General features: G+C 38.8%; 1 protein-coding gene across 1 annotated transcript; it reads right to left on the bottom strand.

The window, feature by feature from the left end:
- Positions 1-56342: 56342 nt before the first annotated feature.
- LOC149249996 (epoxide hydrolase 1-like) lies at positions 56343-271882 on the bottom strand. Its single transcript, XM_089458879.1, has 5 exons — positions 271692-271882; positions 271309-271520; positions 201135-201317; positions 129159-129400; positions 56343-56800 (listed from the first exon to the last, which is right to left on the bottom strand). The coding sequence occupies exons 1-5, from the start codon at positions 271756-271758 to the stop codon at positions 56545-56547; spliced, it is 960 nt and encodes a 319-aa protein (XP_089315005.1). The 5' UTR covers positions 271759-271882; the 3' UTR covers positions 56343-56544.
- Between the last annotated feature and the right edge of the window lie 16476 nt (positions 271883-288358).

The raw sequence follows: 288358 nt of genomic DNA, 5'->3' as shown, positions 1-288358 counted from the left end.
TGTGTGTACGCGACTCTACTTTATGAAACACGCATATAACAACCTTTTTCTGAAAAATTGGATTTAACAGCAGGATGATGCAGCAACTACTCCCAGCTTTTGTCTGAGATATTCAAATGTCTCTCTGGGTAGTGGTTTAGTGAATATATCAGCAACCTGTTCTTTGGAGGGAACATACTCCAATTTGACATTTTGTTCAAGCACTTGTTCACGTAGAAAATGGTATTTGATGGGTATGTTCTTGGTCTTGAAGCACATGACTGGATTCTTTGAAATACTGATGGCACTTGTATTATCACATAAAATGGAGATGGGTGGAGTACATGTGATCTGAATGTCTTGCAAGGTTTGCATCATCCAAAGTAGTTGTGTGCAGCAAGATGCAGCAGCCACATATTCTACTTCAGCTGTAGATAGTTCAATTGAACTTTGTTTCTTTTTGAACCAAAACACTAACCTGGAACCCATATAGAATGCACCACCACTAGTGCTTTTTTTGTCATCAACGCTTCCTGCCCAATCTGCTTCTGTATATGCATGGAGAGTGAGATCTGTATCTCTAGGATACCATAAACCAAAGTTCTGTGTTCCTTGAAGATATTTGAAAATTCCTTTGACTGCCTGAAGGCGTGATTCCATTGAATTTGCTTGGAATCTTCCAACTATTCCTACTGCATGCATGATGTCAGGTCGGGTACCTGTTAGAGAAAGCAGACTACCAATCATGGATCTATAAGTTGGTTGATGTATTGTTGTTGATTCATCATTTGAGATGAGACTGCAACCTGTTACCATTGGGGTGCATACAGGTTTACAATCTTCCATGTTGTACTTTTTCAAGATCTATTTGAGATATTTGGTTTGTGAAAGAAAAATACCATCTTTATTTTGTTGAACTTGTAGGCCAAGAAAATAGGTAAGTTCACCAAACAAGGACATTTCAAATTCTTTCTGATTACTGAAGCAAAATCCTGACTCATGGATTTTTCATTGCTATCAAAAATGATATCATCAACATAAACAACAATTATTAGCAATCTATCAATGTCAATCTTTGTATATATATTTTTATCTGCTGACCCTTTTGAAAAACCCTGTTGGTGTAGATATTTGTCAAGGCGGTAATACCAGGCCCTTGGAGCCTGTTTTAGACTGTAGAGAGCCTTTTTGAGTCTGGATACAAGTTTTGCATCATTTCCAAGAATGAATCCTTCTAGTTGTTCAATATAGACTTCTTCTTCTAAAACTCCATTAAGGAAGGCAGACTTTACATCCATTTGGTATACTTTGAATTTCTGAAAGCTAGAAAGAGCAAGAAACATACTTATGGCTTCAAGTCTAGCAACATGTGAAAAAGTTTCTTCAAAATCTATACCTTCTTGTTGAGCATACCCTTTACAAACAATTCTGGCCTTGTTTCTAATAACTTCTCCATTTTCATTCAGTTTGTTTTTGAATATCCATTTAGTTCCTATAATATTTTTATAATGAGGTTTAGGAACTAACTCCCAAGTACTATTCTTTTCAATTTGCTCAAGTTCTTCATTCATGGCCTTGACCTAGCATTCATCTTTGCATGCTTCATTTACATTTTGAGGTTCGGTGGAGGATAGTAATGCTAGATATCTTGAGTTTTCTGTAATAGTTCTTCTTGTTTGTACACCTGCCTCTTTTTCCCCTAAAATTTGAGTTTCTGAACATACCTTGACGGATTTTTTTCTTCTATCATTATCTCTTCTTCTAGTGCTTCATTAGTTTCTTATTCTTCAGAATCATTGTGATTTGATGTAGGAAAATAATCCCCATCTTCTTCATTTTCATAATCTTCGGTTTTTATCTGTTTTGGATTTTTGCATGCTTAATCAACTACAACATCAATACTTTCAACAATTTTCCCAAGTCTTTTATTATAACATTTATACCCTTTACTTCGAGAAGAGTAACCAAGAAGAATACCTTCATCTCCTCTGGGCTCAAACTTACCAAGCTTTTCATCAGTCCCTTTGATATAACATTTGCTTCCAAAAACTTTAAAGTATTTTACAGTACGAGTCTTACCATACCAAAGTTCATGTGGAGTTTGAGTGCTGTTTACCCGAACATTTGCTTGGTTGAGAATAGTTACGGCGGCAAATGCAGCGTCTCCCCAGAGGGTTGCAGGAGTTCCAGATTCATCTAGCATAGCTCAAGCCATTTGTTGAACAGTTCTGTTCATTCTTTCTACCACTCCATTTTGATGAGGAGTCCTTGCAGTGGAGAACTGCTTTTTTATTCCATGTTGTTCACAAAATTCAAAGAATTCATCCGAGGTAAATTCTCCTCCTCGATCAGATCTGAGGCATTTGATTTTTCGATCTGATTCATTTTCAACCAAAGCTTTGAAGGATTTGAACTTTTCAAATGCTTCATCTTTATGCTTTAAAAGACCTATCCAACACATTCTGAAAAAATCATCAATGAACAAAATAAAGTATTCTTCTCCACAAGGTGACTTTTTCCCTGATGGTCCACATAAATCAGTATGGACATGTTCAAGAGGATTACTAGCTCACCCTTCCTTTTCAATGAAGTGAGCTCTGGTTTTCTTACCGAATTGACATGGTTTTCATATTGTATTTTCAAGGATGCTGATATCTGGAAAATCATGAATAGCCTGGAATCTACATGCTTTTCTTATTTGAGAAAAGATTAGATGTCCTAATCTTCTATGCCACAACGATTTTTCATCATTTTTGCTTAGATAGTAGTGTTGTTGTCCTCCCTTGAGTATGTATAATTTGTTTGGAGTTCTTGTACCTTTGATCACGGTTTCTCTTGTATCAAGCTCACGAACAACACATTCGTTTGATCAAAACACCACTTCATTTCCTTGATCACACATTTGACTGACACTCAACAGGTTATGCTTTAAACCGTCTACATACATAACATTCCCAGCTTTAACCTTTTCTTTCAAGAAAACAAAGCCTTTACCTTTTATGACAGCAGGAGTGTCGTTTCCAAATGAGACATTCTTTTCCTTTTCTAAGGCATTATATGAGTGAAGTTTTTCTTTGTCACCTGTCATGTGTTTTGAGCATCCACTGTCGATGTACCACTGATTTTCTTGTCCTTATGCATACAAGGCTATACCACATCTTTCTGTTTGAGGTTCTTTCCTTCTCCATATCTTGGGATTTAATGGAGTTTGCTCCTTTTGAGATTTTTGCGAAATTTTCTCCTGCATTCAAATTCTTCATGGCCAAAGTTGTTACAGATTGAGCATTCTATTTCATTTTCAAGAAGAGAAAAGTTATTATAGGAATTTTTCTTGATCCCTGTCACATTCCTTTGATTTTGTGCTTCTCTAGTCATGATGGTTTTGTAAGCAACACATTGAGCAACTTTGTGTCCAAAATTATGACATGAGAAACATTGACCATTAAAAAAGTTCCTGTGATTATCGAATCTATTGACCTGGTGATTGTAGTTTCTATTGATATTCATTTTTGGAGCAAATTGAGTATGATTTACCTGCGGTTGGTTGTGGCTTCTATTCATCCTTGAAGCAAATTGAGTCTAATTTACCTGGTGATCTGCTTTATGCCTTTGCTGACGATTATCATATTGTTCACTGTTCTTTGCTGCATCAAGATAGCTTTTAGTGGAGGTTGGCAGCTTTTGTGATTGAGATGCTTCTTCAATATATCCAAGACCTGTATTTATCAGAAAAGAACGCTACATTTTGATAATTTCATTTAAGGTTTCTGATCCTTTAGCAAATCTAAGATTGAGAGATTTCGTTTTCTCAAGATCCTTTCTTAGACCCACAATTTCACATTCTAGTTTTTCATTGTGTTTTTCTTCTTCAGCAAGCTGGTATGTCAAGGTATCTATAATCATACTCTTTTCTTATAAACAGATTTTGAGTTTAGAGATTTCTTCATGAAGGTCATCTTCTTCTAAAGCATCCCAAAAATTATCATCGTCATAAGCCATTAGAAGTCTATAGTCATTACTATTTTCATCTTCATCACTATTTGATAAACCATCATTATCTTCATGAGTATAGTAACTCTTTTTACTTACACTTTGTTTTCTATTCCATTTTTCATATTCCTTCCCTTTATCATATTTATCTTTATGAGGACATTTGGCAGCATAATGACCGACTCTACCACAGGCAAAACATTTGAAGGGAAGTTTACCTCTAAATCTTCCGGAACCCCATTGAAGCTTCTTGACAAAGTTTACTTCATCTTCTTCTTCTGAAATATGTCCTGATTCATTGAGTTCTTCCTTTCCTTTTGTTGAAGCTTTAAATGCGGCTTCTCTCATATTTGATGGGCCTCCTTTTCTCATCTCAAAGGCAGTTAAGATTCCGTGAACTTGTGTCATAGAGATAGTTTGCAGATTCTATTTTTCTTCTATGGCAGATACTTTTTATTCAAATTTAGTAGACAAGGATCTTAAAAATTTCTCAACTAAAGTAACTTCCTTTATATCTTCACCCAGATTCTTTATACAATTGACAACCTCATCTATACGTAAGAAGTAACTAGCTATACTTTCATCATTGTGCATCTTAAGAGTTTCATATTGAATTCTGAGAGTTTAGAGTTTAGCCCGTTTTACCTGAGAGTCTCCCTCGTAGCTCAGAACGATTTTGTCCCATATTTCTTTGGCTGATTTGAGCTGCATAACATTAACAAACTTTGATAGTGACAGACTTCCCAATAATGTATTGACAGCCCTGGCATTGGTTTCATATTGCTTTTTACCTATCGTATCTGTAGGAATTGCTAATGGAAATGTATATCCTCCTTCCACGATTTCCCAGACATCTGTTCCAAGAGATTGTAGATAGCTTGTGGTTCTTATCTTCCAATAAACAAAGTTGCTCCCATCAAATATTGGCAGTCTGATGGATCCCACGCTTTCTCGATTACTCATGATGATAGATCTCCCTTCAAGCGATCAAGCTTCTTCTGAAGGACCTACTATGATACTAATTGTTGGAAATAATACTGAGAGGGGGGGTGAATCAGTATTATCAGATCAATAATTTTATTTCCCAAACAGATTTGTATACGCTACTTCAGCTAATTGAACTAGTGTGTACGCGCAACTGTACTTAAAGCAACCAGCGTATATGCAAAGAACTTTTGATTTACCCAATTTATCATGCATTGAACTTTAACCAGTATATCAAAGATTTATTAGACAGTATAGTAAAAGCAGAATAAAGCAACACACATGAACACCAAGATATAAGGTGGAAACCCAATTTGGGTAAAAACCACCTGTTGCTATCGTCTTTGTCTTCTTTTAATAATAAGAAAATATGTTTACAATCTTATACTGGTGCAGATTTAAACCAGTACATAGGCTTCTACCTGCAGAAGGTTACAACCTTCTCTCGTTCTCTAGCTTCTACTGGAAGGGAGCTACAACCCCCTAACTCTTGTACTAGACGAAATGTTTACTAGTACGTATGTGGTGACCTACTGAAGGCTATGACCTTATTTCTTCCTCCAAGGACCACGTTTCATAAATTTTCAGACTGGATCCATCAACAACATCATAACTGCAATTCAATCATCAAGTATATCTACATTAACCAATCACTGAAACTCAATCATCACTTTCTGAATCAACCATAACTGAATCAATCAATCACTTTGACAACCCATCATTAAATCACAATCTATCTGATTATTCATAATACTGTCACCAGAATACAGTAACTAGAACCCAAACCAGTACCCAAAACTCTAGAATAGCAAAAAGAAACAACTGAAACATACTTTATAAGGTATACGCTACTTCCATGTGTCAAACTTGCGTGTATACACGCTTTTATCAAAGTCAACCAGCGTACACATCTACAAATATTAATTCATAATTCTGCAGCTATTCCGGACTACAGTTATACCAAGATCATAATATTTACATAATAACACATGCATCAGTATTCAGATCTAGACTATACATGATCAAACCACATAATGATAATTCATTTCAAGACTTAAGATCCCAATCCATCATTAGATCTTATCTTTCATCAACCGCTAAGGTTCATCCTTGGTTCAGATCAAGCACAGCACCATAAGCCAATAACCTGCATACTAGATCTCACAATTCATCAGATATTCGATACTTGCACACCTTGGCCTAATGATCTTCTCCTCCTTATATATTTGTAGGCCTTTCTCAATACCATGGATCAAAACGACTTAGGACCACTACCTTGGACCAAATACCTGGGGTCAATACCTCAGACCAAGTGCCTTGGACCAATACCATGGATCAAAATACCTTGGACCAAATACCACAGACCAAAAGCTTAGTTTTCCAACATATACACGCTTTTCCTTCTATGAAAGTGCGTGTGTACGTATACGCAACTTGTGTTCAGTGAACCTGCGTGTATACGCAGCTTGGTCAAGGTGAACCTGCGTATACCTCTTTTTCTTCATTCTTTGTAGTCTGATCTGTAATTCTTTGTTGTTGTCATGCTGCACCGTGATCTTTCATCTAAGTGAGTTGCCATCAAGGACAACACTTGTATCATAATGCCAACATTTTTTATAAAATTCTCATCCTCCCATGTGGAATCTTCAGTAGGTAAGCTTTTTCCACTTAATGAGATACTCTGAAATTAATCGATTCCGTAGTTTTCGGGTTCTTGTTTATGTGAGTGCTTCAGGATCAAATATGATTTTTCCTTCTTCTTCAAGTTCTGGAAATACTATTTGAAATGGTAGCTTGTAACCAATAACCTTCTTTAAGCATGAAACATGGAAAACTGGGTGTACTCAGGAACATGCAGGCAACTCCAATTTGTATGCCATAGAACCAATCTTTTGCAACACCTTGTAAGGACAAAAGTACATGGGTGGTAATTTATTATCCTTGTTAGCTTGCTTGAGGGACATTTGTTTTTATGGTTGTAGCCATAAAAATACCTAGTCACCTACATCAAAACTTCTTTCACCGCGACGCTGATATGCCTGTTGTTTCATTCGATTTTGCGTCAGAGTGAGGTTATCCTTTAAGAGTTATATAACTTGTTATTGATGCTCGATGTGATCTTCCACTACTTGAACCTTAGAAATTTCTCTTAAAGATGATGTGATGGATGGTGGATGATATCCATAAAGTGCCATAAATGGGGTCATTTTTGCTGCAGTATGAAAGGAAGGGTTATACCACCATTCAGCTAGAGGTAACCATTTGACCCATTATGTTTGTTTACCAAATAGAAAGCAACAGATATATCCTTCCAAACATTTGTTCACTATCCGAGTTTTCTCGTCAGATTGAGAATGATAACATGAGCTAAGAGTTAATTGAGTACCAAGATGAGAAAATAATTCCGTCAAAAAGGTTCCACTGAAAATTGGATCTTTGTCACTTACAATAATCTTTGAATTTCCATGTATCTTTTGAATTGTTTCCATAAATGCAGTAGCAACTGTACTGACTTTAAAAGGATGAGATAATGCATAAAATTGTGCATACTTGGTAAGTCTGTCAACTACCACCATGATGACACTCTTTCCTTCAGAGTTGGGTAAATCTGTGATAAAATCCATTGATACCTCCTCCCAACGCTGACTTAGAATGGATAAAGGTTGAAAATACCCGTGGTCTTAATTATCTCGACTTTATTTTGTTGACAAAGAAAACATTCTGCCACAAAATTTTGAATATCAAATTTAAGGCCATCCCCAAAAAAATCATTCTTGACCTTATGGTAAGTTTTTAAAAATCTCAAGTGCCTTCCCAAGGGGGAGGTGTGCAATTCCAAAAGAATCTTTTGTTTGAGTCGGGAATTCTTACAAAGATATAGGCAATCTTTGTACCATAATGAATCATTTTTCCATCTAAATGTATCAAATGTACTAAGATCTTGATGGAACTTTTGAATGAGTGTCCACACCTCTTCATCATTCTTCCATTCATCCCTTGTTTTGGTTTTTCAATCAGGTTGTATAATAGAAATGGCACAAAGCAATGCTTCCACATCCTCATCATTTCTTGAGTGTATCTACAACAACATTTTGCTTCCCTTTTTTGTATATGATTTCAAAGTCATAACCCAACATCTTTGTGACCCATTTTTCTGCTCTTTAAGATAATGTTATTTCCAAAAAATATTTAAGACTTTCATGATTTGGTTTTCCTTGAAGTGTCTTCCACTTAGGTAAGGTCACCATTGCTTTAGTGCATGTAGTATTTCCAACATTTCCTTCTCATAAATAGGTTTGTGTAAATATTTTTCTTTGATTGGAAGACTTTAAAAAGCAATGGGTCATCCTTCTTGCATTAAAACAACACCAATTCCATTTTATGAGGTATCACATTCACCAATAAAGGTTTTTGTGAAGACTTTCATAGCTAAGATAGGTGCTTAGCACATTGCCTCTTTAAGATGTTGAAAGGCCTTAGTTGCTTTTAGAGTCCAAGAAAATGCATCTTTCTTCAGTGATGTTGTTAGAGGTGTTGTTATTCTCCCATAATTCTTAACAAAATTGCGATAATACCCTGTCAACCTGTGAAATCCTCAAATATACTTTATGGTTGTGGGGATTTTCCATTCCTTAATGGATTTAATTTTTTTAGGGTCTACCTTAACACCCTCATGATATACAATATGACCCAAATATTCCACCTCATGTACTCTAAAGAAACATTTGGAGATTTTTGGATATAATTGTTTCTCCTCCAATAGTTTGAACACCCTATCAACATGTTGAACAGGATCCTTCCAATACATGTTGTAGATTAGTATATCATCAAAAAATACTAACACAAGTTTTCAAAGGGTGGGTTTGAAAATGGAATTCATCAAACATTGAAATGTGAAAGGTACATTAGTAAGGCTAAAAGGCATGACCAAAAATTCATAACCCTCATGAGTTCATAATGTTGTTTTCAGAATGTCTTTAGTCTTCATTTTAATTTGACGATATATTTGTAATGTTACAAACTAGAATAAAAAGTGATATGCAAAGAAAAAATGATTCACAACATGGAAATTCTAAACAATCAACAAATGCTCATTAAAACACCAGAAATAAGAACTAGTTGAGCCATTTTATTAATCAATGGAGCAAGTACAATAGTATGGAGGAATTCACCTGGGCTTACCTCAATGGCAAGCGTGACAAAACCCAGGTGATTATAAAATAATCTCAAATGTCGGAAATTACTGCTCCTCTAATGCTTTGCGCTGCTCAAAAAACTACATTGATTGCTAGAAAGTAACTACAAGAAAATCCACCTCTGGTGCTTAGAAAAAGCTACAAAATTAGCCCCAAACTCCTTGACCAAAACCCAAAAAGGGTTTGGTCTGAATCCAACCTCCCAAAAGCAACCTCCAAGAGGCCCTACACCCTCCAAGACTGCTTAAGGATATGACCTACAAAGGTACCAACAAAATCCTCCTCCAAGGCTCTGGAAAAGTAGCAATATCCTCTACAAGTTTTTCCCCCAGCTCTCCCAGCAAAGACAAGCCTCAACAATTGAAGCTTCACCTCCCATGTGTGCACAATACTCTGCCTCTACGATGGCCCATGTAGTGCGAAAGTCACACTAGATGGGATCTCTCTCCTCCAACTCCAAGACTCACCAAGATGGCAGCCCAATGTCTGTCCCTCCCTTCCGGAATTTCTCCCAGCCAAACCTCCTCAGAAAGATGCCACAATCACAACTCGGCCTCCCTTCACTGCGTCCTCCAGAAATACGCACCACCTAGAGAAGATGGATGAAAATGCTAGAAATCACAACAAAAACATCCTCCGAAACACTAAAGATGAACCTCTCTAGGGCGGCACTCGAACTCCCCCGAAGAAAGGGTGAGCTCTCTGCTTGAATAACTCTTGCTAAATAACAAGTGACTTAGCTAAGCAATTCAAGCAACCAAAGAGAAATTTGATATGCCAAAAGATGATGAAATGAGGAGAGTTGCTTTCCTTATATAGATTTTGTGGAGCACTTTTACCTCCATTTTCCTTCCATCATGGGTCCCTCACTTAACCAACAATTTCCCCTCCATGCAAATCAAACTAGGGAATGTGTATTCTCCTAGTGTGGGTGGCCCCCACGTATAACTTAACCACGTCAAAATAACTTATACTAAGTCTAACCTCTTAATAAAATCGAATGGGCCCCATCACCTCCAAAATTGGCCCCAAAATGTAATAATTAATCTTGTTCCAAATTAATTTAGGAAGGGACGTGACAATCCTGAATGAAGATCCAACTTGGTGAAGTAAATTGCTCCATGTAATTCATCCAACAATTCATCAATGACATGAATGGGAAATTTATCTTTAATAGTGAGCTTGTTGAAATCCCTATAATCCGGACACATATGCCATAATCCATCCTTCTTGTGCACCAATACCACAGGAGCAGAGAAAGAACTTTCACTAGGTTTAATTATACCGACCTCTAGCATTTCTAAAACCATACGTTCATTTCACTCTTTTCGGCATAAGGATATTTATAAGGTCTAATGTTTGGGTGAACACTTTCCGGAATCAAATGAGTAGCATAATCATGATCGCAAATAGGTGGGAGGCCTTTGGGAGTCTCAAATACCTTGGAATGATTATCCAATACTTTTTGGAGATATGGAGAAATAGATGATTTCAGTGTTTGAACCTCTAGTGAGCATAATTGTGCAATTACACCCCGTTCTTTCTTCGAAATCTTTCTCATGCCATTAGAGTTGATTATCTTTCCTAGTTTCCCTGCAACACCCTCCATTCAACTTTTTTCATTCCCAAAAAAATTTCAAGAAAAGTTCTTGAAAATTAAAATTTATCATCCCCAAAGATTTTAACCATTGGACTCCTAGTACAACATCAGCACCACCCATTGGAATGTAAATCATTGTACTATTCAAGACATAGTCCCCCATGGTTAGCTTGATATTATGCCACTTTCCAAAGCAAATTATAGTTCCTCTTTCTATCTTAAGAGTTTGAGGACTCGTAATTCCTGTCAATGCATTAGAAGATATGGTTCGATTCATTTCTTCTTTCGCAGGGGTTGGTTCTTGGTGTATATCCTCCTCTTTTGATGTTTCTTGTTCCTTTACTCCTCTTCACAATATATGTAAAATGATTTCTTCTCAACACACTTATAACCTTTAGTGTATTCGTTATGACAACTGTAACAAATCCCTTTTTTTCTTTTTTCTTCCAATTGTTGTGGTGTCAACCTTGTAGGTTGTGGAAGGCTAGGAGCAACAACACTTCCAGCTTTATAGTTTTGAGTGGTATATTTCCTTGTTGCCATAATTTTACTTTCAACTTTTCTTGCCATCTTGAATGCCTTCTCCAATGAATCAAGTTCCCAAAGGCGAACCTCATGTTGGATGTTATATTCGAGATGTGGTGGGCCTTAAACTCGACATTGGAGTCTTTAAAATCATGATTAGCTTTCCTTTTGTTCTCATCATGAGTTTCATGGAATACCTTTCTGCCATTAGGAATCATTTCTTGTAGCAACTTTGGCAAACCTTCCTTCAAACATGTTTTCTTTTAAATCATTCATGTCGTCTTTTAATTCTACTTTTAAACCATCCATGTCGCCTTTTATTTTTGCTTTTAAACCATCCATGTCACATTTTATTTCTGTTTTTAAACTATCCATGTCCCCTTTTAGTTCATCTTTGGCTTATCTTTGTGAGAGTGAAATTTGTTGCACTTGGTCCCGTAATTTTCATATATCATGTTGCAATTTTTCCTCTTCATGCGTCATAATAGAGCTTTCTGAGGGCTTAATGGGTGTAGATTTTTTTTGTTTGGGAGGAATTTTAGAACTAAATACTAATATATATGCTTCAATATGCCCTTGGAATCACTTCAAACTGATTTTTCAAACAAAATTTATGCAATTTTTAAAAAAATACACACATTTTTCTTTTTTTTATGAGCTCGATATTGAAATGGTTGTACCTCAATAATTTTGGCTCTCCAAGGTCTGAAATTTCGTCTTGTGATAGCCCTCCAAGTCTTCTTTCTAATGGCACAAGTGAGACCAAGATTGGATTCCTCAAGATAAATTTATGCACAATCTCCCATAATGACCTAGTTATGGAATAGTTCAGTAGAGCAAACTTGTACGGAATTTCACGTGTCAATTGTTTAAAACTTCGGCCCTAAAAATGATACACCAAAAACTACAATTTGTTCTCTTTTCATGAATTTTTACGAAATTCAAATCTGACACTCATAGAGAAAGTTTTGACAATTTTCCCTAGGTCACTTGTTTGAGATTCAAATCTAGAGCATGCCAAAACCCTAACTTCTTAGGACCATATCTCAAAAACTATAACCAACCAATATATGAAATTTTTACACGAAGTTCATCAATGTTTCAACTCTACGTGATCGAAATTTAAACTTCTGAAGCTTCATAGAAAAAATTATAGCGAAAATTCCAAGATAACCTGTTTGAAGCAGTGAAACCATAGAATCCAAACCTTTGATACCAAATGTTATGCAACCAACTCACAAAACAAAAGAAAAGATAGATCAACGACTTAAAAATTATCCTATTTGAGGGAATAACCTTATTTACATTACATAAATAAACAATTCTTGGATGATACAAATGATAAGACCTCCTTGATATATATAGGAGTCTAAGGGGTCACAATATAATCAGAGCCTACATAACAATAATAATGTAAGGGCACAACAATAACAATAGTGGGCTTCTAAGGGGCACAATAATAACAATATGGGGGATACATGAACACAACAATAACAATAGGGGTCTACACTAACAATAAGGGGGATACACTAGTATTATAGGAACCTAACAACATTTGTTCCAACCCATAGGCATCGAGAACCTACAACAACAATCAAAAAAGCAAATGGAAAACCCACAACCCACTATCAATCCAGGAAAATCTCCATGCCAATGACAACACATAAGAAAATAATCACATGCATATACCATGCATCCAAAAATTAACATGCTAAATCTCACATGCGCACTATTACCTGCAATCCATAGTTAATTTTTGTCCTTGTCCTTGTCTAAGATTTCTCTTGCGCACCCTTGTTTTCCTTGCTTTCTTGTACAAGTGGTTGTTCCTTCTTCTTTGCTGATCTTGATCATAGAATGAGCAACTGATTCTCAGGTGTCTTTTTATTATTGGTGTCTCTTTTTTCGTCATTTTCCTTTATTTTTCCTCTATTTTCTCTTGCAGCCAAATTTGTGTCTCTTCACCTTCCTTTTCTCTTATTTTCCTTTATTTTCATAATTAAAATATCAATTATTACCTCTTTCTCTTTACCAATCTCCATAGCCATTAATTAATCATAAGTGATTCCCACTATAATGTTTGTAACACCCTTCTCCCACATCCACCCAAGCAACTGGCCAGCCGGGGTAAACATGCAACGAGAGGACACTATAATATGATTTGACCTCCTAAGTCATGTTAAGGAAGTGGAACTGATGGAAACACACTATACAGACATTCAACGTCATCCTTAGGACCCTCAGGAGCCAATCCAACACTTCAGGTAGCTTTCCCCAGGGTTCCACTAAACTTTTGGACAATTTAACCTATGGACACTCTCATGTTATGGCATGCCAGTGTCTGATGAGCCTCATTATTGGGTAATTATATGGGCCTTTATTGGCCTTAATTCACCTCCTAGCTTAGTCAAACCAACTACTCTCACAACTTATTGCATACTTTTAATTATTATTGTTTTATGAGATGACTTAGAGTTGGATATTTTTCTTTGTGGTCTAATGTGCATTTAATGCAGGAATAAAGGATAAAAGCATGGAAAAATGCAGGAATAAAGGATAAAAGCAAGGAACTATGTCAAATACCTTGGTAAAAACTCGAATTGGACAAGGTAGAGGAATTATACGAGGTAAATCCTCCTCATTTACTACCCCTCCATTCAAATATTCCTCCATCAGCTCGGAGTGCAGACAACCATCACTTTGAGGACTAGAAGACAGCCGAGCAAATGAAAGGACGAGAAACCTGTTTATCTTGAGTGGGGAGCCTAGCATCCCTAATTGGAAGGAAGTCGTTGGAGACTTGAGATGTATAAGTAGAGAGGCTTAGGACCTCAGTAGGATTCAGATTCTTATTATAAAACTCTACATTATTTATGAGTTGCAAGACTTGTGACAGTTTGTTATGTAATCCATGGTCTTTATAATAGAGATGAGTTTTGTTTTGAGTCAGCACTGAGTTAACTCAGAGGACTGAAGCTCTTGGGTTAGGGCCCAAAGTGAGCAACCAAAGCTCCTCTTTATTGTACATGTATGCTAGCATAGATTTCTAGTTCTGTTCATTTGCTTAAGTAGCTTCTTAGTTTTCTATTCATTTGCTTAAGTAGCTGCATTTCCATTACAACAATATAGCGTATATGATTCATGGTTTGATTGTTCATTTGCTTAAGTTGCTACATTTCCATTACAGCAATATAGTGTAGATGATTCATGGTTTTCTGTTTATTTTCTTAAGTAGTTGCATTCCGCTTACAGTAGTGTAGAGTAGATCGGTTGTGCTTTAGTTTACTTCCATTTGTGCCTTCTTTCAGTTCACAGGTTAGATAGGTGAAAAATATCACCATAAGGTTGTCTGCAGATGTCTTGGCCTCACCTCCTCCCTCTGGGATCGTGACTTGAGGAAGAGACCCTCCAGCAACCCCAAAAACACATGTTTCTAGTTCTCGCATGAGCTTTGGAGTTTATTGTTTGATACAATTACTTGTTTCGTTTCATTGTCATTGTTTCCATCACTCTCAGTTCACCCTCACCCTCACTGGTTTTTCTGTCGTTTTCATTTGAAACCTCCTTCAGCACATTCTTCATGCATCGTTTCCTCACCGTCCGATCCACAACAAACTTGACCAATCACCGTTTGATTCATTAGTTTATCCAACAACCATCGTGAGTGAAGTCTTCCACCTACTTTATGCACTCTAATCTCCACCATCGATCTATCTCTTGATCCAAAGGCTATCGCGTCACCTCAATACTTTATGCGCCCCATCTCCACCGTCGATCTATCTACCGTGATCCAACGGCTATCGCGTCACCCGCTCGCCAACTAGCTTGGCCAATCTCCACTGTCGATCTGTCTAGCCTGATCCGACGACTATTGCGCAATCTCGTGCGGATTCTTGCACGATCATTATCCGCCTGAGAACATGTGAGAAAAAGTGGTTTTCACGTGCTACGTGTCACCCAATTAGTCTAATCGCGTGAAATTTCAAAATATAGCTTACTGCTTACCGTCTTCGAAACCTGCTCCATCATTTTCACATGTTTTCTTCCCGTGATACGATCTCCTCCATCCATCCTCCAATTAATCATGTCCATCCATCTTTTGACCTAATCTCCGCGATAAGATATATGTCATTCATCTGCTTTGTTACCCTGTTCGTTCACCTATTCACTAAACTGCCCGCGATAAGATATTCGTCGTTCATCCTATTCATTAACCCTGTTCATCCATCTATTCTCTTAAGCCCCCACGATAATATCTTCACCGTCCATCTTCTATTTGTTGATCGATCCAACGGTCCTTATGCACTACTGCATCCTTACATCCTCCTTTCACCAATTTCGATCTCCGACTGCTCTTCTGTTTGAAAACATATTTAGTTTAGTTCATTTTCTTACACCTTAGTATAGTTTAATGCTCTTTACCTCTGCAACTTAGATAGCAGCATTAGGTTGGTGTTGATTTAGCAATTCTGTTTAACATAGTTGTTTAGATGGTTACTTAGGTTATGGTGTGGTTTAGCATTACATGTTGTTTTCTTCATTACTGTAGTAGTGTAGCTCTCTCTTAAAATAGATTTGCTCTTCTTCCATCAAAGAATTAAGCTTCCTCTGACCCTATAGAAGTTTGGCTTGGAACCCCTAGGGTCTCTTGCCAGATGAGCAGTGACAACAGGCAGGACCTTCACTTTTACTTGTTCATATAGCACTGTCACCTCCAAGTTTGTATGATCCCCGAGTTGATAAGTAAAGTTGGTAGCCCTGGGAGTTACAGCATTCTTGTTGCAATAATTAGGCTCATCAGTTTCCAGGTACACCTAGATGCTCTCACAGGCCTGTAAGCCAATGTCCATGGACTCTTTTTGTCATTTTGGTGTCAGCATCCCCGGGAATTAAGCCACATTTTCAGGCCCAGAGCCCAGGTCATTGCCCAGAATTGCATAATACCTTCAAAACATTAAGATATCATGAAAACAATAGTACTAATGCAAATACTTGAATAATAACTTGATTGGACCCCTACGAGCCGTGACAGGAATTTCTTCAAACATACCATGAATATGTAATCTACAGGGGTAAATAACATATCTCAGCATAGGGGTCTCGTACTTAGCTGAGAATTGCTAAGAAGTATTGATGCCTCAACACATCAATTACCATTTCATACATTATGTCATAGATACATTGATCATTCATTTACAAGTAAAAACATGATGAGAGCCATACATAGCTTATGTCATAAAACACATAAATAATCAGCATAATAGTAGCAGATATATTCATGAAATCATAGCCATATAAACCGCATATAATCCAGTATAATACTCATAGGAATACAAGGAGAAATAACCTCATATTGATAATGAAAAATCCAAACACGAGATGGGACTTCCACGTCCCACTCGACCGTAGAATGGCTGAGCCAAATCTCTCTTCATTCATTCATCCTTGTGCCATATTCCAAGCATGAATGTGGGATCTAATAGAAAACATCTAGGGCTTCAAGAGGCCATCCACCTCAACCCACCAAACAGTGATTCCACCTCACGGTCGAACATCACAAAACCATCATCAGATTGCTCTCCATCCAATCATTCCAGGATCCTAGAGCGTTTGTTCCAACCAAGGCTTTCAAGACTAGTAACTCAACCCACAACTATCGTCGGGCTTCCAGAGCATTTCTCCAACCAAGGCTTCCATGACTAGTAATTCAACCCACCAAGGGCTTCCAGAGTGTTTTTCCAACCAAGGCTTCTAGGACTAGTAACTCAACCCACCAAGGGCTTCCAAAGTTTTTGTCCAACTAAGGCTTCCAAGACTAGTAACTCAACCCAAGCTGTTACAGGGCTTCTAGAGAATTTTTCCAACCAGTGCTTCTAGGAACTAATAACTCAACCCAAGCTAAGGAAACATGAGAACCAACCAAAACAAAACAAGGAAATAAACCCACAAACTCAATGGTTATCCAGGAAATGGCTAGCCTAGGAAATCCACTGTCAATCCAAGCAAACCTCTACGCTAGTGACAGATCATGACCAATAATCCACATGCATATGCCATGCATGCCAAAACTATTGAGGAAAACATGCACGCAACTAGGTACATGCAAGAAAAATAGTCGTAGTTGCCTGATTCCCTCTTGTGCTTTCCTACTCTTCCTTTTCCTTCTTGCTCAAGAATCCAAGTATGCCACACTCTCCAAGAGTACTCAAAGAAAACTCTAAGTTTCAAAGAGTATGAGAGATATAGAGACAATGATGAAAGAGCTCCAACATTGAACTGACAAAAGGTTACCAACTAATCCTCAGAAGCCTTTTTATGTATGAAGCCTCTATTTTCTTCAGTTTCCATTATTTTCCTTCATTTTCCTCTTCACATGCAACCTGTGACCTTTCACCTCCCTTTTCTCCTAATTTCCATTATTTTCATAAATAAATGTGTCAAAAATTCCATTTTTCCTTTTCAAAGCCTTAGCCATTGCCTTTGCCAATTTCCTTAGCCATTAACCAACCACAAGTGATCCCCATCACTATGATTTTTCCCAACATCGAGCTTGGAATAACTGTGCCATCAACCATGGTTATTATTTTTCCTTTATTACTTTTATTTCATGGAATTTTTACCAGGGCTGTTACAGAACCTTCCCCTTTGGGGGAACACCGTCCTCTATGTTCAACATGTTGGGTTGTGTTATATTCTTTCCACGTAGTTAACAAGGGGTTTAAGGAGCACCCATAACCCCACTTTATGGGCAGACCCACTTATGGTTTTGTGTATGATTTCGCACATGTTTTTTGGACGTGATAGTTTTCGATCCATGGTATTGGATGCTTCGGCATGTATAAATATGTATTATAAAATTGAAAGGAACATAATGAAAAATCAAGCTGGTAGTCCCAGTTTTGGGATCCAGGGGAAAATCTCTGTGTATATGTGTTTTATGTGTTCTGCTCTCGCATTATTTATTTTCTATGTTTTAGAATTCGTGTGCAGGTAATTTCTGTACGGGGTTAAAACCTACATTTGGTATCACAGCAGTTTTGGCTTCAAGGGGACGCCTTTGTTGCTGATGGGTTTCGCTCGGGCCTACGGTAGACCCTATTCAATGGGAGATCTGCAAGATCAATTTTAGTGGTGAAAGAAGATGGCGAGCAGTGGAAAGATAGAGATCGAAAAATTTAATGGTCAAAGTTTTGAGTTGTGGAAACTCAAGATGGAGGATCTGTTGGTGGATAAGGATCAGTGGATCGCGGTAGATCCGAGTACTAAACCAACGGGAGTGTCCGATGAAGAATGGAAGAAGTTAGATCAAAAGGCAAAGAGCACAATACAATTGTGTGTCTCAGATTCAGTATTGCTGAATGTATCAGAGGAAGTTCTAGTTAAACTAGAGGAAGTATGTCGAGACAATACTGCGAAGGTTTAATATGCAGGATAGTAAACCGGTGAAGGTTCCTATTCCTATAGGTGTGAGGTTATCTGCTGAACAATGTCCCAAGACACAAGAAGAGGAAGAGGACATGTCCTGTGTTCCATATGCAAGTGCAGTCGGTAGCCTGATGTATGCAATGGTCTGTACTAGACCAGACATTGCACATGCAATGGGAGTATTGAGCAGGTTTATGTCAAAACCAGGAAAGGAGCATTGGACAGCAGTGAAGCGGGTTTTCAGGTATTTGTGTGGCACTAGTGATTATGGTTTGTGCTACCAAGGAAGATCAGGATTGGACAGAATGTTGGATATTCGTGGCTTTGTTGATGCAGACTGGGTTGGAGATCTGGATCAGAGAAGATCTACAAGTGGATACGTGTTTAACCTATTTGGAGGTGCAGTCAGTTGGATGAGTAAGAAACAATCTGTAGCGGCACTATCAACTACAGAGGTAGAATACATGGCAGCCACTCATGCAAGCAAGGAAGTAGTTTGGTTGCAGAGATTGTGTTCAAGTATGGGGTTAGTACAGGGAGCTATAAGGATAGACTGTGACAGCCAAAGTGCAATTTTCTTGGCAAAGAACCCCGCATATCATTCAAAGACAAAGCACATTGATGTTCAGTATCACTTTGTGAGGGATATGATAGAAGACAAAAAGGTGTTGCTGGTAAAGGTGGACACTTTGAAGAATATTGCAGATGCATTGACAAAATCTGTGAGCTCTGAGAAGTTCTCTTGGTGTAGAGAGACAATGGGCATTTCAGGGCTGGAAAAATGATTAAGCTCTCTTGTGGCCCCCTGTGGAAAGAAAACAACAAGTGGGAGAATGTTGGGTTGTGTTATATTCTTTCCATGTAGTTAACAGGGGGTTTGAGGGGCACCCAATTTTGGGTTTGAGCCCTATGTTAGGTTGGGCGGACCCACCTATGGTTTTGTGCATGATTTTCGCACATGTTTTTTGGACGCGATGGTTTTCGGTCCATGGTATTGGACGTGATGGTTTTCGGTCCATGGTATTGGATACTTCGGCATGTATAAATATGTATTATAACATTGAAAGGAACATAATGAAAAATCAAGCTGGTAGTTCCGGTTTCGGGATCCAGGGGAAAATATTTGTGTATATGTGTTTTATGTGTTCTGCTCTCGCATTATTTATTTTCTGTGTTTTAGAATTCGTATGCAGGTAATTTATGTATAGGGTTAAAACCTACATTTGGTATCAGAGCAGTTTTGGCTTCAAGGGGACGCCTTTGTTGCTGAGGGGTTTCACTTGGGCTTGCGGTAGACCCTGTTTAGTGGGAGATCTGCAAGATCGATTCTAGTGGTAACAACACCTATAACCACAAAATTGTTGTAAGAAAAATATACTATTGATGGAGCTTTATAACTCATCTCGTTGTAGTATTTACAATGATCATCATGCTGAGAAGCAAACTAACATGAAAACATAACAACATAACATCATAATGACATGACACCCATATCGCTTATTGAAGCTTTATAACATAGCTGATGGCAGTATTTACATCCATGTACATATGTACATAAACCAACATCACCAAAACATATACCAAGACATATACCAAAACACCATACCAAACCGCCATCCTGAAACTTATTTGCCTCAACCGGAAAACAAGGAAGGATACATAGCCCGCAGCGGATCCGCCATCTCCCATGTAGCTTCATCGGGCCCAAAGTGCTTCCATTGCACTTTACCTTGCTTGATTTCTCGATTCCAGAGCATGAGAACCTTTTTTTTCAATATACACTGAGGCTCCAGCTGGAATTCTCCATCTCGTCCCACCTGCTACAGACCAGTAAATCACATAATCAACATTTCTAACATACTTCTTAAGTAATGACACATGGAAAACATCATGGACTTTCACTGTCGAAGGAAGTGCAAGTTGATAGGCTACTAGACCAATCCTCTCAATAATACTAAAGGGTCCACAAAACTGTGGTGCCATATTGACACATGATCCAATCCGTAAGGAGCTCTGCTTCGATTTGATGCGCAAATACACTTGTTCCCAACTTGGAACTCCTTGAAAAACCTGTTCTGATCTGCATACTCTTCTGCCTATCCTATGCTACCTTTAGATTTTTCTGTATACCCTGCATTTCTTGTTCCATGTCTGCCCACATATCTAGTCCAATCAACACCCTATTAACTGGATCACTCCAACTAATAGGACTATTAGACCTTCGTCCATACAATGCCTCAAACAAACTCATCCTCAAATATTCTTGATAACCATTGTTGTATGCGAACTCAACCAATGGAAGATACTCTCCCCCCCTTCGCTGCTAATGCATCACATACATCCTCAACATGCCATCCAATATCATGTTGACCCTCTTTGTATATCCATCTGTCTGCAGATGATAAGTTGTACTAAAGGTCAACTCTATGCCCAAACCTTCAAATAACTCCTTCCAAAGCTTGGAAGTGAACTTTGCATCCCTGTTTGACACAATCTTGTTCGAAAAACCATGCAATTTCACCACATCTCTGATGAATATCTGTGCTACATCACTAGCTAAGAATGTATACTTCACTAGAACAAAGTGTGCAAACATAGTTACCAATCAAACGAGAAAATTACCTAGTACCCGTTTTCTTGAGGTAGCAAAAAGTCACTTGATTTTAAAAAATGGTGATTCAGAATACACCTTTTTTTTGGAGCATATTTTTGGCACTTTAAATTTTTTTATGTATCAAGTATGAACATTTTTTTTAAATATTAATGATTTTCATGTTGATTTTGAAAAGTGTTGATGGAGTATCAACACATTTTTTTAGAGGGCTTATTTTTAACACTTTAATTTCATTTATGTATCAAGTATGAACAATTTTGTTTTATAGTAATTTTCATCTTGATTTTGAAAAGTGTTGATGGAACATCAACACATTTTTTTAGAGGGCTTATTTTTTACACTTTAAATTTTCTAATGTATTAAATGTGGATAAAAAAATTATTGTTTTTATTTTTTTTCAATATTTTAATTTTTGTTTTCTTTTGCATTATTTTTTGTGTTTTTTTTTTATTGTTTTTATTTTTTTTTTAATATTTGAATTTTTGTTTCCTTTTGTATTTTTCATATATATATATATTTTTCGATGTTCTTCTAGCAACCCGATCCCATTATGTGCAATTTGATAGTTGATTTTAAATTTCTCATTATAATGAATTGAGTTTTCCCCTGCAATGTGTCAATTTCATTGTTGGTATTTAAGTTTTCATTACAATGGGTCGAGTTCACCTACATTACGTGTCAATTTGATGGTTGATTTTTGAATTTTTTTTGCAATGTATCAAGTTGTTTTCGGCTAAGATTTTAAAATCACTATACATTTAACATTTAAAAAAAGGTTACTCTTGGTATAATAACTCTTTCATTCAGGGGTTCATTTTTTAAGTTTTTTTAGCCATAAATTTTTGCCATAATGTCATGCTTGAAATATTTTGAAAACTTAAGATTGTTTTGTATCCATAACTTTAGTTTTAATTCCTTGGTTGAAAAATTGTCAAGATTTTAATGTTTTTCTAAATCGTGATATTTTATCTTTAATGCTATGGTTGAAAACAGTTATAAGTATTTTTTTCTTAGCACCATGCCTAAAAATTGTTGCAATTTTAAAGTTTTTCAAATACGTGATCTTTTAAATTTAATGTCATGCCTAAAAACTTTGGAATTTTAAGGCTTTTCAAAGACGTGATATTTTATGTTTAATGTCATGCCTGAAAATCGTTGGAAATTTAAAGTTTTTCAGAGTCATAATATTTTATTTTTAATGTCATTATTAAAAAATGTTGAAAATATACCCTGCAAAAAAAAGACGTTATTCCAACATCAACACTTTTTGTGTTCAGGGTGTTTTTTGCACAAAAAAATTTGGTTCTCACTGTTGTTTTCAAAAAATGTTGAAAATGTACCCCGAAAAAAAAGATGTTATTCCAGCGTCAACACTTTTCGTTTTCAGCCTTTTTTTAATGTTTTTTTTGGGTTTTTTGGCTAGAGTACCCATTTTGAGGTAATAGTTCTCATTTGGTAGGTAACTATGTTGGCAACCTTTATCAACCTGTTCACAATAACCATGATGGAATCATGTTGTCTCACTGTCCTCAGTAAACCTGTGATGAAGTCCATGGAAATGACCTCCCATTTCCACTGTGGAATTGCAATTGGTTGTAGTAGTCCACCTGGATGCTTGCACTCTACCTTCACACACTCACATCAAAACACCTAGCCACAAACTCTACTACATCCCTCTTTAGGTTCGGCCAACAATAAAATTTCTTCACTGTAATCAATGTCTTCTAATAACTTGGGTGCCCTGAATATGGTTTCGCATGAAACTCCCTCAAGATCACCTTCTTGAGATCATTGTTATCTGACACATATACTTTGTCTCTGAATCTAACCAATCGATCTGTTATAAGATAGTTGTACATATCCTATGCACCTGAACCTGTACATGTACCTGTACCACTACCTGTACTTGTATATGTACCTATCTTACCACATGTACCATACCTGTACTACCACCTATACCTATACCAGTACTCTACTGCAACTTGTGCATAATCTCCATATATATGACATCCTATTGACCTGCCAGTGAGACCCTATCTTGTAAGTCTGTCCCATAAGAGCTCATAGCCGCTAAGTGATTTACTTGTATCCGCCTGCTAAGAGAATATACCACTATGTTCTCTTTACCTTTGATATATCTGATCTCAAAATTGAACTCACTGATCATAACCAACCATCAAGCATGCCCGCCATTCAAATTTGGTTGGTCAAATATATACCGCAAACCATTGTGATCACTCATTAATGTAAACATCTTTCCCATAAGATAATGTCTCCACATCTTCAACTTATGTATAATCATTGTCAACTCAAGATCATGTGGGGTAGTTATGCTCGTGCTCATTCAGCTTTCGCAACTCATAGCATACCACTTGTCCATCCTGCATAAGGACTCCACCAAGTCCTTTCTTGCAAGCATTTGTACATATTACAAACTCTTTGTTCGAATCTGCAATCGTTAACATTGGTGCATGTACCAACAACTACTTAAGTTTCTCAAAACTAGACTCACACTCCTTTGTCCATTCAAGCTTCTTACCTTTCCTCAACAACGATGTAATAGGATAAGCGATCTGTGAGGAGTTCCTGTTGAACCTCCTATAATATCCCGCCAACCCCATGAAATATCTCACCTCATCCACATTCCTAGGAGCTACCCACTCCATGATAGTCTTTATCTTTTCAAGATCTACTGCAATGCTCTTACTAGAGACAACATGTCCCAAGTAATGTACCTCAATCTGAAAGAAACTGCACTTGTTGAGCTTCGCATACAATTGATGCTCACTTAACAACCTCAACATTGTTGCTAAATGCTCGGCATGCTCTTCCTTATTTTTAGAACATACCAATATGTCATCAATGAACACAATAGAAAACTTATCCAAATACGGATGCAACACATTATTCATCAAGCATGTAAATGTAGTTGGAGCATTAGTCAAACCGAATGGAACTACAACAAACTCATAATACCCATATCTGGTCTGAAAATTTGTCTTGTAAATGTCTTACTTTTTTATGTGTATCTGGTTATATCCATATCTCAAGTTGATCTTCAAGAACATTGTTGCTCCCTTCAACTGATCAAACAAGCCATCAATCCTCGGTAACGGATATCTATTCTTGATGGTCACTTTGTTCAACTGCTTGTAGTCAATGCATAATCTCAGAGTATCATCTTTCTTCTTCGCAAACAATACTGGTGCACCCCATGGTGATACACATGACCTAATGTATCCCTTGTCCAACATTTCCTTCAACTGCAACTTTAACTCTACCAACTTAGGTGTGCTCATCCTATAAGATGCTTTTGATGTTGGAATTTCCCCTGGCACTAACTCAATAGAAACTTCTACCTCCCTATGAGGTGCCAACTCTGTAATGTCCTCAGGAAATACATCCTTGAACTGTTGTAAAACTAGGTCCCCACTCAAAACATCTGCATCCTCAACTTCCTTACCTTTGTCACTAGAAATGTGCACTATGAATAACATAAACCCTTTTCTGCGACTACGCTTTGCTTGCATAGCTCTCATGATCCTAACCGATGTGGATTTCTTCTTTCCCTGTAAGACTCTTGGCTCTCCATTGTCATCAACACACTCAATGGATTTGTCATAACAATCCACCTTGGTTCTATGAAAATACAACCAATCAATGTTCAACAACATATTGTATGATCCCAACGATAATACACTCAAATGTGTTGCGGTAGGCATACCATTCAAATCAAGTGCACAATCTCTTACCCAATGGTGAACTTGCTTCTTCGTATCTGTATCCAACTGCACTAACCAAACTCTGCATGCAATTCCTTACTCAAACCACACTTATACACCAAGTCAAGACTAACATAGCTACAATTAGATCCAGGGTTAATCAAAATAGATATAACTTGATCACAAAGCTTACCATCCATCTCAATGATAGATGCATGATGGTTTGCCTGTTTGTTATCCAATGTTGAATAAATACGAGAAACACTCTGACCAATATCCCCAACAGTCTATGTGTCCTGTGCATTGTATATCTGAAGCCTACCACCCTGATTCTGCAGACAATCTCTCCTGTGATGATCTTTGCCACAAGTCCAACACTCTATAGGCTTTTAGCCTATCTCCTTGTTCTAATCTCCTGATCGAAATCCCTGTCCTCTATCTGATGCATTCAACTTCTTAAATGGTGCAACATTCTCTTTATTATCCGTACCCTCGGATCTTGCTCATTTCTTATCCTGTTTTCCTTTGTTATTTGCATTATCTCTCCAGTCTGGCTTAGTCTCAGATCTGCGCTTTGATTTCTCATAACAATGCCTTAGCTTTTAGATGGCCTTCTCCAACAATCTAGGGTCATCAAACTCAATCATATATTTAAATGCAACCGACAATCCACTAATGAACCTCTGAATTTTAGCCTTCTCCTCCGTGAGATAAGGCACATACCTCAGTGACTCTAAGAACCTGTTACTGTCATTGATCCCATCTTTAGCTCATAAAATTATTTTGCCCTGTCATCAAAGTATCTCTCTGGTAGGTACTTCTTCTTGAATATCCACTCAAACTCACTCCAAGTCAAGTCTTCCTCATGAATACATCTGACATTCTTCACATCTTCTCACCAAATGTTTGTTTTACCTTTGAGACTTAATGTTGCCACTCTAGCTTTCATGTTCTCTAAATAGTCATGCAACCTGAAGAAGTTCCTCATGACAAGCAACCATGCCTCAGTATCATGCGGTTTATTCATCTCTCCAACAAAAGTAAGTGGCTTTGCTTTCTTAAACTCATCCAACAAGTATCCCCTATCATTCCTCCTGTAAGGATGATAACGATGATGGTCATAGTCCCTATCTGAATCATAAATAGAATAATACCTGTGTCTATCCCCTCTCTTATCCGGAGTGCCTAACAATCTTCCATCTCTAACCGCGTCATCTCTATCTGAAATGTGACCACCATGCGGCCTATTACCATATGCCCCATTAGTTTTTTCCTCATGCTCATAGCGGATTTGACGTGATCCCTGTCACTGCAAATATGACAAACTCTAAAGTATCACTCCATTTACCTCTGCTTGTTTCTCCTATGCCTGCATGATTCTATCATTATCTTCCTTACAATTCCTTATTTCTTCCTCTAAGCTTCTCAATGTAATTGCCAAATTGAAAGAGTTCCCAACACCATACAGCTCTTCTGATTCATAAGGAGAGTCTTTGTAGTCTACCATCTTTCTAGCCATTTGATATTTCTTCCTGCAAGGTATATCATGTTAGCTAAACCAAATTACAATAAACCAACGTACCTTAGTATAGCTCGGGGAAGATACCTTGTCTGCAAGATCCACAAATCAACGTGATACATGTATAACATAATCATGACAACATATGGAAACATAACACATATGTATATGACCATGCATTCGTCATCCTAGCTAAGGTCCAGTCATCAATGCATGACCTTATCAACAACATATACTATGACCTCATGCATGACAACCACCACTACATCATCGTACACTTGCCCACATGCAAACATGAACATGCATAACCATCCACACATATGCATAAACACATACGATCAAACATAAATGAACAACACTTGAAACCAAACCTACAAAACCAATACATGTAACCAAGTATACAAGAATGTAACCAAGCAGACAAAAACAATACATGTAAGCGACATAAATCGACATGTAACCATTCATACACTCACGACGATGCATTCCACAATAACAACATCAAGTTCCACATGACGACATCACTACAACCATGATCAACATCATGCAAATGCAACAAGCACATGGAATATAAGTGTAAGAGACACACATGAACTAACATGCATGCATGACCAACACACATCCCATCCAATGTGAGGGGTGAACCATGCTCTGATACCACTCTGTAACACCCTCCTCCCACATCTACCCAAGCAACCAGCCAGCTGGGTTAAACATGCGACGAAAGGCCACTATGATACGATTCGACCTCCTATGCCACATCAAGAAATTGGAACCGATAGAAACTCACCATACAGACATTCAACACTAGCCTTAGGACTCTCAGAAGCCAATCCAAAAATTTAGGCATCTTTCCCCTCAGTCCCACTGAACTTTTGGACAACTTGACCTCTGGACGCTCTCATGTTATGGGCATGCCAGCATCCAGGGACCTTTGGACGCTCTCACGGGCCTGCGAACCAGCGTCTAGGGACTCCTTTTGTCAGTTATGTGCTAGCGTCCTCGGGAATTAAGCCACATCTTCAGGCCCAGAGCCCAGGTCACTAGCCAAAATTGCATGATACTTTCAGAACAGTAAGATAAAATGAAAACAACAATACTATTGCAAATACTTGAATAATGCCTTGACTAGACCTCTACTAGCCATGACAAGCATTTCGTAAAACATATCACGAATATGTAATCTACATGTGTAAATAACAAATTTGAGCATATGGGTCTCGTACTTAGCCAAGAATTGCTAAGAAGAATTGATGCCTCAACACATCAACTGTCATTTCATCCATTAGGTCATGGATACATTGATCATTCATTTACATGTAAAAACATGATGAGAGCCATACATAGCTTCTATCATAAAACACATAAATAACCACCACAATAGTAGCAAAAATACTCATGAAATCACAACCATATAAACCGCATATAATCTAGTATAACACTCATAGGAATACAAGGAGAAATAACCTCATATTAATGATGCAAAATCCAAATTTGAGATGGGACTTCCACGTTCCACCTGACCATAGAATGGCTGAGCCAAATCTCTCTTAATCCATTCACTCTCGTACCATATTCCAAGCATGAATGTGGAATCTCATATAACACATCAATCAAAACTCATCCAGGGCTTCTAGAGGCCATCCACCTCAACCCATCAAACAGTGATTCCATGACCTCATGGTCGTACATCACAAAACCATCATCAGATTGGTCTCCATTCAAGCCCTCCAGGGCTTCCGAAGTGTTTGTTCCAACTGAGGCTTCCATGACTAGTAACTCAACCCACAACTATCATCGAGCTTCCAGAGCATTTCTCTAACCAAGGCTTCCAAGACTAGTAACTCAACCCACAAAAGAATTCTAGAGTATTTTTCCACCCAAGGCTTCCAGGACTAGTAACTCAACCAAATTTGTTACGGGGCTTCCAGAGCATTTGTCCAACCAGGGTTTCTAGGAACTAATAATTCAACCCAAGCTAAGGAAACATGAGAACCAACCAAAAAAAAACAAGGAAATAAACCCATAAACTCCATGGCTATCCAGGAAATGGAAAGGTTAGGCAATCCATTGTCAATCCAGGAAATCCCCCATGCCAATGAAAGATCATGACCAATAATTCACATGCATACGCCATGCATGCCAAAACTAGTGAGGAAAACATACATGCAACTCGGTACCTACAAGAAAAATAGTCCTAGTTGTTGATCTGGATGCCCTCTTGCGCTTTCTTGCTCTTCCTTTTCCTTCTTGCTCCAAGAATCCAAGTATGCCATTCTCTAAGAGTGCTCCAAGAAAACTCTAAGTATCCAAGAGTATGAGAGACATAGAGAGAATAGTGAGAGAACTCCAACATTGAACTGACAAAAGGTTACCGATTGATCATCAGAAGCCTTTTTATGAATGAGGCCTTTATTTTCTTCATTTTCCTCTTCACATGCAACCTGTGACCTTTCACCTTCATTTTCTCCTAATTTCCATTATTTTCATAAATAAATGTGCCAAAAAATCCATTTTTCCTTTCCAAAGCATTAGCCATTGTCTTTACCAATTTCCTTAGCCATTAACCAACCACAAGTGATCCCCATCACTATGCTTTAGTTCAGCATTCAGCTTGGAATAAGTGTCCCATCAACCATGGTTATTATTTGTCCTTTATTACTTTTATTTCGTGGAATTTTCGCCAGGTCTGTTACAATGTTTGCCCACCATTCAACTTGGAATACATATCCCACAACCTTGGTCTTATTTTATTTACATGGAAAATCAACCAGGGGTACACTAAAAGAAAAAATGGAATCAAGAAAGCCTTAAAGCCAATCTAAGGAAGAAATCAAACCAAGAAGAGGTTTCTCCCTAGTTGATTCGCCATTTTATTGATAGGAATTTTGACATGGTGAACACTAGTCACTCTCAATGGTATATTAGTATACTAATGATAGAAAATAAGAAAATAGTAATCTTACAATTAAACTAGGGTCATGGAGAAAGGGGAATATAAAAATGTATTGTGTGCTCTTGTTGAAGAGTCTTCTAAATGAGATTAAGTAGGGGGAGCAAGAGGAGGCCAATAGCTCCTAGTAAACCTATACACAAAACAAACAAAACCATTTCCCTATTCTAGAATGGAAATATTCTAGATATGACTCACTTAAAGAAAATCATAACCCTTCTAATCTATTTTGTAATTTAGTTAAAAAATGTTGCATGTAAGTAGCATCAAATCAATACAAGAAAATACAAAGGGAAAAAAGTATATTGCATTACAAGAAGAAATCATTACATCAATAAGTCCATACTTTTCTATGAGGTGCTATCTCAATATCCCTTATCATTGGGTTCATTCCTCTTAAGGCCCTCTATAATCCAAACTTCTTCAATGTCTTCAAGATCTTCTTCTCAATAAAAGTGCAAGAAATATGGGTAGTTATAAGCGAACGTGCATGTGTTGCAACCTTTCGAATAAGAAGAACCAATAATTAATGTCATAAATTTGGCACTCTTACGACCACATATCTTTAATCAAATGTAAAGGACTTGTTATAGTATTTTGTTTCCTCTTAGCGTTTTTACATGATGAATTAAAATGACCACGTAAATCTTAAGAAACATGTGCCTTAGTCATGCCACAACTAATCAAATATGATTGTGTCAAAGATTGGGTGCTCTTGATTAAGTTTCCCTTTATCAACAGGGACCATCCAAGTCTTAACCATATATATGCATGTTTGCACTATTTGTGGGGTGAAATACGTGTAGGTGTGCTTAATCTTATAGTTTATATATTTTTCCAAATTCAACTTAAATCAAGTTCGATCATGCGAAAAGGATCATTAGTGAACAAATTTTGGAAATAAAATTGTTCGGTATATGCATGTTGCATATTGGTGTTAACAACCACTCTTAACCCTTCAAGGTTAGACTCTAAACCTTCCTTGAGAGGCTCTATCATGAGTGGAAGGTATAGCTATTTTTACTTTTCTAGTTTAATTTTATAGGAGGAGAAGTGACTTCACCAGCAATGTATATTAGGTTCCTAAGCCTTCATACAACTTGTTATTTTCTTCTAATATCAAGTAGCTATACTATGTTATTTTAGATCCACTCCTAAATAAGTACTTTTGCACATGGAGGTAAACAAACCCTAGGACACCCTTCGTAGTTTGCTTCGCCAATAAAGTGAATGCGTTAATCAATCTAATGCTTGTTGTATGTTTGATTGCATTTTGTTCAATGGTTTACTAGGATGCATATGCTCTTCTTTTAGTTTTGATCTTTGCTTTTCATAGATTAATTAGAGAACATAAGAGAAAAGAGGAATAAACCAACATTGTTTCTCTTTCCATTTTATTTATATTGGTAGTTAATACTTTATTATTGCATTAAACCTAATCAAAGTCACTTGCAAACCCTTCACAATTGTAGGGCATTAATTACAAGATTTAATATTTTAAAAAGCTCAGTGGCTACCTCTTACCTAGCTTCTCCCCTCATCATAGTTTTCCTCATTTCTCTCAAAAACCAAGTGACAAAGCAACTCCCTTCCAAGCACTCAAGCTTTAGCCTTCCCTTTTGGTGGTAGTGTAGTATATCACTATATTAGGTACAATAATGTAGCCATCACTCCAGCATGTTATAATGACATAACCAATGGTAAGATCAATAGTAAATAGAATGCATGGAGGGTCTTTTGAAGCTACCACATAGCAATTTTCTAGTAGGCATTTTGAATGTTTGGATACATAAAGAGCAAAATCTGATTATGGAAAACATGACATGCAATATCATAAAATATAAATTTGTAGAGGAGAGTACAAAGTTGCAAAGAGAATTCAACTTGTACAAAAAGTTAAAAGAACAAGTAGGTTCATTGGCAACCAAGATCTCCATGTACAAAACTTTATCTCAATGATTACAAAGGGACTTGATCCCTAGCTCCTAGTTGAAAACTAAATCACTGAGGTTTTGATTGACATAAACAATCAAGTGGATAAGTGACTTTTATTCCAAAATTTGATGGTCCCTTTGCAATTATTTAAGTCATCGAAACTATATTCACAATCCATAAAGAAACATTTTTTTGATACCTTTTTCACATAAAAAGGTTATAACAAGTGACAAACAAAGCATCCAAATTACAAATAAATTTGTTAAAAACTGCCACTAAAAATATATTAACTAATTGAAGTATTCCAACAATTAAATAAAACATGAGCAGAATTATTGAGTTATTTCTTTTAATGTTCTAATGAGTTTTTCTTATAATACTCTTATTATTTTTACTTGAACTTGCAAATGCATTGCTACCGTAAATGAAATTATCAACCCATAACAACAAACTAATATTGAATAATGTAAACCTAAGGACACAAAACAAAATAACGTGGCAAGAGAACAAGTAGAGTAAAGCACAAAGAATGGTTGTATTACGTGTATAAATTGAAAACATTATTACATATCTAACCAAAGCATTACATAATTTTTGAAACAAATTCCTTAAATATCCTCAAGATATCATGGTACTTTACGTAAATCTATTGGCTTTGCTTACAACACCTAATCTCAACACCCAATCTAATAAGAACATCTAGTGAAGCAAACAATGAAAGAAACTTTCTAGGAAATTAACCCTAATAACCCTTACCTGAAGCTCAAAACACTCAACAACTCAAATTTATGCACCATACTATATTTGATAGCGGTTATGCTACATTCACATCTACAATGTAAAGGTTAAACTATACAATCACACAAGCTAGCACAATAGTGACAATGAGAATGACACTTAATGAGTGATATTGCATTATCGCAGCAAAATCAATCTGATTTTCTAAAATACTTCACACAAGCTAGCACAATAGTCACAATGAGAATGACACTTAATGAGTGATATTGCATTATTGCAGCAAAATGAATCTGATTTTCTAAAATACTTTATACTAGCAATTGCCCCAAAAGGTGCAAAGAGAGGCCGATAGGATTGTTGAATTGGAAAAGTTGTACTTTGCCTATACATATCAAAGAATGGCAGTGCCATATGCACACTCTTCTTAGCGATGAGAAATCAAATCTTCTTGTCGCCTACAATATAAGATGTCGCGGCTATTCAAAGGATGTTTCTTATATTGCCAACATCGGAAACTTTTATTATTCTATATCATCTAATAGACCCGCAGATGCATGGAGCTTTTGTATAAACTCTCTAGTATGATATTCACCTAATGTTTTACACTACCAACAAAATAATTTGCCACTTAAAAGGTAAGTGGAACAGATTTCCACTCATAAGCAAAGACAACCTTATTGTTTACAATTATGAATAGGCAACACTGATGGGCATCATTTGGAAATCATCTACCTAGGTTTGATATTTTCATCATTATTTAATAGTAAACCAAAAAACATAACCCGTGACCCAAATATATAAATATTTTTAGTATTCAACCAAAATAATCTAGCCCATAACCCATTTTTTTAATCCAAATTAAATACTTTTGAAAGATCCTTACCACAAATCAAAGAGTGCTTTTTATTGGAGTTGGGATTTGAAAAACATTTAATTCATTAGAAATATAATTAATATTATAATAATAATTTTTACAATTTGTAAAAACAAAGTATCTCATTACAAACATTTTTCCTTCCAATTTTTACCCAATACAATAAAATATTAAGCGATAGATTAAAAAAATAAAATAAAAAATCTATAAAAACATGTGAGTAAACTCATGTTGTTCCATGTGAATTGCAAGGTTTCACCAATGTTAGTGCCCCCTATTAAACAAACAATACAAGTACCCTGATGGCTTGTCCTTCACGTTTGCTTCCCCACTCTCACATCATAACCCATGGCTGACTTGGTCCTCTTGTGGCTTGTCCTTCACTTGCTTCCCCACTCTGACATCCCTCTATAGATCTCTACAAATCTCTCAACTATCCATCGACACAGAGTTTCTGGATTTTTCCCTTTATGATGATTATGCTTGTGCTCATGATTCACGCTATTACTTTTCTCCGTAAGTCTTAGGATTGAGACCTGACAACATCTTTTTATTTACCTCTTATTCTTGTTTTTTTCCTTATGCAAAGACTTAAATTATGATGGGAAGTAACTCATGGAAAATATATTATTTACCTAAGTATCAAATATTTAAAAAAAAAAATAATTTTGAATGATTTTCTTGCAAATCTTAAGAATAAAAAATCACTACACTTATTTAAAAATCATGCACAAATATAGCAACAATATCTAGAAATAATGACATAAAATATATGAGGCAGTTATCCATATTGAAATATTTATTTTTGCAATGTTAAATATTATAAATTACATTGGTCAATGCTATGACAAAGTTGTTTTATCAACATTTAATGAAATGATTGATTTAATCAATAATGCCAATGTGTGAGCTTGTTATGTTGTTGGTACATACAACAACAACCATTGAACTTTCTAAATGTGATACTTATTCATGTGTCTCGTAGCCCTTGACCAAGGCTGGGCATTTTGGGCTTGTGGAAAAAGGAAAAAAGTGTTGGTGACGATTGGAAATATTAAAAGAAAAAAAATTATATTTTTCAACTTTTAATTTATGGTGTAATCATGGTTGTTATCTAGAGTTTTGATATCACTTTGATGGCTAGACAAGAAAAACTTACAAAAATATAATAGATAGAATTGCTACTATGTAAATCAAATTAAGTCAATTAATTATTTGAAAATAAATCATTAAATAAACTCAAAATTATTAATAATTTTGTTAATAGACATTTATATTTTTTTATAGGGCTTTTAGAATTGTCAAGAATTATCAGGTGGACCGTAGGAATTTAAACTCGATAGAATAATGTAGAATATTATTAGTAGCGTCCACAAATAAAAAGTTGAGATTTACCTCCAAAATAGCTATGTTTTTTTTCCTTTCAATTAAATTGATTAATTAAAGACAATGTCATATTAACAAGTGTCATTGTTTTTAAAGACTATGTCATTTGTAGGAAAAAAAATCATACTAATTGGTACACAGATGTCAAGTCTCGACGAAAAGGTGAGGCGTAAAGACATGAGGTCAACTGTAAAATGTGAGTTCATATGGTGCACAAATGTCAGTGTAAAATGTGAGGTCATATGGTGCACATGTTAGACGTAGACTAAAAAGATAGAAGAAAATCTGAGATGAATTGATTCAAAAGAAACATGTAGACTAAAAAGGTAGAAGAAAATCTGAGATGAACTTATTCAAAAGAAAGACCTATCAACCTAACTAAAAATATTAATTTTATTATTATTAAATTAAAAATATTATTTTTATTATTATTAAATTATTAATTTCTATTATTGACTTTATTCATAAAATGTAAATAAATTAGTTGAAATTGTTTGTAACATAAAGGAACATTGGTGTGATGAAAAAGTCAATAATAACATCTTTTAGATTACAAAACAGAGTGAAGCAAAAATAGCAAGTTTAGTAAAAAGACCACATTTAGTGAAGTAAAAAGGAAATGTTTAGTAAAAAGACCATATTTCATAATAACAGGAAAAAGTAACATTTGTTATGTACATTTTACGGGCTTCCATAGACAAAAATACTCAACATAAGGTATTACAGGTTGCACGTTCTTTCATAAAAATTAAAATTCAGACCAAAAGACTCAACAGAGGGTATTACAGGTTGCACTTTCTTTCATAAAAAATAGAATTAGAAAATATGTCGTGTTTGACGTTCAATATCACATGACAGTGTTCTTTTCTCTGATACAAGTAGAAAAATTGTGTACAACACCCAACAATTTTTCAAGGGGCAAGCTTCTAACATTAATTTTGTAAAATCCAGTAATCTAGAAATCAATATTGTCTATCATATACTTAAAAATTGACTTTTTTCACAATATAATGTACAAATTTTGCTTTAACTAGTATACAAAATCTCTGCAAGTTCCACTCCTCCGTGATTGTGGACTTCCATAATAAGATTCCTGGCGTAAACCTCCGCAATTGTGGAGTTCCATAATGAGATTTTTGGCGTAAAAATGTGAGGTCAGCCATAAAATGTGATGTCATATGGTGCACAGACGTAAGCATAAAATGTGAGGTCATATGGTGCACAGATGTAATGCGTAGGTTAAAAAGGTAGACGAAAATATGAGGTTAACTGATTCAAAAGAAAAGCCTATCAGCCTAATTAATTATTATTATTATTATTAAGAAGAAGAAATGGTGATGAATTTTATCAAATATTTATTGTAAATTGAAAAAATAAAAAATAAATAACCACACTAAAATAATTGGCGTTCTCTCACATGTTAACCTCTTATTACCCTTCAACATGTGTTCAAATTGAATAATCTTTCTAAGTTTCATGGGAATCTCTTAATTGTAATTGAACAAAGCAAGTTTCATAATCCCTTCCCCTTAAATAAAATATAGATACCCGGAGAAACAACATCTCATCCCAGATAACTTGTTCTCAAAAAGCTCAACAATTACACAGCACCTTCCTCTTATTCATGGACAAATTTCAACCTCATTTGCTACTAAGTACTTTAATATTCAATCATAATAAGTACTTTAATATAGAAAAGATCATAACATGTTAAATTAAACTTATTACTAAATTGCGAACTATTGTAACCTTAGTCTCTTGTCATACGTCAAACTCTACAACATCATTGCATTGCATTACGTTTTGTCGAGCGACAAATAAGTTGCAATTTGAATTCATGGAAATAAGAAACTACTCGGCTCATAACCTACGAATCACTGATTTTTCTAGTCATTTATTTTCTAATTTGTTATACTTTTATGTAAATTAGAGATAAAATGCTCCTCCTCTATTACAGACAGAACTTTGCGGATTTTTAATCTGCCTTCCAGAGCATCAGGTTGTACTGTTAACGTGTAATAAAAAGTATTGAAAACCTCATCAGTGTAAAATGTGATGTCATATGGTCCATAGATGTACGTTTTTTAGTTCCAGAGAATCAGGTTGTACTGTGAATGTGTAATAAAAAGTATTGGAAACCTCGTCAATGTAAAATATGATGTCATATGGTCCATAGATGTACGCTTTTTAGTCCCTGCCGCCTGCGGCATGGGACTATAGTAATCGGTTTTGTAACTAACATTAGTTTATGCTTGAACTCACCTGAAGCTTTTTTCCCTGCTTCATAAAATATCGTTGTTCAAGGTATCAAATGATATAAAATATTGTTGTTCAACCTATCAAATTATAGTAATGAACCAATCAACCAATCAGATGTTTGCTCATCTTATTTGGCCTCTTCCCAAGGCAAAGAGGTTATATGAGGCTATTTTGTTCATATAATTTCTAGATTCAATGGGTTTGCTCGATGAGTATTTTTGAAACCAAAACTAATGCTAGCATTAGTCAATACACATTAAATGTTTGGTTTTTTTGTGTTTGTTTCTATATTATTTCTGGTAGGTACAAGACACCACGCCACATGGTTGTGCACATGTAATGGTGTGGTGTGGTGTCTACCGCTGGGGTCTTCGTCCATTACGCGTATGAACTTCGGGATCACGCACTTACGAATATGAACCCAACTTCCCTATAACGAACTTTACAAGACTCGGCTTTCTTAGCTTTACTGAAATCAGATTTCCCATAACTACACTTCGGATTTCCGATAACTACGCTTGGATACCTCAACCTTCACCATTCTTTTGCACTTTTCTACACTTGTCTTCCACAATCGAACTGAACTGAACTCGACGTCTCTCGGCATCTCTATTCTACTTCCCTCCACACTGCTGCATGCAGACTGTTGATGTTTCTTATCCTATCGGTGAAGTTGTTGCTGGTTGATTGGACACAGAGGAAGGTACCTGCTATTAGCTAGAACAATCAGAAATACCAGTTGGAAGAGTTAGAATTTCTTGGGTAAGTTATCTTTATAGGAAAAATTATATAAATTATCTATTTCGATTCTGCTTTTGGTTATGTTTCTTCCTGTTTTTATAACATTCAATATTAAAAAATAACAACTATATTTCCTACAGATCATAAACTCAAGCCATCCACCAATTGTTTTATTCAAGTTTACTGTCCTTACAAAAAGTAGTACATACTATAAACATTTTCTATAGATAATGAAGATGTAGTTACAAACGATATAGTAGAGAAGAATATGCATCGTCTGAAAGGAAGAAGTATAAAATTAGTCGAAATTCAAATGTTATTCAATATTTGCAAGTTCGCCTTTACTTCAATAGAAGTTCACCTGTACCTAGGCAAGTGCCTTTTGCTACTGTTGTTGTTGGTTTACTATTATTGTTGGTAAAATAGATGTTTTTACTCCCCTATCGGGCTACCTCTTCCTCCACGCAGTATTAAGAACCCCTGAAAGAAAACATAGAAATGGAAGAACTTCTAGTGCCATGCATAGCGCCCACGAATAACAACTATCTTTCCTGCAGATCATAAACTCTCTAGCAAAACATGCCAAGCCAATTCAAACCATTTAGGCAATACGCAAATATCTTGTGACATTTAGGCAATACACTAATACTACATGTATAATCAAGTTGCAAAGACAAAAAATAGATTAATAGATTTGCATGTGTTATAAATCATCAATCATCCTCAATTTTATACGGCCAAAATGGTGATCCTTTCTTGGGAAATCTAGTTGAATTGCTAAATATTTGTTTTCGCTTTCTAGCTCTTAATTGAAAAAAAGGATGAATTTCAATAAACACGTGAAAAGGAGTACTTCCCTACCTGACCCTTGTGACGACCTGGGTCAAGTGGCGGAGTTACTGCATTTATTATTTGATAGGCATTAGCCTGTGAAAGGTTCTCCATGAGAGATTTTGATTTTGATGCTTTTCCCTGAATACTCGCGGGCCCTTGTTGAACGCAACTAATTATAAGTAATTGTGCTTTCACTTGATCAAATGGTTAACTGGTTCCGAATCATTTTCCAGGGGCTCGAAGAGGATCCACTGAATTGAGATCAATTTCCGCATTCTCTAGTTCTCTCCCCTCCGTTGTTCTTTATACGCAATTTGGGGTTGTTAAATTTGAGGTTCTTACTTAACCAAGCATTGTTAGCAGGTGACTTTCCCATATGTTTCTAAGGAGTACTTTGGTCCGATTTTCATTTCGAGGAAAATCAATGCTTTCCAGCGCCTCATTGTTGGGGAACCGGACTCCCAAAAAAAGTTGTTCCTACAGATCATCATTGATATTCTTCGCGTCCCCAACCAGACTGCGAACTTATGGATCAGGATTTTCTATAGTGATGGTACAAATTAAGAAGCCAACATGGCCTGCCCTGCCTTTCAGTATAGGCCATCACTGTGTTACGTAACCAAAGCAAACCCAGGAAGAAGTAGAAGCTATGGAGATGTCAGGTTTTGCACAGCTACAAAGGCATGATTCCCTCGAGGTGATTCTCGGTGAGGCCAATCTTCACAATAAGAACTGGCCCTACAGACATGAAGAAGATCCTGAGGAGAAGAAATTTGAAAGTCGCTTGTATACGTCTCTGAGCTAGAAGAAAACTCACCCCCGAGTCCTTCTCAACCTATAGAAGAAACCCTAGCTACAACAGAAGCTCCTTCAAAGAAGTATGCACTCACCAAGGAAGACTTGGCGTATAAAAGGTTTCAAGCTGAGCAATTAACCTTAGAAATGAAAACAAACAATGATATAGAAAGGCTAATGCAAAAGGATACTCACATGAGGACTCATTCAAAGGAAACAAGTAAGGAATAAGTCCCAGCGCAAACATTGGAAATCCCAAAATCACCTGCTTTAGCTTCACTAGTTGCCCAAGCTTTGGTCACAATGAACATGCATGTCACACAAGATGATCCTTCCAATTCCCTTCCCTTTGTCCCTGACTAGATTCCCTGACCAAATACCAGATCGTAGATCTTAATCTCTTTCATTATGACTCTCAAAAGAAAAAGGTTGTCAAAACCATTACTTCCAGAGACAACCAAGGGAAGGTGGCACCACAGAGTTAACATTGACAGAAGGAACTCACCTGGATCCAAAGATCACTGCCTTAGCCAATGTTGTCATTGCCCATTGCCCAAGCCACCAGTGACAACGTTCTATCCATGAAGATAAAGATCAGTGAACTGGAATCAACCCATGATAGGGTGAAGGAACAAGTGTATGTCATCAGAGTTCAATTAGCCAATACCAATAAGGTTGATGACTACCTTCAAGCTATTATAAGCATCACTGTGGAAGCCCAGGAAGATATGAGAATTCATATCAGACCTTTCTATTCATTAATGCAGAACTTCCAGGACTTATGTGTCAAGACAAGTCAGATGAAGAGAAAGGCCTCAAATCTAAAAGATGAATTCCACGCATACATGGAACAACTATCTGATATCTATATATGTCTGAGGGGGGATAGGCATAAAGATCAGGATGCCAACAACAGATGAAACATCATAGATAGAAACAGAGGAAACATTCCTTCAGGTAGTTCCACCAACATCAGATCCATATCAATACCCAGATACATATCATATTGAAGGATTCAATGACAACGAACTAACCATCTCTTGAATCTATCCATCTTGACGGGAAACTACTCAAACAACCGGTCTGATCCTGTATTTAGGAAAGAACCAAACCAGCGATACCAGCAGCAACCAAGTGTACTACATGCAATAAACTTATGTCGCATCTAAAGCACGAGATGTTTGGTGTCGACACATATATAAAAATTATTCCATTTATTAAACATTAATTATCTTTTATTTTATTTCAAATAATTAATTTAGGATGGTTCCAGTCAACGTCCACCATGATCAGATGTGCTAAGTTAGTTTTATGTAGTTGTATAACGGCAAGGAAAAATATTTGTTCTACTCACTACCACTATCTATTTTAACATATCCCTTGCCTTGTATCACAAGTGGCCAAAAAGTTTCTAAATCGATTAGCATATCAATACATGAATCAGAATTATATCCTAATCACTGAGCGACAAATCATTGCAAGTCCATGTCCCTCAATTTCTTTTAAAAAAGGACTTACCCCGTGGATTCAGTTATATGTTATGCTCACATTTTGACCAAGATCCAGCTCGTTGGATATGTCAATGGAATACTTAGGCTGTAAGAAGGTCATTTTTATTAATTTTTCATCAAAGCCACTGAGTTTCAAAAACACAGAAATAAAGATGTTAGTTTCCAAGAGGGCTACAAGTTTGTGAGATATATATATAACACATATCTAACCCTCCGTCATTATGCCTAGCTTGCATGATAAATATATCATTCTAAGCAAGAAACATCTCTTGAGGGGTTCTCGTTTTTTCCTAGAAGAAGATTTAACTGTAAAAGACAGGAGGAAAGAAGGGAGGAAATTTTAAAGGTTAGGGCAGCAAGAGATGAAGGAAAGAGAGCATGGATTTATAAAGGCAAAGCTGTGATAGCATGACTTGGACCTCCTTCCAAAACAAAGCAACAAGATGGTAATAAAGAAGATGTAACAAACTCTTCAACAAGAAATCAGAAAGCAAGGTCAGTATGGGAAAGCAGGGACAAAGACTCAAATGTGAGACTTGCATGTCAAAATAAATAGCAATCAAGTCATACTCAGGTTTCCTTAAGATTAGTTTGTTGGAACTGCAGAAGTTACCCATGGAGACGAGGACCTAGGTTAGGGCCTATTGCGGAAGATAGAGACATAATTTGCCTTATAGAAACACATGAGCATGAAGGGTGCAAGACACCTCTGTTTGAAGGATACTGGAAGATGGCAGTGTGGAACAAGGAAGCAAGGAATGGCAAAGGGGACGAGGGTATCATGGTTTTAGTAAGGGAGAAAGAAGATCATCTCTTTCAATTAGAAAAAGAAGACTCAAATAAGCAATTCATTTGGTTTAAAATATCAGAAAATGAACACCACATCATAATTGCAACATGCTATTTTGCGTCGCAGGTTTCAAAAATCTACAGAGGTAGAGGGCTTGACCACAAAGATCCATTTGCAACCCTAAAAGCGAATATTGCAACATATTCGCAGCTAGGTGAAGTCCTTATAGTGGGTGATTTCAATGTTAGGACTGCAAGTGAGCAAGTTAGCATTCTATGTTGTAAAGATGATTGTGACCCTATTTGGCTTACGGAAAAAAGTAATCATCAATGGGAAAGAATTTCAGAGGACAAGGGCTGCAATCTCTTTGGTGAACAACTGTTTAATATATGTGGGGCCTTTGATTTAGTCATTTGTAATGGCTTGACTAGATGGGCAAAGTCCAGTAATCTCACTTGCAATACTTACAGTGGAGCAAGTGTGGTAGATTATGTAATTTGCTCGCATGTTTTGCGTGAGAAAATGGAGGAAGTTTTGATTGGAGATCACCTGTGGGACTTGAAATCAGATCACAAGCCAAATTATTTATGTTTATCTTGAATTGGAAAGAAACAATTAGAGTAAAAAATTCAACATGTCCAACAAAATCTCTCACACGGCAGAATTCTTTTGACCCCAGAAAATTGTAATACCTTCAAAATGACGCTAGAAAAGGCTCTTCGAGAAGGAGAAAATTACAATTCACAGTCTTCATAATAATGAATTAACATATTTAATTCAATGCGCACTTGCAAAGTGCAAAAGAACAAAAATTAATAAGTCTGAAACAAATTGCTTTCCGATTAATGCTTGGTTTGACGAAGAGTGCAAAAAGGTAAGGAGAATGTGGAAAGAGTCAAACAAGGATAACATAAAATTCAAAGCTTACAAACAGTTATTAGGCAAGAAAAAGGTTGATTTCATGGTTTCAAGGAGGGAAGAACTAATCTTCCTTGGGAAAAATAATCCCAAATTATTTTGAAGGATCTCCAATCGAAAAAGATATAAATTGGAAATAACATTACAGCGTCTAAATGGTTTGAATATGCAAAACAACTCTATGAGCAGGTTCCCAAGGTTGACCCTCTGCCCTTGGTCAACACTGATACTGAACTCTTCACGATACAAGAGGTAGAGATGGGTATCAAGAAGTTGGGTGTTGGAAAAGCAAAAGACTTAGCTGAACTCCAAGCAGAATATCTAAAGTGGGCTCAAAGATTCTTGCACTTCACATTACAAAAATCTTCAACAACATCATACAACAAGGGCTCCCCACAGATTGGACAACTAGTCTGACAATAACTCTTTTCAAGAGCGGTGACGTCAATAATCCCTTCAATTATAGGACCATCATGATAAACCCTTTGTTTGCAAAGCTATTTGGAAGCACGCTAGAAAACAAAATTAGCAAGTGGGAAGAAGAAAGATAAGTGTGCTAAAGGGCAAGCAGGTTTTAGACCTAAACATTCCACAGCTGATCATTGTATAACTTTAAGGCACATCATTGAAAAAGTTTGGGAGAAGAAGGAAGAAGCCTTTTGTTGGTTTGTTGATTTCAGAAAAGCGTTTGACTCAGTTCCTATGGATAAGCTTTGGCACATAATGGAGGAACTTGGGGTTCCTAAACATTTGAGAGCAGTTGTGCATACGCTATATGAAGAGGTGAAAGTCAAAATTAGAACTTCAGCAGGTATTTCTAAAAGTTTTAGAAGCGATATCAGGGTCAAGCAAGGTTGCCCACTGTCTCCTACCCTTTTTGGTTTATATATTAACAAGCTTGAGGAGTGGTTAAATTCGCAAGGGGGTGATGGTATCTATTTGGGCAAGTTTGTTATAAGGCTTCTTTTGTATGTAGCTGACCTTATTCTGATTGCTAAATCGACTCTTGGTTTGCAAGAGCACTTACTATCCCTTAGTGGTCTTCTCTAAGAAAAGAAAACATAACCAGTATAAGTTCTACTTTGAAGACAACATTATGGAAGAAGTTGCGGATTACAAATACCTCGGAATTAACTTCAACAAAAATCTACGCTGGAATGGTTGTAGAGAGAAAAGAACTTTGCGGGGTTGGAAAGCATTTTATGCTTTTCAAAATAGGTGTAGAGAGGCAGAGTTATGGGACTAGAAAACCACTTAAACTCTTTTGGGGCTTTTAGTGATTTCGATGATTCTCTATTGTTGTGAACTATGGGTCGGCAGTACATCTGACATGTAGTGGAGACAAATTGAGAAAATTTAGAAGTGTTTGATTACCAACAAATTTAAGATTAAAAGCACAGTGCCTTATGATATCTCGTTAAGTGAAACAAGGAGTGCTCCTATTGAAGCCATTGCTATTGTGCGAGTCATAAGGTATTAAAAAAAAAAAATTGAGCAAATGGAAGAGGGTAGATGGCCTAAGGTTTTCTTTAATGATAGATTGTGCAAGAGCAAAAAAAATTGGATGCAGCAAAATAACAAATGGTTTAGTAAATGGGGTATTTGCTTGAACACGTGTCCCAAAAACAGCAAAGTGATAAAAGTTTTTGTTATGGAAAAGTTTCACAAGCGTACTTCGGATAAGGAGCTAGAAAGAAAGAAAAATTACTATCTTGAAGTGTTTAATCCCACTCATAGTCATCAACCAAAAGCATAAATAGAGGTCAATATCTGTTGGAGAGCCAAAATTCTTATTGCTCAGTTAAGGACTAATTCTCATCAACTCCATTTTGAAACACATCGCTGAAAAAGGCCAAAGGAAGTGTGGGAGGAAAGAGTATATATTTTTTGTTCTTCCGTAAAAGAGGAAACATAAAAGCATTTCATTTTAGAATGTGAAACCTTCAAAGACAACAAGTTATACAGATATGCTAGTAGCTAGCTATTGGAATAATCTATTTAGCGAGAGGTTTGTCGAGAAGCTAGCAGCATTTATTTTGAAGCTTCACAAAAAAAAGCCGAATACATCAAGCAGATGAAGAAGCAATCTGTCCCATAAGCTATCTTTAGCCTCGTAGACGTTAAAATAATTTCTTTCCTTCTTTCAACCTTTGTATCTTTGAAACCGCCTTATCTTACATTTTGCAATGCTCCACAAAGACACCTCCGTTGTTGTTGCCCGATAGTTCTAAAGCGTAAGCATCACACTGCAATATAACTTCAAAGAAGTCCAAACTAAAAATGATATATTCAAAAACCATCTTCGATCCATCTATCTGTAAGCCTTTAAGAGGAAATCAAAGCAACTAAATTGATAGAACAGCGAAAATCAAGAAAATCCCCGCCAGCTGTTCTATGAAAATCCCCAGGCAAAATACCCTCGGCAAGAGCTAACCAGCCTGCCATAGGGCATTAAATGCCCGTATGGCAGGCTGGCTATAGCATGGATGTCAATGGGGCTCATGCAGCATGCATCGGATTTCCGGCGAAGCGACCCACCATTCCCGGCAACGCGGGACCCGCCATCCACGCCAGCGCACCGGGACCCATTTTCAAATGACCACCTTCCCTCGCGCCCAAAACATCATTTGCATTTTCGAACGTGGATTCCGGGTTCCCACCTGCTCTGCATATCCCCTGCAACCTGCTTTGCGCATCCGCTGCAACCATCCGCTGCATCCTCCGTGCTGGATTCTGCGCAACATCTGCACCCAGCTCGCAGGCAATCCCGGGCGCGAGGTATTTTTACAGTCAGCATCTCACATTCCGAATTAAAGCGCTAAGATTTTGTAGTTGATAACTTAATACAAAAGCCTGTACAGTGACAACTAAAATCTGACAGAGCTGGTTTTTATTTATATACAAGATAAAATCGCTAAAAATTTGGGAATCTCCCTCAACTGTCAAATTACAGGACCATGAATAACAAACACATCTGCCTCAAACACTTTGTAAAACCTGAAGCCTAATGAACCTAATTCTGAATTTATCCAAATCTCAAATTGAACAATCATCCTTCTGCGCAATATAGTGGACTAACATTATTCAAACATAAATGAGGGTTCACTGAGATCACACAGCGTTGAAGAATCGCAGTGGATTTTAAGCTTAACCAGATTTTGTTTTAGCTCCACAAACGAAATAAATTATTACAATATAACATAATTCATTAATTAAACCAATGTTGCAACTAATAATTCCAAGTTTTTCAAGTTGCCAAGTTTTTCAGGTCTAAGCTTATGTTTGCAGATATTTTCTGAGTTTTCCAATATTTTCATTGATATTTCCAATAAGTTTCTTTCTGGACTCTCGGAAATAAAGGCTAATCAGATTAGGAAAGGCTAAAAATTGCACCAGCTTTGCTAATCAGATTAGGAAAGGCTAAAAATTGCCTTAAAAGGAAGCCAATATCAAACTTCAAATAAATTAGCATTTTCACTGCAGATTAAGAAGATGATAGACTTTTCACTTAACTCACTGAATCTTTCATTTGTGTTGATATTTCTCATCTGTATTTATAAATTTTAAAATATTCTGTTATATATATATATATATATATATATATATATGAGAGTATATTCTGTTATATATATATATATATATATATATGAGAATATTCTGTTATATATATATGAGAGAAATATCAACCCAAGTCGAGTCATCTTACTTTATTGGAATGAACCTGTGCTGTGAATCTTGGAAAGGCTGTAGTAGCCACGGAACAGTGTAGATTAACAAAATTGTGAAGAAAATCCAAGTTGACAGTGCTCACCGCACATTGCAATAGGTTATCAGATAGCTGATAGCTGGTCCCTTTGCTGAGAACTTCGTCCCACCCCAAATTTCTGAGAGAGGTGAAACATGAAAAGTTCACAGCACAAGTTTCATATGGGTCAAGAACCATTCGAGCACCATTTTTCTTAAAATTACAGCTCTCAAAGTCCTCATAGAAGGCCTGATTTAAGAGAGCTTCCAAGTGATACATAACAACTCTTGACTTCAACCATGATTTCAACTGAACCATGATTTCAACCATGATTTCAATTGAACCATGATTTGCCATTTGGGTCTTTGCTAGGCAATCCAATAATGTCTCTTAGTTCTATTAAAGGAGTCACTACGGGACTTTGTGTATTTATAGACAGAGGTTTACACATATCACAGGAAACAGTACTGGTATTGCATGCTCTTATATGAGGAGTTCTATTCGCACTGGATGGATGAAAAGGGGTAATAGGACTATTCATCTGAGATTGAGATGATGCAACATACTTGGTGTGAGAATCATGTTCCATTGATGAGGAAGAGGCAATTAAACTTCTAGTGAATAACCCAGATGGGGTTCTCATTGCTATCATGGGACTTTGTTTTTCAACTCCATCTTCTGATTCTTGGCAGATGATGCCCACCACCCTTTGTTTTGATTGATTTTCTTGATCACTAGTGGAAGAATTTTCATCATCTTCACAGATCTGAAATATCTCCAGAGCACTCGATAGGTTAACTCCTTAAATTCCTCTTGACCTTCTCTCGGGTTCCTCCCTTTTGTTTTCATTCTTATGCATACAATTTTTTGTGGTTCTAATTTCTAGGTTTCCCTTGCAAGTGAGTTTGCAGTCTTGAATTTTTAGTGTGGAGCAATTAAAGGGTTTGATGTATACCAGCTTCCAGTTCGACTTATTCTTGACTTCTTTTCTTTCGAGGTGTAAACGACCATCCCCTAATTCTGTTGGGGCTTCCATCCTTGCGACCTTCTGTCAAGTTTTTGATCGTCACTTAGAGTTTTTAGGGTCTGAGGGTTTGTAGTGCTAACAACCCTCGACAATAGAATTATGAATTCGTGATTTGTTAAGATTTTAGGTTCCGTAGGCTACCTTCAGTGTAAGGATCAACTATAATTCTTGCTCCATGAATCAAGTTGTGAAACTTAAGGACCTACTCTTAAAGATTCATGATTTTCTTTTGAGACTATACATTCTGAATTTTATAATAGTTTCCTTTATGTAAGGAAGGTTTCATGGTATCATTTTTGTCAATTTGAAAATTTACTTGTGGAATTATTTATTTACATTAAGTTATAAGCATATTTTCCTACCAAAGTAAATTAGGTACTTGCCTTCACAACAATGTTGATATTTTTTTTCTGCATGACTCTGTTTTTTTCATTGCTGGTTGACAAGGCTTGAGTTTCCTTCTTGAATTGGTCTGCAAGGTAAATAGTTACGTTAAATCCGGTAAATAGTTATGTTAAATCCATAAACTCTAGGGATTCGTTTCAGTTCTTGTTGTATTTACTATGTAAATACTCTATATAAAAAAATTCTTTGTTATTTCCACAAGTATTTGTAGTCGATGTTAATGTATGCTCACAGTTGTTTTTGTATTTCAATCTTCATGCTTGTTCCTATTCAAGTTAAAGTGCTTTAGAGTTGAGGTATTGTTCTAAGGTTGATGTGGCCCCAGAACTAACCCAAATCTCTTCAGGAATATGAAATATTTCCCCATAGTTATGTTCAACAATATAATAGTTTTACAGTCACTTGTTACAACCCTGTGTGCAAAATTTCCTCATAAACTCAAGGTTATATGTTGCTCTTGTTCACATTCTAGAAATAAGGGAATATTCTAAGTTGTTTTTTTTACTGACTTAGCCTAGGAACTAACCCAAGTTCCTTGTTAATTGCTATTTACATTATCTACATTGCCTGACACTACTATTTACATTATATTTCTATTTACATTGCATAAACTTTAGAGTGCTTAGAAATATTAAAGTTTTTTGTTAATTACTATTTACATTGCATGGTTTTTAGCCGTTTTCTGTTTATTTTGGCAAGATATAGGTGTTCAACTTAATTTTTCAATGTGATATTAAAATAAAATTTTACCACAAAAATTTACCTTGGAAAGAATGTTCATACAATCACCTCCCTTAGTTTTACAATCTGTTTATAATTGCCAAAGTAAGAATCTGTTTATAATTGCCAGTGGCAATTTATCAGGAATGCAACTACCCAGATATTTTATGCCATGGGATTGGGATTGAGTTTTATATGTCAAAATTTGAGTTATAATTGCCTGTGGCAATTTATCAGAAGAGTGCAATTACCCAGACATTTTATGCCATGGGATTGAGTTTTATATGCCAAAATTTCAGTCAATGTGTTTGCTAAGAGGGGTAAGAGGCCCGTTTCTGTAGAATAACAAATCAATCTTCTGTCTCTTCCAGTGTTTAAACTATTACAGAATAGTCTGTCTTTTGTTTGGGGTTAACTATTGATTTAAAGTAATTTAATTTCACTTAGAGGTTGCAATTCCATAGATTATGTTTGCATATTTGATTTTTCTTTTCTGAAAATTAATTAGATTGGTACTTAGATAATCAACTCCATACTATTGTAAAAGCTTTGTATATGATTTCAGAAGTCATCAATTTAAATTCGAATCAAGGATCCTTCCAACGGAGCCCAAGATTCATGTGTTATTGAATGTCAAGTGAAGCCTCTTGAATGCAATGTCGACTATTGTTGCCAAATCATTCTATTTGGAGACATCATCGCTTATTTAAATTGATAAGAAAATGCTTTCTTGGAAGTTGGCACAATTTATTTCCCCCAACATCCAAGATGTATGTAGGCATAATTGACATTGAAACCAAGAACAACGCATACCATTTATATGTAAATATAGCCTACAGGGAATATAAAAGCAACTAATATAATAGTCTCTATATAATCATTTTTTTAAAATATATTAGGCATCACTTTGAACAATGCATTCAAGGCCAATTGAAGTGAGAACCTTAAAAGGTCAACTACATCCTAACAAACTATTCCAAATATAGAGGGTGATCTTTTCAATCACAGACATGGCTTACTACTAAGCAAGTGTCTGCCATCAAGCCTAAAGAAACAAAAGTTTCTTGAAGCATTTGTTGAAGGACTAGCTTCTCTTCTCTCGGAACCAAGAGATAAATATCCATAAGTCCTATAAAATAGAAATTTATTCATGCTTGGCCATAACACCTCTGAGGATTGCTTGCATAGTGATGTTGGCATGAAATGATCAGCTGCTCTATTAAACAGACAGGGTCTCATTGTATAGTATTAGAGACAACAGGGATTTAATTTCAAGAGCTATGCTGGAAAGATATTGAATTTTGTGAGAGCAGAAGAGACTGGCTTACTGTGGGAAACCATTGTGAAGTCAACCTATACACAACCTGGACACCTGCGTTTTTCAGAGGTATGCTAATCAAGCTCGTTCCAAATTGTGACATTTGACCTTGATATTTTTCTGCTTTGGGCTTTTTCTGTTCTTGAATTTTTGAGTTAAAGAATGCACTCAAAATTTTGATTTGGGCTTTTTCTGTTCTTGAATTTTTGAGTTAAAGAATGCACTCAAAATTTTGAAAGTTTGCAGCTGCCCCCTAGAATTCTCAAACAACACTTAAACTCAAGCAAAGAGTACATGCTACAATATCAGTTCTCTAAATTGTTTTGTGCTTCATGTTTCCAGGAACTTAATCGCCAGGCATCACCTAGCAGTTTGCGTGGCAATCGACTGCAATCTTGAGCTGATTATTAATTTTTTATGGCAGAATCATCATCTCCTTGCAGTTATAGTTGTCTTTTGATGTCCATGAAAGTGAATAAAATCAGCCTTTCCAAGTTTGTTTGGAAAGCCATCTCACATATTCTCTGATCAGGGAGTCAGCTGGTTCGTATAGGATGGTGACAAGGTGCAACAGGTGGAAGTCATAACTAATAAAGTCCTGTTCACACTAAGAATATATTAGGTTTCTTTTCAGATGTTTAGTCTAACCTTATATCACTTTCCTGCAGAACGATCTGGTTATTGTTATACCTTTTCGGCTATATTATGTATCAAGAGTTATCTATTCTTCAGAACAGAGCTATAATAGCAGTTCCATGGCTATTTGAGTTGTGAGCCTCCTCCAAGTGAGACACCCATTGCTTTGGAAAGCAGAGTTAGTGATGGAGTTTTTCAAATGTCATTGTAATTTGTAGCATATTTCACTATATTTATACAAAATTGTATTCTTTTAGTATATGCTTGGGAAGATAAGGCCTGTAAAGCACCATGGTTTTTCAACGAGTTTTTTTGTAAAGTTTGATCTGTGTAACTAGCCATAAGGCTAAGCGGTTATCTTGTCTATCCTTGTTCTTCAATCAGTGAGGAGGAAAGACAGTATTATTGTAAAAGTTGCAATTATTATGGACATTACATAGATAACAACCCATATACCAAAGAGGGTCCTTAAGGCATTACACTGGATTTAAATCTAATGAGCAAAAGTTGTAATATCATACTAATCTGGTCTCTGGGTGCACCATTATTTAATTCATTTAGTAAATGAACTGATTTAATCTGTTATGATTGTGAAAATAGGTCCAGAAGGCATTACACAGAAACATTTTGGATTTAAAATCTAATGAATAAAATTTCTAATACCACAGTAATCTGGTTTCTGGATGCACCATAATTTAGTTCATTTAGTAAATGAACTGATATAATCTGTTATGATTGTGAAAACATAGTGATGTCATATGTCATAATGATGTTACAAAGGAATCGGTTTCAGATATCAATCCAACTTGACCAAGAGTTTGAACATGATTTCCCTTCCTGTTAAACTCTAGTGCCTTGGTGTGGATAAAAACAAAAAGGGTTTATGGGTTTGATGCTATAACCGGCCCTAATAGGCTACAGGGACCTTTTCAGAGACAGTAACTCTTTCAATGGCATTCCATTCAAGGGCGGCATACCAGAGGTCTGAGACTTTTATCTAGTTTCTCACCTCGATCAAAGTTTACCATGAGTTTGAACTTAATATCCCTCCTGTTAAACTCTAGTGCCTTCGTTGTGGATAAAAGAAAAAGGGTTTAGAGGTTTGATGTTGTGATTAGCCCTCATATATTATAGGTATTAGAAGATTGACTTAGTATTGCAGCAGAAATATTATTTACAGCTTATTATAAGCTCAAAGTGAAAAGTCTATCTTCTTCTTAATCTGCAGTGAAAATGCTAATTTATTTGAAGTTTGATACTGGCTTCCTTTTAAGGCAATTTTTAGCCTTTCCTAATCTGATTAGCAAAGCTGGTGCAAATGCTCTGTAGTTGGTATTTGGTTGACAATATTGGTTGACTGGTTTATTTCCGAGAGTCCAGAAAGAAACTTATTGGAAATATCAGTGAAAATATTGGAAAACTCAGAAAATATCTGCAAACATAAGCTTAGACCTGAAAAACTTGGCAACTTGAAAAACTTGGAATTATTAGTTGCAACATTGGTTTAATTAATGAATTATGTTATATAGTAATAATTTATTTCGTTCGTGGAGCTGAAACCAAATCTGGTTAAGCTTAAAATCCACTGCGATTTTTCACCTGTCATTTTGATCACACTGGGACATCTGGATATAATTGAAGAAGCCATAGGAAAGAAGCAACCTAATAATCCACTGTAAATCCGGGGAAGTTTCCCTCCATCTCAGAGTGTGCGCAGTATAAGGGTGCGAGCAGTATAAATTTGAGACCGCAAAGGTTTGTGGGCACAGAGGAGAACAACTACAAGTGTGGAATGGTAAGGTCGCACATTGCCTTGGTCTTCACTATCAGATTTACTTACAGATCTGGAGCTTTGTGCTACACTGCATAATGGAAAGTCAATCGCCTCTAAATGAATTCGACCTCGATATGGATAAATTAATCGAAGTGACTGTGGAAGCAGAGCAGAATTTGGGTTATGATTGCTGGGAAAAAACCTCTCGGTGAGAGCTGTAATTGACAGAGATGCATTCACTTAGAATAAAAATTCCAGAACAGAGAGGGAAACGAAAAATCACATATCCAAACATGATGAGGGTATGGACAAAGCTTCATCCTTCCCTGAATTCTACCTGACTGAAACCGATCTGCCCAGGCAAGAGCTAACCAGCCTGACTGTAAAAATACCTCACGCCCGGGATTGCCTGCGAGCTGGGTGCAGATGTTGCGCAGAATCCAGCGCAGAGGATGCAGCGGATGGTTGCAGCGGATGCGCAGAGCAGGCGCAGAGCAGGTTGGAACCCGGAATCCACGTTCGAAAATGCAAATGATGTTTTGGGCGCGAGGGAAGGTGGTCATTTGAAAATGGGTCCCGGTGCGCTGGCGTGGATGGCGGGTCCCGCGTTGCCGGGAACGGTGGGTCGCTTCGCCGGAAATCCGATGCATGCTGCATGAGCCCCATTGACATCCATGCTATAGCCAGCCTGCCATACGGGCATTTAATGCCCTTTGGCAGGCTGGTTAGCTCTTGCCAAATACCCTCCTCCACTGCCCAGATCTAATGTCGATGAAGAGGCTTCCCCAAGTATTTTACAGCAATGCCCGAAATGCGGTCGACCTCTTCTCTGAGCTTGGCGTTCTCGATACGTAACTGCTGCTCATCAAATGAAATCTCTCCTAATGTGACCCGACCTCCACAGTTGGGACATGTTATGCTGCTCAAAGCACCTCGGTACCTCATGTTATCCCGACGAAGCTTCTCATTCTCTGATTTTAGCATAATCTTATCCTGCCGTTCATGGTGACCCTTACGCAGTTGTATAGACCCTATCATTTCGGTATGCAAATATATTTGAATACAGATAGGCTGGTCTGGTGGCAGGGACATGCTGCCCCGCAAGCCAACCTTGTTTGAAAAAATAAACGAAAATCTGAAGTTTACTGATTCAAGAAAGACTTATCGGCCTAAAAATACCGATTTGTCACGTTGACTTCAAACTTTGATAAATCGTTTCACAAGCAATATTGCCCTGTGATTGCTGGTAATTATGTTTAGAGTTGGAAGCTTAAAACTTAAGAGGAAAAAACTGTGAACAACAGCAGCAAATTAGCACCAAAATAGTGAAATAATAAAGTAAACATATTTAGGGTGACCACAGCCTGTATTTTGCATTTATCCGAAAGGGATCTTGAAAAATGAAAAGGCCATTGTTTGTTTATTGACGCTGAAGCTTAGGGATGAGTCAGCACACAGGAATCCCATAGGTGTCGTGATTGTATGCGCCCCTTTAAAGAGGCGCAGTACTATGCACACTCCTCTACAAGGGCATTGTGACCACACATGCCCATAAAATCCTGCGCATTGCCCAGAAATGGGTCAAATTTCCAAGTGCCGCAAGAGATCCTATAAATTCCACATGCCAAGGAAGAGAGCTCGGGAGCTGATAGAGAAGGCAGCAGAAAGGAAAAGACAAAAGATGGAGCAAGTCATCTTGTCACTTCGTCCTCTATAACCCAAATTATTGAGGATGAAGCACAAAAAGAGAAGGCAATAGAAGAAAAAGGCAGAAGATTGAATGCTTGTTGTCATTGATGGAACAAGTTGTTCTATAACTCAGACCTGGATTGAAGATTGGTTTGGAAAAAAAGTGATTTATAGGTTCTCGATTGGCTATTTTAGAGACAAAGCCAGAGATAGACACGAAAGTCAAAATAATTCCGATAGCTTACACTCTTCCCCGCAGAAGAACAAGGGCAGGCAAAGGAAGAAAGAAGATTGTTTAACAGCCGGAGTCCCATGCACAAATAATTCTGTTAAGAGAGCCCTCTTTAAAATACAGAATTTATGTTCTCAAAGAATCAATAAAGCATAGACAAAGCCATTCCATTGCTGGAGTTCTAAAGTGGGTTTCTCCAAGGTAAAATCTGTGCATTAAATCGGATAGGTTTCTCCAGGGTAAAATATGTGCATTAAATTGCATCGTTGTGTGTTGACATTCTGTTATTTTTCTGTATATAGAGAGCAGTAAGCACATCTACAAGATTATAAATCGATAACTGAAAAAACGTTGGTGAACACAGGTTGTGACAAACTTTTAGCAGGATACCTGCTACAGTTTACAGATCATATTAAAACACAATTAACACTAGCACAACAATAGCAAGTACACTACATGCAGACAAAATGGAGTATGGCAATATCATTGAAGAGACTGAAACTTTTGGTCATGTTATAAAGGGCAAAATTGTTCCAGATTACATTAAGCGCAATTCTTCACGTATGAAAATCAAATTAATGGTGGACAGAGTATGTTTCCTCCCCCAGTTTCACTAAACCGAAACCATGCAACCTTAGTGCAATATAGTGCGATGATAGTTGAGCATGCAAGATAGGATTTAAGAGGAATCAGTTTGGAAAGGTTTGAATGATGTTGCAAATATAATATGGTCGGATGATATTGAGCACGTTAGATAGGATTTAGGAGGAATCAGTTTGGAAAGGTTTGAATGATGTTGCAAATACAATATTGGGGATCATCCGATGATTGGTTTGTTAAGTCTCTCATCCTTCAACGTGAATGTGAAAAGTTAGTTCACCCCCATGTTGAAGTGAGTTCACCTAATTAATGCAGAGTTGGGGTTTACAAAGTTTATACGTATTAAAAAATTAAAAAAGAAAAAGAAAAAAACACAGATGTTGGAAGTGCAATGTGGAAGCAAATTACAGTAGTCTATAAATGATAGTTGAGAAGTGAGGAGGCTGCAAGCCAGAGGTCACTTTAAAAAGTATAAAAATAAGCAGAAGGCAAAACAATGGCAAAACAAAGAATGACCATGGAAGGCAAACTACCATAAGCAATAGTACCAACTTACCAAAAATATTTTCTTAACTGACATGTAAATACTATAAAAGGTTGTACTTACCACTGACTCAATATCAGACCCATGTAAGAACAGAAACAAGGTATTTAATTCTATTGGAATTTAATAGAAAATCAAGGGTTTGCATTTGCAATAAATGAATAGTTTACCTATGATGAATTTTGCAGTTGACGATGCATTGATGTTAATTTGCTACTGTTATATGAATGACGAATTCATACGTACATTCAATGTCTTTTTTTTTTTGTTATGCAATTTGGTGAGTCAATTGAGCCAATGACATCGTACCATTCAAAGTTCTCTATTCCCTTTCCTCAAAGAATTAATATCTTCCGCATATAAGTTTAATTTGGAAAGATTAAAAAATCAAAAATTCTCAACTCAACACTATATAGCTCTAATGGGTTTGATACAAAACAAAGACACAAGCCCCTATTTAAAGAAGCATAAGGGTTGATGTGATCCTTCACAAGCCCTATTCTGTTAGTCCTAAATCTCGACGATATTGCATGGAAATCATTCATGATTAACTATACCGGAGTTATTGAAATCATACATGACAAGTGTCATTGGAGTGGTCGTTGAGACTTACTGTGGTAATTCTACAAATACCTGTCTAGGTCCATGGTAAGTTATCCTATACATTCTTGAAATTTTGGATAGAGAAAAACATCCGATTAGATCCCGTAGACTTTCTTATTTACTTGGTTTATCTTACCTCTCGTTCTCTCTCCCAAAGTTTATCTCTAGCTATCTGTTCTGTGTACTTCTGACTAATGTTACTGTAGTTCAATTTTCCCCGGTGAGTAGCATATCCCATCATTACAACGTTTACTAGATTAAATAGCAACCTCATTTGGATAACTTGAGACCCTCACATTTAGGGTTACTACAGCTTAGTATTTGCCAAGGTGCCATCGAGTTTAGGACAAGCAATATCTGGCTGAAAAAAGCTTGACAGTGTGAAGACAAAGGGGAAGAACGAATGTAGTTGTCTCAATTTTGAAATATGTTTTAACCTACGGATACTTGATGCCTAACAATCCTTATTTATTCAGTTTTGAGGAAAACTGCCACCCACATATGTGCTGTATTGTAGTAGAAGATATTCACCCTTACATATTGTTAGGCATCGAAATCACCTCAATTGTCCTTTTCTTTTCTTCATTGATTTCATTGATCAGAAGATATTTCAGGTCTCCAAGATTGTCTCTAAACAGCTTGCAAACAGTGAAAATAATTCGACTGACATATGTCAGCCTTGGGGCAATCACTTGTGCCTAAGAAAATTAGAAGCATGATGTAGTTGATAAGAACAAGATGAAAATATGAAAACATGGAGCTCAACATAACCATATTAACATTGTGCACATCCTTCAATATCCAGCATTTTATGTTCTTTTAACATCAGCTTGTTAAAGTTGTCTGGTAATAGTTAAATTTTCATAAATAAGCATTAAGAATCTGTAATCCAATTAATATAAAAAATATACATCCAGGCAACTTTCCTGTGCCTTCAACAGTTGACTATCAATGAATTCAAACTCACAGGGATGAAATTCTTCCGAAGAATTTGAGAATATGATCAGAAATTTCATTTGCTTTCTCTTGCTGGATGAAGTGATGACCATCTTCAATAACAACCACTTCCTCTAGAAAGGGGACAAATTTCTTCAAGCCTCCTCCATGAACAAAGTTCTTCATACCAGGTGTAGTGTATACCATGTCTTTCTCTCCAACTACAAATTTTGTTGGGACTGTAATTCTGGCTCCTGTCCAAGGGGCCAGGAGCTCCCAATTTCTGCACCAAAATGATTCAACTAATCAGCATCGTAAGACTTCAGAAGAAGTCATCGTACCATAAGCTTAAAACAAATCATATGAAACAAAGTTTTGAATACCCAGGCAGAATGATATCTGGTGCTTTGATATAACTAAATATGGTTTTGCTTAAATCATCACACTGGAAGTAACAAACTGAACTTTGAAGGCATAACCTGAAAATGGTAAGTATGATTGAGCAAGAATAACTCGCCGCATGGTGTTCAATGAAAATTTCGCATACAATGTTGGCTTTCAACATATGGTGTCTCCAAGTTTACTTGAATTTTGGTTCAGATATAGATATGATTTGTCGTGACTGTTTGATGAAGCACTTAAAGAATAAAATATTTGGAACTTGTTGACCATTGGAGTGGCACCTGATGATTATATGAAAAGTCCATGCCCAAGGATGTACAAAAGGACATTTGTACCATCAGATATCATTAGTCAACACAACGTTTTAACTTTTAACTCTACTTTTGTTTATCATAATCTATTCTTATACCCAGATTCCACATCCTGCGGGGAATTGTAATAAGTGATATTAGTAATGATGAGTTTTGAGTCTGTAACAGACCTAGGATGTTGGGACTCTATCAGCAAACGAGTACACTTTGGAGTGTTTTTTTTAATCTGGTTAATTATCCCTTCTTTTTCAAAGGCAGATAATTTTCTGGGTTTTTTCACTCACTTTTTACTCCAAAGCCAAGGTGACGGTTTGAAAGTTGAGGTCCTAACACATCTTAGTGTCTAGAGTCGATGTATATTACCATACTAGATCACACAAAAAATTTCGTGGAATTTGGTTAGGTCTAAGCTAAGTCACCTGACATGGAGATTCGTGATTCGACGGATACGGAGATTCGAGTGTCGGATACAAACACGTTCGGATATATATATATATATATATATTAAAAAAATAGATATTGCTCACAGAAATTCTCATTCATGATACAAATTCATTGATTCAAACATAGATCTTCATCTAGATGTCGATTTTACAAAGTAACATTATGCATACAAAATTACAAATACAATTGTGACATAAATGATAAATGATAACTTATAAATTTATCATACATATTCAATTCATCAATGATCCAATAGGAAAAAGACAAGATAGTAGGATAAAGATATTGTAGTTTTCTCATTAAGTCATCAAAATCAAAATGTGTTATTGTTTACATAGGTAGTGCAATGCCAATGGCAAATAGAAATAACAAATACAAAACAACTACAACTACAAGTCTACAAGCCTCAAGGCAGTAGGTAGCTCATGACTCATGAGTCATCAATCTTCATAGTCATCATCATTGTCCTCATCATCATTGTCCTCATCATCATGGTCACCATTGCTCTCGTCTGCTGCATCCTCCTCCTCTGTATCCAAAGTCATCTCTGCATCTGCTGGTGTGGAGGATGACCCCTCTAGAGCATCACCATCATCAAATCTGACAGGGTCTAGCACTTGCCTATTGCTTGAATCTCCTTGAAAATGCTCCCACACCTTTTTTTCCTTGCTCCCTAATACCCACAACAAACTAAACAAGTGAATATGCAAATAGAATGGGGAAATACGCCTTTACAACGTTGTGCGGGTTCTCGATTTCTGCGTTCGTGTTTGAAAATCAAGACACGTTCCAGAATCCAGAACATGTCCTGATCAGGACACATTCTGGATTCGAAGTGTCCTAATCAGAACACGTTCCGAATTCGAAATGTCCCAATCAGACACGACGTGTCCCGATTTTTGGACACGAATCCGTTCAAATCAAGCCCGATTCGCCAGATTCGGGACACGTAGGGCCTGGGAGACGAATCCGGTTTCATAGGGTCTAGGTAGTCATTTTTTATTTTTTTGGATTTCACGTAGGTCTAAAATTACAAATAAAATTATATTTAAATTGTAATAAGTGTAGTCTAGAGAAGTATGGGGTATGAGTAATAAAAATTATACCTCTCACTCTCAACTTTCTACTTTAACACACTTTGAAAGGTTGATAATGTGTTTTGGACCCTCAAAACCCACATTTCCTAAATTTTGTGGAAATTGTGGCATTTAATTAGGCTAGAATTAAATAAAATAGAGATAAATAAATTATTCCATGTGACAGAATGACATGGAAATGACTTGGAAATTATCCTAAGTCAAAGAGTTTGAGTCAACGGACATGTGGAGGATGATTGAGCACATTGCATCATAAATACAACATTATTTGTCAAAATCGAATTTCCCAGAGATAAAACAACAGTTGCACATGTGGAAAATCGAAACTATTAGAAGAACTCATGCACTAAAGGAATATTCTATGGAATACTTAGAACTAAGGATTTCGTGGGCCTTCTCTCACTGTTAGCTCTAGTGCTTCAACACTTAGCACTTCACATGGAGGATTACGAGTTTCACTTGGAGGAGATCACACAGTGCTTAGGGATCTAAGCAAAGCATTTTTGGGATCATCATCTGAGGTGGCAACACTTGGCTCGAGTTTGATTTGGCTTGACGGGAGTTATCTCATTGCTTTGGTTCACTCATGGATATATTTACTACGCCATATAGAGAAATCGATTTTCTTTGAGTGCCACATGAGAAACACGATTTCCCTTGGTGTCTCTATCATCTCCACTTGGAACTCGACTTGCTCTTTCTTGGGATTTGCTCCAAGTTTAGTTCTCACATGCATTCTTCCTTGGGATTTGCTCCCAACTCTGTATATAATGAGGCTATGACTCTCATATTGTACCATGTAATACGAGCTTGCTTGATGAGACTCTGCGGGATTGTATTCACTACTCACAATATAATACAACAGTCTTTGGGGTAAAGCGTAATGGTGTTCTTCTCCCTGCATATGTGGTAAATTCTTGACTTCTTGTTATGCTTCTAATTATTTCCTCATGTCATTGTTTCTTACATGCTTGTTTCAAGTTATGTTAGTTTTCCTCATGTCATTGTTTCTTCCATGCTTGTTTCAAGTTATGTTAGTATGTAGCTATCTCATATTTGCATAAGAATTACTTATTTGTTTTAGGAAAAAAAAATCTTCTAGTGGATAATAGATATATCTCTAGGAATTCTTTCCACTACACTTATTTAATTTCATGTCGATTTAATGATTTGTGGTGAAGTTTTGTAGAGGAATCAGTGTTTGGTCAAGTTTTTCAAGCATGAAGGGAAATTCTCGAAGGAATCAACCGATTCTTGAGAAATATTCAAGGAGAACTCGCATGTGTTGAACTCTAAAGTCTCATCTATATCTTATTTGTGTCTTGCAGGGATTCTTCCAAGTTTTTTAAAGCTTTTATTTCTTGCATCAAAATATTAAACTTGAAATAATTTTATTTTTTACGTATTGTACTTCATTTATCAATATCTAACTATTTCAAAGAGCTAAGTCATGGTTAGTCAAAGATGAGAGCTTGCACATACTCTTTGTCCTAGCCTCTTGTAGATTATTTTTTGTAATATACTTTGTAGTTTCTTGAGCTAACATTGTTGTTGTAGATTGTTTCTAATTTGTTCTCTTGCAACTACTTGCGGGATTCTTTATCAGAAAACTACTTACAAGTTTGCATGCAAGACCTTAAGGCTCAAATTTAGTGATTACTTCCACCTTTAGACCGAATTCATCTTGGACAAGGTCGTGTTCTTCTTGAGGGAGACAGAGTTCATTTTGGCCATCTCTTTCTCTCTCTTGGTCGTGGCCATAGAGGAGACTTATCTTCTCTTCTTCAAAAAAAAAAATGCATTTCGCTGAGCCTTTGTGGGCCTCAAATTGCAGAAATTTTCAGGAATGAAAGGTCTATGGTTTGATGCCAATTTGTTAAAAGACTTTCTTTGGATTTTAGAGAAGACTTTATTGTCTTTTCCTTCTTGTAACAACTAATAAAATTTCTAATTTTTGGAGCGTGGGTTTTACCCATTAGTATCCCTATCTCTCCACCTTTTGGAGAGGCTTGGTGGTTTGACTTTGTTGTCTTATTTCATTTTGCATACATATCATCTAATTGGGAAATTAACACAACATGCATCACACTCATTTTGCATGCACTTTAGCTTAATTTATTACATGTTTTAAATTTATAATAAGTTCAAATTGTTTGCATGCAAAACCTTTTTACTTGATGTTATTTGGCTTGAACATGGTTCCAAGTTTACTTATGTTTCACCATTAAACACATCTTACATGCATAAAGTATTTGGACAAATTTTCTCCATAAAGTAACATTCTACTTCATGTCAAGCAAGTACATTTCAAGTTGAACTTAATCTCCATGTGTTTTGTTTAATTTACTTACATGCCCCAAGCATCAGTAAAACTTCCCTCCAACTTAGGTTGGTTGAATAGACTTTTAGGGACTCTACCTCTATTGACTACTCATTGAGACATCCAAATATTTGGGCAAGGATAAGGTCTGAGGACTACAACTCAATTCTAACTTTGCCTTAGCACTAATTAATAAAATAAACCAAGAACAACATTCCATCACATTTGCTTTGTTTACAAAGTTGTCAAATTTCTTGCTATCTTGATGGTTTAAAGTTTCACATGCAAATCTTATTTCAAGAGGCACTTTGAATGCAAACAATGTAATCTCTTTTAATTTTGCAATAAATTTAATTTTCTTGTACTTGGAAATTGGTTTATCTTTTGGTTTAATTGCATATTGTCATAAATGGTTGATTTCACTTTCAAGTATTATTATTTTGGATTGCAAACTTAATTGCATGTTGTCATCTTGGTCTAACATTTGAGTTATTTTGTCATCTCATTCTCACAAGTAGATTTCTAATTGTATCATTTTGAGCAAGATAGTTTCTATGCTTTGATTTGTAGACCTATTCATCTTAAAAACATTTATAATATCTTGTGCTAACAATTTATTGTTTCATTTTTCAAGATTACTTTAGCTTTTTACTTCATTTTTGTTAAAATTGGAAACTAGGGCCAAACTCCACATGGGTCATCTTATTTATGACAGTTGATATTTTTCTTGGATTTCTCTCTCTGAAAGGTGTAGGATTGATCTAAAGATCATCCGATTTCAACATGTACAAATGAAGTTATGAATTTATTTTGATTATGGACAAATTGTCAAGGTAGGCCAGCGAACTTATGTAGGCTCAGAAACCCAACAATCATGTCTATTCATCCTCAACGTTTGCTATAAATACATGATGCCTTAGCCTCATTTGGACACACTCATCTTCACACTTTTCTCTCTCTCCCCTCATTGATTGGGTACAAATTTCTAGGCCTCTCTCTCTCCACACATCTGAAATTTCAAGAGGCCGAAATTTCTGGAGAGCAAAATTTCAAAAGGCCGAAATTTCAAGAGACCGAATTTCTGGACAGTGTCACCAAGCGTTGACCAGCGTGCATTGACCTCCTTTGACTTCGTTTTTCTAAGGGCTATCTCTGTTTGGGCAGGCCACATTTCTGGACACAGAAATCGAGGCTAAATGTTGACTGTTGACCAGCGTTCACTGCAGCGAGGGCTAACCGCAAGTGGGCTATTTGACCTAACTTTGACTGGCCTAAATTTCACTGTTTTGAGGGTTGTTTTATCTTGTTTGGAGGCTGAAGTTGATTGAAGTTCACCGATTTGTTGAGGGTCAAATCTGCCCTGTTGACCAGCGTTGACTTTTCTGGTTAGAGCTCTTTTTCTGCTGCTATAAATTATGAGATTTGTAAATTGATTATTGTACTATATCTCTATGTGCTGAACTATTGAAGACTAAAAGAAGATTTGATCAAGCGTTTCCCCACATTGGGGTTTGTCCCTGGTTGGTGCCACATCTTGCATCCTCTTGTCTTGGCTTGTCTTCTACTGTTTATGTTTATGTTCTATCTGCATTTTACTATCATGTTGATGTGATTACTAATCTGAATATTGATACTGAGCTAATAAATAAATTGAAGTAAAATTGTTCTAAAGCATAGAACATACCATTGCTGCCTAAAATTAACATGGTATCGAAGCTGAGGTGAAGACAAAGCCCAAGCAAGGGTGAAAGAGCAATCCCCAAAAACAGTTGGACAAGGACAAAAGGTTCAATGGGTTAGCTTCATGATAAATCTGACTATCATGGATGGAAGATGCCTCTTGATTTGACCTAGGAAGAAAAATAAGTGATGGACTATGTACAAGGTAAAATCCCTGAACCTCCTTCAAATGCACTGGCTGCTGCGAAGACCAAGTACAATAGAGTTGAAGTCAAAGCAAACAAGATTATCAGGGATTCCATTGACAAGCATCTGGTGGCCTACATCTCCGAATTGAAGACTTCCAAGGAGATCTACGACAAGTTGGTCGACATGTTCAAGGTTAGTAATGCTAATCAAATTTTATTTCTCAAGAATAAGTTGAAGGATATTAAGAATGGTAAGGACAAGGATATTCAATACTATTTCTTGAAGATTACTGACACCAAGAATGATCTACTCTTGATTGGAGAAGTCATTCCTGACAGGGAACTTACTCTCACCACCCTTGGAGGACTCCCACCTAAGTGGTATGTATTTAGAACCATCGTCCTCAACAATGATCGAATTTCAGGGTTTGAAGAATTGATGTCGAGATGCATTCAAGAAGAAACAAGAAAGGTGGAGCAAGAAATGCCTTCTAATAGAAGCAACCCCATTACATTCTCTGCTCATGCCAAAAGGAGAAATAATGCAGGGTCTAAAGGTCATTTCCATGGAAACACTGGACCTAAGGGAGGAAGGAAGGGCAGGTGCTTTGTTTGCAATAAGTTTGGCCACTATACAAGGGAGTGTCCAAATAGAAGGGACACATCGCATGATGACGATCACAATCATTCCAGGGGCAACTTCAACAACAACGATCAAAGGAATGGTAGGTCCAATGGCAAAGGAAAAAGGAATGCAAGACATCAAGAAAATGGTCAACCCTCCAAGAAATCAAGGAACTCCAGGTATGAAGAATCAAATTTTGTTAACAATAAGCAAAAAGAGTACTATCTTATATCGGCCCTCTCCACTGCCTCTCCTCCGAATACTTTGGGAAATTGGTTGATTGATAGTGGTGCCTCAAGGCACTTCACCGGATACAAGGAAGCCCTCTCTAATCTGATAGAAAAGGAGACAAACTTGGAGATCATCCTTGGAGACGATGCCTCCTATCCCGTGAAGGGAGTAGGGAATGTTACCCTTCAATTGAATCAAGATAACACTATTCATTTGCAAGAAATACTATATGTACCTGATCTCAAGAAGAACCCAGTGTCCATTTTAGCCATGGAGGACAAAGGATTCAAGGTGGCATTCATCGATGGAAAGGTACATGTTTGAAAAAGAAATTTTAAAGATACTTTTTCTCTTGGGTTCAAGGTTGACACTTTGTATCAATTTGGAGCAAGTCCATTGGGAGCCATGTCTTCCGACACATCTCTACAATCTGAACCATGGCATCGGAGGTTTGCGCATCTTCATTATAAGGCCCTACCCAATGTGAGACAGATGGTGACAGGTATGCACAAGTTCAAAGTAGAGCATGAAGGTGTATGTCTGGGATGTGTCAAAGGAAAACTTACAAGGGCACCATTCCCCTCAATTAATAGCAAGACCATAAATATATTGCAATTGATCCACTCTGACATATCTGATATGATGCCCGTAAACTCTTTGGGAGGATACTTATATTATCTCACCTTTACGGTTGATTATTCTCGCAAGACCTGGATCTACTTCTTGAAGAAGAAAGATGAAGCATTCACCTGTTTCCGACACTTCAAAGCCTTGATTGAAAACCAATTCAAGAAGAAAATCCAGATATTGAGGACTGATAATGGGACCAAGTACGAATCCAACGAATTCCAAGATTATTGCAGAGAAGTTAGCATTAAGAGGGAGTCTACAATGCCATACACTCCTGAGCATAATGGTGTGTCTAAAAGGAAGAATCGCTCTATTGTAGAAGCAGTTTGTGCCATGGTTCATGATCAAGGCCTTTTGAAGTTCCTATGGGTTGAAGCTGCAAATATCGTCGTGTATGTTCAAAACCGATGCCCTCATCTGCATTGGACTCCAAGACTCTCGAATAAATGTTCACTGGTAAGAAACCCAATGTCTTTCATTTTAGAATTATTGTATATTTTCATGTGTAGAAAGAGAAAAGAAGCAAATTGGGTGCATCTGGGAAGAAAGGAATGTTTGTGGGCTATAGTGAAAATTCTAAGGATATAGAATTTATGTGGCTGGTCAAAAGGAAGTTGAGATAAGTCATGATGTCACCTTCGATGAAGATATGGCCCTTAGGAAGATCAACAACCTTCCTATCCTAAGGAAGGACAAAGAAGCTGAAACCAGAAATCAGGGTGCAAAAGAAGACGAAACGATGCTTAGTGTTGATGAACCTATCGATCCTGTTGATCCTCCTCCTCATGAACCCTCCTCCTCCAAAAGGGGACCCTCATGGCTTAGGGAGACTCTCGAAGATGTCGAGAGACACATTGCACCAAGGGGGACTTTCCGTGAAAGCAAGAAGCCGAACAGGTATCAAGGATATTTGACTGCCATGAGCATTATTATTCAAAATGAGCCTTCATCATTCGAAGAAGCCGTGAAGCATAAAGTATGGAAGGATGCTATGATTGAAGAATACGAGTCAATTATGAAGAATGATGTCTGGGATGTGGTCCCTAGACCCCAGGACAAATCGATTGTCACCTCTAAGTGGCTCTACAAAATCAAGCATGGAGCTAATGGAAGTGAAGACCCTCTCATTCAAAAATGTAAGAGGGAGTTGGCTTCTGAATTTGAGATGAAGGACCTAGGACCGAAGCAATATTTCCTAGGGTTGGAGGTCTGGCAAAAGCCAGGTGAAATTTTCCTCTCTCAAGGAAAATATGTTGTGAAGTTATTGGAAAAATTTGGGATGGTGCATTGCAAGCCCGTGACTACTCCGATGGAAATTAACTTTAAGAAGTTATGTGGTAGTGTCGCTAGACTTGAATTGGGAAATGCTTCTGAGTATCGTCAACTCATAGGAGCACTGATGTTCTTGGTGAACTCTGGTCCAGACATATGTTTTGCAGTTAACACATTGAGCCAATACATGGTTGAGCCTCATCATATACATTGGATTGCCGCCAAGAATCTTCTAAGATATCTTCGGGGCACAATCACTCATGGACTGAGATACACTATCGGAAATGTGAGGCAGCATGGTTATTCTAATGTTGATTGGGCTGACAGTGTGGTGGATTGCAAGAGCACTTCTAGATGTTGTTTTTCTTTGGGTTCTGCCTCGATAACCTGGATGAGCAGGAAGCAGAAATCAGTTGCATTGAGCACCGCCGAGGCCAAATACATAGCTGCAAGTATGACCTCTTGTGAAGCTGTCTGGTTGAGGAAGCTCTTTAGTGAGCTGTTTGGACATGCGCTGGATACCACCATGATCCTCTGCGACAACCAGAGTGGGATCCGATTATCAAATAATCTTGTGTTTCATGGTCGCTCCAAGCATATAGATATCAAGTACCACTTTATCCGGGATATGGTACAACGAGAAGCAATAAGGCTCCATCACATTGGGACGGATGAGTAGGTCGCTAATATTCTGACAAAGCCCCTAGGGAAGGTCAAGTTCTTGGCTTTCTGAGAATGACTTTGACTCGTGGAGAGACCCTCTTATGAGGGTCCTGTATGAGATGGACATTGAGCTCTGGGAGCTCCGGGGGGCTTGGGGTACTTCGTGGAGTGATGAGCAAACATAGGGTGAGTGGTTCAACCTTCCCCTAGTGGTTTGCTGTATACAGGCTGAGTGGTTCAACCTTCCCCTGTGATACCTCTTGGCGACATGTAGGCAGAATGAGTGGTTCATCTTTATCTTGCTGAGACATCCTACCCATGCAGTCCAGGACTCATGGAAAGTACCTATCATTTAGCCAATGAGTAGGGAAATGAGGATAGGGACCATAGTACTATCAATAGACACATCGTGTACTACTGTACTCCCTATGCTAGGATGACTGATATTGATCTGGAACCAATTGGCACTGACTTCGGGTCAGTAAGAGTGGTATGAGACACTCTCTTTTGATTGGAACTGACTTCAGGTCAATAAGAGTGGTATGACACACTCTCCTTTGATTGGGACTAACTTCGAGTCAGTAGAGAATGGTATGATACATTCTCAATCACTTCTTCTTCTTCATAGTTCAATAGAGCAGAGCAGTGCATTGATGGCAAAGATAGTACAAATTTGCAGATGGATTAGTAGATGGAGTTCTCCTTAGTTGAGAGGGAGTGTTAAAATTGGCAACTAGGGCCAAACTTCACATGAGTCATCTTATTTATGACAGCTGATATTTTTCTTGGATTCCTCTCACTAAGAGGTGTAGGATTGATCTAAAGATCATCCGATTCTGACATGTACAAATGAAGTTATGAATTTATTTTGATTATGGACAAATTGCCAAAGTCGGCCATCAAACTTATGTAGGCTCAGAAGCCCAACAGTCACGTCTATTCATGTTCAACATTTGCTATAAATACATGATGCCTTAGCCTCATTTGAACACACTCATCTTCACACCTCTCTCTCCTCATTCATTGGGTAAGAATTTCTAGGCCTCTCTCTCTCTACACACATTCAAAATTTCAGGAGACTGAAATTTCAAGAGACCGAATTTCTGGATAGTTTGACCAAGTTTTGACCAGCATACATTGACCTCCTTTGACTGCATTTTTTGTGAGGGCTATCTCTGTTCGGGCAGGCTGCATTTCTAGGCACATAAATCGAGGCTAAATGTTCATTGTTGACCAGCGTTGACTGCAACTAGGGTTGACCGTAGGTGGGTTGTTTGACCAAACTTTGACTGGAATGAATTTCACTGTTTTGAGGGTTGTTTTATCTCACTGTTTGGAGGCTGAAGTTCACTGAAGTTGACCAATTTGCTGAGGGTAAAATCTACCCTGTTGACCAGCGTTGACATTTCTGGTTAGGGCTCTTTTGCTGCTATTATAAATTATCGGATTTGTAAATTGTACTATCTCTCTCTCTGCTGAACTATTGAAGACTAAAAGAAAATTTGATCAAGGGTTTCCCCACATTGGGGTTTGTCCTTGGTTGGTGCCACATATTGTGTCCTCTTGTCTTGGCTTGTCTTCTACTGTTTATGTTTATGTTCTATCTGCATTTTACTATCATGATGATGTGATTGCTAATCTGAATATTGATAATGGGCTAATAGAGAAATTGAAGTAAAATTGCTCTAAAGCATTGAACATACCATTGTTGCCTAAAATTAACAATTTTAAGAAAATACAATTTCATTTCTTAAAAAGAAATACTTTGAGGACACTGGTTGTTTATGTATTTCATGCTTATCTTATGCATTGATGGTTATTGCTCATATCAGTGTTTGCTTATAAATCTTAAAGAAGTAATCTATTTAACTCTGACAATTCTCTTAGAATCCCATATCACTTTTAACTTAACTTTTCATTAGAGAACACCCCCCTTACCTAACCTAGGAGATAGCTCAAACAGAGAGAGTCGGGATTAGTTTGACAGCCCCTTCTCTGAGTTCCCTGCCACCAACCACACCTTGTGGGGTTGAAGGCTTTTCTCACTAACTTGTAGGTAGGTGGAGGGGGCATGATCTGATAATCACCCTATGAGTGACCTCAGTTTGAAAATTTATTAAACAAAAGGTATTACAGACTCATGTGCTGGTGTGTGTGTTCTGTGTTATTGAAACAACAGATCGATCAGATTGCCAATACACAGAAAATAAGTGGAAAGACAGCAGAGAAACACAGTAAGCAACACAAAGACACAAGAATTTTTAATAAGGAGTTCACCCTATTCTCGAGGGCTACATCTCCGGTCCAGCTCTCAATGGTGGCCTTGTTTTATTGTGTCTTTAAGCAGAGTATTACACATACAGGGACTCAATGCGAGTTCTCCTGAAGCAGGTTTGCTTGGCAGGGTGGTTCTTGGATTCCCCAAGCCACTTGGAGTACACAGACTCTTGTTCGTCCTACCAGCTCTGTGACCCTTGGTCTACAGTGGAAAGAGCCAACTGTGATGCTCGATCCGGACAGATTCCTCTATGGGAAGGCTTGAATCTTCAAGCTCTCTGGTGCTCGATGCTGCCTGTGGTCAGCTCGGCCCTCTGTCTCCTCTGCTTGGCTTTACTGCTCTCTGTGTTCACTGTCTCCCTTAGTTGCTTGGACTCCTCTCAATTCGGGTTTCCAATTAACTCTTCTCTTCTCTTTGTCTCTCTCTCCTCTCTTGTGCTCGACTGTCTCTGTTCATGGCTTTAGTCATTCAATCCCTATGCCTGTTCGGTTCCTCTCCCGCCTGCGGCGATTCACCTTCTGCAGCTGCGCTTGGAATTCCTTGTTCGGCATCAGCACGAATGCTCAGTAGTGGCCACGTGTCTCCATCTAACTGGTGCCAGCACGCTCCGTCGGTTCGTTTCTTCCGCTACGTCGTGTATGCGTTCTTTCTCCACTGTGGCGGTCAAACGGACTCCAAATCTCTTTAGAACTCGGCTTAATCCCCTGTCGATTCCGCTTCCTCCATCAGGCGCAATCTTAGCCATCCAATCTGGGCTCCTCCAGATCCAACGTCATATGCACATCGAGCGCGGTTGACTTGCTCGACCGATAGCGCGCGATCAACGACGGTTTTTCTCTCACCTCCGCTGCCACGCGTCGATCGTTGAGTGGGATCGCTCCGCTCTCCTCCAAAACCTCTTACCGTTCAAGGGCGCCCCGATCAATACCGTCGATTTTCCAGAGCGCAGGTCCCGCCTTTGTCCTTAGTGCTTTTTTTTTGCCTCTCCGCCCGCGGTTCTCCAGTTCCCAACACAACCGAGTGCTTAAGGCTCTTCCACTTTGGCCCTGTTTGCCCATAATCGCGCATCAAAATCGCCTCCTTTTCCCGATCCGGGGCTCCCAGGGGCTGCTTTGACCTCCTGTGCAATCTCCATGGGCCTTGGTCAGCGCGCTTTGACCGAGGTCCTCATCGTTCTACATTGGTGGCCATTGCCACTGGTTCAAGGTGTTTTTTATCGCTGTTTTTGAATTTTCAAGGATTTGTTCAACTCGATATAGTCAAGGTTCTCGACAGTCTTTTTTGGATCCAATTCGGATCACGGCCTTCTCACTGAAAAAGCTTTTGGACCACCAAAAGTTGGTTTTCTTCAAGCATCGACTAAGTGAGGAAACTGCTGTCTCACTTGTCCAATCTCAATCCACTTCGCACTGCTTGGCTTCGAACCTTTAAGCCCAATCCTGAGGTATTCCACTTGTCCACTGCACGTCGTCCTTACCTTCCTGTCTAGCACTGTATCTTCCTGCAACTCATTAAGATATTCAGGTAGCAGGTCGTCAACAGAAGGTAATTGACTCTGCTCTTCAGGGTCCTCAATCATTGAAGGTTCAAACAACCTCAAATAGTCTACATTTACGACTGAGTAGATGTGCATGTAAGCTGGCAGCTCAAGGCGGAAGGCATTTTCACCAACCTTCTCAAGTATCCTGAAGGGTCCATACTTGATAGGTTTTAGCTTTTTACCTTCACCTTGCATCCTGTCCTTGTTGATATACAGCCAGACTTGGTCTCCAACTTGAAAACTATGCTCCATCCGATGCTTATCATGCCTAGCCTTGTACTTGGCCTGGCTCTTTTCCAGCTGTTCCTGTACTGCCTGGTGGATCTCCTGGATCTGTTCAATGAACCTAGTTGCCTTGTCCACATCATTGTGTCTATCAACCATGGTATCTTTACCAAAGACAAAATCCAAAGGAGACCTCGGTACGAAACCAAAGCAGGTCTCAAAAGGAGATCTCTGTGTAGAAGAGTGTTTGGCTCTATTGTAAGCATGCTGCACATAACACAAGTGTTCATCCCAAAGCTTAGGGTGTTTGCTGCAATATCCTCTTAGTAACTAGATCACCGTCCTGTTAACTACTTCTGTCTGGCCATCTGTTTGTGGATGAAAAGCTGTGCTTTTATTTAACTTGGTGTCCATTAGTTCCCACAGACTTGACCAAAACTTCCCCACAAATCGGGTGTCTCGATCAGATACAATAGAAGTGGGTAATCCAAAATGAACCCATACATGTTCAAAGAATAATTTTGCAGTTTGTTTAGCTGTAATCTGTTTACTACAGGGTATCAAAATACACATTTTGCTGAATCTATCCACAACAACATACAGATAATCATGACCTTTCCTAGATTTGGGCAGTCCTCCAACAAAATCCATGGAAATGCTTTCCCAAGGGTGAGAAGGAACTGGTAATGGAGTGTATAAGCCTAGTTTTCTGTTGCTGGGCTTGCTTTTTGCACACATAGCACACCCCTTTACATATCTAGAAACTATTTCATTCATTTTCGGCCAATAGCAGAACCTTTGCAGCTGTGCAACTGTTTTACTTACCCCAAAGTGACCTGATATCAGAGAAGTGTGGGCTTCCCTAATTATCTTTACTCTCTCAGTTTGTGGAATGCAGAGTTTCCCACAATGATATAAGAGTCGGTCCTTCACATGATAGTCCAATTCTTCTACTCTTTTGCCTTGACTCAAAGTTGCATATACATCTTGAAAGTCCATGTCCTGAGCATATTGTTCTATGTAGCTTTCATGCAGCACAAAATTATGCTTAAGTATGGTAGATGCATTTATAATGGGTCTCGATAACATATCTGCAACCTTGTTATGTATGCCCTTTTTATATCTGATGACTAAATGAAACTGTTGTAGAAAACCCATCCATCTGTAATGTCTTGATTGTTGCAACTTAGTTTGGGAGTGTAGATATTGAAGTGGCTGATGATCAGTGTGTATTACTGTTTCTTTGCCCATTAAGTAATGTTTCCACTTTTTCACACTCTGAACTAATGCATACAATTCTTTATCATAGGTAGGATAGTTAACTACTGCAGGATTAAAAGTCTCAGAATGATAACATATGGGTTTACCGTGCTGTGTCAACACTGCTCCCATGGCATAGTCACTGGCATCAGTTTGGATCTCAAATGGTCTTTGTAGATCTGGCAGTGCTAGTACAGGTGCTGTACTAATCTTTTCTTTCAAGGTGTCGAAGGCTTTCTGCTGTTTTCCTCCCCACTGGAACACCTTGTTCAATCCTGTCAAAGCATGTAAGGGAGCTGCAATTGAGGAAAAATTTGAAATGAACTTCCTCCAATATTGTGCTGCTCCTAAGAAGCTTCTCACTTCTGTAGCAGACTGGGGTTTAGGCCAGTTTACAATGACTGCCACTTTAGAGGGATCTATTTTCAATTTACCTCCCCCTACTATGTGACCCAAATAATTTAGAGAGGTTTTGCCAAATTCACATTTGGAGAGTTTAACATAAAGTTTTTCTCTTCTCAAAACATCTAATGTCTGCTTAACATGCTTTAAATGTTCTTCCCACATTTTACTAAAAATCAGAATGTCATCCAGATACACAATAACAAAATCATCAAGAAAAGGTCTGAGTACATCATTCATTAATCTCATGAAAGTAGCAGGAGCATTAGTTAGGCCAAAAGGCATAACCAGCCATTCATACAATCCTTGCTTTGTTTTGAAAGCAGTCTTCCATGCATCTTGCTCTGCAACTCTGACCTGATGGTATCCACTGTGCAAATCCAGCTTGGTGAAATAAACAGCTTCCTTCAATTGATCTAAAAGATCATCTATGCGAGGAAGGGGATAACGATTTTTTATTCTTATCTTATTTAGTGCTCAGTAGTCAATGCACATTCTCCACGAGCCATCTTTCTTTCTCACCAAGACGATGGGTGACCCACATGGTGATGTGCTAGGCCGGATGAACCCTTTCTCGAGCAACTCCTGCACCTGCTTCTTGATTTCAGCATTCTCTAAAGTAGACAACCTGTACATCCCAATGTTAGGCAAAGGAACATCTTGCTGCAAAATAATATCATGTACTATTCCCTTTTTGGGTGGCAGACCTTTAGGTTCTTGAAATAAGACATCATACTCTGAAACAATCTTTTCTATATCAGCTTGCTGATCAGCATTACAACCCCCAAATACATTGGTTTTATCAAATTTCTTTTCCTTTACAACCATTAGTAAGAACTGTTTGCATGAATTTATCATTCTTTTCATCTGTCCTAAGTTGATGAGAGTATAGTTATTCTTGAGCTTATGAGCCCTTACAAAGTATTCGATTCCATCTTTAACAAGTAGATACTTGTTCTCAGCTCTATAGAAAATAGCTTTTCTATCATACAAGTAGGGACTTCCTAAAACAATTCCACATATATCTAAAGGAATTACATCTAACTCAACATCATCTACAGATGCTGACCCAAAAGAAAACTTGAGTTTGCACTGTCTAGTCACTTGTAGTTGTGCTTTATCATTCAACCATCCTAATAGTTATGGCTTCTTATGAGGTGTAGTTGCTAATCCCAATTTCTTTACAATTGCTTCAGAAATCAAATTTACTTATGAGACACTTTGTTTATGAGCCACTATCAAACAAAGTATCAATCTTTTGATTTTTGGAAACAACTCGAATATGGAAAACCTCATGTCTTTTTCTCTCATGTTCCTCATCAATAACAGATTGAGCAAAATTACTAGTAGATGCTTCAGAATTCTTACTTTTTATACATGTGGCTGCAATGATTGTTTCATCTCCCGAGTCTGACCCCAAATCTTTCTAAATAGCTGCAGCAGTCTTCTTCTTCTTGCCCTCGGACTTCTTAGGTCTAGCTCTGGATGCAGAATCCAATAGTGCTCATCATCATGCCCCTCCTTTTTACAGTGAATGCATGAAGCTTTGCCTTTTTGTGCAGTGTTAGCCTTCCTTGCTTTCCACTTCTACTTCCTTTTTTCCTTGCTCTTGCTTACAGTGGGTTGGGATGGTCCCCCAACTTCTGGATTTCCATTCTTTCCTCTAGCTTCTAGATGAGTAGCTTGTACAGATACCTCATCTATACTAGTGGGATTAAACATGAGGATGGTATGCCTCATGTAGCTGTGTAGACCACCAATGTACTTCAAAAGAGTCTCTGGTGAGTCTCTTTTTGAACTCTTGAGTATAGCCTTGTACACTTTGCCCTTTCAACTGCCGAAGAGTTTGCCAACTCATCATGGCTTATTGCATGTAGGCCAATGGATAGAACTGCTTTTTTATTGCAGCAACAAATTCACTCCAGACAGAGATGGTCTTACCATGCTTCTTCATATCAGCTTGGGTTCTACCTTCCCACCAAACCAAGGCAGTGCCTCCTAGGCGTAGGCTTGCCAGTTGAATCTTACTCTTGTCTGACTCTATGTTTTGTACCCTGCAATACACATCAATTTGTCTTATCCAATTGTCCAACTTTTCAGCATTTAGCTCTCCATCATATATAGGCAAATCAAATTTAACATCTAACTTAATGAAAGATGCTTTCTTATTATGCACAGGGCTATTAGGAGGTGTGAGAAAGCTTTCCTCTTTCCCCTTTCCTTTGGAGTGGTCATGGAAATGAGACTCATCTTTTTCTTTATCTTGTTTAGAGCCTGATGAATCTTCATCCCTATGCTTTCTAAAATCCATATACATTTCTTTTACCATAGACTTTATAGCTAGGAAACTTTCTATGAATTGAGGGTCTAGCCCTATAGAACCTTCCTCTAACATCGTCTTCCGAGAATAGACTCTCCCAATTTTAAGATTAGTTTCCACCAACTCTCCTTCTCCTAATTTGAACTTTGATCTAGTGAGCATTCACAGCTAAACCAACACAAGCTTATCTAACCTTACGGCCTAGAGCTCTGATACCACTTGATCTAATAATCACCCTATGAGTGACCTCAGTTTGAAAATTTATTAAACAAAAGGTATTACAAAGTCATGTGCTGGTGTGTGTTTTCTTTGTTATTGAAACAATGGATCGATCAGATTGCCAATACACAGAAAATAAGTGGAAAGACAACAGAGAAACACAGTAAGCAACACAAAGACACAAGAATTTTTAATAAGGAGTTCACCCTATTCTCGAGGGCTACATCTCCGGTCCAGCTCTCAGTGGTGGCCTTGTTTTATTGTGTCTTTAAGCAGAGTATTACACATACAGGGACTCAATGCGAGTTCTCCTGAAGCAGGTTTGCTTGGCAGGGTGGTTCTTGGATTCCCCAAGCCACTTGGAGTACATAGACTCTTGTTCGTCCTCCCAGCTCTGTCACCCTTGGTCTACAGTGGAAAGAGCCAACAGTGATGCTCGATCCGGACAGATTCCTCTATGGAAAGGCTTGAATCTTCAAGCTCTCTGGTGCTCGATGCTGCCTGTGGTCAGCTCGGCCCTCTATCTCCTCTGCTTGGCTTTACTGCTCTCTGTGTTCACTGTCTCCCTTAGTTGCTTGGACTCCTCTCAATTCGGGTTTCCAATTAACTCTTCTCTTCTCTCTGTCTCTCTCTCCTCTCTTGTGCTCGACTGTCTCTGTTCATGGCTCTAGTCATTTGATCCCTATCCCTGTTCGGTTCCTCTCCCGCCTGCGGCGATTCACCTTCTGCAGCTGCGCTTGGAATTCCTTGTTCGGCGTCAGCACGAATGCTCAGGTAGTGGCCACGTGTCTCCATCTAACTAGTGCCAGCACGCTCCGTCAGTTCGTTTCTTCCGCTACGTCGTGTATGCGTTCTTTCTCCACCGTGGTGGTCAAACGGACTCCAAATCTCTTTAGAACTCAGCTTAATCCCCTGTCGATTCCTCCATCGGGCGCAATCTCAGCCGTCCGATCTGGGCTCCTCCAGATCCAACATCATACGCACGTCGAGCGCAATTGACTTGCTCGACGGATAGCGCGCAATCAACGGCGGTTTTTCTCTCACCTCCACTGCCACGCGTCGATCGTTGAGTGGGATCGCTCCGCTCTCCTCCAAAACCTCTTACCGTTCAAGGGCGCCCCGATCAATACCGCCGGTTTTCCAGAGCGCGGGTCCCGCCTTTGTCCTTTAGTGCTTTTTTTTTTGCCTCTCCGCCCGCGGTTCTCTGGCTCCCAACGCGACCGAGTGCTTAAGGCTCTTCCACTTTGGCCCTGTTTGCCCATAATCGCGCATCAAAATCGCCTCCTTTTCCCGATCCGGGGCTCCCAGGGGCTACTTTGACCTCCTGCGCAGTCTCCATGGGCCTTGGTCAGCGCGCTTTGACCGAGGTCCTCGTCGTTCTACGTTGGCGGCCATTGCCACTGGTTCAAGGCGTTTTTTATTGTTGTTTTGGAATTTTCAAGGATTTGTTCAACTCTATACAATCAAGGTTCTCGACAGTCTTTTGTGGATCCAATTCGTATCAAGGCAAGAGCAACAGTACTCATCATTGAACAAAAACGATTAAAAGGAGGCTTCAACACTCAAAATATGTCATAACAAATTTGTAAAGATACTTTTAAACCTTAGATATTGAATGTTATTCAAAAAATTTAAGATCAAAACCAAGGTTACTTGGGAGCAGAAGCGGAAGTGACATTTTCAGAAGCTCCCGGTCCAGGAGCGAATTTTTATATAATATAATTTTTTTTATATTTTGATGCATATATGTCAACAAAAGCATGTAGAATGATGAATTAAATATAGAAAGCATAAAAACATAGATTGAACCATCTAGAAGTTATAATCTTCATCAACCATGTCCACAAGTTAGTAACATACAACGTAATGAGTCTCATGATTCATCAATCTTAAACTTTCAAGCTTTCAAAAGTCAATATATAACATTTATCATCATTGATTACCAAAGTCGTCCCTGTAAGCGGTGTAACCATTACAACAAAGAATATCTAACATGAAATGAAATGATACAACTTTCAAGTTTCACGAGGCATCATATTCATACCAATGAGTTATAATTGCCTACTTCAAACTTCAAACTTAAATTGTCATATATTGTTTACAAAAAATATCATTATAAATATGAAAGAGTCGACAATTATAAAAACTACTAGAAACTAGAAAAGACAATTAAATCTATTATCTACAGCTTCCTCTTTCTGCGACAAGAAATGTCTAATTTCTGAGCAGGTCGTGGTGATCTTCTAGGAGTCGCCTCCCGCATAGTCGCACGACTAGAACTAGAAGGCACATGCCCTCCACGTGAGGATGTAAATGGAGGCGGCAACAACAAAGGAACAATATTTGGAACTCAAGCACTAGCACTACTACTAGATGGTGGGGGTGACATGGTCGTTGTTGCTTCATCATCATCTCTCAAAAGTTCTGCTTCCAATTCTTCAAGATGTATAGTGCCATCCTCCAAATTATCGTCCTCTGGGTTGTCACAAATTGTTAAAATTGGCAACTAGGGCCAAAGTCCACTTGGGTCATCTTATTTATGACAGCTAATATTTTTCTTGGATTCCTCTCTACGAGAGATGTAGGATTGATCTAAATATCATCTGATTCTGACATGTACAAACGAATTTATGAATATATTTTGATTATGGTCAAATTGTCAAGGTCGGCCGACAAACTTATGTTGGCTCAAAAGCCCAATAGTCACGTCTATTTATCCTCAATTTTGCGTACAAATAGAAGATGACTTAGCCTCATTTGGACACACTCATCTTCACACTTCTCTCTCTCTCTCCTCATTTGATTGGGTACGGATTTCTCGGCTTCTCTCTCTCTCCACACGTCCGAAATTTCAAGAGAGCGAAATTTCAAGAGGCCGAAATTTCAAGAGAGCAAAATTTCAAGAGGCCGAAATTTCAGGAGACCGAATTTATAGGCTATTTGACCAAACTTTGACTGGGTTGAATTTCACTGTTTTGAGGGTTGTTTTATCTTATTGTTTGGAGGTTGAATTTGACTGAAGTTGACCAATTTGTTGAGGGTCAAATATGCCTTGTTGACCAGCGTTGACTTTTTTGGTTAGGGCTCTTTTGCCGCTGTTATAAATTATCAGATTTGTAAATTATACTATCTCTCTCTGCTGAACTATTGAAGACTAAAAGAAGATTTGATCAAGGGTTTCCCCACATTGGGGTTTGTCCCTGGCTGGTGCCACATCTTGTGTCCTCTTATCTTGGCTTGTCTTCTACTATTTATGTTTATGTTCTATCCGCATTTTACTATCATGTTAATGTGATTGCTAATCTGAATATTGATATTGGGCTAGTAAAAAAAATGAAGTAAAATTTCTCTAAAGCATAGAACATACCACTGTTGCCTAAAATATTGCTAATCTGAATATTGATATTGGGCTAGTAAAAAAATTGAAGTAAAATTTCTCTAAAGCATAGAACATACCACTGTTGCCTAAAATTAACACAAATTTTATATGCTAGATCCTCATAAGCCCGATCACAATAATGACTCAATAATCTCAAGTTGTAGTGCACATAAACCAAGTTTTCTACCCGGTTTCCATTGAGTATGTTTCTTCTCACATTATGTACGAAGTTGTAGGTGCTTCAACAACTCTCTACAGAAGAAGTATTTACAACTTGTAAGAGAACTCTTTTTGCCAATTTTGGCAAAAGTCCCATGTCGCCATATGCTTCCCACTATGTGAGAGCATCAAATCTGTCTCTCTCTTCCATTGCATGCAAAGAACCAAACAAACCAGTGCAACTGAAGTATTTGCCTAATTCAAGACGCAAATTAGCACACTCCTCCTTGTCAAGTACCAACTTGTCTAATGCTTCCATATATCCTTTAGATACCTCTGGATTTGTATGGGGTTTGATACTAACCCCACCCCCAGGTGCAGGTTGGCCCAACCAAGATGGAGAGTAGTATTTTGGCACAAGGATATATGCCAAGGCATGTAATGGAACATTAAGTTTATTCCACCATGCACACACAAAATTGTGAATCATTGTATACAAGTTGGGATTATTTTCCTGAGCAATATCTTTTATTTGCCCTAACATGCTATCCATTTGCTCATACACCTCCCCAATCACTCGTTTATCTGCATCTACCAAATGAATCATATTATAAATGGACTTGGTGAATTCCAATACTCCTCTCGCACGTGCCCAAAAGAGACCGTCAAGAGTGGTCTCCTCCACCTATTCAAAACCTTGGTTGTCAACTGCATTTGGAGCCCTGTCCTTTAATACATGCTAGTGTTGACTTGATACCATGCTGGCCAATGACTCTCTTACCTTCAAAAGGCGCTTGAAGGTGAGGTAATAGCTAGCAAATCTAGTCTTCGCAATCTTCAACAACTCCAATCATGAGTGACCGCGGAAAAGCCCATGGGTATTGCTATCATTTGTAATAAATTTTATCATTTTTTTGCCTCTTGTACAAATCACCAATCCATTTGTATTGATGGTTTTTGTTCTTAATAATATCATGCATCAAAAGGTTCATTGTGTGAACCAAACACCCAGACCAAAATATGTTAGGGTATTTATCCTCAATAATTGCTCTCATTGCCTTACAATTAGCAGCATTAACAGTGATGACTTAGGTGACATTGTATGGCCCAATATGTTCAATTGTTTCAAGTAATGGTTCTACAATGTTGATGGCAGTCTTGAACTTGTCTGAGTAATAATACACTGAAAGGAAGATGGCACCACTAACAGACATAGCAAGAACACTTATTAATGGCTTTCCCTTTACATTTGTCCATCCATCAGATCCAATGGACAACCCATGCTCGTTCCAAGAATTTTTCATTTTACTCAAAGAATTTGCTATTTTTGCTTTTTCATGATCAAGTCCAACGGTTCTAGCCTTGTCATACCTAGGGCTCTTGTATCCTTTGGGGCATCATTTGTGGCAGAAACCATTTCATGCCAATAAGGTGAGTGAAGAACAATGAATGATATCTCACATGCATAGAGAAACTAGTAAATTTTTTAATCCACATCATTCCTACACCCTTCGTCAAGGAAATATTATATGGTTTGACGCCTTAAAGAGATGTGTGTTCCTGTTCCTCCACATCCACTGCCATGGGAAGATGTTGATGGAGTTCTTTGTGGATGTGATTGTTAGTTATGTTCAAAGAAACCCTTTGACTTTTTAGATCTGTATTGGGCTTCCTCCTCTTCCCTTATGTATTTGGCTCTTTGTGTTGCTAACACACTTACACAAGCTTTGATCCCTATTTGTTTATCTCTATCCCATGGCCTTTTCCCATATAGGTGTCTTCTGGCACAAGTGTATGTTAATTTTAGGGTATTGATGGTAGAGAGTACAAATTGGCAGATGGATTAGAAGATGGAGTTCTCCCTAGTTGAGAGGGAGTGTTAAAATTGCAAACTAGGGCCAAACTCCAAGTGCGTCTTCTTATTTATTGCAGCTAATATTTTTCTTGGATTCCTCTCATCGAAAGGTGTAGGATTGATCTAAAGATCATCCGATTCCGACATGTATTCATGGAGATATGAATTTATTTGTGTTATGTGACAATTCGTCAAGGTTGACCAGCAACCAAATTACCCCAACTTGTCCTCAACGTTTTATTATAAATAGAAGAGGTCTCAAGTCATTTTAGACACACTTCTCCTAAGATCTCTCTCCACTCGTTTGGGTTTGGTGGCTAGAGAGATCAAGAGGGAGAAGCCCTAGCTGCAGTTGAAGAAGGTGCACTTATACGCTGCCCTAACGAAGATCAAGCTTCAGTCATCAACGCATCAACGAGACTTATACATTGTCCAAGTAAGGTCACCTAGCTGCAGTCCTAGGAGGAGTAATCTAGCCACAGAGAAAGGAGGGTCAAGCCATGCCCTAGCCGCAGAGAAAAGAAGGACTAATGCAACCTTATAGACGCAATTGAATGGAGACCCTGGCAATTGTATAGAGAAGGGTTTAAGCAGCAAAAAGGAAGACTCATATACGTTGTCACAAGAGCCCTAATTCACAGCTAACGAGTGACCCTAACTCCACAACAATTATACCCTAATACGCAATCATGAGTCCTAGGGTTTAGAACTGAGCCCTAGTCAAAGTTTGATTCTCTAGCATGATATTATTTGTGAATTCTAGGGTTTTGGAGTTAAACCTTAGTAAAAGTGAAAATCTTTGATGTATGATGATAATGTGATAATTTGAGATTTGTGTAAGATTGTTAAAATCTGCATTTTAGTTATAATTAATGTCTGGTTGATTGTCTGAGAACATCTAGGCTTTGCAACAAACCCTAGTGGAAGCTAGTCATGTTATTGATTGAGTTGTGATTGGTTTTGATTGTCAAAACTCATGTATGAAATATAGGGTTTGTATGAAATCCTAGTAGGAAGTCTAACATATGAATTTTGAAGTTGTTAGATACTTTGTAGATCTATATTTGTTTGAATTGTTTCTAGGGTTTGCTATATGTTATAATAGGGTATGTCATACCTTTATAAGAAACATTGAAACCCTAGATGTAATGAAGGTTGTTATGAAATGCTCGAAGCCTTGATGAAGTAGTCTAGGGTTTATGACAAAAACCCTAGCAAGAAGTTGTAGAGTATGTGTCTCTTCTTTACAATTAAGTTTGGGTATTGATATATAAAGTCGAAATGCTTCCGTAATTTTGATAATGATTAACTTCATGCTTCTATAGATTTGGTTCTACTTGCTATCTAAGTTGTGCAGGTACATGATCTTCAAAAAAGTGAAGATGTTCGTAAAGAAAAGTTGATGTGATAAGCATGATGTGAATAACTCTAATAAAGCCATGAAAGATTCTCTCGTGTCATAAAGAAGAAGTATAACTCCCTAAGTTAAGAGGGAGCCTGAATGAAATCTCCCTAGGTTAAGAGGGAGCTTCATTGAAAGAAATCTCCCTAGATTAAGAGGGAGCTTGAATGAATGAAATCTCCCTGATTCAGAGGGAGCTCGGATGGAAGGAATCTCCCTAGTTGAGAGGGAGGTCATATCGTAGTCATAATAGACACCTTGATAGAAGAAATTGGAGAATGTATTTTTGAAGGGCTACTGAGATAAGAAAAGTCGGATCGATTTATGGAATATGTTGTTGCATGAGAAGTAGGAAAGGAAGTTGCATGGTTGAAGGAATCTTCTGTCAAGATTCATTGGAAAAGCTCTAAGTCCTACTATGAAAAGTTGAGAAGCAACATCAAGTTGTTTGGAAGACCCCAGAGGTTTGTATCTATTTATATACATTTGAAAGTTTGTTACTGATTGGGGTTGTGTTTGTACAAGTAAATCTCTCGGAAGTTTAACAACTTGTTTTTACATGTTTAGAGTTGATGATCAGTTTGATTGGAGAGATTTGTTGTCGATCGGTTTGATCAGGGAGGATATGTTGAAAGGTTGAGGCTTTGTGTGAGACATTGTCTGGGAGGAGATCTGGTCGACACTTTGTGTTGATGTCTAGTTCCTGAAGTAGGGAGGGTGGCATTGGTCATCGAGCTCTAACTTCAGATACGCACCTAGTTCCGTGGGTTGATGGTTAGTAAGTAACCCTGATGGTACCTAGAGAGACTGAAAGCTTTAGTCCATCTTAGTCCCACTTGGATAGATTGTCCTCGTCAGGAACGTAGTCCATGGCATTGCGGTGCCTAAAACTATTGAGAGACCTTGGATAGATTGCCCTGGTCAAGAATCTAGTCCATGGCATTGCGGTGCCTATAATTCTTCATGGTTCATGTGTTCTGAGATCTTCCTTGTACCTGTACTGATGAATACCTCCCTAGTTAAGAGGGAGTATTGAAATTTGTAACTAGGTTCGGTCTTCATTAATGTATTTGAGATGTACTTATCAAAAGAATGAAGAAAATATTTATTATTATTATTATTATGACTTATTAAAGCATGGGTTTCATGCTTGGGTCATCATGTTTTAGGTCAAAGTTCCCATTGAGGAATTCTAGGATTTATTATGTGTCATTAGAGTCATTGTACATTTAAAGAGACCCTTCTTGGGCTTTCAGATCATATAAAAGAATTATTTGAGTAAAAAATGAATTTACTTTCCTCCACAACAAGTTGGCTCAAGAAGATAAATTCGGCCTCAAGTCGAGTAATTCGACCTCACAGAAGGGCTATAAATACAAGGAGTTCAAATTCATTTAGAGCATCTCATTCTCTCTCACATAGTTCGATCTTTGAAGCTGGAAGTTGGAGAAGTGAGAAATTGTCTAAGGGCTGGAAAAGAAACTAGAAAGAAGTGCGAGTTTCCAGAGGAAGATAGAAGGGCTCAAAACTGAGATTTTAGGACAAGTCTCACTCCATTCCGAGGTGTATCAAGGGAGATCAAAGTTCTCCAAGTCTGGTCAAGTTGATGTTGCATCTGTTGGGTCGAAGCTACTACTAGATCGAAGCTGGTGTTGATGTTGCTAGGTCGAAGTTGCTTTGAAAGAGTTGCCATCTGCAAGAAGGATTGAGGGTTGACTTGGTGTGGAGGAATTCTCTATCTGGGTCTAGAGTCTAGGATAATCTCGAGAATCTATTGAAGGAAGAATTGTTGACTAGGTTTTCACCTAGATAGGGATTTTGCCCTGGTTGTCCACCTACATTTGTTGTCCTTGTGTTATTTTTTCAATAATTGGTTGATGAACTAAAAGAATAAAGAAGAACATAAAGATAAAAGAATCACAAGTAATTATCTATATAAGAAAATATTTCTACCTTTCTGATTTTCTAACACTAAGATGGACTAAAGCTTTCAGCCACTCTAGGTACCATCAAACTAACTTGCTAACCATCAACCCAGGGAACTAGGTGCATAATGCAAGCTCCGAGCTCTATGACCAACGCCACCCTCCCTACTTCGGGAACTAGACATCAACACACAGGCCGACCAGATGTCCTCCCAGGCATTTTGTATTACACACAATGCCTCAACACATCAAATCTCTCCCAATCAAACATATCAATAACATCAAGCATGCTTCCAAAACTTCGAGAGATTTACCTGAACAATCATAACCCCAATTAGTAGCAACCTTTCAAATATACATAAGTAAACACCAACCTTCGGGGTCTTCAAACATCTTGATATTGTCTTGATTGTCTCAATTTATTGCAGTAAGACTGAGAGACTTCCCAAACGAATCTTGACAAAAGTTTCTTCAACCATACAACTTCCTTTCCTACTTCACATGCAACAACACATTCTACAACCTGATTCTGCTTTCCTTCTTTCAGCAGCACCTCAACATGCATTCTCCAATTTCTTCTTCAAGGTATCCATCATGAGTATAATATGCCCTCCCTCTCAACTTGAGAGATATACCCTTTTCTTTCATCCTGACTCCCTCTTAACTTAGGAAGATCAATTACTTTCTATGACATCGCAGAATGGCTTCTATCCTTCTTATCAGAGTCATCTTCATCATCATCATTCATATAACTTCCTTCATCATGCTTGTCAATCAAGTCAACTTTTCTTACAAATATATTCAACATCTTGAAGATTATGTACCTTAAACAACAAGAACAACCAAATACATAGATAGAAGCATGAAGTTAACTATATCAGAATCATACATTAGACTTTAGACACCAACTACCTAAACTTAGTTAGGTTCATAATCAACAAGAGACACATACTTTTATACCTCAACTTCTTGCTCGGGTTTGGTTATAAAATCTAGATCACAACATTTAAAGTAACTTAATCAAGATATTAGTCTCATTATATCTAGGGCCTCAATATTACTTTTAGAAACATGACAGACTATATTATGATATATTACAAACCCTATAGATCTACAATGCATCCAACAACATTAGAATTCATATGTTAGACTTCTACTAGGATTTAATGCAAACCCTAGATCCCATCTTAGAGACACTAAGCCTTAGATGTCAACAAATAAAACTAAGCACAACACAATCTAAGGTTTCAACGATATGACCAACTTCTACTAGGATTTGTTGTAAACCCTAGATTTATCATCAAGGCTAAACAAATCATTATATCCTAGAATATCAAACTTCTACTACGGCTTAGTTACAAACCCTAGAATTTACACATTATGAGCATCAACAATTAGGTTAGCACATATGTATACATATTTAGGATTTCATAATCATGCACAAGCATATCAATATCCCAAGACACAAATATCGATACATTTCAAGTCAGACATATAACAATTTTGATTAGGCTAGGGTTTTGATTAGATGGACAAACATACATCTAGGGTTTCATTCCTAGGAGCTTAGTCTAGATATTATAAGGGTTTTGCTCATAAACCCTAATTTGCCAAAACCTCAAGGTCTAGGAATATATTACCATCCAACCCTAATGTACTAGGGTTTTATAAAAATACTATAACTCCAAACATGACATTACCATCAAAACCCCAAACATTTAAAAGAATAGTATTTTTCTAGATTTCATCAGTAACTCTAAGTAGACAACGGTTTTTCACATTAGCATTGACATACCCTTAGGTTAGGGCTTTACAGAGAATCTTTTAGGATTCCATAAACATGATGATTTTAATGAGGTTAGATTCAATCTAATGATTAATCACCCAAATAAGAATCTTTATGATTCAAAGGTCCTAAACATAACACTTGTTAGTAATGTAAAGCAAATTTATTAGAATGAATATACCTTTATCATGAAGAGAACAAAGCTTATGGTCTAAGACATACCTTTGAGTTAGAAAAACCTTATAGGACATCAATTCCAACAGAACTTTTATCATGCTTTGACTTATGAGGTTTTCTCCATAACCCTTGAGCACATCAACAATATTTTCCAAAACAAGGAAAATATGAAAAGAATTGTTATTAGCATCTAATGCAAACACATCTCGATAAGAGAAGGAAACCAAATATAAAAGGATAATACAAGAAATAAGATACTTATCTTTAAAAAATGGTGAGCGCTCCCTCTCAATCCAATCTGGAGGGATACCTATAACTTTATCAAAACAATTCAAAAAAATATTTTTCAAAAGCATGTTAAACCTACAAGTATTAGAAATCAAAGCATAAAGGAAAATAATTCAAAACTTTTAGAGTAGAAGGATAGAGTCTCTAAGACTCCCTAGTAAATAAATCTTTGACTTCAGATTCTTCCATCTTGGTCTATTTTGGTGGTCCTTCATCAACAACATTTGCATGTTCCCTTTCTCTCTTCTTATTTCTTGGATTCTCAGAACAATCGCTTCTAGAGTGACCCATCTTGTGACAATTGTAGCATTCAATTTTGGATAGGTCTATCTTCTTTCTTGGCCCTTTGCACTTCTTGAAGGTTCCTTTATTCTTGTAATGTGCGGAATAGGCATTCGAACTTTTCTCCTCTTCATTCTCTTTGTTGCTTACTAATGAAATTCTGACTTCTTCTTGACAACATGCATTCCATAATTGTTCGAATGTAGGAGTTTCCTTCCAACTGTTGATACCTGATGAAAAGGTACTCCAAGATGTTGGTAATCCAAGAAGTGCAGTGATTACAAGCTCTTTTCCAGGTACTATCTCATCTATTGCCTAGAGTTCATCTCTAATTCTAGCTATTCTTACAAAGAAGGATGCCACAATGTCATTCTTTGTCATCTTCATAGTTCTTAGTCCATTCTTAAGACTTGCAATTTGACCAAGATTCTTGATTGTGAACAATTTGGATAAGAGCCTCATACATCTCTTGAGCGGAATCTATGTTGGATATATACGGAATGAAGTTATCCTTTACTCCATCCACCCTTAGGGTCATGGCCTATCTCTCTCTCTGAACTTTGTCTTTTCTACATCACTTGACTCATTTGAGGGCTTCTTTCCTTTTCCTTTAACTAGATCCAAAACTTTATTCTTTTCATGGATGAAATCTATCCTCTTTTTCCATGCCCTATAATTTGATGCTCTTAATTTGTTTTCTCCCTTCAATGAGTTAGACATGGTTCTTGAAGACAGTAGGCTTGTCTCCTTGTATGATCTTGATGACCCTTATTCAACTTTTTAAAACTTATTTTCTTTTCAATAGATCTTCAAGTTGCCTTTTTCTTTCTTCTTCACCTTAGCTCTGATACCATGTTAGAAAATCAGAAAGGCGGAAATATTTTCCTTATGTTGATAATTACTTGTGATATGCTTATGTTCTTATTAACTTTCTTGTGTTCTTCTTTCAACTTAGTTCATCAACCAATTACCAAAACCATAACTCGAAGATCAAAGACACAAGATGTAGGTGGACAGCCAGGGAAAACCCCATCTAGGGGAAAACCCAGTCAACAACTCTTCCTTTAATAATTTCACGAGATGATCCAAGACTCCTTGACCTAGACACAGACTTCCTCCAATCACCAAGTCAACCCTTCCTTTCTTTTGCAGATGATGACCTTCCAGTAACAACTTCGACCTAGCATTTCGATCTTGCAGCAACAAAATTTCGACCTCCCTAGAAACAGAACTTTGCCCTGTAGTAGAATCCAGAATTTCGACCCTAGTAGTAGCCCAGTAACTCCACATGTGTGAGAGACAGGTAACCCAGAAACTTCGATTTTTATTCTCCAACAAATCTCCTTCTATTTCTTCTGCAATTTCGTATTCTTTTGCTTCTCTCTCTTGAATATCGAACTTGTAAGTGGATGCTCCAAATGAATCGAACTGCACTGTATTTATAACCTCTTATGCAGTTCGAATTACCCTGATGTAAGCCGACTTGATCAAGTAAGGGCTGACTTGCTGTGGAGGTAACAAATGTCTTATTTGACTCAATAAAAATTATTTTTACATGATTCAAAAGCCCAAGAAGGGTCTCATAAAATGAACAATGACTCTAATGACTCAAAACAAAACTTAGAAGTCCTCAATGGAGACTTTGAACTATAACATGATGACACAAGCATGAAACCCATGCTTTAATAAGTCATAATAATAATCATAATAATAATTTCTTTTTCTTTTTTTTCGCAAATACATTTCATTATGACTGAAATACAAGTATGAAGACCGAACCTTGTTACATTCTTGTTAAAATTGGAAACTAGGGCCAAACTCCATGTGGGTCATCTTATTAATGGAAGCTGATATTTTTCTTGGATCCCTCTCATCGAGAGGTGTAGGATTGATCTAAAGATCATCCGATTCCGATAAGTATTCATAGAGATATGAATTTATTTGCGTTATGCGACAATTCGTCAAGGTCAGCCAACAACCAAATGAACCCCACTTGTGCTCAATGTTTTAGTATAAATAGAGGTTGCCTTCAAGTCATTTTCAACACACCTGGGATCTCTTCCTCTCTACTTGTCCTTGGGTTTTAGTAGGAGGAGAGATCCTAAGGGATAATGCTGCTCTAATCTAGAGGGCAGAAGCCAGAACAGCCAGAACTGCCGGGAACTGCCAGGAACAGCCGGGAACTGCCGAAATTGCCCAAACTACCGGGAATAGCCAGGAAAAGACAAAACTACCGGAAAAGCTGGAACTGTCGAGAACTACCAGAACTGCCGAGAAAAGTCGGAACTGCCGGCAAAGCCGAAACTGCCGGGAACTGCCGGGAAAAGCCGGAATTGCCGGAACTGTGAGAACTGCCGGGAACAGTTGGATTTGTTGGAACTGCAGGAACTACCGAGAACTACTAGAACTGTCGGGAATAGCCGAAACTGCAGGAACTGCCGGGAACAGCCATAGCATCTGTCTCTGAAGGAGAGCAACATGCAAGGGACAACTAACTAACATTGGGACAATTGTATGGTACTTAGCAGAAAATACACCAAGCATGCAATGTTATAGCTAGCATGCAAGGGACAGCTAGCATGCAACAACAAGCATGCTAAGGACAACAAGCATGCTAGGGACAAGAAGCAAGCAAGGGACAACAAGCAAGCAAGATGCAGCCAACACATAGGTCAGTATGGCAACATGGTGCAGCAATGGCACATAATGCAATACAGTGATGGGTACAGTCATGATTAATGAAGCGTGATGAGATGCAGCGTAGTGATGATGGGTGCAACATGGTGCAGCGCGGTGAGGTGCAGCATGATGATGAAATGCAGCACAACAATAGGTGAAGGAGTCACCTTGGAGAATCAGTTGAAGCAGCATGTCTTCAACTGATCTCATGTATCATCTTCTTAGAGATGATCTATGCTCTTATCTAGATAAGTCAAAGTGTTGACTTCTGTTGTAAACATACTCTCTTTCTCTCTGTTGAACTATTGAAGAACATATAAGAAGAATTGATCAAGGGTTTCCCCACATTGGGGTTTGTCCCTGGCTAGCACCACATCTTGTGTCCTCTTGTCTTGGCTTGTCTTCTGTGATTTATGTTTATGTTCTATCCGCAGTTTACTTTAATGCTGATGTGATTGCTAATCTAGAAAAGATATTGAGCTGTGAAAATTTAAATAAATTGATCTAAGCATAGAACATACCTAAAATTAACAAGGTATCGGAGCTGAGGTGAAGACAATGCCCAAGCAAGAGTGAAATAGAAATCACCGAAGACAGTTGGGAAAGGACAAAAGGATCAGTGGATTCCTCATCCCTCTTCAAATTCACCGAGGGTGAAGTCGAAGTAGAGAATATTATCAAAATGGCGCAGCGGAAGTTTCCAATGGCCTACCTAAAGATCACTTCATTAGCAAGTCCGGATCTAAGGGTGGAAGGAAAGGCAGATGCCTTGGTTGCAATAAGTTCGGCCATTATCCGAAGGAGTGTTTGAATGGCAAAGACACGTCTCTTGATGAAGATAACAATCATTCCAGGGACATCTTCAATGATCAAAGGAATGACAGGTAATGCAGATCATCAAGGAAATGGCCGACTCTTCAAAGAAAGCAAGGAACCCCAGATTCTTTGGGAATCTAGCTTATTGATTATAGTGCCTCAAGGCACTTCATCGGATAGTAGGGTGCACTCTCTAATTTGGTAGAGATGGAAACAATCATGGGATTATACTTGGAGCCAATGCCACCTATCCCGGAAAGGGTGTAGGGAATGTTACCCCTCAATTGAATGAGGGTAACTCGATTCATTTACAGAATCTCCTTTATGTACCTTATCACAAGAAGAACCTGGTGTCCAATTCAGCAATGGAAGTCAAAGGTTACAGGGTGGCACTCATCGATGGAAAGGTACGTGTTTGAAAATAGAATTTTCAAAGATGTTTTTGAGTTCAGGGTTGTATCAAGTTGCAAGAAGTCCATTGGGGACCATGTCCATTAACACATACCACCGGAGGTCTGCGAGTCAGATGGTAACAGGGATGCTTGAATTCAAAAAGAGCATGAAAGTACATGTCTGAGATGTACCGAAGGAAAATCTTACAAGGGGACCATTCCCGTCATGTAGCAAGTCCACAGGTTTGGAACAACCCGAGGGGTTTGAGATTCATGATCAGGAATCTCACGTATGCAGGTGGAAGAAAGCCCTCTATGGCTTGAAGCAAAATTCCCCGGGCGTAGTATGACAGGATTGATAGCTGTCATATGAATTTGAGATTCACTAAGAGTGAAGCCGATCCAACCCATTGTTTGAAGGTTGTGGATGATAGACCTCTCATACCAGCACCTTCTAAGGATGACCTATTTCAAACAGGTGTAGACTCTCTCACTTGTAGAAGTAAGAGGGAGTTGGATTCCGGATGTGGAATGGTAAACTGCAAGCCCCTGACTACCTCAAGGATCTTATCTTTCAGAAGTTATATGGTGATGATGCCGGACCTGATTTGGGAAATGCCTCTGAGTTCCATAAACTCATTTGCATTGATGTTCTTGGTGAACTTCCATCCAGACATATGTTTTGCAGTTAGCATGGTGAGCTCATATTTGGTTGAGCCTCACTGGATTGGTGCTAAGAATCTTCTGAGATATCTTCGGGGCACAATCTCTCATGGATTGAGATACATTGCCGGAAATATGAAGCTGCATGATTATTCGAATACTGACTGGGCAGGCAGTGTGGAGGATCACTAGAGCACTTCTCAGCGCTGGTTTTCTTTGGGTTCTGCTTCGATATCATGGATGAGTAGGACGCAGAAGTCGGTTGCTATAAGCACCGCCGAGACCGAATACATAGCTATGAGTATGATCTCGTATGAAGCTGCCTAGTTGTGGAAGCTCTTCAGTGAGTTGTTTGTACACATGATGAATACCACTGTGATTCTCTGTGACAACCAGAGGGGGGATTCAATTATTGAGGAATCTCGTATTCGATGATTGCTCCAGCAGATAGACATCAGAAACTGCCTTATCTGGGATATGGTAATTCAATGAGCGAGGCGGCTCCATCGCATTGAGACTGATGTACAGGTCGTAGACATTTTGTTAAAGCCTCGGGAAAGGTCAAATCTATGACTTTCCCGAACGACTTGGAGTCGTTGAGAGACCTAATTATAAGGGTCCTGCACGTTGCATGCATTGAGCTTTGGGAGTTGTGGGGGACTTGGGGTACATATTGGAGCAACATACGACCACAGGGTGACTCACCCTCCCCTGGTGGTGCGCTATGTACAAGATGATAGGTTCAACCTTCCCCTGTGATACCCTGTGGTGACTGTAGAACAGGATGATTAGTTCTCCTGTGGGCCGGGATGATTAGTTCTCCCGTGGCAACTGTGAAATAGGATGATTAGTTCTTCGGTGGGTCGGGATGATTAGTTCTCCTGTGGCAACTGTCAAACAGGATGATTGGTTCTCCTGTGAGCCAGGATGATTAGTTCTCCCGTGGCAACTGTGAAACAGGATGATTAGTTCTCCTGTGGGCCGGGATGATTAGTTCTCCCGTGGAAACTGTGAAACAGGATGATTAGTTCTCCTGTCGACTGGGATGATTAGTTCTCCCGTTGGAACTGTGGAACAGGATGATTAGTTCTCCCGTCGCAACTGTGAAACAGGATGATTAGTTCTCCTGTGGGCCAGGATGATTAGTTCTCCCGTGGCGACTGTGGGGCAAGATGATTCATTCTCATGTGGACAGGATGATTAGTTCTCCTGTCAAGGCATCCTACCCATGCAGTCTGGGACTCATGGGAAGTACCTCTCATCTGATCAATGAGTAGGGAAATGGGGTTAGGGACCATAGTAGTACTATCAATGGACGCATCGTTGTATCTATCATACTCCCTATGCTAGGATGACCTCCATTGATCTGGGATCAATGAAATTGATCTGGGATCAGTATGAGTGGTTTGAGACACTCTCTTGTGATATTGATCTGGGATCAATAAAACTTACTTCGGGTCAGTAAGAGTGATGTGACACACTCTCTTCAGATGAAATTGACTTCAGGTCAATAGAGAATGGTATGAGACATTCTCGATCAATTCTTCTTCTTCATGGTTCAGCAAAGCAAAGCAGAGCAGAGCAAAGCAGAGCGGAGCATAGCAAAGTTCAACAGTGTAGAGCAGTGCAGGGCACTGATGGCAGAGATAGTACAGTCGGACATATGGATCAGCGGATGGAGTTCTCCCTAGTTGAGAGGGAGTGTTAAAATTGGAAACTAGGGCCAAACTCCATGTGGGTCATCTTATTAATGGAAGCTGATATTTTTCTTGGATCCCTCTCATCGAGAGGTGTAGGATTGATATAAAGATCATCCTATTCCAATAAGTATTCATGGACATATGAATTTATTTGTGTTATGGGACAATTCGTCAAGGTCGGCCAGCAACCAAATAAACCCCACTTGTGCTCAACATTTTAGTATAAATAGAGGTGGCCTTCAAGTCATTTTCAACACACTTGGGATCTCTTCCTCTTTACTTGTCTTTGGGTTTTAATAGGAGGAGAGATCTTAAGGGATAACGCTGCCCTAATCTAAAGGGCAGAAGTCGGAACTGCTGGAACAGCTGGAACATCCGAAACTGCCGAGAACTGCCGGGAATAGACCGGAATAGCCGGAACTGCCGAAACTGCCAAGAACTATTGAAACTACCGGGAATAGCCGAGAAAAGTCGGAACTGCCAGAAAATTCGGAACTACCGGGAACTGCCGAAACTGTCGGAAAAAGTCGGAACTGCCGGGAAAAGCCAGAACTGTCGGGAAAAGCCGGAACTGCCAGAACTGCCGGGAAAAGTCGGAACTGCCGAGACTGTTGGAACTGCCGAAATTGCCGGAATTTCCAGAACTGCCGGAAACAGCTAGATTTGCTAGAACTGCCGCGAACTGTCGGAACAACCAGAGCATCTGTCTCTGAAGGAGAGTAGCATGCAAGGGACAACTAACTAACATTGGGACAGTTGTATGGCACTTAGCAGCAAATACACCAAGCATGCAATGTTATAGCTAGCATGCAAGGGACAGCTAGCATGCAACAACAAGCATGCTAAGGACAACAAGCATGCTAGGGACAAGAAGCAAGCAAGGGACAACAAGCAAGCAAGATGCAGCCAACACATAGGTCAGTATGGCAACATGGTGCAGCAATGGCACATAATTCAATACAGCGATGGATACAGTCATGATTAATGAAGCGTGATGAGATGCAGCGTAGTGATGATGGGTGCAGCATGGTGCAGTGCAGTGAGGTGCAACATGATGATGAAACGCAGCACAACGATAGGTGAAGGAGTCACCTTGGAGAATCAGTTGAAGCAGCATGTCTTCAACTGATCTCATGTATCATCTTCTTAGAGATGATCTATGCTCTTATCTAGATAAGTCAAAGTGTTGACTTCTGTTGTAAACGTACTCTCTCTCTATGTTGAACTATTGAAGAACATATAAGAAGAATTGATCAAGGGTTCCCCACATTGGGGTTTGTCCCTGGCTAGCGCCACATCTTGTGTCCTCTTGTCTTGGCTTGTCTTCTGCGATTTATGTTTATGTTCTATTTGCATTTTACTTTAATGCTGATGTGATTGCTAATCTGGAAAAGGTATTGAGCTAACTGTGAAAATTGAAATAAATTGCTCTAAGCATAGAACATACCTAAAATTAACAATTCTTCAACAATAAATGTATAATCCCTAATGTTTATTGAAATCGGTTATGTCACATTGTTTTGTATTCTAGTGGTCTAATAATTCGACTATATTTGACTTGGGAATCACCAATTGGTTTGCAAGTTCCAGGTTTATATAATTTTTATTTTTGGCGTGAGAATGAAATAGTATCATCTTTTAACGTTGTAGTCCCCTTAATTCTAAATAGTAGTGGAGAATAACTATGAGTTTTGGAAAATCTTCCCTTTCTCTTCAGTTATAGACTCCATTCCTTTTTCGTCATTGATTGACTGCAATTTGTTTTTATAGAATCTTGTACCTTAAAAAAAACTTTTAGTACTACTTAAAATATATATATAAATATAACTTTTAGTACTACTTAAAATATATATATATAAATATAACTTTTAGTACTACTTAAAAGATATATATATATATATATATATATATATCGAGATTGCTCTTTCTTTCTTTGAATGGTAGATTTATTTTTTAATTTCATTTACTTATTTACTTGAACTTCAGTACTTATGCCTTTAACATCTCTTTCAATCCACTAATTAATAATAGGCCTTTCTAAAAAAAATCACATGTTGATAAGTTACTTAGGAGGGTTTGATGATAACCTCCCCACCCAGGTTCAAGTCTCATTCTGACATGATGCTCAATCAAGAGTTGTTTTTGTATTGGTTATCTTGACAATGTTGACTATGTAACTCTTCCTTGATTCTTGTGAAAAGCGGGAAGAATGATTTCTGCAAGGGAAAACAAATTTAGTCAAGATACGCAATTTCTTCTTGTTTTCTTGGACCTGTCGTGACCTATCTCTTCCAATGTGACTCCCTACTTTATGCGACTCCTTACTGTGAAAATTCCAAACAGGAATCCTATTGCAGCAACCAGTATTATTTCTCCTAATTGTTGATTAATTAGCAATTTATCTGTGACAACAAATATTGAAATAAACACACTGCAACCTTCACAAATAAAAAATTTGCGAAAAATAAAACATTGGACGTTGAGAAATGCTAGCACACACACATAAATTAACACAGTTATTTTTGGACAAAAGTCCTCGAAAAAACCCAACTTTGCTTCTAGAGGCTACTGCACTGCCCCAGCGTCAGCCTCTCTGTGGCTCTTCTTCCTCTCTGCAAATGCAATCACAAGATCTGGAATCCTTCCTCCGGCTTCACTGTCTCTGCCCCTATCTCACTACTTCGATCTCACTAGCTCTCTCTCTGACAACTGATTGTTGCTACTCAGGAAATCGATCTTCTCATGAAATCGAGCTACTCAAGTGTCTTCTCCATCACCACATCGATCTCCTCTCATAATCCTCTGTTGGAGCACCAACGACCAAGATTAAAACTTAATCAATGGCTAGGATCATCTCTGGATCGATCCGTGTGAGGTTCTAGATCATTCATGCCTTGACTTAATTAATACCGATTAATTAACCATATATTCCCTAAGTCTAAACTTAGGAAATATTTAAAAAATGGTTGATAGTCTAATTAAGTCATTTCTAGTCGAACTTTCCAAAAACGATTTATGGGTTTTGGAGATCTCATGTATTCTAACCTCTCCACAAAATTTTAAGGCTAGAACACATCCTATTCCACAAAAACTAACACTCCCTCTTAGAAAGGAATATGTTCTAGTGCTACTACACACACTGTAGCAACACTATGTCTTTGCATCATCTCCTGTCACGTTGTTGATGCATGGCCAAGCTTCCCACCAACCACTGCGCAACTCTAATATATGTTGCATCTGTGTTGCTGCTAACACTGCATCTGCACTACAACTACCTCTCATCTGTTGTTGTTGCAACTGCAACATCTGCAACTGAAAAGCATCCAAAATACTGAATCAATTGTGATCAGTATAATGCATCTGTCACCCGAGTCTCTGACTGCTACTAGTATCTGCACTATCACTGAAGAATTTGTGTTGTTGCTGACTCTGCACTGTGCCAACTACACTGCTACCAACTCTGCACTGCACTCCCTAGCATCTCACTGCTACTAGTCGCTGCAACTGTCACTCTGGCATCTAAATGCATCAACTGTCACTGATCCATCCTGCTACTAAATACTATGGGCCCTCATAGCAAGGTACTGATCCATGAGGTGGACTCCTCAAGGACCCTGCCCAATCTTTGTAGTTCTCTGGGACTACAATACCAAATCTCCCCACCTCACTCCTATAGGTATATCAGCGAACATCAAAAAATCTTATCTACTCGTACTATTGTTCCTACTGCGCTGTTAATTTTTGCACGTCGCTGCAACTACTGCAATAATGAGTCTGATCTCTCCAGATCCTGAAGTACTAACTTCCATAGGGATGCTCCCTCTGAGTCTCGATCTCCCTTTGGGAAATCTCTCTGTTCCCTCCTGGCAACTCGCATTGTCCTCTTGCACTGGAAACTGGACTGTTAAGTTCTGCGCTAGGAATCTTCTAGCTGGAACTGCACTTCCATACTGCAACTGGGCAATTCACACTACCTATGTCACTGCACCTAGCTCTACAACTGTCCCCTGGTACTGACTGCAACTACATTTGCAATTTTCATTTGAATGACTGGTTGCATCTGTTGTCACTGAACTTGCTACTGTGATACTATGGGCTCCTGTAGCAAAGGTGATGGTCTCGCTACAACAATTTAGAACTGATCTGACTGATCTCCTTGTTGTAACTATGTTGGACCTTGCCCATCTGGCACACTGGAGTTACATACTCCTCCTCCCCGATTTGGTGCCCCGCTATCTCCTTTTGAACCTAGTACCTGGCTGGAACCCTTCCTTTCTTTACAACTCGCACTAGACCACTAGCACTTCCTCCGACACCTGTGTCCAACAACTAGAAGTCAATCTACTTCCCATATCTGCATTTTGGCTAACTCGCACGGCCTCCTCTTGCAATCTCGTATGGTCATCCCCGTATAGCTGCAAAAATCTGGAAACTCAAAACTGGAGAAAATAAACCAAGAAGCTCCCTCTCTTCCTTGTTCAACGACTGCTCTGCTACTCATACTCCCTTCTAGAATGTGCAAATCTGCTAGCTGCTACTGCCAATCTGCAATGGAAAATCGAACTTCAAAAACTCAAAGTTCCCTGAGAGAAATCTTCCCTCTGCTGTGTGTGCTTTTCTCTTCCACCTGACACTAATTTTGCAACTGCAAACTGCTACAAAACCCTTTGCATCCAACCAAGGAATCCGCTCATCGAAAATCTAAGTTGTTGCTCCCTCTATCTGTTGGAATCACTATTCTAGGTAGCTCGAATTTTCTGCAACCCTGCAACTTAAAATCGAACTCTTGCCCCAGCAATTCGAACTGTCAATCTGGGCACTGCACAACCTCTAAGAATTTCAATCTATTGCTCCCTCTAAACAGTGAAATTCTCTCCTCCACTTCTAAGCTCTCCAGCTGATCAACTGCGCTATGATATCATGTGAAAATTCCAAACTGGAATCCTATTGCACCGACTGGTATTATTTCTCCTAATTGCTAATTAATTAACAATTTATCTGCTACGGCAAATATCGAAATAAACACACTGCAACCTTCACAAATAGAAATTCTACAGGAAAATTAAAACTTTGGAAGCTGAGAAATGCTAGCACACACATAAAATAACACAGTTATTTTTGGACAAAAGTCCCCAGAGAAGCCCAAATTGGGAAGATCGGTGCATCAGCGGAGGGTTTTATTATTATGCCTTCAAAATTTCAGCCCTCTGAGCCTCTACATCAGCCTCTGCGCTGCTCTGCGTAGTTCGCTGGATGTCTAGCCTCAGATTGGACTAATGAAGTCGTTCTGCCTTCTGCTGACCAGAAAGATGCTTCTCTGGTAGTCTGGGATTCCTTCCCGACGTATGGAACTAAAACCGTCAATCTCTCCCAGCAAATCGACTTTGCCTCTAGAGGCTACTGCATTGCTCCAGCGTCAACCACTTTGTGGCTCTGATGCCTCTCTGCAAATGCACTCACCGAATCTAGAGTCCTTCCTCCGGCTTCACTGTCTCTGCCCCTCTCTCACTGCTTCGATATCACTAGCTCTCTCTCCGGCTACTGACTGTTGCTACTCTGGAAATCGATCTGCTCATGAAATCGAAGTGCTCAAGTGTCTTCTCCATCACCACATCAATCTCCTCTTATAATCCTTTGTTGGAGCACCAACGGCCAAGATTAAAACTCAATCAATGGCCAGAATCATCTTTGAATCGATCTGTGTGAGTTTCTAGATCATTCACGCCTTGGCTTAATTAATACTAATTAATTAACCATATTCTCTAAGTTTAGATATAGGAAATATTTAAAAACGGTTAATAATCTAATTAAGCCATTTCTAGGTGAAATTTCCAAAAACGATTCTGGGTTTTGGATATCTCATGTATTCTAGCCTCTCCAAAAAATTCCAAGGCTAGAACACATCTGATGCTACAAAAACTAACACTTACTTGTGCCCCTCTGCGAGATTTGCTACTTTTGTGTCGAAGTTTATGATTAGATTTGCTCCTTCTGTGTCAAAGCCTATCATTAATATTCTATGTCGATTTAGTGATACTTATTACGTTGCCTCAAAAAGTGGATGTTTGAAGCACGATATGGCAGTAGCTTGGCCCAACAAATGTCACCCTTACTCATGATTGTCACTGTTTTTGGAAAACCCTTTAGTTGAATTAATTCCCAAATCAATCTAGCTTAAACCATTACGATCTTCCTTGAATAGTCGTGGCATCATAGTGCAAAACACTCAAGTAGGGTGGACGACAGGATAAACGAAGGAGTATCTGCAACTACCACTGACAGCAGTGGTGGGAGCTGCAACAGTGGGTTGATTGCACAAAAGACGACAGGGCTGCGATAGAGGCCATTGTCGTGATGATAGGACATTGTCAGAGACACCAATAAATATTGCATATGAATGGACCAATGATTGAACAAGGTGAAAAATAAATGAATATCTAAGATAATATTATTTGGCATCTTCTTTTGCTTTGGGGTAAAGCATGTTGACAATGGGAGGGCATGTTCCACCTCTAGGCATAATTTGTCCCTGGTATAGGAAGCATACATTCTTTTTCCAAAAAAAATCTTATTGATGTTATCATTGTAATGTTCAATCCAAAACAATTCCAACAATGTACAATATGACATATATTTGTTAAATATCAAGAATGATATGGTTTGCTAAAGTCAAGTCATTCTTTATGGTGGCTCAAGTGTCATGGGTGCCCCACGAGGCTAACTCAAGTGTTATGGTAATCAAGACTTGTGAGTTGTTATGTATTTGAAGTCTCTTCTTATCAAAGGAGACAGAAATTTTATCCATTTATCAGGATTTTGTAAGGTGAGACTTGTTGACCACTGGAGTAGCACCTGAAGATTTTATGATGACTCCATGCCCAAAAATGTACCAAAGGTTGCTTGTACCATCAGAGATCATCATATTACAAGAGTTTTTCAACTCTAGCTTCTTCTCATTTTCTTCTCCAGTCCTCAGATTCCGTAGCCCTACGGGGATATTGTATAAATGTCACTAGCATGAAGAATAAAGCCATGTAACAAGGCTAGGGTGTTGGAACTCGACCAGCGAGCGAGTACACCTTGAAGTGTTTTTTTAACTTGGTTAAAAATTCCTTTTTTTTTAGCGGCAAATAATTTTCTAGGTTTTTTCACTCATTGCATTACCCTAAAGCTGGGGTGACGTCTTGAAGGTTGAGCGCCTAATGCATGTCAACGTCTAGAGTCAATGTATATTACCATGCTAGGTCATCTCTGAAATTTCGTAGAATTTGACTAGGTCTAGATAAGATTTTTTAATAATTAAAAATTTCCCGCAAAACAGGATTTTTTAATTATTTTCTTTGTAATAATGTAAATAAGTGGTCTTGGGAAATGTTTGGGGCATGTGACTACTCAAAATTCATCCTCAGAGACCCAACATTATCCTAAGACCCACTTTGAGGGTCAAAAAACGATTATAACTCCTCAAAATCCGATTTTTCTAATGTTAGTGGCAAATGAAGAAAAAATTCAAAAAAGTGAATAATTGGAAAAATTTAGAAATTTTTCCAAAGTCAAAATAAGTCAAATTTTGACATGGAAATTATGTGGAGATTCAAAGGTGATGTGGCAGTTAGATGGGGCCCACCAAAAAGGGGATAGCTCAATTACAACTCAATTCAAAGTCAACGAGTGGTCAATTAGCAAGTCAAATGTTCCACGATGGGTTCATGAGGCAACAAAAAGTTTGATTTAATTTAAAATCAAACGTGAATGAATTAAGTTATAAGGTAAAGTCAAGAGAAATGAGTGGAGGACCCCACCTCAATTAACGCATAGTATGGAAAATTAATAACACATATGCCCAATTTGATCTCCACGCAGTAGAAGTGAATAGTCAACGCAATTGTCATAAGTATGCTGCCAACAGGGAAAAATCAGCGTAGATATCGATCATTCTAATGAGCAATTTGAAGAGGAGTTTACTTGAAGTTTATACCTACAGACGTCCAGTTGTACACAAAATCAACGCACACAGAGATTAGAAGAGTATACGCAGATCTTCTACAACAGCTTACATAGCACATGAGGATCAGTTTTAAGGCACATTTTGTGTGGTATCATATGCATAGTTTATTGTTGAAAAATCGTTGGGAATTTGTATCTTATTTACTTCACTCATATATGCACTTGGCAAGCATCTTCACACTCATCAAAAGTTAATAAATGTGCACAGGCACAGAAGGATGTACAGTGCCCATTTTGGATGCCACCTACAGCACTTTGGAAGCACATGGGACAATGATCTTTGCCACATGTAATTTGACCTCTTCATTGGGATTCACAATTATGCGCCACTTGTTTGATGGATTGGTCATTGGGATTGGCTCCCATTTGCCTATTTAAATGAGTCTTGGGCTTCATATTAAATCATGTAATACGAATTATTGGGCTTGAGGACACGTTGTTGGATTATACACGGCTTTTGCAATATAATACAATAGACTTTAGTGTTACTTGTGATGGTGTTCTTTTCCTTGCATATGGTAAATTTTTGACATGTTGTTATTGTGTTTCTACATACTTCTTCATACTTGTTTCAAGTTATGTTGATATGCAGCTATCTCATATTAGCATAGGAATTGTTTAAATGCTCTAGGAAAATAAACATTTTAGTTGATCTCAAATGTATCTCTAGGAGTTATTCCCATTGCATTTATTTAATTTCATGTGGGTTTAATGTGTTGTGGTGAAGTTTTGTAGAAGAATCAGTATTTGGTTAAGCTTTCAAGCATGAGAAGTTCACGTAGAAACCAACCCACTATTGAAATATTTAAGGAGAACCCGCATGCGTTAAATTCTAAAGTCTCAACTATTTCGAGTTGTCTTGCAGATGTTCTTTTAAATTTTAAGCTCTTATTTATTGCATCAAAATCAAATTAAAAATTGTATTGTTTACGTATTGCATTTCATTTATTAATATCTGGCTATTTCAAAGAGCCAAATCATTGCTAGTCAAAGAGGAGAGTTTTCTCATACTATTTGGCCTAGCCTCTTGTAGATTATTCTGTAACATATTTTGTAGTTTTCTTGAGCCAATACTTGTTATGTTGTTGTAGCCATTTCTAACTGTTCTCTTGCAGTTGCTTGCGGGATTCATCATAAAAAACTACTTACAAGTTTGCATGCAGTTCCTTGGGGCTCGAATTTAGTAACTAATTCCAATTTTAGGCCGAGTTTTTCTTAGAAAAGGTCGTGTTCTTCTTGAGGGAGGTCGAGTTCTTTTGGCCATTTCTTTCTCTCTCTTGGTCGTGGCCATAGATGAGGCTTATCCTCTCTTCTCCTTCAAAATCTGAATTTTGTTGAGTCTATTTGAAACTCAAATTGCAGAAATTTTCAGCTTGGAAAGATCTACGGTTTGAAGCCAAATTGTTAAGATTTTCCTTGGATTTTAGAGAAGACTTCATTGTCTTTTTCTTCTTGTAACAACTAATAAAATTTCTGATTTGGGGAGCATGGGTTTTACGCATTGGTATCCTTATCTCTCCACCTTCTGGAGAGGCATGATGGTTTGATCTTTGATCTATCTCATTTGCATGCATCTCATTTAATTGGGGAATTAATACAATCATGCATTACACTCATTCTACATCATTTTTAGTTTGATTTACTACTTGTTTCAAGTCCATAACAAGTTCAGATTTTTGCATGCAAACAATTTTTACTTGACCTTATTTGGCTTGAACATAGTTCCAAATTTACTTATGCTTCACCATTAAACACATCTTACATGCATCAAGTATTTCGAAAAAATTTCTCCATAAAGTAACATTCTATTTCATGTCAAACAAGTACATTTCAAGTTGAAAGTTAATTTTTATTGTTTGGTTAATTTACTTACATGCCCCAAACATCACTAAAATTTACTTCCAACTTAAGATTGTTAAATAGACATTTTAAGGACCCTTTACCTCTATTGGCTCCTCATTGTGAGATCCAAATCTTTGGGCGAAGATGAAGTCGGAGGATTAGAATTCAATTGCAATCTTGTTTTAGAACTAATTCATAAAATAAACCAAGAGGACTTTTTCATCACATTTACTTTACTTGCAAAGTTCTCAAATTTTTTGCGATCTTGATGGTTTAAAGTTTCACATGCAAATCTTATTTCAAGAAGCACATCGGATGCAAGCATTGTAATCTCTTAATTTTGCAACAAGTTTAATTTTTTGGTACTTGGAAATTGGCTTACCTTTGTAACTTAATTGCATATTGTCATGAATGATTGATTTCACATTCAAGTACTATTATTTTGGGTTGCAAACTTAATTGCATGTTGTCATCTTGGTGTAATATTTGAGTTTTTCTAGCATCTCATTTACATCCTCATACGTAAATTACTAATTGTTTCCTTTTGGGCAAGATAGCTTCACATGATTTGATTCATAAATGTGTTTATCTTAAAAGCATTTATAATACTGGTGCTGACAGTTTCTTGTTTCACTTTACAAGATTACTTTCATTTTCCATTTGAAAGCATTTCACTTCATTTAAGCAAATACAATTTCATTTCAATGAGCAATACTTTGAAGGCACTGGTTTTCATATGCTTTATATTTATTTTATGTTTTGATGGTTATTGCTCATATCACTTTTTGCTTATAAATTTTAAGAAGTTATCTATTTAACTCTCACAACTCTCCTAGAAAACTCACATCTTTAACTTAGTTTTCCTTTAGGGACCACCCCCATAACTAACCTAGGAGATAGCTTAAACAGAGAGAGTTGAGAATAGGTGACAACCCCTTCTCTTAATTCCTTGTCACCAACCACACCTTGTGGTGTTAAAGGTTTTTCTCACTAATTGTAGGTAGATGTAGGCGGCAAGGTCAACATCTTTTAGCGCTGTTGTCGGAGACAAGCTTTCTTGTACCTAGGAAAATGGCTAACTTTCGGTTTTTGCATTTTGTATTTTTAGAGTCAGATTTTTGTTCAAGTGGTGACTCCACTTATTTCATTTTCTGTAAGGATTTTTGCTTGAAGCTTACTTCTTGTAGACTTCTTGCTAATCTTGGATAGAATCCTCTCTTTGGTATCTATTGTCGCACAAAGTGTCTATGCACCGTGACAACGCTCAGAGTAAGGGTTGTCACTCTAATCCTTACTCACTTCGTTTAAACTCTCTACTAGACAAGTCAAACAGGGTAGTCCCTAAGGTGAATGAATGAGAATAGCGTGTGAAACACATGCTCTAGGAGACTTAAAAATAGACAACTTGATGAATTTAGAACAAATCTTGGTCAACTAAGACGGATAGATTAAAATAAGACAACCACAAGATAAAAATAATTATAGACTAGTGCCTTTATATTCAAATAATCATAGACAAAACAGAAACAAGTTATCCCGAGCAATTTATAACTGTAGTCTATGACGAATAGTGATGATCATGTTTCTCTTCTCTTCCTTTCCCTTTCCTCTTCTTCCCTTCCCTTTTTTCTTTCTCCCTTCCTCCCACTTATACCCCCTCCTACCCTCTTACTATTTTCCCTACCTTTGCTCACTTTTCTCTATCCAATGATTAAATGTCAACGCCCAAAACCTTATCACGCAAGATATTCTAGCAATTAAATCCTGTGAAGAATTGTGAAATTTAAATGCTAAATAATGATTCCAAATTTAAAATGATTTTCATTAATAACCCGATCTAGAATGATTTATCATTCTCCTATACGCAATATAATTTTTAAAACATTAATAGCAATTGCCAATAGAGAAATCAATACCACAAAAATTAAAATTTTACACTTTAACAAAAATAAGACACCAAGGAACTTTAGATTTAAAATTTAGTTATCCCTTAAGTAAATTTTAATGTGACCAAAAAATAAAAATCAAAAGTACTTAATTAAATTTAAAAAAAAAATTATGGGTCGTTGGCCACCTAAAAAAATTTAATTTTTTAAATGTGAAATCTTAAGTACTGCATTTGATTTATTTCATTACCAATTCTAAAGTCACCAGAAAAAAATAGATTTTTTAATGTTTTTTAAATGTTTTTTGAAATAAATAAAAATTAAAAATTTAAATAATAACAAAAAAAAAATCAAAACACATTTCTAAGTCATAAAAAAATAAAAAATATATATAAAACAACAAAAATAAAACCAAAAAAACAAAAAATATCGAACTTCAGGAGTTTTCAATTTTTTTTATGAAACAAAATAAAATATGAAAAGTTAAAAAAGTTAAAGAGAAAAGCGAACCCAAAAAAAATCGAATTATTAATAAACCTAAACCTAAGCTAACATAAGAAAGACAAACAAAAATAAAATCAAATGCTAACCTAAACCTAATGCATAACAAACAAACAAACAAAAAAGAAATAGAGTTTTTTGAGTGTTTGTTGTGTGTGCAGGGCGATGGCGGCAAGAGAAGCTCAACTGAGGAGAAGAGAGGATGTAGGCTGAGGTGGAGATGGAGTTGTGGCAAATGGTAGCGAAGGGCTTCGATGGCAGCATTTGAGAAGGACGCAGGTTGATGGAGACAGTAAGGGAAGGCTGCAGATGGGGAATGGTACAAGGTAGAGGGACGGAAAGAGCAATGACAGAATGGAAGGAAGTTTTGACGCAGAGGAAGGGACAACAAGAGGGTAGCGATGAATGGATGGCGCAGAAGAAATGGGGAGGAGCTCATTTGAAGGGAGCAAAGGAATGAAGCAAGTGGAGTGGCATAGTTGCAAGTTAGGAAGGCAGAAAGAAAGGGAAACGCAACTGTGGAAAGGAAGGAAGGAAAAAGAAAACGCAGATGGGCAGCGTCGGGTTTGCAGAGAAATGAAAAAGAGCTTGATTTTTTGATAGCTAGCGATAGGAGAAAGCAAAGGGAGCCACAGTAGAGGTTGTAGCTTTGGAGTAGAGAAACGGAGACATAACGAAGTATGGCAGCAAGAAAAAAATGAAGACCTCTGGCAGCAAAGAAATTCAATTTTTTTCATAAACCCCAAAACACAGACAACAACAACAACAAAAATTCGAAATTTTTCGGAGGGGAAAAACGCAACAGAAAATGGAGGCTCAATATAACAGCAGATAGGACAAAAAATGGTAGCCAAAAACCTAAGAAAATTCCCAGAAATTCTAATTAAAATGTTGAATCCTTTTGCTTCAGATGTATCCCTGAAATCCTTAAGAAAATTTCCAAATTTAAGAATTTTTAAACCCTTGGACTGCAAAAATTTGAATAATATACCTACAAAAATATGTTGATAAACCCCATAGATCCAGATCTTACCTTCCAGAGCTTAGATCTGGATTCTTCACAAATTTCTTCCTAAGATCTATAGTTGCACGACAACAAGAAAACACGCGAACGATATATACAATGATAAAAACTAAAACCCAGAAAAACCCATGTTAGAAAAATAATTACAAAATTTACAGACTGCAGGCTCTAATCAACCAGATCTATCATTATGACGCACAAAAAATTAAATTTTTAAATTTTAAAGGAGGTGCTAACTCGAAACCCTTCGTGCATCACCAACAAAAAAAAATCTTATGATAAGCTCGGAGCTAATTTAGTTGGGTTTTTCCAGGAACACACATTGGGAGTTGGCTGGTCTAACTAAAAACTTCCCCAAACGCCCGAGGATCTAAAATCAAGATTTCCCTGCAAAACTCAATCCAGCCATTAAAAATAGAGCGAGAAAATAATAATAAAACTCAGACAAATAGAGATACCTGTTATTACGTTCAAAATTTAGATTTTTATTCAAACCCCAGTGACTGAGCAAGATACCTGTACTCAAATCACTCTTTAGAAGCTATTATCAGTGGCTTTAGAAAAACTTATGCATGAAAACAACACATCTTACCATATTCCCATGAAGAGTAACACCAGCGAAACTTAACCCCAAAGTTTTTCTTTATTATCCAGAAAAAGATTACACAAAAGCTTCTTGCTAAGCACACGACTCCAAGGTCGGATAGATCGACTAACAAATGGCTTCCTATTTAAATATAAATCCTCCAACGGCTAGTTCGAGTGATCCTCGTCATAGGCTCATAGCAATCTCGACCGTTGATGAAGATTAAAATTTATTTTAATCTCATCCGTCGAAATATTTAATTCTTGAGGAAATTCGAATCTTTCAATTAAATGCATTTTAATTAACTCAAAAAATTAATTTTTGAGTTAATTTCCCCAAAAATTTGACTTTGACTTAACCCCAGGGATCAAAGATTTAAAATTTATCAAAATAATTAATTCCTTAGTCTCGAGACCTTTTGAAATTTAATTTTTAAGGACCGACGAATTTTGCATCTGGAGAATTTAAATTTACCTAGGACCTAGAATTAATTGAATTTCTGGCTCAAGATTTTACTTAATTTTCGGCCAGAAAATTTAATTAATTAACCTCTGAGGGGATAAATTATTTTTCCAACCCTCAAGACACTTTACATCATGATTTTCATAATTTTTACATTATAAGGGGGAAACCCATTTGTCATAAATCCTCACTGACTACCAATTTTTGCGACCCAAATATAATCCAGCAGACCAAGTAATTTGTAATAAAATAACCTAACCAAATAGTTAGGATTATTCCCAAATTACTTTTACATAAACTCGATCTAGAACACTAGGACTCACCTAAGATCCTAGCGACAAAATCCATTCCAACTTTGGGGTAAAAATGGAGGAAAACTCTGCCAACCATCCGAAAATGGATTGATGAGAAAAAAAACCTCCCAGAATGGAGATCGTCACTATTCGTCACATTTGTAAATTGCTTTGGATAACTTGTTTTTATTTAGTCTATGGTTAATTGAATATAAAGGCACTAGTATATAATCATTTCTATCTTGTGGTTGTGTCTTGGACATATTAGTGTTTGATCTATTCGTCTCAGTTACACTAGTCTATAATCATTTCTATCTTGTGGTTGTGTCTTGGACGTATTAGTGTTTGATCTATTCATCTCATTTAACCATGACTCATTTACATTTGTCAAGTTGTCCATCTTTAAGTCTCCTAGAGCCTGTGTTTTACAAGCTATCCTCATTCATTCACCCCAGAGACTATCCCCCTTGACTTCTCTAGGAGAGAGTCTAAACGGAGTAAGAATTAGAGTGACAGCCCTTACTCTGAGTGTTGTCGCAGTACCTAGACACTTTGTGTGACAACAGTATCCATTTGCTCTTTCAGGGTCAAGTAAGCATGACATCATGAATGGTTTGTTCGCCCCCTTGTAATTTTACTAACATTCCAAGCTATCCAAATTTTATTCTGGATGAATCCATTGAGGCTATTGATGAGTTGCCTAATGTTCTAGGTAACAATGTCATTACCACCGAAACTCGCCTTAGGAATTTCCACCTTTGTTTGAGCAAATGGTGCCATGATATTAACCATGAGGACGTTAAAATGAGACTTTTCATCATTTCATTAGATGGTGATGCTATGGATCGGTTCATAGACTTACCTACTAATAGTTTTGATTCTCTAGAATCAATCATTAACGCCTTTGAAGAAAAATATGGAGATGAAAGAAAGATCAAAGCGAAAACTCAAGCAAATGAGAATGATAAGGATCTCATCAAGGGGTTGACTCAAATGATTAAGGATATGCAACTTAACCAAGCTCAACTCATTAAGATCATGGAGGTAAATCATGCACAAGCAATAAAAGCCATGGAATTCAATCATTATAATCAGATGACCTCTACTCAAAACAGGTTGCTTGCCATCGAATAAAAACAAGTACAATTAATCAACACCATGGAAGCAAATCATGCCAACGAAATAATTGTTATGATGGCTAATCAGATCACTTTTCAAAATAGGCTGGAGGAAATTGAAAGATAACAGGTACAAAAATTCCAACTTAAGACAGATGACAACAAAACAGATCATAAGCCTCCCAATCCATTGAAGCAATCTTCATCTCATTATGAGGAGGTCATTTACTCCATTGAAAAATGGCTAATTTATGGAGACCTAGATGGCAAGGAAACTCAGGGGAATTAGGTTTATCCTTATGAGATTTATCCATTACCCATGTCGGAGCCGATACAAAATGGAGAAAGGAAGGTCAAATAATTCTTGGATACTTCAAATTTTTCATATGATCATTTTCAAAATCAAGCAGAAAGGTCTACTTTGATCACATCAACATCAACATCACAATCTATTAAGAAGAAAAGAAAAAAGCGGAAAGGATTTGGTAAATCTGATGACTGTGTACAACACAGTGTTGGGACAGATCAAAGTCCTAAGATATTCAGAATTGAACAGGGCACATCAGAGAAACAGCCCAAGGATCTGCCTGAAAGTAAGAAGGTTCTAAGCATGAACTTCATTGAGGACATCTGATGCCATGGGGCATCATTTTGTATCATATTTCTAACCTTATCCCTTGTCATTTTGGTTAAGTAGTTTCATTTCATTTATGCTCTTAGAATAAATTTCCATTTCTTCATTTTTGTACTTGATTTCATACGATGATATTTTGAATGAATGTTGTTGATATATTTCTTTTGTTGGTGGATGCAGATTCCAGGTTCTTGCATACTATCACTTCCTATCTAGCATGCATTTCCATATGGAACCAAATGTTGACCACTGGAGTGGCACCTAAAGATTTTATGATGACTCCATGCCCAAGGATGCACCAAAGGTTGCTTGTACCATCATAGATCATCATATTACTTGAGTTTTTCAACTCTAGCTTCTTCTCATTTTCTTCTTCAGTCCTCAGATTCTACAGCCCTACGGGGATATTGTATAAATGTCACTAGCATGATGAATAAAGCCATGTAACAGGCCTAGGGTGTTGGGACTCGATCAACAAGCGAGTACACCTTGGAGTGTTTTTTTACTTGGTTAATTATTCCTGCTTTTTAGCGGCGAATAATTTTCTAGGCTTTTTCACTCACTGCATTACCCCAAAGTCAAGGTGACGGCTTGAAGGTTAAGCCCCTAACACGTCTTTGTGTCTAGATTCAATGTATATCAGTGTTGATAATATCATCGATATATCGGCGACATTTGAAAATATCGCGATATTTTCGGCAAAACGATATATCGCCTAGTAAATATTATTGAAGGAAAGGTAACTAGGTTTGGTTTTCATTATGACTTGTAACGATAATTTTATGAAGAAAAATTGTTATTCCTTGCATCATGGGTTTCATGAGCAAGATGTGTTTACCATAGGTCAAAGACTTATTCTTGATGTCTTTAGGATTTTTATGTTTAATCATAAATGTTATGAAAATCATAAGGTCAAAGATCGAAGGAAATGCTCCAAGATGAATGTCACTATCTTCGTGCAAAATTCACTCTACAAATTACAGTATATCTCCTTGACATGTCGGCTCAATTTTGAAAACTCTTCTGTCGGCTTAAAGGCATTATCGTTGACCCATATATATACATGGGTAATGCAGAGTCAAGTGGAAAAGTCTTTGAATCTCAGTCATTGAATACATAGTGAACAAATCTTCGGATCTCAGTCATCGAATACCAATGTTTTAAAACTCCGACTCCGATTCCGACTCGGCCGAGGGTCGACTCCAACTCCGACTCCGACTCGGTATCGACTCGGTCGGCTCGATTTCAATGACTCGGTCGTTGTAAAAAATACATTAAATATTTATTTTTTATAAAAACACATAATTTTAAAGATTTTCATTCATGTTTCCAAACACACAACATTAGAATATAGATAGAAGACAACATATGATCAAGATAGGCTCATGAATATATCCATTATATCAAAATGGCACCCAGTGCATTGTCTAATACATACACGATGATGATATAGAGATCAAAACAAAAACACATAACCAAGGAGGCTATAAATGGCCTCTACAACAAAAGTATGTGACCAGTACTACTGGCTACTGCTAGAGTTTCCAACATCATCTGGCTCAGTGTTACTTGGGAGCAGGAGCGAAAGTGGGGAGCGAGAGTGAAAACGCGAGCGAGAGCAACATTTTCCGAAGCTCCTGGTTTGGGAGCGAATCCCAGAGGAGTTCGACAGCCAATGTCACTAACATCAAGGTATATAGAGGGATTGGTGCTCTTGATTAAATATGAGTTCCATACCCTAATACATGACAAAATTCAATGGAAACATTGCAATCCTCCAATCCTGAAATCCTGAAAAACTGATAAGTCTGCTGGATTTTGAATGAAATCTAAAATTCTACTTTCTCCATATGAAATCCAATGAGGCCGAAACCACTCTCAAACATCCTGAGTCATTTCATGGTAATGTTAAAAATTTAAGTAAAAGGATGAAAATGAAGATTAAGGAGAATGTCACTTTTACTTTAAGAATTTAACATTACCATGAAACTTGAATAGCTATCAATAATAGAGAGCATTTGAATGTGTTAAATAGGGTTTGGGAGGGGGAAATGGACCCCAAATAACGTTTAACTAATTCATAAAACACATTGGAGTCCAAACCAATCAGCAAACACTTCAAAATTTCATTAAAAAAATGTCAAATTGCTATTTTGATGGGGTTACAGGCCACTGGTTATGACTCGGCCGAGTCAATACAAAAAACGGCCGAGTTGGCCGAGTCATGGCTGACTCGGCCTACTGAACCGTTTCCTCCACCGAGTCACATTTCTAGGCAATGAAACGGATCAACTCGGTCGTTTCCGTTTCGAATCGGCCGAATTTTAAAACAACTGTCGAATACACAGTGAACAAATCTTTGGATCTCAGTTATCAAATACACAGTGAAGAAGTCTTTGGATCTCAGTCATCAAATACACAGTGAAGGAGTCTTCAAATCTCAATCATTGAAAACACAGTGAAGGATAGAGTCTCGACATATATATTAGAAGCACGAACATATCTCGAAGGACGAAGTCTCGGTGTTTATCTCAGAGCCTCGGAACTTATCTCAGAAGTCTCAGCGTTTATCTCAGAGTCTCGGCACTTCTCTTAAGAGTCTCGAAATATATTTCAAGGTCTCGGTATATCCATATGTGAAGTTTGATAGGCTTTCGAAACCCTGTAAGAATATCTCAATCATACGAAGATACATAAGCTGGAAGAGTATTCTCGGAACATCCTTCAGAAGAGCACTCACTATAATGTACACACTCCATGACTTATAAGAGGACTGCGCATTTGTATATACAGTAACAGGTCATGGCATAACTTATCTCTGGTGTAATCGTCAAGGAATCAAAAGATTGTGACAAGTTGAGAAGAGAATGAATGAGAACAATGATGTCATAAGGAAAAGGAGAACAATGATGTCAAGACAGTGAATCAAAGACCAAACAGTGCAGCAGATAGTGACAAACATCTTGGAGGTAACTTTGAATCTACTTTGTTAAAGGTCCTGGTATTCAACATCAAAATATCTATAAGAAGAGGTTCAAGGTTTTTCCTCTCTAAGAGAGAAAGGTTTTGGCCCTGGCAGAGAGCCAAATTTTGTGTTCTTGTTCTTTGTTTTTGGTAGCAATTTGATGAAGTAAACACACACTAATTATAAAAAGAAGAAGATCAAGCTAACAAAGGGAAATTGTAAAAATACTCATAAGTTGTTATCAAGTCTATAAGAATCCTAATATTCATAAATACCAGTCATTCTTCAACATGGTATTGGAGCTAAGGTGACACATCAAGGAAAGGGCATCTCAAGAACACTCATAAGGTGACTCATCAAGGAAAGATATCTCAAGAGCAACTACAAGGTTGAAGCATCAAGCCAAGAAGTCTCAATTACATCAAAGACAAGAAGGTTTACCATTTACTATCCATCAAGGAGGACTACAAAAGCAAGAGGAGAAGCCTTTTGTATAAAGGCACCTTCAAGTAGAGCAAGCCAAAAGGGACCTACATCAAGCTACACCACCTTCAAGGAGAAAAGTACTACAAGCCAAATCATCAAGCAAGTCCACTGGGAGAAAGCAACTTGAAGAGCATCTAAGAAGGCAAGCTATCAAATCTTCAAGAAGAAAGCAAGTCTATTACATCTCAAGTAAGTATATATATGTCCACTTCTGAACATTCAACAATGTCTTTTTGCAAGGAAAGTAACAAACTAGTTGGGACAACTAACTTCCTTGCATGGAAGAAGAGGACTAACTTACTTCTCAAGGAGAATGAACTCCTAGAACTTATCAAAGGGAATGTTACTATCCCTGCTAAGGAACAAACTCAAGCCTTAGCCAAATACAACAAGGATGAGACAAGAGCCCAAAGGATTCTAATAGAATCCATCAAAGACTCTCTCATTCCTTATGTCTCCAAGTTGGAAACATCCAAATAAATCTATGATAAACTAGTAGAGCTATTCTCAATAAGCACAGCTAGAGAAGTGATATCTCTTCAAAATGATTTGTACAAGATGAAGATATCCAAGGAAGGAATAGTTCCATATTTCATGAAGATCTCTGAGATGAGGGATCAACTTCAAGGGCTGGGATAAGTCATGTCTGACAGAGAAATGACAACCGTAGTACCTAATGCTCTACCTAAGGATTGGGGCAACTTCACATCAAGCATATACGCCAAGAATGAAACTATCCCACTAAGTGAATTATGGTCTCTATGCAAGATAGAGGAAACTGGACACAAATAAAAAGAGGATGTGGGATCAAAGGAGCAAGCATTTGCAACCATGGCCAAGAAAATGGGAAAATTTGGCAAATTTGGTCCACGAAGAACAAACAATAGAGATATGTCCAAAATCCAATGCTTTGGATGTCAAGAATATGGACACTACAAAAGGAATTGTCCTAAACTTAAGAAGGACAACAACAACAAAAGAAAAAGGGAAGAAGCTCACATGACTCAAGAGGTGAAAGAAGAAGACAAGAAGCAAAAGAAGGAAGATCCTCCAGATCTCTACTATGACTAAGTCTACTTATTTACTTAAAATCTTCTTTCAAAGTTTTGAGTAGTATACAAGCTTGTAGGAATAGAATAAAAATGCATGGCTAGAAACTTCTTCTACAATCTAGAAGCATGATGTACATAGAGTTCAAAATACTCGTGTAGAAGGAGCATTTAGAAATAGAACAAAATGCATGGTTAGAAATATCTTCTAGAATATAGGAGCATAGTATACATATAGCTCAAGATATTCATATAGAAGGAGCATACCTATTATAAGACCTCATCCATGATAAAAGAATAAGTGATCATGATTGTAAATCCTAGAAGGCCACCATCATCAAAAGAAAGAGACATTTGCAAGATGAGGATCTACAAGATTCTATGATAAGAATCTTCAAAAGAAGGTTCATAAATAAGAGTAGATGTGTCAACAAGAATTCCATTCATGGAATATAAGGAAGAAGGATGTGCAGGCAAGAATGGATGAAGCAAAGAAGGGCTACATCAATCAAGAAGGACCATCAAATGAAGCCAAGATGATCAAAGCAAAATCAAGATGAGGTATGTATGCACTAAAAGATAAAGTCATGTCATCTTATATATTATTAAGTCATGGGAATAGATCTAAGACATGATCAAGTACAAAAGGATCTCTTTCACCGAAGACATACTCAAAAGCATGTACAAGTCAACAAGAGAAGTGTTCACATAAGGAGCATAAGGTTGTTGACTACTCCATGAAGCAAGTGAAGAAGAAATACTCTCCTATGGAGTACAAGACTGCTAATTAAAAGACATGTGAAGAAGAAATGTTGACTAGTTCAAGTAAGCAGGAAAAGAAGAAAGTGCTCTCATGATAAGTATAAGGTTGTTATCTAAACAACTCAAGAAGCAACAAATGAAGAAAGAGATCAAGCATGTGAAGAACACCATGGTCATAATAAATCACTATCCGACAAGATCCATTAAAGACATCTCCCGAAGGAAGGCATGACAACTCTGACAAAGCAAGAAAAAGATCAAAGGACCCTTGACACCTATGAAGACCTTGGAGATATTAAGGTGTAGATAGCTAATTCAACTCTACGAAGATGTCATGATGAAGAGGCCATCCAACAAAAGCACTATCTAATGTTGAAGCAAGTCAGGATGAAGTCATGAAGGGCTACCAAATCGAAGCATGGAAACAAGCAAGTACAACTAAGCATCTATGTGATAAGTATAGACAAATGACAAAGGAGTAGCCAAATGATAAAAGAACCTGACACATATCTAGAAGGACACTTTCCACGAAGAAGCAATGACATGACAAGAAAAGAAGGAAAGTGATCAATGGTCGGTGCCCTACCAAGAAGAAGTTAGAACAAAGACTTCATGACATCAAAGAAGGAGATCAAGCAGCTGAAGGACCCACAAAGAAGAAGTTGTTGATGAATGGACAAGTCCCTAGCTAAGAGGGAGTTATAACAAGTTCTCAATTACAAAGGAACTTGGACAAGTACCTTGTCAGAGGATACTTGGGCATGTCTTCCTCAATTGAGAGGAAGCGATAGACACAACATTCTTGTCTTCACTTGGGAAGAAATAATGGGAGGATTGTGTAATCATCTAGCATTCGATACTCTTTGAGGATGTGTAGGGCATCCAAGACAAGAGTAGGCAAGAGGATCGATATTCTTTGAGGGAAGGGAACCCAAGACAAGAATATTCCTAGAAGGTCATACTCAATGAACACCTGGGTGGATATGTACATTGAGAGACAATGACTAAGGTGTCTATAAGTCATTGGTCTTGCCAACATTGTGCTCTGATCTATTGAGAGATAGAGTTGTTAGTCAAGGCCTTGCTATGTGACAATGTTGGTTATAATAATGCTATACAAATGGATTACTAGTCCAACTCTTCTTATGAGATATATTTAGTGTTGAATAGCCATGTACCATTTAATGAATACCTCCCTAGTTAAGAGGGAGTGTTGAAGGAAAGGTAACTAGGTTCGGTTTTCATTATGACTTGTAACGATAATTTTATGAAGAAATATTGTTATTCCTTGCATCATGGGTTTCATGAGCAAGATGTGTTTATCATAAGTCAAAGACTTCTTCTTGATGTCTTTAGGATTTTTATGTTTAATCATAAATGTTATGAAAGTCATAAGGTCAAAGATCAAAGGAAACGCTCCAAGATAAGCGTCACTATCTTCGTGCAAAATTCACTTTACAAATTACAATATATCTCCTTGACATGTCGGCTCAGTTTTGAAAACTCTCCTATCGGCTTAAAGGTATTACCGTTGACCCATATATATACATGGGTAATGCAGAGTCAAGTGGAAAAGTCTTCGAATCTCAGTCATCGAATACACAGTGAACAAATCTTCGGATCTCAGTCATGGAATGCACAATGAAGAAGTCTTTGGATCTCAGTGATTGAATACACAGTGAAGGAGTCTTCGAATCTCAATCATTGAATACACAGTGAAGGATAGAGTCTCAGCATATATTAGAAGCACGAGCATATCTTGAAGGACAAAGTCTCAGTGTTTATCTCAGGGCCTCGAAACTTATCTCAGAAGTCTCAGTGTTTATCTCATAGTCTCGAAACTTCTCTTAAGAGTCTCAAAAAATATTTCAAGGTCTCAGTACATCCATCTGTGAAGTTTGATAAGTTTTCCAAAAGCCTGTAAGAATATCTCAATCATACAAAGATACATAAGCCGGAAGAGTATTCTCGAGGCATCCTTCGGAAGAACACTCACTATAATGTACACACTCCATGACTTATAAGAGGACTACTCATTTGTATATACAGTGATAGGTCGTCGCATAACTTATCTTTGGTGTAATCGACGAGGAATCAAAAGATTGTAACAAGTTGAGAAGAGAGAATCTAAGACAGTGACAGGACAGTGAAAGGCATAAGGAAAAGGAGAACAATGATGTGAAGACAGTGAATCAAAGACCAAACAGTGCAAGCGATGGTGACAAACATCTTGGAGGTAACTTTGAATCTACTTTGTTAAAGGTCCTGGTATTCAACATCAAAATATCTATAAGAAGAGGTTCAAGGGTTTTCCTCTATAAGAAGGAGAGGTTTTGGCCCTAGCAAAGAGCATAATTTTGTGTTCTTGTTCTTTGTTTTTTGTAGCAATTTGATGAAGTAAACACAGACTAATTATAAAAAGAAGAAGATCAAGCTAACAAAGGGAAATTGTAAAAGTACTTCACAAGTTGTTATCAAGTCTAGAAGAATCCTAATATTCATAAATACATCATTCTTCAACAAATATCGTGATATTTTGAAAATATCGATTAAATATCGCCATATTTTGAAAATATCAGCTATGTTAAAAGATCTGAACAAATTAAACAAAAAACAAAACAAAATAATTGATTTTTTATGTTTGCCGATATTTACCGATATTTTCACCGATATTGTCGATAAGATGTTTTCAGTACCCTCGCCGATATTTTGTTGATACCGATATTTTCAACACTGATGTATATACCATGCTTGGTCATCTCTGAAATTTCGCAAAATTTGACTAGATCTACGTAGGATTTTTTAATAATTAAAAATTTCCTAATTATTTTCTATGCAATGATGTAAATAAGTGGCCTTGGGAAATGTCTGGGGCGTGTGACTACTCGAAATTCATCCTCAGAAACCCAACATTATCATAGCCCACTTTGAGGGTCAAAAAAACGACATATAGTCTGTCAAAAGCTGATTTTTCTAATGTTAGTGGAAAAAATGAGGAAAAAATTCAAAAACATGAATAATTGGAAAAATTTAGAAATTTTTCCAAAGTCAAAATAAGTTAAATTTTGACATGGAAATTATGTGGAGAGTCAAAGGCGATGTGGTAGCTACATGCGGTCCACACAAAAAGGGCCTAGCTCAATTACAACTCAAGTCAAGGTCAAAGGATGGTCAATTAGCAAGTCAAATGCTCCACGGTGGGTTCATGAGGCAACAAAAAGTTTGATTTAATTTAAAATCAAAGGTGATTGAATTAAGTTATAAGCTAAAGTTAAGAAAAATTAGTGGAGGACCCCACCTCACTTACTTAACGCATAGTATGGAAAGTTAATAACACACATGTCCAATTTGAACTCCACGAAGCAAAAGTTAATAGTCAACGTAGTTGTCATAAGTATGCTGCCAACAGGGAAAAATCAACGTAGATATGGATCAGTTTAATGAGCAATTTGAAGTGCATTTTACTTGAAGTTTATACCTACGCATGTCAAGTTGTACGCAAGATCAACGCAGGTAGGGATTAGAAGAGGATAAAAAGATCTTCTACAGCAGCTTACGCAGCACTTGAGGATCAGTTTTATGGCACGTATTGTGAAAAGTTATATGCATGATTTATTGTTGAAAATTCGTTAGGAGTTTGTCTCTTATTTACTTCACTCGTATACGTACTTGGCAAGTATCTCTCACACTCATCAATAGTTAACAAATATGCACACGTAGAGAAAGATGTACGCTGCCCGTTTTGGATGCCACGTACAATAGTTTGGAAACACATGGGACAGTCATCTTTGCAACAAGTAATTTGACCTCTTCATTGGGATTCACAATTATGCGCCACTTTTTTGATGGATTGGTCATTGGGATTGGCTCCCACTTGCCTATTTAAATGAGTCTTGGCTCTCATATTAAATCATGTAATACGAGTTATTGGGCTTGAGGACACGCTGTTGGATTGTACACACCTTTTACAATATAATACAACAGAGTTTGGGGTTACTTGTGATGGTGTTCTTCTCCTTGCGTCTCGTAAATTCTTGACATGTTGTTATTGTGTTTCTACATACTTCTTTATGCTAATTTTCCTTCATGCTTGTTTCAAGTTATGTTGATATGCAGCTATCTCATATTAGCATAGGAATTGTTTAATTGCTCTAGGAAAAGAACATTCTAGTTTGCTCATGATGACAAGTCCTTCTTGTTTGATAAGGATGCCATTAATGAAGATGTCAAGCCACTAAGAAGATGTCGTGTCCTAGATTCTTGAACTAACCATGAAGACACCATAACCTCATGTATCCTTGCTCTTGAATCTTGATGAATAAGACATAGAAATCATGATGATGTTCTTACTCTTGATGAAGAAGCCTAGAACTAGGATGATGTCCTTACACTTGATATTGAAGGACTATACATGAATGACCACACTTGATGATGTCATACGTGATGGCACTTGATGAAGGTCTTGATGACATGGACAATGATTGGAGACATGACATGAAGGACTTGGAAATCTCCTAATGGAAAATTAATAAATGTTGCACTATGGTTGGTGACATATCACTGCACTATTATTGGATACATGATGCTACACTATCATGATGACATGAATGCTAAATACACTATCATGATGTCGGATACACTATCATGGTGACATGGATGACTCACATACACTATGGTGAAGAACTTAGAAGCCCTAATGACCTCTTGTTGTCCTAATCACCCTCTGCACTAAAAATTTCAAAGAGCAGTCACAAAGAAAAATATTTTTTGACACCTTGGAGGCATCTTTCCACAATGAGACCTATACCATCTTATAGAGTATATTTTTCCCTTTCTAATGAGCCCTTACTTGCCCTCAAACTCTTGGTGGTTGAGGAGATAATGAATTTTTAAGTTAGAAAAAATTATTTTGACAGTGAGCCGACCTGCACCTTGTCTTTCAAGTTGGCCTCCATACAGTGACATGTCTTTTCGTTTTGTTGTGCAAAAAACACTATATATAAGTTTTCGGACCTCATTTTAACCATCAGAATTTCGGTGAAAAACACAGAATTCGGACAAGAATCACAGGAGAAAATAAGAAGCCGAGTTTGTAGAGAAGGTATATCTGTTTGGGTGCAAATCTCCTTGGGTGAGAGAGCCGCAGTTCTGAGGCAGCCTGTGTAAAGGATAAGTGGACTGTTTGGCATGTTTATCTCTTGTGTTTGGATATGTCTTTCTTGCAGACAAGGATGAAATAAAATGTTGTAGCTACAACACTATTGGAGGACTGTTTGAGTAGGCCGAGAGGGACTCCGTTCTGAGCTTGGACAACCTCTTAACTTCGAACTTCCTGTGATTGAACAGATCTCTATTGAAACAACCCTTCTAGGCTAGCACAGAGCTCAAATTTGAGTCTTCCTGTGGCTTAGTCGAGAAGCAAACTACTTTGAGCATAACTCAGAATTGTGGAGTAAATCTTGACAAAACCTTGAGCCTATTAAAGCAGATTTTGACTTGGAAGAAGCAGTGTTCTCAGACTTATTGAATCAATCTTGTGGACAGATCTAATTTATGTCTTAGAGACATTAGGGAATTGACTTAAAGGCAGTTTGGGAGAGATCTTTGTATAGCAATTTATTGAAGGTGTTTGTGTTAGAAGCCAGTTTTGGACCAACTTTAAAAACAGTCCTGTAGCAGCAGTTGAAAGTCTTTTTCAAACAGTCCTGAGATATCCTTTTGTAGCACATTGAAGACCTTTTGAAGGTGGATTTATAGCAGGTTTGAAGACTTAGTTTGGACTGTTATTTGAAGCATTTGAAGGCCTAGAGCAACCTCCTTGGAGCAACTATTGAAGGATCTTTGAAGAAGACTTTGATGATAGTCTGAACAAATTTTGAAGGTTTTCCAGATCAGATCTTGGAGCTTGTGTGAAGCAGACTTGAGGCTTGATTGAAGGTTGATCCTATATTGAAGCATAATTGAAGGACACTTCAAGTTTTGAGAGCCTGTTAAAGAACACTCTAAGAGTGGTGTGCAAGCATATTGGAGAAGCCTTTGTAGATTTGTCTTGGAGCCATTTGAAGAACCCTTGAAGGTTGGTGTGCAGATCTATTAAAGAAGCTTTTTGGAGCAGGCTTAGTGCAGCCATTTGAAGACATCTTGTTGAAAAGCTTTAGCTGATCTTGGAGACATTATTGGAGACCATGATGAGCTGAAGCCATCATGAGGTGACCTTGGAAAAAGTGTTTGGGTAAGATGAAGAGCAGTGGTGACACCTTCTAAGAGATCAAGGTTGTCATTGATGATGTGACGTGGAGACTAAAGTGAAGGGATAGCTGAAGATTGACAAGGCTCGTTGAAGAAGACAATGGGAGCCATGAAGTATAACCAAATACATCTTGACGAAGTAAACTGAGGGTTGGAGCCCTAGAGGTTGGAGCCTTGAAAAGATAGGGTTGGTGCCTTGGAGAATATGGTTGGAGCCCTAGAGGATTGGAGTCCTCAAGAAACCAGGTCGAAGCCTGAACCAGATAGAGGGTTAGAGCCCTTGAGGTTGGTGGCTCTAAATTGACAAGGTTGGAGCCTTGGAAATCCAAGTCGGTGCTTGGCACAATACAGGTTGTAGCCTGGGACATTGAAGAATTGTGTCTTCATCTAAGGTTGGAACCCTACATATATTGTACTTGATTTATTGTAAAGAAAAAATTAATAAAAGCATTTATTCTTATTGTTCATTTTGTGTTCTAAATATAAGTGATCTAACTGAGAACAATAACAATTGAAAATAAATATTGATTCACCCCCCTCTTAGTGTTTCCAACAGCGTGTCAGCTACATTTGTAGCCCTTTCTTTTAATACCTGCTAGTGTGGACTTGATACCATGCTAGCCAATGACTCTCTTACCTTCAAAAGGCGCCTGAAGGTGAGGTAATAGCTAGCAAATCTAATCTTCGTAACCTTCAACAGTTCCAATCTTGAGTGACTGCGGAAAAGCCCATGGGTATTGCTATGATTTGTAATAAATTTTATCGTTTGTTTGCCTCTCTTGTACAAATCAGAAATCCATTTGTATTGTTGGTTTTTGTTTTTAATAATATCATGCATCAAAAGGTTCATTGTGTGAACCAAGCACTCAGACCAAAATATGTTGGGGTATTTTATCCTCAATAATTGCTCTTGCTACCTTACAATTAGTAGCATTATCAGTGATGACTTGGATGACATTGTATGGCCCAATACATTCAATTGTTTCAAGTAATGGTTCTGCAATGTTGAGGTCGATCTTGAACTTGTCTGAGTAATCATATGCTGAAAGAAAGATGGCACCACTAACAGACACAGCAAGAACACTTATCAATGGCTTGCCTTTTACATTTGTCCATCCATCAGATACAATGGACACCCCATGCTTAGTCCAAGAATTTGTCATTCTACTCAAAGAATGTGATATTTTTGCTTTTTCATGATCAAGTCTAACAGTTCTAGCCTTGTCATACCCAGGGTTCTTGTATCCTTTAGGGGCATCATTTATGGCAGAAACCATTTCATGCCAATAAGGTGAGCAAAGAACATTGAATGGTATCCCACATGCATAGAGAAACCGGTAAACTTTTGAATCCACATCATTCCTACACCCTTCATCAAGGAAATATGATATGGTTCTACACCTTAAGGAGATATTTGGTGACCATGTGCCTCCATATCCACTGCCATGGGAGGATGTTGAAGGAGTTCTTTGTACATGTGATTGTGAGCTTGGTTCAAAGAAATGCTTTGATTTTTTAGATTTGTATTGGGCTTCCTCCTCTTCCCTTATGTATTTGGCTCTCTCTACTATTGACACACTTGCACAAGTTTTGATTCCTATTTGTTTATCTCCATCCCATGGCCTTTTCCCACAAAGGTGCTTTATGGCACGGGTGTATGACCCTGTGTAATTATTGTTGCAATGGGGGCAGTGAAATTTAGTGGTTCCACCTCCTTTCCCTGCTTCATGCCTAGTAACATATTTACACAATGGGGTTTGGTCTTGTTTAGTTTTTTGAGCTGAATCATGTTCACTCTCCTCTAGCACCTCCTCACCAAGGTACTCCTCTCGGGGTTTTCATCAAATCCACTATAACCCACTTCTTCATCCCCTTCTTCATGTTCAACCCTCCTTTTTCTACTCTCCAACACCATAATAATCAAAAAATCGACCGAGAAGAAGAAAATGCCAAGCAATATAACCATGATCTTTGAAATTTGAAGTTTTGAATCTACAAAAAAATGGAATGGGTATGGGAAATAGAGAATTTTATTTATTTATTTATTTAGCAATGAACATAACAAAAAAAAAAAAAAAAATTGCCAGATTAAAGTGTAGGTCCTAACTCTTTGGCCTCCAATCCCAAGCTCCAATCTCCCCTTGCAAGCTCTTCAAACTCCTCCAAGCTCGTCTCTCACCAAGCTCCTCTCCTTGCTTCAAACTCTCTCTAAACTCTCTTGCTCTCTCTCCAAATTCTCTTGCTCTCTCAATGGGATGAAGTGAATAATGGCAGGGGAGAGGATCTATTTATTCCCCCTTCCTCCCCTTCCTTCTCTCCCTCTTTCCCTCCCTTTCCCCCTCTCCTAAGCCCTCATTGCCTCCCTCTCAGCCGCGCGAGCGTCACTTTCCGCCAATCGCGAGTGAATTTTCCAACCGGGGAGCGGTCGAGAGCGATCGCTCCCCGGTTGGAGAGCGACGCTTCCAACCTTGCTCCCAAAAAAACCAGGGAGCGGTTTGCGCTCCTGACCCACTCCATAGTCGCTCCTGATTGGAGCGCAGATTGGGAGCGGTATCGAGAGGGGGGGCGCTCCCCCGCAACCCTAGTCCGACAGATATTAATACATATGACCTAGACCAATCTAGAGTTTCAACCAAAAGGACATATCTATATATGACTAGATTTTATCATCATGCAAAGGCATTTCATATCATGTGTTAGTCAAACCCAACTTCACAATATCAATATAAGTTAGACATATAATGAAACACACACACATACCAAGGAGATTACTTCTAAGACATTATAAGGGTCTTGCTTACACATTCCACCAAACCCTAATGGGTTAGGATTTCAATGTAGAACCATAGAAAACCCAACATTACCAAAATTTCCAAGGCTCAAGATTTTAGACCTTATCATTCAACCCTAAAAAGTTAGGTTTACCTGATCATACCAAAATCCCAAACATGACATCATCAATAAAAACTTCAAACAACATTTCACAATATCCCTAAGCAGCTTAGGGTTTCAGACATTCATATTAGCATACCCTTAGGTTAAGGTTTTCCAGAACCTTTCTAGGGTTCTACAAAATCGGTTAAGAATATGAGTGGGGTGGGTAGATTTATCAAGAGATGAATCACCCAAAACAAGAATCATTATGATTCAAGATAGCTAGACATAACGATGTTAGTAATGTAATGCAAACTTCAAAAATAAGATAAAGAGAATTTTATAAGATATATAGACATACCTGGAGGTGGAGATGTTTCTTGACAAACCTGGTAAGGATTCCTTGAAGTGTTTTCTTTGTACTAGGCCAAGATCTTGTAATACATACTTACAAGCAAACCATGTGATACCAAGAATGTGATTTAATTTCTCTCAATCAAGGACTTTTGCTTGGAATCCTAGATTACTTGTAAATCCTAGAGGGAGAGGATTAAGGTTCTAAGAGTACATTCTTAATCTTAGACTAGATAGAAACAAGGATTATATGAACCATAGTAGCAACTCAAATGCTTATATGCATACCTTGTGATTTCATACCTTTAATTTGATAACTTGTAGTACCAATACTTACTTAGTTCCTTGTACTCAGATCCTCTTCAAGTTGGTTCCTTGCACTGTCAATTTCGATTTCTATAGACTTCGGATTCTTTATGTGATGACCGAGATTTCTTCATGTGGAAGCATAATAGCATACTGTGAGAGCATGACACCGAACTTGTGGAAGCATAGAAATCATCTTTCCATCAAGTCCGAGATCTTTATCACTATGGAGGCATTGAAACTATCTTTGTCTCACTGTAGGAGTCTCGAAACTTCCTCTCTGTGGTAATACTGAGGTACCACTATGTTGTCACCTTGTAAGATCATTGAAGCCGTGGTCACTGTGGAGGTACTGAACTCTGAGAATACCAAATCCTTGTAATAGCATCAGTGTTATGTATCTAGACCTTCTCACTGTGTTGACAGTGAAACCTTCTCACGATGATGGAACTAGACACTTATTGTAGTGACCTTCCTTTTGTAATAGTATTAACCCTTTCTTACTATGATATCACCACTGTGATAGAACCAAGTCTCATATATTGTATTAGCATTACTGAAATAGCATCGATTTGAAGTCACAAGATCATAATGTTGTGAAAGTACTGAGACTGTGTTGATATGGTGATTGAGATGACACCGAGGCCCTTCTTCTTCTGCCTGTGATTATACCAAGAGCACACCTGAGATATCCAAATTTTTCTCACTTGTGTAATGGCACTAAAACCAATTTACTGTTGTTTGTAATAAACTTAGAGATCCGACCTTCTGTGGTAGCATCGAGATCATCATTAGTTTCATTAGCCCAGAACTACCTTTCACCAATATCATAGCTCTGATTCCATGTTGGAAAATCTATATAGGTGGCAATGAAATGATTTTCCTCTTAATGACATTAACTTGTGATGTTTTTCATTATTAGTATTAGATTTCCTAATTATCTTTTTTGATCATCAAGATTAATACCAAGCAACAAAAGAAGAGAACACAAGATATAGGCATGTTGCCAGGGCAAAACCCCCCTCGAGGGGAAAACCCAGTCATAAATTCTTCCTTCAATAGATTCAAAAGATGAGACGACCATGACTCTTACAATCTAGACTCAAGACTACCTTCATCCATCATAGCATCGAGACAAATATGAACTGTGGAAGCATTGTTGATTTGGGGTAGCATCGGATGTGCTCTAGCCATGAAAATTAGTGGAGAGACTAAAGCACATGAAATCTCCAAGACCCAGAAATGGTTTGGGCAAATTTTACCCTGTTAAGGAGATATTAAAATAATTAATATTTTTAATGGAATTCCTAAGTCTAAACTTAGGAAAAAAAATATTAATGGGTATTAATATAAAACTGGGTTAGAAGGTTCTAAATGACATGGATCAAGCCAAATCTAATAGTAGTCGTTGATTAGAGATGTAATCTCGGTCGTTGAAGGACTAACAAAAAAAGTATAAGAGAAGGCTTGAGGGGCAGTTGGAGAATACACCAGAGTGATCAATCATTCAATTTTCTAGAGTGGGGTTTGCTAAGAGAAATTGAATCAGTGATCAGTTGCAGCAAGGGGCAGTGAGTACGAGGCAAAGAGGCAGAGATAGTGTCGAGAGACCAACACAGAAGCAAAGAGAGGTAGACGCTGAGCCAGAGGGAGCCACGCAGAGCTAGTATAGATTGCACAGAGGCCAGAAGGGCCTACGTCATCCACGCAGAGGCTGCAGGAGTGACGCAGAGGGCCATAGAGGCTATGCAATGCCTCAGACTGCTAACACAGGGGGTTCTAGGCTGACGCTAAGGCCAGATGGGCTAACACTGAGCTTCAGAGTGTGTGGAGAGGGTTTCGTGGGGCAGACTTTCCGAATATATACTTCTGAATAGAGAGGTATTACTACCGGATTATTTTCTCTATCGAGTGAGCCGATTTTGGCACCCAATTGTACTCAGAAAGACTGCAAATAACCCTCAGAATTGCTGCACCGGTTTTCCCAAGTTGGGTTATTCCGGGGACAAGTTGTCCAAAAATAACGGTGTGACTTGTGTGTTTGCTATTTATTTCAGTGGTTGATCTGTAGATGGTTGAGACTGTATTGTGTTTATTTTGATATTTATATGTTTAAATAACTTGTTCGAAATTAACAAGTAGGAGAAATAAATCAGAGAATACAGATAAAATTTCTAATGGGTAATACTTAGAAATTTCAACAAGCATCAACGAAGTCACTGTACTAGCACCGAAATGAGGTTACTGTGGTGATGTGAGAGCATCGAACAAAGGTCACTGTAATAACCTATAATCCTGTGAGAGCATACCGAACTGTTGGGAGGCCTGACATCGTTCATAGAGATCATCTTGATGCCCTATCCGAACTCCCTGAAACAACACTGAAATGTCTGCCCTCATCTGAACTTGAATCACAGAAAAGTTTGCCCTCATCTGAACCCTGTGATCACCGAAAAATGCAAGCTCTGAAATTCTGATCCAAAACTTTTGTGTCATCTCTGAACTTTTGTGGCATCTCTGAAGCCCTACACGAACGTGTCATCTCTGAAACTTCCCTAGAATAATGCGAGTTTTGTGATCTATGTTATGCGAGGAACCGAAGCGGGTATATATAGTGGTTGCCCCATGTAAATAGGCCGACATAATATTGTGAAGAGTTGCGTCTGAATTATTGAGTCGACATGTATATTCATTTATTTGTGTAGGCCGACATGTGATCTTCTTATGGAATACGACTTGATGGAAATCCTTTCAAAAACAAGGAGACTTCGATGGAGTCTTCACAAATTTATTTTGACAATAACCTAAAGCCTACAATGGAGGCTTGACCTATACATTTGACCCAAGCATGAAACCCAAGCTTTAATAAGTCGAATCAATTTAATAATAAAAATTCTTTCTCATTTTTTTCTGACAAATATATTACATTTGACTCAAGTACAATAATGAAGACCGAACCTAATTACATTTTCCAACAAGGGCAAGTTCTCGAAGGATCCAACCCACTCTTGAAAATATTCAAGGAGAACCCGAATGCGTTAAATTCTGAAGTCTGATCTATTTTGAGTTGTCTTGCAAGAGTTCTTTTAAGTTTTAGGCTCTTATTATTGTATCAAAATCAGATTAAAAATTTTATTGTTCACATATTGCATTTCATTTATCAATATTTGGTTATTTCAAAGAGCTCAGTCATGGCTAGTCAAAGAGAAGAGCTTTCTCATGTTCTTTGGCCTAGCCTCTTGTAGATTATTTTGTAACATATTTTGTAGTTTTCCTAAGCTAATATTTGTTGTGTTGTTATAGCAATTTCTAACACGTTCTCTTGCAGTTGTTTGTAGGATTCATCACCAAAAACTACTTACAAGTTTGCATGTAGGACCTTGAGGCTTGAATTTAGTTACTACTTCCACTTTTAGGCCGATTTCTTCTTGGACAAGGCAGTGTTATTCCTGAGGGAAGTCGAGTTCTTTTGGCCATCTCTTTCTCTCTCTTGGTCGTGGCCATAGAGGAGGCTTTTCCTCTCTTCTCCTTTTTCAAAATCTAAATTTTGTTGAACCTATTTGGGACTCAAATTGCAGAAATTTTCAGCTTGGAAAGGTTTATGGTTTGAAGCCAAATTGTTAAGACTTTCCTTGGATTTTATAAAAGACTTCATTGTCTTTTCCTTCTTGTAACAACTAATAAAATTTGAATTTTGAGAGCGTGGATTTTACCCATTGGTATCCCTATCTCTCCACCTTTTGGAGATGCTTGATGGCATGATCTTTGATCAATTTCATTTTCCTGCATCTCATTTAATTGGGGAATTAAAACAATCATGCATTACACTCATTCTGCGTCCTTTTTAGTTTGATTTACTACATGTTCAAACTTTAGATTTTTTCATGCAAGCACTTTTTACTTTATCTTATTTGGCTTGAACATAGTTCCAAGTTTACTTCTTCTTCACCATTAAACACATCTTACATGCATAAAGTATTTGGGTAAATTTTCTCCATAAGTATCATTATATTTCATGTCAAGCAAGTACATTTCAAGTTGAAAATTAATTTTCATTGTTTGGTTAATTTAGTTACATGCCCCAAGCATCACTAAAATTTACCTCCAACTTAAGTTCGTTGAATAGACATTTTAAGGACGATCTACCTCTATTGGCTTCTCACTGTGAGATCCAAATCTTTGGGCGAGGGAGAGGTCGAAGAAACAGAGTTCAATTGCAATCTTGTTTTAGAGCTAACTATTAAAATAAACCAAGAACACTCTTTCATACACTTACTTTACTTGCAAAGTTCTCAAATTTCTTGCTATCTTGATGGTTTAAAGTTTCACATGCAAATCTGATTTCAATAAACACTTTGGATGCAAGCATTGTAATCTCTTAATTTTGCAACAAGTTTAATTTTCTTGTACTTGGAAATTGGCTTACTTTTGTAACTTAATTGCATATTGTCATGAATGATTGATTTCACTTTCAAGAACTATTATTTTGAGTTGCAAACTTAATTGCATGTTGTCATCTTGGTCTAATATTTGAGTTTTTTTATCATCTCATTTACATTCTCATAGGTAGATTACTACTTGTTTCTTTTTGGGTAAGATGGCTTCACATGCTTTGATTCATAAATGTGTTTATCTTAAACGCATTTATAATATCTTGTGCTGACAGTTTCTTGTTTCACTTTTCAATATTACTTTTGTTTTCCATTTGAAAGCATTTCACTTCATTTAAGCAAATACAATTTCATTTTAAAGGGCGATACTTTGAAAGCACTAGTTTTGATAATTTTTATGATTATTTTATGTATTGATGGTTATTGTTCATATCACCTTTTGTTTATAAATCTTAAGAAGTAATCTACTTAACTCTAACAACTCTCCTAGAAAACTCACATCTTTAACTTGGTTTTCCTTTAAAGACCACCCCCCATAGCTAACCTAGGAGATAGCTTAAACGGAGAGAGTTGGGAATAGGTGACAGTCCCTTCCCTTAGTTCCTTGCCACCAACCACACCTTGTGGGGTTAAAGGTTTTTCTCACCAACTGTAGTTAGGTGTAGGCGGCAAGGTGAACAAGACTCTACCTTACAATATTGGTAAATTGATTATGAACATCTTATATTGTTAGCTTTATTTATGTTACTGTTCTACATTTTATCAGTTATGCAATGGACATGCAACAATTCAATATCTATGTGCTTACAATTGAGCTACTAAAGCCTCCCAGCTACCAACACTTTAATAACATAATGTTGGTCACTTTAACACTCAAATGACCCTTATTACAGACTAATGCGATTTTTTTAATTATTGACATTACTGGAGTCCTGATAAGACAACAAGATAAAACTAGAAAAAAAACACAATATTAGTTGAGGAAATGAGCATCAACTCTATTGTGTGATACCCTTGTTCCTAAAATATTTGTATCTATGATTAGTAGTGCAAAAAGGATTACAATATAGTGCCCAAAATGCTTGATTTCTTACCCATATGCTAGATAAATTTAATAGCATAAAAAATCATTTGAAATGGCATACAAAATGTGTAAGATAAACAAACAATTAGTGAACTAAGATATCCATAAATAGAAGTCTGTTTAACAATCTAAGTACAGCTTTAGGATAGAGAACGTACAAATCAAGTGCTCGATAATAGTTAAAACCTCCAGTAAAACCTGTTTTCTCAAATTGCTTGGCAAAGTATTGGATTTCTTCCTCTGTCATCCAAGAAGGAAGAACTGTTGGAGTCTTCAAAACATCTAAAATTCCTTTTTCTGGAGATGCAGAGAACAGGCCTGTCCCAGTTGCCAATAGAAACTTTTTCATAATAGTTTCACAATCAAAACGGCTGAATTCTTCTTCTGCTCTTCCAGGCTCCTAAAACATTCCCAAAAGTCTTTATAATCAATGAAAAAAAGGAATAAACTTGGAAACTAAAAATACAATGAAACAAATTTTATTTAATAATGGATATCACTAAATTAAACTTACCAGAACATAGTCACAAGTTACAACTTCAAACCAAACAACAAAGGCCATAAAATACCTCTGAAGTCTACACATTTTTCTCTAAAGTTATCTACAACTAAAAACTTTACAAACCTTAGGCTTCAATCAAGGTGCAAGTTAACAGACAACATTAGGATTCAACTCAATTGCAAATCTATTAGACTGTAACCAACAGTTCATATGTGAATGTTAGTGCCATCGTAATTCTCTTGGGTTCTGCCAAACTTGAATTTCCATTCTCATTGAAAAACCAAGAGAGAGGATAAGTCAGTAGCCCTAGTTTGATTGATTTATCATTTGGAAAGAGATTCACACCTAAACCTTGTCCATCACTGGTGTCACTTCTTACATTCTTGATGCATGAGAGTCAAGTACTTTGTTAATCAACATAACTTCAAATATCCTTCCCAAGAAGCAAGTTCTGCACTCTGGCATTTGCAACTACTCATTCTCCAATTCCAAGACATTCAAATCTTAATTTAGTTTATCTGTTGGACCATGCTTGCTATCCCAACTAGTGTTTTTAAACTCAGCATACTCAAACTCGGACTTGGTCAAGTTGACTGAATCGATTCCTAACCAAAGTCAACTTGGCTTTCTACTCAGTTCAGGGGGTGGTTTGGTACTAAATCAACCCAACTCGACAAGTCTGTACCTACTTGGTCAAGTTGGTCAGAGGCCCCACCATAGCGCAGTTTTCAAAAAAAATACAATTAAAAAAATGCCTAAGCCCTAATTTCTAGCACCCTAAACCCTACAAAAAGGTTATAAAGAGAAATTTGGAGCAACATTGAAGGGTTGTGATTTAGAGTGAACTTGGAGCTTGTTCGGAAATCCTCTTGGGCTGTTTGCAATGGATTTAGCATCTAAGTGAAGAGGCTACAACCAATCTTCAAGCCCGGAGGTGTCATGGACCGGATTCTTGTTCCCACTGCCCAATCTCATTTCAAGGTTAGTAGTTAAATCTGCCCCTGTTTTTTCTCATGAAATTGCAGATTTGAAATCTATCTTTTAATTTCTGTACTTTCATCCTTTTATAGTTTGAACTATGCATATTCAGATAGGGTTTGCAATGTTATGTACTTAAATTTACAATATTTTTCCATTTAAATTTTACCATAGTCCAAAGAGTTGAAGACCTTGCATGGATCCATGTTGATCTTGTTGATGATGAGATGTATTGCAAATATTGCAAGAAACACACAAGCTAGGAGGGGAGTATTTATAGGTTGAAACAACATTTGGCTCGTATAAGAGGTCAAGTTGACCCATGCAAGACACCATTAGAGGAGATTGAAAAGATTATATTGGAATTGCAAAATGAGTTTGAGAAATTTGAAGAATAGGCAAAAATAGATAAATGTTGAAATACAAAGGATGAAGCAACTTGCCACAATGAGAGAAAATCCTATTGTTGAACTTGAGGGCTCTTCCTCTATCCCTTCTAGCAATGTTAGGGACCCCTTTCATTATGTTCTTCCCCATCCTAAAAGCCATCCTAGAAAGAAGAAGAACATTCCAAGTTATTTTTACATCTTCCCTCACCTCTGTTAGTGCCTTTCAACCAAGTGAAACCCAACCCACCTTAGATAACCACTAAAAGAAGCAATACAAATATGTTGTTTTTGAATATATAGCTAGATGGTGGTACGATGCACATATTCCCTTCAGTGCTACCCGTTCACCTTATTACCAACCTATGTGGGATTTTGTTATTGCTACCTAATACTTGCTACGTTCCACTTAGACGGATGAGAATGCCCCATGGCCTAATGCACAAGGCACTTAACAAATTTTCAAATGATCGGAATTCCAACAGGGCATTTTTTCCCCTTCTTCTCTCTTCTCTTCTACTTTGTTCTCTCAAATTTCATAGCCCCATGGGGGAATTGAAACAAATGAACACTAGCATAACGATTTTATGTAACAGACTTAGCCAATTTGAGACCTAGTTACTAAGTGAGTCCACTCTAGAGTGTTTTTTTCACTAGACTAATTATTTTTACCAATGTTGCACTAATCGTTATCGGGATAATATCAGCGCGAGGAAAAAATCGGAAAAAATCGGTAATAATTGGGAAAAAATCGTTTGGTACAAAAATATTCATTTTTTTTTCAATTTTTTTAATATCTAAACCATCTACAACATAAAATAAATACATTGACACATAAATATGATAAAAAAACTAATATATAAGATGTTTAATATCATTTCTAGTGCTAAAATCACACATAACAATGAATCATGTCCTGAATAGTAAGTCCTGATTCCTGAGTCCCAACTCAGCCTCAAAATATCAACAAAAAAATATAATAATGTATCTCATGAGTCATAATGTCATATACAATGAAATGAACAAAATAACTAAAGTCTAATACTATTGATTTCCTCTGCCCCTCTTGCAAGAAAATGCCATAGCTTTCCCTTTCCCTCTAGATGTAGATGTTGGTGTTGTTGGAGTTGGCAGTGGAGTCTGTTGTGCTCTAGACGCTGAAGAACTAGGAGTAGGAGCTATAGGAGGTAGACCACATCCTCTACTAGTGGCAGGGGTAGCCCGAGCAAGTGGTGTCACCTCCTCCTCCTATTCCTCGGCCTCCTCCTCATGTTCCTCCTCCTCCTCCACTACATCCTACACTAACCAATCATTAGCGGACTCCATGAGAGGCCTCTCGACCTCAACCCTCCATGCAGCAATGGTGTCAATCCCATCCAATGAGATGGCCTCCATATCAGGTGTCCTCTCAAGTTGCCTCACCTACAATCGAAGATTGTAGTAGATGTAGACCATGTCATTAAGTCGCTGGGACTCCAACTTATACAAAGATCATGAAATAATAATTAATAATTATAAAAATATATATATATATAAATATATTGTTTAATGAATTCAAAAATTTATTTGGAAATTTGCAATATTTTAAATTTTTAAGTGTTAACCTGTTGCGCTTCCTGTTGTGTATTTTTTCAAATACACTCCACTTGCGCTCACATCCTGAGGAGCTACATGTTTGGTTGAAGATTCGAATGGCAAGCTTTTGCAAAAGTGGTACCCTGGAACCATACATTCTCCACCATGCATCTACAACAAAATTACAAATAAAAATTTAAATAAACATAAGAAAAAAATGGAATTTGAAGAGACAATGAAATTTGAAACAAAGTTACAAACTAAAAAATACCTGGCATTTTAATCGTCCTATCAGTCACAGCCATGTCAAAGCCAAATGTGCCACCTGCCATCCTATATGTCTCAATTTCTTTAGAGATCTCTGTACATTCTGCTGGAGATCGCACCATCTTCTGGACACAAGATAAGAATCCATTCATGATCTCAACATCAAATACAAACCCACATGCATAAGAAAATGTGGGGTTCAGGAAAATCCCAACAGCATGAATGGGACGATGGAGTGTGTTGTTCCATCACTCATCAATCACTTCCCATAGGAGGAGTTGTCTCTGAAACTCCTCATCTCCCTTATCATCATAGTAGGCCCGAATGGCATCTTTGGCCCTGTCCATGGCCTCATACAAATAGCCCATTGCAAGCTTCTCACCATCAACTAACCGAAAAACCTTTACCAAATGTTCAGTAACGGCGCACACCTCCTGCACTCCCGCCCAGAAGTCTTCCTAGTATGAAACTAGTCCGCATACGGCCTCTCCCTCTGGTTTGCGACTCATTGGCAAAGCACGCCACTCCTCTGAAAGAAACATTCTCTTCACATCCCACATAAAATTCAAGAGGGATTGAAGAGATATGAAACTGGTGGCAAACCATGTAATGGCGGGGCACACTAACTCTTTGTTGTTGGTGAATCTTCTCATCAAGCTAAGCACAGATGTATGGTTATATATAAATTTTGTAATGCTTTTGGATGACTCAACAATATCTTTGACAAAGGGAATTTTCCCTATGTCCTCCAACATCAAATCAATACAGTGTGCAGCACAAGGTGTCCAAAATAAAGTAGGATGCCTATCCATAAGCATCCTGCCAGCAGCAACATAATTTGCAGCATTGTCCGTTATGACTTGGACAACATTTTCTGCACCCACCTCCAAAATAAACACATCTAGCAAATCACATAAAGTTATTGCATCTTTGATTTGTGCAGATGCATCAATAGATTTGCTAGACATAGTCCCCTTGAGACAAATAACCAAGAAGTTTATAAGGGTTCTCCCCTTTTGGTCAATCCAACCATCTGACATCACGTGCACCCTATTTGTGCCCATGATGCCCTAAAATCCTCCAATCTTTTGGTGCAGTCAAGCTTTTCATTTTGAAGAATCCGGCCTCTCATGTCATGATAAGAAGAGATTTTGTACCCTGGGCCAACAGTGGCAATACCATGAAGAGCAGGTTGGAAAAATGGATTATTCCTTACAATGTTGAAAGGAATATCACTCCAAAGGAGAAATTTTGCCAGCAACATGTCAGCTTGTTCCTTCTCAGTTTTTTTTAGCATTGAACTAATAGATGGCTGTGAACCAGGTGTGGTTCGAGGAACAAAAAATGATGAGGCAGCTACCGGATTGGTTGATGCTGCAGTAGAACCAGTGGCACTTGCTTGTTCAGCTGACTTTTTTAGTTGCCTCTTCATTTCTTCTTTGGCCTCTCTATTGTGGTCTAAATTTTCCAATGCTTTTATGGCTCGATTTGTATTTTTGCAAGGCCCTACATCAAATCCAGGGATTTTTGCAAGGTGATACTTCAATCTGTACACCCCCCCGGACATATGGTGCCCACACAACTTGCAAGTCAAGTTTAGTCTATCATTCAGAGCATTAGGTTCACCAAATTCCCAGAAAGGGTCCAATTTCCTTGGCATGTTTGATTTTGAACTTTGAAGTTGAAAACTTGAATGGTGTTTCGGTGAACCTATGGGAAAATAAGGATTACAATTTAGTATTTACAAGTTACAAACTTACAATTTAGTATTTTACTATTTACATTGTACAAAAACTAAAAAAAATTACATACAATTTAAGAAACCCCATTCCAAACCCAACCAAAAAAACTAAAAAAACAATACATTGGACAAATGTCAAAAACCCCATTCCAAACCCAACCAAAAAAACTAAAAAAAAATTACATTGGACAAATGTCAAAAACCCCATTCCAAACCCAACCAAAAACATTGAAAAAAAACAAAAACAAAGTTACAAAACAATGAAAACAAAAAACATTGGTGCCCATACCGTTTTTATGGAGATAATTTGTCTCCTCCTTAGCTCACTCTTCGATTTTCTCCTCCAGGTAGTTGATTTAGCTCCAAAATGGCAAAATCTCCAAGCCTCCAACACTCCATGTCTCCAAACCCCACCGCGCCCTCTCCTATCCAAATGAAATTAAAAAAATCACGTTTTTTCCCTTTAAACACACGCTACCCGAGCCTCCCGCAGTAATTACCGAAAAATCACGCAAAAAAAGTCCCGATTACTACGCGCGATTTTATCTTTTCTTTGAAATTATCGCGATTATACGATAATATCGCGATTAGTGCAACACTGATTTTTACTCTTTAGAGACAAATAAATAGTCAAGTTTTTTCACTCATATACCTCAAATGATGGAGTGTGACTTATAATCAAGCCTTGAGTGCGTCATAATTACTGATTTTCTAGCACAGTCAACGCTAGAGTAGTTTTTCACAATTGATAACTACTTCTAATGATATTTCTTTACACTTCAATCATCAAGTAGTTATACATGAAAAACTTCAATCATTCAATTCATCAATAGAGCAATATAGAGATCACAGTGGATAGTAAACAATAGACAACAGACACCAAGAATTAGGCTCATAGCCAGGGCAAATTCCACAAGGGGAAAAACCAACCAGACTTTTTCCTTATAACAGAGAAATTTTGTCCATCAAATAGTACATCAAGAATATTTCAATAATATCCAAATCTAGCCTCAATAAAGTCTCAATCAAAACCAGTCAACGGGAGAGAGAGAAGTCAACTTTTGGTCAACAATATAAGTCTGCACAGTGAGGCCAAATTTCGGCCCTGAGGTGGCTTAACAAACAGGGTGAAATTCGGTCCTGAGGTGGCTGAACAGCTAGGCCGAAATTTGGTCCTGAGGTAGCCACAGAAAGTCAACACACCAGTCAACAAACTTCGGTCAAATCCAAAGTCAACAAATTCGGTCAATGTTGGTCAATGTCCTAATGTAAGGGTGAAATCACAGTCAACAAGAGTCAATGAACTTCCAAAGTATTCAACCTTCCAAGATGATCCGAATAGAAGTCAAAGAGATGCCAAAGATGCCCAAGTCAAACACAGTGAACGCAGCTCTAAGAAGAAGGTCAATGCAAATCAAAAGAAGCCTTTTTGTCCTTCGCACGTGTGGTGTCTCTCTCTGAAATTGCAAATTGAAGATGCTTGAGTTGATGCCCCAAATGAGTCTAATAAATGCCCTATTTATATGAGTGTGAGGAGGGCTAATTAGCCCTAGTGGGGCTGACTTGTAGAGTGTGAGGGCTGACTTGTGGAATCAAGAATTATGAATTTTCTCCATGGTTTTCCAATGAAAAATATTGACTATAGCTACTTAAATTTCCAACACTCCCTCTTAGCTAGGGATGTAGTTTTTCATTCTCTCTCAAAACCAATCTTTTCGACTAGTTCATAGGTCTCACAACTCAGCCTAAGGAAGAGATCACAATCCAAGTCTCTCTCTATCAAGATCAATCTCCCCGACCAAATCATATGTCTCACAAGACATAGCCTAAGGGAGACATCATCAGTCTCATCATAAGGAAAGATACATAGTATCCATTTCATCTCAAAGCATCTCCCCGACCACAAGGTCTCACAACACACAACTTAAGGTAGGAATCATTAAAACATCTCCTAGACCACAAGGTCTCACAAAACACAACCTACAAAAGGGATCAATAGTACATGTGCTAGACCATAAGGTCTCACAGCACACAACCTACAAGAGGGATCATTAATACAATACATCTCCCCGACCACAAGGTCTCATACCACACAACCTACGGGAGGAATCACCAATACATCTCCCAGACCACAAGGTCTCACAACACACAGCCTACGGGAGATGGTCCATAATATGATGCTATGTAATCAGTGCTCCCTCTCTCTCAAAGAGGGGTTCTCAATGACTCCAAGTTGTTCTCTGAAATAGCCAAACTTCATCTGGGACAACAACTTTGTCAACACATCAGCAACATGTTCATCAATAGGAACGTATTCGAGCCTCACAGCTCCTCTTTGGCCAATATTCCAGATGTAGTGATATTTGATCTCGATGTGTTTTGATTTGTCATGGAACACAAGGTTCTCATCAAGCCTTACACAGCTTTGATTATCACAATATATGATGGTTGGCTCCAACACTTGATCAAACAAATCAGAGAACAACTTCCGAAACCATATAGCTTCACAACAAGTTGAACTAGCAGCAATGTATTAAGCCTCAACTGTACTCAGAGCGACAAAGATCTACTTTCTACTAGACCATGAAACAATAGAGAAGCCCAAGCTAAAACAATATCCAAAGGTGCTCTTTCTATCATCAGAGTTACCAGCCCAATCAACATCAGAGAAACCATACAGTTGTCATTCTCCATCACAAGCATACATCAGACCATACTCAATGGTACCTCGCAAGTATCTCAGCATGTGTTTAGTTGCAACCCAATGTACATGACAAGGCTCAACCAAGAATTGGATCAATGTATTCACGGCATAACAAATGTCAGGCCCGATGTTCATGAGATAATTCAGCAATCCAATCAATTTGCAATACTTACTTGGATCAATCAAATCAGAATCACTATAACAAATCTTCTTCAAATTTGTTACCATTGGAGTGTCCATGGACTTACAGCCCATCATAGAAAATCTCTGAAGAATCGAAATAACGTGCTTGCCTTGGCCTCCAAAGATCCCATTATATTTTTGCTAAATTTCCAATCCCAAATAGTAATGCATGAGGCCAAGATCATTCATCTTGAATTTGGAAACCAACTCCTTCTTACACTTGACAATCAGAACTTCAACCCTGTTAGAAACAAATCATCTACATACAATGGCAATATCAAGGATTCGCCTTCAACAACTTTGAAATACAAGTTCGGATCAACATCGCTCTTCTTGAAGCCAAGATTCAACAACTAACCACAATACGGGAGTACCATGAACAAGGGACCTGCTTCAGGCCATACAGGGCCTTCTTCAATTTACAAACATGTGTCTTTCTATCATGGGCATCAAAACCTTGAGGTTGTTCAATATAGACTTCTTCAACGAACCCATTCAGAAAAGCATCTTTGACATCCATTTGATGTAATTTCCAACCTACAATAGATGAAAGAGAAATAACATATCTAATAGATGCATACCTGGCAATGGGAGCAAAGGTGTCTAAATATTCTTCTCCCTCTTTCTGGGAGAATCCATAAGCCACAAATCTAGCCTTGTATTTTTCAACACTTCCATCAACAGCATGCTTTATCTTATAGATCCACTTTGAGGACACAAGGGACTTTCCTTCAGGCCTTGGCACGATTTCCCAAACATCATTCTTCAATATGGATTGATATTCTTCAATCATTGCATCTTTCCATACTTGATCTTCAACAACCTCTTCATAGGAGGATGGCTCGAACTCAATGATCTTGCACATCAAGGTTGTATAACCAGAATACTTCTTTGGCTTCTTGCTTTCCCTGAAGGTTCCACTAGCAACAACATGTCCTTCAGCTTCCTCTAGTGCCTTTTCTAGCCAAGCAGGTCTCTTTCTAGACTCAGGTATAGGAGCTTTTGGAGATTCAACAGGTTCATGATCAATGGATTCTTCATGAGGGGCTTGATTCATTGGTTCAAGTTCTTTAGACTTTGATTCCACATTTTTTGGAGCCACCTGTATTTCATCATCAGAGTCCAAGTGTGAACCCTTGGACTTCCAAAATGCAGCATCCTCATCAAAAATAACATCCCTACAAGTCTCAATATATCGTTGCCCTGGAATGTAGACCCTAAAGGCCTTTGAATTTTCAATGTAGCCAACAAAAGTACCCTTCTTCCCAAATGGTTCCAATTTTTTTCTTTTCTCTTTAGGCATATGAACAAAAACAGGACAACCAAAGATTCCTTTCATCAGCAGAGTCCAAGTGTGAACCCTTGGACTTCCAAAATGCAAAATCCTCATAACAAATAACATCCCTGCAAGTCTCAATATATCGTTGCCCTAGAATGTAGACCCTAAAGGCCTTTGAATTTTCACTGTAGCCAACAAAAGTACCCTTCTTCCTGAATGGTTCCAATTTTGTTCTTTTCTCTTTGGGCATATGAACAAAAACAGGACAACCAAAGATTCTTAAATGTTCAACATTTGGTCTCTCACCTGTAAAGACTTCTTTGGGAGTCTTATAATCCAAAATTCGATGTGGGCATCGGTTTTGAACGTAGACAACAATTCTTGCAACTTCTCCCCAAAGAAACATAGACAACTCTTGATCATGAAGCATAGCCTTAACAGCTTCCATAATGGTCATGTTCTTTCTTTCAACAATTCCATTTTGTTCGGGGTAGTAGGGAACTATCAGCTCCCTCTTAATTCTATCATCCCTGTAGAAATCAATCAATTCAATGGATACATATTCAGCACCATTATTGGACCTTAGAGTCTTGATTCTTCTCACTATAGAACTTTCAACCTTTGCTTTGAATTCATGAAACTTCTCAAATACTTGATCCTTGGTTTTTAAAAGATATATCCATGTTTTGTGAGAATAATCATCAATGACAGATGCATAATACAAGCATCCACCCAAAATGTTATCAAGCATGGGCCCACAGATATCAAAATGTACAAGGTCCCACAGATATCAAAATGTACATAGACAACTCTTGATCATGAAGCATAGCCTTAACAGCTTCCATAATGGTCATGTTCTTTCTTTCAGCAATTCCATTTTGTTCGGGGTAGTAGGGAACTATTAGCTCCCTCTTAATTCTATCATCCCTGTAGAAATCAATCAATTCATTGGATACATATTCAGCACCATTATTGGACCTTAGAGTCTTGATTCTTCTCACTATAGAACTTTCAACCTTTGCTTTGAATTCAAGAAACTTCTCAAATAATTGATCCTTGGTTTTTAAAAGATATATCCATGTTTTGTGAGAAGAATCATCAATGAAAGATGCATAATACAAGCATCCACCCAAAGTGTTATCAAGCATGGGCCCATAGATATCAAAATGTACAAGGTCCAATATTCCTTTGGATCTATTGTTACTGCTAGTGCTTCTTCTTTTAACAGTTTTCCCAAGGGCACATCCTCTGCATACTCCATCACGGTCTGTCTTAAGTTCAGGTACACCTTTAAAAAAATTATTCAATATATCCAAAGCTTTATGATGCACATGAGCATACCTTCAATGCCATATCTCACAAAGTTTAGTAGTGTAGTATTGAGGGATTGGATTTAGTGACTAAGGAGACAATATAGTCCAAGATGATCCGAACAGAAGTCAAACAAATGCCAAAGATGCCCAAGTCAAACACAGTGACGCAGCTCTAAGAAGAAGGTCAATGCAGATCAAAAGAAGCATTTTTGTCCTTCGCATGTGTGGTGTCTCTCTCTGAAATTGCAGATTGAAGATGCTTGAGTTGATGCCCCAAATGAGTCCAATCGATGCCCTATTTATATGAGTGTGAGGAGGGCTAATTAGCCCTAGAGGGGCCGACTTGTAGAGTGTGAGGGCCAACTTGTGCAATCAAGAATTATGAATTTTCTCCATGGTTTTCCAATGAAAAATATCGATTGTAGCTACTTAAATTTCCAACACTCCCTCTTAGCTAGGCATGTAGTTTTCATTCTCTCTCAAAATGAATCTTTCCGAACAGTTCATAGGTCTCACAACTCACAGCCTAAGGAAGATCTCACAATCCAAGTCTCTCTCTCTGTCAAGATCAATCTCCTCGACCAAATCATATGTCTCCCTAACCAAATTATTCAATATATCCAAAGCTTTATGATGCACATGAGCGTACCTTTGATGCCATATCTCACCAAGTTTAGTAGTGTTGTGTAGAGGGATTGGATTGAGTGACTAAGGAGACAATATAGTCCTCCAATTCGTACCCCAATGACTTTAGCAGTTTCAAATCAAATGAAATCTATGACAAGTTGGTAGAATTGTTTTCTGTAAGTACTGTGGGAGAATTTATATCTTTGAGAACCGAGTTATACAAGATGAAGGTATTAAAGGAAGAAGGGATAGCCTCATATCTTATGAGGGTGTCTCAAACTCTCAAATAAGAGACCAAATACAAGAGTTAGGGGAAATAATGTCCGATAGAGAAATGACCAATGTCATGCTCAATGCACTTCCTAAGGAATGAGGAAACTTTGTATCAAGTATCTATGGAAAGAAGGAAGCCACTCCATTCAGTGAACTTTGGTCATTATGTAAGATTGAAGAAACCAAGTTGAAGGCAAAGAGCGATGTCGGATCAAGGGAACAAGTTCAAACATATGCTGCCATCGCCAAGAGACAAAAAAAGTTAGGAAAGTTTGGTCCTAAGAAAAAGAAGAACGATATGTCAAACATACAATGCTATGGATGTAACGAATTTGGGCACTTTAAAACGAATTGTCCCAAACTCACGAAGGACAACAAGAAGAGAAAGGAAAGAAATGAAGCCCATGTTACCGAAGAAGTGGAAGAATCAGAAAAGAAGAAATCAAAGAAAGAGGAAGATCTCTACTATGATTGAGATAATCTCCTTCACTTAGTTCTTTTCAGTTTTATATAAGATAGCATTCATGATGGGAAGCATCACTAACATCAAGATGCATTAGAGTTGAAATAGAGATGACATTGTCATAGAAGCTTGGAAAGAAAGTTGAAGTAGAAGTCTACATAGTTGTAGCAGTCATCATGACAAAAAGAAAGTAGTTCATGGCATCTCCATTGGAAGAATATGACAACCAAGTTAGCAATATATATGGTTGGAAGAAAGTCATCTAGCATGATAGAAGATAAAGAACGGTCATCATACATCATCATTTGAAAGGAGCACTTGCAGAATGAGGATCATCAAGATCCTCCACTAGAATCTTTATAAGAAGGTTCACTTGGCAGAAGCAAGTGTCTCATTGATAGTCTTCGGTCCACCTTGTGTGGATCCACTGCTAAGGTATGGTGATGAAGATGTGCATCATGTTGAAGTTGTTTGAAGTACTTTCTAAACAAGAAGAGGAAGTTTGCTAAAAGGAAGTCTAGATGACCAAAAGAAAGAAACGTGTGTATATATTTAATAGGTAAAGTCATGTCATCATATAGTTGTAGATAGCTTGGCTGAATTGCTCTATCTTATTAGCATGATCGAAGATGACGGAGCCCTTCCATTAGAATGATGAATGAAGGCATGTAGACAATGTGCCTTGAAATATTCTACATATTGATAAGATGAAATCAACATAATATGACCTCGTGTGGATTATGAGGTGGTTGAAAATCATGGTTTCTATGTTGAGATGATCTCAAAGGAAGCAATATGTGAAGAAAAGAAGAAGAGTTCGTGAAAGATGCAACTATAGTCACGTAAGATAAGTGATCAACATCTGATAATGAGAAGTATTAGCTATGACATCTCCATGGAGAAGGTATGAAGAATATGATAAAGTTTGAAAAAAAGGAGACCCTTAATAATCAATGTCTTGGAGATGAAGTCATACATGTGCAGGACGTTGATGTTGCATGAAGTTGATGTCATTACGAAAAGCCATCATGAAAAGGTAATTTTGATTTTTGAAAACATATGGTTGGGTTGAAACAGGGATACCGAAAGGGAATTGTAGATGTCACCTACAACTAGAACTCATGTGATTGGATGGAAGATCCTAAAAGAAACATGACTTGGAAGAGGTAGTTATATGAAGAAAAACCCAGATGTGGACTAATAAATTACTTTTCGATGAAAAGAGGGATGACACAACTATTGATTCAACACTGTGGTTCGTTGAAGGGAAAGTGATGAAGAAAATGGTCGATGCCCAACAAAAAAAAAATGATCTAGAAGATGAAGGCTCCAAGATGAAGAAGTTGAAGTTCATGACATCGAAAGGATGAGCCCTACAAGCAGCAGATAATACCATCATCTCCACCAAAGAGCAGAGAGTTGTTGTTGGAAACAAGTCCCTAGTTAAGAGGGAGCTTGGACAAGTCCCTCGTTAAGAGGGAGCTTAAGTAGATTTCTTTTTATAGGAATGAGTATATCCTCCCTAGTTGAGAGGGAGAAATAGACACATCATTCTTGTCTTCATGTTATGAAGAAAGAAAAGAGGATTGGGTAAGCATTTGAGACCGATTCCGATATTCTTTGAGGATGTGGTAGGGCATCCAATAGGCAAGAGTAGTCGAAGAGGAAATTCCTTGAGGATATGTTATTCCAAGATAGGAATTGTCCTAAAAGAACATACCCTCTGAACAACTGGGTGGAGTATGTGCCTTGAGAGACAATGATGATGGTGTCTATCAGTCATTTGTCTCGCAAGAAATGTGCTCTGATCTTGTGGAAAGATAGAGATGTTAGTCAAGGCCTTGCTATGTGACAATGTTGGTTGGTATAATGATATGCACTAAGTTAAGCTAAAATAATAGCTTATGAGATGACTTACCAATTTGACTCTCCTTATGAGAATTCTTCAGTTTGAGAATGTCCACATACCTTCTATGAATTATCAATACCTCCCTAGTTAAGGAGTGTTGAAATGTGTAACTCGATCTTCATAATGACAAATGTAATCATGATTTTATATTTGATGAAAAGAGAAAAAGAATTTTTATTATTATTATTTTGTAGCATGGGTTTCATGTTCAAGGTTATTTGATTTATAGCTCAAGCACCCATTAATTGCTTCTAGGGCTTGTCATTAAGTCAACAAGTCAATTGAGTCATTGTCATGTATGAAAGACCCTTTTGGCCATGTTGTATATTGTAAAGAAAAAATTATTTGAGTCAAAATTAGAGTCAAAGACCCTCCAAGACCTTGTCAACGTGCAAGCAACAAGTCGACCAGTCAAACAGTGAAGTCGGCCTCCTAGAGATGGCATGTTGGCCTAATAAGACTCTCTAGAAGCCTATAAATAAGAGGGAAATTGACCACATTTGAGACCATCCAAGCAACTCACAAGAAGTTCGATCAAGTGAAGATGAGGAGACCCAGCTCCAGTGAAGAAGAAGAAAATTCTAACGAAGAAGAATCCAAGTTTTGGAACTGTTTTTGGGCCATCATTCTCACACATGTGAAAGAGAAGTAGGTCACTTTGGAGTTGCAAGAAGTTCAGATTGCAGTCATCACTAAGAGTTCAATTTTGGGTTAAAATAAGTTTCCTTTGCAAGCCAAAATTTCAAGAAGTCATCTCAAGCGAAGGAGAGAAGAGGGCAAAATCACCATAAAAAATCTCACACGAGCCATCTCGGGTTTTTGCAACAAGGGCCGTGTTGACCACTAGAGTGGCACCTGATGATTATATGAAGACTCCATGCCCAAGGATGATCCAGAGGACATTTGTACCATCAGATATCGTCAATCAACAAAGTTTTTTAACTCTACTTCTATCTTATCATCATCTTTCTTGTACCCAGATTCCACACCCTACGGGGAATTGTAATAAGTGATACTAGTAATGATGAGTTTTGAGGGTGTAACAGGCCTAGGATGTTGGGACTCGATCAGCAAACGAGTACACCTTGGAGTGTTTTTTTTCTTTGGTTAATTATCCCTTCTTTTTCAGAGGCAGATAATTTTTTAGGTTTTTTCACTGTTTTACCCCAAAGCCGGAGTGAGGGTTTGAAGGTTGAGCCCCTGACACATCTTAGTGTCTACAGTTGATGTATATTACCATACTAGATCACACAAAAAATTTCATGGAATTTGGTTAGGTTTAGGCAGTCATTTTTTAATTTTTTAGATTTCCTGTAGGTCAAAAATTGCAAATAAAATTATATTTAAATTGTAATAAGTGTAGTCTAGAGAAGTTGTATGGGGTATGAGTAATCAAAATTACACCTCTCACCCTCAACTTTCTACTATAACACACTTTGAGGGGTTAATAATGTGTTTTGGACCCTCAAAACCCACTTTTCCTAAGTTTAGTGGGAAATCTGGCAATTAATTAAGCTAGAAATTAAATAAATGAAGAAAAATAAATATCCACACATGCTAAATGTTGTAAAAATGAGGTGGAAAATTATGAGGGAGTAAAAGTGAAGTCTCAAAGTGATGTCGACTCCTAAAATCAAGGAAAAGACATGTGCTCAAATAAAATCGAATCTCTGGAATTAAATGAAAAAGCTGCTTGGAAATTCGAATTTGTGAAGTTAATGCACATTTGGGAGGATTTGGGAGAATATTTGGTGGAGATCTTTGTGGGAAATTGTTCCCACATGGGTTACCACCCATATACACTTGTCATTCCACCATAAAATTCGAATTTGGCACATAAGAGAAGAACAAAATGGTTTCCATTTGCCAGAATTCGATTTTTACACTTGGCATTGGAGCTCCATTCAAAAAAATCGAATTTCTCTTTGGGATTGTCACCTCATGCCACTTGTTTAATCACTTCTACATTGGGATTGGCTCCAATGCCATTTTTCATTGTCATTCTTTATTGGGATTTTCTCCCAACTCTCTATATAATAGAGCCATGGGCTCTTACATTGTATAATATTGTTACTAGCTATTGTGCTTGCGGAAACGTTGCTGCCTTGTACACTTTCAGAAATATCAATAAAGACTTTGGGGTTTCATTCATGAGGTGTTGCTCATTTTCGAGTGTGATGAATTGTTGAGCATTGGTATAATTCATTTTACTCATGCTTTGATCTAATTTGTTTCCATATGCTCTTGTAGATTTATTAATGTAGAGCTATCTTGCATTGACACTCGACTTAGAAGTATGCTCTAGGTATAAAATGCTCTAGTTGGTTTTAAATAAATCTCTAGAGTTTCTTATCATTGTTTATAGCTAAATCTATATGGAACTAATTCTTGATTGAAGTTTTGTAGAGGGAACATCTTGTTGGGATTACAGAATCAAGAGTGAGGGGAAGTCTTTGGAGAGACCAACCCACTCTTGATACATTCTTTAAGGAGCTCCCATTTGTTCTTTGAACCTTCATAGCCTTATCTTACAAAGTGGTTTTGCAAGGATTTCGGCACATAGCTTGTGCACAAGCCGAGAACTTTTAAATTTAAATCTCTTTTAAAAAAACATTATACTTCATTTCTTTCATTTGCTATCTAAGAGCTTGAAGATGGCTAAGAAAAGACGAGAGTTTACTCTCACTCTTTAGCTTAGCCTGTTGTAAATTATAATTGTACATATACACTTTATCTTGTTGATTTTTCCATTAATACTTAACTTATTTTGCAGCGATTATTTGGATTGTTTGCTAACTCTTGTGTGGCAGATTTTGAAGAGCAACTTCCTGCAACATCTAACAAGTGTTTGAAGGACCTTTGGCAAGTGTTGGGGGTTCGATTTCCAAGGATGTCGTGAACACTTTTGAGGCTTATTTTGGCCAAGTCGAATTCACTAGAGGGCTTCCCATTTTCCTGTTTAAGCTGTGGGCATTTGGAAGAAACTCACACCTTGTTTCCCTTGCATAAGTTTTGCGAGATCTTGTCACTACCTTCTCAAGAAAAGAGGTCTAGTGTCCAAGTTTCAAGCAATTATTGTGAGGACTCTCCTTAAAGTATAGTTGAGAATTTTAAAGGGCCCTCTTCTCATTGTAATATTAATAAAAGATCTAACTTGCTTGTGGGAGCTTGGGATTTCTCCCATGGTATCCTATCTCCCCATTTAGAGGGAGGCTTCTCTTGGGTGGATTGACATTTGCATGGTTTAAGCTTTCATACTTCATTCACTTACATGCATGCTTTAATTAGGAATTAACACAACCTCACTATCACATTTCATTAAGTTAAAGTTTGTTACAATTTCATTTGAGCTTTGCATTTTCTTTTTCATTGTTGCTTGGAGCTACAAGCTTACACTTTACTTTGGACAATTCATCCTTTACATGCAAGCATTTTATATTCTTAACAAACTTTGATTTGTTTCCATTTACCTTGGTAAATTGTTTCATGAGCACTTGAATACATGCTTCAATTTTATGCTACATTGTTATTTTGAATATTGGAGCAATTTATTGTCATTGTCTATTTGAAACAAATTTTACTTTCAAGCAAATTACTTGTATCATTTTAATTCATTGATGAAACACATGCAACACTTGTAAGCTAATTTTATTCCTCCAATTGAAGTTATAATTGCAACTTATGTTGAACACTATTTCATTTTCAAGCGTTGCAAATCAATCTCTTTGAAGCATTTGCATGTATCAATATTTTAATTTGGGAAATTAACACAATTTGCATTTCATCTAGGCATTTAGTGTAGGAAGGCCCCAAGCCTCGTTAAAATTTTACTTCCAACATAAGTTGGTTGAAGTAGACATCTTAGGGATCCTCTACTCCTCTATTGACTCCTCACTGTGAGATCCATATCATTGGGAAAAAGTGAGGTCTGAGGATTGAAGAGTTAAACTGTAATTTTGTTGTAGAGCTAATTAATAAAATTAACCAAGAGCACTTTCCATTACATTTACTTTACTTATCTCTTGATGGTTTGAGTTTTCATATGCAAAGTCTATTCCAAAAGCAAGTATTGTAATCATTTCAAACAAGTGTTTTCTTTTCATGTTTCAAGTCTAATTGCATATTGATGTCTTGGTTTAGCACTTCCTTTCTTTTACATTTCCAAGTTAATTACTAATTTTTGGGTTTTGGCAAGATATGTTTCACATGTTTTGCTTTATAAAGTTGATTATCTCAAAAGCATTTTGTATCTTACATATCTTGTGCTAACAATTCTTATTTACATTTCAAGGTTACTTTGTTTTCTCTTTTGACAGCATTGCATTTTACTTTGAGCAAATATATCTTTAAATTGTTGAACAAATTCCTTGTAAGGCACTGGTTTTATGGTTTTTAATCATATTAGATTGACATTGCTATTTCAAGTCGCTCACTTAATATTTGCCCATAAATCCTTAAAAGTAATCCATTTTCACTATAACACTCTCCTAGAAACTCACATCTTTTAACTTAACTTTTCATTAGGGACCACCCCCCCTAGCTAACCTAGGAGATAGCTCAAACGGAGAGAGTCGGGATTAGTGTGACAGCCCCTTCTCTAAGTTCCCTGCCACCAACCACACCTTGTGGTGTTGAAGGCTTTTCTCACTGACTTGTAGGTAGGTGTAGGCGGCAGGGTCAACAGGCCGATAATTGCAAGTCGAAGTTGTAGTCCCAAAGTTGTAAGTCCAAAGTCTAGGTCGGAGGAGCAATTGCAATTGCTACAAGGCAAGGTTGACTTGGTCTTGGAGGACTCTTGTTCAAGGGTCATAGGTCTTGGAATTCGTCATTTGAAGTTTTGTAAGAAGAGAAGAGTTCTTGTGGGTTTTCCTCTCAAGAGGAGAGGTTTTGGCCCTGTATTATAGGCTATATCTTGTGTCTTCTTGTCTCATTGTTCTTCATTGTTTGGTAACTGTTTGATGATCAAGAACACTAATAATAAACAAGTGAAAGAAGAAGTTAGTCAAGTTAATTAAAATACATCACAAGCACTTATGAAAGAAAGAGAAATTACCCTAATCTAGTTGCCCTAGATTTCTCAACAATTTATGTTGGTTCACTATGGTATTATCAAACATTTTGGGTGCAAGGTTGTAATGTTCCAAACTAGGGAAAATAGTGCTATGCAAAGCGGACAATAAAAATAACACCATAAAATTAAATCAGACCATCAGGCCACAAAATTGACAACCAAACTGCATTGTTTACTCATTTTATTAAAAGGGAAGAGGTGTACAGCAAAGTGCTGGAATGTGTGCACCTAGGCTTGCTCTAGGCAAGCTACTGAAAGCCCAAAATGAACAATGGAACACCCTCCTCAAATTTGTTGGTAATCCGGCCCAAGAGTTGGGTTGTTACTGCCCAGAAAGGTGTTGCTACCTGAAATGATTTGTTGTTAGAGCCTTCCCTGTTGCTCAGAAAATTCTGGGAAATTAATCCCAGCCTCTACGCAAGAAACCCAGAATAACCCATGAAAGAATTGGCCAAATGTTGACTTCGGAATTTTGGCCCAAATTCCCCTTAACTCCTCTAGCTCGTCACTAAGTTAGTGCCCTTGTTTGACTCCTCAGATATGCCTAGAAAATTCTATAAAATTAGGAGTGTGATCCTTGCCCAAAACCCCAAAAAACACAGAAAGGGTTTCCCTTGGTTCCAACCTTCAAAAATTGACCCTTCACAGCGTGGCCCTCCAATTTCGAGTTCTGTTGCTGTGATTGATCATGTCAATCTCTGCTTTCCCAACTCCAACAATCCTCCTCAAATGGCCCTCCAAATGATCTCCCAACTCCCCAGCTCCAAACTCCCCCGGATGGTGTTGCCCCAAAAAGTCTCACTCTAATGACTGCATAGTCATGGAGGAGATGACGCAGTCTTGCGTGTGATGAAATGAGAGTTGCGTGTAGGATGGCCCTCTTGTCTGTAGCTACCCATTATACTCCTGAAAATGATGAAAGGATGCTCCTATCTCCCCAACTTCCCGGAGTGCCTCACATTGTGACTAATCAATCCTCACATTGATGTAACTCCCCCTGCTGCTGGTACTCGACTTACAACTATTGTAACTCATATCCCTATTGCTGCTATGAACTGAGATAAAGAAGAAATCCCTCCTAGGGCTGGCACTCAAAGTCCACCGAAGCAAGGGTTGAGATCTCCGCTCGGAGACACTCGTGTGCTAAACAGCGCAGTATCCCAGCTAAGCAGCTCGAGCAACTAAGATTGAGTTCAATATGTCAAAAGATAAGATTTTGAAACTAGGAGAGCTGCCTGCCTTATATAGATTTCGTGGAGCACTTTTCCCTCCATTTTCCCTCCATCATTGGTCCCTCACTTAACCATCGATTTCTAATCCATGCAAATCAAACTAGGGAATGTGTATTCTCTTAGTGTGGGTGGCCCCCACGTACAAATTAACCACATTGAAATAACTTCTACTAACTCTAGCCTCCAAATAAAATCGAATGGGTCCCATCACCTCCAAAATCAGCCCAAAAATGTAGAAATTAATCTTGCTCCAAAATAATTTAGGACGGGACATTACAATCCTCCACTCCCAAATGTTGCTTGTCCCCAAGTAACTTCAGTGTTGGATGCTCAAGTATGCGCTCGCCCTTCCAAGTAGCATCCCCATCCGACAAGCTCCTCCAATGCACCAAAAATTGCTTGTCCTCAAGAAATGCCTGAGCAAGCATCCTCTCTAACTGTTGCTCCCCACTGTCACTGCAAAATGTGCCCGGGTCCTAGATGTGCCACTAAACCGTCCGTGACCTCGGCACTGTCCTGATATGAAGGAATCCTTCAATACCCGGATCCTAGGCCATCTTGTCCAACATGAAGCTCCACTCGCTCCACTCACTATCCTGCCCGGTACAAGTACTAGAAGTCCCCTGCTCCATCAGTGACTCGCTAAAGCGCAATGGAAGATTTGTATGGTCTCCCCTTCTAGTAGCCAGCGCATCCCTAAAGGTTATTGAGTTGTGAAGAGATGTGATGCCCCAGTTCCCTACTAGTCCCTGAGTGGTGGCACCATGCTGACGTTGTGCTACTCTGACTATGACATACTTCCCATCATGCACAGACAGTATCCTCCTCTCTTGGAACTCAATGGTGGAATACTGATCGAGGCGAAACACATCCTGCCTGGGCATCTCCATGGCGCCAGGGCCTACCCATCCAAATATAACCTTGAACCTGTGTAGCAACAGAGAATATTTGCCTCCCCATACGATGAAACCCTCTGTGAACCCCCATGTGTCATCGCAAGAGCGAACTATATCACTCTCTACCACAACCCCGCTCATCACGAGTGATCTATCAATCAACTGAATCCATGCATCCCATAGCCAAACCTGCTACAGCATAGCCCTGACAACCGATGGAATCCCTTTGGCCCTCAACTCTAGTCCCTGCACGCCATCCATATATAGGCTCCATACATAATGAACTCATCTGAGGCATGCTAAATTGTCTTGTGCCTGCCACTGTGTAGTACTGATGACCACTGGAAACCACGTGTGCCAAATAACTAACCCCTAAATGCAACCAACAGATGGGCATCTGATATGCGCAATCGACTCAGTGTATTCGGATCCATCCTGCTCCTGCCAACCATCGCCACTGGTTCAGTGACCCACCCTCTCGAGAATGTCCCGATACGATGTTGGGAATCTGGATACATACTGGACAACTGTCTCAGTCGTACACAGTATCCTTTGCTCCTGCATGGTCCAAGCATGCCCTGTGGAAAGAGTGAAACATGTCCCCCCTGTGACCAGCTCCCCATGCATAGGATCAATAATGAACGATATGCCATCCTTGTCGGTGATCACCTCATCCCTCGACCTGTGGCTGTCAACTCGCGCATCGACCTGATGCCCCCACTGAGAAGCCTCTCCTCTATCGCACCAAGTGTCATCCATGGTCCAAGCATGCCCTGTGGAAAGAGTGAAACATGTCCCCCCTGTGACCAGCTCCCCATGCATAGGATCAGTAATGAACGATATGCCATCCTTGTCGGTGATCACCTCATCCCTCGACCTATGGTTGTCAACTCGCACATCGACCTGATGCCCCCACTGAGAAGCCTCTCCTCTATCGCACCAAGTGTCATCCAAATATCTCGGATGAGCTCCACATCCCATACTGCTCGTGCCTAGAGTGTCAAAGGACAACAACCAAATCGCCTGTTCCTGTAAGTGATGTAAAAGAGGATTAGGCGTGTGAGACTCTGTGGATACCATCAAGTATCGCTCACCTGTGTCCCCATCGATCATGGGTGAACTACACCCAATGATATGCTCGATGTCTCGATCCATGGGTGTCCCTAGAGGAAACACTCCAAGACCTCGTTGTGCAATACCATACGCCCCTGCATACCACCGATCATCTCAGTACTCCTAGACATGCCATTGTACATCGCGGCCTGCCCCTGTACACTGTTGGATACCCTCGGCTACAATTATGTCGTCCTGCTCCCTGCCTTTGTCACTGCACCTATTGCTACCCGCATGTACTCAATGCAATGTGAAGCACTCCCACTCCACAACACAATCCAACACACTACAACACACCACCATGCATCTCCATGCCCACCTATAGACCACTGCTCAACGCTAGATGCTCCCACATATCCCTAAATGTGATGGCCTAGAGCTATGTCTCTACGTGTCAGGCCACACCTGATTAGTATCATCGCATCATCATACCCTTCGGTGAATGGATCTTCACTCCACATCCTCCCTGAGGGATCCGAGAAGTGGGTGTCCCTATGTGTCAACAGTGATGCTACCCTTGTGTTGCTTCTCTGCGTCCCATGTGCCCCACGCAAAAGTGAAGAATCCCCAACTCCATACAAGGCATCATCTGGTGGCCTGCCAATGCCACCTCCTCCGACAAACTCCTGCCAGAGTATGTTGATCACCCAGTTGTCTCGTGTACAAATGCCATACCAAGAAAACCAAAAGAATTTGTCCATAAACTGGTCTGCAATTGGTGCTGACTGAGACTCCCCTAGCAAATGTGCACGCTCAACTGCTAAGCCAATTGTACCATCCCAGTTGTAGTCAACCGAAATACCTAGGAAATGATAGGTAGTCCCACCCGGACCCCAATGCCCGTCAGCGCTATCGATATCCCCAGTTTCTAGAAGCTCCTGCTAAACTACACCCAGGTCCACCACCATCTCCATAGCCCACTCCATAGGGTACCAACTCAGAATCTCTCGCCATCCAACCCCAAGAGAGGGATTGAATACACGAACTCTCGCACATAGAACAACCCCAGCATGCAAGTGTTGCACCCTGTGCAACTCAGGTCGTCTCATCTCGTTATCCTGGTCAACACATGAAATTTGAATAAGTAGCTTTGTCTCTGTCTCTGTCCAATGGGCAAAGGTAACCTAACAGTGCTGCCAGACCGTCTATGTATACTCGAAGAGGGCTACTCTCAAGCCCCAACGTGCACTCTAGCTACACCAGTAAGGAATCCAACCGCTCCCCAACATGAGTCAATTTGGTTGTGGACTTGGCGCAAACCACTCTCATGCCCTCCATCTCCTCGTTCTGTTACAAAATAGCCTCTCGCACTAATGCGCCCTTCCTTTTTAATGCTAGAAGGTGGGCCTGACACTGATGGACTCGTCGTGGGCATCTATCATCTGTAAACTCAATCACGGCTCCAGATACCTCAGCGACTATTTGCATCTCGTCCATGGGTTGCACCCCCTCAACAAATTGCTCTATGTGTGTAGGCTCTATCCTCTCCCCCAAGGTGTCAACTGGGGCTATCAAAGAGGTCTCTAATAAAGGTGATTCTTGTGCCACACAAGGTATATCGATGTGATCCTCACCATCCTGTGGCCTCTCAGCATCATTGCTCAACCTCCTCCTCCAGCTCCCGATATCTAAAACCAGGTCTCCACCAGCAAAAGTGCCCCCTAGTCTAACCCTCTAATTGTCTATGTCCTGCCTGCTCCTTTTCAGGAGATCGAGTGCCCTGACCTAGTCGACTTTACCCACATCATGTAGATGGCTGCATCCCCACGGCCTACTCACCTCTAGCGTCTCTGTTGTAAGGATGAGGATGGGTTTGGTCTGTCACCCTCCTCAAATGGGCCAACCACTCATCTTCCCAATGAATTCTACCCCAGAATTTTTGCATACTGGATTTCCCTTGAGCCATGGGTTTATCTTTGGTTTCATCCGTCACTGTGGACTCATATCCAACGCGTCCATGATCTTCTAGCTAGTCTTCCCACAGCTGGGCCAAGATCATGCTCTGATACCACTGTAATGTTCGAAACTAGGGAAAATAGCACTATGCAAAGCGGACAATAAAATAACACCATAAAATTAAATCAGACCATCAAGCCACAAAATTGGCAACCAAACTACATTGTCTACTCATTTTATTAAATGGGAAGAGGTGTACAACAAGGTGTTGGAATGTGTGCACCTGGGGTTCATCTAGGCAAGCTAGCAAAAGCCCAAAATGAAGAATGGAACACCCTGCTCAAATTTGCTGGTAATCTGGCCCAAGAGTTGCGTTATTACTGCCCAGAAAGGTGTTGTTGTCTAAAATGATCTGTTGTTAGAGCCTTCCCTGTTGCTCAGAAAATTTTGGGAAATTAATCCCAGCCTCTACACAAGAAACCCAGAATAACCCACGAAGGAATTGGCCAAATGTTGACCTCGAATTTTGGCCAAATTCCCCTTAGCTCCTTTAGTTGTTGGCTGAGTTGGGACCCCTGTTTGGCCCATCATATCTACCCAGAAAATTCTATAAAATTAGGAGTGTCATCCTTGCCCAAAACCCAGAAAAACACAAAAAGGGTTTCCCTTGGTTTCAACTTTCAAAAATTGACCCTTAACAGCTTGGCCCTCCTCCAATTTCAAATTCTGTTGCTATGACTGATCCTGTCAATTTCTGCTCTCCCAACTCCAGAAATCCTCCTCAAAATGGCCCTCCAAATGATCTCTCAGCACCCCAGCTCCAAACTCCCTCGGATGGTGTTGCATCCAAAAAGTCTCACTCTAATGACTGCGAAGTCATTGAGGAGATGATGCAGTCCTGCGTGTGATGAAATGAGAGTTGCGTGTAGGAACGCCCTCTTGTTTGTAGCTGCCCACTATACTCTTGAAAATGATGAAAGGATGCTCCTGTCTCCCCAACTTCCCAGAGTGCCTCACATTGTGACTACGTAATCCTCGGGTTGTTTTAACTCCCCTTGCTACTAGTACTCGACTAGCAACTGCTATAGCTCGTCTCCCGGCTGCTACTACAAACTGAGATGAAGAAGAAATCCCTCCTAGGGCTGGCACTCGAAGTCCACAAGCAAGGGTTGAGATCTCGGAGACACTCGTGTGCTAAACAACACAGTAGCCCAGCTAAGCAGCTCGAGCAACTAAGATTGAGTTCAATATGTCAAAAGAGAAGACCCTGAAATGAGGAGAGTTGCCTTCCTTATATAGATTTCGTGGAGAACTTTTCCCTCCATTTTCCCTCCATCATGGATCCCTCACTTAACCATCGATTTCTCCTCCATGCAAATCAAACTAGGGAATGTGTATTCTCCTAGTGTGGGTGGCCCCCACGTACAAATTAACCACATCGAAATAACTTCCACTAAGTCTAGCCTCCTAATAAAATCAAATGGGCCCCATCACCTCCAACCTCAACCCAAAATGTAGAAATTAATCCTGTTCCAAAAAAATTTAGGAAGGGACATTACAAAGGTGTTGTAGGTAATTTTCTGAAGTTATGCCCAAATAAACATGTACAGTGAACAACATTTGCCCAACTAAAGCTTCAAAATAACATTGGTTGATTTATATAATATTTAGAAATATTCACAAGGTTGGTATAAAGCAATATAGCAACAAATTTGAGCAAGAACAACCATTCATTAATTTAATACATAAACACACAGTGAGTAATAAGAGTGGAGGAACTTGGTGGAATATACATTTGAAGCCCAAAAGATTTCAAATTTCACAATGCCTTGGTTGTAGGATTGAAGCAAGTAAACCAAAATGAATTTCCAACCTTTAAGAGCCCAATTCTCTGCTTAATATATACCATGATATAGTTGAAGGTGATATCAGTCCATGCAATCATATAAATGAGGGAACTTGTGTCACTTTCGCTGATGAAAACTCATCCTAGTGTGATGACAATGCCTGCCCCTCCCTTGCAAACAATTCTACCCTGAAAACTGGAACTCGACCCCTGCCTGATCAAAGCGAAATTCTGGAAGAATCTGTGCACTGGGAATGGCTTCATATCTAATATTATACGCAGTGATATGAGTCCTCAAGATAGGGGAATTTTGCCCACAAATTAGAATGAACTCGGCCTGCCTTCTTCTAATAGAATTCCAACCTCAAGATTAGCATGTCCTCTAGCTTGGAAAATGAATTCTGGAAAACTGTGGCACTGAAATTATAGCTTCAAGTCTGAGTTCAGATCAGTTCTTCCAAGGAGCAGGAAGGTAGTAGCTCGACGAGATGTGAAGTTCATGGAGGATAGGGCTTTCAAAAAATCTCAAGAAATGCCTTCCGAGTATCAGTCAAAAGAGGAACCGTTGGTCAAACCTCTTAAACCAACGGAAGAAAAGAATTCTTCCTCAGGTCAAGAATTCTTCCTCAGGTCAAGAAGAATCACAGGATGAGGGAGAGCTAACAGAAACACCTGCTAGCAGAGGAAGAACGAGAAGGGAACTTCGTTAGATTCTGTGAAATGCAGAGGACTTCATCGGTGCACAAAGGAACAATAAGAGGGAACGAAAACAGCCAGACAGATAGCAGGCATTAGTAGCTCAGGATGGGGAGCCTACAAGTTTTCAAGAGGCAACTCAACATCAAGTTTCGTTGGATGCGATGGTAGAGGAGTATAACTCCATAATGGTGAACGATGTCTGGGAGGTAGGGCCAAGGCCTCAAGACAGATCAGTGGTAGGTTCGAGATGGATCTCCAAGATCAAATACGCTGTAGACAGCAGTGTTGAGAAATACAAATACAAGTTCATTGCTAAGGGGTATGCTCAGAAGGAAGTAATTGAATACGAAAAGAACTTCATCCCGGTAGCCAGATATACATCTATTAGAACCGTGATATCTCTTGCAGCACAGATGGGGTAGGAGATTCATCAGATGGATGTCAAAATGGCTACAACCAGAGGGCTTTGAAACACATGAGAAGAAGTCTCATGTATGCAAATTGAAGAAAGCCTTGTATGGGTTGAAACAGGCCCCTAGAGCATGGTATGGTCGAATTGATGGCTACTTGCAGAAAATGGGATTTGTCAAGAGTGATGCAGATCAAAATCTCTACTATCTGGTTGTAGAGAATGAGCCTTTAATCTTAGTATTATATGTGGATGATCTCTTCCTGACTGGATCATCCAGGCTCATCAGGGACTGCAAGAAAAATCTAGCCACAGAATCTGACATGAAAGATATGGGACGAATGCATTATTTCCTAGGGTTGGAAGTTTGGCAACAAAAGGGGGAGATCTTCCTTGGGCAAGGGAAATATGCTACAGAAATCCTGAAAAGATTCAAGATGGAAGACTGTAGACCCATGGCTACTCTAATGATCACCAATTGGAAGAAGATTGATGCATCAGAAGACAAGGATGTTGATCCCACCTTATATAGGCAGCTCATAGGGTCCCTAATGTATCTAGTCAATACCAGGCCAAACATTTGCTACGCTGTCAACACCCTCAATCAGTTCATGGTGGAGCCGAAGAGGGTGCACTGGGCAGCAGCCAAACATGTTCTCAGGTATTTACAGGGAACAGTGGATTATGGACTCTTGTACACCAGGAGTAAGGATATCAGGTTGAGTGGATTTACTGATGCAGATTGGGCAGGAAGTTCAGTGGATCGAAAAAGTACCTCTGGGTACTGTTTCAACATTGGATCAGGAATGACCTCTTGGTGAAGTAGGAAACAGAAATCCGTGGCTCTGAGCTCATCTGAGGCAGAATATATGGCTGCGAGCACAGTGTCGTGTGAGGCCATATGGCTTAGAAAACTGCTTGTGAACCTATTCAAAAGAAAGATGGAAGCAACCAGGATCATGTGCGATAATCAAAGTTGCATCAAGCTCTCTGAGAATCCAGTGTTTCACAATCGATCAAAGCATATTGATATCTGGTGTCACTTTGTCAGAGATTGTGTCCAACAAGGAGCTGTACAGATGAGCTACACTCCTACAAGAGAACAGGGGGCAGACATCCTCACCAAGGCCCTTGGAAGAACAAAGTTAGATTATTTCAGGGAAAATATGGGGGTGATAAAGAACCCATTTCAGTAGCAGAATTGGGGGGTGATGTAGCAGTCAGCAGTAGCACGATGTAACATGGCAAGAAGAGATTGCAGTGCAGATGCAGTATTGGGAAGAAAGGACCAGCAGCAGCACGAATGCAGAGGGCACTGCCATAAGGATGCAGCAACACTCCTACAGGAGAACAGGTGGCAGACATCCTCACCAAGGCCCTTGGAAGAACAAAGTTTGATTATTTCAGGGAAAAGATGGGGGTGATAAAGAACCCATTTCAGTAGAAAAATTAGGGGGTGATGTAGCAGTCAGCAGTAGCATGATGCAACATGGCGAGAAGAGATTGCAGTGCAGATGCAGTGTTGCGAAGAAAGGACCAGCAGCAGCACGGATGCAGAGGGAGCTGCCATAAGGATGCAGCAGTGTTAGAGGCAGAGCCATAGGCAGCAGTACAGGATGCAGCAGAGCCATAGGCAACAGTAAAGGATGTAGCAGTGCCAGAGGCAGAGCCATAGGCAGCAGTACAGGATGCAGCAGTGCAGAGGATGTTGGGCAGGGAGGCCTAGCATCAGCACAAGTACCAGTGTCGTATAGTCAGAGTAATGTTCAGTATGGAGTATTACTAGAGCACAGTCCTCGCTAAGAGAGAGTGTTGATTTGCGGTAGCATCAGATGTGCTCTAGCCATGAAACTTGGTGGAGAGGCTAAAGCACATGAGATCTCCAAGACCCAGCATGGTTTGGGAAGATTCTAACCGGTTTGGGAGATATTAAAATAATTAATATTTTTAATGGTGTTCCTAAGTCTAAACTTAGGAAAAATAAAATATTAATGGGCATTAATATAAAACTGGGTTAGAAGGTTACAAAAGTCATGGATCAAGCCAAATCTAGTCTTAGTCGTTGATTATAGATTTAATCTCAGCCGTTGAAGGGCCAACAGGAAAAGTATAAGAAGATGCTTGAGGGTCAGTTGGAGAACACACTGAGGGAGACCAGTCAGTTCGATTTCTGGAGTGGGGTTAGCTGAGAAATTCGAACTAGTGGTCTGGAGAGCAGTAGGAAGCAGCAAGTATGGAACAGAGAGTCAGGAACAGCGCCAGAAGACCAGCGCAGAAGTTGGAGAGGCAAATGCAGAGGCAGTAGACTGCGCACTTATTGGAGGGCTTGCGTGGATGATGCAAAGAGGCCCATTGCTGACGCAGAGCGGCAGGTGCTGACGCAGAGGGTCTGGGAGCTATGTTGAGGTCAGCTAGCCTGATGCTAAGACTGTGAGAAGTGCTATATAATTTTCTCTCTGTTGGGTAAGCCAGTTCGGCACCCAGTTGTACTGAAGAATTGTTGAATTATAAAATCCTCCCTTGCTGCACCGGTTTTCCCACATTGGGTTTTTTTGGGGACTGTTGTCCAAAATATTTGTGTTGATGTGTTGATTATTGTGCATGTGTTTGTTTTTGTATTATGGTGTGATATCTGCAGTAGAATTTGTTTTAATGGTTACTGAAAGATTTTCATAAATAACTTATTGAAAAATAAGTAGGTAAAATAAATCAGTTGTTGCAAATAGCATGAGATGAGTCCTGATTTGCTTGGTTGTGCGTGAGGAATAGTGGTTCCAATTCAGCCTCTAAATCTTCTAAGTAATTCGACCCTCTTGTTCTGGTAATAGTCACTAAAATGGGTCAATGGAAGCAATACTTTGATCCCAATACAAACCATTCTCTGGCTGAGATAACACTAAGATAAATCAGTCTCCAAATTGTGAATGCAAACATGTATCAACTCGGTCTCTTGATCTGGAGATTTATGTAAACCTGCAACCAACACTAGCTGAAGACACCTGCAAATAAATTCATTTAACAATGGAGACTCCCTGCAATAAGCACAATTGGAAGATCTGAGATAATATTCCCCAAGAGCTAACTAGGGTGGCACTCGAAGTCCACCGAAATTAGCTTTTGAGTTTCGTTTGAAACTCACTTGAGCTTCTTCTCAATTTCAATAGAAATGATAGGAATAGAATGATTGTCCATTGAGTTCCTCCTTTTAAAATTCTTCATAGAGCATCCCTCTAGCGTCTAGATCCTTCCTTTTTCCTTATCGTTTTATTGTTGGGGGCGATTTTCCACTTTTTGCCGCCATTTGAATAAAATAATAACTTTCCACTATTCCAATAAAAAAATAATTTCCTTTCATTCTCCAATGAGATATTACTTTGCCGTCATTTTACATTAAAATAATAATTTACCTCCCTTCTCTAATAAAATATTATTTTGCTGCCATTCTCCATTAAAACAATAATTTCCACTTTTCTCCCACAAAATAATATTTTCTCCCTTTTATTTAATATCTCCAAAATTGGCAAAACTCCTCAGTGAATTTTGCACTCACAAAAATTAGGAACATGACATAGATAGTGAAAAATAGACAAAGAGACATCAAGAATTACGCTCATAGTCAGGGCAAAACCCGCAAGGGGAAAACCCAACCAAATTCTTTCCTTATGAGAGAGAAATTATGTCCATCAAATAGTACATCAAGAATCTTTCAATAATATCCAAATCTGACCTCAATAAAGTGTCAGTCAAAACTAGTCAACAAGAGATAAAAGTCAACTTCTTGTCAACAATATAAGTCTGCATAGTAAAGCCGAATTTCGGCCCTAAGGTGGCTAAACATACAGGCCGAAATTCGGTCCCGAGGTAGCCACGAAAAGTCAACGCACCAATCAACAGACTTCAGTCAAATCCAAAATAAACAAATGTGGTCAATGTCCCAATGCAAGAGCGAAATCACAGTCAACAAGAGTCAACGAACTTCTGAAGTATTCAGCATTCCAAGATTATCTGAACAGAAGTCAAACAGATGCCAAAGATGCCCAAGTTAAACACAATCAAAGCAGCTCTAAGAAGAAGCTCAACGCAGATCAAAAGAAGCCTTTCTGTCCTTTGCACATGTGATGTCTCTCTCTGAAACTACTGATTGAAGATGCTTGAGTTGATGCTCCAAATGAGTCCAATTGATGCCCTATTTATATGAGCGTTAGGAGGGTTAATTAGCCCTAGTGGGGCCGACATATAGAGTGTGAGGGCCAACTTGTGCAATGAAGAATTATGAATTTTCTCTATGGTTTTCCAATGAAAAATATTGATCGTAGCTACCTAAATTTCCAACACAAATGTCTAGGGTCAATGTATATTACCATGCTAGGTCATATCCATGGTCTTATTGAATTTGATTGAGACTTTCTAGGATTTTTTTAAATAATTAAAAATTCTTGCAAAACGAGATTTTTGATTAATTTCCTATGTAATGATGTAACTAAGTGATACTAGAAAATGTTGGTAGCATGCGGGTGCTCAAAAATCATGCTCAAAGCACCAACATTCTCCTAGTATCAACTTTGGGGGTTAAAAAATGATTATTCCCCCATGAAAACCCACTTTTCCCAAAGATGAGGACAAAAAGGCAAGAAAATTACAAAAAGGCTGAATTTAATTGCTGAGTTTAATTGCTGATTGGGAGGCCACATAAGCAAGGACGAATTGCTACCTTCAACTGCCAATTTGGTGGGCCAAATCCCACCAAAATAGATGCCAAGCCAGTCAAATTTGGGGGACCAAATTATAGCTTTTGGTGGGGTAGTTAACTACAAGTGAGTGGGAGTTATCTCCCACCTCACTCTAACTGCAGTCACCTGTCTTCAAGACTGATACGCATAGCAGACTACAAGCAGTATGCAGGCCAGCAAGGGAATGATACACTGCCCCTCCTAACAGCCATATGCAGGCCTGTGATGGCAACTAGTACGCTGGCCTCCTAACAGTCAGTACGCAGGCCTGATTTTAAGGGACACACAGGCCTATTTTGGCAGAGAATTGGCGATCAATCAACAGTCTGTCTTTTAGCAAATTCATTGGGCCTCTTGGGCCTCTCCCAAATTCTATAAATTGAACCCACTTGCTCTCATTTGGCATAAAGGAAGCCTCAGAGCTTAGGTAAATTCTAGTGTAATTTTGCTTCATTTTTTATAATACAAAAGACTTGGAGATCAATGGTCTATTGCCTTGTGTGGTTTTCCCTATGCTTATCTAGAGGTAACCTTATTGTTTTTTATGCAATTTGTTTTCAAGTTGGTTATCAAAGCCCTTGATAAGGACATTGTTGTCCAAGGGAAAGACAAGCAATTACTTGTTATTATTTTGAAATTTTGCATTCTAGACTTAACTATTACATGTGCTATTTGGTTGAATAACATGTTTAATTGATCATTGTGCAAAATTTCATCTATTTTGCTAATCTTGTGGGAAAGATCTTAAGTGGTTTTTACAAGTATCTCAAGCTTGGAGTTGGGGAAGTTCTTGGCTGAACCATCCACCTCCAAGAATCATAAGAGGCATTGGTCCCATGTAAAGTAATAAGGAAATTTTTGTCCTAGATTTCCTATTGTGAAAATTTGGAAGCCCAAATCTCTACTGCAGCAACTGATTAAGCTTCTTCTATTTGTTAAATTATTGAACAAATTATTTACTACATCCTACAACAAATATAGAAACTAATACATTGCAACCTTCACCAATTAAAATTATATGCGGATACAAGAAACTGAGCAAGAAAGAAATACACAACACATTACAATGTTATTTTTGGATAAATGTACCCGGAAAAGCCCAATACGGGAAAACTGGTGTAGCAGCGGAGGATTTGTATTATTAAGTAGTAGTCTTTTTAATACAATCTTTGGATGCTTTACTGGCTATCCAATGCAAAGAATCTGACTGACACAAGATTAGTGAGAAATACCTCACACTATCACTGGCGATCCAGCATTGATCTAGCCACTGAATGGCCAGTCCCTAGTAGCCTCTATGCAGTTTCTACGCAATCACTGCATTGTACTACGTCACTCCTTTTGGGGTCTACATCACTCCTTCTGGCTGATCATTTTGCTTCTAGAACTTCGACTTTTGCCCTCTCGGCCTCACACCTCGCTTCCGGCTTCAGAACACAACCTCCCCAACGAAATACGGATCTCCTCTCAAGCTCTGCGCTGCTTCTGCGGTCAAACTATGCCGCCCAGCGTAGCCTCTGCGATGCCTCTTTTGGTTCTCTCTCTGCCTCCTCTGCGATGTATTCCCGGATCGAGAAATTCTCCAACCAAAACTATCCCTGCCCCTTACTGCAAGAATTCTCCTCAATCGATTCTCTAGCAACTACTGCGTTGCCCTCTCTAAGAATTCGATCTCTTGATCTCTTTCCGAAGTGTTTTCCAAATGCCCATCAAGCCTCCTCTTATAATCTTCCCGTTGAGAACCAACGGCTCATATTAAATTCTGATCAATGGCTCAAATCATTTTGGCTTGATCCTCGTCTTCTTCTAGAAGTTTCACCCATAGTTTGATTAATACCCTTTAATTATTTTAATTTCCCAAGTTTAGACTTAGGCACCCATTCAAAATAATTAATTATTTTAATAAAACTATCTCCAGGTGGAATTTCCCAAAACGATTTCTGGGTATACATGTCTCCAAGCCTCCCTGCAAATTTTGAGGCTTAAAGCACATCCGATGCTACCAGAAATAAACACTCCCTCTTAGCAAGGAATGTGCTCTAGTAATGCATCCTACTGAAGCATCACCCTTCTCTGTAACATCTCCCTTTGCATTGCTGATGTTTGACATCCCTACCCACCAACTACTGCGCAAATGTTGCATCTGTACTGTTGTTGACCCTGCCACTGCCAACACTACAAGTACAAGTGTCTCCAAGCTCAAAAGGGGGTTAATCAAGGACCCTATTAGGTGGTTTCAACCGCTAAAGTGGATGGCATGTCCATAGTACATTCTTTAAGAGGTAGGTGGAATATGATATAATGATGGAATGGAGTGGGCGTGAGGGGAAACATCCACACCACATGTCAAGGTACATTGGGTAGCTCTAACAAGGGAAGCCCACCCCCTGGTATATGAATGTAGGAGGGAAAAAATTATGGTGCATGAGTTACCCCGACCTTTGTTTTTCCACCCTTCTTCATATGCCTTTTGCCTTTTATTGATTTTTCTTCATAATTGCTCGAGGCTCTAGGGGATGGAGAGCATCATGATGTGCAATATGTAGCAATGGATACCCCCTTGAGGTAGGGCAGTTTATCGCCCACTAGGGGTTGGGACAATCATGGGTTCCATAATGATGGAGAGGGCACATCTAGAGCCCATAGGAACCAGGGTGATGGCCATGCATAAGGGGTAGAGCTCATGTTCAGTTTTTTCCCACGTGTTCAATTTGTATGTCCCAGCCATCTTTTGCATTTTTTGGTACATTTCCTGTTGAGAGTGGCCAAATTATGCTTTTTACTTTCTTTTTAGCTGCATCAACCTCCGGAGCATCGTTCCAAGCCCGACCCAAGATGTGGACAAGGAGAGGGGGAGGCTAACCCTATGTGGACCCAGTGAACACGTGGACCCGGATAAGAAAAGAGATGAATGGGGATCAAATAAGTGGAGAGGGAGTAATGTAGGTGGTATCGGGAAGCGGGACCACGCAACCAAAATCGGGATTTCCCATGTAATCCCAACCCTAAAGCTAATGGTCAATAAAGGAGATCCCATGGGACTAAGATACAAGGGTAAACAGGAAATCGAGCGATGGAGACAAGAACACAAACCTAACCCACTCTTTTCGTCGAATCCCCAAAGTGCCCATGACAAGTAAGGAAAATTACTCAACTATACCAATGAAAAGTCATACCTTTGGGTTCGGGAGGCCCACCTTCAAACATCTAGTCATAACAGATGGGTGAGGGACCGCATGGCTATCTCAGGTGGCGAAGAAAATAGCACATCGAGCTATTTGGGTGTTACAAGGGGTTGTTGGCTTCCGGCTGAGGAGCATCTAGCAAAAAAAATTTCACCCATATACACTACCCACAGGTGGTGGGTAACCCGCCCAACAAAAACACTGCTCCACAACTGCCTCTCCCAGGAAATGCATATTCACTTACAGTGCCTAGTCTGCCGAGGAAAGCTCACGAATTGGCTTGGATAATCAACAAAATAGCTCCACAATCTGAAATGGAGCTCCTCCTAGGGATGACACTCAAAGTCTACTGAAGGTAGGGTGAGATTTTCGCTTGGAAATCTCGTGTGTTGAACAACACTTTGTTGACCCAACTAAACAGCTTGGGCAAACAATGGTTTGGTTGTCAAATGAGCAAAAAGCCCCAAAATGAGTGCTTCTCCTCCTATTAATATTTTTTGCCTCCTCTTCCCTTGTGGGCTCCACCCCACTGACTTCCTTCTTTTTCCCTCTTCCCTTTCCCATTCGAACTCTCCAAGGGGTGTGTATTCCCTCATGGAGTGGCCCCCACCTTCCACTAGCTCCACGATTTTCCTTTTGCCTCTATAGTGGGGCCCTTTCTCACCAAAAATTAAATCTCCTTTAGCTTTTCCCATTTTTCCTAAGTTGTGAGCCAAAAATTTAATATACCTAGGCAAAATTGGTGTAGCTGCTTGGTAATTTTAAGTAGGGGGGATATCACACCAGCCCTCAAAGTTGACCTAGAAGAGGCCCATGCACCCACTTGAAAAGCTCTATATAGAGGAGGATTTGACTCCCATTAGACACACTTTGGTCATCGAACTAATCGAGCAGATCTGGTGTATTACAGGAAGTACAAAATTCTGAAAGAAGGAAGCGAAATATCTCTCTCTTGGTTTGGTTTTGATCTACTCCTCTCTTGACAATCAATTTTTTCTATGAAAAGGTAGGATTTCTGCAGGTCTGAAGTTTTAAAGAGCAACAATCTTGTTTGGTGAAGCAGTTTATTATCTTGGGTGGTTGGTTTGATCTTGGTGGTTTGTTGGTGAGTTTATGGTCTTGGAAGTATCCTAGAATTGATTCTATAAGCAGTGAGTTTTTTGGCTTTTCCCCTATTGAGGGGTTTTTCCCTGGCTTGGAGCTTGTCTCTGGTGTCTCTATTGTTTGCATTATGGTCTTCTTGTTTGGCATTTATCTTGATGATGAACAGAATTCAATAATGATAAAAGAACTAATGCAATAAGCATCACATGAACTTGTCAAGTTTAGAGAAATCATTAATAAAATCCTAATTATATCACTGCCCTGGATTTCTCAACATGGTATCAAAGCTAGGGCTTTGAAATAAGGGTAGAAAGAAGGTCACATTGGCTTCAAAACAAGAAAATAAAGAACATCTACCTAGGACTGAATTACTAAGGGCAAGCAGGACTAAATTTTGGACACATATACTAGCTCTCTCCACAGTGACTATACTGAAGATCTGAGTGTAAATAGCAGAGATATTTTTTCTAAAGGACCAAAAGGCTTCAAGACTTCAAGGAAAATCTAAATCTCTAGGATCAAGCTCCTTGGAGAAGAAGTTTGCAATTCTGGGCACACAACTTGGCCCTAGTTACACTAATAAGGCCATGGTCTTGCATATGAACAACAAGGCTATTTGAAGGACATACAAGCCCTGTTCTAGACGACTGAAAAGCTAATCTAATCGCTGAAAGCAAGCCCAGCATTTTTGTAAGAAGAGGGATAGTTTAAGTCTAATCCTCAAGATCTGAAATCTCCATTAGATGATCCGAATTTGCTATGTTATCTCAAAATTTTAAAGTTCAAAAGTATATGCACTTGTGGGGGATCTAATCTATGTTTCGAATATCACATAGAGGACAAATATCAGTGCGAGTGTGTTTAAACGCCTTATAAGCTTGGTAGAAAAAACTTATCTTGCAACCTCAGTCACCCTGGAAAAGAGTCGAGCCTCCCTCAAAGTTTTGAGCATAAGTAGATATTAGAAGGATTAAATCTAAGTCAATGTCGCCTTCAAGAAGAGTCGAAGATTTGAGCACATAATGGACTCAAGGCTGAATCTTTTGATTGGCTCATTTCTCATCTACAAGTCACCATATTTGAAGAAATATTACCAATCATGAACAATGGTATAAAAGCCATGAGATTGTAATAAAAAGGGCATTATCTTGTGGCACATAAATATACATAATCCGAACCTAATCTGTAAGAAAGGGAACCAACCTTAGAAGCATCATCAATAATTGACATTTGAGGTATATATGTACAACAATTGTTCTTGAGAACTACAACAGCCTCTCCTCTTTCAAACTTTTGTCATTTTGAACATACTTTTTGATTGATCCAGTGCATATCAGAGTTTTGTGGAAAAACCCTATCCAGAGGGTCATCTCATGTAAATATAACAACATTCATAAGGTCCATTTATCTTATACATCTTGGAAAGCAGTAAGAAGTTCTAGACCTAGGGTCTAGTCGACAGTAATAGAAAGCCCATGTCTTAAATAAGATATTCAAGATCTGTGTCTAGAAGAAATAATAGTCTCCTTGGAATCAGTGATAGAAAATCACTTTGAAACCCTATTGCAGTCACTCATAAATGTCAAAGATAGCAGCATGACTATTTAACTCATTGGAAGAAACGTTCAAACTTCAACATCTTAGTTCAAAGATGAAGGTAGCAGTACCTATGCAAGCAGCTCATGACTCTGACATCATAAGGAGTCTTCATTTTTGTAAAGAAGATCATGGCATCCTGAAGCAACCCTTGTGGCAGCCTCTATGAACATGAAAGATAGAAGTATGTATTCATGAGGTATGTATAGCTTATTAAGTTATTATGGGTCTAATATAAAATGTTTTAGGGTTTGATTGCTTGGATGATTCTAGGGATTGTAATTGTTGTTGATATCTATGAATCATAAACCCTAGATGGTTCATGAAATGTTAGGAAAACCCTAGATTTATGGAAGCCCAAACCCTAATTCGATTGTTCCCTTGTAGAAACCCTAGCTCTTAATCTCTAGGGTTTGCAGGTAGTCTAGGGTGTACAATAAATGCTAGTAATGATAAATGAGGATGATTTGATTTTTAAATAGATCTACAGTTGGCATTTGTAAACCCTCCATCCTCTAAGAGCCCATTGAAACCCTAGTTTATCAGATTGACATCATGCGTTTCTTATCATATATTTGCTTGGTTGTATTTGTTAATAAGTATTGCAGGTACATCATGAAGAAAACAAAGGAAGATGAAACCTGTAGTTTGGTGAGCATGATAGAAGGGAAATGGAAGAACCCTGAGAATGGTAACTTGATAATCAAGTTGGATCCTTGGGCACTCTGATACGGATAATACGATTCATGTAAAGAAAGGTTGTATCAATACCTGATTGATAAGGTCGATGAAAAGAGAGATTTGGCACAACATATTAAAGAAAGTCCACTATACATCTATAGCATAAGTTCATGTAGAAACTAGTTGTTGAGGGCCATTCCAGGATCCTCCATTAGATGAATTCATGGGAATATTTCTTCGAAGAAGGACCATGATAATATTGCAGGCGTTTTCCACTCTCTCAGTTTTGGGGCAAGCTTCCTAGAAGTTTGCTGATACAATTGCAACATGATGAAGTCACATCTTCAGAATGGGGAGCAGTTTGAAGAAAACTACATGACTAGTTGAAGTAAGAGGTATGAATGGTTTTGAAATTCTTATTTGATTTAGTTGACCTATGTTTTCAATATGCAGAAAGAGTAGGGTATAGAAATATGCTTGGTTGCATTAGCATGTTTTGAATTTGATTGGGCCAAAGACATTTTGGTGGTAATCAACATCCAATATTATATGAAAGACTGTAGACTTCAAAAGAGAAGATGACCTTAAACAAAGATGACTCTTCCTAATGATTAAATAAGGATATTGATGAAGAAAAGGCATGACATAGGCTATTATAATCCAATGACTTTGATGGTTTGATATAATTCTGCTACCAAAAGAAGATGCTTTGCAGGAAGATTTAGTGACTGAGATTCAATTGCAAAAATTGAGTGGATGACTTTGGCAGTCTAAGTCCAAAGTATATATATCACTGACAGGAAAAGTAGCAGGTTGCAGATGGTTTGATGATCATGTCTTGGTAGATCACTTTCCCAATGCTCAGAGGAAGCTATGTTCAAGCTCCATAATGACTGGTTCGTAAATATGCAGCAGGTGAAGATTAATGATATGGAAAGTGAGGGCTTATCCCTACGAGAAGTTGTGAAAGATGTACGAATTTACAGGATAAGTTCCTTAGATAGAACAACAAGGGACACCACTCACAAACAGATCAAAAATCAATACACCAATATTCTTGACGTGATTAAAACCCTCAAAGAGGGAAACAGTCCACGGCCTGAGCCAACGCAGCCTTCAAATAGCTCTGATACCATGTAGGAATTTACAGGGTAAGTTCCTTAGATAGAACACCAAGGGACACCGCTCACAAACAGATCACAGATCAGTACACCAGTATTCTTGACATGGTTAAAACCCTCAAAGAGGGAAACAGTCCACGACCTGGGCCAACGGGACCACTTAAGGCAATTTATTAATGTAAAAGAAAGAAAATTTACATAAGCTTCTCTCATGAACGGTCACCTTACAAATGACCCCCCGTGCTCTTTAAATAGAGATCATGGACAAATCGAGTGTTAAGCCACAAATCAAGTGTCGATAATACCAAGGAGAGAATGAACAGTCGGATCACTTCATGTCTAGAACATATCGTGACAGTCGAATTGTAAGTTACAAAAGTACAAAGTAAAGAAACACACTTTACCTAACTCTACACTAGACCAAGTTATACTTAACTATTTCCTATGTGTCGGAATATCCTAACATCCCCCCCTTAAGAACAACTTGGGATAAGATTGAAGGATGTACAAATATGACACAATAGGAGAAGGAAGGAGGCATTAGAGCCTATCCCCCCTTAGTGAAAACTTCATGAACTCCAACCATAAATCGAAGTTTAGTCAACTTCGCCTCTATGAGAGCCTTTGTAAAGATGTCTACAACTTGATCATCGGTTGAACAATATTTCACTTCAAGAACATGGTCATGAATGAGCTTTCTGATGAAGTGCATGAGTAGTTCAATGTGTTTGTTGTGGTGATCTTGGACTGGATCTTTGCATAGTTGAATGGCACTTTAATTATCACACCAAAGTGTAGTCGGATGCTACTGTTGAAAGCCAAACTCTGACAAGATCTGACGAAGCCACAGGGCTTCCTTACTAGCTTCTACGGCGCCACGATACTCTGCTTTTGCTAAAGAAAGAGAAATGGCACTTTGTTTCTTGCAAACCCATGTAATAGGTCCAGAACCAAGAGTGAAGACATAACCTGCAGTAGACTTCCGATCATCAGGGTCACCAGCGCAATCGGAATCAGTGAAACCAACCAATAGAGGAGATGCTTCTGCACTGTAATGAATCCCAAACTGAATTGTACCTCGAACATAAAGAAGTATTCTTGTAGCTGCTTTCCAATGACTTTCATGTGGGTTTTGCATAAACCGAGCAATAAGGCCAACAGCAAAGGAAAGGTCAGGACAGGTATGGATCAGATATAAAAGTTTTCCTACAAGCTGACAGTATAAGGTAGCATCAACTTCAAGGGAAGTACAAGTGACTAAAAGTTTGGCTCTAGACTGAAAGGGAGAAGGGGCTGGCGTACAATCTTTCATGTGAAAGTGGCGTAGAAGATCATAGGCATCCCTGGACTGGGAAAGGGAAATACCTTCTTTGGATTGCAAGACTTCAAGACCAAGAAAATAATGTAAGTATCCTAAGTCTGTCATTTCAAACTTCTTTTTAAGGTTGGACTACACAGGTTTATAAGGTTGGCATCACTACCAGTAAGGATAAGATCATCAACATAAAGAACAAGAATGATAAGAGACTTACCCACTTTCTTGGTGTAGACAGTATTGTCAAAATGACACCTCGAAAAGCCATTATCTAAAAGAGAGTTATTCATTTTGACATATCAAGCCCGAAGGGCTTGCTTGAGACCATAAAGGGATTTCTTAAGCCGACATACAAGGCTGGAGTCTGTTGGTATAAAGCTAGGAGGTTGTTCCATATAGATTTCTTCATGCAAGTCCCCATGCAAGAAGGCGGATTTAACATCCATCTGATGGACTTCCCATTTGAAAGAGGCAGCAAGGGAAAGAACAAGGCGGCTAGAGTTCATTTTGGCAACAGGGGAGAAGGTTTCAGTATAGTCAATGCCTTCAACTTGTGAAAAACCCTTAGCAACAAGACAAGCTTTATGTTTATCAACTTTTCCATCTGGTCCAAACTTGGCTCTGTAAACCCATTTGCGTCTAACAAATTTTCATCCCTTTGGAAGAGGAACAAGGTCCCATGTATCATTTGCCAATAGTGAACGATATTCTTCATTCATAAATGCGTCCCAATCTAGCTGGCCTGAAGCTTCTGCAAAGGTGTCAAGATCATAATTCGCTGAAGCTTGAGCCAGTAAAGAAGAGGCTCTATCAAACTGAGAACGTGTGCAATGTTGATCTGTAGGATCACCTACAAGAGCACCTACTGCATCCCGAGTAGCGTAGACCCATTTTGGAAGCTGAGGAACTGAAGGAGGATCCCAAGAAAGTGGGGGAGGATTGTCATCCTCGCTGTCATCATCTGAAGAAGAAATATTTTCGGAATTAGAAGGGATAGAGAGAGGTGGCACATCCGCCGAACTAGGCTCGTAGGCCAATATATTTTCAGCAAACTTTACATCCCTTCTAATGATAATATTTTTGGATTTAGGTGGAAGAAGTCTATACCCTTTGACATCTTCAGAATATCCAACAAAAATACATTTTTCACTATTAGGTTCTAAGGCTTTATGTTTCTCATCTAGAATATGGGCCCATGCTTCACTTCCAAAAACATGAAAGTGACTTCCATCTGGTTTAATTGAGCTTCATGCTTCTTCTGGAGTGATATTCTTTGAAACCTTAGTAGGAGTGTGATTTACTATGTAATTTGCACAGTTAATTGCGTCTACCCAAAAATTAAGACTAAGTCCTTTAGATTGAAGCATACAATTAGTCATTTCCTTTAAAGTGCGATTCTTCTTTTCAGCTACACCATTTTGTTGTGGAGTATATGGAACAATATGTTGCAATTGAATTCTATGCTCAGTGCAAAAGTTGATGAATTTGTTGTTAACATATTCTCTACCATTATCAGATCTTAGCTTAAGAATTTGATGTCCAGATTGTTTCTCAACAAAGGCCTTAAAGGCCAAGAACATGTTAAAGACTTCACTCTTGAGTTTTAAGAAGTATACCCAAGTCCGTCTAGAGAAATCATCAATGAAGGTTAAGAAATACTTGTAGCCAGAGAATGAAACCACTGGAAGTGGACCACATAAATCACTATGCACAAGCTATAAAGGGGCTGAGACGTGCCAAGAGGCATGTTTTTCAAAACTATCACGATGATGTCTTTCGAGTACACATCCGAAACAAACACCATCTCTACAAGATACCATAGGAAGACTTGTCACCATATTTTCTTTACATAGATTTTGAAGGGAGTAATAGTTTAAGTGACCAAATCACTCATGCCAAAGTTTGCTCACTTCATCATTATGAGCAACAAATACTGAGGGAAGAGTTGACGACCCAAAGTTGTTAAACTTATACAACCTTGTAGAATCATCAGCAATGCCAGTAGCGAAAACCTGTCTAGGATCTCTTAGGTCCTTAATTACAACATCATGAGGTGAAAATTCAACGGTTTTACCTTCCCCTGATTGAGTTATCTGATATACAGATAGAAGGTTGCAGGATAAGATAGGAATGCATAATACATCATTAAATTGACCATTGTCTAATGAATAGTTCCAGTCCCTAAAACACTAAGAGATCTATCATCAGCTACATATATATTTTTGGTGTTACAATCATTTAAAGAAGAAAACATGGCTTTGTTTTTGGCCATGTGATAAGAAGCTCCAGAATCAATGAGCCACTCATAAGAATGAGAAAAAGCAGATACATTTAGTGCATAACCAGATCGAGATACTTGACAACCACATGCAAAAAGTGTTATTCCTGAAGATGAAGTTGAAGATGAAGAGTGCTCCAAATGGATGTTATGCTTCTTCATTGTTGCTTCCAAGGCTTCCATCTTCTTAAAGCATTTGGATTCTAAGTGGCCATCTCGATTGCAAAAGTTGCAATGTCTATCACTCTTCTTCCCTTTTTTTTTTGCCTTGTCATTTTGTTGAATTGATTTTTCATTTCGAGACTGAAATTACTCAAGACCCTTGTTTGGTTTAGGACCATTCTTTTTAGGATACAGCTTCTTAGGATTCTTTGAATTTGGTTGTTGTTGCACTGCTAAAGCTTTCGTAGAAGCATTTCCAGTATTAAGAAGACGAAGATGTAAGAGTTTTTCTTGTTCCCTTATTAAAGAATCACAAAAGGCATCAAAAGAAAGGGACTTTTAAGCTTGTCCTTGAGAAATAAAGGCTTCTCTAGTAGAATGGAAGGTGGAAATAAACAAAGAGTAGGCTGGTCCTAACTTCGTAAGAATGGAATAGATAAGGCTACCATCCTCTTTCTTAACCTTAACACCTTTCAAGAGAAGTCTAAGGGTCTTGAACTTGGACAAAAAATCTTCAATGGAAGAAAAATTATTGGGGTCCAACGTAAGCAACTCATTTTCGAGTTGATCGGCTCTAATTTCATTTTTAATTCCAAAAACTTTATTGAGCTGTTTCATTGCTTCATGAGGGGTATCAAGCTCTACGATATGGAATCTAAAGTCTAGAGCAATAGACATCCCTATCAACCCATGTGCTTGATCTTGCTTATTTTCCTATTTGGCTTGTTTATCTTCATCTTTAGGTTTAGACTCTTAGCCTGAGGTTATTCCATAAAGACCTTTACTTCTAAGTAAATCCATAATGTAGGACAACCATTGGAAGTAATTGGTGTTGTCAAGAATAACTTGGAATGGACTTTCTATTTTAACAGAAATTGAAGTTGTAGGTGTTGAAACTAAGTGTTCAAATGGAAAGATCTCGAAAAATTACGCTGATTAAAAAACGACTTTGAAAACGGCTTCCGGATGAAAAAGTTACGACTTTTTGAAGAAAAGTTGTTGAAGATGCCAACGAAGTACGTGAATGTTCGAAAGTGAGTGATAATGTTATATTTTTAAAAAAATCCCCCCATTTCCAAACTTAATCTAATTAGCTCACTTTTAAAAAATATTACTCTGTAACCCACTTTTATAAATAAGTGAAAACCGCTTTTACAATGGTACTTTATGAGCTACCCACTAAGTAGTAACTTAAATAAAAGATAAAGTGACTTTAGAATTATAAATGACTCACTTTTAATAATGGATGAGAACACTTTTACATAAAGTAACTTTAAAACATAAGTTACATGTGCTTTTTGAAAAAACAACTCAACAAAAAGAAAGACTTGAACCCAAGACCTCTATTCTCATAAAGTAACTTTGGACCAAGTGAGCTAGTTTAAAAGATTAGTAACTTTTCTAAAAGAGGAAGAAGGGTTTATTTATTTTTTACTCACTGAAGCTTTCGGGTGCGTGCTTACTTGAAAAACCTCTTTTTGCCTACAAAACAAAGAAAAACCACACAATCCAACACGAACATGCAAAAAAAACAAGCCTTACGGCTTAAAGTTAGATTTCACTAGAAACAAAATATTTTCCTCAATGTTTTTGATTTTCCGAGATCACACTAAGGCGCTGCGATAAAGAGCATACGCATGAGAAAAATCCTTCCTTTCTGTTTTTTATTTGCCCAGATCGCACAGAGTCGCGGGGCAAAGAGCATACGAAGAAATGAAAGGTATAGATCCGGTAATAAAAACAGTGAGATAAATAAACTGAAATGAACAGACAGAATAAATAACTAACACTGCAAATAAAGATTGTAAACCTCCAAATCTTAAAAATGACATAGCTAGGGTTAACGGAAACCTTTTCGCGTGAAACGAAAGGGGTTCCTCACTGGAACAGATGCTCCTAACACAATAGAGAAGTCATCTGAGCCCAAAAGCGGTCAGAAACAGTAGATCTAGGAAACGACAGTCGGATGCAGTCGTACCAACTTCGAATTTGGATCACCAACGGATGCGACCCGCAAATAGCTCTAATACCATGTAAGAATTTACAGGGTAAGTTCCTTAGATAAAACACCAAGGGACACCACTCACAAACAGATCACAGATCAGTACACCAGTATTCTTGACGTGGTTAAAACCCTCAAAGAGGGAAACAGTGCACAGCCTAAGCCAACGTGGCCTTCAAATAGCTCTACTACCATGTAGGAATTTACATGGTAAGTTCCTTAGATAGAACACCAAGGGGCACCACTCACAAACAGATCACAGATCAGTACACCGATATTCTTGACTTGGTTAAAATCCCCAAAGAGGGAAGCAGTCCACGGCCTGAGCCAACGCGGCCACTTCAGGCAATTTATTAATGTAAAAGAAAGAAAATTTACATAAGCTTCTCTCATGAATGGTCACCTTATAAATGACCCTCCATGCTCTTTAAATAGAGATCATGGACCAATCGGGTGTTAAGCCACGGATCAAGTGTCAATAATACCGAGGAGAGCATGAACCATTGGATCACTTCATGTCTAGACTCTAGAACATATCGTGACCGTCGGATTGTATGTTACAAAAGTACAAAGTGTTTATATTCCGCTACTTATCAGTTAAAGAACTTTGTATCTTAGCGAAAGTAAATTTGGTTTCAGTATTGGTTGCCTTGTTTTCAGTCATTCAATAAGTAGTTGCAAAGTTCTTTGGAAATTTAACATGGTATCATAGCAAATATCAGCATAAAGACCAGCACCAAGTTGAAGAATTAAGTAAAGAGGCACAAATCAGTCGAAAAGGTGAGCGCTAGAGTTTGAAGAGCATAGCAGAGCAGTGTTTGGATAGCAATATGGTGTTCCTAGGACTAAGGTCATATCACAGTTTAGAGGGAGCCTTGAATTTATGTGCATGGAAGGAGCAAATCACAATAGTGTTGGAAGATAATGGGGTAGGAGAGTTTATCAAGTAGGCAATAATGCAACCTCAAGATCCCCAACAGTTGGACCAGCATACTAAGAATGGCACCAAGGTGAGACGGATCATTCTAGAGGGGGTCAGAGACCATATTGTTCCTCATCTCCATGAGAACAAGACATCGTTTGATGTTAAAAGCCATCTTAGATCTGTATCAAGGTTCTAATGATGCCAGGAAGCTAGCTCTCAAATAAAAGCTAAGAAGTATCCGAATGAGCAAAGATGAGCCCATGGTCACATATCTTTCAAAGTTCACTCAAGTTCGAAATGAGCTAGGTTGTGCAGGTGTCACTGTACCAAACAATGACCTTGATAGTTTTGCATTACTAGGACTTCATAAGTCTTGGTATAGCTTCCAGGATGCAGTAAGTGGCGGAGGAAATTTTCCTAGTTGGTAAAGGCTATGGGGTGACTGCGTTCAGTAAGAAATACAGAGGGACCAAAGATGGTAGATCAACAAAGACAAAGGACGAGGACAACTTTGCCTTGGAAGCTAAAGCCAAGGGCAAGAAGGGCAAAGGAGAGGTCGAGTCCAGTCAGAAGGGTGAGAAGAAGAAGAAAGATTTGATCAAGATCAAGTGATTCCATTCCCATGAGTTTGTACATTACGCCACTAACTGCCCTAATCGGAAGGAGTCCAGTAAGGATCATGTAGCTGCATCAGTGGAGGTAGATGTGTTTTCTACCCAGCTCAAGAAAGTTTTTGCATGGAAAGCTCAGCAAATAGCAGTGTATGGCATGCATGCAGTGAGAGGAGTAGGTACTATCAGTTTGTAGAGGGAGTCAGGTAATCCTCTCCATCTTAGAGATGTCCTCCATGTTCCAAGACTAAAGCAGAATCTTGTTTTGGTAGCCACCCTTGAGTAGAAGGGTTATGATGTCATCTTCAACAGAGGTAAGGCTTACCTCCAACATTTAGCTTCTAGATATAAGAAGTTGAAAGGTGCGAGGGTGAACAATCACTACAAGTTCCAGGTAGAGACTATTGAGAAATCTAGGGCAGCTTGATTAGGGTAATTTCTCTTTACTTTGATAATTGCTTGTGATGTTCTTTACTTCAAATTGTAGTATTTATAATTAGTTTCTTCTTATCTTGATTATTATAGTGTTCTTATCATCAAACAACTACCAAACTATGAAGATCAATAACACAAATGGACACATGATATAGGCTGCTAGCCAGGGCCAAAACCTCTCCTAGAGAGGACCAAGAGAGAGAAACCCACAACAATTCTTCTCTTCTTTTAGAATCTTCAAATGACAAATTCCAAGACCCTTGGACCCAAGACAAACACTCGTCCAAGACCAAGTCAACTTATCCTTTGATGAGCTTATCCTTCACAAAGTCAACCCAAGTAAAATTAGCTTCAATCTCTTGATTTCGACCTTCTACAACAAAATTTTGGTTTCCACTTCAAATCTGTAATTTTTTGGCCCTGTTACCCACCATTTTGTGAGTGATGTCCCTAGGAAAAGAAATTCTAAAACATGGTCCTCGGAGGGCAGCCAGCAGCCCCCTGCAGCCACCAACTAGCTCGTTGTGCCACTTCTTCGCCACTTGAGCCAGCCATGTGGTCCCTCACCCATCTGTCATGATCATATCTTTGAAGGTGGGTCTCCCAAACCTAAAGGTATGCCTTGTCATTTGGTAATTGAGTATTGTAGTTTACTTATCATGGAAACTTTTGGGCATCGATTAATGAGGGGGATTCGGTGGAAAGAGTGGGCTAGGTCTGTGCTCTTGTCCCCTAGAACTCTTTTGGATGTTAACCCTAGGCCCTAGTCCCATGGGATCTCTTTTATTGACCTTTGAGCTTTAGGGATGGTACTTCATGGCAAATCCTGATTTTGGTTGCATGGTCCCACACCCTCATCCACATATATCACTACCCTTCCACTCATTATAACCCCATTCATCATTCTTCCAACATGGGTCCACGTTCCTCCACTGGTTCCACATAGGGTTAGCCTTCCCCTTCCCCTTGCCCACAACTTGAGTTGGGCCTAGAACGATGCCCCAGAGGTTGATGCAGCTGAAAAGAAAACTAAAAGCATAATTGGCCACATTCAGCAGGAAAATGTACCACAAAATGCAAAAGATGGTTGGGACAAACACATTTAGCACGTGGGAAAAATCCAATGCATGAGCTCTACCCCATTCTCATGGCCATCATCCTAGTTCCTATAGACCCTAGATGAGCCTCTTTTATCATTCAAGAACCCATGATTGTCCCAACCTCTGGTGGGCAATGAACTGCCCCACCTCAAAAGGGGTATCCACTACTATACTTTACATACCATGCTCTTACTCCTTGAGCCCTGAGTAGTTAACCGAACAAAAATCATAAAAGGCACAAGGCAAATGAAGAACAAAAATCATAAAAGGCACAAGGCAAATGAAGAACGGTGGAAAAATCAAAGCCGAGGTGACTCGTGTACCACGATTCCTCCTTCCTATATATCATATACCCAAGTGTGGGCTTCCCCTTTATTAGCTACCGTTGTACCTTAGCACGTGACCCAGGATTGGCTCCTCCATCCCCTACTTTGTACCATCACTTTATCACGTGCCACCACATTTGAAAGATGTACCTTGGACATATCATCCTCTTTAAAAGTAGAAACCACCTAATAGGGCACTTGGTTAACCCCCCTTGGAGCTTGAAGACATTAGCACATGCCAAAAGCCCACTATGGAAGGGCATGCCATTATGAAGTGCCCACTTGTTGTCAATAGTTTGTAAGTTCTTTAACTCGATTTCTTTAAATGACTTATTGTACTAGAAGGCAAGGGGATGCATTGGATCTTATGCAGCTTTACAAATGGTCTCCATTTTGGGTTTGGTCTCCCGCTATGGGATCCTAACCTTTTAGAGCGCTACATTGGCACATGTAAGATGTGTATAGAGAGCCATGGGCCTCCACAGCAGTAGACAACATTCCATGAATCCCCAGAGATGTTCATAGATTTCTCGAGTTTCATCTATTGGATGAGGGGATGCACCTGGTTCACCATGCCTAGCTAGCCCCACAGATGTATCATACACTTGGCAGATGACCCAGGATTTGTGTGCTTATGTGGCATCACTTACATTATCATTTGAGCCCTTACAAATGGTCTATAGGCATCTTCGATCTACTTGGAGACCCAGGAGGTTACTTGTGTACCCCCACACCCATTAGATATTTGGAGAACAAAGGGCCAACCCCTTGTCCACTACTTTTGGGAGTCTTATTCGTCATTATGACACTTGTGGACTTCATCAAGCTTCTTAGAAGGCCCAACGACATGTATTATTGATCATTTGGCCTCTTAAGAGGCTTATTCTTTTGTTTATGAGCTAGTTTGGTGGGCTTGTCCCCAAAAGTTAGTTATTTTGCACATTATTTTATTTTAGGGGCTAATGTAGGCCTAATTAGCTAAAACGAACTCATTAGAGGTGTATAAAAGTAGTGATGAGGATTCATTTTAGCATCGTCACTTCAATTTGGAACTTGTATCTCTTTAGAAATTTTCGCTATCCTTCTTGGAGGACGAATTTTTAGAGCATGGAATGAATTTTGATGTTTGGATTATTTTCTCATGTCTTGGAGCTTCTTGAATGGCAAATTTAGAATGGTTGGATATATTCTTATACATGTAAATACTATCTAAAGCTATTCTTTCTTTCTGTTTCTGTCACATACATTGTTGTTGGGATTTCGCTATACTAGAGCTTATTTGTTGCATCTATTTATGCGAAGTTGTGGAAATTTTGTTTCTAGATGGTGAATGCTTCATGTATGGGCCATGTAATGAATGAATGTTCCTAGGGATGTTAAATTGCTAAAATTCATCTTGATAAATCATCTCCCTTGCAAAACGAACTACAAAGTCTTTAAAGTTGCTTTTGTTGTTGCCCTAGTGCTAAGAAAAGTTATCTTTGAGGCCTCCTTGACCTAGAAAATCTAAAATTCCATAGTCATAATTCTACCTGACTCCAATCTCCCCAAATATTAAGCACTGGTCCACCAAAAGGTGATCACCTTAAACCTTATTCATTCTACTCCCTCTTCTTTTCTAGTCCCCTAGGGCATCATTTATCTTGCAAACCACCCATCAAAAAATTTCGATCTCTTGGCCCCTAATGTGTTGGTGTGTCTCCTAGGTGCCCTCCAATTTTGAAGAAATTTCAACGGTGGGGTTTTGAGATATCTCAAGCCCTAGCCTCGAGATTGAATCTTGCCCTTGGTTTCCCTAGGCTAGAAACCTCATTAGGACCCCCACATTGTCTTGTATTAAAAATTCTTTCTTTGGTCCCTTTCTTCCACCGGAATTAGGTCAAGCATATCATTGGTTGCTAAACCCTAACACCTTGACCTAACCCTAGGTCCACTGGTCCTGTGTGGTCCCAAACACTATTAAGGGTAATTCTTCAAGGATCACTTGAAATCCAAGCTTTCACAAGAATTTCAAGGCCTAGGAACCTCCATTATAAGATATATACCTTAAACCTAAACCTTGAAATTCCCCCTTAAGCCCTTCCTTGAGAGCTTTCAACCTTGCCTTCCAAAGCAAGCAAGCCACATATTTGAGCCTCTGTTGGAATAGGTTTTCAGGATCACCCCTCACCCTATGATTGGTCTATCCATTTCATGATCCTCATCATAATGGGTCTCCTCCCATCAGTGAAAGTCTGTAAAGAGCAGGGAGCCTTAGCTGGGGTGACAATGGGCTATTGCTCAATTGTTGCCCTTAGCCTAGTAGTAGCCCTTCAAGGATCCCCTTTTAGGACCCCTGCTAGTTTGAGTGGTAACATTTCTGGCGTCGTTGCCAGGGAGGAAGTAGGTTTGCCTCCCTAGTGAATCATTGAGGAATTGATTCATTGACGAATTTTCAAGTATTCCTTTAGTGAATCCAGTCATTCTTAAAACCCCTAGTTTACTTGAAAGTGACAACATTCCTCCTGTAACTAGGGTTGCTGCAAAAAAGAAGGAAAGAGCCCCATCACCTGTTGGGACCGCTCTTCTCCCTGAATTTGAGGAGGTCAGTGATCCTACCCCAAAGATGGCAACTAGTTCTACCACTGACCGTCCTAAGATGACCAAGAGTGAAAGACACTTGGTTAGTGTCTTTGCCCCTTTGAAGTTGAGTAATGATCCCAAACCATTACCTGAAAAGTATAACCGATGGTTACCCAAATTCAAAGGGGATGCTACTATGAGTGTTTGTGACTTTGTTGAAGAATTCTATTGGCACATGTCCCCTAGAATGATCTTTGATGAAGATAGGCTCATGATGCTTTTTGCTCTATCACTTGAAGGACAAGCAAGAGAATGGTACCTTAGTCTTCCCCCAGCATGCATCAAGGATTCTGATGATTTTGAAGACCTATTCATGAAAAGATGGTCATGCAATGCCCAAGGAACCTTTAACATTGAAAAGTTCTATCAAATAAATAGGGGGAGGGAAGACATCCGGGAATTCATTCAAAAGTTTGATAGGGTTAACATTCTTGACAAATTCATGAAAGTTGTTGGGGGCCACCTCACCTATACATTAAGAGACAAGAAGCCTTCGACATTGGCCAAAGCCAAAGAAATAGCAATTGAGGTCGAAGAGCACCTATGTATTTCAAGAATGGATTCCAATGACATTCCTAAAGCCAAAGTCGAAACCAAGAAGGAAAAGACAAAAGATCAACGTGAAGAAACCCTTTTGGCCATCCTTAAAAGGATGGAAAAGCTTAGTAAAGAATTCCACTCATCGGATAGGGTAGTTATGAACAAAATCACCACATTAGAGAAGGCCCAAAAGACTAGTTACATTCCAAGGAGTAAAGCTTTTCCTAAAAAGCAAAATGACAAAGAGAAACCAAGCTCGTCTCAAGTCCTGAACACTTTGGATCCAACCAATGTCGTAGAGTAGGTTTCATCCTCCGAAGACGAGCAAAGTTAGAGTGATGAGAGTGATGATGAAAAGGCAAATGGGCAAGCCAACCTTGTAGAATCCGATGTCTTCAACATTTTGTTGGGAGGCTCATACACGCATCCTCCCATTACTGAGGTTACAATCCAAGAAGAAAAGGAGGAGTTGATTCTTAATGTTGACAATAGTGGGAGATTCAAAGGGGTACAATATTCACGAAAGGATAACCATAAGGACCCCACAACCTCTAAGGAAACCAACAAAGACGAATCGCCTCCCAAGCAAGCCCCTCCAAAGGATGTCCCCTCTAAAAATCCTTCTAAAAAGGATCCCCAAACAAAGGTTGACCCTAAAAAGGATCCTTCAAAGAAAGAGAACATTAAAAAGAAGGAGAAGGGCAAAAAGGTTGGACTTAACATTGACTTGGAGACTACCATAGGGAAAATAACTATACCTATTCCTTTAAAGGAAATTGCAAAACTTCCTGAGCAACAACAACAAATTAAGAAGTCCCTAGGTTTTGAAGAGGAAGAATTACCTGAAGACTTACAAAACATTCATATTCTCGATCGTAACCCTGGACATGAACCATTTATGCTCACTTTGGCTATCAATGACCTCTTTCTACATAATTGTATGCTTGATTCAGGGGCCTTTGCCAACATCATGCCTTTAAAGGTTATGATGCAACTAGGACTCGGCATTACTTGGCCATAAAAGAAGGTATGTGGTTTTAATTCTAAGCTTGTAGAGGTGGAAGGCCTCATAAAGGATATTAAGGTCTCTTTGGCTAGGAACCTTGATATATCCCTTCTCATGGATGTTGTCATCATAGATATTCCTGATGTATGGGGAATGCTCTTGTCTAGGAAGTGGGGAGCCACTATTGGGGGTCATGTTCAAATGGACTTGTCATACGCTACTATCCCGCAATCCGATGGAACCCCTTTTATCCTCTATAGAGAGTCGACTTACATTTCTCATGTGATCAAGCCTGGACCAATCCCCTATTATGAAACACATGAGGTTGAAAAGCCTTCTCCCATTCTCCCTTCACAGGAAGTCTGAATCCTCAAACAACTAAACCAAAAAATGAGCAAAAAGTAGAAGCCTAAGAAAGAATACAAGGTCGGGGAGCTGATCTTACTTGATAAAGACCTGATGCCTGTCAAGATCCATGGGAATGTTGGGGAGGACTATTACTATATTGCTAAACTCAACGACAAAATTTGGCCACAAACAGTCAAATTAAGTCGTATCACCCCTTTCCTTGATAGTTGACATTGTAATATATGCATGTTAAATAGGATGCATTGCATACTGATTTTTGCATTAGAACTAATGTCATATGATATTTCTCATGATAGATTAGCTGCATTTAGATTTAAAACTGCATTTGAAAGTTTATTTTTATGAGTCAATTTTATGGGTCTAATCCAAGCATGTGTGATCATGAGACGTTGTAAAAGCATGTTGCCTCGTGTTTTGCATCTATTGTATGTGCAGCTAACAAGTTTGTGGTGTACCAAGAGATTGTTGGTGTTCTCGTGACCTATCATTCATGTAGCTTTTCCTATTGTTCGATAGATCACGTCCCAATTGGATCAGGATGTCACCCACCATTTTTTCAGTGATATCCCTAGGAAAATAATTTCTAGAACATGGTCCTCAACCGGCAGCCCCTTGCAGCTACCAACTAGCTCATTGTTCCACTTCTCTGCCACCTCAGCCAGCCATGTGGTCCCTCACCCATCTGTCATGATCGTATGTTTGAAGGTGGGTCTCCCAAAACTAAAGGTATGCCTTGTCATTTGGTAATTAAGTATTGTAGTTTACTTAACATGGAAACTTTTGGACATGGATTAATGGGGCAATTCGGCAGAAAGAGTGGGCTAGGTTTGTGCTCTTGTCCCCTAGACCTCTTTTGGATGTTAACCCTAGACACTAGTCCCATGGGATCTCTTTTACTGACCTTTGGGCTTTAGGGATTGTACTTCATGGGAAACCCTGATTTTGGTTGCATGGTCCTGTTCCCTTATCCACATATATCACTCCCCTTCCGCTCATTATAACCCCATTCATCATTCCTCCCACCTGGGTCCACATAGGGTTAGCCTTCCCCTTTCCCATACCTTGGGTTGGGCCTCGAATGATGCCCCGGAGGTTCATGCAACTAAAAAGAAAAGTAAAAGCATAATTGGCCACATTCAATAGGAAAATGTACCACAAAATGCAAAAGATGGCCGAGACAAACAAATTTAGCACGTGGGCAAAAGCCAATGCATGAACTCTACCCCATTCTCATGGCCATCACCCTGGTTCCTATAGGCCCTAGATGAGCCTCTTTTATCATTCTGGAACACATGATTTTCCCAACCCCTGATGGATAATGAACTGCCCCATCTCAAAGGGGGTATCCACTGCCATACTTTACATATCATGCTCTTACTCCTTGAGCCTCGAGCAATTAACCAAAGAAAAATCATAAAAGACAAAAGACAAATGAAGGGTGGAAAAATCAAGGTTGGGGTGACTTATGTACCACAATTGTGTGAAAATTCTATTACTACAGCAACTGATTTATTTTACCTACTTATTTTCCTATAAGTTATTTACGAAAACCCTTCAGTAAATATTAAAATAAATTCTACTGCAGATATCACACCATAATACAAAAATAAATACATGCACAAGAATCAAACACATCAACACAGATATTTTTGCACAATTGTCCCCGGAAAAACCCAATGCAGGAAAACTGATGCAGCAGAGGAGGATTTTATTATTAAGTTTTTCTCAAGTACAACTAGGGTGCCAAACTGGCTCACCCAACAGAGACAAATCCTTCGGTGCCTCCCCTAGGCTCAACGTCTGTCCAGCTAGCCTTTACGCAGCTCCTAGACCCTCTGTGCCAACATCTACCTCACTGCGTCAACACTTGGGCTCTCTGCATCACCCACGCAGGCCCTCCAATGACTGCGCAGTCTATAAGTAGCTCTGCATCTACCTCTCTGAACTCTGCGCTGGTTCTCTGGCACTGTTCCTACCTCTCTGTTATGTACTTGCTACCTCTTGCTGCAATCCAGACCTCTAGTTTGAATTTCTCAACAAGCCTCGCTCCAGAAATCGAACTGACTGGTCTCCCTCAGTATATCTCCAACTGACCCTCAAGCCTTCTCTTATACTTTTCTTGTTGATGGATCAACGGCTGAGACTAAGTCCCTAATCAACGGTTGAGATTAGAATAGACTTGATCTTCGTCTCTTAGAAGCTTCTCATCCTTATCTTTATTAATACCCAGTAATATTTTTATTTTTCTAAGTTTAGACTTAGGAACTCATTAAAAATATTAATTATTTTAATAACTCTTCATCCGGATGGAATTTTCCAAAACGATTTCTGAGTCTTGGAGATCTCATGTGCTTTAGCCTCTCCACCAATTTTTATGGCTAGAGCACATTCGATGCTACCCCAAATCAACACTCCCTCTTAGCGAGGAATGTGCTCTAGTAATACTCCACAACTGAGCATCACCCTGATCATCTGACACTGGTACCTGTGCTGATGTTTGGCCTTCCTGCCCAACATCCTCTGCACTGTTGCATCCTGTACTGCTGCCCATGGCTCTACCACTGCCACTGCTACATCTGTACTACAGCTCCCTCTGCATTCGTGTTGCTGCTGGTCCTTCTTCCCAACACTACATCTGCACTGCAACTCCCTCTGCATCTGTGCTGCTGCTGGTCCTTCCTCCCAACACTGCATCTACACTGCAACATCATACCCATTTTTGCTACTGAAATGGATTCTTTATCATCCCCATCTTTTCCCTGAAATAATCAAACTTTGTTCTTCCAAGGGCCTTCGTAAGGATGTCTGCCACCTGTTCTCCTGTAGGAGTGTAGCTCAACTATACAGCTCCTCGTTGGACACAGTCTCTGACAAAGTGATATCGAATATCAATGTGCTTTGACCAATCATGAAATACTGGATTCTCGGAGAGCTTGATGCAACTCTAATTATCACACATGATCCTTGTCGCTTCCATCCTTCTTCTCAATAGGTTCACAAGCAGTTTTCTAAGCCATATGGCTTCACACGAAGTTGTGCTAGCGGCCATATATTCTGCTTCAACTGAGCTCAGAGCTACAGATTTCTGTTTCCTACTGCACCAGGAGGTCATTCCCGATCCAATGCTGAAACAATACCCAAAGGTACTTTTCCGATCAACTGAACTTCCAGCCCAATCTACATCAGTAAACCCACTCAATCTGATATCCTTACTTCTAGTGTACAAGAGTCCATAACCGATTGTTCCCTGTAAATATCTCAGAACATGTTTGGTTGTTGCCCATGAGCCCTCTTTGGTTCCATCATGTACTCACTGAGGGTGTTGACAGCGGAACAGATATCTGGCCTGGTATTGACCAAATACATCAGGGACCCTATGAGCTGCCTGCATAAGGTGGGATCAACATCTTTGTCCTCTGATGCATCAATTTTCTTCGAGTTGGTGATCATTGGAGTAGCCATCTGCCTACAGTCCTGCATTCTGAATCTCTTCAGGATATCTGTAGCATATCTCCCTTGTCCAAGGAAGATTTTATCCTTCCGCTGCCAAATTTCCAACCCTAGGAAATAATGCATCTGTCCCAAATCCTTCATGTCAAATTTTGTGACTAGATTCTTCTGGCAATCCTCAATTAGCCTAGATGAACCTGTCAGAAAGAGATCATCCACATATAATACTAGTATTAGAGGCTCACCTTCTACAACCAGATAGTAGAGATTGGGATCAGCATCACTCTTGACGAACCCCATTTTCTGCAAGTAGCCATCAATTCGACCATACCACGCTCTAGGTCCCTGTTTGAGCCCATACAAGGCTTTCTTCAATCTGCATACATGAGACTTCTTTTCATGTGTCTCAAAGCCTTCTGGTTGTTCAATGTATACTTCCTCTTCTATTACCCCGTTCAAGAATGTCGTTTTGACATCCATCTGATGAATCTCCCATCCCATCTAAGCTGCAAGAGATATCACGGTTCTAATAGATGTATACCTGGCTACTGGGGCGAAGGTCTCTTCATAATCAATTCCTTCCTTCTGAGCATACCCCTTAGCCACAAACCTGGCTTTGTATTTTTCCACACTGCCGTCTGCAGCGTATTTAATCTTGTAGATCCATCTCGAACCTACCATTGATCTGTCTTGAGGCCTAGGCACTACTTCCCAGACATCATTCACCATTATAGAGTTGTATTCCTCTACCATCGCATCCAACCAAACTTGATGTTGAGCGGCCTCCTGAAAATTGGAAGGCTCCCCATCCTGAGCTACTAATGCCTGATATCTATCTGGTTGTTTTCACTCTCTCTTATTTTTTCTTGGTGCACCGATGAAATCTTCTGCATCCTGCAGAATCTGTCGAAGTTCCCTGCTAGTTCTTCCTCTGGTAGCAAGTGCTTTTGTTAGCTCCTCCTCTTCCTGTGATTCTCCCTATTTTGAGGAAGAATTCTTCACTTCCGCTGGTTGAAGTGGTTTGACCAACGGCTCATCTTTTCACTGCTACTCGGAAGGCATTTCTCGAGATGTTCTGAAGGCCCTATCTTCCATGAACTTCACATCTCATCGAACTACTAGCTTCCTACTCCCTGGAAGATAGATTCTATATGCCTTAACGTTCTCACTATATCCCACTAGATATCCTTTCTCTGCAGTTTGATCTAACTTCTTCCTTTTCTCCTCAGGTATACTGCAATATGCTAAACTCCCAAATATCCTGAAATGGCCGACTTCGGGAGTCTTTCCGATGAAGACTTTCTCTGGAGTGATCTTCCCCAATGCCCTTTGAGGCATTCTAATCTGGACATAGACTGCCATGTTGCATGCTTCTGCCCACAGGAATTTTGGCATATCCTGATCATACATCGTGGCCCTCGCTGCTTCCATGATAGTCATGTTCTTCCTTTCTGCTACTCCATTCTGCTCTGAATTGTAAGGAGTTGTCCACTCTCTTCTAATGCACTCCTTAATGCAAAAATCAGTGAAGTCCTTATCGACATATTCTCCACCATTATCTGAGTGCAAAACTTTTATTTTCTTCCCTGTCAGGTTCTCCACCAGAGCCTTGAATTATTTGAATCGAAAGAAAACCTCATCTTTGGATTTCAGAAAATAAATCCAAGTTTTCCTTGAGTTGTCATCAATGAAGGTGACGAAGTACTCGGCACCAGTGAGAGCTTTAGTGGACATAGGTCCGCAGATATCTGAGTGTATCAATCCTAGTACACTCTTGGCCTTGTTTTTACTTCTAGGAAATGTTGTTTTGACATACTTTCCCAGAGCACATCCTCTGCATACATCATCTCGTTCTATACAAAGATCTGGAACTCCTGTTACAGTTTTCCTGAGAATTCTCACAGCCCCATGGTGCAAATGTCCCATTCTTCTGTGTCGTAGTTCATTCAAATCCTTGTCTTCGTTACTGCCTATCAGTGCCATTGGTGATTCTAGCTGTTAGCTGTACAACCTGTTACTTCTGATTCCAATATGTATTTTCTTTTTCCAGCTCGAGTGTTTGACATATACTTTCTCCTTAATGAAGAAAACGTCATAGCCCTTGCTTTGAAGTTGCGATATAGAAAGTAAGTTAATCCCCAATCTTGGCACATGCAGCACACTGGTAACATGGAACCGCTCTCCCGTTTCTGTTTGAAAAACTATGGTACCCTTCCCTACTAGAGTACACTTTGCCTTATTCCCCATGGTGATATGAAAATTCATCATTTCCCCCTGATAATCTGAGAAACATTCTCGAATTCCTGTCATATGCCAGGAGGCTCCACTGTCTATATACCATACCTTTGATGATGCAGAGCTTGTCATACAAGCAACTTCTTCCAATCTGGAAGCAAGCATAAAGAAATCGAAATTATTGTCTCTTGTGCAATTTCCTGAAAATTTGCATGAGTCTCCTGACATAGATGCCTTTGCATCATGATCTCGACCCATAATTGATTTCCCTTCCCGTCTCTAATTACTCGCTCTGATATCACGTGAAAATTCTATTACTGCAGCAACTGATTTATTTTACCTACTTATTTTCCAATAAGTTATTTACAAAAACCCTTCAGTAAATATTAAAATAAATTCTACTACAGATATCACACCATAATACAGAAACAAATACATGCACAAGAATCAAACACATCAACACAGATATTTTTGGACAATTGTCCCCGGAAAAACCCAATGCGGGAAAACTGGTGCAACAGAGGAGGATTTTTCTCGAGTACAACTAGGGTGCCAAACTGGCTCACCCAATAGAGACAAATCCTCCGGCGCCTCCCCTAGGCTCAGCGTCTGTCCAGCTAGCCTCTGCGCAGCTCCTAGACCCTCTGTGTCAGCATCTACCTCACTGCATCAGCACTTGGGCTCTCTGCGTCACCCACGCAGGCCCTCCAGTGACTGCGCAGTCCAGCTGCCTCTGTGTCTTCCTAAGTAGCTTTGTGTCTACCTCTCTAAACTCTGCACTGGTCCCTTGGCACTATTCCTGGCTCTCCGTTATGTACTTGCGACCTCTTGTTGCAATCCAGACCTCGAGTTCGAATTTCTCAACAAGCACCACTCCAGAAATCGAACTGACTGGTCTCCCTCAGTATATCTCCAACTAACCCTCAAGCCTTCTCTTATACATTTCCTGTTGACAAATCCAACGGTCGAAATTAAGTCCCTAATCAACAGCTAAGATTAGAATAGACTTGATCTTCGTCTCTTAGAACCTTCTCATCATTATCTTTATTAATACCCATTAATATTTTTATTTTCCTAACTTTAGACTTAGGAACTCATTAAAAATATTAATTATTTTAATAACTCTTCATATGGATGGAATTTTCCAATACGATTTCTGGGTCTTGGAGATCTCATGTGCTTTAGCCTCTCCACCACTTTTTATGGCGAGATCACATCCGATGCTACCCCAAATCAACAAATTGTTCCCTCCTATACATTATATACCCAAGTGTGGGCTTCCCCTTTATTAGCTACCCATGTACCTTGGCATGTGACCTAGGATTGGCCCCTCCATCCCCTACTTCGTACCATCACTTTATCACATGCCATCACCATTTGAAGGATGTGCCTTGGACATATCATCCCCTTTAAAAGTAGAAACCACCTAATAGGGCACTTGGTTAACCCCCCTTGGAGCTTGAAGACATTAGCACATGCCAAAGCCCACTATGGAAGGACATCCCATTCATAGTTTTAAAAACCGCTCAGAAAAACCGGTAACCGGTCAAACCGGCCGGTTAGCTAGCTGGCCGGTCGGAACCGGCCTAAAAACCCGGTTTAACCCATCACTTGCCCGATTTTTTGACCTAACCGGTAAAAACCGGCCGGTTTGGCATGCCCACCGAAAGTTGGGAAAAGGCGTGGCTGGTTTGTGGTTTAGGGTTTTGGGGGGGAGGTAAAGGTATTTTCCCTCCAAAAACACCCTCTCCAAGCTATAAGAGACCCCTCTCACTCTCATTTGTCTCACACAACTGATTTGGAGTGTTTGTGAGTGTTTGTGAGTTTGTTTGTGAGCTTGGAGAGTGTGGAGTTTTTGCTGAAGTAGTCATCTTGGGGTTGGAGTTGGAGCTATTTTGGAGATAGTGTGTAGCTGTCAGTGGAGTTGCCATCTTCAAGAGGAGGCTAAGGGAGCTAGTTTGCATTTCCAGGTAAGGATTTGCACTTGATAATTCCTCATTTGAGTCTGTTGTCCATGATTTTTTTTTTTTTGTGTTATAAACTTCTCACTTCTATGATCTACCATCCAGGGAGTCATCATGCCTCCAAAAGCCGGAGATACTGCATGGGCTCATTGTGATATGATTGATGGCAAAATGATCTGCAAATATTGCCAAAAATCCATTCAAGGAGGGGGTATTAACAGGTTCAAGCAACACTTGGCTGGGATAGGAGGGCATGTAAAGCCATGTGGAGCACCAAATGAAATAATAGGGCATATTAGGGCAAAATACCTTCAGAAGTTTGAGACTCAAGTCACTGAACCAATAGAGAAGTTTGTGGCTACACAGTTTGGGAGTCGAGACTCAACCAACTGAGTTTGATCATGATGACTGAGACTCATGAGAAGTTTCAACTTCAAGTGATAATGTTGATCACTATTATAGTATTACTATTATCATATATGTAGAGTCTAGACTGAAGTCTTGTAGTAGGCCACTGGCCCCATAGTTTGTAGGCTTTATTTTTGCACTCTAGTGGCCATTTAGAGCCTCATTGCTTATGTATTTTGTCGATGATATGTATTGCACTCGGTGCCATTTTGATATATTCACCTTTAAGGCTTTACATGGTATATCAATGAGCAATCTTTGCATATTTTGTCTCTATTGGCTTGGAATCATGGTTTTAAATCTTAAAAATAGTTTTTTTCATTAAAAAATAATTATTTAATGTATTTTTCTAAAACCGGTTCGTTTAGACCAAACCAGTCCCAGTTAGACCGGTTCCGGTCGGTAAACCGGTTCATTAGGTGGACCGGTCCGGTCACCGGTTCCGGTTTTAAAAACATTGATCCCATTATGAAGTGCCCACTTGTTGTCCATGGTTTGTAAGTTTTTTAACTCAATTTCTTTAAATGACTTGTTGTACTAGAAGGCAATGGGATGCATTGAATCTTTATGCAGGATTACAAATGATCTCCATTTTGGGTTTGGTCTCCCTATACAGGGTCCTAACCCTTCAGAGGGCTACATTAGCACATGTAGGGTGTGTGTAGAGAGCCATGGGCGTCCACAACAATAGACAACATTCCATGAATCCCTAGAAATGTTCAGAGATTGCTTGAGTTTCATCTATTGGATGAAGAAGATGCACCTAGTTCACCATGCCCACACAACCCCACAGTTGTATCATGCACTTGACAGATGACCGAGGACTTGTATGCTTATGTGGCATCACTTACATTATCATCTGAGCCCTTACAGATGGTCTATAGTTATCTTCGATCTACTTGGAGACCCATGAGGTTACTTGTGTACCCCCACACCCATTAGGAGCAAAACAGGTTTATTATTTGGAGAACAAGGAGCCAACCCCTTGTCCACTACTTTTGGGAGTCCTATTCATCATTATGGCACTTATGGTCTTCATCGAGCTTCTGAAAAGGCCCAACGACATGTATTATTGAGCATTCAACCTCTTAAGGGTCTTATTCTTTTGTTTATGAGCTAGTTTGGTGGGTTTGTCACCAAAAGTTAGTTATTTTGCACATTATTTTATTTTAGGGGCTAATGTAGGCCTAATTAGCTAAATCGAACTCATTAGAGGTGTATAAATAGAAGTGATGAGGATTCATTTTAGCATCATCATTTGGATTTGGAACTTGTATCTCTTTAGAGATTTTCACTATCCTTCTTGAAGGACAAATTTTTGGAGCATGGTATGATTTTTGATGTTTGGATTATTTTCTCAGGTCTTAGAGCTTCTTGAATGGAAAATTTTGGATGGTTCGATATATTCTTATGCAAGTACAATTTAATGCTACTTTCTTTTTATTTTTGTCACATACATTGTTGCTAAGATTTCGCTATACTAGGGCTTATTTGCTACATCTATTTATGTGAAGTTGTGGAAATTTTGTTTCTAGGTAGTGAATGCTTCATGTATGCTTCCTAGGGATTTTTCATTGTTGAAATTCATCTTGATAAGCCATTTACCTTGCAAAACGAGGTATAAAGTCTTTGAAGTTTCTTTTGTTGTTGCCCTAGTGCTAAGCAAAGTTGTCTTTGAGGCCTCCTTGACCTAGAAAATCTAAAATTCTATAGTCATAATTCTACCTGACTCCAATCTCCACAAAGGATTAGGCACTGGTCCACCAAAATGTGATCACCTTAAACCTTATTCATTCTACTCCCTCTTCTTTTCTAGGCCTAGCCCATTAGGTCCCCGAAGGCATCATTTACCTTGAAAACCACCCATAAACAACAACAACAACAAAAAATCAATCTCTTGGGCCCTACTGGGTTGGTGTGTCTCGTCATAATGAGTCTCCTCCCATCGGTGAAAGTCCATAAAGAGCAAGGAGCCTTAATGGAGGTGACAGTGGGATATTGCTCCATTGGTTCCCTTAGCCTAGTAGTAGCCCTTCAAGGATCCCCTTTTAGGACCCCAACTAGTTTGGGCGGTAACAAGCCCTCCCTATAGTTCTGATTTTCGCACGTGTGAATGATTTTAGGGCAGAATTTAGTCCTTTTCTCCTTTGCTTGGTTTGCTCTTTTCTTCTTAGATACTCGGCCTCTTCACTTGTTTTTCTAGCAACTATATCTTGGCTCTTTTGGTGAACTATTTACTATAATCTTGTGACTTCAAAAGCCCTAGTTGTAGCCCGAACGTGTGAGAGAATAAGGATAGAAATAAGCTTTAAACATTGATTCTTCTTCTTAAGGTCCTCTTGCTTTCTTCGCTTGTTTTTAGGTCTTCTTCTTGTGCTTGATTGATCATCCTTGAAATGAGGTCAAATGTATTATATATATAGTTGATCATGGAGTTCGAATAGCCCTAAATGAGGTCGACTTCATCTCAGCAGGCCGACTTGTTTTCTTCTAGGCCGACTTGGTCTTGGAGGGAGACTTTTGACACTTTTGACTTACAATAAATTATTTTTACATGATAGAAAATGCCCAATAGGGTCTATTACATATGACAATGATTATTTTGACTTCTTGACTCTATGACAAATCCTAGAAGCACACAATGGTTGCTTTGACCTATAAATAAATTGACCTTGAGCATGAAACCAATGGTATAAAAATAATAATAATAATTTTTCTTTTCTCTTTATATCAAATATATAAAATCAAGAATATGTAAGACATTATGAAGACTGAACCTAGGTACATATTTCAACAGAGACAGGCACAGTCTTGAGTAGCAAGGCAGGAAGTGCACAGAGTAGAGAAGTGATGGTTGAGGAGAGCAAAGCTCTGAAGGAGTTCGTAGAGCAAGAGAAAATTCAAGTACCTAGGAAGAAGCTACTCAAGATGGAGCCTCAGCCAGTATCTCAGTTTGAGCCTTGGGTAGTTGGTAGTTGGGCTGACCAGCAAGATGATGAGGAGTAGAGCCCAGGACGAGTGGAGGCAACCTCTCAGTCAATCATTGCAAATATAGGGAGAGTCTGATCCAAGTGGAAAGAAGATTTGTTTGGGGAGGATCAAAAGAGAGTTGGACTTCCTAGTACCACCTTCAACCAAAGAAAGTAGCCACAGAAGTACACGTGGTACATGGCACTTATGACTAAGGTGATAGACTCGCAGAGCATGGTTGGAAAGAATAGGTCTTTAGATCAGATTCCGTAGGAGAAATCAGGGAAGTCTTCTAGTCCAGAGGCAGCAACTGCAGTAGCGAAGAACGTGATAGTGTTGGAGACAGTTCCAGAGTGACGAGGCTCTTCCAAAAGCACCTTCCTGGCTAAGAGGTCTTCCCTGGCTCATGCCTTAGCTAGGAAGACCGAGTTTGTCTTTCCTTTGACCATGGACAAGTTCATGGAGACGGCATACCCATATGTAGTGTTGGAGGAATAGTTACGTGGACCTTCTTCAGTTTGACTACAGATCAAGTGGCAGACTGGAAATTATAAATTTAGAATAGGACGAGTGGAGCTTCAGTCCTTGACTGAAGGAATCGTGAGTTGTAACTCCAAGTTATGATTGGAGAGAGAAGAACCAATTCGACTCAGTTAACTTGTTAAACCACGAATTCTAAATTTGTGATTTCCCAATTTTAGCATGGATTGAATCAATAAAAGGATGACAAAAGCACATCTATTCATCATTGTTTTGTGCACAAGGTTGTGAGACAAAGCAAGCCTCATGAGTCAGTGAGAGAGAGACCTCCTCGCATGTGGTGTGCGTGGGATTTAGGAGCAAGAATGCAAGGTTATTGAGCTAATTTGCACACAAATTTAGGAGTTGCGTCCTATATAATAGGAGACTTGGTGGGCACAGAAATACAGACCTATTGCGCGGAAAAATAGGAGTTTTTGTGTGCACAAATTTAGGCCCTAGTGCACTAGGAAATAGGGTTCTTGGTGTGCAAGGTTTAGGAGCTAGATCAAGTGTATGCAAGGTGTTTCAAGCTAGGTTAGCAGTGAGAACAAGAGGGTTTTCATAGTGAAACAAATTGCCATGCAAGAGATCTAATTGCTCTAACTCTATCAATAAATTGTACAACAAAGAAGTGGGTTTTCCCAGGAAAAATTATTGTGTCTCTTGCATGACTGTGTTTTTATCTCTATGTTTATATTTCGTTGTTTATCAGTTAAAGAACTTTGTATCTTAGCAAAACTAAATTTGGTTTCAGTATTGGTTGCCTTGGTTTTATTATTGGAAATTTAACACAATATTCATCATAGAAACAATCATAGTTTTAATTGATAAAACATCCAACAATTCATACTAAAGCCTGTTAATAATCCACTTCTAGCCCTAGCAATAACTTCGTATCTGAGCAGATATTTACTATATAATGAACTTGTATTTGAGAAGAAACAAATATGAGGAAAACCACGGGCTTAGAGATGAATGTTTAGTCTCTTGCCCAAACTAGTCTCAAGGTTCTGCATCAAAAGGTTATCGAATCCAACCATTGGGACCTTTCCAGATTTTGCTTCAGCATACCTCAAACACCTCTGAAATTCTTCCACTGGAGCTCCCAAAATTTTCCTCGGAGATCAAATTTTAGATCGGGTCAAACTAGCCTCATATTAGCCTCAGTAGTCTTGGACGCAAACCTAAATTGTCAAAACTAGGCCACAAAAAAAGACGAATTTACTAGTTCTGCCTTAGGGTAACTACGATCTATTACAAGGTGCAATCAACCCTTTGAATGATCTCACAAAGACTTTCCTCAACTGTGATTTGTGGCTACAAGAATCCTTATTAATTTGCTCCAACATTTCGTCGAAGACGAGTCAAGGACATGTGGTGATTGCTTCAGGGAAAACTTAGCCTAATTTAGTCTTTGTCCAGCACAGAAAAGGACTCGATCTTTTGTTCTTAATGGAGTTTTCTAACGAGGCGGAGGAATTGCCCGGACGGCCAAAAGTGGCCGGAATCCGCGCAAAAAAATTTCAAAAAATCTTGTAGAGGCAGTGTTTGAAACGTGTTTTTGATAGTGGAAATGGATTCAGCACTATCAAAAACATCTAGGGCACCTAAAATTTTTTAGTTTAACAACTATACCTTGGATTTACAAAAATCCTTGCCGAAATTTCTCTAAATATGACCGGAATTTCCATAACTTTCCGGGCAACTCCTCCGCCTCGTTAGACTACGTCGTTCTTAATTAGTTCGTGACCACAGACGGTTATCCATCCCCAAATTTGTCATAGCGAGTTACTGACAGGATGACGTTAACACTAGAATTGTTCCATCCTGTATCAATTAAGCTCCTCGTCACAGGAAAATTGCACTCTGTCTCAATTAAGGTCCTTCTTGCCACAGGAGATCTGCGCAATGGTCTAGTCACAGTAGGCTTGACTAGAACCAGATAAGTAACCTCAAAAGTACTAAGATACTTCGACTTAGAAACTTTGCCATGTTTAGAGACAATCCGTCCAACTTCACTATGTTCAAGATCTTACCCTAGGCCCTTCCACGTATATATGTTGTTGCTCCTTGTAGAGAAAACTTGTTCCAAACAAAGTAGAAAGAAGAAAAACTAATTAGGGTGGAATCTTTCACCACTGAAATTAGAGGGAAGGTGACTAGGCAAAGTGGGATCACCTCCACTGAAACTAGTCCAAGAGAAAAGACTCTGAAACCCACAGAGCCTCAGGCTCAAAGAAGAACAAAAGCAAAATGATCCAATCCAATTCATGATCAAACGAATCCAACCCCCTTGTATTTATAGATTTCCTTGAGGGGATTTTTTTTACTTAATTAGTTGAGTGAGATTCACATGAAGCCCAAACTTTGGGCATTTTTTCCCCAGCTGCCCCAAACTTTCCCAAACATTGGGTATTTTGGCGTTTTCCTCTTTATCGGGGACTATAGCCTACAAGGATCGATAGGCTACTTCGTCCCTTGGACCAATTAATCCCTTGGGGACATTATAGTCACTCCCATTTCGCATGGTTGGAAATGGAATGAAAAGGCTTATTTGCTCAACAGTTGTGTGTTTTATTCTCTATTTCCATTAGTATTTGCTCAACAATGGTGTTTTTTATTCTCTATTTATAGTGGCTGAATACTCTTTTTTGACACAAATTTCCAAGATGTTGCTTATTTTATGCTTTAATATGTTCAAGGAATCTACTTGATGCATTGATCATGTGAGTGCTCTGAGTATTTCAAGGTTTTCTTTTCCTGAGTTGAAGTGTCCCTGTTTGGCCTTTTTAATGCAGGATTATCTTATTGAATGGTGAAACCATATGGATAACAAGATGATCTGAATTTTCTTTGAATCGCATTTCAAATAACTCATTGATGTATCTATTCAAAGTGTCCTTAAGTGTTTAAAAACATAATTACAAATTCACTCTAATTCTGTGATGAGGATTACTGTAATATTCTATTCTTGGCATCTTTTATGGATACAATCAACCTGGTTATGAATTATGATGATATGTGCACTAATTCTAAATGCTAAGTTCATTTCTCATGGAAAATGATATTGCACATTGTTGTGCCTTTGAAAGTTTAAATCAATACTACCTCACTAAAACCAATTTCACAGATGTCAAATTGATTTAAACTTTGGGAAGATATCAGCTCTACACTTGCTATTAATAAGCTTGCTATTTTGAGTGACACATAAAACAAAGGTTGAGTATAGCAGAAGCATGCAATTATGTTATTTTAACTGCACTGTGGGCATAATTTGTTAAATCTGATGGTCACTAATTTCATCTACAGTGCACCTGTATACCTGCAATCTTTCATCACTGATTTCAAGTGGGTTAAAATCTTTTTATTTTATTTTATTTTGAAATCTTAGTCCACACTTGGCATAAGCATGTGTAATATCCCTTTTGGGAATTTTGTGGTATTTTTTTGATAATTTTCTTTATAAAATTTTATGCCAGCATTTTCGCCAAAAGCCCACGAAATTACACCAAAATGCACCAGTAAATAGGAACCCATAAATTATACAAGCACAGCAAATACATTGACAATTTGCAGAAGTAAACTCAAAAAGTCAAATAACATCAGAAAATGCAACACAAAGAATGACTCGGCTTCATTTATTATAATATAGCATGTAGAGTACAACTGGAAATATCTAAGACAAAATAGAAAGAATGATAGCTGACTGGACCTCCAAATTTTTTGTTGCTATGTTGATCCTGACCTCTCAAAACTCCACAACGACTGCACTCTCCCTCCAACAACAATTGCCATTGAATCAACTGAAGACGATGAAACACCAATTGAGGACCTAAATGATCCTCGCTCCAATATCCCTGAAGCTCGATGAAACTCCTAGATGAAGTCTCCTCAAGGAGAGTTGGGTTTTCATCCAACACTCAACAGCATACCCGAGGGTTTCCGTCCTAGGGCCAGAGAAGTTGGGAACTAGGTTCTCCAAACCTCATCAATAGAATATATCAACAATCCAAGATGTCTTCTAATGGTCTCCTCCTCCTCTTTTTATAAATTTGATGGACTCCTCTAGAACCTCCTATTTTATTATTATTTTAATCATTGAGCACATTTCCCTTTTTTTATTTCAATTAAAATATTCTTTTTAATATGGGGAAATGGTAAATTGGCCACCATGCCTCCTCAGGTTACTGAAAATCAATTCTAACCTCCCCATCTTATAGATCTTCTCAGTCCGGTTTCAACGAGCTATTATATTGAGGTGCTCCATCAAATAATCTTCCCGGAAGTTACGCCCCATAATAATGCTATTTTTTTAAAGTTGCTGGAATGCAACGGAATGAAAGGCAAGTTGTGCAAATGATGGAATATGCCAAGCGAATGCCATCGGATCCCATAAAAACTCCACAAACTCCCCCAGGATCCCTGATGATGTACTCCTACTCCTGCAGCCTGGCCATCACATACCCCGGAAATCCACCCTGGCTATAGTATACAGGAAAATAAAAATAGGGACATGACAGCATGATTTAACTCAACCAGATCAGTCAAGCCATAACGATTTATGGTAATCCTAGGAAGGAACATGCCTGAAAGTAACGATCAGGTTATTACATGGCTGACATAATTGTTGGCTTAAGAAATTACATTAATGCTGGTTAAACTAACTGCACTGTGGAAATTTATGCTATTTGGATGGGTTACAGAGCTCTTATATGCAACTCTACAACTCAGCATTTAATCATTTTTGTGATTGGATTAAGATCAGTAGCCTATCTTTTATGCCACATTTAGTTGGTAAGATCTCTTTGAATAGTCAAACAAAACACTTATCTTTCACGTTCTTGAAAATGATCTAATTTGGAGAATCAGTAGGGACTGTTATAATCATTTCATCTCCAGCATTTTTATGCTTTACAGTGTTTGTCTCTCACAAGGTTAATTATTGAAAATTTTGGGCACACATGCGAATTTGATGTTCATAAGCTCCACATATCACATCCGGTTTCCTTAGTAATGGAATTATTCAATCTACTCTAATTTATCTCCCACTCCTAGTACATAATTTTGCTAGATTGACTATTAGGGTAGTTTTTTGCTTTAGCCTGAGGTATGGCGAAAGACTACTAAGGTAACAGTGGTTAGCTTGCCTATTGTTCCTCCAGGCCCTTCTACTTAAGTTAGGAATGATCCTCCTAGGGTAGAGTTTCAGAGATAACAGGCCTATTCTTGGGAATGGTGGTAAGGGAGGCACAATTTTTAGAAGGGATCTTTCCTTGAAAAGAGTGCCAAATTCAACACTAATTCTATCATAAGAAAGGATGTTAATTTACAACTTTCAGTTTTCTTGGGAAAAGAACATCAAATTTAGAACATTACTTTAGGGTTGGAACCATCCTTTAGCAAGAAGGGGCACAGTAAGGGAATCCAATCCAGCAATGTTTCATAATACCCTAGTTTTGCTGCTTGAAATGTATTGGATCATGTTGTGTATAAACCATAAATGTGCAGTGATAATGATGGGAGTCGATCCATGTGAACTTAAATAATGACCTTTGTGTAACTTTGTAAGTAATGTAAGGCTAAGACCCAACTAGTCAAGGGATGGTTGTGTAGACACAGTAAATATATCTCTATGGACTGTGTGGTCAGCATGCCATGGTGCACTCAAGCCATGTAAATATTAATGCTGGAATATAAAATATAATGGCTCAAGATGGTTGTAAAGAACACGAGAGGGGCTGTTATTCCACAAGAATGGAAGAGTAAAGGGGGCCTTTGGCAAAGTCATACTCTACTGCCAAGTGTCAACCTAAAATATCATCTCTATTCCATCATGTGCATTAAATGAAGCCATCCACCTCTTTTCACTTAGACAAGCCAATCATTAATCCATATAGAGGTTGGTGAGGAAAACAACCTCACGTAGTTAGGAAACATGGGCCAAGTACGAACACTTTGGGAAAATGTGAAGGGACCATTCTTCTATCACATGGGAAAATCATTCCATTCGTTCCTCACTCTTATCATACTTGCTTAATTGTCTTCTTGTGAACTACCATGTGGGTGTCTATCATTGTTGTACTTGAAATCATAGGATGTCTTTAAAGTTCATATGTTCTCTTGCATTTCTAATTGACCTATTTTGCCTGGCTTACACCTGTAAGCCCTAATTTGCACCAACAAGTACAAATGGCAACCTCTAACAAAAAATAAAAGAAAATGCAACCTAGATGCATCACATAGAATTGGAGCTATCACATTGTAATATTGCATAACAAGGTCATCTATGTGTGATTTAGTAAAAATTTACACCTGTCAATTTATAATCAATATAACAATCATACCTAAGATGCAATAACATAAATGTTTCTATAATGCTGCAATGAAACCCATAAAGTGGCATCACCATTTTGCACAACTATTCTAGGTTGATGGTATATTACTACTAAATGAATTTATTGAAAATGCACAAAACTATCGATTTTTCATACAAGATAGTCTTTATCATTTCCTTTTTATAGGCAATTAAACATCATTATCCATGCCCCTATAAATTACCAAGCCAATTGCATGCTTCTTTCCCAAGATAGAACTGTAGAAGTCATATCTAGCACCATGGGGAAAATTGGTTAATAATGGTCAATAAAGATGCATTTATCATTTCAGACCATGCTTTATTTAACAATGACTTCCCTGGAGGCTGGTTCAAGGTTGTCACTAGTCTACAAAAACTACATCAAATCATTGTGTTCCAAAAGTGTAGTTTCAACGTTATAGTATTTTTTCACTCAGAATTTGGCATATTGGTTTCCTTCATTGCCCTTTATGCATTAAAGGGAAAAATCATTTCAATCTTTTGTCCCATAGAACCCAAGTTAGACTGCTTGCCCATTTATACAAAGTTTATTAAGTTATTCATAATTTATCCCCCTGACACATCTGCTGAAAACATTATCTTATTTTCTTCTTTTTCGCTCTTTATTTGTAAAAATGTGAATGTAAGCGGTTTCATATGGTGTAGATTTGGAGACATAATCATAATAGAAAAAGAAAGAAGCCATGTTAAGAGAAGCCCTTCTTACAATAAAAGTGTGCCGAATGCAATAAAGGATTACCTGGAATCGGCATATATAGTAGTTTTCCCCCAAAATAGTTCTCATCCTCTCGATTGGCTTTGTTCTAGGATTACGTGGCTGAAGAACAACACTCAAATTTACTAATGCTATCACTCTATCTGGCCGAAAAAGAGAAAGGTACGACGCAATCAGAGAGCCCCAATCATGGCCAACTACAAATGCCTGCTCACAACCATCAAGATAGAATAAGAAAGTTTGACCAACGCCTCATTACAAAGAAGAATATCACTTTCAATTTTTAAAGAGTTAAAGGAGATAACAGGGCCCAAGACACATTAATGTTACCATGGACTTAAGATGACTGCTTCACTTGCTTTTGTGATGGAATGCATACATCCATTATTATTTATACGTTCATAATAAGAAAACACTTTTTAGCAAACAGAATTTACAAAAGTTTGATTAGCAATTTTAAGGTCACATACAGATGTGCAGTAACCATCCAAGGACATAAAAAAAACATATCTCTAACTGCATTCACATTTCTACTAGAACATTGTGTCCCTTGTCTACTATTGGGAATCATATAGAAAGACAAGAATATGCTATTACAACCTTGAGATTTGACATTAGATAAACAAATGACACTGGATAAAACATAGTTTCACACTGAAGATTATAGTAACTAATCAGAAACTGTGAGTCAACTAGACCAATGAATGAAAGTCCATTACCCTAATTACTTCTTTTGGCACAACACTTCCTCTAAGTAGTAAAAGCAAATACGTTTTCTTCAAATATGATGCATTCATCCCAAGTTATGTGCATATTTTGGTAATATTATAAATAGCTTTAACTTGGCCATGTTTGTTTATGTTTCACTTTTCTCAAACATTGTTAGTCATCGACCACAAAGAGTTCAAAGATATTTTGCATATGTTTTCCAAAATAAATATTTCGCTTAAGACAGACAATAAATTTTTTGGATTGTTTCTTTTTCATTTATGTTTTATTAGATTACAATATTCTTAGATCTTAATGTATTTTTTCTCTCCATGTTGAAAGGAGCTACAATCTTTACTCGTTAGACTATCCCGCATATCAGTCTTCCCTGATCCTGCTAAGAGATACCCGTTAAAGTACAATTCAGTTTGAAGCAGCCATCTAGACTTTATGAATATATTGGAGATGTGAGAGAAAGAAATCCCAAGTCGGGCAAAAGTGTACAGTTTCCACAACAAATTCTAGCATGTAAAAGCCAACTTGAAGAATGGAGTTAAAGTTTTAACAAAATATGGACACTTGAAAAGAGAACTAGAAAAAGAAGTAAAAGAGGTTCAGTAAACGATGTCAGGATATATATGTAGATATAAGGAATAAAGAAATTGAGACTCTTAAGGATTTAGATAAATATCTAAAGACAATAGGAACACAAGGAGAGGTTGAAATCAAGGATGACCATCTTTTGAAAAAATCATATGCAAACAGAAAATTATTCCATAGTGTAGTGGTTCAAAAGAAGACGAAAAGGGTGGCAGTTGGAGGTGGGGTTCTCATCAACCCAGGAGAGAAAATAGAACACACTTATGTGTAATGTCCCGAATTGGGAAATTACAGATATTTTCCTGAAATGCCTTTTAAACAAAATCTTCACAACCAAATTCTCATAAATATAACAGAACATTGCCATGTAAAATAAAGCAATCAGCATGTGGCAAACAAGTACACAATAAACCAGAAAACAATCTCAGCTTTATTATTATACGAAACAGGGTTACATGTAGATAAACTGAGAATAGCTGAAACTAGAAGCTGGCCTCCAAGATAATCTGTTGCACTGCACCGGCCCTCCAAACTGATATGAACTGCACTACTAAGCTCTCTTGTGAATTCTAGATGAACTCACCGAGGGGAGATGGGTACTCGCCTAATCCCACTAAGTCACCCGAGGGTTTCCGTCCTGGGGCTACCAGTGAAGTAGAGAACCAAGTTCTTCAACCTCTCACACAACAAGAACGATCAAATCCAAGATGTCCCCCAATGGCCTCCTCCTTCTCTTTTATAAATCTGATGGACCCCTCTAGAACCCCCAATTTTATTATTACTTTTAATCATTGAGCACATTTCCTTCTTTTTATTTCAATTAAAATATTCTTTTGAATGTGAGAAAATGGTAAATTGGCCACCATGCCTCCTTAGGTTACTAAAAATCACTTCTAACCATCCCATCCTGAGATCTTCTTGTTCTAGTTCCAACAAGCTATTACAATAAGGGGTTACGTCAAGTATTCCTCTCGGAATGCCACCTTAAGCGTAATTAATTGAGTTAGGCCCAATAATAATCTTGTTTCCCGAAAGTTGTTGGAATGCAACAGAACGAAAGGCAAGTTGTACAGATGATGGAATATGCCAAGCGAATGCCATCGAATCCCATCGAAACTCCTCAAAACCCCATGAAACATCTCCAAAAGCTCTTGGGCCTGCTGATGAAGTAAAACAACACCTGTGACCTGTTTGCCTCCAACCTTGAGAGTCCATTCATAAGGAACACTAGAAAAAGGAAAATCACAAATCCTCCCTCCCCAAGATTGCTTTCCCTCAAGCAATCCAAAGTTCCAAACCTGTGGACCAGTTTGCAGGCCCAATGCAACTGAGACCCAATCCCTGGATCCCATACAAACCACTAGGTGATGCTCTGCCTATGTGTCAACCCACCATGAATGGACCCTTCAATGCTCAGATCCCAGACCAGTCTCTGACTGAACTCATCATCAACAAATCCTCCTGGATACGAATGCCACTAAGAACAAGCATCAATGCTCCATGGCTCAAGTTGTATTATAGCTCCAGCTATGAATGTTGCTCCATCAACCACATACCAACTCATTACCTCTCTCCAGTCCAACCCTTGGCATGGGCTAAGGTCCGCCCCACTATGTAGATATAGGCCTGAAATGCTGGAAAGTTGTTGGCCTACCTCCCACCACCAACTGGAGCATGTAGTACTCCTCATGCCTAAGGGTCCTTGTTGCATTATGCTCCTCATTGATCTCCCACTAATCCATGCATGGGAAGGATCAGATGCATGTGCACTTGAATATGGTATGAGTCCACTATGTTGCACCATGCTCATCTCATGCGGCTCTGCCCACCCAATCAACGAGATATGTCTAGGAATCCCCGCCTCTCTCCCTATAAGTGGCCAACTCGTACTACATGCCCTGTCTATGTACACTCGGAGAGGGTTACTGCCTGGAAATACTACAGCTTTGCTCATTGCCACTACATCTACTTGCCCCTCGTCAATGGGTAGACCCAAAGATCGATGCACCACTATCTCCAAAAGAGCCTCCCTCATCTGACTGAAAATTCCATGCTCCACTCGTTACTTGCAAAATTGTCTTGTCAAGTCCCAATGCCTCCTGATGACCAATGTCTGCAAATACGACCTCCCTGCTAGTTGCATGCATATTTGTATGCCCCTAGTCACTGACTATCCCCAAGGACTGTTGCTCATCCTCCTCCACCATGGGCTCAATATGAGCCACTAACTGACTCTCCAAAAATGGCCCATCACACACATTGTGCTCCACTATGTGCTACACATGCTGACTCATCGAACATGGATGTATATCTAGGTTGTCATCAGCATCTCTACACGCTAAGAACCTGGATTCGTCCTAAACCCTCTGCGTGTCCTAAATTGGTCGAATCGGACATAATCCGGTGGGACACATGTCCTCCGATCGTGTCTCAATCGTGTCCGGGGAACGAGTCCATCGTGTCCCGATTCTGGGACACGTGTCCCCTTGATTTGTGTGTCGCGCAGCCCATAAAGGTTGGTTTTGGGTCATTTCTCCCTCACTTTTCTCTGTCTCTCTTGTTGTGGGAGTGAATAGCAAAGGGTTTGGAAGCATTTTGGAGGCAATTCGTCTTATTTACAAGCAGAGGGATGAGTGGTTGGAGGGAAAGACAAAGATGTTGGATGTTTTTCCTGGTGATATGGGTTTAGACAGCAATGTTGAGTTGGCATTGGCCAACTTGCATTTTAATGAGCCAATGCTAGAGCTTGTCACTTTTGACGATGGTGATATTGTTGAGGGGCCATCCTCCACACCAGCAAATGCAGAGATGACATTGGATACAGGGGAGGAGGATGCAGCAGAGGAGAGTAGTGGTGACCATGATGATGACGGTGATGCTGATTTTGATGATGATAATTGATGACTCAAGAGCTACCTACTACCTTGAAACTTGTAGTTGTTTTGTATTTGCTATTTCTATTTGCCATTGCCATTACTGCTACCTATGTAACACATTTTGATTTTGATGACTTAATGAGAAAACTGCAATTTCTTATCTTTCTCCTATTGGATCATTGATGAATCTGTCACAATTGTATTTGTATGCATAATATTACTTCGTAAAACTTACATATAAATGAAGATCTGTGTTTGAATCAATGAATTTGTATCATGAATGAGAATGTGTAAGAAATATCTAATTTTTACTATAGATATATATATAGATATATAACATATCATGTTCCAAGGGGTCAAAGTGCCCGTGTCGGACACTCGAATCCTCGTGCCCTATGTCCCTGTGTCAGATGACTTAGTCTACAGGTCTGCTCAAGCTCCTCTATGTGCTCACCATGCTGGATCGCCACTGATAGCTCACCTCCCTAGTCTCCTCCCTGCATGGGAATAATCTGCTACTCATCAAACCTATCCACCAAATAGTTATGCATACCACAGCTGTAAAAACCATAAACAGATATACAGAAACAGTAAAGAATTTAAAGCAGATACCTGCCTGAACTGCTGTAGTTGATGATGCCTGCGGCTACTCTGCTCCAATTACCGAGAGACCAATTCCACCCAGCCAGACTGAGCAGAGCCTCGCTGCTCAATCCAGTAAGCTTCTCAACAGAAGCTAATTGTCCCTCGTGCCCAGAACCTCAGAACACTCGAAGCTCTTCCAATGGCGAGTTATTCCTCCTGGTTTGACCTCCTGGTTTTTCTCCTGGTTTTTGTTGCCCTGTTCTCAACCCATTATCTGCGGGTTATAGCCTTGGGTTTGGCGATGGCCGCCCTGTACACCAGCGATTCCACCGTTTTCCCTCGTGGTGACAGCTTTCCTCATGAGCGTGAGTCACAATCCCGTTATAGGTGTTATGTTTAAGGTTTAGTTTAATTAAAATGTGATGGTCATATTAGATTATTTGTTTTTGATATAAGGTTTTGTTTATATATATATATATATATATATATATATTAATATAAAGCTCTATTTACATTTATTTTAATATAAAGTTCTATTTACATTTATTTTAATATAAAGTTTGATTTATATTTAATATAAAGTTTAGACTTTATATTATTGACATTAATACTTTATATTTTTATTTTATTTTATTAATATGATTTTTTATCAATATTCTGGAGCATATAATATATATATATATATATATAGTCCTCTTGATTCAACCATACATTACGCGATATTGATGAACAAGCAGAACTTCTTTTCCCAGAAGGGTCATGGTATTTAGCACTTATAATCAATTTAGTATAAAATACTAGTGCGGTGTATGCGACACATGCATATGTAGCTATCATATGCATGTACTGTATAACTGCTATTATGCTTGCGTCCTTTGTATTTATAGATGGGTCATTACATACACTCCCCCTTCAGAAAAATTCGTCCCGAAGTTAGAGTTTTTATCTTATCTGATTACTTATGATAGTAATTAGTACCCCCTTCTTAGGTTTTTAAAATTTTTATTTTAATATCAAGAGACTATAAAATTAGAGTTTTAGGTTTATGATTTTAATGGACATGTCTTGCCCTGCCCAAGTTCCCAAGCTATTCTAAAATCATCCTATCCTTCCTAATCTCTTCCGCTCCCATCCTATCTTTCCTCTACTGGAGTATGCCATGGCGTCAGTTTTACTGACCTAACCATTCATAAACTCTAAGGTGACAGCGTCGGTTATACCGACCTGATTCCCAGTAGGCATCTGGCAGTCATCATCACACGTCTAGGGGAGCGTGATTCACACAGTCCTCCCATGACTCCAAAGTTTGGAGGATAAACGGTGGGTAACACCACCACACCTCCCAGTAGAATTAGGGCTAATACCCTATCATAGAATCACTCTGAGCTTTAATTGTTCTGAGGTTCTGTCATCACGTGGTCATCCCGGTAACTGTTTATTATCTGCAATCATACACTTATCCATGCATTCGTAAAATGTGCATCAGCATAATCAAATACTCATGTATTATTCACATATGTCACTACAGTATAACATATTTTACCAATTTCATGCATGTCGTTTGCTTTTCCAAAATGCATTTATTCCCTGATTTCTATTCTATTGATCATATTGACACGTACAAATAAAATAGATTTATAACATCTTAATTTCTATCAGAAGTAAAATCATTTAACTGCTTTAAACCTTACTTTGACAACTATAATTTAGTAAAATCAACAACATATGTCGTTTTGGTATCCATGTACCAGCAGAAGTTAAACATGTATTATGTCACAAAATTTCACGTTTATCTATAATCATTCAAAATGTTTCTAATATCTGATTGCAATGAAGTAAATATATACTAAACATAGTTTAAAGTTCTTCAAAATTGACATAGATTAGGGTATCTTTGACATATGTCCTCTGTATTTTCCCAAGTCGCTGATCCAGGACTATACTTGTCCCATTGGACCTTAACTTGGTCCACCAAGCGGTTCCGGAGCTGTCGAACCCTACGTTCTATGATACGTAAAGGTTCGATTGATACGACTCCCTCGTCTGATACCTGCAATTCCTTCCATTGAAGGTTATGAGATTGATCAGCTATATAATGTCTTAATACAGAAACATGAAATACATTATGAATTCTATGCAGGTGAGGTGGCAGGGCAAGACGATAGGCAACAGGTCCAACTCTTTCCACAACTTTAAATGGTCCGATAAATCGGGGTGACAACTTTGTCCCTTTTTCGAATCGAATAGTACTTTTATTCGGTTTGATGCGGATGAAAACCTGATCCCCTACTTCATACCTCCTATCAATTTTGTGAGCATCAGCATAACTCTTTTATCTATCCTGTGCTTCCTTTAATCGTTGTCTAATTTGTCTTACCTGTGCTTCCATTTCATGGATTAATTCTAGTCCTATTATCACTCGATCTTCTAACCTGTCCCAACTTAACGGTGTTCTGCAAGGTCTGCCGTATAAAGCTTCAAATGGAAGTATTCCAATCGAATTGTGGTAACTGTTGTTGTATGCGAATTTGACTAAGGGTAAATACTTTTCCCAGTGTGATTGTTGATCCATCACATACATTTGCAACATGTCTTCAAGTACTTGATTTACTCTTTCTGTTTGCCCATCAGTCTCAGGATGGTAAGCAGTGCTTAAATTTAGCTGAGTACCTAAGGTTGTCTGCATGCAAGTCCAGAATCTAGAAGTGAATCGTGAATCTCTATCGGATATAATCTTCTTAGGTACTCCATGAAATCTGATAACTTCATTTATGAATATTCGAGCTACGTCAGCAACATCGTAAGTATCTCTTACGGGAATGAAATGGGCGCTTTTTGTTAATTTATCCACTACTACCAAAATGGCATTGTGTCTTTGAGAAGTAAGAGGTAGTCCAGTGATAAAATCCATAGAAATGGTCTCCCATTTAGACATAGGAATGTCGTGAGGTTGTAAGAGACACGCTGGGTGACAATGATCTGCTTTTACTTGCTGACATTCCAAACATTTTACAACAAATTGAGTGATATCACGCTTCATGCTTGCCCAAAAGAAGAGTTTCTTGGTATCTGCATACATTTTCCCTACTCCAGGATGAGCACAATATACTGCTCTGTGGGCTTCCCCAAGGATAGTGTCTCGAAGATCCTTATTATCAGGAATATACATCCTTCCATGGAATCGCAAGATCCCATCATTTTCTAATTCATATCCCTCAAATTTAGATTCATTTGCCTTTTTACCCTCAAGACTCGATCTCACCTTTAAATACCAGCTATCTTTTATAAGATGTTCCAGTACTTGTTGTCTTAAGTCTACTTTAATGGGTATGAGAGAAAATATCCGAGGTCTTCTACTTAAAGCATCTGCTACTACATTTTCTTTTCCCTTAATGTATGATATTCCGAAGTCATATTCACTTAGGAATTCACTCCATCGCCTTTGTCTGGCATTTAAGTCTCTTTGGGTGAACAAATATTGTAGACTTTGATGGTCACTTTTAAGTGTAAAACTTCGTCCCACTAGATAGTGTCTCCAAATCTTTAAAGCTAGCACTACAGCGGCTAATTCTAAATCGTGAGTAGCATAGAGTTCTTCATGAGGTTTTAACTTTCTGGAAGCATATGCTATCACTCCTCTATCCTGCATCAACACTGCACCCAGCCCTTGTTTGGATGCATCAGTACATACCGTAAAATCTTTGTCCATATCAGGGACTCTTAGGATTGGTGCACTGGTGAGTAGTCTTTTGAGTTCAGAGAATGCTTTATTACATTCCTCAGTCCATTCATACTTAACACCTTTACGCTGAAGGGTTGTAATTGGCTTTGCGATTTTGGAGAATCCCTCCACAAATCTTCGGTAATAACCAGCTAAACCCATAAAGCTTCGTATCTCATGTGCATTTTTCGGTATTGGCCATTCCATGATCGCTTTTACCTTCTCAAGATCTAATGAGATCCCTTCACCTGATATGATGTGACCCAAATAATGAATCCTTTCCTGAAAGAATGAACACTTGGATAGTTTTCCATACAACTGACGTTCTCTAAGGCAGGACAATACTATCCGCAAATGATCTTCATGCTCTTTCTCATTCTTGGAATAGATGAGAATATCATTTAAAAAGACTTGCACAAATTGATCAAGATATTCACGGAAAACATTGTTCATAAGATTCATGAATACTACTGGTGCATTTGTTAATCCAAATGGTACCACAGTAAATTCATAATGTCCAAAACGTGTCCGGAATGCAGTCTTAGAAATATCATTTTCAGAAATCCTTAGCTGATGATACCCTGATCGAAGGTCAATTTTTGAAAAGACAGCAGCTCATTTCATTTGATCGAAAAGATCATCGATTCGAGGCATAGGGTTTTGATTCTTTACTGTAGCTCGATTCAAGTCTCGATAATCTATGCATAATCTTAAAGATCCATCTTTCTTCTTCACAAAAATTACAGGAGCGCCCCAAGGTGATGTACTGGGCCGAATATGCCCTATATCCAGTAGTTCCTTCAATTGAATTTGCAATTCTTGAAGTTCTGGAGCTGTCATTCTATAAGGCGTTTTAGAGATCGGTTGGGTACCTGGTTTTAATTCAATAGTGAGATCCAGCTCTCTTACCAGGGATAATCCTGGAAGTTCTTTTGGAAATACATCCGAGAATTCGGCTAACACCGGATATTGTCCTAAGGATGGTCCTTTTCCTTCGCTTACTTCTTGAATTACATAAGCCTGACAACCTTTCCTTAAACAACGCTTCATTTTCATTGCTGAAATGTAGCGTAAAGATACCTTCCTCTTGATTCCTTGAATTTGGATTACTTCTCCCTCATCATTCATGCCTAGAATTATTTTCCCATAACAGTCTACCGAAGCTTGATGAGCTTCTAGCCAATCCATACCTATGATAAGATCATACGTTCCTAAGGCTGTGACATAAACTTTCAGTTTAGTCGTACAGACCCCTAGATCAATTTTGCATTGATCCACACTCAAGCCCACGGTTTGGAGTTCTCCTGAGGCCATTTCCACTTGATGGAAATCATTTTGTCTACGAGCTGCCAACCCACATTTGTTTAATACATATGACGAAATGAAACTATCTGTGGCACCAGTATCAAATAAGATTTTGAGTTTTATACCATTGATAATACCTGAAGATTCCACTACAGTGAATTGATGTGCTGCTTGGTCGTTGCTGACTACTGCGTGAATTTTATGATTACCTCGATTGTTTGATATCGGTTCCCTTCCAGTCCTATGCAATATATTCGACAAAGCTTCTAGGCAGTCACGTTGAAAATGCAGTCCCCCACATCCCCAACAATTAAGCTGTGTTGATCCTCTTGAATCAGGACGTGAATTTCTAGAGAACGAGCTTCGTCCTCTTATGTTGATTCCTCTCGAATTTCTTCCTCTACTGGCAGTCCCTCGAGACGTCCATGGACTGGTGTTAGATGATTCCGCAGCTATAGTGTTTACTGCCATGGGAGCTCTTGATCCTATATTTCTTGGGGTAAACCTGTTACCATAAGGTGGCCTCGAGCTACCTCCTCTGAAGAAGTTTCGGGGAGTCTTTCCTGGAAATCCTGATTGTAAAGGCCCTGCTGGCCCCATATCTTTTTTGATTCCAAGGTGCTCTTCTGCATAACGACCACATTCGACCGCCTCGGCTACTGATGATGGTTTCCACATGCTTACCAAGGCTCTGATGCGAGGATTTAAACCAAATATGAAGCGTTCAACTTGACGTTCATCAAAATCTAAGTAGTGAATGTATTTTACAAGCTCCATAAACCTTATCTCGTATTCTTCCACTGTTTTATTTCCTTGAATTAATGTATGAAAGGCTCTGGCTTGCTGTTGTTGAAAGTATGGAGGTAAATACTTTGCGCAGAACCTTTTCTCAAATAGTTCCCAAGGGACATTATCCAATGTAAGGTGCAGCTGCTTCTCCAAATTTTCCCACCAAATCAAGGCACTTTCCTTTAATTGAAACACAGCAATTTTTGTTTTTGCCGAAGAAAAATATTCTCTTAACCTAAAGCATCTGTTCATTCCTTCTAACCATGCTTCAGCGCGTTCACCTGCTCGACCTCCTGAGAATTCCGGGAGTCTAATTTTTTGAAGCTCCCTAGAAATGTCTTCTTTCGATTTTCTGGCTCAAAATTCTTTGGTTCCGCTGAACTGGTAGCTAAATGTTGAAATTCCACTTTGGTTTTAGCCTTAGTTGATTCTTTTAATGTCTCTAATAAGGCTTCCAATGAGTTCATTATCACAATCAACTCTGGCGCTGGGGCGATTGATGTTGATAATGGTCTTGGTGGTGACGATTTTAATGGTGATGGCGATGGGGATGATGATGGCGACGGTGGCGGCATTAATGGTGGTGATGCTGCCCGATCACGTCGTCGTCGCTCATAAGTCCTTACCATTGTAATGGTTCCTGAACACATAATAAAATTCTATAAAAATTTTGAGGTAGACAATCGAATTTAACATATAATTTTCTTTTGCAACTTCACATTCATAAACGGGTATAGTTTTGCTATTTTTATCCGCTAGGCGGATCTTACTGGTACCGAGGTCAAGGAGGGTGGTCTCGCGACCTCCTTGTCCTAATGCAGGGTATTCTATCCTAATATGAAATAATGCAGAAGTGTATGGTCATTAGCTCCTAAGGTAAAACATCTAAAGTTTATTTACTAAATAACATCCACAAAATGAAAATGTTAAATGTCTCGTTACAATGGACATCGGTAACATACCCGTCATACCTCAATCTAGCTATTACATTTAAAGAAGGGCATACATATTTATATTTTTGAATATATTACTTAGATATGGATTAAACCTATAATATATATAAATGAAGGGTTGTTCTAGTTTCATATCAGTTTGACTTTTAGCAGGAAATTTACCATAGACATGTCATGATTAAAATCTAGAAGAGATACAATTCAGCAGTCTACCATACCATAATGTAGGTTAGGGGTCAAACTGAAGGGTAAATTCAGATCAATAGTCAAATTGTACAAAAATGTAGGTCAGTGGCCTACATATTGCAATTGATCAGGCAAGGTAGAAAAATGGTTCTTTTAATGTTTCTACAGTATCCTATTTTGAAATTCGAGTGACCGAGGACCAAAGGCACTATTACCAAATATATAGATCCTAAACATTCTTGTCAATATGCAGTGGAGGTTGCAGTGCTGAGAGGGTTTCACATAATGATAATCTGCAATTAGGCTTTACTTCAGACAGCTCGAGGACTTGCACATTGTATATGCTTCACAGAAAGTTCCTAAAAATTTATAAGATCTGGTTTTGAAAATTCTTATTACTCCCTATGGAATATCCTCAAGATTGGAAGTCATTCCCTCTATTTTTCTTGCAGGCCATCAAGCTACTGTTTGAACGCTATCCCGAGTTTTAACTAGAGAATGTTGACAGTGAATTGAATCTGTTGTGCCTCTTGTAGACATTCTAGTTTGGTAAATTCGGAGTAAGCATAAAAAAAAAAAATAAATATATATTTGCAGAAAATAAACCAAGTCCAATCAAGGTTGGTTAAAAATATGTGCCACTGTTGGTGCATTAGGCATGGTTTCAAATGCATTTTGGTTAGTCTAAATTGCCATTTGCAATTAATTGAAACATGGTTGGATAGAAAAGTAAACATGTATTCCAATGCACACCTTCACTCATGTCAATATATACAGGAAAATGGCATGTAAAAATCTTTAACCAAAACATGCCAGTTTTATGAAAATGTCGGAAATAAAATGGAAGAAATGCTTGTAATATGATAAGGTAAATGTTCCTATCCTCCTTCAATTTCAAGTTGCATAAGAGCATCTAAGCAGAAAGAGAAGGTGTTTAAATTGAACTCAATGGTGCTGGTCTTCAGCAACGCATATACTCTGATCTGTGAAGAGGATAGTGTTTGTATGTTTGGAACAATGCCTTACCATATCTCCTTGCTCTTAGCAGTCTAAAAGAAGCACCAGGCATGCCACGATAAAGTAGATCAGGAAACTGCTTCTATACACTAATCTTCAGTTTTAAGTCAAAGCAACACTGGCCAATTTAGAAGCCCTATTAAACACCTTTTCAGAGGCTTCCATGTTCTTTGTAGAGACGTTGCAATGCAAGACATAATTCTCCAATACATCAGTGATGGTTTCTTAATTTGAGCCTGGTTAGCATTCAAAACACTTGATTGTTTAATTTGACCAAGATTCTCCAAAATTAATCGAAAACAACTCTGAATCTTGTAAACATTGTCCATTTTTTGAAATATATCTGATAACTACATAAATCCTCTTTATGAATAACATTTGTTCCCATCTTACACACAGTTTTTCTTAGAATTGATTTCAACGCTTCCGATGCTCCACAAGTAGATCTGGGCACAATAATTTATTTGGAGGGAGATATCAGCTTCCAGTTGTCATGTACGAACCCACCATCTAATGGGACACAACCCTCACCACTAGACCACGCATTTAAGACATGTGCATGTGCTGACGTTTATGTGCATGTGCTGGAATGAATATTTCCATTTGGGCACCTGTGGGTATGGAACGTTTCGTAGAATCAAGAGGAGACCACTGTCCGAGGATTAGCGGTCATGCTTCTTGATAGTAAAAGCATTTGAATTATGTAAGAACCCAGAAATTAATTCCTGAGGCTTCAATTGGCCAAGTTAGACTATAGGACCATCATTCGAAGGCTCTAGCATCTAACTTCCTTTATCATCGAACATGTCAACTCTCAAAGACTTCAACATAGCTCAGAAATTAGTGAGACAGTGGATCGATATTGCATACAGAAGTGTGTCTCTACCCTGGAATGGATGTCTACCCATCGGAAATGACTTAGAGACCCTCTCGGTCTTCCCCAGATCAGCTGCTACAAGCATGAAATGATTTCGGCTTTTGTTTAAGAAGTTGTTACAGGCATACAAATGCAAAATATTTTCTCAGACACACAGTCACAACCAACAATGCAATTGCGCTATTGACGATCCGAATCTGCTGAAGCCAAGCAGGATCCTTCGAAATGTACCACAATGCGACACAAAGCCGACGCATATAATTGAAACAGCGGCCAAGGGAGGAGAGAAAAAAGAATACCTAATAATTATAAAGTTACATGTTATACATCTTATCCTAGAGAATCACCGCCTCAAATCAAATTCATGGATAAAAAGAAATGTGTTTGCTGCCGGGCTCAGTTCTATTATAATAGATACCCGTCGGAGTTTCCACTTATGCCAAAGAAAGCCAAAGATAAATATAAACATAAGAAAATAAAAATAAAAAATGATGATGTATTATATTGGTAACCTGAGGTCTCACGGTCAAAGCCCTGATAAATAATAGGTTAGAAAATTCTGTTTAATTACAGTGAGAACGACCTTACTCATACGACCCAATATTACAAACCTTACAACCAAAACATAAAACGCACACAGCGCAGCACAGTCATTTCGTACAGCAGCCATGCAAAACCCCATTCTGCTTAATTTTGCCGAATTTTACACAGAAGAAACCCTGACCATACTGAAAAAATATATATAACTAAATTTGACTTTAATGAAAACAGGAACCTGCCAGTATTACCGGAACCCAGAAAGCTCAACTGAAACTTTCAAATTTCATCTGGAAACAAATTCAGAGAGGCAAAATGCGAGAGAGAGTCAGATTTTATCCAAGGAACAAAATACGAGAGGCAGCTCCCAGGACGTGATCTAACCTTTGGTTGTTGGATAAAATCTGACAGGGTTTTCATTCAGAGTCTACAGCAAAACCAGCTTCTCGTCCAGAAATGGGGATTCGGGAATTGGGACGATGGGGTTTTCTCTACTGTTACGATGAAGTGAAGCTTACACAGACCACAACGCAGGGCCAATGAGGTCGAAGGGTTTGAACAAACCCTCTGATACCATGTGTAAAAACCATAAACAGATATACATAAACAATAAAGAATTTAAAGCAGGTACCTACCTAAACCGCTGTAGTTGATGATGCCTGCGGCTACTTTGCTCCAATTACCGAGAGACCAATTCCACCCAGCCAGACTGAGCAGAGCCTGGCTGCTCAATCCAGTAAGCTTCTCAACAGAAGCTAACTGTCCCCCGTGCCCAGAACCTCAGAACACTCAAAGCTCTTCCAATGGCGAGTTCTTCCTCCTGGTTTGACCTCATGGTTTTTCTCCTGATTTTTGTTGCCCCGTTCTCAGCCCATTATTGTGGTTTATAGCCTTGGGTTTGGCGGTGGCCGCCCTGTACACCAGCGATTCCACCGTTTTCCCTCGTGGTGACAGCTTTCCTCATGAGCGTGAGTCACAATCCCGTTACAGGTGTTATGTTTAAGGTTTAGTTTAATTAAAATGTGATGGTCATATTAGATTATTTGTTTTTGATATAAGGTTTTGTTTATATATATATATATATATATATATATATATAAAGCTCTATTTACATTTATTTTAATATAAAGTTCTATTTACATTTATTTTAATATAAAGTTTGATTTATATTTAATATAAAGTTTAGACTTTATATTATTGATATTAATACTTTATATTTTTATTCTATTTTATTAATATGATTTTTTATCAATATTCTGGAACATATAATATATATATATATATAGTCCTCTTGATTCAACCATACATTACGCGATATTGAACAACAAGCAAAACTTCTTTTCCCAGAAGGGTCATGGTATTTAGCACTTATAATCAATTTAGTATAAAATACTAGTGCGGTGTATGCGACACATGCATATGTAGCTATCATATGCATGTACCGTATACCTGCTATTATGCTTGCATCCTTTGTATTTATAGATGGGTCGTTACAACAGCTGTTGCCATCATCCCCACATGCCTGTTGATGCTTTTCAGAAGAATCCTCATCTGGATGGTCAAATGAGTCTCCCCCTAATCTACCTCTATCATCCCCTCTGTGTCACTCAAGCATGAGTGGTCAAGTCCCCAAGGTTCCTTACAGATGAAACAAAGACCCTTTCTCCTTAGCTCAATCCTGTTGCATGTCCCATCAACTCTCAGCTGAGCCTCCCTGGTCAACTGCTCAACCAACCTTTCAGCTAGCTCATAAGAAGTAGGTGAGACCAATTGTTCTCTCCTCCAAATGGAAAACAATCGAGACTACAATTGACAAATGGCATCACGACCTATCATACATGATGACAAGATGGACTGCATGTGTGTTTTCACAGTCATGATGATGTTTCCTAATGCTGAAAAAGCATTGGAACATTTGCAGGATCAAGTCATCACACTCTAGATCAAACATGATTTCATAAGTCCTAGTCATGGCCATAATTTCCAAAACTTGAAGCTTCTTCCCAAATGTAAGACCCACGGAGTTATCCAAGTCTCGCAAGGTTCCTACCATCAGCTCGAAGACTCTCCTCATAACATCATCATTGTAAGGAGCTATAGGGGCAGTCAGCATCATGATGCTACTAAGACAAGAGGCAACTGGAAGTGTGACCCCTTCACAAGGGTACTCCAAAAACTTGGGTTGTATTAAAGCTAGCATGGCGGGTTTCAAAGCCCACATCAACTTCTTCCCCTCTAACTGATCTATCTTGGAAAGGAGTTCATCCAGTTCATCTAGTTTGAAAAGGACTTTCCATGTGACCCTCATGCGTTATAAAATTTGTCCCAAGTGCAATGATTTTGTGTCCAATCTCCATCTCTCTCTATAGATCCCTTGGTTGTTCTTTTCGAAGAATGGCATAGACCCCTCTTGAGAAAGGTTTGTTGTTCTGCTTGGTTTTCTGGTGTATATCATTGTCCATTGAGGTGTTTTTGTGTTGGTTTATGAGACGTTTCAAATACTCCAATGTTCAACACCATACAATTTGTCCCCTCCCTATGCAAATATATAATGCTTCTAATAGTACATGGCAATGTTTCAGATTCACATGGCATCAAATAACTCTCAGTCTCTCAATATAGTGACCATGGATATAAGCAGAACTACTTGACATACCCTTAGCAGGACTGTTAGAGGGCATACCCATGACAATAGCCCCTATCCAATATGACAGAAATGGATATTTATGGACCATTACAACAGGCAATACTTGACTAAATACAAGGCTAGCATACATACACACAGCATATAAAGCAGAGGATAAATACTGACAGCAAAGCAATGTTAGCTCATAATCCTAGCTCATCAGTGACTAAAATAATTTTTGACACCAACTCTCTCAACAATGTCATACCCAACTTGGTTTATCTTGAGAAACCCACAAAGATTTTTGAGTTTATATGGGTTTTATCTCTATGGTGTTTGTCAAACAGATGGTTTACACACTCTTGTGGGTGTAATTTGCTTGTTTTAGTTTCAGGTGTGCATAGAATATGAACTCATATTCAGGCCTTGGAATAATGACATACTTCCCAGATAACATTAATGACAGTCATGAAAGCAGCTTAAATACTCAGAAAACGCACAACAGACATTATGGTTCATATTCCTTTCATGGTCACTGAGAAATGCACAGGAACCTGGTATTTCAGCGTGGGAATCCTTGTATCAAAGCAGTGGCTCCTCTTCTTTAATCTGTCACCGCAGGGCCTCAAAACTGGCCCAACTCAGCATATTAACTTAGCCTCAAATGCGTTACACATTGAGGAATGGTTCTAGCAAGAAAACTTGGCCTATAAAGGCCCACGCGTTGCGCCCTCCTTCCAAGCAATTCAGTTGTCCCTACAATCTTATTTCAACATGTTGTACAGCTATATAGCTCATGCACAGGAACATTCATGGTCACACAACAGACCCAATTACAATGGCGGCTAACAGTTCAGTGTTCCTACTTCAATTCGCGAATTGGTTAACAGAACGTGACTGTTCACATTCCACCAATAGTTGCAACCAATGAAACAGCCTGTAATGCCAAATCTGGCTCTAACTTGGTCAGCGTACTAACAGTCAACACTATTGCGCTAGTCACCAAATCAGTCAACTTGAGCAATCATCATTGACTCCTTTATGGCACTACAATGTGATCAGCCTCTCACGATCAGGACAATTGTCTACGCGATTTCCTCAAGCAACATTTTAAGCAAATCCATGACAGCGAAAACAGTGTGGGCTCTTGGATATGTTGACTTTCCTGTTCAATGGTGTACTCCCTTTTCTCAGACGACGTTTATACCGATGGCTTGTCATTCGACTAGAGGTTACAGATTTCTCAAAAAAAATACAGCTTCATATATCTGCGCTGATCAGCTCTGTTTACAGACCATTGGTAATCCAGGACTTCAGATCAACCTGCAGCTCTGCATTACGTGGAAAGGTTGCGCAACATTAATGCAATCCCTTATTCCATACGTTTGACAGTGATCCAATCATTAATCTTCAATTCTCAGATAATGTTGCCTTTTTGGATTAGCTGTGAAACCGTCTCTCTTACCTGACACGACTCGGCAAGCTAAGGAGAAATCAGCTCAATTTCCTTGGAAATTTGTTATTCGGCTATTGGAAAAAAAAATTGTCGAGGCTCAATTTAATTCGACTCCTAATCCGTTGTAGTGCTAATCAATCAAACTCCCTTGCACCGCCATAATCTTGGTCAACGCATTGCTCTCACGTTGTTAATAATCGCACGAGCCAGACGTGATGATAGAGACACTGTCTCTCTCCTTCCACGCACAATACTGCCCAACGTGATTCCAACATTAGCCTCAATTAAACCTCGACCTGATCTGGTTATAAACTCCGCCAAAAATGATGAATGCAACTCCAGAGAAATTTTAACGTGTTGTTATCCAAAGAAGCTGGGTCTAATTGATTGGAATTATGCTAACGGTCAGCATTTGATGTGCTACAACTGCCCAATAAGAAATTCAACCCTCGATCTGCATCATTGTTGATCTGCTTCCTAGCTGAGCGAAAGACAGGAAATTCCAAATTTGGTCTCAATGAGTGAAGGAACTCGAACTTCCAGAAGAAGTGCTCCTGCAATAAATCTAGCCCAACAGTTTCAATAGAAAAACCCTAACACTGACAGGATGCATAGCTCTGATACCACTGTAATGTCCCGAATTGGGAAATTACGGGCATTTTCCTGAAATGCCTCTTAAACAAAATCTTCACAACCAGATTCTCATAAATTTAACAAAATATTGCCATGTAAAATAAAGCAATCGACATGCGACAAACAAGTACACAATAAACCGGAAAACAATCTCAGCTTTATTATTATACGAAACAAGGTTACACGCAAAAAAAAATGAGAATCGCCGAAACTAGACGCTGGCCTCCAAGATAATTTGTAGCACTGCACTAGCCCTCCAAAATGACATGAACTGCACTACTAAGCTCTCCTCTGATTTCTGGATGAATTCACCGAGAAGAGATGGGTGCTCGCTTAATCCCACTAAGTCACCCGAGGGTTTCCGTCCTAGGGCTACCAATGAAGTAGAGAACAAGGTTCTCCAACCTCTCACACAAGAAGAAAGATCAAATCCAAGATGTCCCCCAATGGCCTCCTCTTTTATAAATCTGATGGAGCCCTCTAGAACCTCCTATTTTATTATTATTTTAATCATTGAACACATTTCCTTCTTTTTAAAGTGGGAAAATGGTAACTTGGCCACCATGCCTCCTCAATTCATTGAAAATCACTTCTAACCATCCCATCCTGTAGGTCTTCATTTTCTGGTTCCAACGAGCTATTACACTAAGGAGTTTCGTCAAGTATTCCTCTCAGAATGCCACCTTAAGCGTAATTAATTGAGTTAGGCCCAATAATAACCCTGTTTCTCGAAAGTTCTCCGAATGCAATGGAACGTAAGGCAAGTTGTGCAAATGATGGAATATGCCAAGCGAATGCCATCTAATCCCATCGAAACTCCTCAAAACCCCATCAAACATCTCCAAAAGCCCCAGGGCCCATTGATGAAGTGAACCGGCCCCTGTGACTTGTCTGCCTTCAACCCTATGAATTCATCCATGAGTAACACCAAAAAAAGGAACATCACATTATGCTTGAATCCTAGGAATTCTTTCCAACAATCTTGCAAAGGCCTATGCCCTCCCATAGGGTTTGAGGCTTGCAAACTCTCTCCACAATCAAAATCTCTCATTGAAGAGACTCAAAGAACATCATTTGTTATTTGATTTTACGCACCATCACTAGAGATTACATGTTAGCATCGATGTTTTCTAGGAGTCAATAATCTTTATCCTATATTTATGGAGTGGGTTTTTAACTTTTTTCCATGTGCTCAGAGAAAACAATCAATTAGCAAATAAATTTGCAAATAAGGCAATATTGGGGAAAGGGGGAAGAATTGAGATCAAAAGAAAGGTCCATGTCCAACCCATCCCATAATGTTATTATTCATCACTCCTAAGGTCACATCGAAGTGGCACCTACCCCTTCATAGGCATGACAAACCCACAATCCATGTCTCAATGTGACAAGTTGGTTCTTCATGTTGTGCACCCCAAATCCACCACTACAATCATAATGAAACATTAATCCTCAACTTATACAGCCAAGATGGGAATTATGCAAAGGCTCCAGCTATGAAATTTTGGGCAAAGTTGTGAGTGCAAATTGAAATTGTTATGGGCGTATAGGTTCAATAGTGGAGGTACATCAGTAATTTGGAGGTTGAATGTGAAGCCCTCCAAACAATTGTCAGCCAATGCAGAACGAATCTTCAGTTGGCAGCCAAGTCAGAAGTGTCGTCATGCACCTTCTTCCTGATTAAACAAGCAAGTTCAAGATACCACTAGTAAAGCAACAAGCAATGCTAATATCAGCCCCAACAATAGTTAGTTTTATATGTTTTTGGAAAACCTCTGATATTTCGTATGTAAAGTTACTTGAGTTAGAAAATTATTGGCTGAACTCAAGTTTATTGTGTTTCTCTAGATCTATACTTCCTCCTGTGACTTCGATGCAAGCAGTAGCTGCAATATTTTTGCTTAATAGAAATGTTAATCTGCCACTTCTTGTCTTAAAAAAGAAAAAAGACAAAAAGAGGATGAACAATGGAATCAACTTGAGTCAAATTGATGATAAGTGTGAAAACTTGAGACCCAAATTCCCTACTGCAGCGCACTGATATTACTTCTCCTACTTGTTAATTAATGCAAGTTATTTACTGTGTTACACTGTAAATATCTAAGTAGATACGACAGCAGCCTTCACTAATTAAATTATATGTGGAAACAAGAATTGAGCAAGAAGAAATAACACACACACAAGTGACACCGTTGTTTTTGGACAAATGTCCCCAGAAAAACCCAATGCGGGAAAACCGGTGCAGCAATTGAAGGTTTGTATTATTATGCAGTAGTTTCTGAATACAATCTTTGGATGCCTTACTGGCTATCCGCTATAGAGAATCTGACTGGCAGAGAACCTAGTGAGAAATACCTCACACTATCATTGGAGAACCGACACTAATCTAGGCCTTGGATGGCTGGCCCCACACTGGCTCTGCGTCAACCTATGCAAATTTGCGTCAGCCTCTCTAGGGTCTGTGTCACCTCTTCCACGAATCCTCTGATGTCCGGAACTTTGTTCCTCTGGTCCTCCGGTCTCACACCCCAGCTTCTGGTTCTGGAATTAGACTTCCCAGTTGAATCTCGGACTCCCTCTGAAGCTCTGTGTTGCCTCTTCTAGATGGATCTCTTTGCCTTCTCTGCAATGTATCCCCGAATAAGGAAATTCTCCAACCGGAAAACTATCTTTGCCCCTCACTGCAAGAAATCTCCTCGATGTCATGCCCCTTCTCAAACACATTTGTAACAGGGTGCTGCTACACAATTTTGCACAGTTTTGACTAAGGAAGAGGACCCCACACTTTCGACTTAGGGACCTAGGAGGCAAATCAACTTTATCTGGCTGCTAATGGAATATGTGGGCCACCCACATGGGAGTTCGAATTAGCCATTCAAATAGCTTGGAGGGAAAGTCGAATGGGCGGATGGAGGGGCCCACATGAGGCTAAGGAGGCCCAAGGAGTTACAAGGAGAGACCGACTCTCATTTTGGTTTCATCTTTAACATTTGCAAACAAACTACTCAACTACTCACTCTGTTGTTTAGCTGAGTCAACCGGTTGTTTAGCCACGAGTCTCTCAAGCGGTAGATTCAACCTCTACTTCAGGGGACCATCCGTGCCTGCCCTAGGGAGGCAGTTCCACAAGGATTTCAAGAGTTCTAGGGCAGTGACATAGCACCATTAACCAGCGCAAAGCAGGGAGTGTGTATTTCTAGGCAGCTAGAGAATACGCAAAGGGAGATAGAGGCCAACAGAGATCAGCTTGTTTGTCGGGGAGTTAGAGAGCTGAGGTAGCAGCAATAGACCAGCATTCTTGCTGGGTTTTACAGCCAGCATTCCAACAGTTCGAATTGCTGGGCTGAGGGACAGCGCAGAGGCCACTTAGCAGATTTTCGTGGGGCTTGGGAGCAGGTGATTTTGGCCAAGAGCTCATCCGAGAAGTCAGGGGTTGGATAGCAAGGGTGAACCCAACACTTTGGGGGTATTTTCGGAAGGATTGACAGGCAGTTTCCAGCAGGCCGAGTTTTGCAGCTGCAACTAGAGTGGGGCTCCAAGGGGGTCGAATTTCAGAAGTCTAAACCAGCCAAAATCCCTTCTGGGTTTTTCTGGGTTTAGGCCAAGGAGTCCGGGGTTAAAAGCACATAATTTTTTGGGCAGTATAAGTGCACTTTCTAGCCATTCGAACTTCAGTAGAGAAGCAGTTTTCTGGGCAGCGCAGTGCAGATTGGTGCAGTAGTTGGGCAACCTTTAGCTCAGCCATTTTCCCACCTGGGTTTGGTCATGCTTGTCCATTGAGACAAGCCCATGTGCACCATCTTGTTATCTATTGTATTTTTCCTTCAGAAACTTAATAAAATGGCTCAGCAGTTCCCTATTTACAGCTTTTTTGTGGATGCTTAATGTGTATTTCGTTTTTATGAATTGTTGCACAGATTATTTGCTTTTTATCACTTTTATTTATATTTAGGATCATTACACTCGATGACTTCTCTGGCAACTGTTGCGATGCTCTCTTGAGAGATCGATCTCTTGATCTCACTCGATGTGTCTTTCAAATGTCCATCAGAGTCTTTCTTATAATCTTCTCATTGAGTAATCAACAGCGCAGATTAAATTCTGATCAATGGCTCAGATCATATTGACTCAATCTTCGTCTTCTTCTAGAAGATTCACACCCAGTTTTATTAATACCTTCTAATTATTTTAATTTCCTAAGTTTATACTTAGGCATCCATTAAAAATAATTAATTATTTTAATAAAATTGTCTCAAGGTGGAGTTTCCCAAAACGATTTTTGGATATTTTGGAATACATGTGTCTGAGCCTCCTTGCAAATTTTGAGGCTTAGATCACATCCCATGCTACCATAAATCAAAAATAAGGGCTTCACAAGAAATAGCTCAAGGATTAGAACTTTTTCATCTCTCTTCTATGATGACCTATACAAACAAAATTGAGAGGACAACATTGAGGAAAGTTCATAAAGCATCCTGAAGCACATACTAAAATTGAATGATGACCAGATGGTGAAAAAATAATAGTGACATTTATAATGGAAACTCTATTTGATTACCTATCAAATAAAAAGAGGGAACGCCCTTGGGCTAGATGGTATTGACATAGATTCTAACAATTTACCTAGAAAATAATAAGGTAAGAGGTATAGCAGATGGTCGAAGAGTCAAAGAAAGAAAGAAAAATGTTAGGAGCCATGAATTGTGTTTTTGTGGCCTTCATTCTTAAAGGAAGATATGTGCTTGCTTTCAATAGATTCAGACCAATGCCCTGATGTAATACCTGCCACAATAGGGCCGAACATTATGGCTGATGATATAAAGAGTTTCCTAACCATAATCAAATCGAAGGAACAAAGTCGTTATGTTTGTAGAAGACATTTAGCACTAGATCAACTTGCACACTAATAAAAACACATATTTTAATGATTTCCTTTTGTGCAAGGATACCTAGTGTAACTAGGAACACAACATTTAGGGGTTCAATAGAGGACCTGGCTCTTCAATGAGAAATTGATACATACAATTTTCAACAACATTAATTCCTCGCTTTTAAACACACATTAGGTCAATGCAAGGAAGTACGAAATGATATAAATATATAGAGACCTCTTTCTTGGCACGTTGAATTGACCTCTTTCATGGCATTATTAAATGACTCAATGATGCAGAATCCAGAATAGTGTCTTGAAAACCAAAGACTTCTTTGTCTAAATTGTTAAATGATTTCTCACTGCCTGTTATCATTTATGACTTCACCTAAGGTGTCAAAGTTCTAATTCACAAGGTGAAGACCTAATGGTAACTTGGAGGGATATCCACTATCACCTTAATAAGCACTCTCACTCTGTAGTTTGGTTCCTTTCGAGCTCAAGGTGGGAATCCCTAAGCACTAAACATCTAATGGGCAAGGATGATTCGAATGGGATTTTAAGAGACCTAATCTTAATCTAAGTCACCTAACACGGGGACACGGGACACGAAGGACATGAGGATTCGAGAGTCTGACACAGGCATGTTGACCCCCTGGAATAGGACACGTTATATATTATTTTATTAATATATATATATATATATATTAAAAATTAGATATTTCTTACACAAATTCTCATTCATGATACAGATTCATTGATTCAAACATAGATCTTCATCTAGACGTAAGTTTTACAAAGTAACATTATGCATACAAATACAATTGTGAGTCGTGACATATTCATCAATGATCCAATAGGAGAAAGACAAGATATTGCAGTTTTCTCATTAAGTCATCAAAATCAAAATGTGTTACATAGGTAATAGCAATGCCAATGGCAAATATAAATAGCAAATAAAAAACAACTACAAGCCTCAAGGCAGTAGGTAGCTCATGAGTCATCAATCCTCATCATCAAAATTAGCATCATTATCATCATCATGGTCACCACTGCTCTCCTTTGTTGCATTCTCCTCCTATGTATCCAATGTCATCTTTGCATCTGTTGGTGTGGAGGATGACCCCTCTACAGTATCACCATCATCAAAAGTGATAGACTCTAGCACTGGCTCATTAAGATCCAAGTTGGCCAATGCCAACTCAACACTGTTGTCCAAACCCATATCATTAGGAAAGGCACCAAACATCTTTGTCTTTCCCTTCAACCACTCATCCCTCTACTTGTTGTTGTAAAGTAACTAGGTTTGGTCTTCATAATGACGTGTGATTTTATGTAATTAATGAAAAGAAGAAAAATAAAATTATTATTGTAATGCTTATCTCATGGATTTCATGAGCAAGGAATTTTATTTTAGTGATGGCTCCCATTGTGAGCCTTTAGGATTGAGTCATCTAGTCATAAAAGTCTAATTGAGTCTATGTCATGTATGAAGTACCCTTCTTGGGCATTTTATAATTTGTATGAGCCATTAGATAAGTGTAAACAGCCCTCCAAGACCAAGAAAAGTCTCCTCATGCAAGTCGGATTTAAGGTGAATTAAATGATCTCCTCAAGTAACATGTCGGCTCACACCCAAGTCAAGTCGGCCTATATTGACAAGAAACAACTATAAGTAGGCAACTCGACTATCAATTCAGAGCAAGTTTTTTGCTAAAGATTTCAAAGAAGGCAATCTGAGAAAAGGTGTGAAAGAGTTCGATCTAAGGGCAAAAAACACCCCTACATTCAAGCGAAGGAAAGAAGATTAAGTTTGAAGGGAGATCGAAGATATTTCAGGACTATTTTCTAGGTAAGGTCTACCACATATGCGAGGAAAGGTAAGAACAGAATTACAGAAGATAAGAATCTGAATATAGATGTTTATGTTGCATACCGAGTCAATACATATCCTCTTCCTAGTTAAAGCAAAGAAATAAGGGACAAAACTCATCCCTTATCAGTCACACGTGGAAGAAAGAGAGGGTCTACTACAACAGGCCAAAGACTATAGTCAAGGAGACTGAAAAGTTCAGATCTGAGTTAGAGAAGTGAAGGCTAAATTGCAGAAAATTGACTTGGTCTTGGAGAGGTCATTTTGGTCAAGGGTCTAGATCATGGTCTTGGTATTCGTCAATTGGAGTCTCTATAAGAAGAAGAATTTGTTCAGGTTTTCCTCTCAAAGAGCGAGAGGTTTTGGCCCCAACTAATAGAGCCTATATTTTGTGTCTCGTCTCTTTATGGTTTATGCATTGGTAGTTGTTTGATGAAGAAGAACACTAATAACCTAAGTAAAAGAAGATCCTAATCTAAGAAGTAAAAAGCACTCACAAGCCGTTACTAATAAAAGAGAAATCACATAATTGCTATGCCCTAGATTTTTCAACATGGTATCAGAGCTAAGGTGACTAAGTCAAGGAAGGGCATCTTATCAAGGGACACTCAAGGATAAAATCTCAAGGAAGGAATCAAAGCAAAGATCATCTTTAAGACAAGATCTACAAAGGAAGCATTATAACCCTAGATCGAAAAAGGAGTCTACAAAGAAGTCTTGGGATCATCGTCAAGAAAAGAAGGCCAAATTGAATAGATCTACGAATCAAGGTCCTTATCATCAAAGACATCACCAAGAAGTCATTATTGATCTTCATCAAAGGATCACTCTTGAAGAAAACTACCTTCATCAAGGAGAAGTTTTCTACTCTCTATATCATTATCAACATCAAGAAAGCAGCAAGGAGAAAGGAGCATCCTATCAAGTAAGTATATGACCTTATCTGAATCTGTCAAAATGTCTTTTTGCAAGGAAAGCAACAAATTGGTTGGGGCTTCAAACTATCTTGCATGGAAGAAAAGGACAAATCTAAATCTCATTGAAAATGAGGTCATGGATCATGTCAAAGGATCTATCACCAAACCAGGAGAAGAAGATGCTCAAGAACTTGCAAAGTATATGAAAGGGGAAATTAGGGCTCAAAGGATTCTCATTGAATCCATCAAAGATCCCCTCATCCCATATGTATCTAAACTCGAAACTTCAAAAGACATCTATAACAAACTAGTAGAGTTGTATTCTGTAAGCATTGTTGGAGAAGTCATCTCATTAAGGCAAGAACTCTACAAGCTGAAGATGTCTAGGGAAGATGGAATAGCCTCATACTTTATGAGGATATCTGAAATCTGGGATCAACTACAAGATTTGGGAGAAGTCATGTCTGATAGTGAAATGACTACCGTTTTATTAAATGCACTATCGAAGGAGTGGGGTAACTTCAAGTATTTATTGGAAGAAAGAAGCTACTTCATTCCAGGATCTATGGTCACTATGCAAGCTTGAAGAATCTAGACTAAAGGCCAAATCTTATGTGGGAACAGGTGAGCAAAATCAAGCTTATGCTGCAATGACAAGAAGAAAGGGACAATTTGGAAAGTTTCGTCCTCAAAAAGAAAAGAAAAAACATGGCTAAAATACAATGCTATGGGTGTCAAGAATATGGGCACTATAGGAGAGATTGTCCTAAGCTCAAGAAGGACAATAACAAAAGAGGAAGAGAAGAAGCCCATATCGCCAAGGAAGTGGAGGAAGCTGAAAGGAAGAAATCCAAGGAGGAAGTAACAGATCTCTACTATTGAGATAGTCTTCCGCACATAAGTTATTTTCAAGTTCCTATGTCTTCTGTTGTAAGATATGGCTAACATGATTCACTAAGTAAAATAATGGGATGCATCAAGGCATCATGGAAGCATTGAAAGCAAGAACTCGGGGCATCATAGAGAAGCATGAAAGATGGTTAGAATCTATGGAAGTCAAGGATACAGCTCTTGGGAATCTCAATGAAAACATACGTGGCATGTTCATCTAGTACAAAGTTCATCATACATCTGTCAAAAGGAAACATCTGCTAATGGGGATACTTTAGATCCTCAAGGTTTGCTAATGGAATCTTCAATTAAAGGTTCACCGATCATGAGGGGAAGCAAGTGTTTCATCAAGAATTCCAAACTTGTGGAATTCATGGCATGATGGTATGATGACATAAAAGTGAAGCGGTTCAAGGGATTGAAGCTCTTTCAATCAAGGAAGTTGTTGCAGGTAGTTTGGATGACCCAAAGGAAAAATGAGGTATGCATGCTTACATTTAATATTGTGGAAGTCATGTCATATGGTGGAAGATATCATGAACCAATGCTCTATCTTAAGAACATGATCAAAAGAAAGGATCTCCTAAAGAGAATGCAAGAATGCAAGGGTTACACATTCACTAGATGAAATTAACATAATATGTCCTCATATGAAGTATGAGGTGGTTGAATACAATTAAGGAACTTTATTGGAAGCTCCTAGGAATGAATTATGTGAAGAAAATGTGAAAAATTCTGAATCTACACATCAGAAATCCTATTGAATCACTGGTTTACCATCTCCTACTTGTTTTTACATTCAACAAGCTATTTAATTATTTAAATAGCGATGAAAACACTATTGCAGACTACACATACATACAGATCATGAACTAAAATAAAATGAGACAAATACACAAGGGACACTGTTATTTTTGGACAATCGTCCCCGGAAAAACCCAATGCGGGAAAACCGGTGCAACATATAGAGGGTTTGTATTATTAAGCAGATTTCTTAATACAACTAGGGTGCCAAATCCGGCTCACCCAACAGAGAATAAACCTAGCAAAAGCACCTCTATATAGAGAAAGAAGAACAAACCCCACAGGTCACTGTGTTGTTCTCAGTGCTGGGCAGCGATGGCTACGCCAAGCTCTGTGCTGGAATTGCGTCACCTCCTCTAGGAGTTGCGTCACTGCGTCAGATCTCTTCGTCTATGCCACTGCGTTAGTGTTCTCCCTTTTCATCACTGCAACACTGCGTTAGAGCTCTCCCTCTACGTCACTATGTCAGAGCTCTCCCTCTGCGTCACTGTGTCAGAGCTCTCCAAGTGCTTCTCTGCCTCTCTGTTATGTATTCTCGGCCTTGGACTAAAGTCCCTCTGTCGAACTACCCCTCTCACTGCAACAAATCACTTGTTCGATTTTCTCAGCAAACCTCACCCTAGAAAAATCGAACTGACTGATCTCTCAAGTGTATCTCCAACTGACCCTCAAGCCTCCTCTTATACTTTTCCTGTTGATGAATCAACGACTGAGATTAAGTCCCTAATCAATGGCTAAGATTAAAACAGACTTGATCCTCGTCACTTAGAAGTTTCTCACCCATATTCTTATTAATACCCATTAATATTTTTATTTTCCTAAGTTTAGACTTAGGAACCCATTAAAAATATTAATTATTTTAATAACTCCTCATCTGGGTGGAATTTCTCCAAACGATTTCTAGGTCTTGGAGATCTCATGTGTTCTAGCCCCTCCACAAAATTTCGGAGCTAGAGCACATTCGATGCTATCCAAAATCAACAGAAAATAAGAGATCATGGAATATCTAACCATGGTAAAGGCAATCAACATCTGATAGATCACGAAGATTTGACTAGGATATCTCCATAGAAGATATGAAGACTCTGATGGAGTCTGAAAAAGAAAGAGACCCTTGGTAGTATATACCTATGGGAGATGTGTCGATATGTATGCAGGATGTTGATGGGAACTTGTAGATGTCATGATGAAGGACCATCACAAAGGTAATGTTTATTTTTAATGTTTGTTCCTTTATTTTTTGAATATCTAGATGGGTTTATGCATGGCTGCCAAGGGAAGATCTATGGATGTCTTCCACCATCAATGCACATGTAGTAGGATGAAAGATCCTTAACTAAACATGGCATGAAGAAAGCAGCATGGCATAAAGGAGGCCAGATATGGACTGATAAATCACCTTCCAATAATGACATGGTTGACTCATGCATAAAAGTGATGGATGGTCGGTGCCCTATGTAGAAGTCCCAAACATGAAGACTCCCAAATAACAAAAAGAAGTTCATGACATCGTGAAGAGGATTTCTTCAAGCAGCTAGTTGTCCCATCATCTCCACCTTTGGAGCTATTGTAGGTCCCTAATAAAGAGGGAGCCTGGAATCAAGTTTCTTACTTGGAAATTCCTAAGCCAAGAGGGAGCTTAGGTACATTCCTTCTGTAGGAATGAGTACATTCCTTTATTGGAATAGATATGTCATCCCTAATAAAGAGGGAAATATAGACATATCATTCTTGTCTTCACTTGGGAAGACAGAATGAAGGATTGGGTAAGCCTCTGGCATCCGATGCTCTTTGAGGATGTATTATGGCGTCCAAGATAAGAGTAATCGTTGAGGACTGATATTCTTTGAGGACTGGAAATCCAAGATAAGAATAGTCTTGGTGGAACACACCTTGAGAACCCAGGTGGGGTATGTTCCAAGAGAGACAATAATGAGGGTGTCTATATAGTATACATCACTGTTCTCGCCAACATTATGCTCGGATCTCGTGGAGAGATAGAGATCTTAGTCAAGGCCTTGTTATGTGACAATGTTGGTTGATATGATGCTATACAGATGAGTTACCAATCTAATTCTTCTTATGAGAAATTCTTCAGATTGAGAATGACCAAGTACCATTATGAATACCTCCCTCGTTAAGAGAGAGTGTTGACAAGTAACTTGGTTCGGTCTTCATAATGACATATGTAATTGTGATTTTATGTAATTGATGAAAATAAGAAAAATAAAATTATTATTGTAATGTTTGTCTCATGGGTTTCATGAGCAACGAATTTTACTTTAGTGATGGCTCCCATTGTGAGCCTTTAGGATAGAGTCATCTAGCCATAAAAGTCTAATTGAGTCTATGTCATGTATAAAGGACCCTTCTTAGGCATGTTATAATTTGTGTGCCATTAGATAAGTGCAAACAACTCTCCAAGACCAATCAAAGTCTCCTCATGCAAGTCGACTTCAAGATGAATTAAATGATCTCCTCAAGTGACATGTCGGCTCACACCCAACTCAAGTCGGCTTATATTGATAGGAAACAACTATAAATAGGCAACTCAACTATCATTTCAGAGCAAGTTTTTCGGTGAAGATTTCAGAGAAGGCAATCTGAGAAAAGGTGTGAAAGAGTTCGATCTAAGGGTAAATAACAGCCCTACATCCAAGCGAAGGAAAGAAGATCAAGTTTGAAGGAAGATCGAAGATATTTCAGGACTGTTTTCTGGGTAAGGTCTGCCACATATGCAAGGAAAGGTAAGAATAGAATTACAGAAGATAAGAATCCAAATTAAGATGTTTATGTTGCATACCGAGTCAATATAGAGTCTCTTCCTAGTTAAAGCAAAGAAATAAGGGACAAAACTCATCCCTTATCAGTCACACGTGCAAGAAAGAGAGAGTCTACTACAACAGGCCAAACACTATAGTCAAGGAGACCGAAAAGTTCAGATCTGAGTTAGAGAAGTGAAGGCTAAATTGCAGAAAGTTTACTTGGTCTTGGAGAGGTCATTTTGGTCAAGGGTCTAGGTCATGATTTTGGTATTCGTCAATTGGATTCTCTATAAGAATAAGAATTTGTTCGGGTTTTCCTCTCAAAGAGTGAGAGTTTTTGGCCCTAACTAATAGAGCCTATATTCTATGTCTCTTGTCTCTTTATGGTTTATGCATTGGTAGTTGTTTGATGAAGAAGAACACTAATAACCTAAGTAAAAGAAGATCATAATCTAAGAAGTAAAAAGCACTCACAAGCAGTTACTAATAGAAGAGAAATCACATAATTGCTATGCCCTAGATTTTTCAACACCTGTAAATAAGACGAAGGTTGGTGTGCACATACACCATTGTCTCTGCCCTGGACTGCTTAAGTCTGCTCTTCTTGACACTATACAAATTCTCATATGTGCTCTACTTCCTCTCGCAACAGGAGGATGAAGTCACCTGAGAGAGGAGCCTCATGGCTAACTAGTGTAGAGGAGGGCTTGTTGCCCCATGAGTTGCCCACCAAGAATAGGGCTTCTTAGCCCCTTGTCTCTAATCACATCATATCCTGCAAATCGACTAGTGCCAGTGGAAAACTCTGCAAAGGCATCCTCCACCTCATCAAGGGATGCTCTATCCTGGAAAATCCACCTCAATTCATATTTCCTCCCCTGTTACATTTCACCATCCATGTAAGGAGGGAATCTGCGGGAAGGTCCACCATTCAGCCACTCATGGTTGTAGTATTTTGGGTTCAATGAGTGAGCGAAAAAATGCAAAGGTGTGCAATTCTTGTCCTATCTGCTGACAAGAATATCCTGTATGGTGATGAAAAAGGCCTATGATGATGTCTCATACTCGAGGCACTCACTCTGTAAAATAATGCTCCTCACAGACTCAATCATGGAATTCCATCCCTCATAAACCTCTCCTAGGATGGGTTGGTCTGTATCTGCAAATCGTAGCAAAGAAATGATAGGATCCATGATCTAAATAAGTAGATCTACCCTCTCCCACCAAGCATCATCTAACACTGTGTCCTTCACTCTTTTTGAGGCTGCTTGATCTATCTTTCTCCAAAAAGACCAAAACTCTAAAATAACCATGGCCCCTAAAGTGGTCTTGACCCCCCTCAACCTCTTCAACGTGATGAATGAAGAGGCAAACCGTGTATCTGCAATCTTCAACAACGATAGATTGGTGTATACCTTGTAGATAGTGAGGGCATTTGTATGATTTTGTACATGATTTTGTACAAAGTTGCGGAAATGTCGTGCATCTTCAATAATACTTCCTATCCAAAGCACATCATAAGCAATAGATTTGAGCGCTAAATCAAAAGAATGGAAAATGCAAAGTGTCCAAAATACTTGTGGATATTTAGCTTCCACAATCTTGCAAACAGGTGCATTATCTGTAATAATTTGCACACAAGAATCAACGCCTACAACTTCAATAACTTTAATGAACAACTCACCCATATATTGTGCATCCTTGTATTGTCCAAGTGCATCCACTGATTTCAAGAAAACTGAACCATTCAAGGAAGACACCATGAAGTTGATGAGTGGGCGGCGTCTTGGATTTGTCCATCCATCAGAAACAAAACTAACCCCAAATGTTGGCCATGCTAATTTAATAGGCTCAAACATTTTGTCCACCTCTTTGTTTGTCTTCATCAACAATGTGGTTCTAAGCTTCTCTGACACAGGAGGCACATACCCTGATAGAGCCCCTTGAGTTAGAGCTCAGCACATCTCAATAAATAAAGGTGAGCGTGCAACATTAAAGGATATGAAGTTCTGATAGAAAAAGAATGCAATGGTGAGATCAAGCTCTTCCCATTTCTCTTTCTGAAAAGTCTTGTCCATTGGACCAAGTGCCACTGCCTTTCTTTTATCTGCTTGTCCCCCACCAAAACTCTCAAATGGAAATTTGTTGTTGTTTTTCCTCGAGAATGGAAAGGGAATATCATTCTTGTTTTTTTAGATATTGCAACAACCTTTGTCATACCAACATTGGTCTCTTTTTCCATTTCTTTCCTCTTAGCTAAAGACATGTGTACATGTTGCAATTCCACAACCTGGTAAAGCCAACAAATGAGATTTCACGCGGTAATATGTGTTCATGAAATAATTGTTGCAATAGTTGCATTTCCAAGCAACATTGCCTCCTCCCTTCAGCTTGTTCACTGACCCTAGCTCTCTTGTGACATATTTCCACAAGAAATTCTTCCCCTTCCTTTGCTCCTTCCCTACTGCCCTTGATTGAGCCATGAACGCTGTAAAAAAAATAAAGACAAAATGCACAAATTTGTAAAAAAAATGCACATGCAAATTGTTGTAATAAAAATGCAAAAACAATAGAGACAAAATGCACTTACCTGTTGCTTGTATCGCCTTCAAAATGCTCCCTGTTGTCGCACAGAATATCTAGGCACCGCGACAATGGCTCAGATCGGGGGCTGTCACCCTGATCCCCAATCTCTCCGTTTAAGTTGTCTCCCTACACCAAGCTAAGGGGGTAGACCCTATCGAAAAGTGGAATGAAAAAGAACTAGTTGAGAATCAGTCAGTTCGGGAGACACAGTGAAGCGATCAAATACTTGATTATGATTTAGCAAGACTTGTAGGATTTAATTAGATTTTAAACGATTGATACCAGTGCCTTATGGAGTCAATGATCTTGCTAGGGAAATTAAGACCAAGTAATCGATTAACAACTACTGCTTAGATGAATGACTATTTTATATGAAATGCAGATCCTAAAACTAATGTGAGATGCAAGAATCTTTATTAATTTTAGTTAAATGCCTATTTAAATGTGAACCCTTCAATCCTTTCTGTGTTGAGCTTAATTTCGTAGTAATTGGCAGAGAGAAGATCGGGAGAAGCACACTAAGGTTTGATTAACGATGCCTCTCCTAAAATTCTAACATACCTAGTGCTTCCGGCGCTGTAGAGAACTGTGGCTTTGACTACTGCAAGGTCACTGTTTTAAGTACTATTAAAACAGGCTTCTCAAGAAAAGACGGATGGAGATCTATCTGTCTATCGACCAAGCTTATGCTTGGAAGTAAATTTTATCCATGCAAAATTAACTTATATGCAAATGCACCAGAAGATGAGATGAAGTTACTTGAGAATGGGAAAACACTTATGCTGCAAAAGCCCTCAATTACCCAAATGAAATGCTCACATTTTTTTAGATGAAGACTTAGAAAATAAACTTTTGAAGATACTATAGTTAAAACACCAACTTATTTCAAATCTTTTTGATACAATTTATCTCAAAGAGAACAAAAACAACTTTGCAATTCGATATCAATGTCTACAGATACTCAAAAAAATACTCAATTTATGAAACAAAGGATATGCATTTTATCACAATTCCATGATAGAGTACTTAATTTTCATAAATTAATTTTTAGGACAGTAGTAAGAAAAACTTTATGACAGCAGCAATATGACAATGAAAACAGTGAGCTATTAATGATATCTTTATGCCAAAATTTACCGAAATTTTTCCAAACTTGCCCACATGAATTATCAAAAAATTTCAGCCTGTTGTGATGTGATTTCCAAAATTATATCAGATCTGATATACTTATTACAACCAGCAATTAAAACATGAAATAAGCCTAATGATGAATGTCCAACTCAGGAAATTAATTCCTTAATGTATTAGACAACTTAGAAACTGATTTTAGGCTTCCACATGAAATTTTTCCACTGTTATATTTTAGACTTCAGAAGCAGAATTATTAAGAGAAAACAGTGACCCAAAATGTAGATCTAAGCCAAATTCTTGATACACATCAAACATAAATGACTTATTAATGTATTTAGCAATTTTTTTGTTAATTTCAAACCACTTAGATGTGTTTTTCACCACTATTAGAAAGGTATATGACTGCTGTAGCAAATAGTGAGGAAAAAGATAGTTTAGAGATCAAACCCTTAGGCCCTAGGCCTTGAAGATCACTTGCCCAAATTGCCAAAAAAAATCAATATCTGAAACACAAATTTTTACCAAATTTTTTGCAAAAAAACCCACCAATGATTAGCTTCAGAAAATCAAATATTCAAATCAAAAATGGAGCAAGGGAATCTAGGGCCAATGAGAGCTAGCACTAGGCCCAATAGAACTAGTGTTGGGCTAGGAGAAGCCAGATCTGGGCTTAGGAGCCCCAAAACTTGAAACCCTTGTTCTGAAAAAAATTATTTTGCTTCAGATCTTCATATTTATTGCAAAATATCTAATGGCTGGCCTTGTAAAAAGACTTGGAATAAGATATTGCCCCCCAGTGCCTAGATCTGTCTCAAAACCCCCAGATCTGCTTGAAAAATCTCAAATCTGAAGATTTACTTGGTTGATTTCTCAGAACTATCCTTGTAAACAATCTTTGAGCCCAAATCTTGCCCTCCAGGGTCTAGATCTAGCTCAGATTTAAAGATTTACTTGGCTGATTTCTTAGATCTATTCCTACAAACAATCTTTGAGCCCAGATCTTGCCCTCCAAGGTTTAGATCTAGCTCAGATCTGAAAATTTACTTCGGTGATTTCTCAGATCTATTCCTGCAAACAATCTTTGAACCTAGATCTTGCCTTCCAGGGTCTAGATCTAGCTCAGATCTGAAAATTTTCTTGGCTGATTTCTCAGATCTATTCCTACACAAGTGAAAAGAAAAAAACCCAATACCCAATATGTACAAAATAGAGAAAATCCCAAAAACCCAAGTGTTAAAATTCAAAATTTTGTTACAAAATTTCATATCTATACAATTAAATAACAGATCTATACAAATAATTTACAGATCTATACTAGCCCCAAGAGTTAGCTCAATCGGTCAAATCAAGTGCCTCGCCAATGGGAGGTCACAGGGTCGAATCCCCAAAGCTCTAGGAGTTAGGTCAGTAAATAGGCCGAGGGGTGTTGATGCCCTTCGGGTGGCGTCCACTCAGTGTTTAAAACCCTGGACGTAGCGGCTACCCACTGACCCGGGTATCCGTGAACCAGTAAGTGAAAAAAAAAAAATTACAGATCTATACAGATAATTTACATATCTATCAGATCTGAGTAGTATGAGTCCAACTCCGCTCCCAGATCTGATAATCTAAGGCTCTTAATGGCCAGATCTATCAAAATTTCCACAAAATATTTAAAAGATTTTGAAATTTTATAGATGTACTAGCCCAAAAACACCCTGTAGAGAAAAGAACAAAACAAAACAGAAACAAAAAAATTATCGTTAGATAAATCCTGAGGCTTATATGAAGTAGGTTCTTCAAAAAATGTGTTGAGAGTTGGCTGGTCCAACTGAGAACTATCCCCAAATGCTCAATGAGAACCTAAGAGATCTTCTGCAAACACTAGATCAACCATCAAATCAAGTAGAGAAATAGAACAACAATAAAATTCTGAAGAAATAGAGATACCTACTACTTCAATCAAAATTTAAAATGTTACCCTAGATCCAACAAACTGAATAAGATACCTGTATTCAGATTATTCTAAGAGAGTTATTGATTGATAGTTTTCACATAATATTAAATAGAAATTAAAACAATGTTACCATAAATTTATGAAGAGGAACACTACAGCACGTTGAAACCCTAAAGACTTTTGCAAGAGAGCTTGAGAGCTTAGTACACAATCCAAAGATCGGATGATCTCAACTGACAAATGACCTCCTATTTAAAGATAAATCTTCCAACGGCTAGTTCGAGTGATCCTCATCAAAGCAATCTCGACCGTTGATGAGGATCAAAATTTCTTTTAATCTCATCCGTCGAAATTTTAAATTATTGAGGAAATTTCGAATTTTTCAATTAAATGCATTTTAATTAATTCAAAAATTAAATTTTTGAATTAATTTCTCAAAATTTTGACTTTGACTTAACCCCAGAGACCAAAGGCTTAAAATTTAGCAAAATAATCAATTAACCTTAGTCCCTGGACCTCTTTAAAATTTAATTTTTAAAGGACCCACGAATTTTGCCTTTGGAAAATTTAAATTTACCTAGGACCTATAATTAATTAAATTTCTGGCTTAGGATTTTAATTAATTTTGGCTAGAAAATTTAATTAATTAACCTATGAAGGGATAAATTATTTTTCTAACCCTCAAGACACTTTACATCATGATTTTTACATTTTTTACATCTCAAGGGGGAAAACCCATTTGAAATAGACCCTCACAGACTACCCATTTCTGCGACACAAATATAATCCAGCAGACTAAGCAATTTGTAATAAAATAACCTAACCAAATAGTTAGGATTATTCCCAAATCACTTTTACAGAGACTCGATCTATAACACTAGGACTCCCTTAAGATCCCAGTGACAAAATCCACTCCGGCTTTGGGGTAAGGCTGAAGGAAAACTCTGTCGACCATCCGAGAATGGATAGGTGAGACAAAAAACCTCCCGGAATGTAGATCGTCACCAGAAAAGTAGGTTTACCTAGGTGATTACATATACGACACGGATCTACTGAGATTATTTACATTATACACATGCAGAATGGGTTTACATTATAACATGATCCTCAGGCTAATGATGATAGCTGGATGGCAAGAACGCATCGATCAGGGGCTATTCCTTTTGCGAAAAAGGGGGTATACTGCTATGGGTCGTTGACACGTAGTGGTCAACACTTCCACACCCTTTGCTATTCACTCCCACAGCAAGAGAGAGTCAAATGTGAAGTTGAAATGGGCCAAAACCACCCTTTATGGGCCCCACGACACTCAAAAAAGCGGACATGTGTCCTAGAATCAGGACAAGGTCGAACATGATCCGGAGGACACGTCTCCAACCGAACCGTGTCTGATTCGACCGATTCGGGACACGAGGGGGCTAAGGAACGAATCCAGTTTCTTAGATGTTCATCTAGTTTCATGATGATAATCAATAGTTAATTCCAGATTTATTACAAAAGAGATTGAACCTATATGATGTGTAAGTAAGTGACTCCTTGGATTCAACTTGAATCTAGATTTTAATATAAATTCCAGATTTGTTGTACTTAAAATAAGCCTAACTAAAGGTGCTAAACAAGATTACTTTTAGGCCTAGAAGCAACTTTGATATTATGGAAGATTTAAGAATACATTTCAGATTTTGGAACAGAAAAAGGAGTCTTTTGTTGGAAAACAAGAGTTCTAAATAGGCTGAATTTCCTATGTAAATTCCAAATCTCAAACAGCCCACAAATGGAAAGATTTAGGCTCATGGAATGAAGTCTTAATTCTGATTCTTGCATGTGGTTATTTCATATTTCATTCCAGCAACGTAAAATATGAAAATTATGATTTTTTATTTGGGTTGGAAAGCAAAACAAGCGCCTAAACAACACTGGGCATATGAAGCCTAAAAGGCAAGGTCATATGAGCTTGTTTCTCTGAAAAATACGGTTGTTTACAACAAAAACAAACTTGCTACAGACACCTATTTGTTGCTGTTTACAAATTCTCAAACTTAGATAAATGACCGAATGATGGAAAATCCAATAAGTGTGAAATAAGAGGATGTCTATAGCTGAAAGTAAACCAGCCTAGATCCATATTAAACCCGGATCTATCAAGCGCCGAGAGGGATCAAATCTCTCAACATGCAAACCTCTTTTTTGAATGCAAAACTTGAGGAAAGGTTTGCACCTTGAGAGATTTGATCCCTCTCAGCACTCGATAGATCCGGGGTTAAAATGGATCTAGGCTGGTTTCAGTTGTGTGCGGTCATACAAAATTTGTTGAACATCTAATTATTTTGATCATTTTAAATATGCTAAATATGTTTAATATTAATTTGCTCAATTTAATTTTAAATTTGCTTAGTTACGTCAGTTTGTTGAGATGAGAGAGACTGTTAGTAACTTGAATGATGAAAAATGATGAAATTAAAATTTTAAGTGCAAAGTGACAATGTAACAATGTTGAATGATAGAAAATGTGAATAAAAAGAATATATACAGTTATAAACAATCATCGTTGTGATCAATCTCAAACTATTTTCTTCTAATGTTCTTATTGTCACGCCTATTAGTTTTGCCATTTTCTCATATCGATCATATGAAAAGAGCAGTTGAAATCATAGACCATTCAAATATTTAACTCGAGCTACTATAGTAAACATCATGCCTTGTCTTTGTTGCTCTCCTGTGTTATAGCAGTTTTCTCCAAAGTCAATAATTGTGATTTATGGAATGTTAAACCCCAAATAGTTTTCAATTGTAGTTATTTTCTATTACTGCGTTTGAATGCAAAGTGATTAATAGCGTTGAATGATGGAAAATGGGAATAATAAAAATGTAGCCAATTACAAATAGTTTACAATTTTAGGAAGCAAACATTTCAAGTAAGTGAACATTTTATTTAGGATGAAAATTCAAGTATTGTATTTATGGTTGAATTACTGTAACACAAAAATCAATGCACGTCATGAATATTTTTTATGTGCTTACACTGAGAGAGAGTGTGTATGTTTTGGGGGTGAGAAGGAGAGACAAGGGGAGATAGAGATATAGATGGAGGGGGGAGAGAGGGAAGAAGAGAGAGGCAAAGACAGGGAGGGAGGAAGAGATATAGATATGGAGAGAGAAGTGTTAAAGAGAGAGAGAAGGGGAAGAGAGAGAGAGAGGGAGGGGAAAGGTAGGGACAGAGAGAGAGAGAGAGATAGATAGATATGGAGAGAGTGTGCATATGTTTGGGGGTGACATAGAGAGATAGAAAAGGAGAGACAATGGGAGATAGAGATATAGATGGGGAGCATGGATGTGCTTACAATGAAATCAATGCACACTATTAATCTAATTACTTTGGAATTAATGTACCTCATACATCTAGTTGCATCAATTCAGAAATCAACATCTACATTGAAACCAATGCATCTAGTGCAAACAATCAAATAGGATTAGAAATCAACATCTACACTAAAATCAATGCATCTAGTGCAAGAAATCAAACAGGATTAGAGATCAACATCTACACTAAAATCAATGCATCTAGTGCAAGAAATCAAATAGGATTAGAAATCAATATCTACACTAAAACCAATGCATCTAGTGCAAACAATCAAATAGGAGTAGAAATCAACATTTACACTGAAATCAATGCATCTAGTGTAAGGTATTAAATAGGATTAGAAATCGACATCTACACTGAAATCAATGCATCTAGTGCAAGCAATCAAATAGGATTAGAAATCAATATCTACAATGAAAACAATGAATCCAGTGCAAGCAATCAAATAGGAGTAGAAATCAAACATCTACACTGAAATCAACGCATCTAGTGTAAGGTATTAAATAGGATTAGAAATAGACATCTACACTGAAATCAATGCATCTATTTTAGTAAAAACCAGAATATTCATGACTTTCTACATCTAACATTTATGTATATATTTGTTTATGTGCCTCTTTCTTCTTCTCTCTCTCTCCACCTTCCATTTTGTGTCTATCTCCCTCCCTCTCCTTCTCTCTCCTTCCCTCCCCCGTCTCTCCCTCTCCTTCTCTCTCTCTCCTTCCCTCTCTCTCCTTCCCTCCCCCGTCTCTCCCTCTCCGCCTCTCCCTTCATTTTTCTTTCTCTTCTTCTCTCTCCCCCCTGCCATCTATATCTATACCTCCCTCTATCTCTCCTTATTTGTCTCTCTATCTCAATCCCCTAAACACGTCATGCTCTCTCTCTCTCTCTTGCCCCCTCCATCTATATCTCTATCTCCCTCTGTCTCTCCTTCTTTATCTCTCTATATCAACCCGCAAACATACACTCCCTCTCCATAACTATCTATCTATCCCTCTTCCTCTCCCTCTCTATCTCTTCCCCTTCTCTCTCTCTCTCTCTCTTCCTCCCTCCCTCTTTTTACCTCTCCCCCATCCATCTTTATATCTATATCTCCCCTTATCTCTCCTTCTCACCCCCAAAACATACACACTCTCTCTCCATATCTATTTATCTCTCTCCCTCCCTCTTCCTCTCCCTCTCTCTCTTCCCCTTCTCTTCATCTCTTCCCCTTGTCTCCCTCTCTCTCTCTCTCTCTCTTCCCTCTTGCTCTCCTCTCTCCCTCATTGTCTCTCCATCTCTCCCTTGTCACTCCCTCTCCCTCTCCACCTTTCTCTCTCTATGTCTTTCTTCCCCTTCCAACTCCATCTCTCTCTACCCCTCTCTCTATCCTCTCTCTCAAGTCCTCTCTCTCTTCCTTCATCTCTCTCCCTTTCTCTCCCACCTCCCTTTGTCTCTCCCCCCATTACACACACTCTCTCTCTCTCCACCCTCCAACTTTGTCACTATCTTCCTCCCTCTCTCCTTTTCGCTCTCCCCATGTCTCTCCCCTCCATATCTATGTCTCCATATCTCTCTCTTGCCCTTCTTTCCCTATCTCTATCCTCTCCTTTTATCTCTCTTCCTGTTGAAAAGTTTAACTAGGTTTGGTCTTCATAATGACATGTCACTGTGATTTTATGTAAGAGATGTAACGAAGAAAAATAAAATTATTGTAATGCTTGCATCATGGGTTTCATGAGCAAGAGATTTTATTTTAGTATAGGCTCCCATTGAGATCCCTTAGGAATTTTCTCATCTAAGAGTCATTGTCATGTAATGACGACATGTTACACATTGTAAAGAGTCACACTTGTCTATGTAAAGTCATCCTCCAAGACCTTGTCACTAGCCCTCTTCAAGTTGGCCTACAACGAAGGGAGAAATCTAGAAGATGATGTCAGCCCTCCTCCAAGTGATCATGTCATCCTAAGGGACATGAGAAAACAAGTATATAAAGCAGTGCTCAGCCTCATTTGAATGCAAGTAGTTTGGTGAAGCAAGTCTCCAAAAGGAAGTGCGCATTACATCTCAGAAGAAGCCTCCAAGCTAGCGAGAAACGAAGGAAGATATCTTTAGAGGACTATTTTTGGCCCAGATTACCCTCACACGTGCAACGAAGATCACGTCTAAAGTTAGCATGGATAGACTGCAATTTGCATTGATCTAATTTGGGAAAGGACTTCGCTCAAGGAGGTCGAGTAAGGAAGTGAAAGTAGTCTCCCTCTTAAGGAGACTAATCAAGGAGTGAAAGTCTTCTAGGGTTTTTGTGGTAGAGTCACAGACCTACAAAAGGAGGTTGAGATTCTCAAGAAAGTCAAGAATCTGTCAATGTCTGAAGCACCTCTCTGTTTCTTCTCCCACAAACTCCTGCGAATCTCTCAATGTCTGAAGCACCTCTCTATTTCTTCTCCCACTAGTGGTGGGTGGAGCTTCATGTCCCTCTGGTTGTTGCTACTACTCCACCTGTTGTGAACTCTCATATGCACTTGTACCTACACTTGTACTAGTCACTGTACTCGTACTAGTGCCCTGAGATTGAGATCATTGTTCTTGCCTTGGAGCTTTTGCTGGTTCACTCTGATCAACTGTTGGCATCTCGCGAGATCTCCTGAAAGCTTACATCCCGTTTCACATAATCTTCCTACTACCTAGAACGTATATCTTGTATGCCTTGGACTTTTCATTATAGCCAACAAAATATCCCTTCTTTGTAGTCGAATCCAACTTGGTGCATTTATCATCTGGCATGTGACAAGAAGCTATGCTGCCAAAGATCTTGAAGTACTCGACCTCTAACTTCTTTCCAGGAAACGCCTCCTTGGGTGTCATCTTTCCCAACGCTTTGTGAGGAACACTGTTCTAAATATATATTGTTGTATTACATGCCTCTGCCCATAGAAATCTAGGCATATCCTGGTCATATAGCACCGCCCACGCTGCTCCAACTATCGACCCGTTCACTCTCTCAACGACCCCGTTTTGTTGTGGGTTATAAGGATTTGTGTACTCTCTCTTGTTGCCCTCCTTCGCACATAACTCCTTGAATATTTTCTCCAAATACTCGCCTCCATTATTAGTAGAAAGCACCTTTATCTTCTTTGCTGTCATATTCTCCACAAGAGCCTTAAACTATTGGAAGCGACTAAAGACAACGTTCCTGTTGAGAAATCAATGCATGTAGATATTAGGGTTTGATTCCTCTTTTCTTGATAATTACTTGTGATGTGTGTTGGCTTCTTTTACTTCTTTATTATGTTATCTTTCATCAACGTGGAACACAAGATATAGCCACTTAGCCAGGGAAAAATCCCTATCAAGAGAAAAACCTAGTCAAACTCTTCTACTAGTAGATTCAAATCAAGAAGAGACAATCCAAGACCGTTTTGATCTAGACAAAGACCTCCTCCAATCACCAAGTCAACCCTACCTTCAAGTAGATGAGCTATGTCGAAGTCTCCAAGTGTCAGCTTCTCAAATGTAGCTTCAATCCAGAATTTCAGACCTACACTTACTTCAGAAATTTCGGCCCTTGCAACTTGACCAGAAATCCTAGAAAAAAACTCACACGTGAGAGAGAGAGAGAGAGATGCTCCAAATTTCAATTTAGCTTCTTCCTTGAATTAGGTCTTCTTTCCTACAATTCGCTCTTCTTTTTCGTCCTCTTTCTTTTGTAGATCGAACTTGTTGAGTGTGTGCTCCAAATGAGTCGAACTGTCTCTATTTATACTACTTCCACAGGGTCAAATGCCCTATAACTGGGCCAACTTGGTGAGGAGGGACAAAATGACTATTTTTTACTTAAAATAAATTTCTTTATATGATACAAAAACCCAAGAAGGGTCTAATAAATGTGACAATGACTCTTATGACTCAAGACAAAACCTAGAAGCCCTCAATGAAGGCTATGACCTAGAAAATAAATAAAGGAGCATGAAACCCATGCTTAAAAATAATTTTTCTTTTACAATAAAATTTCTTTTTACATCATGACTCAAATACAATTATGAAGACCGACACTAGTTACATTCTTCAACACTCCCTCTTAACTAGGGAGGTATTCATAATTACATATATACAAAGGTACATGGTTGATCTCAAAATGATATGAAGTCACAACACATGTAGTGCTACAAATTAGATACTTGACCAAGGTATCTAGTTGGTTGGGACTACGGTGTGTTCCAAGCTTTAGCCAGTATAGGTACCATCGGGCTTCAACTCTAACTCCAACCCTAGGATCTAGGTATCGTATCCAAGGTCGGAGCTCACAAGACCAACGATACCCTCTCTACTTCGGGATCTAGACATCATCACAGGTCGTCCAAATGCCCTCCCAAGCATTTTGTCGCCCCAAGATGCTTCATCTCTTCCTATCTACTAAATTTGTGATGTCTACTAGCCCAAGCATGCTTCTGAGATTTTTGAACTTCTTATCTGGAAGAGATTTTGTCAATACGTCAGCTACTTGTTCATCAATTAGAATGTATTGTAGCTTCACAACCCCATCCTGCACCAAACTTCTAATATAGTGGTATTTGTTATTAATATGATTCGCCTTGGCATGGAACACAGGGTCTTCAGACATCTTGATGATGCTTTGATTAACACAATTTATAACTGTAGGATCTAATGGCACTGCAAACAAATTTGATAGAAGCTTTTTTAACCAAACTGTTTGTTTTCCTACTTCACATGCAACAATATATTCGAGTTCAACAATACTCAAAGCAACTATATCTTGTTTTCTACTCATCCAAGAAATCATTGCAAATCCCAAACTAAAACAACCACTGGTAGTTCTTCTTCCATCTGTCACACAGCCACCCCAATCAGAATTGGTAAAACATGTTAATTGAATCTCCTTCCCAACATATTTTAGGCAGTGATGAATAGTTCCACGTAGGTATTGTTACCCACCATTTTGTGGGTGATATCCCTAGGAGAAAAAATTTCTCCAAGATTGTCCTCAGCCGACAACTAGCACCCCCTTTGCAGCCACCAACTAGCTCATTGTGCCATTTCTCCGCCACCTGAGCCAGCCATGTGGTCCCTCACTCATTTGTCATGATTGTAGGTTTGAAGGTGGGCCTCCCAAACCTAAAGGTATGCCTTGTCATTTGGTAATTGAGTATTGTAGGTTGCTTATCATGGACACTTCTATGCATGGATTAGTGGGGGGATTCGGTGGAAAGAGTGGGCTAGGTCTGTGCTCTTGTCCCCTAGACCTCTTTTGGATGTTAACCTTGGACCCTAGTCCTGTGGGATCTCTTTTACTGACCCTTGGGCTTTAGGGATGGTACTACATGGGAAACCCCGATTTTGGTTGTGTGGTCCCGCTCCCTCATCCATATATATTACTCCCCTTCCACTCATTATAACCCCATTCATCATTTCTCCCACCTGGATCCACATTCCTCCACTAGGTCCACATAGGGCTAGCCTTCCCCTTCCCCTTGGCCACACCTTGGGTCAGGCCTAGAATAATGCCTAGAGGTTGATGTAGCTGAAAAGAAAAGTAAAAGCATAATTGGCCACATTCAACAAAAAAATGTACCACAAAATGCAAAAGCTGGCCAGAACAAACACATTTAGCATGTTAGAAAAAATCAATACATGAGCTCTACCCCATCATCATGGCCATCACCCTGGTTCCTATAAGCCCTAGATGAGCCTCCTTTATCATTTAGGAACCCATGATTGTCCCAACCCCTGGTGGGCAATGAACCCCCTGCCTTAAAGGGGGTATCCACTGCTACATCTCACACATCATGCTCTTACCCCTTGAGCCTCGAGCAGTCAATTAAAGAAAAAACATAAAAGACAAAAGCCATATAAAGAAAGGTGGAAAAATCAAGGCCGAGGCACCTCATGTACCACGATTGCTCCCTCCAAGTGTGGGTTTTCCTTGTATTAGCTACCCTTGTACCCCAATATGTGACCCAGGGTTGCCGCATTCATTCCCTACTCCATTCATTTATTTATCACATGCCACCACCCTTTTAAAGATGTACCTTGGATATACTATCTCGTTTAGAAGTAGAAACCACCTAATAGGATACTTGGTTAACCCAATTTGGAGCTTAGAGACATAAGCATATGCCAAAGCCCACTATGGAAGGGCATGCCATTATGAAGTCCCCACCTGTTGTCCAAGGTTTGTGAGTTCTTTTACTCAATTTCCTTGATGACTTGTTGTACTGAAAGGCTAGGGGACACATTGGATCTTATGCAGGATTGCAGGTAGTCTCCATTTTGGGTTTGGTCTCCCTATACGGGGTACTAACTCCCTAGAGGGCTACACTGGCATATGTAGGGTGTGTGCTGAGATCCATGGGCCTCCACAGTAGTAGAAAACACTCCATGGATCCCTAGAGATGTTCAGAGATTGCTCGAGATGCACCTATTGGACGAGGAATATGCACCTAGTTCACCTTTGCCCAGCCGGCCCCACAATGGTACCATGCACTTGCCAGATGACCCAAGACTTGTATGCTGATGTGGCATCACTTACACCATCATCTGAGCCCTTACAAATGGTCTATAGGCATCTTCAACTTACTTAGAAACCCGTGAGGTCACTTGTGTGCTCTCACACCCATTGGGAGCACCACAAGTTTATTATGTGGAGAACAAGGGGCCAACCCCTTGCCCGTTACTTTTGGAAGTCCTATTCATCATTACGACATCTATGGACTTCATCAGGGTTCCTAGAGAGCTCAACGACATGTATTACTAATCATTCGACCTCTTGAAAGGCTTATTATTTTGTTTATGAGCCAGTTTGGTGGGCTTGTCACCAAAAGTTAGTTATTTGCACATTATTTTTATTTTAGGGGCCAATGTAGGCTCAATTAGCTAAATCGAACTCCTTAGAGGTGTATAAATACAAATGATGAGAGTTCATTTCTCATCATCACTTGGTTTGGACTTGTATCTCTCTTGAGATTTTCGCTATTCCTTCTTGGTGGACGAAATTTTGGAGCATGGATGAATTTTGATGTATGGATTGTCTTTTCTTATCTTGGAGCTTCATGATTGGCAAGTTTATTGGTGGTTGGATATATTCTCTTACATGTAAGTACAAATTTAATGCTATTTATTCTTTTACTTTGTCACATGCATTGATGATGATATTTTCGCTATACTAGGGCTAATTGTTGCATGCATTTACTGCGAAATTGTGGAATTATGTTTCTATATAGCATATCTCTATGTATGGGCCATGTATGTTGAACGAATTCTCCTAGGGATAATTCTATGGTTGAATTTATCTTGACAAGCCACCTTACCTTGCAAAACGAAGTATAAAAGCTTTTAAGGTCACTCTCCTTTGCCCTAATGACAAGCGAAGTTGATCTTAGAGCCTCCTTGACCTAGAAACGAAGTCCATTTTCATATTCATCTTGACTCCAATCTCCCCAAAGGATTAGGCACTGGTCTACCATAAGGTGATCACTTAAAGAATTATTTTTCTTCACCTCTCTTTCTTTATTCTAGGTCTAGCCACATTAGGGCTCCTAGGGCATCATTTTGCCGACAAACCACCCATAGAAAAACTTCAATCTCTTGGCCTCTACTACATTAGTGTCTCTACTAGGGCTCCTCCAAATTTGAGGGAATTCCAACGGTGGGGTTGTGAGATATCCCAAGCCCTATCCTCGATATTGGTTTTTTGCCCTAAGTTTTCCTAGCCTAGTTCCTCATAGGGACCATTTTGCACCTTTGAGTGAAAATCACTTCTTTGATCCCCTTCTCCTCCTTGTTTAGGTCAAATCTATCATTGGTTACTAAACTCCTTACTCTTGACCTAACCTTGGTCCACTTGGTCCCGTGTGGTCCCATACCTTGTCAAAGTCAACTCTTCAAAAACCACTTGGGAAACCAAGTTCAACAAAGATTTTAGGGTTTGGGAAGCTACTTTACAATTCACACTCCTTAAACCTAGCCCTTAAGTCCTCATCCCCTTCTCCTAGAAAGCCTTGTACCTTGCTTAAGAAGCAAGCAAGTCCCATTCTTGAGCCTCCCTTAGGAAAGGGTCCCCGAGATCACTTCACACCCATCTTAGTTTATCTATCCTTCATAAGTGATTCTCTATATATTGGGTCTCCTCCCATCGGTGAAGGTCCGAAAAGCGTAGGAAGCTTTAGCTATGGTGACAGTGGGCTTTAGCTTCATGGTTGCTCTTGATCTAGCAAGTGCCCCTCTAGGACCCCCTGCTAGTTTGAGCGGTAACAGGTATCTCAAAATGTGCTTTGCAACTATCCAATGATCATGACGAGGCTCCAACTGAAATTGTCTTAGAACATTTACAACAAAGCATATATCAAGTCTAGTGTTCACCAAGTACATCAAAGAGCCAACTAGCTTTCCGTAACTTGTGGGATCAACAAGACTAAAATCAAAACTTCTTAACTTTTTGAGATTTGTGATCATGGGAGTTGTCATAGACTTGGAATCCACGTTATCTTTCTACGCACAAAGGTGGGTCCCCATCATTTATAGCAACAACACATAGACTCATCAAGGTTCAATTGACATTCACGTACAATCTGAGGTGACGAGAACGTTTAGCCAAGTAATACGTCTCCCCAACAGTGGTATGCTGCTAAGTTTCCTTATCCACTGGCCTGACGTCCAAGTCACACAAAATTGAGAGGGGCAAAAACTAGAATGCGGCTTTTTGTGGAGGAAATGCATGCCCAGCAATTAGAAATGACCCATGGCCTGAGCTATTAGTAGGAAACACGACTTCTTGAGCCCAGAACTCGCTTTTTGTTGACAGAAATTTGTCTCAACAGATGTTACTTCGCTCAGTCATCAGATGGAGGCAGCTCGACTCCTTTCTGCTCATAGGAAAAACTTGACCCGACAATAATTGTGTCCAGCTGATAATTATATGACTCTAACCCCTTGAAATATCACAAGAACTTGTCCAGCATATCCATAACACTCGTACCATGTAACTGTGTATGGCTTAGTCACAAAATTGACCTCAATTCTAGCATTTGGGTTGTGTCTCTTCACTTGCTTCCTCAACCTGTCAAAATAAAATGAAGAGCACCAATTAAGCTTTTAAAACCAACTGATAACACATGAATACCTCCATATTTTTCTGGAAATCTTGTTCTCCATTGAAGCCCAACGGTGAAATCTGAGTGATTTCACTCACAAATCCCAAATTAGGGTGTCTCGTTGCAACACTAAAGTCTGTTATGGCAACTAAGGTTCCAAACCCCAGCTTCTCCTTCAAACACTCTCCAATAGCTCTTTCTCCAACTCATAATGCACTTTTCCTTATTTAATGAGTTTAGGGTTGTCTTTTCACCTTCACCTTCCCCTTTTTCTTTTCTTTTTGTCTTTTTATAACTCACTTACCTTTTCCCTCCAATTAAATATTTAAAAGCACTTTTCCTTTCTTTATTTAATAAAGTGACTTTTATAAACTAATTAAAGTCACTTTTAATGCCAGAAAATGCTTAATTCGCCTCTGTGGTCACACTGGCCACCCAAAGCCCCTTTTTATCATTCTTCCATGTAGATCCTTTCACCTCGATTCCAACAAGCTATTACACTAAGGTGTTTCTCCAAATAATCAGCGTGAAACAACACCTTAAGCATAAATAATTAAAATATGCATGTTATTAACGCCATTTTACGAAAATTGTCGAAACGCAACGAAACCAAGAGCAAATTGTGCGGAATTGATCTCGATGATGAAATATGGTAAGCGATCCCAGTCGGACCCATAAAACTCCTCCAAAACCCTCTGGGCCCACCGATGGAGTAATCCTGCTCCTATCACCAGGCTAACACAAGCTCTGGGAAACCTTCCTAACCACCTCGCCTAGTAATCCAAAATTTGGGGACAATACAATTGGCTTGGGGACATAAGGAGGATATTGGGGGAGAATACTCAACATTTTGGAAGCAGCAAGCAGTAGTGTTTCCTAGAGGGTCGAATTACCCAACTGTCAAAGGAGCAAGCCACAAATTGGGGGTAATTTCAGAAGTTGGAATTAGGCCCAACCCTTTCTGGGTTTTTGTGGGTTTGGTGAGAGGAGGCTAGGGTTAATTTTGCATAATTTTCTAAGCACTTCTGAAGGCAAAATTTCTAGTTCCACTCAATAGCCAACAGCGAAAATTGATAGAGGAGGGCGCAGTTTATTCCGGGGCCATTTCCACCACTTGGGTTTGTGAGAGATTTCTAGGTTCTGTTGAGCTGGTGGAGTAGCGCCTGTGGCTAATTTCTCAAAAAAATTGGTGCACTCTAGAGGGTTCAAACAGCATCTTCCTTCCAGCCAGCAGTTGCAGATTTCCAGGGCCAGCGCAAAAATAGCAGGGAAAGGACTTCCTAGCAGTTGGGCAACACACTTTCTCACCTAGGGTTGTCAAGCTTGCTTTAGCAAGCCCAAGTGCACACACTCCATTCAAATTTGTACTTTCCACTTGCATATATATAATAAACTGGCTCAGTTCTGTCGAAACTGGCCTACCCAACAGAGAATTTACTTAGCAATAATACCTCTCCGTTTCTGACAAATCTACTCGTTGAAACCCCAGATAATACTTCCTGCAGCTACTCAGCACCAATCTACCCCAGAAACCCCAGCGTCTGCCCAATCTGGACTACGTTAGCCTCTCCTAGCCCAGCGCTGGCCCCGCGTCAGCCTATCTTGGCCTGTGTCAGCCCCAGGAAGCCTTGCGTCAGCTCTCTGAGCCTCTGCATCAGCTACAATGGCCTCTCTGGTGCTCTGTGCAGCACTTAGCTGCCTCTGCGTGGCCCTGCGTGAGCACTGGTTGCTCCTACGTCACTCTCCTTGGCTGCTCTACTGCTTTCCCGGCACTATCTCTGCCTCTCTGTCTCTCTATACTCAATGCCCCTCAACTACTCTCCGATCACTGATTCTATCTCTCTTAGCAAACCCTGCTCTAGAGAATACAATCATTGATCACTCTGGTGTTCTCTCCAAGTGACCCTCAAGCCTCCTCTTATACTTTTCCTGTTGACATCTCAATGGCCAAGATTAAGTCCCTAATCAATGGCTAAGATTAGATCTGGCTTGATCCATGCCTTTTGGACCACTCTAACACAAATTCATATTAATACACATTAATATTTTATTTTCTCTAAGTTTAGACTTAGGGACTCCATTAAAAATATTAATTATTTTAATATCTCCTGATCTGTTTAGAATCTGCCCAAACCCTTTCTGGGTATTGGAGATCTCATGTGCCCCAACCTCTCCACCAAATTTCGTGGCTAGAGCACATCCGATGCTACCCAAAATCAACACTCCCTCTTAGCGAGGATTACTCTCTAGCAATACTCCTTACTGAGTATTACTCTGATCATCCGGCATCGGTACCTGTGTTGATGCCAGGCCTTCCTGCCCAACATCCTCTGCACTATTGCATCCTGTACTGCTGCCCATGGTTCTGCCACTGCCACTATTGCATTTGTACGATAGCTCCCTCTACATCCGTGTTGTTGCTGGTCCTTCCTCCTAGCACTACATCTGCACTGCACCTCCTCTCATCATGTTGCATCGTGCTGCCCACTACTGCACTACAACTCAGTTACTAAGAAGTAAGTAACTAATCTCCCAACTGACCTCCCTGTTGGGCTAGAAACACCCACTGATGCTGACACTCGCTTTGTCGCTGACAAGTGCTCCCTCTCTCAGACTTCTGCGCAGCTGCAACAACTCCCTGCATCTCGCACCGTTGCACACCTCGTTGTGCCTTCCTGCACTGGTGCAACACTCCTGTGCCTCTCGCACTGTTATAGCCCGCTAGCTCTGTGTTGTCTCGGGACTCCTACACTATAGCTCTCTTTGCCGCTCCATCCGCATTTGTCCCTAACCACCCAACTAGTCCTGTTACTCCTCGTCGGGGCTCCCGTAGCAAGGTCTAATCCAAGAGGCTGGGCACCTCGAGGATCCTGCCCCTCATCGCCTGTAGTCCATCTGACTACAGCTCGATGTCTCCCCACTTCCGCTCAAGTGGCGAGTGTTGCATAATGACCCATCTCCCCACAGTGGAAGGACTTGATCTTGGAGAGATCTTTCTTCTTCTGCTTCTCCTGCTTTCCCTCGGATACTAGGGCCACATCTTCCTCCTCCTGCTTGATTTTGATCCCCTTGCTATTGCTACCCGTTTTTTACTGTCGTTTGATCTCTTCCTGGCGAAGAGCTGCCCACATCTCGTCCCAAGGTGGAAGTGTCCCTCTGCCCAGTATACTCTGGACAAATACTTCCCATTCTTCTAAGACAGCATTCAGGGTTGTCCTCACCATCAGCTCCTGATCCGGTGTCGCCTCTATAGCAGTCAACTGATCTCGGATCTCATTCAGTCCTCCGAGAAAGGTGTCAATCAGTTCTCCCTTCTTCATCTGATACGACCTCAACTGATTCTCAAGTAACATTCTTCTTTGTACAAAAGTATGTTGGTACAATTTCTTGAGGGCCTCCCACATCTCATATGCCATTTCCTTCTCGGCAATGTGTGGAACTACATGGTCCTTGACCCTGTCAAGGATGATGCACTTGGCCCTCGCCATTGCCTCTTCGTACCTGTCATTATCATTGGGGTCGACTAGGACAACTATTACCTTCAAGGCGAAGTTCTTGACATGATTCTTGTCAAGCACTAATAAGATTCTGGTCTTCCAGACTACGAAGTTCGATGCTCCATCCAGTCTATCCTGGTCTCTTACCCCGTGTAGTGCCATGATGTTCCTCTACTTCCCTCCTGGAAGTTCTCTGTTAGACTCCTTTGTGTCTCTACTTCCCGTCTGGAAGTTCTCTTCTAGACTCTCTCTGAGTCCTAATTTTCCTCCTAGAAGTCCCTCTACCGCTTGTCGAGATGCCCCCTACTCTGATCGTCTTGTGCAACCGCACTGTTGATCCGGGTTACTCGGCTAGAAACCCTCGGTAACAACTCCGCTGGCCCTGCTCTATCAGGTATTGTTCTGACTACAATACCTCACCAACTCCGCTCTGCAATATTCCTGCAGCCTTCTAGACCCCAGCAACTGCCTCTCTGTGAACTGCGTCAGCCCCTCTCTACCTCACACTGGCTCTGCATCACCCCAGATGGGTCTGCGTCAGCGCTGGGATGCCCTGTGTCAGCCCTCTGGCCCTCTGCGTCAGCAACGCTGGCCTCTCTGAGGCTCTGCGCAGTTCCCAGCTTCTTCTGTGTGGCTCTGGCTGGCTCTGCGTCACACTTCCTTGGCTTCTGCGCTACTAGAAACAGCTTCTGTCACCTTGGGACAGTTGTTTTCTGCTGCTATTGCTTCGCTCAACTGATGTTTTAGTCCACCTGTGATCTGCAATCACGCTCTAATACCATGTTGAAGTTTCTAAGTTTACTTAGAAACCCTCCATGCACTTTATCTGATTTATTCCTACCTACTTGTTATTTTCCTTAACAAGTTATTTACAATGTAAATATTGAAAATAAACACTAGTGCATGCTCAACATATTACAGATCAGCAACTAAAAGAAATAGAAACAAACACACCATATGACACCATTATTTTTGGACTAATGTCCTCTGAAAAACACAATGTAGGAAAATTGGTGCAGCTATCTGAGGGTTTTCTTATTAAGCAATATCAGAGTACAATCTAGGTGCCGAAACTGGCCTACCCAACACAGAATTCCTTAGCAGTAATATCTCTCCGTTTCTGACAAATCTATTGGCTGAAACCCCAGATAATCCTTCCGGCAGCTACTCAGCACCAATCTACCCCAGAAACCCCAGCGTCTGCCCAATCTGGATTGCGTCAGCCTCTCCTAGCCCAGTGTTGGCCCCGCGTTAGCCTATCTTGGCCTACGTCAGCCCCAGGAGGCCCTGCGTCAGCTCTTTGAGCCTCTGCGTCAGGTACGCTGGCCTCTCTAGTGCTCTGCGCAACACTTACTGCCTCTGCGTGGCCCTGCGTGAGCACTGGCTACTCCTGCGTCACTCTCTTTGGCTGCTCTGCTACTTTCCCGGCACTATCTCTACCTCTCTGTCTCTCTATACTCAATGCCCCTCAGCTGCTCTCCAATCACTGATTCTATCTCTCTTAGCAAACGCCTCTCTAGAGAATAGAATGACTGATCACTCTGGTGTTCTCTCCAAGTGACCCTCAAGCCCCCTCTTTTGGACCACTCTAACACAGATTCATATTAATACACATTAATATTTCATTTTCCCTAAGTTTAGACTTACGGACTCCATTAAAAATATTAATTATTTTAATATCTCCTGATCTGTTTAGAATCTGCCCAAACCCTTTCTGGGTATTGGAGATCTCATGTGCCCCAACTTCTCCACCAAATTTCGTGGCTAGAGCACATCCGATGCTACCCCAAATCAACAAACAGCAGCCACCTATAGCAACATGGAGAACACATAGAGGGACGTGAGCTAGTCATGGAGGGGCAGTCCGTGACTCATGTTGAGCCCATGGTGGAGGAGGACGAACAGTCATCTTTTGGGCCAGACACTAATTTAGAGCAGACAAATGCACAGATCGTCAGCAGAGTTGCAGTACTTCCAAACAGTAGCTCTCTTTGGGCTTATATAGATGGGGCTTGCAACATTGCTAGGCTACCCTAGCACAGTGGAGAGGGAGAAGCAAAGTCACCTCTACAAATTTTATGTGTTGACTAGGATGGTGAGATGAGGCGACATAAGTTGCGCAGGGTGCAGCACTCGCAGGATGGAGGGCATGTTCTATGTGTGGGAGTTGGATGGCGAGACATTCTGAGTTGGTAGCTGGTGGAGTGGGTTGGACTCATGGATATGGTCGTAGTCCGAAGTGAAGCTCAGTGGGAGCTCTCGGACACCGAGGGTACTGGAGGCCCAGGTTGGCATTGGGATCCAGGTGGGGCTTCCTATCCGATATCAGACATACGGGATGGCTATGACATTGATGAGGTAGTCGACCCACTGACTGAACACATGCATTCTTTAGGGGAGTTCCAGTCGGCACTAGTGGCCAGACAGTTTGTGAGCAGACTCCTTGGGTTGTTTTGACATGTTGGTTTGGCATGGGGTAGGAGGATGATTAGCCTTCTCTGGCAGGAGCTGGTTGGAGGAGGTGGTATGGGTAGGCCACCAGATCAGACATTATATGGAGACGACGTTCTCCCATTGAGGTGTTGAGCTCAGGGGTCACCGAGGACCGGCACAGTAGAGATATCCCCTCTAACAGGTTTGGAGTTAAGTCGCTCAAGTCTACTAGGATGGATGCGGAGACATGACGCATGTCATGGTGAGTTCACTAGCAAAGTGGTGAATACTTTGGCACATGCAGGTTACCATATGTTATAGGGTAGTGCGACAGTAGGCAGTGGTACACAGGACTGCATAGAGTTATGTTGTAGGGTCCAGTGTTATATAGAGGGATGTGGCCTAATGCATACAGACCCAATTTTAGACCATTACATCCAGTGGCATGCAGGGTTATGTAGCAAGGAGAAGTGGCCTGCAGAGAAGCATGGAGATGTATGGTGGTGTGCCATAACATGTTGGTTTACACTGTGGAGTAGGAGTGACTCGCATCGCATTGAGTACCCGTGGGGAGTGTTAGGCACAGTGACACTGGTAGGACATGAGACAGTAGAGGATGGTACAACAATAGCAGGGGCTATCCAGCGGTGTACAGGGGTAGGCCGCAATGTATAGTGGCATGCCAAGGAGTATAGGGATGCTTGGTGGTATGTAGGGGAGAATGGTGTTGCACTGCGGGGTCTTGGAGTGTTGCCTCCAAGGAGACTTATGGACGGAGATACTGGCCACTCCATTTCGCGAGGAGTAGGACCATAACAACAGGTGATCTAGCTCACTTTGGGGTTGACACGTGGGGGATCACTAAAGCCTCCATTGTTTTGTGATGCAGGATTTTCCACTTGCAGCTCAGGATCAGAATTAGTGATGGATGGGTAGATTTTGACATCATAGAGATACTTGGGGAGGATGATCTTGGCCTTCGACGATATTTCACCACTCGGTTTCAAGAGAGGAGGATGCAGTGTGCACACGATGAGCATCCTATTAGAGTTGAAGTGGCGTGGCAATAGCTTGGTGGCGCTTTCCTGAGACGAGCATGGGACCCAGGCATTACAGTACTAGACAGCGCAACGACCTTTAGGGGTGATCTGGCTGCTACAAGGGGAGATCATCCAAATCTTCCATTGGGCTTGTGTGACTCGCTAATGGCATGGGGGACTTCATCAACATGGCAGGTTGGTAACCAAGAGGATATCAGGGGAAGCTCATGTGGGAGAGACTTCCTCCCCACAAGGGTTGGGGTGTATCTTCAGGAGTTTACTCTTGGAGTGCATGAGGTGGACTACTCGGTAGGGCCACTTCATGGGGAGTTGGACAGAGTCCTGCATTATCATGATGCTCTACTTATTGAGAGTATGAAGAGGGTTTCTGGAACCTACACCTAGCCGGATAATGAGAGGAGCAAGGGGTGCTCCACATTGATCAGGGTGGCTCGAGATCTTGGTATCGAGGGATTCCTTTGTGAGAGGATAGTGCATGGGACAAGGATGACAAGGTGGCACATTTGGGACCCTCGTAATATTTGCAGTGACTGCTTAGGCCATCAAATAATGGGAATGCTTGTTCAGGCATTGCTTGGGGACAAGCAATTTTTGGCAGGGAGCACTGTAATATCCCCAATTTTCCTAAGCCACTTAGGAAATATTACACTTTTTGACAAATTTGGAATTAGCAACAATTTTGGGTATTTTGACTTGGGAGATGGAAAAAATCGAATTCTTAGTGGGTTGTGGGGGCCACACACAAAAGGAATACGCACTCCCTTAGGAAAACGCACTTGTGGAGAGAGAAGGAAGGAGAAGGAAGGCGTACTAGTGGAGAATGGGGCCCACGAAGAAAGGAAGAGGACAGCAAGCATAAATAGAAGAGGACGGGCCATCATTGGGGGCTTTTATCAATTTGAAAAATTATACTATTGTTTGCTTGAGTTGTTGAACCAAATCAACATTGAGTTGTTCAGTACATGAGCTTTCTGAGGGGAAATCTCAACTACTTCAGTGCACTTCAAGTGCCACCCTAGAGGAGCCTTTTTTTTATTGTGGAATCGTCCACGAGGTAATTCTACAGGTTAATTTGTGGCATTCTGGAGCAGCTTGGATGTAGAGAGATGCCACACTTTCTTGAGGAGAACGAGCTACAAAGCAGCAACATTCTCAAGAATTTAGGAGCACATTCCCTCAGGGTTCAGCAACATTTTTGCAGAGGTTTGTCCGGTGGTTTGAGGGGCTACTTTACTGGCCAAATTCTTCTCTTTTGGGTTAGCGCAGAGGTGACTGATTTGGGGCCTGCGCAGTGATTGGTGAAGGCCACTCATTGTGGAGGTTTGATCAGTGATTTTGGCGCTGAGTTGGCTTGGGGGCATAAAGAGGATATTGGGGGAGAATACTCAACATTTTGAAGGCAGCAAGTAGCAGTATTTCTTGGAGGGTCAAATTACCCAGCTGTCAGAGGAGCAAGCCACAAATTGGGGGTAATTTCAGAGGTTGGAATTATGGAATTAGACCCAACCCTTTCTGGGTTTTTGTGGGTTTGGTGAAAGGAGGCTAGGGTTAATTTTGCAAAAAAAATTAAGCACTTATGAGGGCAGAATTCCTAGTTCCACTCAGCAACCAGCAGTAGAAATTGATAGAGAAGGGTGCAGTTTATTTCGGGGTCATTTCCACCACTTGGGTTCGTGAGACATTTCTGGATTTTGTTGAGCTAGTGGAGTAGCACCTGTGGTTAATTTCTTAGAATTTTTGGAGCACTCTAGAGGGTCCATTCCTTCCAACAAGCAATTGCAGATTTCCAAGGCTAGCACAGAAATATAAGGGGAAGTACTTCCTAGCAATTGGGCAACACGCTTTCTCACCTGGGTTGTCAAACTTGCTTTAGCAAGCTCAGGTGCACACACTCCATTCAGATTTGTACTTTCCACTTGTATATATATAATAAAATGGCTTAGTTCTACATTTCATGGCTAAATTAGTGGGTCACTTGCTGCATGTTGGATTTTGTGTTGCATGTGTATTTTTGCTTTATTTATCACTGAATTTCTTAAGTAGGAATATTACAGTAACCACTACCCTAATTAATACTTTGCATACCCCGTTGGCCCTCTGTGTGGGCCTTGGAGTTACTGACAGGATCGAATCTTAACCTTTTGAGCTTCATAGGAGGTTTCGGCCTCAAAAGGAAATCTCGCAGTCACCTCAAGATTGGTGCAAAGTGTTAGTTTGCCACAGTGGGGCTCCCGAATTCATAAAAAAGAGATGATTTGTCCAAATTATGTCTTCCTGATCTCAAATTGCGAACTTAATGCCAAATAGTCAACGACCCCTCCACAAGACCCGACTCCAAGCAATAGATCTTCGGTTAGGAATTTGCCTTCAAGTATGAGTTTAAGCCATAGATCTCAGTTTTTTCCCAAGTCCCAAACCCTAGCATTGCCTAGAATATTCGTGAGAGTGCCACAGAGGATTGTGGATAACTTTTCTTGTTGTTGGCCAGAGCTAGATTTCGATTTAACATGTTCGCTCCAGAGAACGGGGTTTCCTGTTGTATCAGAACAATCTCCATGGAAAAATAAACTTCGTTTCCTTCCTAATGATGTCTTTGTGCCCAATACCAAACACTAAAAGAACTTGTTGCCTCGGATAGGATTCTTTGCCAAAACAGAGAGAAGAAATAGGATGAGGTCAACTAGGATGGAATCTTTCACCGTCGAAATTACAAGAGAGAAAAGGGGTCTTAAAACCCTCATAGCTAATGCTCAAGAAACAAATAATTTTATCCACAATGATGCCCAAAATGAATTCATCCTTCTTTTATTTATAGATTTCCTAAAGGGGTCTCTTCTTCTTAAATGATTGAGTAATGTTAAATTTTGGTATGTTCTATGCTTAAGAGCAATTTACTTCAATTTTTCTTATTAGCCCAATATCAATTTCCAAATTAGCAATCACATCAGCATGATAGTAAAATGCAGATAGAACATAAACATAAACAGTAGAAGACAAGCTAAGACAAGAGGACACAAGATGTGGCCCCAGCCACGGACAAACCCCAATCTGGGGAAACCCTTCATCAATTCTTCTTATATTCTTCAATAGTTCAGTAGAGAGAGAGATAGTACAAATATACAAAACTAATATTTTATGATAGCAATAGTAAAGTCTTGACCAGAGAAGTCAATGCTAGTCAAACAGGACAGAATCTTCTCTGAAGATCATTCACCAAGATGTACATTAAACTGAGCCAAACATGGTCAAACCTTGACCCAATACATCTCCCAAAACGTTGTTGTCTTCTTGCTGCACTAGTTGTCACTGCCTCAAAAGTTAGGGCATCAACCTTCAGTCCTCATCCTTCACATAGTCAACAATAGTTTTGTTGTTGTCATCATGAGGACTAGTTAGGGCACCAAACACTACTGTAACAGTCATCAAAACAGCCTTTAATCTCTGCGGTATTAACTCACAAGATAACTCCTAAGTTATGATGTTGATCTGGGCATATATAAGCCCTCAAGCACCCATACACAATCCTTGACTGTGGTGTTATGCCTGCGGCCTAACACATAGTCTACATGTAGCTTCCAAGCAGCATAAACATTATTCCTTGTCCCTCCCGCTTCGTGCAACATTGCCTTAGCTCCTCTAACTCGACCCTCCTAGAAGAAGAAAACAGCCTCATGCAGTCACAAAAAGGATGCTCAAACAATCCCTTAACCCATGCCTCTTTCACATCATCAACAGGATTATCCTAGGTGCGTTAGGGTTCCTTTTGCTACGACCAGGACTCCTCCTCTTGTTGCGGCTTAGGGTCACTCCCTAGCTATGTATTAGGACTCCATAGATTGTCGCTTTGGGCCTTCTTATGCTAAGGATTAGGGCTTTCATTTAGGGCCTTCATGGAATTTGTATTAAGCCTCTTCCTTGCTGCAGATTAAACCTCCTTAGACTGCGGCTAGATCTCCCTTAAATCTGCAGCTTGATCTCTTCCTTAACGCTGCTAGGGCTCTCCTTAAACTGCGGCTAACTCTCTCCTTCACCTGCTACTAGGGCCGCTGCTAGGTGACCTTAGATGACTGTGTCTTAGGCCTCTCTCTAGATTGCGTCTTAGGCCTCTCTCTCGCTGTGGCTAAGCCTTCTTTTGACTGCAGTTAGGGTTGCATTTGACTGTGGCTAGAGCTCCTTCAAGACTGCGGCTAGATCTTCCTCTTGACCTCTCTTGCCACCAAACCCAAACGAGTGGAGAGAGATCATAAGAGATGTGAGTGTGTCTCAAATGACTTGAGGTCTCCTCTATTTATAATGCAACATTGAGGTTGAGATGGCAGTAATTTGCTTGCTGGCCGACCTTGACAATTTGTCAAATAATACAAATAAATTCATATCTCCATAAATACATGACGAGATCTGATGATCTTTAGATCAACCCTACACCTCTCGAAGAGAGGAATCCAGGAGTTTGGCCCTAGTTGCCAATTTTAACACTCCCTCTCAACTAGGGAGAACTCCATCTGCTAATCCATCTGTCAGTTGGTACTATCTTTGCCATCAATGCAGTGCCCTGCACTGCTCTGCTGAACTATGAAGAAGAAGAAGTGATCGAGAATGTATCATACCATTCTCTACTGACTCGAAGTCAGTCCCATATAAAGAGACTATCCCATACCACTCTTATTGATCTGAAATCAGTTCCAAATAAAAAGAGTGTCTCATACCACTCTTACTGACCCAAAATCAGTCCCATATAAAGAGTGTCTCATACCACTCTTATTGATCCGAAATCAGTTCCAAATAAAGAAAGTGTCTCATACCACTCTTACTGACCCGAAGTCAGTTCCAATTGATCCCAGATCAATATCATCCTAGCATAGGGAGTACAGTAATACACGATGCGTCCATCAGTAGTACTATGGTCCCTATCCTCATTTCCCTACTCATTGGCCAAATGAGAGGTACTTCCCATGAGTCCCAGACTGCATGGGTAGGATGTCTCAGCAGGAGAAGGATGAACCACTCATCCGGCCTACATTTCGCCATGGTGTATCCTAGGGGAAGGCTAAACCACTCACCCTATACACAACAAATCACTAGAGGGAGGATGGACCACTCACCCTATGATTGTGTCTCAGCGGGAGAAAGATGAACGACTCATCCTGCCTACATAGCAAACCACTAGGGGAAGGTTGAACCACTCACCCTATGGTTTCTCATCGCTCCAAGAAGTACCCCAAGCCCCCCGGAGCTCCCAGAGCTCAAAGTCCATCTCATACAGGACCCTCAAGAGAGGGTCTCTCCACGACTCCTAGTCGTTCTCGGAAAGTCAAGAATTTGACCTTTCCCAGGGGCTTCGTCAGAATATCGACGACCTGCTCATCAGTCCTAATGTGATGGAGCCTTATTTCTCCTCGTTGTACCATATCCCAGATAAAGTGGTACCTGATGTCTATGTGTTGGGAACAATCATGAAATACGAGATTCTCTTATAATCAGATCCCACTCTGGTTGTCGAAGAGGATCACGATGGTATCCAGCACATGTCCAAACAGCTCAGTGAAGAGCTTCCTCAACCAGACAGCTTCACAGGAGGCCATACTCGCATCTATGTATTCGGCCTCAACAGTGCTCAAAGCAACCAACTTCTACTTCCTGCTCATCCAGGATATCGAAGCAGAACCCAAAGAGAAACAACATTCAAAAGTGCTCTTGTTATCAACAACACTGCCTACTCAATCAGCATCAAAATAACCATGTAGCCTCACATTTCTGACAGTGTATCTCATTCCATGAGTGATTGTGCCCTGAGGATATCTCAGATGATTCTTGGCACCAATCCAATGTGTGTGATGAGGCTTAACCATATATTGGCTCAACATGCTAACTGCAAAACATATATCCGAACGAGAGTTCACCAAGAACATCAATGTTACTATGAGTTGACGAAACTCAGAGGCATTTCCCAATTCAGATCCGGCAGCACTACCGCATAACTTCTTAAAGTTAAGCTCCATCGGGGTAGTCACAGGCTTGGAGTTCACCATTCCAAATTCGGAATCCAACTCCCTCTTATGCTTGTAAATGAGAGGGTCTGCACCTATCAGAAAGAGGTCATCCTCATAAGGTACCAGTATGAGAGGTCTATCATCCACAACCTTAAAGCAAGGGTTTGAATTGGCTTCACTCCTAGTGAATCTCAGCTTCATCAAATAGTTGTCGATCCTCTCATACCAAGCCAGGGGTGCTTGCTTCAAACCATAGAGAGCTTTCTTCAACCTGCATATATGAGATTCCTAGTCATGAACCTCAAACCCCTTGGGTTGATCCACATTTCTGGTCCTGCTATTACTTGAGGGGAATGGTCCCCTTGTAAGCTTTCCCTCGGTACATCCCAGACATATACCTTCATGCTCTTCTTTGAACTCGGGCATCCCTGACACCATCTGACTCATATCGGGTAGGGCCTTGTAATAAAGATGGGCAAACCTCCGGTGCCATAGTTCAGATTGTAGAGATGTGTCACAAGACATGGCCCCCAATGGACTTCCTGCAACTTGATACAAAGTGCCAACCCTGAACCCAAGTGTAAAAGCATCTTTAAAATTTCTTTTCCAAACACGTACTTTTCCATCGATGAATGCCACCTTGTAACTTTTGTCTTCCATTGCCAAAATAGACACCATGTTCTTCTTGAGATCAAGTACATATAGAACTTCTTGTAAATGAATTGTGTTACCCTGTATCAATTGAAGGGTAACATTCCCTACACCCTTTATGAGATAGGTGGCATTGTCTCCAAGAATAATCTCCAAGTTTGTTTCCTTCTCTATCAGATTAGAGAGAGCTTCCTTGTATCCAGTGAAGTGCCTTGTATCAATAAGCCAATTCCCCAAAGTGTCCGGAGGAGAGGTAGTGGAGAGGGTCGATATAAGATAATACTCCTTTTGCTTATTGTTAACAACATTTGATTCTTCATACCTGGAGTACCTTGCTTTCTTGGAGGGTCGACCATTTCCTTGATGTCTCGCATTCCTTTTTTTCTTTTCCATTGTACTTGTCATTCCTTTGATCGTTGTTGTTGAAATTGCCCCTAGAATGATTGTGATCATCATCATGTGATGTGTCCCTTCTATTTGGACACTCCCTTGCATAGTGGCCAAACTTATTGCAAGCAAAGCATTTGCCTTTTCTTCCTCCCTTAGATCCAGGCTTTCCATGGAAATGACCTTTAGACCCTGCATTATTTCTCGTTTTGGCATGACCGAAGAAAACAGTGGGGTTGCCTCTGTTAGAAGGCATTTCTTGCTCCACCATTCTTGTTTCTTCCTAGATGCATCTTGACATCAATTCTTCAAATCCCGGAATTCGATCATTATTGAGTATAGTGGTTCTAAATATATACCACTCAGGTGGGAGCCCTCCAAGGGCAGTGATAGTAAGTTCCCTGTCAGATATGATTTCTCCAATCGATAGAAGATCATTCTTGATCTCAGTGATCCTTAAGAAGTAGGATTGAATATCCTTGTCCTTGCCCTTCTTAATATCCTTCAACTTATTTTTGAGGAACAAAATTTGATTTGCATCACTAACCTTGAACATGCTTACCAATCTGTTGTAGATCTCCTTGGAGGTGTTTAGATCAGAGATGTAAGCCACTAGATGCTTGTCAATGGAATCTCTGATAATCTTCTTTGCTTTGACTTCACCCTTGGTGTACTTGTTCTTTGTAGCAGCCAATGCATTTGATGGAGGCCCAAAGATTTTACCCTTCACATAATCCAACACTTCTTGTTCTTCCAATGTCAGATCAAGAGACATCTTCCATCCGTGATAGTCAGACAGGAAGTGGGATGAGGAACCCATTGAGCCTTTTGTCCTTTCCAACTGTCTTCGGTGATTGCTCTTTCACTCTTGCTTGGGATTTTTCTTCACCTTAGCTCTAATTCCATGTTAAATTTTGGTATGTTCTATGCTTAAGAGCAATTTACTTCATTTTTTCTTAATAGCCCAATATCAATTTCCAAATTAGCAATCACATCAACATCATAGTAAAATGCAGATAGAACATAAACATAAACAGTAGAAGACAAGCCAAGACAAGAGGACACAAGATGTGGCACCAACCACGGACAAACCCCAACATGGGGAACCCTTGATCAATTCTTCTTATATTCTTCAATAGTTCAACAGAGAGAGATAGTACAAATATACAAAACTGATATTTTATGACAACAGTAATAAAGTCTTTACCAGAGAAGTCAATGTTGGTCAAACAGTACAGAATCTTCCTCTGAAGATCATTGACCAGGATGTACATTAAACTAAGCCAAAAATGGTGAAACCTTGACCCAATACATCTCCCAAAACATTGTTGTCTTCTTGCTGCACTAGTTGTCACTGCGTCAGAAGTTAGGGCATCAACCTTCAGTCCTCATGCTTCACTTAGTCAACAATAGTTTTGTTGTTGTCATCATGAGGACTAGTTAGGGCACCAAACACTACTGTAACAGTCCTCCAACAGTCATCAAAACAACCTTTAATCTCTGTGGTATTAACTCACAAGATAACTCCTAGGTTATGTTGTTGATCTAGGCATATATAAGCCCTCAAGCACCCATACACAATCCTTGACTGTGGTGTTATGGCCTGCGGCCTAACACACAGTCTTCCTGTAGCTTCCAGGCAGCATAAACATTATTCCTTGTCCCTCCAATGATACCCCAACAAATTTGTTCCTTAGCTCCTCTAACTCGGCCCTCCTACAAGAAGAAAACAGCCTCACGCAGTCACAAAAAGGATGCTCAAACAGTCCCTTAACCCATGCCTCTTTCACGTTGTCAACAGGATTATCCTAGCTGCATTAGGGCTCCTTTTGTTGCAGCTAGGACTCCTCCTCTTGTTGCGGCTTAGGGTCACTCCATAGCTATGTATTAGGGCTCCACATAGTGCGGCTCTAGGCCTTATTATGTTGCGGATTAGGGCCTTCATTTAGGGCCTTCATGGGCTGTGTATTGAGCCTTTTCCTTGTTGCGGATTAAGCCTCCTTAGACTGCGGCTAGATCTCCTTAAATCTGTGGCTTGATCTCTTCCTTAATGCTCTTAGGACTCTCCTTCACCTACGGCTAAGTCTCTCCTTCACCTGCGGCTAGGTGACCTTAGATGACTGCGTCTTAGTCCTCTCTCTAGACTGCATCTTAGGCCTCTCTCTTGCTATGGCTAAGCCTTCTTTTGACTGCGGTTAGGGCTGCCTTTGACTCTGGCTAGAGCTCCTTCAAGACTACGGCTAGATATCCCTCTTAAACTCTCTTGCCACCAAACCCAAACGAGTGGAGAGAGATCATGAGAGATGTGAGTGTGTCTCAAATGACTTGAGGTCTCCTCTATTTATAATGCAAAGTTGAGGTTGAGCTGGGGGTAATTTGCTTGTTGGCCAACCTTGACAATTTGTCAAATAATACAAATAAATTCGTATCTCCATAAATGCATGACGAAATCGGATGATCTTTAGATCAATCCTACACCTCTCGGAGAGAGGAATCCAGGAAAAATATCAGTTGCCATAAATAAAATTACCCACATGAACTTTGTCCCTAGTTGCCAATTTTAACAAGTAAACTTTACTCCAAGCCCCAATTTTGGGTTTCTTCACCCAGCTGCCCCAAAACTCGCCTAGACATTGGGTATTTTAGGGTTTTCCCCTTTTATGGAGGACTATAGCCTATGGGGATCGATAGGCTATTTCATCACTTGGACAATTAATTTCTCAGGAACATTACATTTTCTCCCTCTATTGATTTCTACTTATATCCAGTGTCCACATGTGCTAATTTTTATGTTGTGATTTACATGTTAAATGCTGGTTACGTGTTAATTTTGTTGTTCATTTGATGTATTGCTTGTAAGTTCTCTGTTAATAAGTTTAGATAAATATTTAAAGGAAAAGTAGAAAACAAAATTTGATGCCCATGAATGCACTAAATTGATTCACCCCCACCCTCTTAGTTTAGTCAAATTTCCAACCTGATGTAAATTTCAATTACAGATTTGCTGAAGAAATAATAAAATCCCTCATTTGCAAAATTGGTTTTCCCTTCGGGGTTTTTCCAAGGACAATTTATCCAAAAATACCGGTGTCAAATTTTGTGTGTTATATTTTCTCAGTTTCTGTGATTATTTATTTGTGAAATTGCAGTTGTGTTATTTTTAGTATTTATCACGAATTAATTTTCCAGAAGACAAATAATCTGCAAAGATAGAAGATAATAACCAGTAACTGCAATAGGATTTTCATAGAGGGCATTAGCTAGCTGCTAATTTTGTTTTTGTTGTCATTGTACATCTACCTTATTATGATGAGATACATTTATATATGTCATGTCATTTTGTATTGGTTCTCTATTTTTGAGTGCTTGATTGGACAACTATCAGACTTGAGGATTCAATATTGACAATGATGGATCATTTTTTATTTGGCATCCACAACATATATATAGCAGTGCTTTCTCCATATTTATGTGCCAATGTGTTTATCTGATGTTATTGTTGCTTTATATGTTTAAATATATATATATATATATTAGTAATTTTTTATGTTTGCTGATTTTTCGCTATTTTTTGCCCATTCTAATGTTGTCAACATTGCTTGGAAGTGGGCAGTAACAATTGGGAAAAACTCCATGCTCTGAAACTCCTATTAAAACTGACTATAGAGAAGGAAAATGGTGTAGAAATTTGAAGAAAATGTTGCTTGATGCAAATTCAGAAATTTCACCTCATTCTTTAGGCTCCTCAAATCTATTTCTTGTGAACTTTCATCTTTAGCGATGAATCTAAAATATAACTTACTACAGTATACATTTCACTTCTGTCTAAACAATGTTTCCATCCCTTCAGGCACAATCCCTAACATATAACAGATCTAAGATAACTTATAAACAGCATATTTGCTACAGCCACAAAGCTGCCCCCTTAGCTTCTATATACTTGTCAAATCACTCAACAAAACTGTTAACTCTTTATGATAAATCAGCATACCAAACAGCCACAAAAACTACTCATTCACCATAAGAATATAAGCTGAAAATCAGATCTGCAAATACTACAGAATTTGAACAGAAAAGTACACTTCACATATACATAAGAATGAAGCTACAGGTACTTATCAATAATTTATCACATGCTGGTAAAAGACATTCCTTCAAGCTTATCACAAGCTAGGACCCCCCAATGCCTCCAAACCATAGCTAAGACATCGACCATCAATAGAAAACCCTGACCAGTACTGAAAAAGGAGTAGAAAACATCCCACAAAGCTATCTATCAACAACCAAGGCTCAACAACAAGCTAGCATTGACACCATCAAGTCCACCCTTGACCTAACACCAAGCTTGCCTCACACAATCTCTCCAAGCAAAGCGCTCCAAGTCTCCTTTAGGGTCATTTGCCATAAACCCTATGTCCTTCAAACACAAGAAATGAAGCCCTAAAAGTTCAAGTCTCCTCTACAAGTTGGCTCTCACAAACCTAAGCACCTCCCTCCCTTGCAAAAAGACAAGTACAAAGACTCAAAACAAGTTCATCTTCAAGATACAAATGGTCTAATGAACACTCACATGCTTCTACATGATTACAACTAAAGACTCTCTCCTCCATTCATATAGAATAGGTGACAGATGCCAATCATAGTAAAATGGACTAACTCCACAACCAACCTAATATAATCCTCAAGCTAAGGTCTCCAAGCAAAGCACTCTCTCTCCAAGGTGTGCACATGTCAAGACAAGACTCCTCAAGTGATGCACTCGCCAAGCATGGACTCCAAACGTCAAGCACTGCTCATCACAAGGCTCCTTGCATTCCAAGACAAGCATTTAATGTTCCAATACTCATCCACTTATGTGTCCCATGTCCAGATACAACCCCAAGTAATGCGCCCTCAAACTCTCAAGCCAAGCTGCTTATCCTCCTAAGGCAAGCCAAGCAGTCCCAATGCTCCTAGGGCTAAACAGCCACTCCCCTAGTACCAAGCTCTTCTCTTCCAAAGTAGATCTAACACCCATACAAGCAACCATCCTCCTCAGCACATGCACCATGTAGAAGATATTGATGCCAAATAAGATAATCACCACATCATGGAGTATACTACATCTAGCACCACGTCTAATGTCAAGCAACAACATTTAGGAAGCTCTCCAAATGTCATCAAACAAAAGATATAAGTCTCTAAGATACAACTACAGGGATAGGGTTTCACCATGTATGCCTCATCACATGAAGGTGCACCTAGCATGGCAACCACTTTCAAAGCAACCCAAAAGCTAATGGTGGGGAGCTTCAAATGATAAATCTTTGGAAACTAAAATCTGGTCATAGACCGGGTCAAGGGCACATTCAAACACCAAAACTTCATCTTGGGAACAACACCAACTCTATATCAAATCATAGACGCAGCTGGGAAGTTTCATGAAATCACCTTTCAACGTGTACACAGAAAACATGATAGGAGAGTTGATAAGCTGTCAAACACCGCAGTCAATGGCCAGCTTGCAGTACATTTTGCTTAAGGAGCACAGAATGGAAGGGATATCTGATTCTCTCTCATAATCCTGCTTTTTTACGTCACAGGGAAAAAGCTCTTTCCCACCGTTTTCTCCTGCATCATTAGTTTCTTCTTCTGCTTTTTTCATTTACAAGTGAGATTATATCCTAAACTGGTAATGGTTCCTGATATTTGGGATATGTTTCCAGTTACAGGAAATGGATCCTGATGTGTTGGAAGTTGGAACTGTTTCAGTATTCTGAAAACAGTTCCAACAAAAAAAACCCTCAAAACCTGGATATTCTGAAACAAATCCCAGCTTCCACGGTTCGCATCCACATGTTGTATGGGATCAGCACCCTACGTAGGCGATTCTGGTAATTTTTTATGGCATAGTATTTGCTAAATTGTAAAAGGTTTTGCACAGTGTGACTTACGTACTAATCAAAATCTATGTCAAATGGCTGCCATGATAGAATCTCATCATCGTTATTTTCAAAATATGGAGTGCGACTTCTGATACTTTGGTATTATCCTTGTTTTTCTTTTAAAAGAGGATATTTCTCAGGTGAAAATATTAAGAATTATGTATTTCTACCTCGTTCATAATATAGGACTCGGCTCATTGAATAAACCAAGTGGTACCTTTGGGGAATAAATGTGAGCAAGATATGATGTTTGTAAATTCGACCTTCAATCAGAGGTTCAATAAGTACATGCACAGCAAACTAGACAATGTGGGTTGCAAGTGAATTTAGAGTAAGACTTTAAAGTAGATAGCCCCACATCATATTTTTATACATGGTTTAGATATGAATATGGATACAACAAGAGTTTGCTTTCCTACTTGTATTGTTTCAAACACTTAAATCTTGTTACTTGTGATTTTCGGACGAAATTGCTTGTCTTGTGTGTTGGGTTACTTCAGCTAGTAACACTGTTACCTTGGCTGTTTAGGGAATTCGAACATCACACACACATAATCGTTCTTGGATGCTAATAAGAATGCAAATGCAAAGAGTTTTACAGAGGCATAAGCCACCTCTCGAAGCTACCAGCTTTTCAAATGGTACTTTGACTACGTTTTCCTCGCACGTTTGTCTTTGGAGAAAGTCACAACACAATAAACAAAATCGAAGCATCTAAATTTTATATAACCATTAAATGAGGTCTTGCTTGACAAAGAGTTTTACAGCGGCCTAGGCCATCTCTCAAAGCTAACCGCTTTTCAAATGGTACTTGAGTACTTTTTTTCCCACGACACTCTTTGGAGAAAGTCATACGACAGTAAACGAAATCGAATAATCTAAATTTTATGTAACCAGTCAATGAGGTCTTGGTTTGATGGTAGAGTGCAAGTGTTTCATACCCTCACCAGATTCAAATCCCTCCAAGGCATATTTTGCCTCTCATTAACATATCAACCATGCAAGCAAGGTGTGCCATGTGGTTGAAGCCAAGTGCAACACACGGTTATATAATCTGAAGCATCTTGTGCAGAAACAAAGAATCATGTAACCTACAATTTTCGTCCATCATAATGCAAACTAACAGATGCTTGAAATTTTAGTGATCATGCGAGACATACCTTTTCGACGACAAGGCCATCAAGCAGGCCAATCAAGTCCCCAACAATATGAAAAACAGTGTAATTTTGCGCACCAAGAGGGGCATCTGTGCCTCCATACCCTCGGATGTCTGGGGCCACTGCATGGTATCCTGCCTCTGCAAGCACAGGAATCTGATGGCGCCACGAATACCACAACTCGGGGAAGCCATGTATCAGCAGTACAACCGGCCCTGTTCACCATGGATACAGTTTATTTGAATCAGAATTCGTGGACATAGACCTACATATCCTTCCGGACTTCCTAGAATGCGAGGAGCTACAATGAACAAACCATGTCTGCAAACAGTATAATAATAATCCGATCATGTGATATCAATAAACGAATTAGATGATATACTTACCTGATCCTTGCTCGGCAATGTGCATTTTGATGCCATTTGTCTCTATGATCCTGTGAGTTATCTCCATTACCTTACCTCCTTTCTTTAGCAGCGTCCTCCTTCAATTCTATAAAATCACGGCTCTGCTCAGAGTGGACAAACGCAGAATTTTGTTGTGTGAATTATTATGGAAGTTTGGCATTGATAATTTTGATGGTCATTATGTAATTTCATTTTGATTTGGAATTAGTTAAATTTAATAAAATTAAAATAAAATAGTTGGTAAAGATTTTAGATGATGATGGAGGATGGAGTCACTATCAAAATTTTTAGATAAATCAGGCATATTATATTGTTATGGGGAAATCTTTACAATATGATTAACTGCGGAATCTTTAGATGATGGATGGTCTTTAATAATGGATGGCGTCACCATCAAAGCGTCACCATCAAAAACCTTGGATAGATCACACATATTATATTGTTATTGTGGAAATCTCTACAATATGATTTACTGTAGAATCTTTAAATGATGAATGGTCCTTGATAATGGATGGAGTCACCATCAAAAATGTTGAATAGATCATACATATTATATTGTTATTGAGAAAATCTCTACTATATGATTAACTGTGGAAGTCTCCAATAACTCAAAATTGGAGACAAAATCTTAAAATACTTTATAGATCCAGAATTAAAAATGAATCTAAATTAATTTTAATTTAAAGAAATATATATTAAATAATAATAAAATTCAAAATATGACTTTTTAATAAAAATAATTTATTAGAATTTTTAATTTTAATTATTTATTAATTCATTTTAATTTCAAATTTATTAGCTTAACAACCAACTTTATTATTTTAAATTTTATATGTATTCGCTTAATACTAACTTTATTATTTTTAATATTCATTTCAAATTTTTAAAATTATCCTGAACAAACTTATTACTTACTATCATTGTTGTATGAAAAGATCTACCAGTCATCTCAAAAGTAATCTTTTGTCAACCCATATTTCCAACTCAATAAATCCATTAATGTACCTTTTGACCATGCCTATTTCCAACTCTAGAGATCCATTAATGCACCTTCTAAGTACATCGGTACATGGGAACTCTGACATCTATTTACATGTATTTTATTTTATGGTCCATTCTTGGAAATGTATTTTATTGTTCTCAGAGTTGATGTACTTACGATATCTTTGTATTTATTATAGTTCCACGGCTAGAAACTTCGATGTCCTTAGGATATATCTGCATTAATTATAGTTCAGAGATATTCTTTTTTATGTGTATAAGCATAGGTAGCATTTAATTACATCGAATAGGTTGAAGACATGTGAACTTCGATGTCCTTAGGATATATCTGCATTAATTATAGTTCAGTGTTAGACATATTCTTTTTTGGTATAAGCATTAACTATTTACATAGGTAGCATTTAATTACATCGAATAGGTGTGTTTATATTGAAAACATGTATCAGATTTTAGAGTTTTCGAAAAAGGGTCTCTGGATGGTCTGAGTATATATTTGTATTTATTATAATTTATTGTTAAAAATATATGCAGTTTAATTTATATATAATATCAATGTTTATTATAATTTAGGGTTTATTATAATTTAGGGTTAAAAAGATATGTAGTTTAATTTATAAATGAAATGATTTTTTGTTACATATTTTTCCATATTAATTTTACTCAAATTTTTAAGAATTATAAATTTAAGTTATTTAATTTTTAAAGTTTTTTGGTAGAGATTTTTAAGAATCATAAATTTAAGTTATTTAATTTGTAAAATTTGAATGTTTTAAAGTTTTGAGGGTGTTGAATCTATTTATGAATTCGAAAAGTCATTTTAAATACACAAAAAATCACAATCTTATTTGAAATTGTATTACTCGGTTCTATTTGAAAAAACCAACTACACACCAAAATTTAGTTGTATTTTGTTAAACATCGCATATAAATACAAGAAGTATTGGTTTAAGATAGAAATTTTATCTTAACCATACAATCAATTAGTTGAGAAAATATCTCAACCAAACACCAAAGTAGGAGCTATATTAGTTAGACTAAATCTCTCAAATCCAACTAATTAACAATCACACAACAATTACATTTAATGATAAAGAACATCAATCAATATGCACAAGACAAGTAGGAGTTAAATCTCCAAGTCCCTCCCTTAACAAGTACTTGTCTTTGATCTTCATGTCTGCAAAGTCTTCATTAGCTTATTTAAACATCTTCGAAATTGCATAGAGTGAACTCCATCAAGTTGTCTCATAACCCTCATAAAAGTGTAGTCGGCAAACTAGATTCCCGAGTTCCACTCTCAAACTCCTAAATCACGGATCTCCCAAAATCAATTACTGAACAATACCCCAAGTTGTCGCATAACCTCACAAGAAGACCACACCCATGTCTTCAACAAATGAGGGATCCTTCCCTAGATCCATAATTGCCAAACTATCTAGGCAACAATCCATACTCAGATTTTACACCACCTGATCTCTTAAAATAGTTTCTTCAGACACAATCAAACCCCTGTTTGCACTAACTAAGCTACTAGTCATTCTATGGACAAGCTCCCATCCACCGAGATACATGGGCAGCAACTGTTGTACTCGTCAGTTATCTAGAAAAATCATCTAGATACAGAATGTATCTAGAGTCAGTTTTATAAAATGACCTCCTTCTCCGATTTGAAATTCATCGTCACTTATTTTTTACAAACAAACTTCTAAACTTCTAATAATTTATAGAAAACCTATTACTAATTAATATTGTTGCTCCCTTTCAAAACACACTAACAATGGCATCATGTAGAATAGAACATCTATATAATCTTACTAGTGTTGTTATGAGCTCATGCTCTTCTCATTTGGCCTACCATCCACCTTTGTAGCAAAACCACTCTTTAATCCAATCAGATGGCAGTCATCCAGCAATAATTTCCCACTCGAATCCTTTTGAGTGGGTCATCCCAACAGCGATCCTCATTTGCATGAGTTCGGTTGAATATTAGATTGGGAAGAAGTACATATTATTGCATTTGAATTGCGTTGTGTTTACTTGCTGTGAAGAGACAGACGTAGACACCAATGAAATATCCTCGAAACATGTGAGTCTGCAGGGCATCTTCCATGGCTTCTTTGAATGGTTAACCAGGGTTCAAACCAAGATGCCTTTGTCCTCTTTCTATGTCTCCTAGCGTGGTTGGACTTCTCTTCACGATGCTTAAACTGATGGCTAAGAATCTCCACATGCAGTTGCAGGATCTTCATATACTTTATGCTATTGATGAGGACGCCTTTTAACATATGGTTTTTCTTTTACAGCAATTAAGCAAAATGGTGCCTAATCCAAAGATTGCATTCAAATCGTTGGGCCACCTTTCCACCACTCCAAACAGCGCTCACGAATTTTTTTCCTGTAATAATAGATCCAAAAAACATCGATTTTGGTCAAGAGCATACAAGTCAAAATACTTTAATTCTCAATCTTAGTACCCCTAATCCTATAGGTACTCCACATCCAAGCAAAGAGCTCTTGTCCAACAGAACTTCTAGATTCACCTTTAAGGAATCCAGAGCACGGTTGTAGCGAGACAGATCACAAACATGACTCCCACTCTGAGCACCTCGTGGTTCTATGAAAGATCACAGAGAAGCTCGTAGTACATGCTTTGATATGAGACTGCTTCCTCCACCACATGCACTGCCTCACACAATGTTCACAACTCTTACCAGTCAACTAGTTCACTCTTCCACGTAGCCACGAAATATCTTGATTTAGACATTCTACAAAAAATGTCTAAACATTATGATACACATAGGGCACAACACCAGTCTGGTCTTTCCTCGAAAGGTTTGGGAAACACACACCACAATACTCTCTCGCTAAAAACAAAACTCACACCAATTAACTCTACAAATTCAATCTACATCTAAATATATCAGGCCCTCCCTTAAAGGAGTTACCCACAGAACCATTGGATCTGATACCAATTTGAAAAAACCAATTGCACACCAAAACTTAATTGTATTATATTAAATATCACATATACATACAACAAGTATTGGTTCAAGATAAAAATTCTATCTTAACCATACAATCAACTAGTTGAGAAAATATCTCAACCAAACACCAAAGTATGAGCTATATTAATTGGATTAAATCTCTTAAATCCAACTAATTAACAATCACACAACAATTACATGTAATGATGAAGAACATCAAACAATATGCACATGACAAGTAGGAGTTAAATCTCCAAGTATTCCAACTAAGAAAAGTCATTTCATCTATTAGTTAGACACCTTAAAAATATATTTGATGTATGTAATTAAGGCATAGTCTAACTTATAGCTGAAATGGCCTTTTTCATGACATTTTTTCTGGTTAATTTTAACCAAGATCCGACAAAGATTTTTAAAAATTTGAATTTAAGTTGTTTAATCTGTAGAATTCAAATGCCCCAAGGGTTTTTCAGGGTGTTGTCCACAGGGCCTTGGATAGACGGTGATTGGGTGCATTGTTAAGGAACCCCTAGATGTTAAGTCATTGATTCAATTCCCCACTCTATTCAAATGTTATTCTTGAACATGATGATGATGTAGCCTCAATGTTGCAGAACTTACCAAAAAAAAAAGAGTTTTTCATGGTGTTGAATCCATTTGTGCATTCAAAAATGTATTTTAAGTAACAAAAATTCACGTTCTTGCTTGAAATTGTATCGAACAACGTAAAATTTGAAATGGGAACTGATACTGTTACCCGTTTCGTAGAGATAGCAAAAAATTGACCTAATTTTTAAAAGGGGCGATGCAGAACACACATACTTTTTAGAGCATAGTTTTTGGCACTTTAAATAACCGATACGATTACCCGTTTCGTAGGGGTGGTAAAAACGTGAACCGATTTTCAAAAGTGGTTAAGCAGAATACACTTCTTTTTGTTGGGAGCATATTTTTGACATTTTAAATTTTCTTATGTATCAAATATAGATATTTGTTTTTAAATATTAGTGATTTTCGTGCTGATTTTGAAATGTGTTGATGCAACATACCTTTTTTTTAGAGGACTTATTTTTCACACTTTAAAATTTATTATGTCTAATTTTTTTTAAATTATGATTACTTAACGAATTTTCAAGTTGTTTTATTTTTCTTTTTTTAAATGTTGATTAATTAAAAAAAAAAGGGACAAACAAAAAAAATGTTAAAAAAAAAATTAGCTCATAAGCCATAAAAGGATTTGAAAAAAAATTTAAAAAAAATAAAAAAAAAAAATATATATATATATATATATATATATATATATATATATATATATATCAAGTTAAGTAACTAAAAATAGAAATATTAAAAAAACATTAAAAAAAACTAGGAAAAAAATAAATAGATAAATAAAAAAATTTAAAACAAACTAGATTAAACAAAAATAGAGAATTAACCACAAAAATTTAAAAACTAGTAAAAGTAATACTAAAAACATTTAAAAAAAAACTAAAAAAACAAAAATAAGCTGAAATTATTAAAAAAAAAAAACTAAAAGAATATGAAAATTTTAAAAATACATGTCTTTTCAAATTAAAAACAAAAAAAATAATTAAAAAACACTTTAAACATATAAAAAAATGTGTTTTTGATTAAATATATATATATATAGATTGTTTTTTATAAAATTTTCATTGTTAATTTAAAAACAAACACATAAAAACATTTAGATTTAATTTTTTTTTTTATAAACAAACTTTTGTGCTTTTTATTTAACAAAAAAAAATTATAAAAAATTTTTCATTTTTTTTAAACTCAAAAAGAAAATTAATAATAATAATGCCCTCACCTGGCGGTGGGCGGACGCCGCCCGGCGGGGGCGCGGTCGTGGGCGGAGGGCTGCACGCAACCCCTCCACCCACGGCCGCGCACCCGTCGGGCAGCAGACAGGCGGCAGGTCGATTCCGAGAATCGGCCTACCGCCCGGTGATGACGTTAAAAAAAAAAAAAAAAAACAAACAAACAAACGAAAATTTTTTAATAATTTTTTTTTTGTTAAATAAAAAACACAAAAGTTTATTTAAAAAAAATAATAATAATATTTTAAATGTTTTTATGTGTTTGCTTTTAAATTAACAATGAAAATTTTATTAAAAACCAATTTTTTTTAATCAAAAACACATTTTTTTATACATTTAAAGTGTTTTTTCATTATTATTTTTTGTTTTTAATTTAAAAAGACATATATTTTTAAAATTTACATATTTTTTTTTTAATAATTTCAATTTATTTTTGTTTTTGTAGCTTTTTAAAAATGTTTTTAGTATTAATTTTACTAGTTAAAAAAAAAAATTTGAGTTAATTCTCTATTTTTGTTTAATCTAGTTTGTTTTTATTTTTTATTTATTTTTTTCCCTAGTTTTTTTAATTGTTTTTTATTTTTTCTATTTTTAGTTACTTAACTTGATATATATATATATATATATATATATATATATATATATATATATATATTTAATTTTGTGTTTTTTTTTCGAAATTTTTTTATAGCTTACATATTACATTTTTTTTTAATCAAATATGTTTTTTTTACTATTTATTTGTTTATAATTTGTAAAAAAAAAATAGTTTTTTAATTCTTATCTTTCTTCTTCTTCCTCTTTTCTTTTTTTTTTATGATTGATTTTTTTTAAGTATATATTTTAATTTATATTTTGCTATTTTTTTTTTTTTACCTCTTTCTTTTTCTTTTTTTTCTTTTTCTTCTTTTTCTTCTTTTTTTTTCTTTTTTTTTTTTTGAAATTTTAATGTTTTTCAGGTCATGATCAAATATTTTTCGTTTTGAGGGTGTTTTTCGCACAAAATTTACCATTGAAAAAAAAAAATGTTATTCGAATATCAACACTTCGTTTTGAGGGTGTTTTTTGGACAATTTTTGCACAAAAAATTGGTTTTCACCGCCATTTTTAAAACATGTTGAAAATTTACCCTAGGAAAAAAAAGTGTTATTCCAGCACCAACACTTTTCGTTTTAGCACTGTTTTTGATGTTTTTACGGGGTTTTTTGGCCAGAGTTCCCATTTTGAGTTTATAGTTCACATTTCAAAGTTTACATCGTTATCGTTTGGTTGTGTCGAAAAAGGTTATTTCTTCTATAAGTTAACTACGCTTATAATTAACACTAGTATTAAGAGATAGGGAGTATTTAATTACATTTATAGCTATGTCTATATTAAAATAATAAGATTTTTTAATTTTTTTTATCATAAATATTATGTGTATATTTTTATATTATTTTGTCAAGTTGTTTGTTATCCTCCAGGCTTGACGTGTGGCTTAAGGAGTCGTGATCAAGGGGCATCTAAGCAGTCAAAGTCACCCAGGGATCGCACCCAACCTGGGCCACACCAACCCTTTAGCTGACTGGATTTTTTAGCATGTCTCTTCCCCCTAACACATGGCACAACCACCCCCCGCGAAGTTTGATCTTGGGTTGGCTTGCTGACGAGGCCCATCCTCAACTGGTTGTGCGAGTGGGACTTGACAAATATTATGTGTATATTTATAACTTAATAAAAATAACATTTTTTATTATGAGATTGAACTAGTGCAGCTTGCGCGCGAGGAACCAGATAGCGGGAGCCTGGTGCAGCCTCTGAGGGCGGTAGGAGGAAGCCCGGGGAGCGCGTGAAGAGACACAGCCAACCACGAGACTGCGCACAACTCCAGAGCCATGGCCCCAGGAGGGGGCCGTGAAAAGGATCCACCCTTACCACCTGAGCTAGATGCATTCCGGGATCTGGTTGCAGCATGCAATAAACGGCCTGCAACAGAAAACCAGCAAAAGTTTGTAAAAAAAATGGAATCCATCCCCACAGTTGCTTTGCCGATTGAAGAACCCTGCAAAGCAGCATTAAACCTAGCAGAACGAGGGCTTATTGGATAGTTCACAAGCTTATGGCCCTTGCCCAAAGCTGTAGAAGCCTAGGTGCAAAGGAACTGGAGACCTCTGGTCAAGGAAGGAATAAAAAGCCATTTCGTCGACAAAGGCTTCTTTGTATTTGTTTTTGAAGCAACAAAAGACAAGAACCTCATATTCAGAAACGACCTGTATTTCATGGGGCCTCAGGGTCTCTATCTGAGTCAATAGACACTAGACTTCGATCTGACTCAGGACGTGCCCTCAGCTGTTCCGGTTTGGGTGCGACTGCCCCATCTTCCTCTGCACTGCTGGAACCCTAAATCCTTAGAAACAATAGGCAACAAGCTAGGCAAATACATCGATTGAGCAGAAAGAAAAGATCACTACTCCTGTGCGAGAATTTTTGTAGAAGTAGACCTGGAGGAAGGTCTCCCTGAAGCCATTAAACTGATGGTGGCTGACTGGACACACATAGAAGTGCTAGACTATGAGAAACTCCCATTTAATTGTCGGCACTACCATGGCTATGGGCATTTCGCCAAGCATTGTAAAAAGAAATCAAAGGAGGGAGCTGAGAAGGAGAAAGGAGATCAATGGACTCAGGTTCAGAAATCAGGAACAACTAAGTAGAGCAACAGGAACAAAGGGAAAGCCTTGTCCACTGGGAGGGTTGCCCCCCTCAAAGCCCAAGCAGAAGGTAGCTCAGTCCCACCAAGAGCAGACATATCCACAAATCCCTTTGAAATACTCAGCACACCAGAAAAACTCCAAGATCCAGCAGATAAAGAGGTTGAACAACAGACTAACAACATGGAAGAAAACAAAAGGCAAGAGGAATCAGTCCCTCTTCAAATCGCATCCCCAAAAGGTGCCTCTAGCTCCCCAACCTATGCAGATATGACAAGAAAGAAGACCCCAGAGATATCGGGATCCTTAGAAGATGAAACAATTGAGAGGCCCTTGAAAAGAGTGGGGAGGAAATCTCACAGAGAGGCCAGAGAAGAAGAAGCAGAGAGACAAAAAATGCAAGGCAGCTAGGCCACTATAGAGATGTCTATCGGCAGAAATACTAGAACCAGGCCTCCCAAGGGAGGTGCTGCCCCAACCCCTACCAGTAAATAATGTGATTAGTCTCTTGGAATTGCAGAGGACTGGGGAACCCATCAAAAGCTGAAGCAGTCAAGAGTCTATTGAAATCAGAACTTCTCGAGATCCTCATGCTCCAAGAGACTAAAATAGAAGGCAAAGCCCTTCTGGAACTCAGCAAAGTAAAATGGAAAACAAAAGCTAGGAAACTGGTAAGTGCTAGAGGTACATGCAGCAGGTTAGCCACTCTTTGGGAGGCTAACAAATTTCAGCTTGAGAGCTCCTTTTAGACGCAACACTGGATCTACACCGAACTCCGACACCTAACAAGTAAGATAAACTTTGCTCTCTTTAATCTCTATGTACCTGTCCTCTATACAGAAAAGAAACAATGCTGGCAAACTCTGACTGATTTTTTAGAAGCATACTCCCTCAACAATATAATTATTGCCGGAGACTTCAATCTAATCCTAGACCCAAAGGAAAAAAGAGGAGGAACCAGCAGCAGGGATCGCTTTCTTCCCTTAGTGGAAAACTTGATTCAACAATGGGATTTATTGGATTTCAAGCCAAAAAAAGGGCTATACACATGGACAAATAACAGAATAGGGGAGGAGCACATATCAGCCAGGCTGGATAGATTCCTTCTTCAGAGTTCCTTCCTCTTCGAGAAGATGATCATCTCCACAAAAATTCTGCCAAAGTGGAACTCAGACCATAAACCCATCCTCCTTCTGGTGGAAGAAGAAGAAAACCTGGGGCCAATCCCCTTCCGATTCAACCCTCTATGGGCAAACAAAGAAGGGTTTTTGGACACAATGAATAAGGCATGGTCCATCCATGTTCTTGGATCACCCAACTATGTTTGGGAGAAAAAGATAAAAGCCACCAAAGTAGCCCTGAAGCAATGGATAAAAAATCCCTCAGATTCTCCCACTACCCAACGAAAACAGAGCACAAAGCAGTTGTTGGATCTCCAAATGGGTCTGGAGATTCAAGACATAACCAGAGCAGAAATTCATAGTGAGCAAGAACACCAAATCAACACCCTCTAAACATTTAGAGAGGAGGAAGAATACTTGAGGCTCAAGTCACGCAATCTCTGGCTTGCGTCTGGAGACAAAAATACAACCTTCTTCCACAAGCAAATTCGAACCCGTCTCTCTAGAAACCACATTGTTGAAATCACCTCACCAGATGGGACTGTTCTCAAAGGGACAACTCTGATAAAAGAGGCGGCAACCTCTCATTTTCAGTAGTTGTTCAAAGAAGAAGGCGTGGAGGATGATGAGGAAGCTCATGACTTCCTCAAGCACGTTCCAAGGATGGTTAACGAGGAGGACAATGCAACTCTCCTGAAGCCATTCACTGAAGAAGAAATTAGCAATGTAATATGGAAGATGGAACCAGACAAAGCCCCAGGACCTGATGGATTCTCAATACACTTCTATAGAATCTGTTGGGACATCATCAAGGTTGATTTGTATCGAATGATCAAAGGATTCCTATGAAAAGCCAAAGTGGGAGGAAGCACAAACTACACCTTCCTAGCTCTAATTCCCAAAGAAGCCAACCCGAAGGCGTTTGACAGATTCAGGCCAATCTCACTATGTAATGCGTCCTACAAAATTCTCACCAAGTTACTTGCTAATAGAATAAAGCCTCTGCTGGAAAAACTCATCTCACCCAATCAAGGAGGGTTTGTCAAAGGCAGACATATCCTGGAGAATGTGATACTGGTGCAGGAAATCATCCATTCCAGCCATCAACGCAAAGAGCAAGGCATGCTCATCAAACTAGATATGGTGAATGCCTTCAATCGAGTAAGGAACTTCTTCCTTCTCCAAGTTCTTTTTGCATTTGGTTTCAGTCCTGAATTTGTAAAATTGATTAAAGCATGCATTGGAGAACCTTTGATAGCCCCTATAGTAAATGGCAAGCCAACAAACTACTTCAAAGCTTCGAGGGGAATCAGGCAAGGCTACCCTCTATCCCCCTTCCTGTATATTTTGATGGTAGACTCTCTAAGCCGAAAGCTCATAGATGAGAAGCTCAATGGGACACTTCCTGGCATCAGGGCGATAACTGGAACAACCTCAATCAATCATGCCCTGTTCACCAATGACTTTATCCTCATGGGAGGAGCCTCTATTAAAATAGTAAGAACCTTCAATGGATTAATCCAAAGCTTCTGCAGAGTCTCCGGAGCTATGGTCAACAAAAGGAAAAGTTCAGTGTACGACTGGGCGATAGACTAGCAATCTATACTCAGGATTTCCCAAGCCCTGGGCTTCACCGGATATGTCTCTTGGGAAAAATTCAATTATATTGGCCTATCTTTAACCTTGGGTACCACTAAGGCCCCTCATTAGATGGAAATTATCAACAAAATCAAGGCAAAAATGACTGCCTGGGGCGGTTAGTGGCTCACCATAGCTGGGAAGCTCACTCTGGTCAAGTCAATTCTCTTTTCCCTTCCTATCTACCAGGCTTCGTTCCTTTTAGCTCCAAAAATGATCACCGAACAGATAGTAAAGTTGATTCGAAATTTTCTATTGCAAGGAGGAAGGGGGAACCAAAAAAAAATTCATATAGTAAGCTGGGGCATAGTGAAAAGGCTAATATATGAAGGTGGGCTCTAGGTAAGAGATCCTGGGTTGGCCAATTTGGCAATGGGAGGGAAGATCCTCTGGAAAATCTTCTCAAGCCAAAGACGCCCTGTAAGTCAAGTTCTAATTAAAAAATATCTGCACAGACTCTCAATAAAGAATATGGAAGAAGGAGCTTCCCACAAAGGAACCACGCTGTGGAAGTTGTGCAACCAAGGCTGGAAATTCTTTAAAGATCAGCTCTACAAAATTCCAGGAAATGGGAAAAGAATTAGACTGTGGGATGACAAGATCATGGGCCTCCAACCCCTAAATCTTGCACCGGAAATAGCAGACTTGCGCAACTGGCTCATCCAAAAAGGTATCCACAAACTTGCTGACATATGCACTTGGGATTCAGAAGGGAACTGGAGTAACTGGGCCCTCCATCGCCCCCCTGATTGGATGCTCCCTCAACTCCATCAATTACTAGATAAACTATATGGTCTGGCTCCTGTGCATCTCCATTCGAGGGACAAGTGGGGCTGGGGGAAGTCCGGAGCTTACTCAACACGGTTGGGCTTTGCAGCTCTACAAGAACAACAACATCAGATCCACACTACAAAGCTTTGGCAGCATGTTTGGGACCCATTTGGACTCCCAAAAATCAACTTCTTCTGTTGGATTCTCATGCACAAAAGGACTCTCACTGGAGATAACTTAGAGAAAAGAGGAATCATTGGACCCCACAGATGCCCTCTCTGCTGCAAGGCTCAGGAAACGATCGAACACTTATTCATAGACTGCCCCTTCTCTCAAGAAGTCTGGTTACAAGCAATGATGGGGCTCAATGCCCAAATCCCTGAGCAAACATCAGTTGTTAGTCTCTTCGCAACATGGAAAGAACACTATCCACACACTCTGAAAAGCAAATCTACATGGACTAAAATCTGGAATGCAATCCCAAAATATATCTGCTGGGGAATTTGGTTGGCAAGGAATGAAGTCATCTTTAACAACAAACTTCAATCCACCAGCTCAGTGATTGTCAAGGCCAAAGCTTTGCTGCTAGAAACTTTTGAAAATAGACCTTATAAGCATGACAACTCTCTATTCCTTGAAGAACTCAGTTGGCTAGGTGAATCCCTGAGACGGGCCAACATCAAAAAGAATATCTCTCTGCCTAGCCACAACCCAAAGTGTCGGCTTCAAATCTCTGAGGAGGACTTTAAGAAGTGGTGGAAAAATTAGGGCAAAGTCACAATATTCTTTGATGGAGCCTCCAAAGGAAACCCGGGGATATCAGGATAATGAGGAATAATTTACTCCACAGATGGGCATAAAGAGGACAACTTCAGTTGGGGCCTAGGACAGAGCACTAATAACCAGGCCGAGATCCTCGGACTGCTCAAAGCGTGTCAGCTGGCTCAGAGGAACAGAGGGGAAAACCTTCAAATCTTCGGGGACTTTGAAATCCTAATAAAAATCCTTAACATAGGCGACCATCTCAACAGCTCTGCTCTAAACAAGACCTTTGAAAGAATAAGAAAAATGACTCAAAATTACACTTCCTGCTCATTCTACCATGTCCTGTGAACTCTGAACAATGATGCTGATATAATGGCTAGCAAAGGATGTCTTCTAGCTCAAGGTATGCTGGCAAAGAACGAAGAAGAAGTTGAAATGCACCCAATTCCTTAACAGAAAAGGAGAGTTGTACAAGGATAGGTTAGACAAGGCAGTGGGCCTGAATCCCGATGCTTAAGTCCTGCCTCCAAGGTATTGCAAATCCCAGAGATCGCAGCATCCACCAAATCCGCATTTGAGTGTAGAAGAAACACGCAGAATCAAGGCTCTGGCGCAGGTAAACGGATCGCAGGATGGTTTATCTCCGCGCGGAGTCGTCAGGTAAATGGTATATTGCATGGACCAATAGAGGTTTGGAGTTTAAACAGGGCGCAAAATCGAATTCAATCAGAGGACGGTTGTTTTTATGACGCGGGGAGTGGTAAGCGGTTTTTATCGCACCGCTTTTGGAGGCTGGGCATATTCCTCAAATGAACATGATGCACCTGAGGGACTGACGCGTGGCAGGACAAAACCGCCCATATCGCGTGCTTCTGTGGTGTTATGGGTCGAATAGCGAGGGACGCGAAAAGCGTCGGATCTGGGTAGGCGAAGATCTGACGGTGATCGTGTGAGGAACATGGTGGGGAGTTAATGACGCATGGAGCGATAAGTGGTTTTCATCGCACCGCTTCTGGCTGTTGGGTAGTATTTTCTTAATCGGACGCGATGTACCTGAGGGCTCGACGCGTGGCGGGACAAAACCGCCCATATCACGCGCTCCTGAGGTGTTAAGAGTCGGACAACGAAGGACGCGAAAAGCGTCGGATCTGGGTAGGGGAAGATCAACGGTTATCGTGAGATGAATAAGGTGGGAAGTTAACCCTGACGTGGGGTCGGGAACGGAAGAATAGCCCGGTATAATGGAGGTGGGGCTAGGTTATATAATAATATATTTTAAAATGTGTGGGTAAGTATTATATGGGTTTGGGATTAATATTTATCTGGGAATTATTGTAAGTCAGGCAAGTTTCAAATTATCAAAGAAAAGTGGAAATGTAAGACAGGATACTCAGAAACCAAGAGTAATCCAAGGAACACTTAACCATTCCTAAAGAATCAAAAGCGACAGCTAAGCTCTGATACAAAAGCCAGAATTTGAGGATTCTAAAAGTTAGAAAACTCTCAAATGACTATAATAGAGGTTGTTTGGCCATGCCCAACCTCCCCTTATAAATAAAACTCAACCATTTCTCTTAAAAAAATAATAATAACATTTTTTTATTTTACTCCATAATGAAAAATTGTAATTAAATTTATTAAATCACTAACATTTTATAAATAGTGATTTGCAATTATTTATGCTATTAAAAAGTTTTTTTCCCTTTCTTATAACTTACTTGTAAATCTAAAATTTGAACTATTGTCATAATTGTTTTTTGGCTTGCATTAATGTCATAGTTATGGGCATTCATTAGTTATTTAACTTGTATCATTAGCTAATATTATATAAAAATCTAGTATAAAAATATAAAATATTAAGTATTTTGTAATTACATATTTATTTATTTTGAAAGTGGATAAATAGTTATTTTATTTAATATTGAACTATCATTAACCTAAACTTAATTTAAAAGAAAATAAATAAATATGTATTGATGGTTTATTAAAAGAAAATTATATAAAATAATTATATTAATAAATAAATATTAGAATATGTTATGTTTTATTAGATTGATTGGTGTGATAGTTTTAGGTGGCAATTCAATTGGTGATCAAATTGAAAGGATGTCGTGGAATCTAAGAGATCCAAGGTTCAATCTCTTTGCTATAATAAGGGATACATAACTTTATTGAGTTGATATGTAATAATTTTATATATTGACCGTAAATTTCTAAAAATAAGAGATATATAACTTTATTGAGTTGATATGTAATAATTTTATATGTTACTTTTTGGGATATATAACTTTAACTTTATTGAGTTGATATGTAATAATTTTATATGTTACTTTTTGGGATATATAACTTTAACTTTATTGAATTGATATGTAATAATTTTATATATTACTTTTTGGGATATATAACTTTAACTTTATTTAGTTGATATGTAATAATTATATATATTACTTTTTATATATATTACTTTTTGGGATATATAACTTTATTGAGTTGATAAAATCGCATGGAGCATCAAGGGTACATAGTATTGTCCAAAATCGGATCACAAAACCAATGGAGAACAAACCTCCCCACCTAAACATTGGACCACAACAACAGACTCAATTAATATATACTAATTTTATATATTAATTAAATAAAAGAAATATAATATTAATATAAAATAAAATAAAAATCCCAATATTAATTAAATAAAATATTAAAATCATATAATTTAATTAAATAAATAATATAATATAATATTGATCATGATTATATATATATATAAAAAGGATAATTGTGGATGTGGTATGTTAACTCCTACTCATATATTGTTTAATATAATTTATTTAATATTCTCCTTTATTTTTCCAATATATATTATAATTTGTTAATATTCTTCTGTATTTTCACCTTCGTAATAATGTTTTTTGTTTGTTTGTCAAGTTGTTTGTGATCCTCTAGGCTTGGCCTGTGGCTTGAGGAGCCACAACTGAGCGGCATCTAATCTGTCAAAATCCCCCAGGGATCACACCCAGCCCTAAGCTGACTGGATTGTTTGGCATGTCTCCTCCTCCTAACACAGGGCACAACCACCTCTGTGAGGTTTGATCCCAGGTCACCTTGCTTATGAGACCCATCCTCAACTATTTGTGCTAGTTAAGGCCCATCCTCAACTATTTGTGCTAGTCAAGGCCCATCCTCAACTATTTATGCTAGTCAGACTTAACACCTTCACAATAATGTTAATTTTAAAAGATTTAACAATAAAAAAAAGCTCTTCACATCTCAAAATGTTTATTTTTGTTATTTTTCTCGATATATTGGTTTATACATCTCAATATTATCTATTATAAGATAGAGCATGTGTTTTGATTTTAATAAAAATATCATATATTTGATTTTATGTTATTTTTATTAATTCTATATTGTAATTTATATTGAAAGGAATAAAAAATAGAACATTGAATTAAATTCAATTTCTTTTGGTCCACTTGGGATAGCTCAATTAGCAATGGCCATGGAAATGAAGTCTCACCGAACTGGGAGTCTTGGGTTCGAATCTTGTGCTATCCCCTTGATCGTAGTGAGAAGTTAGACATGATGAAGATATAGTCATACCAAGCTTACAAAAAAAAATCAATCTTTTGGATTGATATGCAATATATAATATTTATATTTATTAAAAAATTAAATATATAAAAATATAAAGTTTGTAGGAGTTTGAATAAATGGTAGTTGGGTGCTTTGTTAATGCACTCACTGATATTAAGGTCATTAGTTCAAATTTTGTGGGTCACACCACCCCCAGTATGAGACTAACCTAGTTGTTGATTCCATTATGTAGTAAAAGTTTTT

Source organism: Pinus tabuliformis, chromosome 7 (assembly GCF_031772625.1).
Source record: "Pinus tabuliformis cultivar Carrire ecotype Pingquan chromosome 7, CPIR1, whole genome shotgun sequence".
NCBI lineage: Eukaryota > Viridiplantae > Streptophyta > Pinopsida > Pinales > Pinaceae > Pinus > Pinus tabuliformis.
Note: the sequence above shows the minus strand (reverse complement) of the source record. Positions and strands in the feature narration are given on the sequence as shown.

Bases quoted from the DNA above. Each gene is read 5' to 3' on its own strand.
- LOC149249996 (XM_089458879.1), bottom strand. From the start codon at position 271,758: ATGGAGATAACTCACAGGATCATAGAGACAAATGGCATCAAAATGCAC. The intron at 271,521-271,691 runs GTAAGTATATCA...CATGGTGAACAG, and splicing joins CATTGCCGAGCAAGGATCAG to GGCCGGTTGTACTGCTGATA. The intron at 56,801-129,158 runs GTACGTTCTCTA...ATTTTGGTGCAG, and splicing joins TATTATCGAGCACTTGATTT to AAATTGGGAGCTCCTGGCCC.